This window comes from Sceloporus occidentalis, unplaced genomic scaffold (assembly GCF_023333645.1).
Source record: "Sceloporus occidentalis isolate IW3139 unplaced genomic scaffold, rSceOcc1.0.p SCAF_13, whole genome shotgun sequence".
Taxonomy (NCBI): Eukaryota; Metazoa; Chordata; class Lepidosauria; order Squamata; family Phrynosomatidae; genus Sceloporus; species Sceloporus occidentalis.
In genome coordinates, this window is record NW_028316993.1 from 3,423,604 (window position 1) to 3,629,663 (window position 206,060).

Below are 206,060 nucleotides of genomic sequence, written 5' to 3' on the forward strand. Positions count from 1 at the left end.
AAGATTTATTCAGAGAAAAGTCTGCTTTTCCCTTCGTCTGAGACTGGGGCTATTGCCACACTACAGAAATGAAGCAGTTTGACACCGTTTTTACTCTCATGGCCGTGGGATCCTGAGGTTTGTAGTTCACCCAAAGAGCCTCACCAAACTACAAGTCCCACGATTGCACAGGATGAAACAGTTAATGTGGTGTCAAACTGCTTTATTTCTGCAGTGTGGCTACACCTTTGAGAGAAGGTGAATTGCCTAAGGTCACTCAGTGGATTTCCATGGCCGAGCAAAGATTCAAACCCTAGTTTCTTGAGTTATAGTCCAATGCTCAAATCATTATGCCATGCTGAAACCTCTCCTAAATCCAAGGCATTATAAGACACAAGCAGCTCACTTAAATCCAGGCCATTGGCAGGTTGGACATCTGTCTAGCAGCTATCACTACTAAGGCCAAACTCAACACTTACCTGGACTGGAGAGCCATTTGGACAAAGAAATACGAAATCATCTTTCAAGGGGACAGCGCATATCTGGGGTTAGCAACTGGAAATGGGGGGAAAGAGACAAAACCCCAAGGACAGGCAAAAATAAAGATGCATTTCAATGCATCTGAGGAAGTAAACTTAAGTCTACGAAAGCTCATGCTGCCAACTTCTTTAGCTAGTCTCAAAGGTGCTACAAGACCTCTCTGCTCTCTTGCTCAGTTGTGCAGCAACTGAGGCTGAGAGCCAGGTCTCTGATAGCGGAAGTAGCACAGAGCCATCAGGACTAGTAGCCAGGACTGATTGCTTTATCCCCCATTGATAGGCTTATCCTCTTGAATATAGATCTAAGAGTGTGCCTTTTAAACCTCATTGCCAGTTTCCCCATTCCTTGCACCGCCACCCTTGCCAGTTAAAATGACAATCTTCAGACTTCCTTATTTTTCTGTCAAGTGTGTCTCAAGCAATGCTATTTGGCAAGAGTGGGCTCTTTGCAAAGGACAGCAGAGCCTCTGCATGCAAATGCAGTGAATACTTATCACAGAGCCTAGAAAGGTTAACTTTCTAGATCCCATAATCCACCAGAACTGACTGATGGGCTCTTGGAGTTATGCTTCCCAAACCCTAACACAGTGATGGCGAACCTGTGGCACGCGTGCCAGAGGTGGCACTCAGAGCCCTCTCTGTGGGCACATGTGCCATTGTCCCAGCACAGTTTGCCAGTTTGTTACTAGAAAGCCAGAAGGACACAGTACTTTGCAGTAACTAAGGGGGGGTCTGGGTTGCAGCTTGGGCACTTGGCCTCTAAAAGGTTCACCATCACTGCCCTAACATTTCCAAGCTCCGCTTTGTCAGATGGATGGCAGCCTCTTTGCAGGAAGAAGTCCTTTGGCAAGGTAAGATTAAACCTGCTAAGGTCCTAGAAGCAGAACACAACCCCATTCATTGGGATTTGCAGAGAGAGTGGAATGACAGTTTGTCATTCTAGGTCAAAACCACACTGGAGAAATAATAGTTTGAGACAGCTTGGGAAGTGTCGTTTTGTGAGATATTGACCCTTCATTGTCCAAGAGCTCTGGTGTAAACTACAAGTCCCAGTTAGAGCTGTCTCAAATTGGAATATTTCTGCAGTGTGTTTTGGACCCTAGTCCTCATGCCATCTGCCCAGGGTCCAACCTTTATCCTCTCGTCCCCAACACCCACCTACCATCGTCCATGACCGTTGGGTTTGTTTGCTCATCAAACACAGTGCCCACACACTTCTCTGGAAAGGTGGAGGCAGAAGCACCCAGACCCTCCAATCCCACCCACCGTCGCTGCCCTTGCGGCAGGGATTAATCACTAACTTGCCATGGCACTGACTCCTGGGCACAAGGGTCACCCCAGCACCATGATGCGCGCCAGGGCACGTCTTCCACAACTGATGCAGGATTACTGAGACCCTGGAGCAGTTCCCAAAAATATATAGTCCCCCCATTTTGGGTACAGGTGGGAACTGGCTTTGCTCCATGGGTGGAGCAAGCCTGATGGTGCCCAAGGCTTGACGGTTGCTTTGGGCATACCCTTTGCCAGGTTCCCAGCTAGCATAGCCAAGCCCAGGGCCTGACTATTCTTCCTTCCTTCCTTCCTTCCTTCCTTCCTTCCTTCCTTCTCTTTTGGGGGGGGGGGATTTGTACCCCGCCTTTCTCCCAAAATGGGTTTCAAGGTGGCCTGAATCTACAGTTTTTACACCACACAATTGGTGCTGTACGCCTTCGAGTCATTTCCGACTTACGGTGACCCTAAAGCAAACCTCTTGTGAGATTTTCCTGGCAAATTTCTTCAGAGGGAAGAGTGCACAGATATATATATATGTGTGTGTGTGTGCATGGCACTATACACAGAGCCATACCCACCAACGTTTCAGATGAAAACCAGGATGTATGCACTGTGGCCTGGCAACATCCCAGTGTGGTCAAGACGGCAAAAATTACTAAGGAGGAAGAACACACAAGTTATTAGGGGCTGCAGCAGTTTGCTTCTGCCAGAGCCAGCTGGAAAGGGCCAGATGCCATCCTATCCTCTTCCCTCTGAATTAATGACATGCCAACTCCTTTTGCATTTTGAACTCGGTTGGCAGCAACTGAAGTAAGCTGAGGGCCAAGGGGGGGGGGGGGAATATGGGAAGAGGGGAGAGGAAGAAGGACATTCCCAAAGCAGCCGAGAGATTTGGATGGCAGACGATTCATTGGGAGTGTCCCTGCCAAGGTATCGGAAGGTATGCAGGGCACCCTGGCACTGCCAGTCCTGGAACATTTGCTCCGATTGTGCCACTGATAACCCGACCCAGACTGTATTCCTGTTCCGTCCATTTCCTGGGAAAGTTCCTGGGAGTTCTGCCTTGCAAAGTTTCGCCCACTTTGGCTTAAGAGAACGCTTTGGACAGATAAAGAGACAGAGCAAATGCAAGAGAGATTCCAGTTGGTCTCAGTCCGGCAGCAGTCAGTCGTGAGGAAAAATAGGAATTTGCAATAGCAAATTAAACCTCCCCCAGAACACTATGATATGGTGGTTGGGGCATGTCTTTAAGTCATTTCCGACCTATGGGGACCCAAGGCTGGGGGATGCTGGGAGCTGCAATCCTACCCAGGAACTGCCCAATGGCCAGAGGATTCTGGGAATGGCAGTCCTACAAAATAACCTCTCCTTGGCTGGGGGATGCTGGGAACTGCAATCCTACCCAGCAATCTCCTCATGGCTGGAAGATTCTGAGAGCTGTAATTTCCCCATGTCATGGGATGTTGAGAGATGCAGTCCTACCCAAGAACCTTCCCATGCACAGAATTCTTCCTTCCATCCCTGGGGGATGCTGGGAGCTGCAATTCCCCCAGGAACTTTCCCATGGCTGGGGGATACAGGGAGCTGCAATCCTACCCATAGTGGCAGTGTTGCTGGGGCCTGGAACAGGTCACAATTGAACCTCCCCAAGGCTGGGAGCTGCTGGGAGCTGCAATCCTACCCAGAAACCTCCCCATACACAGGGGCAGAATTCTTCTTTCCATGCCTGGCGGATGCTGGGAGATGAAGTGCTTCCCATGAGCCTCCCCATGCAGGAGCAGAGAATCCTTTCTTTCCTTTTCTCCATCCTTGGCGGCCGTGCCACCCTCTGGGCCGGGGATGCTGTGCCCAAAAGGATGCCATGCCTCCATCCCTGAATGGAGCCAGTGTTTCTTGGGGAGGCCCATTCCTGGAAAAAACAACACCCTCCTCCTCCTCCTCCTCCTGGGCTGGACTGGGCAGCAAAAGGCCCTTCTTCTTCTGGGCCAGGAGAGGAGGGAGCATGAAGGATGGAGGAAGAAGAAGAGGCCCTGCCCAGCTCCAGGATGGGCAGGGGAAAAGGATGCCCAGGAAGCCACCCTGGCAAGGATGCAGAAAGACACTTTGGAGAGAGATGGACAGGGAAGCCACTGAACGGGTTTTCTTTTAGGGTTGGCAAGCCTGGCTCCTGCTCTTGGGTAGGAAGGAATCCAACAGGGAAAGCCTCCCAGGAGAGCCTTGCCACCCCTGTGCCCTTTCTGTGCTCATCCCTTTGGGTAGCCTGAGTTTTGGTGGACACCGTACCCAAAGGAATTTGAATTTGAACTGGCATTCTCACATACTGATGGCATATATAGGTCTGTCCCTGGCTCCCACTCCACCAAAAGCATCTGAGGAAGTAGTGGACTTTAGTCTAGGAAAGGTCCTGCTGCCAATTTCTTCTTAAGGCGAACCGACCCTATCCTGGGTTTTTCTTGGCAAGATTTGCTCAGAGGAGGTTTGCCATTGCCATCTTCTGAGGCTGAGAGAGTGTGACTTGACCAAGGACACCCAGCAGGTTTCGTGGCCCAGCAGGGAATCGAACCCTGGTCCCCAGAGTTATAATCGAACACCCAAACCATGATGCAATGCTTACTCAACCCGTAATAGCATCACCATCATGACAGGGTCACCATGCATTGGAAACAGCTGGAAAAAGCTGGACTTGAAGGCACACCACAACAACCACCACAACAACACTAACTTGAAGGCTGGGAAAACTTGTCCCTTGTAGGGCTAGCTTTTTATAAGGAATGGTCCCTATTGAGCCCCAGTCTTGGGGGGAAAGCTGGGTAAATATAATAATAATAATAATAATAATAATAATAATAATAGAAAGCTTTTCCTTTTAGAGACTGAACACGTTGCTCCAAAATCCAATATTTGGGGGTTTGAGCCCATCCTAAAGACAGAAATGCCTGCGCCATGTAATTTATTAAATTTTGGACAAGATGTTCGTTGTACAGAAAAACACAGTCCAGCGCACTGGAGTCAGCCCTTCCTTTTGGGAACCAGGGAGAGCACAAACCTGCTAATGGTTGCTTCCTGATTGTCAACAAACATGTCACAAACATCAAGTGTCGCTTGGTGCTATTTTGAAAACCTGGCAAAGTTACCATCGCCAAAGTAGAGGCTGTCCGATTTGGGCCGGAAGGCAAAAATAGCCATTTATCACTTCCTAGCATGCATGGCAATACAGGCTGAGTCTCAAAATGCTTGGGACCAGAAGGGTTTGGGATCTGGGTTTTGGGAGGATTTGGGGATATCTGCATTCCAAGAATGAGATTTCTTAGAGGTGAGACCCAAGTCTAAACACCACATTCATTTACGCCTTGTACAGAGAAAGATAATTTTATGCAGAGCTTTAAATAACCTGGGGTATGTAACAAAGTTTTTGTACACTGAACCATCAGAAAGCAAAAGTGACAGCCGCCCAGGAAAACAAGTTTTGGGTTTTGTCACATTTCAGATTTTGGAATTTCGGATAAGGAAGACTCAACCTATACCTTGATTTTATGTATCCATTTATGTATAGAGCCAGCTTGGCAAAGTGGTTGGAGCGTTGGACTACAAATCTGGAGACTAGTGGCTCAGACATAAAAACCCATTGGGGGACCTTGGGCAAGTCATACTCTCTGAGCCTCAAGAGAAGCTTGGGGGAAATTATTCTTCTGGACTACAACTCCCAGAATCCCCTGGCTGCAGGGTTCTGAGAGCTGTAGTCCAGATAGTTTTTTAAAAGGTCAACAACACTTTTATTTAAAGTATTCATTTATCGCCTCTAAAAGTATCAGGCCAAAAGATTTTCAATGCCATCTCATCACATGCTATCCAAAGTATTGGTCTGTAAACTGGTACTGGTCCAGAAGCCAGAAGCCAGTTTCCAGGAAAGAAAACAACCACCGTGACATATATATGGTCCCGGTCTCTGGCTTGTAGGTGCTGTTTGCTGTCACGTCGACTTGGACTTGAGAGCGAGACCTCCCAATCCATTGCCTTGTTATCAATAGCTTGCAGTCTCTGTGGCCTCCCTGAGTGAATCAATCCACCCGCCGTCCGTCTTCCTCTTTTTCTACTGCTTTCTTCCAATTCACTGAGCATTATCGCCTTATCCATGAGTCATCTGGTCTCATGGCATGTCCAAAGTACAACAGTTTCAACTCAGTCCTCTTGACTTCTAAGGCCTGATCTGCTCTTGTTGTTGTCATGTGTCTTTGAGTCGTTTCCGATTTATGGCAACCCTAAGGCAAATCTGGCTAACCTGAATTGGAAACCTAAGGGAGCTAGTAGATTTGACCCCAGAGTTGCAGGTTCCCTCCTTCCTGGCCTTGCGTGAATCCATCTTTCTGGGTAACCAACCTTGCAGGGTTGTTGTAAAGATGGCAATGGGGAATGAGCCCATTATGTGGCAATGCAAGGGTGGGTAAGATAGAAAAGGCCCAAATAAAGAGGTACTAGAAGTCTAGCGTAATACGTCCAGCTGTATATCAAGAGGGCTGAGAAAAATAAAGAAATGTCTGTACACACGGCAGCCACAAAAGACGCCGGCTGGAGGATTTGTGCAGTTCTTGTCCAAAAATAAATATTTCCAAGCCCTGGCTTCCAACCCCAAAAAGTGTTGTTGTTGTTGTTGTTGTTGTTGTTGTTGTTGTGTGCCTTGAAGCTGTTTCCAACTTATGGCGACCCTAAGGTTATCCTGGGGTTTTCTTGGCAAGATTTGTTCAGAGTAGGTTTGCCATTGCGTTGCCCTGAGGCTGAGAGAGTGTGACTTGCCCAAAGTCACCCAGTGGGCTTCATGGCTGAGCTGGCAATCGAATCCCTAGTCAAAACCCAGCACTCAAACCTCTACACCATCCTGATGCACAATAAAAAGGCACATCCTCCGATATTTCGCAGAGCAAAACTGGGCCAAGCAATAGCAAAGGGTGGGCAAGATGGAGAAAGGTATTAAGGAGGAAGAACATAGGAGCCAGGAAAGGCTTGCAGCAGTTTGATTTGGCCTGAGCCTCCTGGGAAGGTAGAGATCCCACCACCATCCTCTTTTTAGCCCCTTACACTTTCATTACTTTTGCACTTTGCAGCAATTGAAGTAAACTGGGGACAAAGAAAGAAAGTGGGAGGAGAAGAGAGAAACTGGGACATTTAAAAAGCAGCTGGAAAAGTGGGATGGCAAAGGATTAATCCAGACTGTCCCTGCCAAATCCGAAGAGTTGGAAAGTATGTGAAAAGGAGTCTCCGTCCCATTGCTAGGAGACAGTCTGATTTCTCTTATACCTCCATCCTTGTGCTTCCCCACCCAACCAATCTCTCTCTCTCTCTCTCTCTCTCTCTCTCTCTCTCTCTCTCTCTCTCCCCTTCTTCCTTCCTAGAGCTGTTTTTAACAGTTTCCAAGGCAGGCCGGTGCATAAACCTTGTCCAGAAAGGGCTCTTTATTCAGGAGATCTGGGCAGTCAAAACGTCATTCCAGCAACACCTTCTTAATGAAAACACCGCAGGCTGCTGGGAGAAGGTCAGGGATCCGCAGACTTTGACTGCCACCTTTTCCCGTGGAAAAAAAAGAAAGGAAAAATAAAAGAAAGAAGGAAAAAGGAAAAATAAAAAGAGGGTGCCAAGCATGGCTATCTATCCATCTGGAAAAAGGGGTGCTGCGTTCTTCCGCAGTATCGCCAGGCCATTTCAGATCTGGTTCCAATCATCTAGAATAAGGAAGATCGGAGTTTTGGTGCATCAGCCTCATCAGGGCCCCCATTTCTCTCTTTTTGGCTTCTTTCCCCCCCCCATCAGACACTGGACTTGAAAAGAGCAGGTGTCAGCAGTAGGGCCGCCAGGAGTGAAACAGGACACAGGCGAAACCTCTGCTTCTGCCCACCTCTGTGGTCTGCTAGCCCCAAAGCTTGGCCTATGCTCTGGCATTGCTGCAGAGGCGTATTTGTCCTGTGGCATCCTGAAAAAGATGCCATTCCAGGCCGTAGTCTAGTCAGAAGCTATGAGGCAGCCTCACTCATGGAGGATAAAGAATATTTCTTAAAGCTGAGCTACTGTAACATATTCTATAAGGGCCTGCCCTTGATGACTGTTCAGAAGTTGCAAGTGATGCAAAGTGTGGCAACTTTGCAAGTGGGAGTCTAGCACTTTCTATTGCCGTCCTGCCTTGCCATACTGGAATATCATCATCATCATCATCATCTGGGACTCAAGTGGTTTAAACGTCATGATTCAAAGCATTGATTTTGACCTTTAAAAAATCCTTATTAGTTTATGCCCTGCAAGTGTCTTCACTCATGCCAAGTAGCAATATCCTATGGTTTTTGGGCATCACCTAGAAGGTCAGTTGGGTTTCTGGACAGGATAATGTCTGCATAAGCGTGATGTCATATGAAAATCTTCTCGCCATTGCTCTATGAGAATGGGAAAAGAATAGGACAAGGACGTTTTGTCCCCTGTCTGATAATCTCTTAAGACTCTTCAAATGCAGCCCTCAGTTTGCAGCAATTGATAGTAAGCTGAGGACCAAGGTGGGAGGAAGAGAAGGAAACCAGGACATTTTAAAAACAGCAGAAAAGTGGGACGACAGGGGATTAATGGGGACTGTCCTTGCCAAATTGGGACACAGCAGGGTATGAATGTTGGCTGGTGTGCAGCATGACCCAATATCCCCAAAAGCCAACCGCAAAACATTGCTATTTGGCCCTTGGAACAGACAAAGCCGACCGTGCCCCAAAGTTGACTTCAGATAGATCTACAGATTTCCTGGTTCCTTCTTTCCTTTCTCTGGTGATAAAGCAGGTGTGGCTGCAAAAGACCTCACTGAACAGGATGCAGTTTCCTGGTTCGGGATTTACAGTTCTCAGTAGTAAAAAAAAGAATTATTATTTTTTTAAATCCGAAAGGTGATGTCTGTCCTCCACATTCACTTGGAGGAAGGCCAGCAGGCCAGCTCCACCTCAGCCGAAAGGAGGCCAGAGGGCTTCCTTTCTGAAAGGGGCCAGGCACACCTGGATTTCCCAAACAGGTGACCTGAGAGAGGCCTCGCCACTCTTAAGCCCCGTAAAACCGGCCCAACTGTGCAAGCCAAACACTGGAAATGGTTGCCCAGGGCTATGGTTCAGCCTATCTCTGTGTTGTGGTTGTTTGTAAAATAATAATCTAGTACTAGTGGTGTAGTGGTTTGAACGTCAGACTACAACTCTGGAGACCAGGGTTCAATTTCCTGCTCGGCCATGGAAACCCAGCAGGTGACTTTGGGCAAGTCACACTCTCTCAGCCTCAGAAGATGGCAATGGCAAAAAACCCTCTGAATAAACTTGCCAAGAAAACGCCATGATAGGTTCCCCCCCTAGGGTCGCCATAAGTCAGGAACGACTTTGATGGCACATCGCCACAACGACAAACATCAGGTCAGTGTGGCGTAGTGGTTTGAGTGTTGCACTAGGACTCTGGAGAGCAGGGTTCGAGTCCCAGCTTGGCTTGGAAACCCAGTGGGTGACTTTGGGCAAGTCACACTTTCCCAGCCTTCTCAGAGGAAGGCAATGGGAAATGCCATAAGTTGGAAATGACCTGAAGGCACAGATTGACAAAGAAAGCTGCTTTGAGTTCCAATCAGGGAAAAGGCAGGATAGAGAATAATAATTGATGATTATGATGATGAAGAAGAAGAACAGAAAGCTGTCCAAATGGGAAAACTCAACATCAGAAGGAATATCCTCTGAATCACCTCATTTCGAAAAAGAGCCCCGTGTCGCTCAGAAGCTTGCATCTACCAATTCTGGAAACATCCTCTGGTTTAATAAGGATACTGTCCAAGTTTGCAAGTCCTTTGATCTGACCCGAGAGAGACTTGGGCGGCAGCGCACAAGGGGCCCAGGTGAGCCCTTCTCAATGCCCTTCTTCAAGGGGGTTTTTCAGGCAGGTCCGAAAAAGCCAAAGGAATCGCCACGTGGCTTCCAAGAGGATCTAAATTTATCTGCCAGAGCCCACGACCTGGCTTCACCCGCTGTTCCCATCCAAAACCGAGAAACACTCCAGCCTTCTTTTATATATATATATATTTTATATTTTATTTTATTTTTTTAATGGGCCCTTCTGAGCAAAGAGCGTTTATTCTGAGGCCTGGCGTACCCGCCGGGGTCGACCACAGCGCCCGCGTGGAACCTGCAAATAAAATCTCCAAAGTCAGCCCCGTGCCTGGCACCGATGTCCAAGGCGAAGTGGGCAATGCGGGGAGAGAGGAATTAGGGGGGAAGAGAAGGGCCTGGAAAGGAAAAAACAACCCAAGAGCAGGGATGGAAAAGTACCGAGAAAGGCATCAGGTCCCAGGCAGGTGGGAGAGAGAAGCAAGGGGCAGGGGTTTCTCACAGGTGGATAGAGGAAGGAGAGGCGGCACATTCCCCTTTTCAAATAAGTCTGGAATAAAAATTAATATCTTTTTAGTGGTTTGTCATTTGTCGAAAGGTTTGCCATTGCCTCTTCCCCTGAGGCTGAGAGTGTGCGACTTGCCCAAGGTCACCCAATGGGTTTCATGCCCGAGTTGGCTGGCACTTGAACCCTTGTCTCCAGAGTCATTTGCCCTTTGCCTCCTCTGAGGCTGAAAGTGTGTGGCTTGCCCAAAGTCACCCAGTGAGTTTCATAGCTGAGCTAGGAATCGAACCCTGGTCTCCAGAGTCATTTGCCATTGCCTTCCCCTGAGGCTGAGAGTGTGCGACTTGCCCAAGGTCACCCAATGGGTTTCATGGCCGAGCTGAGACTCGAACCTTTGTCTCCAGAGTCATTTGCCCTTTGCCTCCTCTGAGCCTGAGAGCATGTGACTTGCCCAAAGTCACCCAGTGAGTTTCATAGCCAAGCTAGAACTCGAACCCTGGTCTCCAAAGGCATTTGCCATGTCCTAGCCTTGAGGCTGAGAGCGTGTGACTTGCCCATTACTGCTGTAATGATGCAGTAAGAGAAGCAAAGTGTAGGGTGCATCTAAACAGTAGAATTGATGCATATTGCTGCGGCCTCTTCTAGCTTGTTTGTTCTTCCTCATTAATAACTTTTGCCATGTTGACCATGGTGGTGGGCAAGGAGGACCATTGTGTAATTATATATGTGTGTATTTAATATATACACATGCACACATATGTAAATTATAGCTGTTAAAAGATTACGCATACCCATGTCACAGCGGGTGCTATCTTAGTCTAGCAACGTCACCTTACCCACAGCAGGGCAATGCTTGAACCTGCTCATTCCAGGAGGATTCAAATCCATAAAGCAGACATTTTGAGTTTTGTTCACGTGCCAAAATTTTAAACAGATATTGAAAACAAAACAAAACCACAGGATGTTGCCTTGCCCTGAGCCAGAATAGTAATCCACCTGAGTGGGTTTGCCAAACCAGTCCCTGAGATACGAAGGACCAAGCCTGAGACATAAGAAAGGTTCCTTGGGATGTCACAGGGAACACACTCTGGAGAGGTCATGAAGCAACATCGGGTGTATCCGCACTGCAGAGTTAAAGCAGTTTGACCCCACTTTAAGTGCCATGACTCACAGAATCCTGCTATTTGTGCAGGGCCAAATAATAGTATAAATGTGATGTAGTCAATATGTGTAGTGTAATGGTAGCAAACAGAGTTGATTCATGTTGTGATATATATGTATATGAGTTGTGTATATATGAGTGAGTGAGTGATTGAGTTTGGAGTAGTAGTAGAGAGAGAGAGAGAGTTGGGAGTAGTATATATATTTATTGGGTTTATTTTTGTTTATGTGTTAATGTGTGTAAGTTTATAAATGTTTAATAACATAGTTTCTTTTTTAGAAAAAATAACCCTGCGATCTGTAGTTTGGTGATGCACCAGTCAGACGAGGCTGGACACCTCACCAAACTACAAATCCCAGGATGAAGCCATGACCATCAAAGTGCTTTCTTTCTCTAGTGTGGATGTGTCTGTTGTTGCTGCGTGTCTTCCAGTCTTTTCCGATACATTGGGACCCTAGAGCAAGCAGGGTGCTCAAAGGTGGCCTGCCTTTGCCTTCTTCTGAGGCTGAGAGAGTGTGACTCACCCAAGGTCACCAAGATCTGGCAACCTTGCAATGGGACTAGTAACCCAGGGAGGTAGATCACCCCCAACCCTCACAAGGAAATATTTGTGGATGAGGATTAAGCATTGGGCATGTTTCTCTTCGTGTCAGGAGCAGGTGGACGGAGGTCCCACGCACACCCACCAGGATCCCCCGCATCCGGATCCACACCCTCCGGGGCTTTTGTTGCGCCTCGGAGGTGGCAACTGATCCGCGTCCCACCAAGGCTTAGCCTCCTCTCCTGGCTCTCTTGCAACTTAATCTGTTTGCTTTTGCCACGATGAGTCCTTCCCAGCCGTGCGTTGCGAGGGCAAACACAGCAAGGCGAAACGCCTTGCCTAGCCGGATGCGGCCCTCTCTTGCTCCAGGCCAGGCAGTGGATGTGCCTTGCCTGGTGGGAACAGCAGGGAGAAACACCCAGGTTATGAATGGAGGGATGAGAAGTCAAGCCTTCTTTGCTGGTCTCCAAGAAGGAAACCTCTTTCTCACGGGCCCAGCTTCAAACCATGAAGCTGGCTTTGTTGAGAGTGCAAACAAAGGAAAAGAAAAAGATGAGCTGGAGAGAGAAAAAGGTTCCAAGATTTAGATTTCCCATTCTCCAAACCATTGATCTGAAATGTAACATTTTGCTGCTTTGGGAATTCAACAGCTTTTGTGGGCGGCATCCATTGTTTTTGGTGGGTTTTTCGGGCTCTGTGGCCATGTTCTAGAAGAGTTTCTTCCTGACGTTTCGCCAACTTGAACATGGCCACATAGCCCGAAAAAACCCACAAAAAACCATTTTGCAGCTTTAAAATAGGCCCTAGCATCCTTTTGGTGAATGACAATTGCCAGGTCTCAATGCCTGGCGATGAATCTCCAGTTTTCATGTTCCAAGCTGGAGACAAAGGGAGAAATTCTCCAGTTTTAGAAGGCCCAGCTCTGGACAAGATCAACTAAACAGGGCCAAGAATTGGAAGGGGCCTCAAGGGTCATCTAATCCAACCCCCTGCCATGAGATTAACACAATTCAAGCCCGTCTCGAGTGGTGGTTACCAACCTCTGTACTAGGAAACTCTTTGCATATGTTCAGAGGTTATGGCTCAGAGAAACTTATTGATGATTTGGAAGCCTGTACTCAGCTCTCAAGATATCTGGCTTTAGAAGAGAAGGTTATTCAGCATCGCTTCCAAAGCCAGTGTTATTGCAAAGCAACACCCCTAAGGCACATGTCTTCTCTGGAGTAAACCTTCATCATGCCATGCTTTGGGGGCAAGAGGCAGATTTTGCAGGGAAGAATATACCTACAATGCTCCACATTTAGGATGGAGCAAGCTTATTTTCTGCTGCTCCAGAGACTAGAACACAGAATAATAGATGCAAGCTACAAGAAAAGAGATTCCACCTCAACATTCGGAGGAATGTCCCAACAGTAACTTTTTTCGCAGAGCTTTAATTCAAGTTTTATCCCGTGTGATAAACTCCTGAGATTAACACAAGAGCCATTATCCTGTGAATAACCAGGGAATAACCAGGCAATAAACAGCAAAAAGTCATTAATGGGGGTTGGGGATCCTGTGAATGATTTGCTGCTGTTTCTTGCCTGGTTATTCACAGGTTAAGGGCACTTTAATCACATTTCACCTCGACCGTCATGTGAAAACCATTAACACAACTGAACAATAATAACGGGTTATTCACTGGATAACATCACTTTGAAGAAGATGTTGTGTGAAAACCATTAGCGCAATTGCGTGATAATAGCAGGTTGTTCACGGCATAACTTCATTTTGAACACCACGCCGTGTGAAAACTATTAGCGTGATTGCACGATAATAGCGGGTTATTCACCGGATAACGTCATTTCGAACACAATGTCGTGCGAAAACCATTAGCGCAATTGCGTGATAACAACAGGTTCTTCACAGGATAACATTGCTCTGAAGATGATGTCATGCGAAAACCATTCGCACAATTGTGTAATAACAACAGGTTATTCATGGGATAACATCACTTTGAAGATGATGCCGTGTGAAAACCATAAGCGCAATTGCGCGATAACAATGGGTTACTGACGGGATAATATCACTTTGAAGACGACGCCATGCGAAAACCATTAGCGCAATTGTGGGATTATCACGGGTTAATCACCGTTTATACTTCCAATTGTCCCCTGTGTGATAAACCTTATTATTATGGAAATGATTCCATGATTCAATGACGATGTGGCCCCAGGGCTCTGAGAAGCCTTCAGCCTTGCCGGATCAGGTGAGTTTGCCTAGGTCCTGGCAGTGGGCAGGGTGGGGATGTGGAATACCTGCTGGCAGTTATAAATAACTGGCGGGAGGGCACAGCACCCTGCCCTTTCCCCTGGCTCCTGGCGCGGCCGGCCAGAGACGACAAAGGCTCCTTTCATGGCCCCACACATGGGCTGCTCCACCAGCCAGAGAGACCAGCCCCACTGCGGCTGCCTCCGTCACTTCCATGACAGATGGGCTCATTGCTCAGGCGGAGAGCTTCCTTCTGGCTCTGGGCAAAGGCCTCACCCAGTTGCCATGAGCAAGAGGGGCAAAAGCCAGCCCTTTCCTCCTCGTTTTATAATTGATACCCTGCTTTTCCCTGTGCAAAAAGTCCAGGGTGCGTACAACCTGTATTAAAATGATGCGCCTTGGGAATTAGCTGAGATCGTCTATCCAATAAAAGAGGAACCCGAACAGCCTCCCCGGCCACCGTCTGAAGCCAAATAAATCTTAGGAACACCAAGACATGACTTTGCTTTTTCTTCCTCGTCCAATTAACAGGCTCTGCAAAAACGAATTGCGGCGTGATTTATTTTTCTTTAATAAGGCCCAGACAGGAAATATCTAGAAAGAAATGCAACCCCGGGACATTCCTCAAAAAGACACAGAAGGAGATGAGGAACGGGGGAAAGGCAGAGAACAAGAAGAAGAAGGGAGCATGGTGAATGAGGAAGGACAGACAAGCTAGGCTTGGATGCAGCAGTTTGCTTTTGCCAGAGCCTCCTGGGAAGGGCAGAGTCTGCCCTGTCTTCTCCTGATTGTACATTATTTATTTCTCCTGTTTATTATTTATTTATTTATGCAGATTAGAGATGATAATAATAATAATAATAATAATAATAATAATAATAATGCAAAATAGCTGATCTACCCCATTGGGGCTCAACTTGCTGGTCCACTCCCATAATTCTGAAGGGAAGAAGAGATAGCAAAAATCATCATCATCATCATCATCATCATCATCATGGAAAGGAGCTGATGAGGCTCAGCTTGCTGGGACACTGCCACAGTTCTGAAGGGAAGAAGAGATGGCAAAACTAATAATAATAATAATAATAATAATAATAATAATAATAATAATAAATTGCAAAGTAGCTGATGCTCAGCTTGCAGAGCCATTGCCCCAATTCTGAAAGAGAGAAGAGACAGCCAAAATGTGTGTTGGTTTTTTTTAATTGGATTTAATTGGATTGATTGATTGATTTGCCAAGTAGCCGATGTACCCCTGAGCTTGCTGGGGCACTGCCTGTCCAACCTTCCTCACATCCTCGCTTGGTTTCCCTGAAAACATCCGTCTCCTGGCCCAGTTGCTTGGAGTCGCTTTATATATATATATACCTCCATACATTCTTAAACCAACACCGAGGCCCTGTGTGTCTTTTCCAGGCAGTTGGGCTTTGCAGACCAGGACAGGGGGGGAGACACCAAACACTCGGGCCTTTGTATCCGTCTAGGTGGGCCGGGTGTGAAGACCTGGGCTTCCAGGCTGGGAGTATAAAGATGTTCCTGTCCAGGTTGCCAATTTCCTTCCAAGGTGTAAGACAGGAGGACAACTCAGACGGACGCAGGGTGTGCATGCATGCGCGCGTGTGTGTTGTGTGTGGAAATGGAGGTGGTGTGGTGGCTGCTGCAAAGGAAAGGAGGGGGCTTTGGAGAGAAGAAGGTCCCAGTTGATGTGGAAGGAAGGTGGATTTCCAAAACTCGTGGGGGAAAGTTAAACTCACACGGCAATTTTCACCTCTCTTTTTTGAAGGAACCAGTGTCTCCCTCCACAAGGGTTGGCCTCCTCCAGTGGAAAACCCGCTATCTTGTGCCGAAGGGGGAGACGTCATCCTTTCCGGCATTCATGCCCAAACTAGCGCCCTCCAAGTCGGTGGGACTGCAATTCCCATCGCTTGTGGTGGGCCTTCAAGTCGTTCCCGACTTCTGACCCTAAGGTGAAACCATCATGGATTTTTCTTGGCAAGATTGGTTCAGAGGAGAGTGGTCCTTGCCTTCCTCTGAGGCTGAGAGAGTTGAACCCTGTTTTCCTCCAGGACTGTAGTCCAACACTCAAACCACTACACCATGATGGTCCTTGATGGAGATTCGCATGTTGTTGTTGTTGCGTGCCTTCAAGACATTTCTGACTTACAGCGACCCTTAGGCAAACCTATTGTGGGGTTTTCTTGGCACGTTTGGTTCAGAGGAGCTTTGCCCTTGCCAAGAAAACCTCATGACAGGTTTGCTTTAGGGCCGCCACGAGTCAGAAATGACTTGAAGGCACACGACAGCAGCAACATGGATACCTCTAGAGATTTCAATCTCTCTCTGAGGCTCCCCTGCCACAAAATTATTATGAACATTAGGGTGGCAAATGGAAGCTGTTGGCGGTGGCAATGAGAAAAGACGGACCTCGCCCAACCTGGGAGCATTGGCAACACCCTCCCGGTGCAGCCTAAAAGGGAGCAAAACTGCACCGGGGTTAATGTTTAATGGGCTGCCAGCAGGATTGTCCCAGTTTGATGGATTAGCTGTGGCTTGGGGTGGTGGCGATGGTGGGGATGGTGGGAGAGGCACTGCTGTTTCCAGCCGAAGGGTTAAGAGTCTATCATGCACCCAGTATCTTGAGCACACATGCTCTGTTTGCCATGAGGGATTACCTCTGGGCTAGTCCCCCTCTGGGTCATACCTCTATAAAAAGAGGTTTTGCAGACCAACCCTTCAATGTGCAGGTGCAAAGCAAAACCTTCCAGAGAAGTCTAATAGCAATGATGATGGTGGTGATAGTGATGATGATGATGTCTTGGCAAACCTGGTATTTAAGTAGAATGCAAACCTCGCATGCATGCATGTGCCTCCAAGTCACCTGTTGACTTATTCATTTCATAGGGTTTTCTTCGGCAAGGGATATTCAGAGGTGCTTTTGCCAGTTCTTTCCTCGGAAACTGAGCCTGGTATTTGTTGGCGGTCTCCTACGCAAGTTGTTATAGATTTCAGTATGAATAATCCAATTCAAGGGATGGGTTCTTGAACAGAACAGAAAACAAGCAAAAGAAGACCCAGTTTGATAAAGGAACAGTTTGTTGCTAGCGAGATCTCAGTTTAGGATTGCTATCCTAATCAATACCTGAGACCCCGAATAAAAGTAAGATCTTCCTTTTTATAGGCAGCGAACAAAGACAACTCTGTGGCAAATTCATATTGGTCAATACAAAACTTAAACGTATAGAAATTTCTTCAATCAAACTGAAGATTTTTGAATACATTAAAACTCAGTTAATATGCATTAGAACCCTTATGGCACATTCTATCTCTTCCCTCCCTGGCTATGGAAGAAATGGACTTCATAGGCCAGTTTCTACAGACTTTGGTCAGTACAAGAGTCACAGTCCGCCAGCATGGAAGCCATCATCAAAAGCCTGGCGGTGGCCAATGATAAATTTGTTTCTCTGCTTGTGCATTTAGAAAATGCTTTTGTGATAAATTGCTATCAATGCAATGGCAGTGACTGTAATGCTCTCAGAAAGTCTGGAAGGGGGACAAAAACATCTGATGCACAGGGAGAATCCACTGTTAATGAAATCCGGGAAGGAATATCAGGATGGGAAGCCCAAGCGAAAGAGGCAGAGAGGCAGCGGGGAATCAGATTTGTGACACAGGAAAAGCAACAGTAAATATTTTGGGTTAATAATAATAATAATAATAATTAATAATAATACAACAGCAGCAGATCAATCCATGTCTCCTGAGTTAGATGCTCTGTGAGCTCTACTTCACACGGCATCTATTCCTCCTTGGTTCCCCATTTTGCAAAAATGAAGGTATAACAGGACAGCTCTGTTCGAAAGCAATTGAAAAAGCCACTCTGCTCACTTGGCAAGAGCCACAAATCGACAAACTCTCTGACAGCAGAGAGGAGGGTTTTTATGTTGTTCATGATAACCTGCATGGATCTGAGTGATGCTGAGAGAGTGATAAAGTACGGAGATCACCATTTCCTTGCAGCTAAACCAACAAGGATTTTTGCAGGACCTTACAGACTAGCAAGCTTTATTTGGCATAAACGTCCATGGTCTCTAACCTCTTCCATCAGATGCTTTGTTGTTGTTGGTGTGCATTCAAGTCATTTCCGACTTATGGCGACACTTAAGGCAGACCATAATGAGGTTTTCTTGGCAAGTTTCTTCAGAGGGGGTTTGCCACTACCATCCTCTGAGGCTGAGAGAGTGTGACTTGCACAAGGTGGGTTTACATGACCGAGCCGGGATTCAAACCCTGGTCTCCAGAGTCATAATCCAAGGCACAAACCTAGGACACCACAATGCACATTACTGGTTTTCTTTTTTGCATGAAATCTTATGCCCAATAAAACTTCTTATGAGATTCTATGTTCTTTGACCCCACAAGTCGCATGCTGTCAGCCTCAGGGGAAAGCAATGGCAAATCTCCTCTGAAGAAACATGCCCAGAAAACCCCCTGATAGGTTTGCCTTAGGCTTGCCATAAATCAGAAACAAAGTGAAGGTGCACAACAACAACATTAGGACACAACAGCCATTAAATGCATCAGCTGTGGGTATGCAATTTGAAATTACTCTGCTTTAACTGTTTTAAATTTGTATTGCAGGATTGTTTTTAATTTAAAGAGTATTTTAATGTGAGTCCTTTAATGTTTTAATTCTTATATAGTGGGCCCTTGGTTCCAGGACCACCCCAAGGATACGAAAATCCATGGATGCTCAACTCCCATTAGATACAATGGGGCAATAAAATGGTGTATCCCTTAGAAAAAATGGCAAAACCAAGGTTTGCTTTTTGGAATTTATATATTTTATGGAATATTTTTCAAGCTGTGGATGCTTGGATCCGCGGAGAAAGGATCCGTGGATACGGAGGACCGTTGCCTTCAAGTCATTTCTGACTTATGGCGACCCTAAGGCAATGTTTTTATGTGTTCATCGCCTGGGAGGCGATACCGAGTTATAATAAAGAAATAAATATTAGAAATAATAAGCCGGTGAGCTTGTTATTTCATGTCAAGTCACACCGGCTCTCCTGCGGCCTCCTCAAAATTCAGTTTTATTCAATGCTGGCTCTATGGAGGATGTCACGGAAGAGAAAAGGTTAAGCGTGGCGGCTACGTGTTATCTATGGGGTGGGTCTCCCCCAGCAACTCCACCGCTTGCCACCACCGTCTGTCGGCTTATCTCTTGGCGTCCTTGGCCCACACCTGTCATGGCAGTGCTGCCCAGTCGATGATTAACCAGGACTTCCTGTTGGCGCCTGAAAGATGGCAGAAAGACCCAGCTTGTTAGGATTGAAATGGAGAGGAATAAAAGAGACAGAAGGACAAAGGAGAGAGGGCTGGTATCACCCAGGCCTGCTAGGCAATATATATATATATGGCTTTATCCATGTTGTTTTGCTCTCCGCGCCAAAGGGGCATAATTTGGTGGCAGGGCTTTGCATGCATAAGGTCCAAGGTTCAGTTCTCCAAATCTAAAGTTAAGCTGGAGAGTTGCTGCATGTATGTATGTATGTATGTATATATGTGTGTATGTATCTTAGCCCTGGAAGGCTTGATTCATGTTGTTTAGCTCTCCTCGGCAAAGGTTGGCAAGGCTTTGCATGCCAAAGGTCCAAGGTTCAGTTCCTAAAACCTAAAGAGATGCTGGAGAGATGCTGCAATTAGATAGATAGATAGATAGATAGATAGATAGATAGATAGAGATAGTCAACCTTTCATATCCATGGATTTCCTATCCATGGACTCAAGCATCCACGACTTGAAAACATTCAAAAATTATATACATTTTGAAAAGCAAACCATGATTTTGCCATTTTATATAAGGGACACCATTTTGCTATCCATTATATTTAATGGGACTTGAACATCCAGGGATTTTGGTATCCACAGGAGGTCCTGGAAACAAACCCCAGCGGATACCAAGGGCCCACTGTGTGTGTGTGTGTGTGTGTGTGTGTGTGTGTACATACACACACATATATCTTAGTCCTGGAAGACTTCATCTATGTTATGCCAAAAGGCCATCGTTTGGTGGCAGGGCTTTGCATGACAGAGGTCCAAGGTTCAGTTCACCAAATCTAAAGTTAAGGCCCTGGAGAGATGCTGCAATTTTACACACACACACACACACACACACACACACACACACACACACACACACTAGCCCTGGAAAGCTTTATCCGTGTTGTTTTGCTCTCCTCACCAGAAGGCCATAGTTCGTTGGCAGGGCTTTGCATGCCAAAAGTCCAAGGTTCAGTTCTCCAAATCTAAAGTTAAGGCCCTGGAGAGATGCTGCTAATCTGAATAGATAATGCTGAATGCATGGACCCAAGATTTGATTCAATGCCGAGCAGACCTGTGTGTCCCTAGGTGATCCCCATATCATGTAAAGGCAGCCTTGCTATATGTGTATGTATATATATATATATATGCAGACTATATGTATGCCATGCAATCCAAAACATCTGGAGGGCACCAGGTTGCCTGACCCCAATTTTGTATCATTATTGTCTTGTGTGCTGTAAGTACAGATAGGAAAGTTAGTTAAAAAGGGGGGGGGGTTAATGTGTTTAGTTAATCATTAATAAGCTTCAATATCGTCTCTTTTAGGATCCTCAAAACCTCAGAAGTGTTCCCTTAATTTGTCACTGAATCCTTCTGAAGTCCATCTCTGGGACACTTCACTAGCTATGAAGGATCTAAAGGCTAGATGGTAGGCTTCAGTAGCAAAGGCAGCTTGTCAACATCTTTAGGTTGTTTGTGCCGAAAAGGATCCATAGGCAACAGGAACATTCAGTGCCATGTCTACGCCCATCTTCCATTGGGTCAAAACGTCAGAGCGGATATGAATTGTTGTCACTGTGCGCCTTCAAGTTGTTTCTGACTTATGGTAACCCTAAAGCAAACCGATTGCAGGATTTTTATTGCCAAGATTTGTTCAGAGTGGGTTTGCTTTTGCCTTTTTCTGAGGCTGAGCCTTGCCCAAAGTCATCCATGCCCAAAGCAAAGATTTGAACCCGGGTCTCCAGAGTTGTAGTCCAACGCTCAAACCACTACACCACACTGGGTTTTGGATACAAATAGTCACACAACCGATTTCATGGATTGGGCTCAGCCCTGGCGTTAGACGGCATCTGGCTGTAGTGGCACATTTGGGAGCTAATGTTGCCCCATTGAAATTCAGTCTTCCGTCAATCCAGCTGGTTTCTGTATTTCAGGGAAATGAAACCATCTTATCCTTGATCTCAAGGAATTAAAATGTCTTCAGCCTTGTATGGAGCTGCCCGATCACCCGGAAAAGTAAGGATGGTGCAGTTTTTGTTTAGTTTCAGTTGGTCAATGCAACCGGCACAGAGGATGCCCTAAGGCTCTACTATTGCTATTTTCACTCCAAGACTTCCAGCACTTGTCTTCCAGTTTCCAGCCTTGCTCTCCTTCAGCTTCTCTGAAGGAGAAGGTGTCTACAATTTGCACAAAGACCTTTAGAAGCAAGCCTGTCCACAGACCAAATTGTTCCTTTCTTCCTGGAGTAAGCAAATACATCCAGCCATTGGGAGAAATTTCTTGATCGTTCGTTCGTGTGTGTGTGTGTATATAATTTGCAGGCTGCTTTTCCATCTCCAGGCCTCCAAAGACAAAAACTAAATAAAAACATTGCACACACACATATACATACATACATACATACATACATACATACATAGGAGATTATCACACTGGGGCTGATTTTGGCATTAAAGAGAGATTAAAGCGCATTTAAAGCATCCCGCAAATAAAGCGGAAATGGCGAGTAATTGCGCGAATGATTATCACACACAACTGCATAAATAGTGATATCAGTAATACTGTGTTGCATCCGATCTTTTTGAAAACCCACCAAACATCCCAGAAAAGCACCTGCGGAGGACATTTGATTTAAACCACTGTAGCCTTATTTTTGAGTTGCAGAGCTGTCTTGTGATTCTGCAGCCCAGCAGGGAAGCAGTGCCTCCTAATGGCCTGAAAAAGCCATTTCTTCCATGGTTTTATTAAATGCACACAAACACAAACCAAAATACTGGGATCCCCCTCTCTACATGATTTATTTTAAATTATTTATTTAAATGAATGGTAAATAGCAGTGTACTATACAGCATCTACAGTGGGTCCTTCTTATCCTATGCGGTTTGGCTGGGGGATCTCCCCAATTAGACACCAAAATCCATGGCATAGCAAAATGGTGACCCTGGTATAAAATGGAAAAGCAAGATTTGCTATTTGGGATTTAGACTTTTTAAAATATTTTCAAGACATGGATGCTTGAAACTGTGGATAAAAAAAAATCTGTGGATAAGGAGGGCCGACGGTGTATGTTTATGTGCAGAAAATGAACATGGCAAAATAAGCAACTTTATTCCTCTTTCTTCTAGTAACTGTGGTCCCAATGGAAATATGGACTGGATCAGCCTCCCCATAACCCCAAATCTTGGGGGAAAGGCTATAGGTTTTGAAACTGGAAATGATGTGGTGTCGCTTTGGGTTATGCCAAATACACTGGGAAGCCTGCCTGGGGAGATATGGGGATGAAAAATGTCCCCTGCCCTAACATGGTTGTTGTTGTTATTGTGTGCCCCTCAAGTCATTTCCAACTTATGGAGACCCTAAGGTGAACCTATCATGGGGTTTTCTTGGTGTGTTTCTTCGGAGGAAATTTGCCATTGCCTTCCCCTGAGGCTGAGAGCGTGCGACTTGCACATGGTCACCCAGTTGGTTTCATGGTTGAACTGGGAATCAAACCCTGGTCTCCAGAGTTGTAGTCCAACACTCAAACCATGATGCCACCATGGTTTACTATCCCATTTTTAGGCCATGTTCTGAGACACACAGATGGTAACATATTGTTTCCATCACTGCAAAATATAGTAAGCCAGCCAGCCAGGCTGCATATGGGACTTTTGCGTCTACTCAAGTGAGGACCTCAACATCTGCCCCAAAGCTTTGCCCAAATAGATCAATTGACTCCAAAGTCCTCTGGAATCTTGCAACGTGGATTATTATAGACATCTATCCTTCAATAAATGTTCACAGATCCGCCCCATTATGAGTAGCCAAGCCTGATGGTCCTTCCAAGTTTAGGTATGGGAAGTCCAGGGCTATGGCTGGGAAAAAGAGAACCGACGGGGAGTCATATCCTTTCTGGACATTTTGTCCACAGCTACAGATGCGGCTGCGATTGCTCAACAACTCCAACTGTTCCCAATGTTCTGATCCCCGCTTCTGGTACATCATGCGCTCTCTTGCGCTCTCTTTCTCATCCCTCGTACGTATCTCTATTTCCTAAACCTTGGCTCAGTCATTAACCAAAATGGAGACTTGTCGGCGAGAAATCAGAAGAAGATTAGTCCTAGGAAGGGCAGCCACGAAGGAACCAGATGGGATCTTGAAGTGTAAAGGTATATCATTAAATACCAAAGTCAGAATCATCCAGGGCATAATTCTGATTTCTATGTATGGCAGTGAAAGCAGGATAGTGAAAAAAGTAGGCAGGGAGAGAATTAACTGATCTGAAATGTAATGCTGGAGGAGAGTTCTGCAAATACAATAGACTAGTACAGTAAAAAGACAAATAAATGGGTCTAAGAGCAAACCATGAAAAGTAATGGTTTGAGAGTTGGACTATGGCTCTAGAGACCAGGGTTCAAATCTTAGCTCAGGTCACACTCTCTCAGCCTCAAGGAAAAGCAATGCAAACCTTTTCTGAATTAATCTTGCCAAGAAAACCCCAGAATAGGTTCTCCTTGGTGCCACCATAAGTCAGAAACAACTTCTTGAAGGCACACAACTACCAACAAGAGCAAACCACGCTTGTACTCTCACTAGAAGTGAAGAGGACTAAACTGAAGCTGTCATCCTTTGGGCATAGCATGAAATGATGTGATTCACTGGAAAATATGATAATGCTGAGTAAAGTGGAAGGCAACAGGAAAAGAGGGAGATTTAGGTGGATTAATTCAATTGAAAAGACCTGGGTTTTCAAGGCCTGAGTAGGACTGTTGGTGAACTTCATGGAGGTTCCTCTGTCATATGGTTACCATAAGTTGAAATTGACTTGATGATGGCAAATAACAAATGTATCTCAATCAACCAGCCACAATTTATATTACAAACAGTATATTTAAAAGGAGGCCTAGTAGTCTTTTATGCCAAAATAATGACTCTTTATATCCAGAATACCAGATCACAAATGAAGAGTGCTTGTCCCTATCTTCATTAGCAACAGATGGAAAGCACATTAAACGATATGAGTGGATGGCGAGGAATACGTTTGATACGCATGTTCCTTTCCTATCATTTTGCTTTTCCCAGAGGCAGACCTTGATCAAGGGATGGAAGGAACTGGGCTGAAATAAACTGTAGGGAGAGAAAAAGATGTATTTTCTTAAAAAAATAAATGTTTCCTAACCTGGGAATGGATGGTGACAACTCCGGCCCCTCCTTTGATCTCTGTCCAGAAACGACTGGTTTACCTATTAGGCTTGGAAGGACAAAGGGCATTGGTGTCTGGACTAAATCAGAGTTGGACTAGGGCTAAAATCACTGGGATTTGTTCATTCATATGGAATCTGAGATTGGTAGTTAGTGAGTGGAATCCACATCCAGTGAGCTCTAGTGCTACCCGAAACTATAAACTTCCAGATTCTATAGGATGCAGCCATGGCAGTTAAAATGGAATCATAGTGCTATAAGTATGTAGTGTGGAAAGGTCTTAAGCCTGCCTATAACCAAGAGGAACATACATGAGGACACTGAAACCAGTAGCCAGTGCAGGTGGAATATGATCCCTGAACCCCATAATAGTTTTGCCTCCCTCACCCTACATTTTTTAAGCCAGCTCCCGTGCTTTTGACAGCAAGTGTTGGAGATGCTTGTACTAAATCCAAGTGTGTCCTGCGGTTTAATTTCTCGGTGTTACCTCCATCCTGGCCCAAGAATAGAAGGCAGTAGGAAAGACGGATCCCAGCTACACACCCCACTGAGCTCATGTGGATTGCACAGGACTTGGAGCAAACTTTGGAACCACATCTGTAGGGCTTCTTCTCCATCATGTTTGCCTAAGCTCTGGAGGCCGGGTTGAGGGGCAGCAGGAGATTAAGGAGAGAGGGGCAGCCCCTGCCATGGAAGCGCTTCCCAACGTAGCCCTAGAACTGTTTGCGTTGCAAAACACCGTTTCAGATAACTTCAATGCAAGCGAGTTAACCCTTAACACAGTTGGCAGGCAGGAGACAGACTGGGAGCTATTCATAGACCTTTGCCCAAGGGGTCCTGGCTCCCAATCATGGAACAGAAATTGCCTTTTTAGCAAACCCCAAACCCTCCCTTCTGTGCAAATTGCTTAACTCTTGGCCTCAATGTGCCAGACCTGTAAAATGGGAGCTTCCACTGGCCACCAATGAGAAAAGTGGAGGCTGATGAAAGTAAAAAAGGAATAATCCTGGAGAATCCCTCAGCTTGAATAGACTGTAATGCAAAGAGTAAATTTTCCAAACTCTGGGTATGACATCTAAATTGGCTGTTGCTTGAAGCATCAGGTTGCATCTGACTCCTTGCACACAACATTATTTTGATTTTGGTTTTGTTTGGTGGACCTCAAGACATTTTGGAGAAAGTAATGTAGAGCCACTACTGACATCCTTAAACCAACCTTTAGTGTTCAGAAAGTTGTACTTGTGAATTAATCCTAATATCACAAATCATCATCCAAATTCTCAGTAGAATAGCCCTCATAAGGATAGCACTCAAGTCTTCCTTACTCTGGTCCCTTCCAAGTGCCAAACCGATCCACTGATCTGCATCGCAAAGCGATTTATTTGTAAGTGGGAATGAGGCCTTTCCAAGTGTGCTGGACTACAACTGCCATCATCCCCAGGACAATCCCTAACAGAAGGCTGATCTTGAGCATTTCTATTCCATCTTCCATGATTGCCTCCGTGCGCCTTGCAAAAAACAGCTAACAAAAAAGCTTTGTTGCTTGTTATTGTTGTGCGTCTGCAAGTTGTTTCCAACTTATGCCAACCCTAAGGTGAACCTATCACAAGGTTTTCTTGGCAAGTTTCTTCAGAGGGAGTTTGCCATTGTTATCAGCTGAGGCTGGGAGTGTGGGACTTGCCAAAGGTCACCCAGTGGGTTTCATGGCTGAGCAAGGATTCGAACCCAGAGTCATAACCCAATGTTCAAATCGCTGCACCACACTGGCTATCAAAAATGGCTATCAAAGCATAAAATGTGTTGCATGCATACAAACAGTTAAAACAATTATGCTGCTAATACAAAACCCATGTTGCTGTTGTCGTTTACATGTGTAATTTTATACTGCTTTTATTTTGATGCTTTTAATTGTTTTTAAATTTTTATTGTGAAGTTTTTAAAAATGTTTTTTATTTGTGAGCCACTTTTGGGTCCTTTTCTGGGAGAAAGGCGGCATAAAAAGGAAATTAAGAATAATAATAGTAGTAGTAGTAGTAGTAATATAAATCGCACTATTGAACTCATGACTGAGTTTGGGTATCAGTTTGGGGAAAACTGGGCAACAACTATCCTATACTGGGGAGTTATTCATATTTGCCTCCAAATGCTGTTAATCTAGAATTGGTACATCTCTCCATCCCAAAAAATGTTTTGGGGAAAGAGAAAAATACTATTTAATCACTGGTCACAAGGGGGCAATACAGTAACATATATTATATTGGATCACCCAAACACACACAGCCAATGTAAATGTGAGATAAATGACTTTACTTTTTTCCCCCTCCTTCATCTAATCAGTTGGCAAACCTCCTTGGAAGCACAACAGCATCAAGACGGAACTCCCTTATAAAGAACGGACAACTTTTTATTGCAAGTAAAAAGTATATGGTAGATTATGAATGCAGGCTGGGGAGGGAAATAAATGGGGATTCGTTTGCTGGCTTCCTAGGCTCCAGCACTGGCTCTCTGGTGTTATGCAGACATTGTTATTTTTCAGTGCGAACATGCGAATAATCTCACTCATGCATTCCAGTTTTCTTGTTCACACTATTTTTTTTTAATTAGGACAGCATCTCTGCACATCTCTGCGTTTTCTGTTGCTCACATACATCGGCACTGTGAATAAAGATGAAGTTGATGGTGCAGATATATGCAAAACATGTGAACAACAAAGATTCAACCCACATTCTACCAGGATTATTTTCACCCTCTGAATAAACCCCGGGAGTCACAGAGTTTAGGAACTGGGGCAAGAAGGGCGAAATAGCAGGAGGGAAACGTATGCAACCTCACCCCTGTTGCCTCAGCTTGGTCTTAACGCCACCCTAAATGGTGCTGGCCCTTCAGCGGATTGCCCTTCATGCCAACACTGCCATTGGGATGCTGCTTTAGGAAGTCCCGCCGTTCACGAGCGCGCCGGTTTTGGAACCAAATTTTTACCTAGGAGCAAAGAGAGAGGAAAAGGATGTCAGGAGTTTCTCTGACCTCTATCTACTTGGGAAACCCACCACCCCTTTCTTAAAAAAAAATACCAGAGTTACCCTCCCAAAGCCTTAGAGGAATAATTCTGCTTGCTTCCACTTCTTGCTAAAGTGTTAGGAAGGTACCGTATTCAAACCCTATAAGAGCACATCCAATGTGACTCTATAGTGGTTTGAGAGTAGACTCCATCTCTAGGGACCATGGCTCAATTCCCCACTCGGCCATGAAACCCAACATCCTCTGAGGCTGAGTGTGACTTGCCCATTGTCACCCAGTGGGTGTCCGTGGCCAAGTGGGGATTCAAACCCTAATCCAACACTCAAATCACTACATCACATTGGCTCAACCCATCAGCACCCCCCAAACCCGGTGCCTTCACCTGGAAGAAAGTGGAGAGCCCAACACTCTCTTACCCGGTTCTCTGTGAGTCCCAACAGCAAGGCCAAGTCCCTCACCTGCCCAGTACTAAGATAGCGGGTTTGCTGAAAGCTGTTCTCCAGGATTCCCAGCTGGGTGGCCGAGAAGGGGACCCGGGGGCTGCGGGATGTCAGGCAAGGGCTGCCTGCCTGCTTCATCTCTGTGGAAAAGAAGAAGAAAGGTTTAACATTAATAAGGACAGTGCTTCTTGTTTTGGCAGCCAGTGAGGCATCACGGTTTCAGTATTGGATCAGGGTTCAAATAATCTGCACTCAGCCATGGATGCCCACACTGGGCAAGTCCCACTGTCTCAGCCTTGGAGGAAGGCAATGACAAACCTCCTCTGAAGAAACCTTGCCAAGAAACCCCCATGATTGGTTTGCTTTGGGGTCACCAAAAACTGGAAATGACTTGAAGGCACACAACAACAAGTGGACAGAAGGCAAGCAAAGGGGGTGTCTGGGAGAGAGTATGCTGGAAGAAGTCTTACTTGGCACATAAGGGGGCTTGAAGCGGGTGCCGTTGATCCATGCGTAGCCTTGAGGAGTCCCATTGCCCTCTATGACGCCTCTTGCAGGCTCTTCGCCATTCCTTCTTTCTCCTTCAGAGCCATCCAAGGCCAGGATGGAACGGATGGAGAAGTCAGCTATACGTTGAGGAGAAGGTTTGGTCCTCTGTGGCACAGGCAGGTCCCTTTGCTCTGGGTGATCTGAAGACCGCTTCTGGGTGGCCAGGATGGGGGTGGCCCCTTTACTGTTGAAAATGGTCTTCACGGGAAAAACCCTAGTGGGACCATTAAAGCTGGTCATCCTTCTCGAAGGCTGAAGGTAGCTCTGCAGGTTAAGGCACTGGTTTCAGGCAATGAGGCAAAGTGTGGAAGCAGCCACTGGCACCCTCAGCCCCATCTATTTAACAGCCGGGGGGCTCAGCTGGCAGAGACACAGGGAGATTTGGAGGGATTTAGCCCAAACCAATCCATGGTCCTGTTGGGAAGGAATGGGGTCACCTGATGAGAAGCGTACCTATGAGGGTTACGGATTGGAGAGCAACAATTGGATGGAAAGGTTTCCTCTTACCTCTCTCTCTCTGTGTGTGTGTGTGTGTACTTCACGTGTGACACTTGATCCTCCAGATTTAAAAAGTGTCTAGCAACAAGGTTGATCTCCCTCCTTCCCTGCCCCTTCATTTCTAAAACAAGAAGATATTGCTGTCTCCTGCTTTGAATAAGGCAGGCTCTATTAGTAAAGTCTCAAGTGCTGAAATCTTAACCCAGCTGGGTCCAAGCAGAGGGCAGCCAAAGGCAAGTCACAGGCAAACACAAATGGGTCTAACAGGTAAACCAAGTGAGGCAGAACCAAAGTCAAGAAGGGGTCCAGGACTCAAACCTTGCCAGAAGTCAAGGGTAATCAGAAGCAGAACATAGGTTCAGGTGCCAAGATCCAAAGAATCAAGGAATCATAGAATCATAGAGTTGGAAGAGACCCCAAGGGCCATCCAGTCCAACCCCATTCTGCCATGCAGGAAATCACAATCAAAGCATCCCCATTGACAGGTGGCAATCCAGCCTCTGTTTAAAGACCTCCAAAGACGGAGACTCCAGTATACTCCAAGGAAGAGTGTTCCATTGTCAAACAGCCCTTACTGTCAGGAAGTTCCTCCTAATGTTGAGGTGGAACCATAGAGTTGGAAGAGACCATAAGGGTCATCCAGATGAACCCCCTCCAAGAAAGAATACACAATCCAAGCACTCTCAACAGATGGCCATCCAGCCTCTGTTCAAAGACCTCCAAAGAAGGAGACTCCACCACACTCCAAGGCAGCAGCATCTTCCATTGTCTTCCACTGTCTTCCATTGTTGAAGAACTCTTACTGTCAGGGAGTTCTTCCTAAAGTTAAGGTGGGATTTTGTTTGCTGTAGCTTGAATCCATTGCTCCATGTCAGTCTCTAGAGCAACAGTAAATAAGCTTGCTCCTTCTTCCATATGACATCCTTTCAAATAGGGCACTACTTTCATGTCACCCCATGACCATCTTTTCTCCAGGCTAAACATACCCAGATCCCTAAGCCGCTCTCATAGAGTATGGCTTCCAGACCACTGGTAAGATCCAGCTACAGACATTATTTCTTAATAAGAACTGAGGTTTTTTGTAACAGCTGCAGGGCTCAGGAGTAAGCATTTTAGCACATGGTCTCACTAGGAGGATGGTCCACTCTTGCAGATGTTGCACTGAGGACCTCCAGCTCACTTGTACCTTCTTTTTGTGCCATTTCTTGAGCTGGGAACTAAACACTCTGTCTCTTGAGGGGATGGATCTTCCATCTCTACCTCCGGAAGGTTGAAGGTACATCTTCAGAGGCAGCCTGCTCCTTAATGCCATCTCTTGAAGCTGTGAAACGTCCTGTGAAAAGGATCTCTCCAGTGAAGCCATGACATGTCGCAACTCAAGAGTTTGCTTGGCCTGGAAGCCCATCTCAACCTATGATCGGTGGATCACTGCTGAAGGAAAATTCCAGTCGTTAGAGGAATCCTTTGGGGGGATTTCTTGTTGTGTGCCTTCAAACCACTTCTGACTTATGGCAGAGGAGCTTTGCCATTGCTTTCCTCTAAGGCTAAGAATGCATGACTTGCCCAAGGTTTCTGTGGCCAAGTGGGGATTCGCACCCTGGTTCCCCCAGTATTCTAGTACAACACTCAAACCACTGTGCCACGTCGGCTCACTTTGGGAGGGAATAGTACCCTTCATTCACAAGCCCTGTTTTATGATCGTTTCTCTGGTAAACAAAGTAGAAAACACATCTTTCTTAGATCTGCACCTAGACTGCACCCCAGAGATTTCCAGGCTGTATTGCTTGGCTTGGCTCCTCTCTGCCCCCTTCTACCTTCCAGTGCCCCCTTCCTTTTTAATGCTCTTCGCCTCCCTTCCCATGTCGTCCTTGTCACCCCGAATCATATTTCCTAACAGCCTTGGTTGCCTCTGTCATTTCTCTGGTTTGTGCGGCGTTGTCAGGAGAATGTCTGATCCAACCATCGGGTTTCAGGATTAAAGATCTAGAAGACACACAAAAGGAAACAGGGGAAAAGAGCACACAATTAACTAATTACCTCCTCCCTCTCTAATCCTTAGCGGAGGAGCAGTTGTAACCCAATCTTTGCTGCACCCCATTACACAATAAGGCTGCCGGGGAACCAGTTCAAAGCAGGCAAGCATTCGTGTTGGAGAAGAAAAAAGTCCACCTGATCCGCTGGTCAAATGGGTAAAACCAGAAAGGTTTCACAAACACAGGACTTTACTTTTCAAATCAGAACATCTCAAGGGGGAAGAAGGGGAAAGAATAAAAGCTGTGCGTTGCAGAAAACCCGTAGTATCAGAAACGCCAGGATAACATCCCCTCCAACTGTCCCTGTTCAGCCATCTATAGAATTGGTCCTCCATATCCACAGATTCTTCATTCACAAATTCAACCATACACAGTGTGAAAATATTTAAATATATGTATAAATTCCAAAAAGAAAACTTTAATGTCTGCCATTTTATATAAGGGACACCATTTTACTATGCCGCTGTATTTAATGGGACTTGAGCATCCACAGATTTTGGTATCCATGGGGAATCTTGGAACCAAAGCCCAATGGATATCCGGGGCGCACTGTATAAAGATCTCAGGCTGGTGTATAATAAAATAAAATGACCAACTTAAAAGAATGTAAACAGTAATATATATATATATATATATATATATATGGCTAAGGCTACACTAAACCATCTAACAAGTTAAAATCAGAGGTTTTGCTGGGAGGGACCGAACATAAAGGTGAACACTGCTTTGCCAGTAGAAATTTTACCCCACCAACAAAATGCTGTTTCATAAATTTATAGCATTTATAGCCTCAGAGGAAGACAAAAACAAGCCAAACTCCCTCTGAATCTTACCCTAAAAATCTTATGATAGGTTCAACTTAGGGTTGCCATAAGTCAGAACTGATCTGAAAGCACTCAGCAGCAGCAACTAATTAGTTTTGTTGTCTATTAATGATCTACTTGGCTCCAGATTTAACTTTAGGGAGCCATGCAACTCTGCAGATGGAAGCCAAAGGTAGAAATGATGTGAAGTCGAAGGCTTTGATGGCCGGCATCCATAGCTTTCTGTGGGTTTTTCATTATATGGCCTTCCACATGTTGTTGGGCAACTAATTGCGACGGATGATGGGTGCTGCAGTACAGTAACATAGGCTATTGAGTCTCATCCGAAGCAGAAAGCTGTTATTGCTATATGGAGTTGTTATATGGAGAAATGGAAGACAGGGAGATGTGATTGCAGTCCTACGCGTGTTTATTTATAGTATTCAATTCAGTACTTGATGGTTAGTTTTTAAGACTACAGCTCCCAGAATCCCCCACCCAGAATGACTCCGATGTAGTCTTCCAGCCTTTTTTTTCAGACAGGCTTTTAAAGCAAAAAGTTTAAAGAATAGTGGTGCTATGGAATTCTGGGTATTGTATTTTTGTGAGAGATTTAGCCTCTGTCAGAGAGCTCTGGTACCACAAAAAACTACAAATCCCAGAATTCCACAGCACTGAGCCATGGCAGTTAAAGCAGTGTCAAAACTGCATTGTTTCTTCCTTTCCTCAGTGCTGCTCAAACGGTGATGAAAATGAGCCCATAATTTATATTTCCCATAATTTATATTTGTATTTATTTATTTAAATTTATATTTCCCATAATTCCTCTCGGGGCCGGAAAGGTGAGGTAAACAGAGCTCCATTTCCTGAAAAAACTACATTAACCACAAGCCTTTGCGAGCAGCAGCCATTTTAGGACAGGTCCGAGCGAGGCTGCGTCGCTAAGCGTCCGCGAAAACATAATTACCCAAGGTGCACCGCGCTTCCCGCCCGCAAATGGCCAAAGAAGGGAAGCGAAAGGCGAGAGAAGTGGGCGGTGACATTTTATAGGAGGAAGAGGAGGAGGGGCAAAGACTACATTACCCATGAGCCTTTCGCTTCTGCGCATGCGCACTGACGAATAATTTAAAAATTAAAAAATTGGGTTATTTTACGGCTGCTACTTGGGTAAAAAAGACAGGAAAAGAGAAAAGAGAAAAGGATTGGGTTCCTTTCGCTGAAAAAGTGAGCAGGCCCCGTTGGTAAGAGGAGAGGGCAAGCATGAGGCCCACTGGCTGTCATGAAGCCTATTGGGGGTACGGGGTTGTCATGGTAACAGGGAGGGGGCCACTGGGGGGGTTGGGGTCAGAAGAGAAAATGGGGTCCATTAAGATTTCAGGGGCTTTTAAGAGGTGGCGGTGTGGCCTAGTGGTTGGAGAGAGTTGCACTGGGTTTTGGGTTCAAATCTTCCAACTCTCCCCATTTGGCAGCCACAGTCCCAATGAATCCTCTGCTGGCCTGCTTTCTCTGTTTCTTTTTAAAATGTCCTCACTGCAGAATATATATAGTCCATTTCCCAGGATTCCCTAGCATGGAGCCATGGCAGTTACAAAGTGGTGTCAAGGTGGATTATTACTGTGGTGTCTTGGGTCCAAAACACACTGCAGAAATAATCCAGTTTGTTACTGCACAAACTGCCCTAGCTCAGTGCTAGGGAATGCTGGGAGTTATAGTTTATTGAAGCAGCAGAGCTCCCCGAAAGAAAAGGCTCAATGTCTCACAAAACTACAGTTCCCATAATCCCCTAGTAAGCCTGCCTTTGCACCTTCTTCCTTGATCTTCCTTAGCAGTTGCTTTGTTTTCTGCTAATAGTATTAGTGTGGTGTCAGCTGCATATCTTAGGTTGTTGGTGTTACTTCCTTCTGTTTTTGCACTTCCTTCTGTGTCCAAGCCTGCTTTTTGTATAATATTTTCTGCATATAAGTTATAAGCTATAACTTGTATGCATATAACTTATATAATTTATATGTATATAAACTTGGTAGGTTAATCTGATCTTGGAAATTAAGCAGGGTCAACCATGGTTAGTACTTGGATGAGAGGCAGTCTATGAATACAGTACCCTATGCTGTAGGCTGTATTTCAGATGAAGGAATTGACCAAACCACCTCTGGGTAATCCTTGCCTAAGAAAACCCCATTGAATTTATAGGGTTGGCATAAATCGACGACAAGTGACTTTTGAAGTGACATAAGCATAATCTTTCCTGGGCGAGAGCCAGTGCGGTGTTGTGGTTTGAGTGTTGCATTAGGACCCCAGGAGACCAGGGTTCGAATCCTCTCTCAGCCATAGAAACCCACTGGGTGACCTTGGGCAAGTCACATTCTCTCAACCTCAGAAGGAGACATTGGCACACTCCCTCCAAACAAATCTTTCCAAGAAATAGATTCAAATTAGGGTTGCCATAAGATGGAAATGACTTGAAAGCACACAGCAACAACAATCTTTCCTCAGTGAGGGTGCATGCAAGCCTTTAGGTTATACAGAGCTCTGTGGGCAAAACTCAGATTCGGTACAATGCTGTGATTGGAGAAGTAGGTCTACATGTCCTTGCATTAGATTTAATAGACTCGAGCAACCAAATTCCCTCATCCTTACATGAAGGCTGAAAGCTTTCTTTTCCTGTGATGCAGCTTGCTTTAATGTCACCTTTCATGATTACTTTTTAAGGCCTTGCTCTGATTGCCTTGAGTTCGGTTGTTGAAGAGAGCAAAACTGGGCAGCCATGGCGAATATGAGCAGCATGGGAGACCCTGGCCTCTCTCGGATGAGCATTGCATCCCAGTTCTTTGCTGGAGAGGAGACTACTGGCATAGACACCATGACTACCTCAGAAAGGGTAAGATGACACTTGTTTGAAACTGAACTGAGAATCTGGGTCCAAAGGTGGAGAGGATCACAATTCCCATCAGCCCTAGTAAATGGTGAGGAATGCTGGGAGTTGCAGTCCTCCAACTTCTAAAAGGGTGCCCATTCCTGTTCTAAATGCAAACCTCATCTTCAATTATAATCTTACGGTCTGTCAACAAGAGAGCGGGGGGCGTGTATGTAGCTTCCATGAGGGTAGAATGGCATGAACCAGGACATATTTTTCCCCAGGTCTTCTATTCCTCATTTTTCTGCCCCTTTGCCCATATAGTCTTCTGATAAACATGGTGCTTTATGACTTGCACCCTTCCATCATCTGTTTCTGGAAATATGAGGGAAGGCAAACAGCCTTGTTTTCCAGAAGTCACCTCTTTGCAACAAAGCAAATCCTAATTTTAAACAGAAGTCTAGACTTTTCTTAGTTTGAGCCCAGTGTATTTCATGTTCTCTCCCACCATTTATAATAGTCAATACTGGAAATGTTCACTTATTTATGTTTGTGCATAGATTGGGGTAGGCAGATAAAAAAATGCCTATTATGTGTAACATTGATTCAGTTTTGTTCTTTTGCTAAAACAGGTTGTAGATTTGCTAAATCAAGCAGCCTTAATCAGCAATGAATCTAAAATCACAATCCTCAAACAGGTGAGTGAAGTCTTTGTTTGTGCATTTCTCAAGTTTGAACCCCAAACTTTTTCTACTTAAATCAGTGACTTTCCAAATATTTTGGACTTCAGCTCCCAGAATCCCAAACTATTGGCCATGATGGCTAAGACATCTTGGAGCTGATGTTCAAAACATCTGGATAACCAGAAATGAAAACTACTGGATAAATTATTTTGTTTAGCAGGACCTAGCAGGACTTGGTATCTCCAGATAGCAAAATTTGTTAGCCAAGTTCACAAAGAATCTGTTGCTATACCAGAAAGGTTCTTCTGGTTGTTTCATCCATGTTTGGCTGCATTATCTTTCCTTTCCCCTTTTTATCTTTCTTAGGTCCAAGAACTGATTATAAACAAGGATCCCACTTTGCTTGATAATTTCCTGGATGTGAGTATTGCTTGGAGGAGATACATTGGACCAGTGCTAGAAATAACCACAATTTCTCCTTTTCAGTTCTTTGTGCCTCATAGTGTCTTGCTTGGCTCTGTTCCTTCTGTTGTGTTCTCAGCCCTATATGGGGGGAAACATGGTCCCCCTCTTTGATTTAAGAATGGAGGCATCCGTGAATTGAAGACAGTAGTTTATTTAACAAGATGATGGTCCAGATGTCAGTATTAGAAATGAACAGTCTGGCGCTGAAGCAAGCTTACACCTTGCTATGTATTGTACTTTTGGGGAACGTACCCACTAGCAGCATGCAACATATAGCAAATCACAGATGTATGCTAGATAGATTTTAACCAATTATTAAAAAGTAGTCAGTAAACTGTAATGGAAAATTACTAAGCAAGCACCAAGTTGAACCTTTCCCTTAGGTTGATATTATTGCTCATAGAAAATGCCAGTTAGTCAGTGAGTGCTTGGGAAATGCTCAGTCTGCTTTTCCTTGAGATTCCTAACTGCCTTATAACTCTACAGCTTCTAAAATTTTCCTTGGTTAAGGATAGTTTTTCTTCAGTATGACTCTACCTTACTGTGACTTTATGGTCAACCTCCGACCTTTCCTTTCACCTGCTCAGAATGGAATAGGGTTTCTTTGCCTGGTTTTTTTGGTATATCTGAGAGCCAAGAATGGGCTGACTGAATGACTTTCTCTTTGCCCCTACATCGCAGGAGATCATAGCTTTCCAGGCAGACAAGTCAGTCGAAGTCCGGAAGTTTGTCATCGGGTTCATAGAGGAAGCCTGGTGAGCCAATTTATCAAATGTCAAATGGACATCCTATCTTCTGATGCTTTTTTGGGGAGGGGGGCTTTGAGGATAATATTATGTAGCTTGTTTGTTTATTTAATTCATTTATATCCCACCTTTCTCCCCCAATAATGGGACTGAAAGCATCTTATAACATATTAAAAGCTGTACAGATTAAAAGCTGTACAAAAACATCAATAAAATTATGAAGATGAAAGTTATTTAAAAGACTATATAAAAACCACAAGACAGTACAGCATATCATTAAAAGCCCAGCTCAGTCCATTTCTAAAATCCTAATGACATAAGAATTTTTTGACTGTAACAGAAATTTCTGGAAACTTAAATTTCTAGGATTTGCAGAACAATAGAATTGGCAAGAGGACCTAGTAATTGAAAATCCATAAGTTTATTTCCAATTGTCGACAAAGGAAAACAATGAACTCAGTGGAATTCAAGTTCCAAAAGCTGAGACCCCGAACAAGACAAAATGGCTCTTTTTATATTATTCAAGACAAAGAAGCTTCTTCAATACACCTGATTGGCTAATTACAATTTAAACATACAGAATTCTTACAATCAGAACAGAAATACATGCATACATTAAAACTGCATCATCACTCCTTACCCCCTCCTGTAGGAATTCAGTGGCTTTCCTCCTAACCTTGCTTTTGAATGTCAACTATGTATCCTTATCTCAGTAGTTTATGTTATGTCTTTTTACTGGTGCCAGCTTCCATCCAGGTCAAGACACACTCATTATTCCTTTGCTCTAGTTTCACTAAACTCCAAGCCTTTATTTCAAAAACCATCTCTCTGGCTGACAAAGGTGACTCCATCTTTCTATAGCTTTTTTATTTCAACAAGGAATATTTCCACCACAGACTTGCCAATGGAAAGACTCCTGTTGTTAACAACCTTCCTCAAGTCTTGCAAAATGGCTTCCTTGGCCTGGCTGTTTAGGTGCTATAGGTCAGCCCCTTGTACCATTTTCTTTTGCATTACTATCTTTTTCATTTCTCCCTTTTCTCCATTTGCCTCCAGCAAACGGGACACAGAGCTTTTGCTCAAGCTTATTGCTAACTTGAACATGTTGCTGAGGGATGAAAATGTCAACGTGGTGAAGAAGGCGATCCTTGCCATGACTCAGTTGTATAAGGTGGCACTGCAGGTGAGGCCTTTCTCCTTTAGATGATGGGTGGAAGAACAGGAGAGCACAGTCACAAAGCCATGAAGGGCATTATTCCAGCACAAATCAAATTGTATGAGACGCTCCTTAAAAAAATTAATCAGGCAAAGTTACACTGAGGAGATTATGGCCATACTAGCTGAGAGATTCTTCAAGCTTTAGTCCAAAGCATTACTTTTTTCCAAGCTCTGGGAAAGAATCATTTACTCATCACAGATACAAATACACACTTTTTAGTAGTGCATTTCCTCTATGTTCTGTGATGGAGTGAAAGGGTGACTACTTTAGTCAAAACACTTTTATGTTTCTTTGCCTCGCTGTGAGAGTTTTCTTCAGGCTCTGACCTCTTGCCAGGGCTTTGTTTACACCTCAGGGGAATCCTGGTAATATCTATATGAACTGTTGAACTTTTCTTTCCCCGACCTTTAGAATTGCACAGAGAAAACCCCAACACACATCTAGGTTTCTTCTGTAACCAAAATTTTTTGTAGCGTAAAATAAAGATTGAATCCCAAGATTCTCAGGAGGGAGGATCTTGCTTCCAGAAACCACAATCTGTGGCTAGTGTTATGTAGCCAGAGGTTCAAAAGGTTACTTTCTTGAACTGTACTTCCCAGAATCTAGTTGGCATCAAGATTCTGAGAGCTGTTCTCCAAAAAAGTACATTTTTGATGCTCTGATTGTGGCTATGGGTGAAAGGAATGCATGAATCAAGAAGTGTTCCCGTGTGGCTCTGTTCTGGAGTCTTGAAATGTCCCTGTTCTACCTGCTCCCCACATCTGTATGGCTACCTGAAAATTTCTAGCTGCTCATGCAGAGCCCTTCCTTGTTTCTTCACACAGTGGATGGTGAAATCCAGAGTGATCAATGACATGCAAGAGGCTTGCTGGGAAATGGTATCAGCCATGGCCAGTGAAATTATCCAACTGCTGGACTCAGACAATGACGGGATCCGCACCCATGCCGTCAAGTTTGTGGAGGGACTGATCATCACCCTTTCACCCCGCATGCCAGATTCGGAAGTGCCCAAGCGTCACGAGAATGACATCAGTCTTGACCGGGTTCCCACTGACCACCCCTACATCAAATATAGTAAGGAGAAGGAGGAGGAATGGGAATGCAAGCCAAGAGAGATGGCATGACTCCTTAGAATACAGTGCTCCCACTCCACTGACCTGAAGACAGGGCTGGATTAAGTGCTCTGTAGAGAGGGAGAGCTAGTACAGTATAGTGGTTTGAGTGTTGGACTGTCAGAGACCAGAGTATGTTTCTCTGCTCAGGAAACCCACGAGGTGAACTTTAGCCTCAGAAGAAGGCAAAAGTGAATCTCCTCTGAAAAATCGGGCCAAAAAAACCCAAAAGCAAAACCCCCCATGATAGGTTTGCCATAAATCAGAAATGATTTTAAAGCACACAGCAATATGAGGTGTAGAGTAGAGATGGGGAAACTGTTCCTGCAGATGTTGGACTTCCATTAGCCCCAACCAGCAGGACCAGTAGTCAGTGCTGTTAGGGGTTGACACTAACATCTGGAAAGCTACAGCTCTCCCATCTCTGCTGAAGAGTCTGTCTGTCCTCAAACTCCATCCCCTCCATCTAGTCATCGGCTGCAGGGGTGGTATGGCAAAGTGTTATCATGTTGGAAGCTAGCATGATTTCTGTTAAGCTCTCCACTCTGGTTTCCCCATTCTTTCCTCTAAGACATTTTGTGGGAAGAAGGAAAGGCAGCCCTGGAGCAACTGCTGAAGTTCATGGTGCATCCAGCCATCTCCAGCATCAACCTGACTGCAGCATTGGGCTCTCTGGCCTCCATCGCCCGCCAGCGGCCCATGTTCATGTCAGAGGTGATCCAGGCCTATGAGACACTGCATGGTAAGTCTCTTGGATTCATTGCATCAACAGGCTTGAAGGTAGACTTAGACTGAACAGGCTATGATCCATTTTATTGGCTGGGGCTTGCAAAACCATTATACTCCCTTTCTTCAGAAGTAAGAAATCTTCCTATGACCTCCCCCATTGCTATAAGTTGTCTAGGTTTTGTTTATAAATCTTGAACCAGCTGTTCCTGATCATGGTGCATAGGGTGCTTTTTTTGTTGTTGTTAATTTCCTTTGATGATTCAGACCATCCCTAATGTCTAATTGATTTTTTTGAGATTATTTCTGAGCAGCCAAGTCCAACATTGTGCTCTTAACTGGTTGGGCTGACCAGATCTGAACTATGAGGGCTACAGGGATGTTGTGGAGGGCCAACGATTCCTTGCTTCTCTTCTGATCCCAATGTAAAAAACTTTATTTTTGGAAGGAATATCAGACAACCTCTGATACTGCTGCCTTCTTAACTGTTCCCCCCTATTACTTTCCTGACAGCCAATCTCCCCCCAACGCTGGCCAAGTCCCAGGTGAGCAGTGTGAGGAAGAATCTCAAACTCCACCTGCTGAGTGTCCTGAAGCACCCAGCATCAGTGGAGTTCCAGGCCCAGATCACCACCCTCCTGATGGACCTGGGCACGCAGCAGGCTGAAATCACCCGCAACATGCCCAACCTGAAGGAATTACGCAAGCGCCCACGGGACGAGAGTGATCCTGCCATGAAGAAAATGAAGATTGGTGAGTGGACAAAAGAAGGGCAGGAAAGGCCTGTTAAAGAAACAGTCTCTTTTCTAAGTTCTGTGACACTTAAAGATTTTCTGTATATTTTGCTCAGTCAAAATGGGCACTGTAGCTAAGAAAGCTAAGACTTTGAAAGGCAGCTTTGAAGGAATTGGATAATTTCCTCAGATGTAAAGATATATTAAGAACCTTAAATAGCTGGAAGATGCTAGATGCTGTCTGAACTGGGAAGCTAAGTGAGGTCAAGCCTGATTAGTACTTGGATGGGAGACTGTCAATGAGTGCCAGAAGCTGTAGGCAGTATTTTAGAGGAAGGGACTAGCAAAGCTACCTCTGAGTATTTCCTGCCTAAGAAAACCCCTAAAGTTCTTGGGGTTGCCATGGGTTGACAGCTGACATGAAGGCACATGTACACACACATTTCTCAAAGTCAGTACTGTTAATGCTGTAGTGTTCCTAGTCTTTATGTAAGGCCATGAAAATTGGATGCTGAAGACAGAAGAATTAAGTCATTTGAAAGTTGTGGTGGAGAGAAGTTCTACTTATACCGTGGACCATTAAAAAGGCAAATAGACGGGTCCCAGAGTATATTAAACCTGAACTCTCACTAGAAGCCAAAGTGACTAAACTGAGGTTATCGTAATTTGTCATGCAATGACATGACTCATTGGAAAAGGTGATAATGCTTCATAAAGTGGAAGAGAGCAGGAAAAAAAGGGAGACCACATTACAAAGGGATAGATACAGTCAAGGACGCCACGGCTTCCATGAGTTTGCAAGCCCTGTTGATGGCCAGGGCTCTTGGAGCTCTCTCATTCATAGAGTTGCCAAATGTTGATGCTGATTTGACAGCAAATAAAAATCATAGCATCATCAATGATAATTACAATTATGTAATGCCTATCCCATGACCTCTCTCCTCTCTTCCTGCCCTTCTCCTTTCCTGGCTGCAGAACCATCCCTTGGGGAGGATGATGAGGATAAAGACTTGGAGCAGGTGGCTGCCCCAAGCCCTAAGCCCTCCATTCAAGTCAGTATGCAGTCGGACATCGACATCACTGCTGAGTTTCTGCAGCCTCTTCTGACTTCAGATAATGTGGCCAACTTGGTGTGTATTCTTCGCTTTAACCAGTAAAAAATGTCATTGCTTATCCTTGCTCAGTTCACTTGTTGCTGTTGGGAGTGAACATTCCTCGAGACAAGGAGGCCCAGCACTCTGTGCTTTTGGGGTGGAGGGAAAGGAGGTGCCTTGTTGTTTGTTGAAAGATATATTCAGGTAACATCAAAAGCATGTGATGCTTTGCTGAACTATCCTTGACATGCTTTAGTTGTAAAATCTTGACAGAAAAAAGTCTCAGCAAATTTAGAGGTTTTTTCAAAGATAGACCTGCTTTCCTACTTGGCTGTGACATATTGAGCTCTTCTAACTTCTCCTCCGTGTCCTCCAGGTGCTCATCAGCATGGTCTACCTACCTGAGAACATGCCTGCTTCCTTCCAAGCGACCTACACACCAGTGGAATCAGCTGGTACAGAAGTGCAGATCAAACATCTTGCCCGGCTAATGGCTACCCAGATGACAGCAGCAGGGTTGGGACCTGGTAGGTCTGCAAATAGCACTTGGTGGGACCTACACCATACTTACACCAAAGATACAATGTACAGGGGAGGTACTGTTCTTTTCAATATGTTGTGTCTGTTGTGTAAGCCTTTTTGCTTTTCATTTGTATGTGAGTGTGTGTTTTGGAGGATTATAAAAATCCTTTTGTAAACACAGCTGACTGGAATAGTTCTTGACTATTTCATAGTTTCATTGTCAGGCGATCAGCAGGTTAATTCAGAAGTATTATTTTCAGGCCTGGACAATTAGACAAATTACTGTTTGGGACTTCAGGTCCCAGAATTCCTCTGCTGGCTCTCCTGACTGAGGGCTTTGGAAAATTCTGCTCCACAGAATTAACTTATCCCAACTTTGCAAACAATAAAACTGAGCTATATACTAAAAATGAAATAGATATTTGCAGTGTTTCAGATTTCCCTAGATATTTTTTATTTAAAGTAGTGTGCAATTTGCAAGGGTAGGATATATTTTGCCAGGGTATAATGCTCTTCTCTCAATCCATCCCCACTCCTGGTAGGTGTGGAACAAAGCAAACTGGCCAAGGAGGCGATAAAAGAAGAGAAAATCGCCAAACCTGAAAGTGTGCTGATCAAGCGACGCCTCTCTACGCTCAGCGCTGGCCAGGCTATTTCAGTGGTGGGAGCTCAGGCCTCCACTTCCCCTACTGTTGCTGAGGCGGGGGCACCGCAGGCCAAACGACGCCCAGAACCCATCATCCCCTCCACCCAGCCCAGGTCAGAGCCATCCAAGCCACTTCATTCATGGCGGGTTGTGTGTACATGGGCATGTGTATGTGTTGGAAATAGATTCAGTTAGAGAGTTTTCTGAGTTGTAATTAAAGAGACTAGCGATAACCATGTTAATCTATATTAATTTATAATTTAGATTCTGCAGGTTTCCTGTGCTGGATCTTCATAATATTTTCACTTTCTTGCCACAGTTGGATATTTTTCTACCCAGTTCCTGCAATGCTAACATAGATATAAAGCCCAGCCAGAACCTGATATCCATCAGTATTTTGCATTACTGCCACCAAAGCAAACTCCAATCTTCAGAGGAAAATATTAAGGCTTTCTCCTGGTCTCTCTTCAGGTTGGCTGGTGCCGGTGGACGAAAGAAGATTTTCCGCCTGAGCGATGTGATCAAGCCTCTGACGGACATACAGAAGGGCAAGTTGAAGCTGGCAGCCGTGAAGCGGATCCTGCGCTCAGAGAAGGCTGTGGCCTACAGTGGGGCTGCTCAGGCAAGTGCTTCAGAACTTGTGTATGCTTAGTGCTGTCCATATTGGGGGCATGGCCCTCATCTTTAGCTTTCCTCCGGCAGGCCCGTGTGAAAATCCTCTCAGCCCTGGTGACCCAGTTTGATGTCCCTCTGAAGCATGAAGTGTTGACCTTCATCCTAGAGGACATCCGCAACCGACTAGACCTGGCCTTTGCTTGGCTGTACCAAGAGTACAATGCCTACCTGAGTCAGTATCCCTCCGGCTCTCTCAACAATTACGACGAGTGTCTCATCGGCCTGCTCTCTGGGCTTCAGGAGAAGCCAGATCAAAAGGACGGGTGCGTAGTTGCCCTTGCGGAGATGTAGAAGGGATCAGAAGAGAGAAAATATCCCTTAGATCAGGGGTGGGCTACTGTGCAGAAAGTAGAGGGCAATTCTCTCTCTCTCTCAATCTCTCTCTCTCTCTCTCTCTCACACACACACACACAGGCTTCACAAGGGCAATTAGATACATGGGAAACGACACTACATCACTTCCAGTTGCCATTTTCTGTTGCTGCTGCTGCTGTTCTTCTCTTTCTCCTTTTTGTCTTCCTCCTCCTCCTCAGATTCATAGAATCTTAGAGTTGGAAGGAACCACAAGGACCATCTTGTCTAAACCCACACAGAAATACACAGCTCAAGCAATCCTGAGAGATGGGTATCCAACCTCTGTTTAAAATGTTGGTGGTCAGGGTTCCTGTTAAAAACTAATTTAAAAAAAACAACCACTCAAACCACTTGATATATTGGGGACATTTGCTTAATAGAGAACGTTCTATTCAACTGGCTGCTGCAAAATGTTAACAATCCTTATTATAAAATAATAACAGTATTAAAGAGCCAGCATGACGTAGTGGTTTGAGCATTGGACTACGACTCTGGAGACCAGGGTTCAAATCCCTGCTTGGTCATGGAAACCCACTGGGTCATTTTGGACGAGTCACACTCTCTCAGCTCAGAGGATGGCAAAGGCAAACCTTTGAACAAATGTTGTCTGGAAAATGCCTTATAGGTTTGCCTTAGGGGCTCCATAAGTCAGAAACTGCTTGAAGGCACACAACAACAACATTATTTACTTTTTACATCTTTTTGTTGCTTTGTTCTAAATTCTTTCTGAGAGTTTCTGTCTGGATTTGCACCCCACAGGATCTTCACTAAGTTAGTTCTTGAGGCCCCACTGATCACTGAGAGTGCCTTGGAGGTGATTCGGAAGTACTGTGAAGATGAGGTGAGCGTAACAGTCTTCCTTAGCCTGACAACCTTTGGATGTACAATAACATCCACAAAAACAGTGATATCTTTATTGGATTAACCAAAATGTGCAAAATACATAATGCAAGCTTTTGAAGTTCTGCTGGTTTCTTCATCAGGCAAATGGAACATGCAACCCCTTGATTTGGGGGGCTTTCCCGATACCATTGGTGGTCCTTGGGCTGGTGCCAGTCTGTGAGCCATTGGCTGCCAGTCCGTGGAGCATTTCCAGGAAAGAAGGAAACAGTTTTAGCCAGTTGACACAGTTAAGATGTTGGTCCCTGGTACCGGGTGATTCAAAAAGAATAGTGCAAAACCAAATAAGAATAGCTTTACTTTTGCGCCATTCTTTTTGAATCACCCTATACATTAGAAAAAACAAACAAACCCACAAGCTACTGGGCCCTCACCTCAGATACTATGAGAAGCACTGCCCTACATTGCTGTACACTTCTTGTAGCAGAACCCACCAATTCGGCATGTTTTGTTGGGGGCTGATGGGACTGCCATGGATAGGACGGGGCAGGGAAACCTTTTTTGCAGTTCAACTATGTATAAGTAGTATGTAATATGATCCAATCTGGATCTCATCCACTGTGTTCAAAATGGCATTTTCCCTAAATTGACCTACCTTCCTTTGGGAATTCTGGTTTTCATCACCTCCTGCACTTGACTAGAATATTTCTTTGACTCTCTCGCAGAGCCGGACATACCTGGGCATGTCAACACTTCGGGATCTGATCTTCAAACGTCCAGCTAGGCAGTTTGAGTACCTGCATGTTCTCTTGGACCTCAGCTCCCATGAGAAGGACAAAGTGAGTCTTGAACCAGCTTATGTTGGTGATCAGAAGCAGACCAAAGAATTTTGCAGTCTGCATGGCCAGTAGCTATGCTGTTTGGGAAATTCTGGACATCGTAGTACAAAAATAGCTATCATGCTCTGGTGTGAGGGAACCTGTGTGCAGCTTTAAATCCTCAGATAAATCACAGATTATTTTAATTGAGCCGTATAGGCTGAATGTTGGACTAGGACTCAGGGAGACTGGGAGTCAAATCCCTGCTTGGTCATAGAAAACCATTGCCCAAAATTTCCCACTGGGTACCTTTGGACAAGTTTGACTTTCTCACCCTGAGAGGAAGGTGAGTGCAAATCTCTTGTAAATTAATCTTGCCAAGAAAATCCTAGGATATTAATCAGAATCAACTTGAAGGCAAACATTAACAACAAACCTCCCCCCACATTTATTTAATCTATTGCTTCTATTGATTTAATCTTTCTTATAGCATCAGACCCAAAAACACAGGTTAAACATAATACAACCAAAAAAGAAAAAGAAAACCAAACCAATTTATAATTAAAAAGTTTCTGAACAATTAAAGAAGCTTTCCAATTTAAAACACACAAAAGCCCTACAAGTGTTGCAATTTCTGGTTGCTGGTATTTCAGATGATTATTATAGTAGCCCATCTGCCTCTGTCTCAGGTTCGCCAGCAAGCGCTCCTATTCATCAAGCGGATGTATGAGAAAGACCAACTGCGGGAATATGTGGAGAAGTTTGCCCTGAATTACTTGCAGCTCCTGGTCCATCCCAATCCTCCCTCGGTCCTCTTTGGTGCTGACAAAGATACAGGTAATTGATCTGACCCAGGTCAAGGTGGTGTGTATATATGTGTGCTGCAGGTTAGGGCTTGTCCCATAATAATAAAGACACACTGAAGTAGAATAATTCTCAGTTCCACCTGTGCAGAAATATATAATGGGACACATATGTACAGAATATACTTCCTCTCCAAACTTCTTTGTTGCCTTGCAGAGGTGGCTGCTCCCTGGACAGAAGAGACCATCAAGCATTGCCTCTACCTCTACCTGGCCCTTCTGCCCCAAAACCACAAACTGATCCATGAACTGGCGTCTGTGTATACAGAAGCCATCGCCGACATCAAGCGCACTGTCCTCAGAGTTATTGAGCAGCCGGTGGGTAGTTTCGGGAGCCTCAGCCTAGATGGTGATTTGTAGGCCAGGGATGGGAAACTTCATGCCTGGATGAAGGACCTGAATCCAGCTCTCCTAGGAATCAGGAGAGGGTTCCTCAGAACCTGTTTCACCAAAACTCTATTGTCTGGTGGTTGTCCAACTCCCCCCTTCTATGTACTTAGTTCCTCATCTCAGGTTGCTGCCACACTGCAGAAATAAAGCAGTTTGACACCACTTTAACTTCCATGGCTCAGTGCTTATGTAATTCTGAGATTTGTAGTTTAATGGGCACCAGAATTCTCTGACAAGGAAGGCTAAATGTCTCACAAAAATACAAATCCCAGAATTCCGTAGCACTGAGCCATGAATGTTAAGTGGTGTCCAAACTGCCTTATATCTGCAAGTGTGGCAGAAGTCTCAGATTTTCAAAATGAGAGCTTTTAAGCTTCTGGTATCTTTTGACCCACCTACCACTGGGTTGTGGCCCCAAAGAACTGCTTTGGAACTGAATTTGGCCTTTGAGCTGAAATACATTTCCCTCCCTTGTTGCACGGGATTCCCCATTCCTGACATGTTACTCCTTTCCCTTCGTCATCTTTCTGTTTTCATTTTACTCTTCTCCAGATCCGTGGGATGGGCATGAATTCCCAGGAGTTGCTCAAACTGGTTAAAAACTGTCCCAAAGGTGCGGAGACCCTGGTGACCCGCTGTCTGCACAGCCTCACAGATAAAGGTAGGCAAAGCATGTTTCATGTTCTGTGGAGGGATAGAACAATACAGACTTTCTTTCTTTCTTTCCTTTAGTTTCAAAGTCTGGAGACTTCAGAAGTCTACATGTTAATATGGCTGAATAGAAATGATTATTGGCATGCTGTCCTCTCCCAGGGACTCAAAAGTGGCTGATAGTTATTATCTGAGTAATGACGTGTGAGAACTACTGTAGGACTAGGCTGTGTGCCATCCAAGCTTGGTTCTGTACTGTTGCATAATCTAACCCCACTTTTTCCACTCAGTTCCTCCATCTCCGGAGTTAGTGAAGCGGGTTCGAGATCTGTACAACAAAAGGCTCCCAGATGTCCGATTTCTTATCCCTGTCCTCAACGGCTTGGAAAAGGTATTCTCTGAGGCCCAGTACAAAGCTGGTTTATGATCCATAATGTCTCTCATCATTACCCAACTGGCAGTCACTTTGGACCTGAGCATCTTCCGATTGTATTTTTCAGTAGGGTGCAGAAGGTTATTTGAAGTTAAGAAGAGCAGTCAGTGATAAAATTTTGATCCAGTGTGAGGTGACTGTGAAAGAGGCCAATGCCACTCTGGGGATCCTTAGGAAAGGCACTGAAACTAAAACTGCCAGTATAGGTCATGTCTTCCTTGTCCGAAATGCTTAGGATCAAAAGTGTTTTGGATTTGGAATTTGTTTTAATTTTGGGGGGAATATTTGCATGTACTTAGACATCTTGGAGATGGGGCCAAAGTGTACAAATGTAATTCATTTATGTTTTGCTTACACCTTATACCCATAGCCTGAAGATGATTTTATACATAATATTTTTAATAATTTTGTGCATGATTCAAGATTTGTGTACACTGAACGGTCAGAAAGCAAACATGTCACTATCTCAGCCACCTATGTGGACAGTTTTGGATTTTGGAGTATTCTGGTATACTCAACTTGTATTGATGGTGTCACACAGCCGAGGCTGGCCTACTAAAGTCTGGGACTTCCTTCCCACCAAGAAACCTAATTGTGCTCTTGTGACTTGCTTAATGGATCCTCTGCCCTATGGCTCAGTCCCTTCCATTAGAGCACTAAGTATCTTAAGCATACATGTCTCTTTGTGGAAAGCGGGGCAGTGTTCAGAGTGTCAGATGGCAGAAACCAGGTCTCTGCCCCAGGAGTGTTTGTTGACAAATGCAATGTGAGTTTTTTGTCCTCCTTTTTGAAACCGTATTTCTCTTCTTTCTATCAGAAAGAGGTGATCCAGGCCCTCCCAAAGCTCATCAAGCTGAACCCTATTGTTGTGAAGGAAGTTTTTAATCGCCTGCTAGGAACACAACACGGTAGGGATTCAAACTGCAAGCAGACCTTGAGTTTCTCTAATGGGGGTTGTTTAGCTGTGACAAGTTGTCCCAGGGATGGGAAAAGAGGAGTGAATAGAATGTAACTCATTGTCTGAATAGTCAGCAGAGGTGTAATGTAACTCGTCCGTGAATAGCAGAGCTTGAACATGGATTGGAAAACTTCAACCAAATGGCACTTAACTGTCTATTTTATTCAAATCTGTTCTCCTAAATCTGATAGAGCCTTGAAAAATTGGTTTTGGAGACTACAACTTATGGCAAATGCTGATTTTCTTTTGCCACAATTCCAACAGGTGAAGGCAACTCTGCTGTCTCCCCTCTGAATCCTGGTGAATTATTGATAGCCCTCCACAACATTGATTCCACCAAGTGTGACATGAAGTCTATCATCAAGGGTATGGATGCCTTTTTGTGTGCATAAGACTGGGTATCTTCTACTCTTTTTTTTCTTTGTGGGTGAAGGGGAAAAAAGAGGGTTTTGCAAACTTCAAATGGTAGACCTGGGTTGGCTTTTTAAGAATCCTCCTTGGTACTGTTACTGTTCTGTGAGTCTACTATTTCTGGATGCTATGGCTATAAAGGAAGAGCACAGGTATGTAGGTTAAATCTCGCCATGAGTTCTTCTATAGTGATTGTTCCATTTGACTTGGACAGTAGTCAGAGTCGGGAGAGGGCTCCAAGGCACATGATGAAGTTTGCACTCTGGTCCTTTTTTATCTTTACTTGGAAGTAAAAAATTTAACACTCTTTCCTGATGAGCCAGTATGGTATAGTGGTTTGGGTGTTGGACTAGAACTCTGTAGACCAGAGTTCAAATCCTGTCTTGACCATGGAAACCTACTGGGTGTCCTTGGGCACATCACACACTGACAGCCTCAGAAGAAGGCAATAGCAAAGTTCCTCTGAGCAATTCTTGCCAAGAAAACCCTGTGGTAGGCTTGGTTTAGGATTGCCATAAATTAGAAACAACTTGAAGGCAAACAACAACAACCCCTTCCCTCCACTTAACACAGGAGAAGGGAACCTCAGGTCTTAGTTGTCTGGGATTATGTATTCTAGGTAGTTTTGTCCATTTCTTCATGATACCTTCATTGTGCAGGATTTTTCGCATTCTAAATGGTTGTAATACATCTGCTACAACTCAGTTCCTATAGTAAGAACTTTGTTGTTTTTTAAAAACCCTCTGGAATTGAATTGGAGCCTTGGGTTGAAAAAGATTCCTGCTCTTGACCTCAAACAACTGGCCATGCTTGTATCTGGTGGCCTTCCTTCTTTGGCAGGCTTCCCCACACTTCTTACATCGTGTTACCTGTTCTTAGCAGCTGCTCTTGTCTGTTTCACAGCCACCAACCTGTGCTTTGCTGAACGCAATGTGTACACATCAGAGGTTCTGGCTGTGGTGATGCAGCAGCTCATGGAACAAAACCCACTGCCCATGCTCCTCATGCGGACAGTGATCCAGTCGCTGACCATGTATCCCCGCCTGGGTGGCTTTGTCATGAACATCCTCTCCCGACTCATCTTGAAGCAGGTGAGCTTCTGCAGTTATGAGATCTTAAACTGGACTTGTGATTGTGATTGGTAGAATTCATGTTTCCAGTTGTGAACAACCAAACATGACCCCTATAACCTACATTTGCTGTCTGGCAACACCAAAGAGTTTCCAAGGCTCTGGGAAATGACATCTCCAGCACTCTTATCGGTTGCAAGGCTGAGTCAGACAAACAGTTGTGGAAGCACTTCAAGGAGTTTCTCCAATTGCCTGAGAAATGCAGATGTATTTCCCCAGCACCTCAGAAACACTTTGGTTGCAGTGCTGCAAGGCTGCAGAGGTAGATATTGAGGGGTTGCATTGTCAGCCATAACTACAAGGAAGGAGTTCTGTCCTTGTAGTGATGTTGATGATGCAATTCCTTGGCCATTGTTTCTTTGACTGGCAGAAAAACATAGAGAAAAACCAATTTTTATGTGAGAGATCATATTTTCACAGTTTTTCTACTAGAGATCATTGTCAGCTTGGTACATCTTAACACGATCCTCAACGGCCACTCCTGTGTTTTTTTACCAGAGGGGCAAAACACTGAGAAAATCCTTACTGCTGATGCTAATTCCTTGCTTCTTCTGCAGGTATGGAAGTATCCCAAGGTTTGGGAGGGCTTCATTAAGTGTTGCCAGCGTACGAAGCCCCAGTCCTTCCAGGTCGTCCTCCAGTTGCCGCCTCAGCAGCTCAGCGCTGTCTTTGAGAAATGCCCAGAGCTGCGGGAGCCTCTGCTGGCCCATGTCCGCTCCTTCACCCCTCATCAGGTATGCTGTTCAAATGGAGCTGGGAAAAGAGCAGGGTGGAAGTTGGTGGCAGTCAAATCAAAATTCAGAGTCTCAAACTCATGGTGTGCCTGTGTGGTATTTAGATTTTAATATGCAATTTGTCATAGAGTAGTTCCCTCTAAACCAATTCACACTTGGAAGAGCAGCACTTAAAGCAGGTTTGGAGAACCATCGGAATTTAACTGTGATTAGTTTAATTCAAAACAAGATTGCAGTCACTCCCTGATACTGAGAAATAGGAAATGTTCTCATTAGTCCTGTCTTGATTACTGCTAATCATTAACCTGATAGTATGACTCTCCTCTCTGTGTCTCTGCTTTCCCCCCGCTTTCCCCAACCTTCAGCAAGCTCATGTGCCCAATTCCACCATGGCTATCCTGGAAGCGAGCAATAAGCAAGACATCGAAGGGAAGGAACTGCAAACCGCAGAGGAAGTGCGAGGCACTGCCCCACCCAGGAGCAAGGCGATGAGGAGAGAGAGAGAGGTGAGAGCATGGATCAGGGGTTCATTACCATGAACAATTGAGGTTTTTGCTGAGTAACTATAACCATATAATGATATTTTGGTTTTGTGAGTGTCGGAAAAGTGAAGGGAGACAAAACTGGGAGAAAGATTATTTACAAGTGGGCAAAGGCCTCACCCCGACAGGATCTTCAAACAGAAGAACAGATATCTATTGGGGATGCCCTTTCTCTACAATGCCTATTTTTCAAATGGGTATTCCCCCGCCCTAAATTTGGTGGCATTTTTGGTAGACTGAGTGGTCCCAGCGGATCTTAGGGGCCAAAGATTGGCCCTGAGACCCACTGAATTTGCTCACAGACCCATGAATTAAATCTCCTGAAACAAGCAGAGGTTGACGCTCTTTCTCTTCCACACATTTCTTTGTCACCAGGGTCTTTTTGTGTTTAAACCATATGAAATTTGTTTTTCTTATCTGCTAGAAGACCCCCACACCACACTTTTTGTTTGAAACTCAACATTTGCAGCTGATATAATAAATGTAACAACCTAATTTTGTCAACCAACCGCATACACTTGAGCAATATTATGGGACTTCGCTGGGTTAGTTCAGACTTACAGACCTGCTGTTCATACCGATGGCCTTTCTGTAGTGTTGCAGACAGAAACCAGTGATAATACCTTTTTCTGCAGCTGTGAAGGAAATGGAAGCCCAGCAAGTAACCTGAATGTTCTGCAGTTGCGCTCTGGGCTAGCTGAGACTTTGAAATAATGAAGAAGGGTTTTGTTTTGGGGCTTTTGTGCCTGACAAACATTTGTTTCCATTACAGGAAGAAATAGAACCCCAGCCGCTTCTTCCTCGGGTGTCCCAGGACATGATTGCCCTCCGCTTAGCACAGGAAAAGGCTCTGAAGCGCCAATTGGAGGAAGAGCAGAAGCTGAAACAGAAGCAGCATCAACAACAACAACAACAGCCTCGCCCTTCAGTCCCATCAGCCCCCCCTCCTGCTGAAGAGTCTCTGGATTTGGGAGAGGAGGCGCCAGAGCCAGAGACTCCCACCATCTTCATCAGCATGCAGGAGGAAGATGAGAGCTTTGGTGGGGAGGGCTCCCTGCTGGATTCTAGCCTGGAGGGACCCTGGCCTAACAAGGTACCCAAACCTTTCTCTTTCCCGTTATCAAACCCATCCCCATCAACCACAGGAGTATTTTGTTGCATTTGTTTTATTACGTTTACAACCACACTTTTCTTTCCATGAACTCAGGACAGTGTACATGGCTCTTCTCTGGTATGAGAGCAACCACGTTCTCTCGACACAAAATAAAACCAGTTTAACAGTACAAACTGGGCTGGCACACTACTTCAAAGTCTTCAGAGGGCTACTCTTGTCTTTCTGTAAGAGTGGGTTTGGGTTCATTATTGTCCAAATGCATTTCTCCAAATGTGTCCATGCAACATGGGAGGGCATTGGAGATTATCAGATTCACAGTTTGAATAACAGGTGAAAATGAATCAAGTTGCTTCAGACAGAGGTCTAAGCCTTTGTATGTCTGTTGTTGCTGATCAGTTCTGAACTCTAATGGGCGTTTTATGTCTTTCCACAGGAGCTGCCAAGCAAGGAAGGAGGAGCCAGCAGCAGTTCAGATGAGGGATCTTCAAGCAAACCACCCACAGCTAACCAACCATCTCCCACAGCAGAGGAGCCTGAAAAAGAGAGCCAAGCAGCCGAGGAAAAGTCACCTAGCCCAGTGGAGGAACAGCCCAAGCCCAGCTCAGAGCAAGAGAAGAAAACTGAGAGCTGATGATTCAGGGAAAAAACAACATGATGAGCCAAAAGAAAACATGGAGCAGAAAAGAGAGACTTGTGTGAAGATGCAGGGAGTATGGTTGAGCCTGTTAGGAAAGGGGCCAGAAATGGAAATGAGAGAGATTTAGACTTCTAAATAAAGAATATCAGAATCTGTATGCTCTTGTTCATTGTTTTTCCTGCTTGCAGGGTGGCTTGGAACAGGAAAACTCCTATCTCAGTGCAGAGAAGAAACATTGACTGTGCTAGATGAATATAGCAAGATAGCCTAGATTCGTTCATTCATTCATTCTTTCCTTCTTTCTTTCTTTTTCAAGTGTTTATATATGGAGGCATGAAGATAATTTAGGCCATGTTTAGAGGTATCCCTCCCTCTTCACTTTTCAAATAGCTTATTTTCCTGTTGCAAAGGATAGCCTCCCCGATTCTGTGCTGCTTCTGGGACAGCCCTGAGGGCTTCCTCACCACAGGCCCATTGCAAAGGCTTTGCAATCTACCTCACCTTCAGTTTTTGTGTAGCAAAAGGTAATTCCAGCAAGAAGTGTGCCTTTTGCCTGGTTGTGTGTGACAAGCACCACTTGCTCGTGTCCCCTTTTCTACGCAACCTTTAAAGGTTCAGAGGAGCCCTGTCCCGTTTTCAATCTGGCAACTTGAGCGCCAGTCCAGGACACTGGCTCCATCCACACTGCAGAAATAATCCAGACTGATGCCCCTTTAAGTGCCATGGCTCCATCCTATGGAATTCTGGGATTTATATTGGAGATTTATATCCCACACTGGAGAAATAACCTGGTTTGGCACTGCTTTAACTTGTTGTCTGGCTCATGGCTATGGAATTCTGGGAGTTGGAGTTTGTGGTGGGGCCCATAGCGGGGCAAAGCTCCGCTCTGGGCCCCACCACAAACTCCAACTCCCAGAATTCCATAGCCTTGATCCAGAAAAGAGTCAAAGCGGTGCCAACCCGGGTTATTTCTCCAGTGAGGATGCATCCAGAGAAGACTAGTGTCTTACAAAGAGCATCCTGGCACTGGGTTGCTAAGGACCGCCTCCTCCTCCTCCTCCCTCGGTTGCTAAGGGCCTCACCCCGTTGCTAAGGCCTGTCCCTTTCCTACTGCGAGGTTGCCTGGCAACGCCTCTCTCCCGCCCCGGCCTTCTCGCGTTGCCAAGGCTCCCCTGACGCAGCTTCCGGGGTCAGGCGAGGGGTCTCCACTTCCGGTGGAGGCGGCGGTGGGAAGATGGCGGCGGCGGTGGCCCCAGAGGGAGGTCCGTCCCCGCCGCCGCCGCCTCCTCCTCAGCCGCCTCCGCCGCCGCCGCCGCCGCACGAGATCAAGAGCCAGTTCCGGACCCGGGAGGGCGCTTACCGGCTGCTGGGGGCTCCGGAGCCCCGCTCCAGGCCTGCCTCCGCCGCCAGCGCCCCCGGAGCCTCCTCGGCTGCCGCCGCCGCCGCCGCCAACGTCCCTCCGCCGGCTTCCTCCGCCGCCGCCGCCTCCTCCTCCGGCTCCTCCGCTTCCGCCCCGGCGCCTCCCGTCCCCTCGCTGCCCCCGGTGCGGCTCTCCTTGGTGCGGCTCCACTCGGCTTCCGCCGGAACAGAGCCCTGCGGCGGCGGAGGAGGAGGAGGAGGAGGAGGCGGCGATGGCGAGGCCGGGTCCCTGTCCGCCGAGCGGAGCCGCGTCTGCTTCAACCTCGGAAGGGAGCTCTACTTCTACTCCGGAGCAGGAGGAGCCCCAGGGAGGGGGCGACGGGTGAGGAAGGAAGGGAGGAAGGAAGGAAGGAAGGGGAGGGCAGGCAGGGTTGCCACCCTCCAAACCCAAGAAGGCTCTTGTGCTTCTAATGGGCGCGAGGAGAGCCTCCCCCTCCTTCTCCATTGATGCCTTCCCTTCTTCTGACATTCACAGCTGGACAGACCTAAGAACCGCACCTTTAAATTATCGTATCAAGCGAGACCCTCAGAGTTAGAGGGAAGGGTTGCCACCATCCAAGCCAGAGAGGGCTCCTGTGCTTTTAATGGCTGTGAGGAGTGCCATCCCCGCAGCAAAGGAGGGGACGCAGCTCTCCTCTTCTTCTGACATTAAAAATCACACCCTTAAATGACCATCTCCTGCAAGATCCTGAGAGCTAGAGGGGCCCAGATGCCATTGTGAAAACCAGAAGGGCGCCTGTGCTTTTAATGGATGGGAAGAGTGCCACAAACCCCCTCCGTTGTTAACAGCTGGCCAGATCTTTTAAATTACTACCCAGGAATGCAGAAAGCAGAGAAAGAAGGGCAGGGTTGCCACCATCAAAACCGGAGAGGGCTCCTGTGCTTTTAATGGCTGTGAGGAGTGTCAAGAAAAACCCATGACCTCCCCATACAGAATCCTTAACATGTCTTTAAACTGGCAGGAAGCAGAGAGAGAGAAGGGCTGGTTGCCATCGTGCTTTTCATGGGTGTGTGGAGTATCACAAACACACACACACAGCCGCATTGATCTCCCCATAGCATATCACAAAATTATACATTATACCATAAGGCTGCGTAGGCACTTCAGGAATAATTGGGTTTGATACTGCTTTTACCAGTGGCTCAGTGCTGTGGAATTCTGGGAATTGTAGTTTTGTGGCCTATTTAGCCTTCTCTGTCAGAGAACTCCTTCCAGCTTTCGATCTGGCAATGCTAGCAGGGAAGGAGGGAGGGTTCAGCAAAAGACTGGGATCCTTGGGTGGAAATGGGTTCTCCTTTTCCAGATGGTTTGGGACTACAGTTCCCATCATCCCTGACTCTTGACCTGTGTTTCAGCCACTCCGCCTTTTGAGGAAGAGGGCAGTTTAGCAGGGAGAAGAAGCAAGGGAGCAATTCAGACTGAGACTAAAGCGAAGGATTGAGATGTTGGAAGATGGAGGAGGTGAGGATGAAGGGAATGCCAAGGAATGGAAGAAGAGGCGGAGAAGCGTCAGAAGGAGAAGGGCAGAACGAAGAAGCGTAGCTGGAGAAAGAGTGGGTGGGATGGCTGTGTTTTAAGTGAAACTGCAGACAATCTGGCAAAGCGATGGATCATTGTGAGCTGAATTGTTTTGAGGTTTTTGCGTAGGCGTTTCGTCCTTCCTGATGAATAGGGAGAAGGGAATAAACGGTGCCAAGTTACATCTGCTTAAACCTGTCGTTGTTGTGTCCCGGGGCACATAGAAATTGCTTCTGAGCTGCCTAACCAGGCTGAGAAGTGTTACAGAAATACCTTTTGCATCACAGACAATTGTTTTATGTATGTGGACTAGTAACTTTTGTGGTCCTTGTTCACCAGGTTGATAGAGGTAGTTGACACTAGATTTTTGGTGAAGAGTTTAGAGCTAGGCTGTTTTTAGTGTAGATCCTGCGTAAAGTGAGTTAAGAAAAGCAGTTTGCTGAAAGCCAAACAAGTTGGGATCTGTGGCCAGCGCAGGAGCCTTGTGATGTGAGTGAGGCCTCCATTAGTGAAACAGCTGCATAGTGAAGTCAGAGTTTGTATGCAGAGTAAAGGAGTGTCTGTAAACATCACCTGAACCCAGTCAGCGCAAGGTTTCGTTTCTGGCCCTTCATCCCTGTTCTCTAATGCCTTTGTCCATTTTATTTTTGCTGAATTTCCAGTCCATTGACCTGAAGAAGCCCATCGACAAGCGGATCTACAAGGGGACGCAGCCTACTTGCCACGACTTCAACCAGTTCACAGCTGCGTCGGAAACCATCTCGCTGCTGGTTGGCTTCTCAGCTGGGCAGGTGCAGTATCTGGATCTCATCAAGAAAGATACCACTAAGCTTTTCAATGAAGAGGTGAGTCAAAGCCCAGCATCCTTGTGGTGACATATGCTCACATAATTTGGGTTTACACTCAGCCTTCCGTAGCCACAGATTCAATGATTGATTTTGCTATTTTATATAAGGGGCACCATCATACTATGCCATTGTATTTATTGGGGTTTGAACATCCATGGATTTTAGTATCTGTGGAGGGGAGAGTGCTGTAGCCAAACCCTAGCAGATACCAAGGGCTGACTATACAAGGATGTATGTACTTTTAAGTCTGTTGCACAAGGAAGTATTTTGACCTCTTGGATCCCTCCTTGTGCAGTTTCCCCTCTGTCTCTGTACAAGGCAGCTTCATGGAATGAAGGTCACATAGGCAGCATCCAGTTGTATTTCTGCAACTGACACTTTTAATATGTTTTGTGGCTGCAATCTTTAGATAATAAATTAGTTACACCGGATTTCATTTATTTATTTATTTATTTATTTATTTTGATTTAACTTTTGTTGCTGCCCCCTTTTTTGCCTCTCACCCCTCAGCGGCTGATTGACAAGACGAAAGTCACATTTGTGAAATGGATCCCTGAGACAGAGAGCCTTTTCCTGGCTTCTCACGCCAGCGGCCACCTCTACCTGTACAACGTGGAGCACCCTTGTGGCTCAGCCTCGCCCCAGTACACCCTCCTCAAGCAAGGCGAGGGCTTCACCGTCTACGCTTGCAAGAGCAAGAATGCCCGGAACCCACTGCTGAAGTGGGCAGTCGGTGAAGGAGCTCTGAACGAATTCGCCTTCTCCCCTGATGGCCGCTACCTGGCTTGTGTCAGCCAAGATGGCTGTCTCCGCGTCTTCCATTTTGACTCCATGCTCCTGCAGGGGATGATGAAGAGCTACTTTGGGGGCCTGCTGTGTGTCTGTTGGAGCCCCGATGGGCGCTACATCGTGACGGGTGGTGAGGATGACCTGGTGACGGTCTGGTCTTTTGCTGAGGGCCGAGTCATTGCCAGAGGTCACGGCCACAAGTCATGGGTCAACGCTGTGGCTTTTGACCCTTTCACCACTAGCACAGAAGATGACGAGAGCGGGGAGTTCAGTGGAAGTGACGAGGACATCCAGGATTCAACCAATTTCAGCCGGGTGAGGACGAGCAGTACCCTCTCCCACCTCTCCAAGCACAGCACCAAAAGTACGCCTTCGGTGACTTACCGCTTTGGCTCTGCCGGACAGGACACACAGTTCTGCCTTTGGGATCTGACGGAAGATATCTTGTACCCTCATCACCCACTGTCCAGGGCTCGAACACTCACCAACACCTTCAGCACTGGCATCCCCCCTTCTGGTAGCGGTGGGAGCAACCTGGCTGCTGAATCCACCAGCGGAGGGCCCCTCCCTCGCTCACTGTCTCGCTCCAACAGCCTGCCCCACCCGGCCGTCACCAGTGCTGCCAAGAGCCACGTGGCTGACGGGGTGGTGCCCTTCAGCATTGGCAAGTTTGCCACCCTCACCTTGCAGGAGCGAAAGGAGAAGAATGCTGAGAAAGAGCACAAGCGCTACCACAGCTTGGGCAACATCAGCAAGAGCAATGATAAGCTCAACGTGGTGCCCAAAAGCAAACTGGACACCGCCAAGGTCTTGGGAACTGCCCTGTGCCCCCGCATCAACGAAGTGCCCCTCCTTGAGCCCCTCGTTTGCAAGAAGATTGCCCATGAGCGGCTAACTGTCTTGCTTTTCCTGGAGGACTGTATTATTACCGCTTGCCAGGAGGGTCTCATCTGCACCTGGGCCAGACCAGGGAAAGCAGTAAGTAAAACGATACACATGCAAACACACAGGCAGGAATGATGTGAGATGAAACCCTTCTCTAGGGTGGCCCTGATCCCTATTATGGACCAGTGGCTGTGTTATTGTTTATATTCATTTATATCCCACCTTTCCCCCCAATAATGTTCCTAAGTCAATCACTCCTCCCATAAAAGCCAGATTCTCATTTTCTGCCCACCCCACCACCCCAGTTCTTTCTTACTGGGCATCAACCATTTCGAGGGACAGGGCCCTGTTCTGTCGGCTGGGGCACAACAGACCAACATTTTCACCCTCTACCATGAGTGATCTCCAGTGCAACAGAAACTGGATTACTGTTGCAATTTCTCCTCAGATCAGTCTCCCCTGATTGACAGAACAGACCTTAATGGCTCACAGGGGCAAATGCCCAATTAGTTAGCTAGGGAACTGTTATGATCCCTATGCATTACCTAAACTATTGAATATAGAGGGATCATGAGTACAGATCAGTTACAAACGAGTGACACTAGTTTACTCATTTGTAATTGTGATTGTGAATGCCAGCCATTCTAAAGTGGAAGCAGGCATTATGTGGCCCTTCAGATATTTCTGGACCGCATCTTCCACAAAGTTTCACCATTGGCTGTGCTGGCTAGGGCTTGTGAAAGTTGTATGCTAGTTTTGTTTGATTGATCGATGGGTTGATTTATACCCTGTCTTTCTCCTAGGATGGGAATGGGACATTTAATGGGTCGTTTAATTCTAAGTTCATTTAATGTCTCATTGGTACTTTGTTCTACATTTAAGATGTGTAAAGATTGGAGGATGTTGTGTACACTGTGCATGATTTGTGAAAGAGCCTCTGGGCCCAGCCTTGTTTTAGAGCCCCACCATGTGCCCCAGGAGGAGGCATTTCTTCAGATTTTGCCAGGGCTGGCTGCAGATTTCCAGTGGGAAAAGGGGGAAGCATCCTGTATGTGTGGTAAAGGATAAACCAAGTTGAGGCCCTGGTGCAAAATGGCCATGGATCTAAAACTGACGTTCTTGCTAGATATTTCTTTTTGCTCTTTACCGTTTCTAGTTTCATTGGTGTGCAGGCCTAGAATGGTAACCAAACCTGTCACAAGTTGGAATTCACTTGGTATTTCCTGCCCCCTGAACCTCTTACGCTGGCCCTCATCCCCTGGAAATGCTGCTGTTTCTCACTGCATTTGTTTCTCTGGTGGCAGCAGCTGATGCCTTGTCTCTTGGTTTTTTTCCCTGGCTGTAATCCTGGGGCTGGTCTGGGCAATCACCCAAGCTGGGCGCTAGTTTTCCATAGTGGAGAGAACAAAGAGCCTGTTGAAGGAACTAACGGAATCTCTGCCTAGAAGAGCCTTTTCTATACTCTTTGAACATCTTTTCATGGTACAGACCTCCCTGCCTTTAAAAAAAATAGCAGATCAGGGAGAAAGGCTTTGAGGGTGAAACTGACTTTATGTCATGGTTAGAACAGACCCAATGAAGTCAGTGGGACAAGTTATTCATGATGACCCTAGCTAGGTTCTGTTGAGTTCAAGTCACACTGGGTTACTCAGTATGACTAAATCCAGATCCAATTGTAACTGTTCCTCCTGGTGTGCTATTTTCCTTTTGGTCAAGATCTTGGGTCAAGTGGACAGAATGTAATGCTCCCCACAGTTTTGTGCTTTTCCCTTACACTGGCAGACGTCAAGCAAAGGGAAGAAGCAGCTGGTCTCAGCTGCTAGAGGAAGGAAAATGATGGCTGATTTCCCAAGTGCAGCACCTCTCCCTCTTGCCCTTTTTCTTTGCAGCCAAGGCCAACTGCCTCTTCCTCCTCTGTGTCACCTGCTAGTAAAATGAGATAGTAGCCCCCTGAGGTTTGACAGCTGCCTGTGTGTGCGGGTGTGTGTTTTGGCTATGGAACAGAGGGCTAGATAATAACTCTTTGTGCTCCATTGAAAAAGAGGATTCTGGACTCTTTGTGAATGCTACCCACATTTAGGTAGCTTTTCCACATCTCTAGACCCAACCTATGGCATGGAGAGGCCATGGTGACATTTACACTTTCCCCCCTCCCTTGTCTCTTTTCAGACCCTGAACACCCAGAACGGTGGCTCTCCGAGCGGCACGGTAGTATAACCCAGCACTAGCTCTCAGTCGGCCAGTGTGCAACCAGGTGTCTCTGGCTCCTTGCCCTGCTGAAGCCGTTTGGCCAAGACGGTGAAACGCTCAGACTTTTCGGTATCTGCTGTATGTACAGGTTCTTCCCTCCCTCCCTCTCCTGGAATGAGAGACACTAATGGAGTTACTTAATATATGGAGACCTATGTAGCACAGGACCCTTTGCACTTCTCAGCTATTTAAAAGTATTAATTAACGAACCGTATTTAAAGCTAAGGATTTTAGCACAGGCCGCTGGAGGGCAGATTTTGCACAAGGGTGAACTGAGCTGCCCCTTCCTCTCCTCTCTTCTTCTCCCCCGCTCCCCTTGCTCCAAGACTCCCAGACAAGGGATTCTGATTCTGATTTTTTGTTTTGTTTTCTTATTTTTTAAAGTTCTGTTTTAGTTTTTTGTGTATTTTTGCACAAGATATTCCAGTTTTTCTGCTGATGAAGAGGACACAGTTGGCACCTCCATCCAGCAGAGTCGCTTCAGTCTTAAGAGCAACCTCTCAGTCCCCCTGCCAGACTCCTTAGTGCAACCAAATGATCCCCAAAGAAGCGTTCCTTAGTCTTTGAGATCCAGCAAGATCCTGCCCAAGAGCTCCTGCCACTCTTTTGCCAGTGTCGTGTTTCAGTGTTGGGGTCCAGTTTGCTGCTGTCTGCTCTTTCATCACTCATTCTCTGACTCCCCCTGAAATTCTTCTCTCCAGCTTTTTGAGATGCTCAGAGGACTTCACTTTGAACTAGCTGAGCTTGCTACTTGAAGACACTTTTGTTTCTCTCCACTCCAGGTCAATGGAGATTTCCCACATACATTTGCACTGTCACATCCATGCAAACTCCACATAGTCAGTCATCTAATGCTAAGGTTGGACTGGACCAGGATAATGAAATCAACGTGCCATTACAGCCAGCCGGAGGCCAGGGTTTCTAGTTCTTGACTGTAGTTTCACCAGTTAAAACTACAGGAGCAACAACTGACCTCTTCTCTCTCTCTCTCTCTCTCTCTCTCTCTCTCTCTCTCTTTCTCTTACACACATAAACGCAAGCAAAAATATCCAGGTGCTACTGGACGGCATTTTACAATTAGTGTAGGCTACTGAAGTGGAATTACCAGTGTGGTGGGGCAGTTCATCTGCCCAGATAGATCTGCCTTTACCAGCTAGAATGCCTTCCAGATATGTTGGACTGTGAATCCTGTAGCATAGGACCATGGCTGGGTACAGTGGTGTTATAGTCCTACATGTCTGGAGAGCATCTGTGTTAGGAAATATTGAGGAAAGAATACCTTAACATTGCTCAGCTTAGGGACAGTGGCTTTCCTATCGTGGATACTTTGGGTTGGTAGCTGGAAGTAAATACTTTGGACCGGACTCACTCTCTCTTTCTCTCCCTCTCCCTCTCTCTTGGGCTTCTCTAACCCGTCACCCTACAAATGTTTTGGACACCAAGTCATGGCAACCTTGGCAGCTGCCAGGGATGGTAGGATTTAGAATATGGCACTATTGGAGGGTGTCACATGTGCAGAGACTGTTCTATAAGGGCTCACAGAGCTGATCTCTGCCATGCCATTTGGGCTCTGTGACACAGCAGGTGCATTTCACTGTCTTCATAATTGACTTGTGGTAGATGGCATGCTTGGCTTATCTTTGTTCTGTGAATGTGTGCCTTTGAGAATGTGGTACCCCCCCCCCCCCCCCCCAGCTAGGTGAGATTTTGGCCAGTTCAAGGATTCTGCTTGTTAGCCTTCATGAATGGACTTCCTTAGGAACCAGGTTATGTGTTAACTCACATAACATCTTGCGGAATAACAGCTGCTCTGGAAATTGGTTCAAGGCAAACAAAATCATCTTTTTAAAGATATGTATTTAATCTAGTGGTTGGCAATTGAAAATGTCCCAAAATTGTTTTGAGCCCACTGGTGATTTAGGACATTCTTAAAAGCTATAAAATACATGTTAGAATTAAGTCCAGAAGGATAATTTGATAATATATAGAGTGGATTGGATTGGATCCAGACTTGGGCACTTGTAGAGCCATTGAACTCAATAGGGTAACTTAGAAGTGGCTGACTGAAGTCCTATTGATTTTTCAGTGGGCCCACTCTAAGCATGGCTATCAGCGGATAAAAATTAAACATAGTTTAAGTTTTGGATGGCTTTGAATCTGTTTTCACCTCAGCTTTGTTTCTGTGTGACATTGCATGGCTTACACAATTGATGCTAATCTCCTGTTGGCTGGAAGTGGCAATCTGTGCGTTAAAAAGAGAGCCTGGGTTACATCCGCAGGTGCTGAGGGCATGAGATGCTTTTTGCTACTTGCTGTAGGTCTTCCCTTCGAGATTGTGTTTCTGGTATTATGGAATGACTGAATATAAGCTTTTGAGGGCCAAAGTATCTCAATAATTTGGCCTGAAAACAGCCAGCCGGTTGCTGAGAATGCTTGGTTTAGTTTTTGCTTCCCCAGAGAAATGTCTGTGCTGGATACAAGGGATCAGTAGCAAAGTGCAGGATAGGTGGGCAACGGTGGAAGGCTGCATTAGCCCCCAGGAGAATTTGGAGGGCTGCACCCCCACAAAATCAACTTTTTTGGCCCCCAGACAGCCTTTATGTAGCATTGAGGGACAAATTTCCCATGCTTGGAGAGGGGAGGACATTCCATTAGAGGCCTCTTTCCAAAAAAGGCCTTCTCTGGGCCTAAACCTGGCCCCCATTCCCCCAGAGGACATTCTGGGGCAGAAAAATGTTTTGTTTTGTTTTTACTCTTGGCTACCACAAAACAGGCCTGGGGGGCTGCACACAGCTGGCAGGGTGCAACTTGCCCGCCCCTGTTCTGGAAGGACATATGTCTTAAGCAAGGGGTTTAGGTGTGTGGTTAGTACTAGGGAGACTTCTGTGTTTCCATTATGGTAGGCTGACCTGAAGTAGGAGAAGTTGCATGAGTTGTAGTACCAATTTTCCAAACTCTGTTTGAGGCATAGCTGCACACTGCGGATTCAGCAGCAGTTGTTTTACTCCAGCAGCGGCTGAAGGGAACATTTGAAGAAACCAGGAATGGCTGAACTGGTCCATTAGGTTATCTGCAATAGCTGAAAAAGCATTTGTCTGGGATGTTGAATATGGTCCCATGGCAGGTCAGTGAGCCTATTCTCTGTATATGCTCAAAAGCACACTCTCATTGGTTGTCGCTTTGCATGTTGTGGTGTCGTCTGGCGGGATCAGCCTGGCTCAAGTGTTCACCACAGGGGTCTTCGCCCTCATTTATATCACCCACCCATCACTTCCAAAACACACTCTGGAGTAGCAGAGTGGGGGGTCCCTCTCCCTCCCAGCTCACTGTGAATCCCCCTTGGGCTCTCCACATGCAGAATTTGACCCTCCTTCTGTCCTCACCCCCATTCCACCCCAAGAGAGAGATCCTCTCCCATCAGAGCAGCTGAAAATCTCCCAGAGGAGGACTCCGACTCCCATGGGACTGGCTCCCCTCCCCCAGGAAAAAAAAGCCATACTGGGGCCAGAACCCCTGCGCACCATCGATGTATGCTTCGTCCCAGCTTGGCAAGAGCAGCAAGGGAGGAGGAGGAGCTGACATGGCTTTAGGTCTGCTCGGATCCACCACAATGGACACGAGGACCTCGGAGGACACTTCTGGTTTTGCTCTTTACTTTCCCCCTTCTTCTTCTTCCCTCTCCTCCAGATGCATGTCACCCTCCCACTCTCTCTGCCCCCCACCCAAAGCCCTGCGGCCTTTGCCTGCCAGCTGGTGTCTGGTGGCCTAGCCCTGCCCCCTGGCGTCCGAGTCCGCAGAAGAACGTGCCCGGAAGCTGCCGACGCTCCCCCTGTGCCTTCGTCACTTTACTACCTGCTCTAAACGTTTGTTACTGTTGTGTGTCTGGGAACAAAGAAAAAGTGTTTAAATTATGGAATTGTGACCTCCTGTTTATACTAAAGAAACGGTTTTCACATCACAGCCTCCCCTGCTAAATGTGGGTTGTGGGGATGCGGGGCACATTATAGAGCTGGGGTGGGATCAGGTGATCATCTGGGTGTTGACGGACTGGAATTCCCAGCAACCCTAGCCAGTGGTGAGGAACGCTGGGAGTTGCATCCTGTCATCTTCAGCATCGCCTAATTCCCACCCCGGGGGTAGAGTCCAGTCCTCTTAAAGCCCCTGGCAACAGATGCTTTAAGAAAATGATAGCAGTCGCTTCTGTTGATCGGAGCTGACAATTCCACTTCCTCCTGTCAAGTCAGCTGCGTCCCAGTTGACAGGCGATCAGACATCCATTGCTGCAGCAGCTGTTACTTAAGATTGGGGGGCTCCTGTTTATCCCTCTTGCTATTACCATGGTTGTGAATGTGTAGGGATCACCAAGACAAATCAGTTATGAATGTGTAACTCTTGGTTATGCATTCATAACTGCAATCATGTACAGCCACTGTTAACAGCATTACATTTATTATCCCAGTGAGAGCAGAACCAATTCAGACATTGAAATAGTGAGATTCAATGTTTATGTAGTTTCCAAACTTTGGTCCTCCAGATGTTTTGGACTTCAGCTCCCAGAATTCCTGATCGTTGGCCAAACTAGTTAGAGCTATTGGGAGGCTGAAGTCCAACACACCTAGAGGATCTAAGCTTGGGAAACACTGATATAGATCTTGTTGATTTAATGGCTGAAGGACTGCTCTCTGAAATAATAGTAAGATTTGGGCTGACATCTCTGACACCACCGTTTTTCTTCCCTTTCCTTTCTGCTTTGGGTTTACCTTCATCTGTGAAACTCTAACGATTCCCCACCCCAAGATGGCAGCCCAAGAACAAACAGGGAATAATTCAGCTTTATTTATCTCTAACAAGGGCGACTCCTCCTAACTCACATTGTCACAAATGTACAGTATTCTCATGCGTCTAACGAAACGTACCATATTACACTGAGGGGGGGAGCGTAATAAATATGGGGAAAGGTGACAAGAGAACAAGGGGAGCTTAGTGCAAAACCTTAAAACTAGCAGTTTAAATTCTCCCCTCTCCCCAGCTATAATCTTGTTTTGTGCACTTGTTGTTCTTGAAAACATGCACACACAACTTCTCTTGGCTTTTTGGGGAAAGGTGGGGAGCAAAAGTACTCCTCTTGCTGGGGTGGGGGAATACGCTTTACTACAAAACACCACAACTCCAAATAAATTACCAAGAGAAAGAGAGATCCTCGCATGTGTCCAAAGTGTGGAGCAGGTAGGAGTTGGTGTTGCCACCCAGTGTCAAGAAGTGTAGAAGTGCAGGTATATGTCAAAGGCGGTGGCACATCTATTTGACCACCACCACCGAGTGAGTCAAGGCAGATAGCTTTTAACCTTTTCCAAAGTCACACCAGGGCTTTGTGGCAGAGATAGGGCTTGTGCCTGCTTCCTCACAGAGGCTAGGCCACACTCTACCCTGGCAAAACCCTGGCCAATTCATGACTTGGAGGCATTGGTCACAGCCTTTGCCTTTGCAAAGCAAAACATCCTACTGATCCTGGGACAACAGACCCCCTTTTGTGGAAATTCTAGTCCCCAGGGATCCTCACAGAAGAGCCTGAATCCAGTTCCAGTGGAGATCAGTCCTCATCCATGAGCTGCCCCTCTATTGTGGTTTCTTATAGGCAAGACCTTGAGGGGTACTTGGTGCAAAGCAGCCTTCGGACCATCAGCAGTTATTAGAAGGGTCTTTTTGCCAGCTTATACAGAGACAAGCTGACGCAGGTCTTGGCAGCAAAGAAACTGGCCTCCCAACAACAACTATAGAGGAGAAGCAAGACTGACAAGGGATCTTTCCACAAGACGAGAGAGTTTGCCTCTTGGAAACCACCCAGGGGCAGATTTATAAAGTTGCATGCAGATGGAGGATAGCAGGTTAGAGCTAGTTGCATTTGCTTGCCAGCTTGAACAGAAGTGGGATCAAGTAGAAGTCGGACAGGGGGCTGGAAGGCACCTGAGGAAGGTGGGATTTAAGAGGTTCAACACCAAAAGGTCTGAGGGCAAGGAGTGCTGGAAGGCAGGCTCCCTTTGAGGCCGGACCAGAGAGGGAGGGGAATATAGAGAGGCCCTTGCATCACTTTCCAAAGTTCCTGGCCAGTTCCAGCCACTCATCCCCCCTAAAAAATGCCGCCTCTGAGCCCATGAAGGTGGAGCAGTGGCTGCCGAGAGCCAGTAATGCTGTCCTTTGAAAGCCAAGGGAGAGCCTTGGTGGAAGGATCTGAGCCAGGCCATCTGCAGCTGGAGCAGAAAGACCACATCTGGCTGGTGAGACACAGGGAGCAGGGTTGTCCTCGTTCCCCAAGGCCACCAGCGTTTGATCTGCAAAGTCTTCACTAGGCAACTACAAGGCACAGACCCATCCAGCAGCAGCGATAGCCCAGGGCTCCAGCAGCAGCAGCAGTGTTCAAACCACATCCGCGATGCTCCGAAGGGCAGAGGCCTCCAGTCCGAAACCGCCAGTGCACAGGAGCAGGTATCCCACCTTGACGATGCAGGGCCTATGTACCTGGGGAGGAAAAACAGGCCGGTCAAGAGGAAGGATCCCCTACTGGATGGGCTGCCAGAAAGGTGGGTCAGGGACACATCAGAGTAACACTTTGTCATGTGGGTGGAAATCTGGCCCCAAGCTGCTGCAAATGACAGTCCAAAATCAAACCGTGGCCCAATCCCAAAACTGCTCTTCCATGTTGCACAATTTGACCTGAACTGAATCTCAGGAGGTCTGCAGACCAGCTAAAAAGATGCATGGGAACACGGCCCTATTGCTGTGTTTCCCACTGCTATATGGCTGGGCATAGTATGGCCTTCCAGATATAGTTGGACTGCAATTCCCGTCAGCCCTAAGCAGCACAACCCAATTATAAGGTCCTGTTTCATTGGAAAGAGGCAATGTAAGTGAGTGCAAAAATGGAAAAGAGCTCTTCTGAGAACAGCTAATCTGACTTTTAGTTATGGCTGCTTAAAAGGGCCCATAAAGTATCCTGGGTTTCAGCAGTGTTACTTTGAACTACAATTCGAACAGGCTGTGCTAGTCTGGTGGATTCTGGGAATTGTCCAAAAAAAAGAGGAAATTCTCCAGGCTCTGAGACAATAAAAGTGCATCAAAGCACTTGCTCATGGAGGATGCGTTCTGTCATGTCCCTAGAATCCACTGCTCTTGTCCACTCCTCCGTCTCTGCCCCAATTTTGCACGGGGCAGAAGCTTGCTTCAAAGCTGTCACATCTGGGCATTTGGACTGGGCATGGAGGAGAGCGGAAGTGAAGAACAGGATGGGGAAAAAGATGTGGAGACTGGCAGGCTGACTACCAGCTAAAGCAGGTGCCGCTTTTCACAGCAGAGCCGGAGAAGCAAGAAGGGTGCGTGTCTATGTGCGTGCAGCTGACATACCCTGGAAAAGAGCAGCAAGTGCCGGTACAGAGGTACCACAAGCGGGTATTCACAGAGCCGAGATGCCATGGTGCCGCCTTGCTGGAAAGAGAAAGCAGAGGTCACCAGTCAAGCAGAGCACACAGGCAAAGGGAGAGGGGAAGAGGAACAAGGCATTGCTGTGTACTACACCTTGTGCAGGTGTAGCAAGTTTTTGTAGTATAGACACAGTACCTTCTACAGAAACAAGTTCCTACTCCTGGACAGGAAAAACCCACCTCACCAAGTGCTTTCCCCACCTGCCTTTCTCTTCTTTTTCTTGTGTACCTTCAAGTCATTTCCGACTTATGATGACCCTAAGGCAAACCTAGCCTGGGCTTTCCCCGGCAAGATTAGTTCAAAGGTGGTTTGCCACTGCTGTCCTCTGCGGCTGAGAGCATGCAACTTCCTTACGGTCACCCAGTGGGTTTCATGGCTGAGCTGGGAATTGAACCCTGGCCTCCAGAGTCTTAGCACTCAAACCACAATGCCATCCTGGCTTTCTCTACCTGTCACTTCATTTGGGTCACCTTTTACACAAAATGGTGGAAGGAAGGTTTCGTGGAAGGATGCCAAGAAATTTCAGGATGTCTTCTGGCTACAGCATTGGCCAGGAAGGGAGATGGATAGGGTAAGGACAGAATTAACAACAGTTCCAGATACACAACCTCACAATCACAAACAGATCTCTCTGCTTCCTCTACAACTTGGTCCTCCTTTTTCCCCCAGCAGGGAGCCCCTACCACAGTAAAAACCCCACTTTTTCCTTTTTAAAAATTCCCTTGTAAGATCTGGCAGAGTCTGGAAGAATGGGGCTTACATCAGCCGGGCGCTCCATGCAGCCAAAGAAAGGGTGCGAGTGGTTGGGGGGCCAACGAGGGCTCCACACCAGAGGAGCTGGAAGGAAAAGAGAAAGGTGGGACCAGGTTTTCTTGGGGTGGGGAAAGTATGGAGAAGGTTGGAAAAGGGAGGAAGGGAAAGAGGACAACACATGCTAGCCTAGAGGTATGCCAAGGACACATCATGCCAGCTTGCAGGATGGATGGGCAAAGAAACACATGCTCTGTGCATCACTGGCTTGCTATACAGCAGGCCCTCCATATTCGCTAGGGTTAGGGTTGCAAGACCCCCATGAAAGTGGAAAAACCACAAATAAAAAAAAACACTTTTTGCCTGGGGGAACGCCTCTAGGTCCTCCAGGGCAATTCTGTGGTCAACATCTGCTAGAGGTTGACCACATAATTGCACTGGAGGAACGTACATTTGCCTAGAGAGGTCATCTACTAGGAATCTCTAGGTCTTCCAGCATGGCTTTTGGTGGATGCTGACCATAGAGTCATGCTGGAGGACCTAGAGATTCCGAGAGAGAACATATCAATCAAATCCGTAAAAGTCAAAGTAGCAAATCTGGAGGGCCGATTGTAATTCTCTTTGTTTGCTGGCTGGTTAAACATTCCATGCAATTACGGCTGAGGCACAGAATGCCTTCAAGCAGCGGTTCTCAAACTCCGCTCCTCTCCAGATTCCTGAGCCTTGGGCAGATTGGCTGGGATTTGTAGGAGTTAAAATTCCCAAACTTTTGTGCCTCATTAGAGAAAAGCAAATTGATTAATAGGGAAGTAATATATTTGAAGGAACCTGAAGTGGGTAAGTTTCTCCAAAAGCTTGCAGAGCAATCACAGTTCATTACACTTCCTTAACCATTCACAGACTTAAAGTAGGATGGCATGCATAGACCGTACACTCATTCATAGTCACTATTACTTAGGTTGCATCCGCACTGCAAAAACAATCAAGTTTGGCACTACTATAACTGCCATGGGCCAATGCTATGGAATTCTGGGAAGTGCAATTTGTTGTGGCATCAGAGCTTTGCAAAGAGATTCAGGGAACAGAGGTAAAGATGCAAGAAACAAAATCAAGGGATAGAAAGGGGGGGGGGGGGAGGTGAAACAGGTTTCTCCAGAAGGGTCACCAGAAGGGAAAGCAGGGACGAGGCTTGGGATGGACAGGAGAAACTTGCCTTCCTCGCCCACCGTTTTCATCCCTTCGACCTGCTCTTCCAAGCGTTTGATTTGAGCTTCCAGTTCTAAGTTGCGGCTCTCGGCTTCCTTCAGTTGGCTGGATGGGCAAAAGCAAGACAATTGGTATTTGATGGGAAAGTGGAAACAACACTAGCCCAGAGGTATTCCAAAGTGAGTCAGTTCACTCTTTCCACCAGAGACTGAAATGCAACAGTAGTTTCACCAGTTCAAATACTGCACCAAATCACAGAAACACGTGCTTTGCAAAAGGGGATTTGCTCCTAACAACAACATAAAATAATAATGGTTCTAGAAATGCTTACAAAATAGCAACATAAATACATAGTAATGATATAAACTTTTGCTCAGTTCCCCACATCCTTCCCTCCTGCCTCTTTCCCAATACTGGGACCCAGGGAGGCCTACAAACATTTAAACAAATACAGTTTAAAACATTTACAAAGACAGAAGTGAAAACATACAGAATTAAAACCCTTTCAAGCAAGGATTTAAAAAAAAAAGCTTAAAAACCACAGGATCCCCTTGGAAAAGACTACAGGCCACTAGGAGGAGCCATGGGTTTTGCATGCTCTATTGCCGAGGAGAAGGTGGCAAACCGATGCGTCAAGTTGAGTCCTCCACCTTCTCTCTGTGGTCTCCCTTACCTGGCAAAGGTCTGATTGGCCAACTTGACCATGCTGAGCTCTTGACACAGCATCTCCCGGCTCCTCAGCTCCTCTTCCAGCGCCGACTGCAACTCAAGAAAAGTGGTGAGGTCCAGCTTCTGCCCGTCTGGTAGTTTGTATACCTGGCAAGGAACAGAGGTGGCACCAGTGTGGCCAAGGGCAAAGGAGTAAGGACCAGTGGTCCACATCTTGGGGCTGCCAAAGATCACTAGCAACTCCCCTTCTCCAACCTACCAGCTCCTCAGGGGTCTGTTTGGGCTTTGGCTCTCCTGCCGACGTCTTCCTGGTGCAGTCCATCTCCATACTGATGTCCCTGCGAACCGTTTCTTCTGGCTCATTCTGTCTGAGAGAAAGGGAGATTCTCACGGACCCCCTCTCTGGCTATGAGAGGCGGCTTTCTGGCCAAGCTGCGGTGGACCACCTAGCATTCAGCTTTTGCTATAATTCTTGCTAGTCACATTGGTGAACTAGTGAGCCTCTGCCTGCCCTGCAAGATATTTGTTAAATACTGAACCAACAGCTCAGACTTATTATTTTCTAAAATAATGTCATATGCAATTCTTCAGGTGTTCAGAACATCTAAAGAAGGCAACTGATAACCACTGAAATACATTAGAGATATAGCCATGGTAGTCTGGAATATCAGCATGCAAAGGGATCTTGTAGCACCCTTGGGACTAACTGTGCGAAAGAAGTCATAGCATCTCAGATGCATCTGAGGAAGTAGACGTTAGTCTACCAAAGCTTATGCTACAATTTATTATGCATCTGACAATTTGCCGACCAAGGAAAAGTGCATTCTATAGGCTCGGAGCTGTCCTTTCCTTGAGAACTGGCAAACATGGGAGAAAATACAGAGCAGAGGAAATACCCATTGGTCTTACTAAGTTAAGTTGGGGTTCTCTGACAAAACACACACACACAAACACACCCAGCGGCCTTCTTACTTCACGGCTGTGTAGCTGTAGGAATATCCCACAAAAGGCAGGTGCACACCCAGAGGAGAGCTCTCTATCACATCCGACAAGGTCTCCTGTGAAAGGGAGATATAAGGACAAAGAAGGAGAGGTCTGGGATCGGTTCCAATCCAAGCACAAAGGGGTTAGCCATCGTGTTGCCTCCAACTTAAGGTTGTCAACTTTGTTTTCTGGCAAGGCTACTGGGTCAACAACAATTCTGTTAGTAAATGCAGAAATCCCCAACCTTCACTTTTCTTTGCAGATGGTCGTTGGAAAGAGTATACAGTGGCCCCTCCACATTCACTGGGGTTAGGGGCACAGGATCCCCGTGGAAGTGGGAAAACATCAAATAACAAAAACCACTATTTTTTTACCTGAGAGAACACCTTTCTAGGAAATCAGGGCAATCCTATAGTTAAGATCTGCCAGAAATTGACCACAGAATTGCACTGGAAGACCTACAAATGTTCTCTCTAGGAATTTAGGTCCTCCAGGGCAATTCTATGGTTAGAATCTGCCAGAAATTGACCATAGAATTGCACTGGAAGACATACAAATGCCTAGAGAAGTGTTCACTCTAGGAATCTCTAGGTCTCCTCCAGCACAACTTCTGGCATAAATTGACAATGGAATCATAGAATCATAGAGTTGGAAGAGACTGCAAGGGCCATCCAGTCCAACCCCATTCTGCCATGCAGGAAATCTAAATCAGTGCATCTCCGACAGATGGCCATACTAATCAAATCCATGAATAATCAAATCCGCACCATTTCTCTCCTAAACCATCCAAAGTCAAGTTCAGCCTCTAGTTACATTTGAACCAACACTGAGTGGAGGGGGAAGAAGGGAAGAAAAAACGAAAAAGGCACGTACCCCTCCCCCTCTCACCATGTCAGTGAGACAGTCGTCCACCACATCAAAGTTGCACGTGTCGGTGGCGTTGGCGAATTCAGGGACGAACGGTGGCAGGCAGTCCCGCAGGCTCTCCCAGTCCACGCCAACGAAGAAGGGATGCTCCTGGAAGTCCCGCACGCCACTGCGCCCCAGCCGCGTCTCTCGGGGACAGATCAACCCTTCGATTAAGGCCAGGGCTTCTGGAGGGATCTCTGTGGCTGACAGGGGGAACTGGAAATGCTCCTTGGGAAAAGAAATGAAAAGAAAAAGTATTGGCAACAGGAGCAAAATGCTAATAGTATATCTTTGAGACTCTTCATTTGGAAAGAGAGCTGAAGATCCTGAACACTGACACATCTTTTTGTACCAATAAAAGTATTATTTCTCCAATGAAATTTGGGCAGAGCATCCAGAGAAATCTCAGGTTGCCACATGAAAATGGGATATGTGCATGGACACAAAGAGAGACTGTGGCCCCTACCTTGAAATGGATGATCTTGCCATAGGTCTCCACGACAGAATCCGCAAAGAAGGGAGTGTGACCAAAGAACATCTCATAGGCAAAAACGCCCAGGGACCACCAGTCACATTCTGTGCCATAGGAATGAGCTCCATCTTCCACCGCTTGCAAGATCTCGGGGGAGAGGTAATCTGGAGTGCCAACCGCCACCGTCGAGCAGACCTGCCATGGTGGGATCCAAGAAAAGAACCTAAGCAATCTTGTAAGGTTAAAGACCACTGTTCCGTCTAATTCATCATCTCTGTTTTCAGTAACAACTGTAGATAAGGCATCTTTGAAATCCACTAGCAGAACGGGTGGGAGAGGGAAATGCAATTTTCTCTCTACCCTCCAATTTTTCCTCTGCTCCATCTCAGCATCTAGCATTCATTTATGATTTTAAACATCTATGCTCGGTTGGCTGCAATGCCTAATCTATATCTTTACACAAAGTTCAGTGTCAATAGTCTAAAGCACTGGTTCTCAGCCTGTGGATCACGACCCCTTTGGAGTCGAATGACCCTTTCACAGGGGTCTCCTAAGACTCAGGGTTGGCACCATAATCTATAATACTTTAGTGCAGCGGTTCTCAACCTGTGGGTCGTGACACCTTAGCGGTTCTCAACCTGTGGGTCACGGCATTAGGAAGGTTGAGAGCCACTGGTCTAAAGAGTCTTCCCTGACCTTTGTGTCTGTGCTAGAGATGTTGGAAGACTCCTCCTAGAGCTGGTCTTCATCTTCAGAAAGTTAACTTCTATTGTGGGGTGGAGAAAGTGTGGCCCTATGGCTGCAGTCCAGCCACAATTGGCAGGCCATGCATTTCCCCAGCCCTGCTTTACAAATTGTGAGGCTGAGCAAACACAGCAAACCATTTCTATCTCATTCCACCATCCCTATCCCAGGATTAAAACCTCACCGTCCCATCTTCACGGAGCTTGAGACAGGAGCCGAAGTCCCCGAGTCGGATGTGTCCACATCGGTCAAGAAGGATATTGTCTGGTTTGATATCTCTGTCCAGGAGGGAAGAAATAAACAAACAAACAAACAAATAAATTTACCAGTATTAACAAGTCGCAACTTTCCCATTTATCTTAAATGTTACCTTTCAATAGCATTGTTTTCTGGGTTTTATGGCATTCGCTCATCAATCCTATGGATGGGGTTTTCCCCTCCATCTCCAAAAGTAACGAAAAGGAAATGAGCCGTGCAACAACACTGCAACAAACAGTTGTGATTAATTACTTTTTTACACCTTGCAAACTAATCACAGACTAGAGGTACTCAACTAAGATTTCTTCTCTGCATTTTTTAAGCTTAGGGAACTGCCTGATCCCAAATGGGTCCATTTTAGCCAGTGCCATCTTCTCTGAACAACAGCATCTCTCCTCCAGGTCCTGGGCAGAAAGAAAGGCCTTTCCCAGCCCTATTAGCCTCTTGACTGGATGTGGTGGGAATCGAACTCAGGACCTTCTGTAAGAACATCACAGCATGTGCTCTCCCCACAAACCGTGGCCCCCTCCCCAGCTCCAAAGCATTCCTCATCAAACTCACAACCATTCACCCATCAATAATGCAGCACAAATAGGGCAGAAACAGAGAAAGAGGACTGGGCAGGCCACCAAAAGCCTCAGGAGACACTAGAAGGGAGGAAGCAGGGATGTAAAATGATGTCAATTTTTGTTCTCACAGGCAACAATAAATATTTTTACAATTTTTCATCTCACTGTGAGAAAGTTGTCCAATGCAGATTTTCAAAAACTATTTGCTATTTGGGACTTACTTCTTCTGTGCAAAAAAAGAAAGGGGGGGGGGGGAGATTATCACATGCAATTGTGCAAATAAAGTGATATCGGAAATGCACTGTCGCTGAAATCCTGAAAGTGAAAAGATGTGCATTAATGCTTCTCTGTGACCACTTTAATGGTGAGTTTTGTGCGATGCTGCGTGAAATCATGCTGTGTAATTATGCAATTTTTCCAAGATATTCATGGGATAAACTCCCAATCTCCTTTGTGTGATAAACTCCATAGATAACGTTTGCCATCTTGGCTGCTTTCTGATGTTGCTTGACTATATGTGACCATGGTTTCTATCTACAAAATGTTGGCAAGTATTTAACTGTGAATAAAACCACTGTTAAGCCACCCCAAGAATTCTGACCAGAGGATGCTGTGCTGTGTTTGGAGGGATCCTCCAGATGTGGACCTCTGTCCCAAATCCTGCCCTGATGACATGATTGGCATCCCCTATTTCCTTGTTACAATCATTTCCCTCCCACATTCGGACCCACAAGCATTCTCTTCCTGAACCCCAACCCTCCTCCCCCTTTTGCATTCCCAAGCTTCGGCTGCAGCTCATGTGGTTTGGAGGGAAGCCCAGGATCTCTTGCTCAGTCTGAGATGAATTAGGCGATTATGAATCTAGGACAACATCTAGGGCTGTTTTGGCTCCAGGAGGCAAGAGCTGTTCATGCATGGAGGCCGAGTGGGCCCAGCCATGGAAGAGGGGCAAGGAGAAGAGAAGGAGGGCAGGAAAGCGCAAGGCCAGGCCTGAAGGTGGAAGGATCCTCTCCTCTCTCCTGGACCCCTAACCCCAGTCTTATTTCACGACACATTATAGAACACCTCTATATCCCACTGATCTTCATGCCTCTGTGGAGCATGACGGAATTAGAAAGTACAGTCCATTCCATATGAAACACAGAGGTGGGAAAACTGGACTATGACTCCCAGAATCCCCTAATTTCCAGCTCAGCCATGAAACCCACTGGGTGACCATAGGCAAGTTACACTCTCTCAGCCTCAGGGGAAGGCAATGACAAACCTTCTCTGAACAAATCTTACCAAGTAAACCTAGGGTCAACCTAAGTTGGAAATGACTTGAAGACACACAACACGCACACACACACACGGCAATATAATAAAAATGGCTAGAATATTGATGCATCTAAATGTATTTGCAACTCTGTTTTGACATCCTCCTTTTTCAAAGGGGGGGGGAACTTTCAATATAATCTGAATGTCAACGTTGTACATAGTGGAGAAGCCCCCATTCCTGTACCTTTGGACACCCAGGAACCATTTCTTCCAAAATGCTCTATGAGTAGCTAAGGGCTCATCCTCTGCCCAAAGCCCACCCCACCTTGCTCCCATCTCACCTATCTGCTTACCTGTGCACATAACCCATGCGGTGTATCGAGTCTATTGCCATCACCATCTCAGCCAAGTAGAACCGGGCCATCTCCATAGGGATGCGGTCCCCAAATTTGCTCAGCAGCGTCAAGAGATCACCTCCAACGTAGTAGTCCATCACCAGATACTACAAGGAGGGAGCAGATGAACTACATTAGCATGGGCCCTTGAAGGTCGAGGAAGTAGTACTCTTTGCCTTAACTTTCGCATTGTGAAATCAGAACACGGGGCCTTACTACCACTGTCTGGGTAGCTTTCCTTGGGGTTTCTTCTGGATACTTACTCTCGGAAAAGACAGAAAAGGGGGCCAACTAGATTTTCAGAGCCAACCCAGTGCTGCGATTCCTGCTGTTCTAATGAGCATTTCATACCTGACAACAGCACTCACCAGATAATTCTCATCCTGAAATGCAAAATGCAGCTGTGTGATCCAACGCTTGTCTCCGTTCACCAAAACGTCTCGCTCCTCCCGGAAACAGGAGACCTATTGTAGGCAGGAGCAAGATTTTAGACTGAAAAACTCCAAGGTTTGGCTTCTGCGCCATAAGATTAAAGGCCTAGATAGATAGATAAATAGACAGACAGACAGTCTTCCTCAGGTACATCTTTCGCTACCCAAACAGCATCTAAACGCTTTCCTAACAAAACAGCATGGAAGAAATTCAACGTACTCTGCAAAGACAGAGACAAACTTGATATCAAAGGAAGTATCTTTTTTGTATTACTAATAGAATTTAAATCCCAGTAAAGGTATTTTTGGACTACACACAACAACAAACAGCAATCCCATGCAGTCAGCAGAAACTCGACAGTCGTCTTGGCCCGGTGAGGTGCCACCTTTGTACCTACCTCGCCCCGCTTCAGCATATCCCACTTGTTCATTATTTTCATGGCATACACCTGTGAGGTCCTCTTCTGCTTCACTACAGCTACCTGCAAAGGCAGAATGCATGAGGGAAGGAAAGTAGGAAGGTAACACAGTCTCCTCTGTGATATCAAGGGCGGACATATTTGCAACATCTGCCCCAAAGAATGCAAATCAGATAAAAATCAGATGAAGTATATTTGAGTGTTGCTATTGGAATTTAAATTTTATTTCCTGGATTTTAAGATGCTTTGTCCCTAGTACCCACATGGCCAGAAGGAGGAATGGCCTACCTGCATGGATATCCTTCCATAACATCTTTACTCAGAACAATACCATCAACATCTTGACAAAATGCAGACCTGTGATTAACACTGTCATTTCCCCCTCTTTCCTGTATGATTTTTAACACCTTTACCTGATGAAGAAACCAGTGGAGCTTCGAAAGCTTGCAACATGCGTTTTGACTGGCCCAATAAAGGTATCACTGTTTTGTGGATTTGGGATGTTATTGTAGTTTGCTATAGGGCCAACCCAGAAACCCCTGGGTATGTTTTCCAGATATAAATTATGTTGAAATTGTATTGTATTGCATTGAGTCTGCTGTTGAATTAGAATAGTATTGTGAATGAGGATTAGACATTGTGGGTGGTCAAATACTTTAGCATCTTCTAGATCAGGATTCCTCAACCTAAGGTCCCTCTAGAGATGCTGAACTTCAGCTCCCAGACGCCTCCAACCAGCATAACACTTCTGGAGAGCAAGACGTTGGGAAGACGGAACTTGACAAACCCAGTTTTCCTTCTCTTGCCCAGGTGAAGAAAAGATTGGGACCAGGATACTATTAAGTTTTTCCCACTAAACCAGAGGAAGGGGGCTTTTCACCATCCCAGAATGAGGGAATAAAACATGCAAAAGCTGGGAAGCCACCAAACTATGGCGTACTACGGAAAGGGGTGCAAACAGATTGGGGGCCCATAGGCTGCCATAGGTTTCCCACTGGTTGTCCTCACCTCACTGAAGGCTCCTCGGCCGATCACTTTGAGGATCTCAAAATCGTCCCGTTGCAGCCGAAGCTCTTTCAATCTGGATGTCACTGGCTCAGCTGTAGAGGAGGAAGCAGGCAACAAATAAATAAATCAACATGTTCATCTTAAAACTACATAAACAGTACCAAACTATTTAAAAGGTTAAGAAGACATTGAACAATGTCACAAGTTAACGAAGGCTTCAATTAAATCCAATTTAAACCAAGGGTGTTGCCACGGGTGGGGAAGAGGACACTGCTTCCTCAAGAAAACATTTTCCTGTAGCATTTCCCTTCCGTCTTCACATTTCTAGCACTGCAGCAATTTAAAACTTCAGCTGAGCATCCATACCCTCCAATTGTCCCCCATTTAGCAGTGACAGTCTGGGTATTTAGGCCCTTCTCTCAAAAGTGGGCTGGGCAGCTAACCACTAGGGATGCTCTAGCTTAGTGACTCCCAAACTATGGCCTTCCAGGTGTTTAGGACCTTACCTCCTAGAATCCCAGTCTCTGGGATTCTTCAGCTTCTGGAAGCTGAAGCCCAAAACATCTGGAAGACCAGCATTTGGGAATCACTGCTCTAGCTCAATGGTTCCCACATTTTGGTTCTAGACTTCAAGCTCCCAGAATTCCTGACCATTGGACAAGCTGGCTAGGGTTTCTAGAAGCTGAAGTCCCAAACACCTGGAAGATCGAAGTTTGGGGACCACTTCAGCTGGAAGTCCTGCACTGAGCAGGGGTTGGTTTGGATGGTCCATTTCCAAACCATACAGCAGTCCCTCCACATTCACTGGGGTTTAAGGATGAAGGAGCCTCATGAATGTGGAAAAACAACAATTTTTTTTTAAAAACTACTATTCTTTTTACCTAAAAGAGAACACCTCTCTAGGAATCCCCAGGTGCTCCAGAGCATCTCTGTGATCAACATCTGCCAGATGTTGATCACAGAATCATGCTGGAGGACCTACAAATGCCTAGAGAACCATTTTCTCTAGGAACTTCTTGGTTGTCTGTGGTCAATTTCTGGCAGATTTGTGCTGGAGGACCTAGAGATTCCTAGAGGTAACATATTAATCAAAACCGCAAATAATGAAATCTGCAAAAGTCACAGTTGCGAATGTGGAGTGCCAACTGTAATTCTAGGATGACTTCAGTGCTATAAACTATGGGAAGAGATGCCCGCTAATTCATTTCAGTCCCTAACCACCCCATGATGAGGGATGGTGACTTGAGATGAACAGGAACCCCAAAATGTGTGGGGTTTTCTCGTGTGTGTCTTTAGCCCACCTGCTGCCAACTGAGCCCACCAGGCGTTGGCCCGTCTCCCTTGGCCAAATATTATTAGCCGGAGAGAGAGCTTCCCTTATACAGCCATGCCAACTCTGGACGGCGCTAGCATGACTCAGATGTTTCCTAGGGGAGGGTTTCTGCACCCGAGGCTTGAGCACATGCCTTAAAATAAATGTGGTGCTAACTGGGGATGGGGGGCATGCATTTGGTGATGTGATCCATCGCCACTCAAGTGACCTCAGATGTTGGCGTCAAACGGGTGACTCAGCCGCCAGCCCTGCAAGGCGGCAATACATTGGGGATCGGGTGGAGGAAGATCCCAAGGATCTTAGACCATTTCCTCACATGGTGACAGAAAGATAAAGCAAGGCGGCGCAAGGAGGAGGAGCACGACGTAATAGGGCTGGCTGGCAACAAAACAGCTGAGAAAAGGCTTCAGAATACAGGGAGGGGAAAGAGTTTATAAATAGCCAAAGGATGTGACCAAGGCAGTTGGAATGGGAATTGTTTGCAGAGGCATTTTGGGATTGCAAAAGACTGGATAAATAACCAGGAGAGACGGAGGGGGAGCAAAGGCTGGTATGTAAGCACAGCCTCAGTGTTGCCTCCTTCCTTTTCCACACATCCAAACAAGAGCTTTGGAGAGGATCTAAGTTCTAAGAGCAAGGATGCAAGAAGATTTTCGAACAACGGTGCGCTTATCCGAACATTATCCTGTCCAGTAAAGTGCAATTGACCATGATCATGCCAAAAACTTTCAAACAATGTTGCGCAGATCCCATCACTGTCCCATCATTGAAGTGGCATGGCCCAGCATTTTGCATTAATGGGAGTTCACATTAATACAATGCCGCTTCAATGATGGGACAATAGTGCTGCAGTCTGAAAGCCTTTCACAAGATTGCAGTCAAAGACCGCAAATGGAGTGTGGTTTAAATCCTCCAACATTTCATACATTTAAAAATGAACACGATGTGGTCAAGATGGCCAAAGTTATTAATGAGGAAGAACAGACAAGCTTAGAGGGGCTGTAGCAGTTTGCTTTTGCCGAAACCCATTGGGAAAGAGAAGATTCTCTTCCCTCCTCTCCTCTCTCCATTGCTGAATTAATGGAGTGCAAACTGTTTTTGCATTTTGAACCTGGTTTGCAAAACCTGAAGCAGGCAAGAATTTGATGGAGGACCTTGTCAAAGGCCTTACTGAGATCAAGATACACTACAACCGCAGCATTCTCTTTATCTTCCAAGCTTGTAGCTAAAGGATGAAATGAAAACTAGCCATTATAGAGTACCAACAGAGTTAGGGGCACAGGTCTCCCATGAAGGTGGAAAACATGCAAATTAAATAAAACTATTTTTTTAAACCTAAGAACACACCTCTCTAGGCATCTCTAGGTCCTCCAGCGCAACTCTGCGGTTAACATCTGCCAGACGTTGACCATAGAATTGTGCTGGAGGACCTACAAATGTTTAGAGAAGTATTTCCTCTAGAAGTCTCTAGTCCTCCAGTGCCACTTCTGGTGGACCACAGAGTCATGCTGGAGAATGGAGAGATTCCTAGAGGGAATATAGTCATCAAATCCGTGAATAATCAAAGCCGCAAAAGTCAAAGCCGCAAATGTGGAGGGCAGACTGTAATGTTGACCTCGCTTGCCACTTTATTTCCTGAAAAGGGTTTTTTGTTACATCCTTGCTGCTTCCCAGAATTAACTATATATAGCTAATTGCATTATTTGGAACTCAAGATCGGATGATTACTTTCAATCTTGGTGAAGATTGCCATCATGCCTCTGTGCCTGGGACCATTTTCTGGTGGCATTTGACATGCTAGATCAGGAGTTGGCAACTATATGAAAGGCTAGGGAACCCAAAGGAAAGAATAAATCCAGAGCCTGGACATATTGCTCTTTTGGGGTTAAAACTCTTTGGGAAGGTTATAACTCCCAACATCCTAGGAGCTGTAGTCCACAAAGCAGGAACATTTCCCTGCAATAATTCACTGCAACCCCCCCCCCAAAAAAAAAAACAAGGACAGGGGAACAGGGTATCCAAAGGCAGTCTTTGCAATTGCCTAGCGATGATAGAGAGCCTTCCCTAGTATCCCCCCTTTCCCAAATATGTATGCCAGAGATTGCTAGGCAACTGCTACATACTTCATCCTCTCTGGCCACTGGAGAGGCCAAAAAAAGGGACTGGTTCTTGGCACCCAGCAAAGCAGGACCCAAACAGAAACATATTTTCCAAGGGTGCAAAGAAAACAAAGAGGGTTGCTGCTGTTTCTTCTTGTTTGGCTGTTTCTCTAGACAAGCCAACCTATCTATAGAGATTGAGCAATGTATTTTTGGAGGTACGGCTTATGCAACAAAGTTTGCATGTTTTGTTTGGTGCAAAGCCACAGCTAATATCGTAGAAACTGTCGCAAAGAAAAGCAAAACATTATATAAGCATTATAATGAAAAAGTTACTCTGAAGGTCTCTACAACCCTCTCAGGGTGAAGCCGCAGCAGGACTTGGGATGGCTGTGCCCACACTGCAGAAATAATCTGGTTTGGCACCACTTTAACTGCCACGGCTCAATGCTATGGAATCCTGGAAGCTGTAGTTTGTTGTGGCACCAGAGCTCTTTCGACAGAGAAGTCTAAATAGCTCACAAAACTACAAATCCCAGGACTCCATAGCATGGAGCCATGGCTGTTAAAGTGATGTCAACTGGGCTATTCGTTCAGTGCAGATGCAGCTAGGACTTACTTCCAAGAGAGGTGGCATGGTGTAGTGGTTAGAGCATTAGACTCCCCACTTGGCCATAAAACCCACTGGTTGACTTTGGGCAAGTCACACTCTCTCAGCCTCAGAGGATGGCAATGGCAAACCCCCTCTGAACAAATCTTGCCAAGAAAACCCCATGATTTGCCATAATTTGGAAACAACATGAAGGCACACAGCAGCAGCAACAAACATGGCCTGCAATGTGTTGGAGGCTTTTTACATGCATTCCTTTCACGTATTAAACTAATACCTTGAAATACCAAGTCACTGCGAACTCCTCTGTTGCTCTTTTCCACTGAAAACCTTTAATAGATGCATTACTTCTGATTCTATCTCATACGGTTAACTTTTTTTAGTAGACATCTCATACTTTAAGGCAGAACAATACATATATGGTCTGGGATTTTGTTCCATTGAGCTGCTGAACTTTAGAGGCTCTAATTGAGGCGTTGCTGACTTGTAGTTTTCGGGCAAAAGCCTTTGTAAGATGTTAGGCATGGAGTATATCTCCATTCGGGGGCTCAGGGCATCTCAAAGGTCTTGCAAAAGAACCAAGGCTTTGCAGCCCAACAATCGAGGCGTTATTTGCAACTGGCTTATAGAGAGGAGCTCAGTTGCAAAATGCTTCACTGTGGATAATGCGGCTGCCAATTTTTTTAAAAAAGGTTTCAAGGATGACAGTGACACAGACCAAACTGAAAGGAGATAAAAAGTGGAGGAGTGAAATCCTGAATTGGCCTGAAAAGGAGAAATAAGATGATTTAGGGGGAAAGCAAACAGAAGAGAGCATAAGATACATTTCTCTACTTCATCATGGAGAGCCAGCACAGTTTAGTGGTTCAGTTCCCAGATCAGCCATGGAAACCCATTGGGTGACCTTTGGTAAGTCACATTCTCTCAGCCTCAGAGGAAGACAAAGCAAAGGCAAACTTCCTCTGACCAAATCTTGCTAAGAAAACCCCAGGATGGGTTCACCTTTAGGTCGCCCTAAGTCAGAAACGACTTGAAGGCACACAACACACATGCATATGCTCCATCATTCTGGACTTTCTCATCCTCCCAGGGTCTGCTTCCAGATTCGGCTGCTCCGCTGAAGACAGCAGAATGGGCAGGTTCCTCTCCAAGGGAAAATGTCAGACGCACTACCAACAAGGCAACCACTTAATAGCAGTACTCTGCCAGTCCCCCAACACAAAAAAATGTCTGTTTCTTGTTTTTTAACCCTGATGGGAAAATACACCAAAGGCCACTGGTGTGTCTCCTGAGGACAAGCTGTCAACTGAGGAGAAGCCGAGTTTTTTGCCAGCTCTAGCAGAGTCTGAGTTCTCTTGAAGCCTATAAATTGCAACAAGTGGATGAGGATAGCCACTGTCATATGGGCCAAAAAGGATAGTTTATAATGTGCATCTGCATATGCTAAGGAACACTCACTACCTGTCCTTTTGCTCTTTTGCAGCATCTGAGTGCCTTTCCCATCACGCCTGGCATCTCTTCCATCCTGGCCTCACCTCACCTGCATTGCCTCGCATCCACCACATTCCCTTTTGCCAACTGCCCTTGCAACATAGGAAGCAGCACGGTGCAAAAGGGTGGCAGAACTGGGCAATGGCTGGCATACCCTTGCTCAAGCAAGTATCCACCAGCCAAGCAAAAGAGCCAGTCAATGCCTTGTTAGCACTGGCTCCATCCTGATGTATTTTGCAATCTGAGGGGCCTCAAATCTGGTCGGTTTTCTGTTGCGCCTGTGGCAAACAACAAAAACAACAGTAGAAGATGAGGATAGAGAGGCGAAGAGCTGGACAATGAAGGGAACCGATAGAAAATCAATTCATTTGAGATGTGGTGCTGAAGAAGAGTGGAGAGGCAAAAAGACAAACCAACGGATCCTCGAAGAGATCAAGCCTGAACTCTTCCCAGAAGCCAAGATGACTCAATTGAGGCTGCCATACTTTAATATACTGAGAATGCAGGACTCACTAGAAAAGACAATAATGGTGGAAAAGAGGTAGTCTTCACACCTTATGGATGGTCTCAATCGAAAACCATGGCCCTAAGTCTGCAAGACCTGAGCAGAGCAGTTGAGGACAGAAGGGCTTGGAGGTGTCTCATTCATGGGGTCAAAGTCAACTCAATGGCAGCTGACGACAACAACAACAACAACATAGATATAGGAACAATAAAAGTATTACCACAGTGCAGACTTTGCAACCTGCCTCACTGTCAATATTGCTGCCTCTGCATTTGTAAATGCCCTTTGCTCATGTGTTTAGTTTCCCCTCCACCTTTGGCTTTGCTATGGCTTCCACACATGCCAAGAAGTACAGGGGATTTTCTCAGGCCAAGCTGACCAAGGGCTGGCTAAGGTAGGAGGCACATACTGCCATCTCCAACCTGATCTCCTAGAAGACCTACTGACTTACATTTATGTGTCACCTTCCCTCCATCCAAAAAGGCACAGGTGGCTTGCTCTCTTCCTCGCCACTTGATCCACTCAACAACCCAGCAGAGACTGTTGTGAAAGTTGGACACTGAATAGTTGAGAGGAAGAGGAGCAATTCATTTGAAGTGTGCTGCTGGAGGGGAGATCTGTGGATACCATGGACTGCCCAAAAGACAAAGGAATGGGTCTTAGAGCAAATCAAGCCTAATTGACCCCTAGAAGAAAAGGTGACTACGTTGAGGCAATCCTACTTTGGCTGTATATAGAGAGCTCTTGTAGCCCCTTTGAGACTCAGTGAAAGAAAGAAGTTGCAGCATGAGCGTTCCTAGACTTAAGTCTACTTCCTCAGGTGCATTTGGAAGGAAGTAGACTTAAGTCTACGAAAGAAGCTCATGCTGCCAACTTCTTTTTTTCAATTAATCTCAGAGGTGCTACAAGATCTCTCTGCATACTGTTTCTACAGAGTAACATGGACGTATCTTTGACTTCTAATACTTTGGCTGTCATACACCATGACTCACTGGAAAAAATCATGCTTGCTAAAGTGATAGACAATAGCAAAAAGGAAGACCACATTACAGGTGGAGTGTCTCATCAGTTGAGGAAGCCATCGCTGGCCCTGAGTTTGCAAGAGTTTGCAGGGCAGTTGATAATAACAGAGTGTCGTTTGGAGGTCTCTCATTCTTAGGCTTGCCATAAGTCAAAGATGATTTGATAGCACTTGACGAAAGCAAAGAATGTAAGAGGAGCCCTGCTGATCGGACCAAAGACAGATCTAGTTCCAACATGCTGTTTAGCCAGTGGAGAAGCCATTGCCAGTATTGCCATTCCCACCCCGAGTCTGGATTAAGGAAGAAAATAACCCACCCACTCCAACCCTCTCTCTCATATACACACACATACACTTCTCCATCATTTTCCCCAGCCCTGCTGGGTCAGGAGAAGCATTGTCAAACCCCAGAGACAGTTAACTGCCATGTGGCAAAAGGCCAGAATGCCAACTGGCATGTCCTTCTGCCAAGGCAACTTTGCACTATGAAGTCCAGGACAGTCTCTTTTGGAGAACAAGCAACCTACGGCACTGAGGGGTGGGTTGCTTGGGAGAAATGTTCTTGCAAAATTTGGGTCTACGCAAAGCCTGCCCTTACATGCACATGCATAAATACACATAGGAGTTTATCAGACAAAGGAGATCGGGAGTTTATCCTGTGGATACCCCAGAAAAATTGCACAATTATGCATAACAATTTCACATGATGTTGTATAAAAGCCGCTATTAAAGTGTTCACAAAGAAGCATCAGTGTGCATCTTTTTACTTTTTAGGATTTCAGTGACAATCCACTTCTGACATCACTTTATTTGCGCAATTGCGTGTGATAATCATTCACGCAATTACTTGCCATTCCTGCTTCATTTGCAGGATGCTTTAAATGCCCTTTAATCTCTCTTTAATGCCAAAATTAGCCCCAGTGTGATAAACCCCACAGATATATAGGCAGCCTCTTTCCTCCAACCCAGCTTTTATTTTCAGGAAAGTTGGATTCTGAACCCTCTGGAAGTTAAGCCAAAAAATTACTTGGCCCCACCACCTGATTATTCTCCTTATCCTAGTTACAGGTGCGCATGTTGTGTGCCTTCAAGTCATTTCCAACGTATGGCGGACTTATTTATTTAATCAAATAGGGGTGCCAGATTTGAACCTGGGACCTCATGCAAGCCAAGGCTTCACCCCCACCATTAGAAAGTCCAAACCTCTGTTTCTCCTGGGCATGAGTTTTGAGATGCATGTTCAACATTTGCAAGGTGCAGCATTGGGCTTGGCATGCATGTGTGAACGAGCCAACCCAGGTCAAAAGCCCAGGCCAACATTCAATGGGATTCGATGGCATATGCACGCTGGAGGATTCTGGGAGTTAGAGTCCAAAAAATACATCTTCTCCCAACTCCGCACACTATATCCAGTTGCTCAAGACCTAAGGATATTTTTAGCCGTTTAAACATACGCTGTCCTCCAGCCAAGAATGAGGGTTATTTTTTAAAGTCTCTTCCAAGCCAACCTGTGTTTACGAGACTTTTCCCCCCCCCGAAACTGAGTTGCTTTGCTCCTCTTGTCAGGTTCCTATTTCAGGCACAAAGGAGGGTTGGGAATCTAGGCTCGTGGCAATTCTCAGATTCCACCAAGGCCCTCCGAGACTGAAAGCTGGGTTGGCTGCAGAAGTTGGAGAGCATGGAAGAATGCCTAAGCAGTGGGGAAAATATACAATATACAAAGCAGGCTGAAGCCAAAAAGGTGGCACCGGCTGGGATTTCTCATCTCCAATTCTGCCTCAGCCTCTGCAAAAATCTCTTTACTGCGTCAAGCCTTCTGCAGTACCAACCAGGGAAAAGGTGCTCCAGACCATGCGCAGAAAGCTTTTTACTCCATCAATAACCTCAGCTGACCAGCCCCAGATAATAAGGATTGAGGAAAAAAGCTGCTGGCAATAAAAGGCCGAAGATTTTAGGTCTAAATGATTCTTAAGCTCTTTTGAGTCACGGAAATCTTTTGACAGTTTAATGAAAGCTACAGACACGTTGCGCAGAAAATATTGTCAGCCCTCGGTGTCCACAGATTCTTTATCCATGGATTCAACCATTCACAGCTTGAAAATATTCATATTCATATCTATATATATTCCAAAAAGCAAAGCTTGATTTTCCATTTTATATAAGGGATATCATTTTACTACCCCACTGTATTTAATGGGACTTGAGCATCTATGGATTTTGGTATCCATGGGGAGTCTTTGAACCAAACCCCAGCAGATACCAAGATACCCACCATAGAAACATAAAGCGCCCAAAATGTAACATACAATTCTGTACTACTGTATTTTGAAATCCGTTTCTCTTGCATCTAGACCAGTGTGGAATAAAAAAACAAAGTGCAATGGATACTCAGAAAGAGTACAATTTAACCTTAACATTCGTAGTGTTGGAGGAAATTCAGTATAACAGAAATAATATCAATTATTTTAAAGCAGGTCATTATGAATTTGACACAACTACCTGCAATGTTGTTGTTGTTGTTGTTGTTGTTGTTGTGTGCCTTCAAGTAGTTTCCGACTTATGGCAACCCTAAGGCGAACCTCCTCTGAACCAATCTTGTTGAGAGTACCCCATGCTTTGGGTTGCCACAAGTCAGAAATAATGTGAAGGCACACAACATACACATAGTGTGAAAGACGCTGCTAGATTGTGTTCCTCCCCTTTTAAAATCAGATGAAGTGGCTGCCAATTGTTTGACCTTTAATGCATACCCTAGAAAAGTGGTGACAGCTGGCATGCTATAGTGGCTTAACCATACGACTTTGGAGACCAGAGTTCGAATCCCTGCTCAAGCCCTGGAAACTCCATGGTGCCTTTGGGCAAGTCACACTCTCTCAGCCGCAGAGGATGGCAATGGCAAACCCCATCTGAAGAAACCAGTTAAGAAACCCCCTTGATAGGCTCACCTTCCCTAGAGTCACCATAAATCAAAAATGACTTGGAGGCACACAACAAGCTAAAAGCTTAAAGGGAGCCCTGGCTCACATCTAGCTCTGAATCAGGCTCAGCATCAATTCAAAAAGGAATTGCACAGACAGAAGGGAACTGAAGGAATCCTAAGGCCAGCCTAGATCTGGACCCCAAATACACAGCATTATAGGGGAGCCAGGCAAGGAAGAGGAGCTGGTAAAGGAAACTACAACAGTACACCACACAAGGCCCAGCAGCACAGCATCAAGAGCTGGTGGCCTTTTATGGCATTTTGCAAAGTCCCGGCAACATATCATCCAAGCCTGGGAGCAGCTGGACTTCCCTGGGAAGGGGGAGAGGGACGGCTGGGTTGTGCCAGCTTGTCCACAAAAGGCAGTGTGTACCGCCAAAGGGTGGGGTTCGGGGCATGTTTTGTTGTGGTGGCGGCGGCTGTGCTGCAGAGGAAACAACCAGAAACAATCGGCACACAACCCTCATCCCCCATCCCCTTGTCTCCCTTTCTGCTGAAGTTAACACAAATCTTGCTAGGGAGAGGGCAGGGGAGTATTGTTTTGCTACCTTGCACATGTGCAAAAACACAGTGCAGCCTCTGAATGGGTCAGTTTTGTCATTTCAAAGATACACTGGGCCCTTGGTATCCGCTGGATTTTGGTTCCTGGATGCCAAAATCTGTTGGATGCTCCAGTCAATGTAAATAATATTAATAATAATAATGAAAATGAAAATAATAGACTCAGGTCAGTATCTTACCAGTGACAGAAAGTCAAGCTGTGCTGTGGGAAACTACATCATCATCATCATTATCCCACCTTCCTCCCAGTATAAGGAGCAAAGGCAGTAAATACAATGGCATAGTGAAATGCTGTTGTTTGTTGTTGTTGTGTGCCTTCAAGACTCAAGTCAGTATCTTACCAGTGACAGAGAGTACGGCTGTGCTGTCGGAAACTACAGCATTACTATTACTATCATCATCATTATCATCATCATCCCACCTTCCTCCCAGTATAGGGAATCAAGGCAGTAAATACAATGGCATCGTGAAATGGTGTCGTTTGTTGCTGTTGTGTGCCTTCAAATCCTTTCCGACTTATGGCGACCCTAGCATGGGGTTTTCTTGGCAAGTTCCTTCAGAGGGGGTTTGCCACTGCCTTCCCTTGAGGCTGAGAGAGTATCAGCCATTGGGTTTCCATGGCTGAGTAGGGATTTGAACCCTGGTCTCTTGGAGTCGTAGTCCAAAGCTCAAACCAGCACACTGGCTCACCCAACTACAAATCCCACGACTGCATAGGATGGAGCCATGGTGGATAATGTGGTATCAAGGTGCTACAATAGTGTAATGTAGAAATAGGTTTCAAAGTTCCACTTCAGCTGCCATGGCCAGATGCTATGGGAATGGGATCCTAGAAATTATGATTTGATGAAGCACTAGAGTTCTCTAGCTGAGAAATCTAAATACCTATTTCAAAAGTGCAAACCATAGGATTCCATAGGATGGCACACAGCGGTGTGCCATTTCCTAGGGTTTAGGAAACATTGGTTTGCCACCTAATCTCACCCGCACACACCTATTCAACAATAATCCACACTTCCCCAAGGCAAAGTTCACAGGATTGCTTTTCCTGCAACTTGAGATCGCCCTGAAACAAACTTTCCATTGAGTTTTTCAATCAGTAATCCTGTGGCGGGTTAAGCACTCTTGTTAGGTCACTCACATTTCATTTTCTTTTTGGGGGGAGTATGAAATGAGTATAAAAACGTTCACAGCTATACATACAACTTGATAAGAGATCTTCTCTCCCACATCCCATCACTCCGTACCCTCCAATAATGAAAACCAGACATGCATCATTGTGCGGACATGATGGCAAAAGTGACAAATGGGGGAGAAAACCTTTCACAACTGGAATCATGGCTACTTCCTTCATTCCTACCTATTAATAAAAGTGCTAGATGTTGGATGTGGACTCATGCAAGAGGTTCAGATTCCAGCAAAGGGGTCACTAGCTGGGTTTAGGAAAAGTGAAGGTATTCTTTGACCCATCGGTGAAATGGGAACATGAAGGAATACATTGCAGAACACTCACAGCCTACCTTACAAGATTGTTGTAAGGAGGACCAAGATAGCATCTGTGAATTTTCAAAGAAATGCTATACAGACTGAATATCCCTTATCTGGAATTCCAGAATCCAAAATATTCCAAAATTGTCCGCACGGGTGGCTGAGATAGTGACGCCTTTGCTTTCTGATGGTTCATTGCGTGCAAACTTTGTTCCATGCACAAAATCATTAAAAATATTACGCATAAAATTTCCTTCAGGCTGTGTGTATAAAAGTGTATACAGCACATAAGTGAATGTCATGTTTAGACTTGGGTCCCATGTCCAAAATATATCATTATGTATATGTAAATATTCCAAAAGGTGAAGGGAAAGAAATCCAAACTTTCTTGCACTGCAGTAATGTCCAACTTCAGTTGAACACATAGAAATAAGAGTTTAGCCATATAAAGACAAAGCGAAGGCAAACACAGCAAATGGAAGCACTCTAAAAGTATGAACACTTTTCAACGTTTCACTCTCTGCAATGCTAGAAATTGGAGGACTGAATGAAGGTTTTATTATGGGGGGGCTGAATTTTTATTCGGGAGGGAGCACTCATTTTGTCCCCCCTTGTGATGTAGTGGCTTGAGTGTTGTCTATGATTTTGGAGACCAGGCTCTGAATCCCTGTTAGGCTATGTAAACCCACTGGGTGACACTCTCTCAGCCTCAGAGGATGGCAATGGCAAACCCCCTTTGAAGAAACATGCCAACAAAAACCCCATTCTCTGTTTGCCTTAGGATAGTCATAAGTTGAAACAACTGGAAGGCACACAACAACAGCAACAAATTATAAATTACAAGCTTCATAGGAGAAGGAATGAGCGACCTTCCAAATGCCAGGCCTTGGAAACAACAAAGTGTATGGCAAAATTGAAGCAAGCTTGCAAATACGCTCACAAAAGGCAACTATTCCTCCTAATTTCATAGCCAACTAGCCCACATAGCTATGGAAACTGTCTGTGGCACAGGCGCACACAAAAAGGCAACTAAAAAGGAAAGAAGGGTTTTTTTTTCTTTTGACAAACAAGCCCTTTGCTATCTTGTGGCCAGTGTCCACTAATCATGGGCAAGTGACCGTTTACAAGCCGAGATTAGTAGCCCACCAAGGAAGAGGGACCCATAGATCTGGCAGACTCACCCCATTGCAAGAACTCCCTGATGTATTTCTCCTGGGCCAGAGGCGAAGTGCTCAACTCATGATGGACACAAAGCAGCAGATCCACCAAGGTCTCCAAGCCCACTACTCCCCGGTCCAAAACCATCTCCTCCAGCTTCTTCAGTCGCACCTCAGCAGCCATGGTGGGACCCAGGCGGGGGACAGGGGTCACCCCAGAGGCTGCTAGTGTTGGGCCTCCAGCTGCATCCAAAGGCTGACTGTCAGGGCCTGGGTCCGCTATGCCAAGGGGGCACTCCCCTATGCCACTGGGGGCACAGTCACCATCTCCTTCCTGGGCAATCAACCCGGCTTCTTGAGATCCACCAACTGTTCCAGAGTGGCACCAAGGATGGAGAGAGACCTTCTCTTCTGGCAGATGGAAGGATAGGCAACTTGTCAACGCACACAACCACCAGACGTGGAAAAATGATTGGAAAACGGTGTGGTTTTGGGGTTGCTAGCCAAGTCACAGAAGACTCTTGATGAATGCTCTCCTAGCAAACTTTCGTTCTTTTTTCTCTCAATCACAGATCACCCTTAGCCTCTCCCTTTCGTGCACAATCTCACAAACACACAAACCCACAATCTAACTTGTCTCCCCCCAGACACAGACTTCACTCTCCCCTCTTTCACAACTCTCCCACTGGCAAAAGCAGCTTCCCTCTCCAGCACCCCTCGCACTGGGTGTGTACCGCCTGCCCTCTTTGCCACACACAGCCTAATTTATGCACTACACAGACACACACACACACACACACATGCCTTTCCCCCTTTCCCTGTCATAGGTGCCTCCCTCCCCCTATTGCACATCAACAACAACAGGGCCCTTTGCACTGACACACACACACTCCTTTATTGCCCCTTCCTCTTTGGGCTCTGCAAACACATCCGCACGTCTCCCTCTTCTTTTGGCATGCACACAAGGCGGCAACCATCTCCCAAACACAGATGCACACCAACACCGCCTTCCTCCTCAAAAGTTGCACATGAGGTTTTCTACTTAGACAGTACACACACCCCTCTTGTCCACACTATCAGAGAAAAAGAGCATACCACCTTTCTGCATGCATGCATGCGTGCACACATGCATGTATTTTTCTCTGGCTATGCCACTAAGTTAGTCCAAAGTCCCCCTTGCTGCCCTCTCTTGAACACCACACCCTGGACCTCTCTGTTTGCCCTCTGCTCTGCCCAGCCCAGTGCCTCTGTGCCAAGGCCGACACAGCCTCAGGCGCAAACGCACTCCATGCCCATTTAAAGGTCCCAGGAATGGAGTTGGACGAGGACCAGAGGCCAGCCTCCTATTTAACCCCATCGCTGCCTTCTTTATTTATATTGATTGGTTGATTTTATTTTATATGCCACCTTTCCCCTAAACTGGACTCAAAAAAGGCCCAACAACAACAAAACAGTCCAGTGGGCCCTTGGCATCCACTGGGGTTTGGTTCCAGGAATACCAAAAGGTTGAGAGAGCATGACTTGCCCAAACTTAACCAGTAGATTTTTATGCATAAGTAGAATTTGAATCCTGGTCTCCAGACTTGTGGTCCAATTCTCAAACCACCATGGCTCTCGGTTTTGACAGTTCCTTCCCCTGAAATAAAGCCTACAGCACCCGGCATTTGTTGGTGGTCTCCCATCCAAGTACTAACCAAGGCTGGCCCAGATGAGCTTCCAAGGTCAGTCCAGATCTGGTGCCTTTACGGTACAGATGCTGCCAATTGGAATGCCACAGAGAATGTAAGGAGGCTTAGCTAGGGATAAACATACTTTCCAAAGAGCTGCCCCAAAGGGCAAATTCAGTGAGACATGCTGATGCTTCAACAACTGTATCACCGTGTTATTTTTTAAAGAATATATCCTTATGGGAAAGCCTTCTGCACAGAACACTGCAAAATGTAGGACACGCCAGAAAAATGTAGGCCCTTACCAAACAAATGCTCAAAACACAACATAAATTCATGCTTCTTAATCATGCTCACAATAGAAGGCACTGTGAAATTCTTCCTGGACAGAAGATTGAAATATAGGGCATGTCCTAGAAAAGGAGGACAGCTGGTCACCCTAAAGGTGCCTACCACTCTCCACCAAACTAAGGGGCCATTCATACTATGTTACACACCAGTTTGCAAAATGGTTTATAAGTGGGTAGTTCACACTGGCACTGGGTTTTGCACACCCAATTTGTGCTGGACCTATGACAAATCCCCTTTATCACGGGTTTTTGGATTTCCCATTGTTTCTTTTTAGAAAACCCATGTTTTTCCATGGTGCTGCCAATGTGAACTTGTCTCCAATCCTACTTGGGTCATTTTAAAGGGAAGGATTAAAGGACAGAGGGTTTGACACCACTTTAACTGCCCTGGCTCAATGCTCTGGAATTCAGGGCATTGCAGTTGATTGTGGCACCCAAAGTTATTCTGGTGCCTTCAAAAGGCATGTGAACCACAAAGATTCAACCCACATTCTACCAGGATTATTTTCACCGTCCAAATAACCCCCTGGTTTCACAAGTCTGCAAGGAACCTGGGAAGGGTTGTTACAGTTGACTGGGAGAGGGCAAAGGCCAGTTTACACAGGGGATTTGTAGTTTATTTTCTAGAGCAAGCCAAGGTGCCCTTGAGAGAAGCATAGCTAGCAAACAACTATTCAACTCCTTCCCCCACGTTGGTTATCCAACATACAAGCATTAAGGCAGTATGAGGCAGCTGCCTCAAGCAGCACATTTGGAGAGCAATGAAAAGGCAGTGTGTCTTTAGGGATGTATTTTGTTTCCCCCAAAATAGACAGAGCTATGGGGCAGAGAGCCAGAGTGGTTTGAACCTTGGACTAGGACTCTGGGGACCACGGTTCGAATCATGGCTCAGCCAGGAAACCCATTGGGCAAGTCACTCTCTCTCAGCCTCAGAGGAAGGCAATGGCAAACGCACACACACCCTCTGAAAAACTTGCCAAGAAACCCCTTACCAAGAAAGGCCAAAGTAAAGCTGCTAACAACTTTGAAGGCACACAACACACATATCTATGGGGCGGGGTGGGAATGGGGGCTAAATAAGAATTGTTACTGTTTAAAATAATAAAGTGGGCCAAATCTGTTGCTCTGTGCCCCTTCCCCAAATTCCACTCCTCGTTCCAAGAATAGATTGTGAGTGGATGTGATAAAAATATATATTTCTGCATTTCCTGATCTATGCAAATAGGTGTCTTACCCTAAATATCAACTGCTTCCCAATTAAATCCCAAAAGATTTAATCCCAGTCTACTTTCCATTAACAACAGCGGCCTCTTGTGTCCATTCTGGACATTGCAGGACATACCAAACAGCAACAAAGAACAAAAGCTGATTGAAAATAAAATATAAAATCAGAAAGAAAGAAAAAACAGGAACAAAATCTAGGACTTTCCTATTGCTTTAAATCAGTCTGGATGAGCAATTTAACATTCATCATAAAATGGAGAACAGAGAGTATTGTGTCTCTTTTGTTGTTGTTGCTGCTGTTGTTGTTAAATAATAATAATAATAAAAATTTTATTTATACCCCGCCCTTCCGAATGATCAGGGCGGCTAACAAAATGCACCGAAGCGCAGACAGAATACAAAATTAAAAACAACACAATAATATTAATCAATAAAAACCCCCTTAGCCCATCCTCACGGCCACGAGAGAGGAGGGAGGCCCACAGGATGTTTTAGTCGGGGAATGCCTGATTAAATAGGAAGGTTTTTAGGCCCTTCCTAAATTGGGCCAGGGTGGTGGATGAGCGGAGCTCCGTGGGCAGCGTGTTCCAGAGGGCTGGGGCAGCTGTGGAGAAAGATCTTCTGGCCGTAGCAGCCAACCTAGCCCCAGGCACCTTCAGGAGTTGCTGTTGTTGTGTGCCATCAAGTTGTTTCCAACCTATGGTGACCTTAAGGCTATCATGGGGTTTTCATGGCAAGATTTGTTCAGAGGAGGTTTGCCATGGCCTTCCCTTGAGGCTGAGAGAATGTGACACGCTCAAAGTCACCCAGTGGGTTTTATGGCTGAGTGCGGATTCGAACCCTTGTCTCCAAAGTTGCAGTTCAACACTCGGGACTTTATCACACAGGGAAAAATGGAAGTTTAACCAATCTGGGGTCATCCAAGGTATTTCACGTAATTTCGCAAAAGATTTTCAAATGACGTCACACGCAAATGGAATGCAATCCAAACGCAATCGTGAGACATCCCAGGAATAGCTCAAGTCAGAAAAATATTGAAATTATGAATCCTTTTCCACTGCAAATTCACAGTCAATTCTCATTTGCACCTCCAGTTCGGCCATGGGATTACTGTCGGCCATGGGATCCTGTCCTCCCTACACATGCGCAAACACACTAAAAAAGCCAATGGGTACCTACTCATGTGATGAATTCATTCGCATTCACACTGCTTTCTCTTTTGGATGGATGTTGTGTTCGTCTGTGCGTGTGATAAGCTACAATGTAATGTCTTGCATTTTCGGATTGCCTCCCCCTTCCCCCCCCTTTTGGGACGATGATATATTCCTCCGTGTGAAAAAGTCATCAGACAACTACAGTGTGTTGGCTTTGCTTTGTGTCTCCTTTAAAACTAATACATTTCCTCTGGCATGTGCTTTCATGGATTTAACTGAGCATAACATGTACTTCCTCCGATACACTGAATGCGCACAATATTCAAACTTCAAGTGCAAATGCAGAGTTACATAGATGCGGGGATCAGTTGTGAATAATTTAGCCAATTTTAAGTTGCAATGCCATGTACGCTTCTCTAGAAGTACATTCCACTGGAATACCTTGAGGCTTATTTGTCTACAAAAAATGCACCACGTTGCCGTTTGCTTTCGAAGGGATCTACAAAGAAGGGCCTTGCAAGAAATCTGCAAAGGATCTGCCAAGAAGGAACCTGTAAAGGAGAAATTTTCCAAGAGATCTACAAAGAAGGACCAGTTGCAACGAATCTACAAAGGATCTGTAAAGAAGGAACCTGCAAAGAAGGAATCTGCAATGGAGGCATTTTCCAAAAGGATCTACACAGAAGGAACTTGCCAAGAATCTGCAAAGAAGGAAAATCTGGGAAGCTTCTGTAAAGAAGAAAACTACAAAGAAGGAATCTGCAAAGGAGGGATTTCCCAAGGGATCTACAAAGAAGGGAATCTGCCTTTCCACCTCTGGAAAGACTCCCCCCCCCTTTCCCTTCCTTGTGCGTAAAAAGGAAAGCAAGAAAACTCTGGGGCTGGAGAGAGAGAGAGAGAGAGAGAGAGAGAGAGAGGCAAAAGAAGAGAGCAAAAAAAAGGAGGAGCTGCAGGGAGGGAGGTCCCAAAAAAAGAAAGGGAAGGAAGAAAGGAAAAGGAAGGGGGGAAAAAAGAGAAGGCAGGGCAGAGGGAGGAGAGAGGAAAGGGAAAGGGGGGGGGGGGGAAAGGGAGGAGAAAGGAAAGTTTGGCCAAGGAAGAGGAGGAGGAGGAAGCAAGAAAGGCGCAAAGGGAGGGTTGGCCAAGTTGGCCAAGTTTGCCAAAGAGTTGGCCAAGTTGGCAAAGGCAGGATCGGAGGAAGGGGGCACGGGGGCACGGTGGGTTATAGTTTGGAGGACAAATTGAGGATGTAGAGGCTGGGGGGGAAGGGATTGGAGTGGCTGAAGATGGCCTCCTTGGCAAGGGAGGGTGCAAAGGAGGAAAAGGTGGAGGAGGTGGAGGGAAAAGGGGCCACTTTGTTGTCTGCTCCTTTGCCACCGATGGTGCCCCGGAGGCTGGCACTCCATCCGGGGGAGCCAAAGGCTCCCCCGGACGGAGTGCCAGCCTCCGGGGCACCATCGGTGGCCCTAGCAAGCCAGCCTTCCTCCCCATCCTCCTCCTCCTCCTCTTCTTCTCCATCTTTACGCTTCTCTGCAGAGCAAGTCTCTTGTGTCTGCGAGGCACTCCTCCAAGCTGGGGATCCTGGCCGCTTGGATCGCTTTTTGGGCTCCTTGCCTGCAGAAGCATCCGAGGAAGAAGAGGCATCCTCCTCCTCATCTTCATCCTCCTCCTCCTCCTTGGAGAGCTTAGCCAAAGCAAGGGCCCTCTTGGCTTTCCAAAAGGGGGACTTCGCAGAGCTCTACCGTCTGGTCCAGAGCCGCCCTTTCCAGCCTCTCCATCATCCTTTCCTGCAGGACCTCTACCTGAGGGCCAGGTACAGAGAGGCTGAGGCTGCCAGAGGCAGGGCCCTGGGGGCAGTGGATAAGTACAGGCTCAGGAAGAAGTTCCCTCTGCCCAGCACCATCTGGGATGGAGAAGAAACAGTCTACTGCTTCAAGAGGAGGTCCAGGGCTGCCCTGAGGGATTCCTATGGCAGGAGCAGGTACCCCAGCCCTGAGCAAAAGAGGCGCCTGGCCAGGGATACTGGGCTCTCCTTGACCCAGGTCAGCAACTGGTTCAAGAACCGAAGGCAAAGGGACCGAGGGGGAGCTGGAAGAGGAGGCCATGGAGCTGGTGGTGGTGGTGGCACACCCAGCAAAAGGTGAGATCTGGTCCCAAAAGGATGGAGAGGGGTGGAAGGGTCCTCTGGGCATGGGCAGAGTGCCACCCCCTGCTCCCACCTTCCCAGGTTCCCTTTCCTCCCCTATCTGCTAAGATTTGGTTCCTAGACCCACATTAGGTACCCAAATGCATGGATGTGTTGGCAAGTCTTCTATTATTCCCTATGGGCAAATCTTCTATTATGCCCTATGGGCAAGTATTCTCTATGGGCAAGTATTTGCCAATGATTCTCTAGTGGCACCTCTACTCCTATTACTCTATATGGGCAACTCTTCCCCTGTTATTCTCTATGGGCAAGTCTTCAATTATTCTCTATGGACAAGTATTCTCCAATGATTCTCTATGGGCAACTCTACTCCTGTGATTCCCTATGGGCAAGTACAGTCATTTGTCTTAGTGCGTCCCTTCATTTTGAACCCAACAAAAGGTGATATCTGGTCCCAAAGGGATGCCAAAGGGGAAAGGGGGGAGGGATCCTCAGGGCATGGGCAGAGTGCCCCCCTTGGCTCTCCCCTTCCCAGGTTCCCTTCCCATCTATTCTAGGGAATCATGCCTTTCCATGATATGACCAAAGTACGACAGCCTCAATTGAGGTTGCATCTTAGATGCAGCATTCCACCCCCATTAAAACTCTGTTCTTCCAAATGAAATTTTCCTTTCGTCCCCAAAATACTAGCGTTGTAGGCACTAAAAGATGAGGATAAATTGTTCACACTTCTGTTACTTTTGTCCTTGTATCTGTTGTGTTTGCATTCCCTTGGTATCTTCGCCTATCCCATTTCTTTGGATGCCTACGCTTTACGTAGAATGACACGCCATGTTAGGCAGGGTCCCTAAACTGGAAGCCAGCGGCGCTTTTCTTGTGGTTGTCCCCCTCTGCACTTAGAGGAGGCTAAAAATATAAAGAGCAATTCCAGTTTGTCTGTGCCTGTTTGCTCCTCTTCCCTCTACAAACAAAACAGAAACCACTGCAGTCTGAGAAAGTTCCAGCTCATTCCTCTGTTACCAACCCTTCCAGGGGGGTAGGATGGGGAAAAACAGTGTTGGCAACTCCAGATGTTCCTGCAGCTGGACACTCACATCTTTTCTGTCATGTACACACTCATGCATCTCTTTCCACTTTGCTGCAAGTTAACTGTGCTGAGCCAGAATATGAAAAGGGGCAGCTCTGAGCTCTTTCTCCTCGTTATAAAATATAACTTCAGTGGTTTTAAGTTTCCTATGACTCTTTGGGAGGTAGTGGGTGTTTGTCCATTCCCTTACCACTGTGGATGATGGACTCCATTGTCATCACCAAAACCTAATAGGTCCAGAACCATCCCAGCATCTTGCCACAAAATAATACATATGAAGCCCCCTTGGTAGCGAGTCAAGACTGTTGGTATGTCTACACTCAGTATTGTCTGCAGTAGGGATGGTCAAAGGAGCAGCCCTCTGGGTCTTATTGGACTGCATCCCAATCCAGTCGAGAGCTAAGTGGTGAGGCACACTGAGAATGGCATTCAAGTATAGAGTGGATATGAATAAACAAATTGAAGCTTAATCCAGACAAGACAAAGATGCTTCTGGTCAGTTGGAAGGCAGATCAGGGAATAGGTATCCAACCTGTGTTAGATGGGGTTACACTCCCCCTGAAGATGCATTTCCACAATTTGAGTCTCCTCCTGGACTCAGCTTTGAGCCTGGAGGCCCATGTTTCTATAGTGTCCAGGAGCAAATCTGGAGGCCCAGGGGCTTATTGTGAACTTGGAACAAATGTCAGCCTGAGCTAAATCCCTGAGGCAGGCAGGGATGAGCATTTTGTGGACCTAAGGGAAGACCTTTTCTGATTCCTCCAGTGGACTAAAACAGCTTCAGACATTTTAAAATGCTGTTCTAGGGTCAGTGGGTCAGACCCCCAAAGCAGCAAGAAAAACTCAGAACAGTCCCAAAGGCAAATGAGAGCTGACTGTATTAAGCATTTTATACTCTTCTAAATAGTCTAACACAGCTGTTCTCCTCCCCCCCCCCCAGTTTTGGGGAGTTTATTACCTGCTCTTTTTCCACCCGACAGTGAATCAGACGGGAATCCTAGCACGGAAGACGAGTCCAGCCATGGGCCTGAAGAAACCGAAGCAACCACGGGGACATCTACCATGCCTGAAGGGGTCACAGCCTCCAACACCCTTTTCCTGCCGGCTGCCTGCTCCAGCGCCTCTTCCATCCTTCTTAATGGGAACTTCATCACAGCCACCTCTCCCACCATGTTCCTCAATGGCGGCTCTGTCATCCAGACCCCTGGAGGTGGTGTCATCCTTAATGGTTTGACCCTGGGAGATAACCAGACCATCACCTTGAGTCCTGTGACAGCAACTCCCAGTCCCCCCATCCTGCTCAACGGCTCCACCGCTCTGTTGAGCAGCAAACCCATGGCACCCACCAGCCAGGAAGTCGCCAAAGGCCCCCAAGAGCCCCTTCCCCCAGCTGCTGTCCTCCTGGGTCCACCAGCCCTTCAGGGGGAGGTGAAATCTGAAGCAGAAGAGGCCTTACCATTTGGTATGGAAGTGAAGGCAGAGGAGGCAGACTCCGTCCCACCCCTCTTAACTCTCCCCGATGCCTCCACATTGCTCTCTGACCATAAGGGGACCCTCTTGGGGGCCGTTCCCATGCCTCAAGTTGTCCCATCCAAAGACGAGGCTCCTGCAACCACTCCTGTGCCCATTACACCTCATCCTAGGGGCACCTCCGGCCCTCCGGTTGTTTCCCTGGCCAAGTTAGTCCCTGCAACTCCAGCTTTGCCAACTGCGCCAGACCCTGTGGTCACTGTCAGTGGCCAAGTGACCCTAGCGAACCCATCTCCTACCACCATGGCTACATCTCTGCTTTCCATCCCCAGGTCTTCTCCAGGTCAGGCCACTGTTCTCCATGTTCCTGCCCCATCCCTGGTCCCCATTGCCCAGGTTTCACCTCCTTCCCAGGTTGTACCCCTTTCCCAGCCAGTTTCGGGGACCCAGGTGCTCTCCCCATCTCAAATGGTTCCCATGTCCCCCACTCAGATCTACACCGTACCCCAGGGTCCGCCTGCCCCTCAGCTTGTCTCCCTTCCGCAAGTTCCCCAGGGGTCACAAATTATCTCTCTGCCCCAAGTGGTGCCCACCTCCCAGGTTGTGACACTGCAACAAAGCATGGGCAGCCCCATCCAGATCTTGACAAGCGCTGCCCCCATCAAAATGGGTGCCATGGCAGGGACGCAACAGGCCACCGTGGCAGGAGGGCATCTTGGACAGAGCAACAGCGTGCATCTTATCAATACCAACGTTGGTGTGACGGCACTGCAGCTTCCAGGCACAACAGCAGGTATCCATTTTGGGAGGCAAGCGGTTGGGGAAGCTTGAGAAAAGACATGTGCATTAAGGACTTGACTAGAGCTATCACAGTGTTGAAGATTTTCGTGTGTATCATTAAGACAGGAGTGGTCTGAACAATAATTGCCTTGACATTTTTTACTGATTGGGATTGCATAACTTCTGTGAATGAGTATGTGGTAGCCATAGTCAAAGGGGCAACTGTGCCAAGTGGGTTGTCATTCTCTCTGACTAGTTATGAGAAGCAAACCTAGGGATGGAATTCCAAAGTCTGGGAGCAGTCACCAAGAAGGCCTCGTCTCCCTTGTTCCCAGCGAAGATGCCAGGAAAGATGGTGGGGCAGAGAGAAGGGACTCTCCTGAAGCTCTTATAGCTCTAATGGGCTCATAAAGGGAGATTTGTTGCTGTATTTAAGTCGTACTGGCTGAATGGGCAGCAAAGAGAGAACATAAGGTGTCTACCACTTGGGTGGACAAAGAAGAGAAGGAAAGAAAATTGCCGTTTGGATGGATAAGAAAAAGGAGAAATATTTACCAGCTGGGTGGAGAGGGCAAGACAGGGCTCTTGAGATCTTTCCATACCTAAGGCCTCTCCCATTTTCTCTCCACCTTAGGAAATATTCTCCTGAGCAACCCAGCCACAGGCAGTGGCACCATTGTCACTGGCATGGCACTCCAGCAAGGCAAGCTGATCCTAACAGCCACTTTCCCAGCTGGCATGTTGATGGCGCCCATCCTCTCAGCTCCTGCGGCGCCCACCTTGGCATTGCCCATCAAACAGGAACAGGTGGTGACCCCACCCGCATCTCTTGCGGCTGATGAAGGAAATGGTGGTGATGGCGGTGGCGACAGCAGTGGTCCAGGAAACCTGTTGCTTTCAAGCATCACATCAGGAGTCTCCTCTCTCTCTGCATCTGACAATGCCGGGCAAGCCAGCTTGTCGTCTTTTGCCCCAGACTCTCTCTTCTCCCATCCCGAAAGCTTGGGCATGTCCCAACAGCAAATGGTGTGGCCCAACCCCTTGGATCTTCAAGGGACCAGCTCTGATGGGCTCTTTGAAATGGACAAGAGCCCGATGGTGGAGCAAGCGGGGTTGCTCAGGCTTCCTGAAGACGAAGGCCTCTTGCTGGATGACTCGGGGGGTGACCCCATGGATCCAGAAGCTCTCGACTCGGGGGAGAAAGTGCTGACCCAGCTGCAGTCGGTGCCAGTAGAAGATTCTCTGGACTTATAAAAGAATGGGACAGGTGGGATCCAGTGAGTTGGGCTTGGAGGTAATCTATCACCGGCTGCAGGAAGAGAATGGGATTTTGCCTTTTAATCTATCCTTCTTGGTCCCTTCTCCTGCCATCTCCCAGACCAGGAATGCTGGTTTAGGAACTCTACAAGTGCCTTGATAAGGGAAACTCTTCTCCCATGTTTGTGAGCCTTCCCTCTTCCTGCAATCAGGACTACGGTTGCAACTTTTGTATGAATGTGTGTTGCAAACACTAAAGTAGTGAAACACAAGGGCAATGCCTCCATCCCCTTACAGTTGCGTGTCCAACACTCTTATGTGCCACCTTGCAGCTGCCAGTAGAATAGTAAGCACGATCTTGCTTCTCTTTGCTGCCTCTTTCTTGTCTTCAAAAGTTGAGGATCTTCTCCATTTCTTCCTCAACTCTTCAGCCTATGAGTTTCCCATTGAGCTTCCTCCGATTGATGATGCAGCTTGCAAAGATAGTAACTTCTGATTAACTTTGGACAGGTAGCACTTACACATGGAAACATTGGTTATTTCCTTTCCCTACCTCCATGGTGCTAAGGGATGAGGTTGAGCCTAACTCGCTTGACCCCAAATCCCGTTTTGGAAAGGGAGGGAGAATAAATCCAGTTTTTCTTGTGTTCTTTGCAAGGAGGTGAGGGGCATCAAAGCTTTGGTTTCTTGTTGGCTTTTTAGTATTGCATTTAGAGGTATCGGCGCCATCCTAGCAAGTCAAAATTGGAACAGTTGGACATTGCGCCAGTCCTCCAGAGCTAGAGTATCCTCTGTTCTTTCTCCATTGTTTGTCCACAAACACTTTTCATTTTGGTTTTTATCAGCCGGTGCCTTATCTGTGGAATAGTCTTTCAACATTTAGTGCAGGCGGGAAAGCAAGAGAAAGCCTGGACTAATTGTGACACTACACTTATGTGTGAACATAGGCACATTTTTTAAACTAAGGGACTCAGTGATGCACAGGTTATTCCTAAAAATGAAAGGTACATGCAAATAGATTGTAGATATGGATTTGCAGCTTCTTAAGACATAGTGAAGTGAGTTTTAGCCACAGACAAACATCCCTTTCTATTTGGGGTTGGGAAGAAGTCATGTCCTGTGTTAACTAGGAACACTTTTGAGTGATCATCTGAAAGACAGAAATCTCATAAACCCCAGCGTATAACAAGGGTCCACTGTACTTGTTGTTGCTGCATGCCTTTAAGTTCTTTCTGACTTACAGCGACCCTAAGACTCACAGAACGAATTTTAAACATTTTATGAACAAAAGAGCCTCCACGGTGCCAGTTTTTTGGAAAGGCAGGGCAAGACTTTGAGCCATCATAACTGAACAAATTAAAAATAAAATCAGAACAAGGTGCTTTGACTCGTTCCTCTCCAAAGAGCTCCCTTCTGCGTTCTTTTAAAAAATACCTACATTCCCTTACAAGTGAAATTAGCTTGTTCTATATCAATGTTTCCTAAACTTTGATCCTCCAGATGTTTTGGACTTCAGCTCCCATAATTCCTGATTCTTGGCCTAACTGGCTAAGGCTTCTGGGAGCTGAAGTCCAAAGCAGCTGGAGACCAAAGTTTGGGAAACATTATGGGAATATAGGTCCGAAACATAATGCAGAAATAATCTAGTTTGAGACCGCTTTAACTGCCCTGGCTCAGTGCTAGGGAATTCTGGGGACTAGTTTTGTGAGACATTTAGCCTTCTCTGTGAGAGAGCTCAAGTGCCACAATAAACTACAATTCCCAGGATTCCCTAGCACTGAGGGCAGTTAAAGCAGTCTCAGACTGGATTATTTCTGCAGTGTGTATTGGACATAGAGGCCTAGGAGGACCACAACATACTTTAAGTATTCTCCAATGTACCTGCTATGGGATTTTCAAAACCTCTGAAGGGCATCAGTTTGGAGAAGACTGATATAAATAGCACTGGGTTTAATACATTCAAAGACCAAACCATTGTAGGGCAGGTTCCTAGTCATTTTGTACCCCCAAAAATGGTACATAAGAGTTCGACAGAAGTTTGTCCTCTCAAACAGAAATTCTTGTGCCTTTTTTCCCTCTGCTACTATCATTTTCTGCTGAACCACTCAGTTAATATCCATATTTTTTCCACTGAAACTGAATGGTACATAGTTCAAAGAAAAGAAAAGTACGGTTGAGTGGAGTTGTTTGTTGGGGTTTCTTATACTCTGTCAGTTGATATATATTTTATCATAAAGAAAGGGGGGTGGGACAAAAATAGTTGACATATCTGTGGCGGGTATCCCATCATTCCTGAAGAGAAAGGATGGGATCTAAGCAAATGATTTTGATTGTTGGGATGTTTTTCCTCCTCTTCTTTCCCAACCAGGTACTGCAGCATTACATATTTTCCCTTTGTTTGTGAGAAGCAATCAGTTCAATGAGATATTTTTATATCTTTTCTTGTTTTTAAGTGTATTTGTGTCATATATATATATGTATATTTTATATATATATAAATATATTTTATCCTAGAGCACTGTATGTGTGTATATATTTATATTGTTGTTATTATTATTACTACTACTGCAGTAGCAACCCATATTCTCTGGGGTTAGGGGTGCAGGACCCATGAAAGTGGGGGAAAACAAATTAAAAACATTGCTTTAACCTGAGAGAACACCTCTCTGGGAATCTTTAGGTCCTCCAGCATAACTCTGTGGTCAATGTCCACCAGAGGTTGACCATATAATCACTTTGGAGGACATACAAATGCCTAGAGAAGTATTTTCTTAGGAATCTCTAGGTCCTCCAGCATGACTCTATGGTCAACGTCTGGCAGAGTTGTGCTGGAGGAGCTAGAAATTCCTAGAGAGAATATATTAATCAAATCTGCAAAAGTCAAAGCCACAAATGTGAAGGTCCAACTACACTACTGTTTAAAAGCAGTTAAACATGATAAAAATGCTGCTTGCCCCAGTTATAAGACCTTCCGCAATAGCCAGTAAATAGTCAAAGTCCTGGGTAAATAAGAAAGTCTTTGCCTGACAGCAGGAAGAGATGGACTCCAAGCTTTCCACTAGAAGGAATTCCATAAACTGGAGGCAGGCATTGAGAAAACTCTCATCCTCATCAACAGTACCTGTGAAGATGGTGGGACCAAGAGAAAGGCCACTCTGAAGTTCTTTTAAATGTCTGGCAAGGTCAGAGCAAGAGATACAGGAGCTTTTTGCACAAAGAAAACGGAATTTCAGCTGGATGGCAGCGCCCTTCTATGTGCCTTACTTCATGACGTTGTTGCTCTTCATCAGTTCTCTTCCGGCGGGAGACGATCGTAAAAGTGAATCTTTTGTCCAACGTATTTTTCCAGCTAGAAAAAAAGACACTTGTTTTTATGTCTATCTGCAGGAAGAGAACTGAAGCATTACAATGTCATTTGGTAAGGAATGCAGAAAAGCACTACTCTTTGGCTGAACTTCCACTTTCTATCTCCATGTGATACGCTTCACAGTCTTCCAGATAGCCTGGACCTAATAGCAATTCAGTAATAGCAAGTACATCTCTATACCACTTATCACTGAACTAGCATTACCTAAGTGGTTTACAATGTGTAAGCCAATTGCCCCAACAAGTTGGGTACCCATTTTACCGAGCTATGAAAAGATGGAAGGCTGAATGGACCTTGGAGCCCAGCCTGGGATCGAACTCACAACCTTGTGGCTGCAGTACTTTCTAGTTCATAACCAGTATTTCAGACTAGTCACTCGTGAAGCTGCTTCAACAGGGGAGTTACATGTTCCCTGCAAACAGTTTCCAAAGGCAGCCTCATGCAGAAAGTGATGGCATGAAATCAAGGCAAACGGACTTACTGCGTCCAGACTTGAAGGTTTCCTTGTGAAAATGCCTTAATGGGGATGCAGTGAGTGCTTCTCAAGTGTTTCTCTTGGTTGATATTCCACACAGAGCAAGTTTGCTGTTTTAGCTACTGCCACCATCATCCCAGCTCTGAAACAAAGCTTCTCTTCCTCCCGACGGCGGCTTCCCCCTTTTCATTTCCCTGAGAGGCTGTTAAGTTGCTGGGAAGGAGTAAGTTGATCCAGGTTGGATAGTATTACTCAGATGGCTGTGTAAGCAATATCTTCTGGGATGGAAATATTTAGAAGGATTTGATTTTGCCCTGAATTGGGTGGGAAAACAGGGGATGTGGATGGAGAAGAGACCACTCCTCTCAGGCAAAATTAACCCTTTCTAATATCCTAGAAATATCTTGTTCCAACTTATATGCAGAACATATTGTAAGAAAAGCAGGCTTGGACACAGAAGAAGGAGGAGTAAAATAGGAGGAAGGAATATTAACAATCTAAAATATGAAGATGACACCATAATGCTAGCAGATAATTTCACAGACCTGGAACAACTACTGAGAAAGATCAAGGAAGAAAGTGCAAAGGCAGGCTTACTGTTGAACATAAAGAAAACAATGACTACAGAGAAACTACACAAATTCACCAAGACAATGAGGAAACAGAAATAGTAAAAGAATTTTCATACCTGGGATTAAACATTGATAGCAACGGGGACTTCAGCTAGGAAATCAGAAGAAGATTAAGAATGGGGAGGGTGGCTGTGAAGGAACTAGAAAAGATCCTAAAATGCAAAGATATTCAACTGAGTACAAAAGTTAGACTCCTCCAAGTCACTGTATTCCTTCTTAGCAGTATGGATGTGAGAGCTGGACAGTTAAGAAAAAAGACAGGAAGAAAATCAATTCACTTGAGAAGTGATGCTGGAAAAGACTACTGAGGATCCCATAGACAGCCAAAAGGACAAACCAATGGGTCCTAGAGCAGATCAAGCCCAACATCTCCCTGGAAGCCAAGAGGACAAAACTTAGGCTGCTGTATTTTGGACACATCAGGAGAAGAGAGGACTCATAAGAAAAAATAATAATGCTGGGAAAGGTGGAGGGAACTAGAAAGAGAGGAAGGCCACATACTAGATTGATGGACTCGATTGTCATGGGTATGAATTTACAGAAACTAAGCAGAGCAATGGAGGATAGGGAGTCTTGGAGATGTCTCATCCACAGCGTCACCATGGGTCAAGATTGACTTGAGGACAGTTAAAACAAAATATCCTAGAAGAACCAGTATAGTTTAGTGGTTTGTGGATTGCACTAGAACTCCTAGGATCCTAACATAGCTCAGCCATGGAAACACCAACAACATCCTCCTACCTGGAGCAAGCCTTGTTAGGCAGGTCATAGAAACATAGAGCTGGAAAGTACCCCAAGGGCCACCTACTCCAAGCCTTGCCATGCAAGAAAGTGCTGCTAAAACAACCCTGTGAGGTGGCCATTTAACCTCTGCCAGGGCAGGAGAGTCTACCACCTTCAGAGGCAGGCTATTCCACGGCTGAATAGCTCCTACTGTAATGGATGTAGTATTATTCCTCCACCTTTGCACTAAGACGCTGGGAATTCTGATTTTGGGTCCACCGCTCAAAACATCTCTCTCCAACCATCCCTCACCCATAAAAGTGGGTTGTTGCTGTCCCCAGCCACTACACAAGCCTCTTGTTATTTGTCTTGCAACAGGTTATTAGTCTCAGTAATGGCTGCTAGGTTGGTGTTGGGGAAACATGATCTGCACATGGGAAGAGCAAAAGGGGCAAGGAAAAGAAACAGAAGGGGCTCTGCTCGGGGAGGGGGACTGTTCTGTCACCTGGCAGGAACAAGAAGAACAAAGGGAGACCATGAATGCTTTTTTTTCATGGGGATTCACCAGCCACAGGGGAAAAGAAACCTTACGTACAGTATTATGGGCACAGCCAGACTGATTTTGTTCCAGGCTTCTTCAATATTGTACGGGGTTAAAATAAACCGAAGTGAGGAGTGCATATAAAAAGTCTCTGATCGTACTGGGAGCTGACAGAATATATTCCAGGATAAACAAAAGGCATATAGATTTCCAAAATAAAATTCAGAAAGAATAGAAACAAAATCTGGGATTTACTTAATCCATCTGGATGTGCTATCTAGGTGTGCAAATCTTTGTAAATTTTGTTCTCAAAAGCAAGACCATCTAACTTCATCCTTTTTCTCGTCACTGAAAGAAAGTTGTCGAAAGTGCATAGTTTTCAAAGACTATTTACAGTGCAGGACTTATTTTTGACCCAAAAGATGCATGCAGGGTTTTTGTTGTTTTTTTGTGTGTAGAAAAGAGTACTTTAAATTCAGAAAGCAAGTTTTGTCTACATAAAACAGCATTTTCTGCACAGCAATTTGGGGGGACTCCCACGGCAAAAGTCTCCTGCAAAATGCATGTGGCCAGATAGCATCGCAATTGACTAGAATGACAAGGGTTTTAGCAGTGTAGACAAGCCCTAAGAAGCCCAGCAAAAGGTGGTGGTATTAGAGCTTTGTGTCCTTTGTTCATGCTTCCTGGGATGAGAGTCAGAATCCATGTTCCAAAGGTGGAAAGCAGAAGGCACCATCCAAAACAGGTAGGCCTGAGCGGATGCAATGAGACAAAAGAAGATGCAGATATGGGAAGGACATAGAGCTGTTCCTCTATAAGTTTGCCTCCTTCTCAGCTACCCCCAACACAGGGGAGCATCTCAAGTTTCCATAACCTGACAACCCCTCCAAAGAAAGGTTTGTCATCCAAGGGTGACAGTGGTTAAAAAGATTTCTCTCTCACTTTTCTCTCTCTCTTTCACTGTTCTTGTACAGTTGGCCAATGGCTCTCCACAGCTGCAGTCTGCGTGGGCTGGGCCTGTAACTGATACCCCCAGACATCTACCCCAGGCGACTGTCTCTAGAGTCATGAGACAGACAGAGAGAAAGGGAGTCCTGACAGCAAAGAGAAGTGGAGGTGTGGAGCAAGGGGAAATAAAGTATGTTTCGGGTAGGGGGATATGGCCATCCCAGATAAAAAATTGGCGGGTGTCAGACTTGCCTCTTGCTCACTTCCTATGCTCCTGCCATAGTGGGACAGATTTGGTTTCCTCTGTCAAAAAGGCAGGATTTGCTCATGTCCTCTGCTCCAAAGAGAGCATTGTCTTTTGTACTCAGGACTCCTTGTAGGTGGCATATCAGGTTTACAGACCCTGCCTGAGTCGGGTTTTAAAAGCCGGAGGAGCTGGGAGTCTCTGCCTCATCTTCTTAGAGCAGGTCACCTGTGTCCTATCCTCTCCACCATGGATTTTGGTTTCACCCAGGAGCAAGTGGCGTGCGTGTGTGAGGTATTGCAACAAGGGGGCAACATCGAGCGTTTGGGCCGGTTCCTTTGGTCATTGCCAGCCTGTGACCACCTGCACAAGAACGAGAGTGTCCTGAAGGCCAAAGCCGTGGTGGCTTTCCACCGAGGAAACTTCCGGGAGCTTTACAAGATTTTGGAGAGCTACCAGTTCTCACCGCACAATCACCCCAAGCTACAGCAACTGTGGCTCAAGGCCCACTACATCGAAGCCGAGAAGTTGCGTGGAAGACCATTAGGGGCTGTGGGGAAATACAGGGTGCGACGTAAGTTTCCCTTGCCACGGACCATCTGGGATGGAGAAGAGACCAGCTACTGCTTCAAGGTAAGGCTACCATACACTCCAACTGTCCTGATTTGGCAGGGAAAGTGCTGATTTAATCCTCTGTCATTCCACTTTTTCAAATGCTTTTAAAACATCCCAACTTCTCTCTCCTTCTTCCCCTTTGCTCTTTATCTGCAGCATACTTCCATTGCTACAAGCTGGATTCAAAGGGCAAAAATAGTTTGTACTCCATTAACTCTGCAAAAGGCAAAGGAGAGAAGGGGCTGTAACCTTTCCCTTCCCTTTCTTGAATTGACATTCTCATCTATATATGTCTGATCCTGATTTCCACTCCACCAAATGCATCTCAGGAAGCACACTTAAGTCTACGAAAGTCATGCTGCCAACTTCTTTCTTTCACTTAGTCTCAAAGGTACTACAAGACCTCTCTACATACTGATTCTACAGATTCTACAGGCTAACACGGCTCTATCCTTGGATTGGATTAGCAGATTAGTATTCCAATTCAGTTTACTTGTTTGGGATTGTTACAATGCCTGCTTACATCTACTGTAACATATTTATTGATTGATTGTTGAACATCCTCTCCCTCTCACTTTGGTAGTCAACTCAAACAGTACCACTTAAATAATCTTCTCTTTTCCACCACCAATAAAAATGGATAAAAAAGGGGAAGGGGAAGTCAGTGTTATTGGAAAGAAAATGTATGAAAATGCTTATACAGGTACAATTCAGAGTCTGCATCTACACTGTAGAATGTACAGTGATCCAATATAAGGAGAGGTGGAATACAAATATTATTAATACAGTTTGACACCACTTTAGCTGTCATGGTACTATCCTACAAAATCCCAGAATTTGTAGATATTATGAGGCACCAGAACTCTTTGGCAGAGAAGGTTAAACACCTTGTAAAATTCTAGGATTCTATCAGATGGAGGTACAGCATTTAAAAGTGGTTTCAGACTGCATTATTTCTACAGTGTAGATGTACCCTCATTGAGAAAAAAAAATATGAGGTTTTGTTCTCACTGTTTCTATTTTCCCCAACAGCTTTATGTTTTGTCTTTGACTGCAGTTACTTTATTGACTCCTGCTTTTCTGTTGCAGGAAAAATCCCGGAGTGTGTTACGGGAATGGTACATCCACAATCCCTATCCATCTCCTCGGGAGAAGAGGGAACTGGCAGATGCCACTGGGTTGACCTCTACTCAGGTCAGCAACTGGTTCAAGAACCGACGCCAAAGGGACCGGGCAGCAGAGACCAAGGAAAGGTGAGGACTGCCCATGTGGGACTAGCATGTAACTTCTGGGGTTTTACTAAAGCATAATGGATAGATGTATATCGATGTCTGTGGTCTATCTATTTTGTACCAACATAGCAAGGAAGGTGGAGGAAAGACAAGTTGTTTTCGCTGATTACTTTTAATTGATCAATTAAATGAGTCCTGTTACCCTTGGACCTCTTTCTACAGTCCTATCAGATGGATAGATTTCCTTACCATCTGGGGACGGTGATTTTGTGGTCTTCTCTTTCTCCTTCTTGTTCTTCCTCCTTGCAGAGAAAACAGTGAAGGTGGCTCTATGAAGGAAGGAAGGGACCTGCCACGAGAGAGACATGTTATCCTCAGCTCCGATGATGAGAGCTCCCCCATTGACAGCCCAGCAGCTCATGGATCCAGTCCCTCCCTGATCTACCCTGGCTTGCCACTATCGGCTTCAATGGGAAACTCTGCTCATGGTGCCCAAAGGATGGATTTTCTGCAACACCAGCCTCTCCAGAATAGCCTCCTGGGACCCCTCACTTCCACTCTTGTTGATCTGGGATCCTGAAACAGTACAGTGTGGAAGACACAACCCCTATTTCCCTGCATGCATTGCCAATGGACTCCTCCTTTGTTCTAATGCTTTCAAATATTGACTGGCATCCTGTACGCAGTTATGGATTTGTAACTGTTCCACATTCAGTAACACTACATAGTCATGTTTTTGTTGTGTGCCTTCAAGTCGTTTCTGACTCATGTGCCTCCCCAAACGACAAACCCCAGGATTCCATAAGATGGAACAAAGGCAGCTAAAGTGGAATAATAGCACTATAATTCTGAATTAAAAGCGATTATAATCATAAAACAGCGCCGTTGGCAATACTTACCACAAGACGTCGCCTTTGACTAGTAGCTGATGTGTATCTCAAGCATGGGTAGGGCATCTTTTTTCATAGATGGGGAAAAACTATCAATAGCTCCCAACTGCATAGCAGTTTTAGGACTCTTCAACTGCAAAACATCACTGTCAGGGCAGTTGTGAGATTCACAGTCACCTGGTGTCATAGTCCCCTCCTCTGACCCTGTCCGCCTTCTCTTCTTACTCCTTACTTTCTTTTTTAAAAACCTAAATCACATTACCAGAACTTCTCAACTGCATTTAAAAAAGTAAAATATAAAATAAAGTGACAGCCATGCTAGATAGGGCAGGGTTAAGGGGGAATACAGGAGAGAGTGCAATGGCAGCAGTAGCCACAGTCTCGCAGTTGTGAAGATGTGCAATAATGGCTGCTCATGAAACCAGTATGTTTGTGTTTTCATTGATTTGCATGATTGTGGTGAGAATGGGACTCATGCGATAAAATCCATAGTGTGAATGAGCCCCTGTTCTCCTTAGCTCACACACGAACAGCACCAAATGCACTCAGTGGCAAAATCAATGTCCCCATAGAAGTGAAGTATAATCATCCTTCCGTATCCATGGATTCAAGCATCCATGGCTTGAAACCAAACCCCACTGGATCCCAAGGACCCACTGTAAAAGGTGTTACTGAAGATACAGGGGTTGGAAGTAAAGGACAGGCATATACAGCAGCAGCCTCTGTTTAAATGGAAAAGTCCCCAATTAAGAAGGTTGATTAAGATTTTAGCCTGACTCAAAGCCACTGGATTCAGACAAAACTGTATTCATTTAAATTTTTATTTAAAATTTCATTTACAATTTCATTTAAAATTATTTTAAATATAAATAGTGGTGCAGAAGAACTATGAATAAATATATAAATAGATAAATACAATATTGGGGGGAAACCCATTCAAGCACGTAACAGAATTTGAAACACAAACAGATTGCAAATGTGGAGGCAAGGAATGGAAGGCCGGATGAGGAGTTCTTCCCCTGTCAAGATAAAAACCGACCAGAACATGAAGACACCCTGATCTATGCCTTCACAACTGCAGTCTTGACCTTCTGCATTCTCTGCTTTGTAAGCTCACATTCTCTCTGAAACCTTCTGACTTCACCAAACTACAGATCCAGTCTACCTCACTATTCCTTCCTCTGGACCTTTGACGTTCAGGCACATACAGTATAATGTTATATAGGGATCCAATGCTTTCCAGAGCAAATTATGAACGCTTCAATTGTCTACAGATAACGACAAATGTACACAACGAAGCAACTTAATACATAACAAAGAGTCAAATTTTCCATGTCCACGTGGACCTCAAAAACAGCCATTTGGGTTAAGGCTAACTAAACCAGCTGGGCTGCATAGGATAAAACATACTACTTCGGCTTAAGTTCTGGTGAATGGAAAGACAAGATAAAAGCTTCAACAATACATTTTTAAAAAATTACTCACTTTTCCAGCCCACTAGACAACATTTAAGAAAAGTCATGGTTAGAAAAACATGGGATTTAAAAAACAACAACAACACAGAGATCTTTCTCCTTCTCAACATTATGCCTACTCCTTTCAGCACTGTCAATCAAGCCCTAAGGCCCACATAAACACCTAAAGCAAAGTGATCACTAGTGATCAGCATTGCCCTATCTTCCACTTTCATAGATTTCCCATCTCTTTATGGTCAGTGGCTGGCTAGCGTCATGACCCAAAACATCACAGATCAGCTTTGGGTTGTCATAGGTGCGTAGTACATAAAGAGTGGCAAGTAGGTAAACTGGAAGTAATGAAGGTGCACATCCAACTTTTGTGGCTGTGGGTATGCTTTTCCTTCCCTTCAGCAACCAGTGTCTGGAAACTGAAGGCACAGCAAATGATAATACAGTGCTGGCAGGGTGCAGGGCATTGTTAAGCAGTAGAAAGGAGCAGCAAATGGGGGGAGCAGGGACTAATGCATTATGGGTGGCTGCAAAGGGAGTCCAGTCCTATCCTTCACCACTACGCTACTGCTTTATGGTGCCCTAGACATGAAGGCCCTGTTTGCCACAGAAGAGGAAGACAAGCACTACCTTGCAAACACATTAACTGGGAAACTCAGTCATTATTGCTAACTGACCAAAGAGAGGAACCATTTTCCCAGTGGAGGGATGTGCCATTACCGGTACTGTACAAAGCATCAGGGGATAAGCTCCAGTAAAGACAAATCATGGAAGAACTGAGTGTTAGGGATGGATTTCTCAGCCAGCAGCAGATGGAAAGGCTTGAGAGGCTCTAGGTCATCTTCCCCACTGGAGAAGTCATCTCTCACAATGCGATTGTTGAGGAGGCTGAATCTACGGGCTTTCAGGCTGGAAGAGGAAATGAGTGATAAGCGGTATCATTTAATGAGTTCTTTCCTGTTGACAGCTATCTGCAAAGGCCAGACTGCAATAGATTCTCCACACAGACAAGCTACTGCGTGATAGTTGCCATTATTATCTGATAAAACAAGATAATGAAATTAATATGCAAGGTAAGCTCACTTAGTAGCTTCCCAAGTGATGATAAAGGACTAGAGACAGCCATTTATAACTGGATCCCCCTTGATAGCTAATTAACACCTAGTTTTAGAAACACACAGAACAAATGGAATCACTTACTAATAACAATAATTGCCTTGTGGCCATGAGAAAGAGGGAATCACGGATGAAAGCTCATTACATGGTGACTTCTCCAGTTTTGTACATATGCATATACATATATGACACTTTCACAGGGGTCTTTTGCCCCTAAACCCAGCAAATGTGGAGGGCCTACTGTATATGTTTTATTTTAAAAAATATTAATTTGATATAGATAATGATGTTGTTTGTAACAGTACTTCCAAGCCCAGAGTCTCTTTTGGCCAATACTAGACATACCAATATGGCTTCCGCTCCTGTTTCGTCATCACACGCCACAGCTGGGCCAGCTCTCTAGTAGCCTCTGTAGAGGCCATGCCAGGATAAGCCCTGCCAACACAAAACGAAACAAACACACACACTAATTTGGCCATTCAGACTCATAAGGGGTGTGCACACAAGGCAGAACCAACGCCTCATGTCCCCTCAAAGGTGCCAAGAGAACAAGGTTGCTGTAGCAAATCCCTGCCAGCCAGCCTTCTGCTCTCCATGAAGAGCAATGTTTTAAAATGTTTAGTAAACAAAAACATGAATGAAACTGAACCTCAACACACACCCATCCATCTTCTCAACCCACAGATGTAAGGATTTTATTTTATTATTATATATATATTTTTTTGCAGAGGATAGCCAACGCACAGAGGAGCCTAGCGATTTATAACTAAAAACAACCGCAAGGGATTGGGTTGCACTTCTCTCAGACCCGTGTTTGCTTAAGGAATGGTCTTGCTTGAGAGCTCTAGCTTGTGATGCTGCCTCTCTCCGCTCCCTGGTTACAGGTCTTTTGATAAAATCTTCTCTATCTCACCTTTCATAGAGGAGGGAATTAAATATACCAGCCTTCATGATTGCTAAGAAGCACACATGAGCAGCCTCTTATCTACAAGCACAGGTTTCCTAGAATTTGAGGCTATCAAACAGATTTAAAATTTCAAATCTGTAATTGTATAAAGAGATATGCCAGTGACAGAATTTCAACTGGTGTCATCTTGACATGTGGTCTTGGACTCCCCTCCAGAATATAAGGAGATCAGAACAACGGACCACCTTCAAGAGTTGTTAAGATTACATTTGATTTAAGAGCTCTTGAAAAAACAATTAACATGCTTTTGGCCTTTTCAAATTAATGTTGTTTTTTAATGTTGCACTTTATTGATGTTATTGTACACCTACCTCCCTGTGATCCTGAGATATAGGAAGGGATATAACTATTTAAACCAATCAATCAATCAAAAGTGAGTGCGTGTGTGTGAAAGTGAGAGAGCGAGAGCGAGAGGAGGACCTGAACACTGCACACACATGCTAATTACTTTTGCTTTACATTTTAAAAACAAACAATTCATCAGTATCTTTCTTGTATGTAGTGTGAAGAAATGGAAGAGATCTATTAATTAGAGGGATTTTAGCCTCTCCATAGAAGTCTGGCTGTTTTCTCACCGGATGAAGTGCTTGCGATTCAGTCGGCAGAACATGATAAACCCATTCACGCATTTCTTCTTCAGCTTCAGAGGAGAGGAGCTACTGTGCTTCTCACAGGCTAAGGCCTGGCACTTCTGCCTCCTGACCACTTTCTTCTTCTTCTTCTGAGAGGCTACCTGAAGTGGCTTCCTGGCCCTCTTGCATGGCACCCAGGTGCTGTCACTGTTCTCATCACTGGAGGACATGGGGCATTCAGGCCTGAGGGTGGCAGCCTCCTAGAAAGACAAGATGGAGGTAGGGTCAGGTCAGATGGCACCATGCAGAAAGAAGCACTTTAAATTGCCTCATAAAAAACCAAAATGAAGCATGATTTTTGAACTTTCCTCTGTAGAAGAAAGTACTTCTGACTAAACCCTACTAGCACAGTGACTATTATAATAAGTAACAGGTTTTCAAACACATACAATGAAATTAATTTGAAATAACTGTGGTTTAGTTTATAATATGAAATTGCTTAGTTGCACAGAAGTACAACTTACATGTATCTGTTGTTTGGAATCATTAATTCCTAAGGTATGTGATAGACAAGAACACACAAGGATATGTTTTGGTAAGGCTCTAAAACTCTGGAAGAAAATTCAAAATATTTAATGGAACTATGTAGAAATCCCAGGATTCCATCTAAAAATAGAACTGAGGCAACTAAAGTTGTATCAACGGCTGCAATTGTGTGGTATGAAAGAGTCCATAGTAACTGATCATCCCACCCCTACCTGCTGCTTTGAAAACCATCCAAAGGTGCATCTACTCTGTATAAAAATGCAGTTTGACAGCACATTAAATGCAATGGCTCCATCCTACAGAATCCTGTAATTCGTAGTTTTGTGAGGCACTAGCACTCTTTAACAGAGAAGTCTGAAGATCTTGTAAAACTAGAAATCCCAGGATTCCATAGGATGGCACTACAGAGCTTAAAATGGTGTCAAATGGCATTATTTCTACAGTGTAGGTGCACCCCTTGTTGATGGCTATAGTCACAACTGTGGCAGAAAAACCCATGTAATAATTCTGACAGTGGAACTAGTGGTTCCAAGTTCCACAGCATGACTTCCCTGGTGCACAAAATAACACCCCTTGCCCCATCCCAACACTTTCTTCCCACCTCTTTAAAGAACGGTTTGTGCCATGATGAAGATGCTATCTCATTCACTCTTGACACGGGGCTGGGATTGCTTTTACCCATTTCATTGTAGGAAAGGTAGCAGTGATCCATTGTGAGTGCTGACTGCAAGAGGGGAGGGAAGAAATCAGAGAGAGGGGCTATTGCAAGGAATTTTTAAAGGTTGTAGTGGTGCATGATAGGAGTGACAAAAAGGAACGTTATGTCCCAAATGGGTTTTTCCTTCAACAGCAAGATTTATTGTGCTAACAGCAAGTGCTAACAATCACTGTTACATGATCTTAGCTAAGATTCGACCAGTCCTTATGTCTGGAATTTAGTGAGCGAATTCCAGGGCAGTTTAACTGTTCATGTGGTACAAAGTTATTGGAACAATTAGTGGCTCTAGCTATTTGGAAATAATAGTTAATGAGTCACCAACTGTAGACATTTTGGCCCAGAGACAATATGCTATATATACTGTAAACTTGCCTGCTTGGCATGTGTTGAACAAAATAAAAGGGAGTGACTACTTAACAGGGTTAGTGCCTACAGCATCTTTAATTCCCAATGTTTCATATGAATACAGCATTTTAAACCTGGCTGATGGAATCAGACAAAATTTACCAGACTCTGGACTCCTTTGAACTGTCATAGACCATATCATGGCAATTGCCTACAACAGTCCCAGCTTGTCAGGGACTGTCCTGATTAATTCTCTGCTGCCTCACTCTTTCAGTTGCTTCTTACACATCCCAGTTTTGGATGTGAGGACGATCTGGCTGTGACATCTGTCACCCCATTGATCGCCAGGGTTGATTCGGCTGATGTCCTAGTTTTTCTCTCCCACTTTCCCCCTTCCTCTTCAACTTACTTCAGTTACTCCAAACTCAGTTCAAAATGCAAAGGTAGTCTGAATTCAATTAACTCAGGACAGAGGAGAAGAGGGGGCAGAATTTTGCTCTTCCACTACACTCAGGCAAAAGCAAATGGCAGCAACTTCTGACTTTGTTGGATATCTCAATTTTCATCTGTGAAATATTGGAAGGTACCAGTTCTTACTGATTTTCCATCTAAACACTCCTTCTCACCCCAATTATTCCTTTTGCCTTTAAATTTATTTATTTTTTCATTTACTCCAGTGTTGATCGTGGAACTTGCCATAAGTGGACCAGGCTCCAACCAATGGCCACATATTTCAGTCTTGGAGGAGGAACAGGAAGAGGGGAGATCAGATGTAGTACAGATGCCACAGAGGATGAGCAGCCCTCCAGTTGTTGTTGGACTGTAACTCCTGTCATCTTCAACATCAGGGGTGGGGGGTGACTGTTATCCAAGAACATATGGAGGGCCATGTTTTCCCTGTCCCTGCTCCACAGGGTGAATACATATTGGAATAGATCTGTTTCCATGTGAAACAGCTTTAGAGAAACATAGCAGAGAAATATACAAAGCCAAGGGGAAAGGATTTACCTTCCTCAAGAGGGTTCTTGAAAGGGTCTGAGAAAAATTACTGGACTGAGGGGATAGATAAACATCTTCAAACAACACTGCAGGGAAAGAGAAAGGTTCTTGTAAATCTCATGAAAACACTTTCAAAGAAGGCCATACCCCCCTCCCCTCATCTCAGGCCAAGACTGGCAAACGTAATTGCTATACTGAAGGACAAATTAAGCAAATACCAGTTTTATAATTTGTTTTCAGTTTCTCATTCCTCAGCACTTATACACACACACACACACACACACACACACACACAGAGCAATAAAAGCCTCACCTCAAAGGATAATGCTGAGCACACCACTGAGTCAGTGGTGCACCTGAAAAGTCAGACCCAAGGCACCAATGCAGCCAGTGTCACATTCAGAAATCACAACTTCAACATGGCCATTGTCCATTTGTGCCATGGAGAGAGTTGATTGATAGAACATGAAAAGATAGCAACTGAGAATATATGGCAAGGGATAGAAAAGAGAGAAACATTCCTGACACAGCATCCACTTTCCCAGGGACATTTCCTCCCACTGTGCCTTATGGCCTTTTCACACTTCAGAGTTATAGCACTATGATTCCACTTTAACTGGTACCACCGCAGGTACATTTGGCAAGGGCACAGGAAAGAGCCTTCTCAGTGGCTGTTCCCACCTCTGGAATTCCCTTCCACAGAAGGTCAGACTGACCCCAGCCCTGCTCTCATTTTGCCAGTAGGCAAAGATCTCTTTCCATTAAGCAGGCTTTTAATGAGTAACTGCTTGCAGAGAACCTTTTTATAGATTTCTGTGTGTGTGTGCTTTGTTTTAATTTCTGAATGCTTTTTAATGATTTTATATTAATCTATAACTTATTGTTTTAATATGATTGATTATGAATTGTGTTTACATTTTTATTACTCTGGTTTTATCTGATCCTTTTTGTGAGCCACCTTGGGTGCCACTCCAGGAGAAAGGCGGGATATAAATGACATGAAATAAAATAAAATAAAATAAATAAGGTACATGAAATAGTTCCCTGCATTTCTTTCCACCTACTGAAGTTCATACTTGGAGGTGTCTTGCATTTTTAAAAGACTGTTTTACAATCTCACACTTTAGAATGCTCCTATTCTACCATCCTTGCAGGTGATGAGACATACGTTAGGTATCAGAATGTCAGACACAACTGATCCTTGTTCTTTTCTGCTCTTTTACCTGGGGAAAGTGCCTCCTGACCACCTTGGAGGATGTGTCTGGGGAGCAGCCGAGAAGGAGAGGAGAAAAGCGAAGGGCTCAGCCCCAAATCTGAACAACTGTTGCTTTGGGTCCCAGTCCCAGGAGAGAACAGCTGCAAACTCTCTGCTAAGAAAAGAGTGTAATTTATTAAGTCATTTTGTATATAGACAATGTTTTATAGTATGAGGGAGTTAACAGCATACGTTGTATGCCTCTCATCAGTATTTAGGCTACATTCCACTAAAACACTTGTGTGTATGCATATGTGCCTTTATGTCACCTGTCGACTTATGGCAACCTCATGAATTTCATAGGGTTTTCTTATGCAAGGAATAATTGGAGGTTGTTTTGCCAGTACCTTTCTCTGAAATATAAGCTACAGCATCTGGCATTCACTGGGTCTTTCGTCCAAGTACTAACCACAGCTGACTCTGCTTGCCTTCCAAGTTCAGAACGGCAGGGGGTTAGACAGGATGGGCCTTGTGGTCTCTACCAACTTTATTATTTTAGGATCTGGTACCTTACTGAGATATAAATTCAATTTATTGGGGATTTAATTGGCATAAACTAGTTTAGGATTATACTGTGCATCTCAGCTTGTACTCTGCTCTCCTGCATCAAGGTCCCTAAACCCTGAATTCCGGCACGTATTTCCTCCAGCTTTCCAAAAAGGTGCTTGCAACTCACCATGTGTGATCCCCACTGGAGACTGGGTTGAGAGCCAAGGGCTGGCTCTGGGTCCTTCTTCGTCTTCTTCTTCATAAGAAGAATTATAATATACCAACTCCTGCCTGAAAGCACAATTGAGGTGGTTAGCAAGCCAGTCAAGGGGTGGCACTAGTATCATTCATAAAAAGAGTGGCTGTGTTACTGTGTGCCTTCAAGTCATTTCTGACTGATGGCAACTTTAAGGACAACAAAACATGGGGGAGGGGGCAATGGCAAGATTATTTCAAAGGGTTTGCTATTTTCTTCTTCTGAGACTGACAAAGTGTGACTTGCCCAAGGTTACCTACCCCATGGATTTCTATGGCTGAGCAGGGATTTGAATCCTGGCCTCTGAAACCTGTGAATTCTTCTCCAGCAACTACTATCAACAATACCAGCCCTTCTAGTATTCAGAGCCTATCTCTGTTCAAATCTCATGGGCAGTGTTAAAAAGAAATTCCAGGTGAAAGATCTAGTAGTTCAAAGCCACAGCCTTGTGGAAACCCACTTTCAAAATATGACAGTTTTGTTATTCTCTGCTCTTAACCCATCAGTAAATATCCAGACTCTCCAGTGTACTTACTGATATTGCTCATTGTAGGCAACTTGTGCTGCACACACAGAAAATGCCGTCTCTTCCTCTTTGCATTCCTGTTGGTTGCTACCCAAGTTCCAGGCTGCCAATAAGATTTACAGAGGAAGGGGGAAATTTTGTTAAAACATTTCAAGACCCATTTACTTCATGTTCTTTGAGCTACAGAAAGCAAATTTTATCACAGTCAAGTACAAGAAGGTACATCACGCAGAAGAGACCTTTCCATTAAGAGCTGCCTCTCAACGTTTGATAAAATCCAAGCTGGAATTTCCTTTTTAAGTAAGCACTGAATACAGAGATGAACTGAAATGTGTGTGTGTGTTGACATTTAATATACAGTCTTTGAAATGCTATTCTGATGAGTCCAGCTGAGGTTAAGCACTTACAAATTCCATTGATTTGAGAAGGGTGGGGAATTAAGCACACGTATCTGTGCTCACAGTCATTCCAGAGAATACAAAACATACAAAGTTCAGGGTAATTTTTTAAAATTTCAAATGACAAACTAGTATAAAGGAAGTAAATTCTCTGATTATTGTATTTTGCTATTTTTTTTCACTGAAGTTCACAGAAATCATCCATGAAGTAATTAAAAGCCACCCCCGCGCCGTGAAATGGGAATCCCATTTTAATGGCGTCCAGAAAGGCATTACCTGTAGGCTGGTGAGATTCTAGAACTTCGAGGCTGGGAAAGAAAGGCGAAGGCTTCTGAGAGGATGAAAGAACCAAGGGCTCTTTTCCCGCAGCAAGCACATTCTCCTCCTTGTGGACATCAGCTTGGGAAGGGATGTTCTCAGCCTCCAGAGAAAGGCACTTGCGTGCTTTCCTGATCACATTTCGCCGCTCTGCAAGACCGCACAATATAAAGTCATTTGGGAGAAGATTAGTCTGAGCTATCTGAGGGCTAGTCTACACAGAAATGCATTATGGGCACATCTTTGAATTTCCACAGATACTCCAGTAAAAACTCCAAAGACTTTTTCCATAGAGTTTTTCAGAGGGGAAGGGGCAAAAAAACTGAACTCATGCAAATTGTGTATGACTGGAAGGAGGATATTTTAATCATGTAGACAAGCCAGTCATCTGTTTCGTTTCAGCAGGTACTTTAAAGACAAAACTCTTCCTTCCTCGTTACACAAAACCATGAGAAAAACTCAACGGTCTTGTTTATCCATTTGCTGCTCCAGCCTTCCTTAGTTCAAGTGCCCCTAAATTTAATCTCCCCAAGGGTGCATAGACCCAGGGACCCATTTCCCTTTTAGCTAAGGACTGCCTGCACCAACTCTTCTAAGTTATCTACTGCCCCAGAAGCAATAAATACACTCAGGACAGCCCATGGCCTGCTGTGGTGCCACTTTGCTCTCTCCCTTCAACTACATAGGGATAAGGAAGAATCTTGTACAGATGAAAGACACCCATAGATGTGGGGGAGAACAGCAGGGAGACACTATAATGCCAAGAGAGGGAGAACAAAAGGCTGTAAAACAGATTGAAGAAGCAGTAGAGAACCCCATGCTTTCAGAATCCTTCCCCCAACCTGCTCTGCGAGCGCGTTTCCTCTTCCTAGGTTTCTTGCCAACATTCAGTGGCTCAGTTTTCTTTGCACGTGGTGTGGCTTCTCTTCGTCCTCTCTTTATGACAGGTATCACCACCTGCTTTGTCTCTTCTGCTTTAATAAAGAAAAGCAGACTTAGTCATATCACAAAGGAAGTTCTGTGTTTTCTGACGTTTGCATTAGCTGAGTTCAAGTTGTCATTTAGTTTTCTCAGATTTTTCTGCTATGCTTAACACTTTCACTTAACTTTCTACATCATACAGGTGGTACCCTTTCTCCTTGGTAAAGCCAAATTCCATCCTCTTCTTCCCTTTCTCTTGGAACTCCCTGACTCCTGAAGTCTCTCTAGCCTCCTCTATTAGTGTAGTCACATCAACTAAAACCTCAGCTCTTCATTCTGCAACTTCCTAAACTGATTTCATACCTCAGTCTCCCTTCTCCTTACAGCTCTCATTCATTGTTCAGATTTTAATTTTGAGGGTGAAGGCCAGAGCCTTTCACTGTTGTTTTATGTACAAGTGACAGTGACTATTTATGAAGATGCTCTAGATGTTGTTGTTATGTGCCCTCAAGTCATTTCTCACTTACGGAGACCCTAAGGTGAACCCATCATGAGGTTTTCTTGGCAAGGTTGTGGGGGACTGCCTTTGCCTTCCCCTGAGCCTGAGAGAATGTAACTTGCCTCAGGTCACCCAGTGGGTTTCCGTGGCTGAATGGGGATTTGAACCCTGGTCACCAGAATTGCAATCCAGCGCTCAAACCACTACATCACATTGCTGCAGGCCTTTCTTTCCTTTCATTCCATGACACCCACTCAGTTTTGTTAACTCCTCTGTCTTTGTTGCCTCCTTTTAGTGCTCCCTTACCTTTTGATTCCTCCGAATTGACTCGGAGCAGCGATTTGGCAGTATCAATGCTTGACTGTAAGTGTTCAATGTAGCGGAGGACGCGGAAGATAATTTCCTTCTGTTTCAAGTCAGATAATTCAAAACAAATAAGAAAGAGAAACCGTTTAAATTCTTATTAATGTAAAATCTGGAAATAGCAGAACCATGTGGCCACATCGTGCCTTCTGACATTTTGCAGATCAAACTCGGGACATGTGTGGCAAAGTTACACATCAGAATGTGGCCAAGATAGGACAAGTTATTAATGAGGAAGGATAACCAAGCTAGGAGAGGTAGCTTGCTTTTGCTTGAGTCTCCTGGGAAGGGTAAAATTCTGTCCCTCTTCTCCTCTCCCCCTGCTGAGTAAACTAAGTGCAAACTACTTGTAGACCTTGAACTCAGGTTGCAGCCATTGAAATAAGCTGAGGACAAATGGGAAAGTGAGAGGAGGAGAAGCTAAGATGTTTTAAAAGCAGTTGAGAAAGTGGGATGACAGAGGAAGAATTTGGATCATCCTTGACATGTTTGGACAGTTGGATGCAATGTCACGTGTTAAATATATGTTAAACCTGCTACTTATATGGGGCCAGTATTCAGCCCTATGCAGATCACATATTATTACCACAATCCTCCTTGAATTCTCATAGAAATGCTGTGGTGGTGCAATACCTTTGTCAGCCTCTTGCAGCCAGTCTGCAATGGGATGGGCAGCATCTCAGCCAGTTCTTTAAGTGTGCTGGCATAGTTATTGCGTTTGCTGATTCTGCTGAGAATGAAAACAAAAATAATACATGTTTGCGCATTTAGAATCTTCCTGCCAAAATCAGCAGCTAATTTTTCTCGAATGCAACTGCTTGCTATTGTTGATTTTCTAACAATAAGTTTATGATTATAAGGAAGCAGAGCTATGTAGATTTTGCTATTACACTTCCCTAACATACAATTCACCAATGGTAACAAAACTGGGAGATGCAGACTAACAACACATGGAGGACCTCCTGATTCCCATCCTGGCTTAAATTATGTTGGATTTCAAGTTGTTGGCTCACCTGCCGTCCAAATTCTGTTTGAAATTCTTGCTGTTCGTTTTCGATTTCTGGGTACAAACCCGTCCAGTTGGGTTCCCCATCTATCACAGAGAGAAATGAGAGTAAAAAGAGAAATATGTTCATTTCTGGCTCACAAATTATACACAGATATAAACACAATACGGGGAAAAGTTGGCTAACATGAGGAAGGGAAACATGGATAATGTCTTGGTTTTACTATCTTGCTTTTTACTATGATATCATGGTGCCCAGATGTCCTCCTTTTCCAGGACATGCCCTCCATTTCAGCCTTCTGTCTAGGAGAAATACCAAAATGTCCTCCATTTTGAGCATGGCAAAGAAGTGTGAATTTATAGATAAGCTTTTTTAGCCTTCATATTTAGTAATATCCTCCATTTTTCTTGAATGTCCTCTATTCTGATCATGGCAAAGAAGCATGGATCTATATTTATGGGTGTTTTTAGCCTTTATACTTGGTAATATCCTCCATTTTTTTTCTTGAGTGTCCTCTATTCAGTATTCAGAGCATGGCAAAGAAGCATTAATCTATATATGAGCTTTTTTAGCCTTTATTGAGTAATATCCTCCATTTTTCTTTAATGCTGTCTATTCTGACAAGCATGAATCTATATATGAGCTTTTTTAGCCTTTATATTTGGTAATATCCACCATTTTTCTTGAATGCCGTCTATTTTGAGCATGGCAAAGAACCATGAGTTTATATTTATTTGTGTTTTAGCTTTGATATTTGATAATATCCTCCATTTTTCTTGAATGCCGTCATGAATCTGTATTTGTATGAGTGCTTTTCGCCTTTATATTTGGTAATGTCCTCCATTTTTCTTGAATGCCGTCTATTGTGAGCATGGCAAAGAAGCATGAATCCATATTTATGAGTGTTTTTAACTATTATACTTGGTAATGTCATATATTTTCTTTGAATGTCCCACATTTTGTGGCACCTTATCCTCCTTTGTAGTAAGGACATTTGTTTATCCTGACCGTATTAGCTCTCCAAATCTTGGCAGACTAAAATATACATCATTGCTCACGATTTAATAAGAGAAATTGATATCGATTATCCAGAATACGAGGAAGAAGGCATTTATTTGACTAAGAAGGAGTGCTTTTGTTTTACTTTAGTGATACATTGTGAGGTCGGGATTAATACAATAATAATAAATAATACAGCTGAAAATACTATTTTTAAAACAGCACTAAAGATGTTAACTTTTGTAAGCCGCCTTGGGTATCTTTTTGGGGGGGAGAAAGGCGGCTTACAAAATGAAATAGATAAAATAAACCAATCTCTTCCAACAGGCCTACCCAATGTTAAAGCATGGCTTTTTAACTAGTAATATATTTAAAGACTGTATTACATGAATTTTAATTTTTTTAAATAGTTGTGTTGAGTTGTTGGTTTTATGGGTTGTTGCTTTTGTGTATTTAATTTTAAGAGAGGCGGAAAAGAAATATACTTTATTATTATTGTTGTTGTTGCTGTTGTTGATGATAATAATAATACTGGGAAGAAGAATGAAATAAAGTGGGAAGCCTGAAGGCTTGTTTTATGGCTCCCCTCACAGGGATACCTTTGGTTCACAACAAAGGCATCCAAGAGGCGGGAAAGCACGAGCTCTCCTTCGCCTGGGCCTCGCGCCCATTACAGAATGAAGCCTTGATTGACAGGGGTAGGCGAGGACTGAGCGACGACCACGCGAAGCCATTGGCTGTTCATGTCGCTAGGAGAAAGCCTTCTACCTCTGATGAGCGTACTGAGCATGCGTCGTCCCGTGGCGCATGCTCACAAGCCACCACTGAAGCTACACCTTGCCCTTTTCTTGCCCTTACTTGGGTCTAACTCCCAATAAACTGTAGGGGGAAAAATCCAGTTTCACACCTTTTAAACTGCCCTGGTTCATTGGGTAGGGGATCATGAGAATTGTAGTTTGTTGTGGCACCAGAGCTTTCTGACAGAGAAGGTTAAATATATCCCAAAACTACATTTCCCAGGATTCCATAGCACTGAACCAGGGCAGTTAAAACAGTCTCAACCTGGATTATTTATGCAGTGTGTTTTGGACCTTGGAAACAAAAGAAGGAGAGGAGAAACACAGTGCTGCCAACTTCTGTAGAAATAATCCAGTTTGGCACTGCTTTAACTGCCATAGCTCAGTGCTGTGGAATTCTGGGAACTGTAGTTTGTGGTGGCACCAATGCTCTCTTGCCAGAAAAGGCTAACTGTCCCAGAAAGCTACAAAAGCCAGGCTCAGTGCTTTGGGATTTGTAGTTTTGTGAGACATTTAGCCTTCTCTGTCAGGAGAGCTCTGGTGCCACCACAAACTACATTTCCCAGAATTCCATAGCACTGAGCCATGGCAGTTAAAGTGGTGTCAACCTGTGCATCTACACACTGTAGAAATAATCCAGATTTATCCGCTTTAACTGCCATGGCTCAGTGTTGTGGAATTCTGGGAATTGTAGTTGGCACCAGAGCTCTCCTGTCAGAGAAGGCTAAATGCCTCACAGAACTACAAATCCCAAGGGAAGGAAACAGGAAGCTCCCTCTAAAGAAATCTTGACAAAAAAAAAAAACTTCATGATGATGATGATGATGATGATCATCATCATCATCATCATTCATTTCATTTTTATGCCACCTTCCTCCCAGAAAGGGACTCCAAGCGGTTCACAAGACAAACACATTTTAAAATCTTTACAATAACCATTTTAAAACAATTAAAATTATCTAGTTAAAAAACACAATAGGTTTGCTTTGGGGTTGCCATTAAGTCAGAAACGACTTGAAAAGCACACAACACACACATAGGTGCCTGCTAGAATGGAGCCACGGCAGTTTAAAGTGGTGCCAGACTGCATTATCTTGACAGTGCGGATGCGCTGTCGGACATTTTAAAACTGGAAAAGCGAGATAAATGGGGTTAACAAGGACTGTCCATTTCAAATGGGAGCAACAACTGGAGGATATGTTGAATTAGCTTGAATTTGGCTCCACAAGCGCACACTGCCGTTTGTCCTTTTCAACAAAGGCAGGTACAATCCTGCTATGGAGATGGGAAAGTCAGCAGATGCACAACCTGTCTTATCTGGAGCGTGTTTCGTAGCGCCATTAATCCTAAACCAAAAACAGTGGGGATAAACTGTTCCTAAACCTAGACTTTGCATTTCAGGCCCCAGGTTTCCTTGTTTTGTCCTAAACAAAAATTGCTGTTCAATTCCCCACTGGAGCTAATCTTGGGTAAATCATACTCTCTCAGCCTCAGAAGATGGCAGTGACAAACCCCATCTGAATAAATTTGCCAAGAAAACCCTATGATATGACTTGGAGGGACACAACAGCAACAACAACAACAAAGAAGGATGTTATAAATAACTGCCTCCCTGAAATCCGTGGACTATCTTTTCTCTTGCTAGTTTTAAATCTAAATTAAAGACCTTCTTGTTCTCGAAAGCATTTGGAACTGCATTTTAACATTGTTTTATAATTTTATATGGGATTATATGTATTAGTTGTTTGTATTTCAACTGCGTAACTTGCTTAATTCTGTATATATTTTATAACTTTTAGGTTGCATGCCATTAGCAGGTTATATGCTGTTGGGATGGCGCCTGTAAAGTGCCATGCAATTTTATGGTACTATATAAATAATTATTATTATTATTATTATTATTAATAACAACAACAACAACTTGTTATAGGGAAAAGGGCCTAAGCAAAGCACTGATTTCCCTGCTCTTTGCTTTCTTTTGCAATTGCTCCTTCCTGCCTGCCTTTCACAAATATGATTGTTTGTTTAATCAATATTTATTTTTCTCTCCAGTTTTCATGGAACTTCATTGAACGCCTAACAAGCAGAAATCCAGTTCTGGGTACCCTTTTGTGTGCTCTTCCATGGACATGAAACCGTGGGTCTTTTTAGCCCCATCCATGCCTGCTTGGTTTTGCTCCCATTCTCTTGCCAGGTATGTCTATTTATCCAGCGTTATATCCACATCCCCTTCACCATTTTTAGCAACTTAACAGGTTTAATGAGCCATCCCTTCCATATAAGCTTTTCACAATAGCTTTGGTCCCCCCCCCCCCCCCCGCCTCCCCGGTCAGGCACATCTCCAGATAAGAGATTTATAGCCATGTTTGACGTAAAAGTCAATATTTCCTTTGCATAAAACAAAAATAAAGTTAAGAGAGACCTGTTTACTGACTATTCCAGTGTGCAGAAACCAATGTGTTTTTTCAGATTTTGGGGGGTGAGCGACATGGGGTAGGGTGGCCAACATATTTTCCTGGTGGTGCTCCTGTGCTTCTAAAACAGGGGTGGGGAAAAGTATGCACCCCCAAAGCCCCTGGATTTCAAACGCTACCAAAATCAGGTGAAAATAAAATTAATGATCAGTATGGCTCACTTAAGAGCTAGCATAGCATAGTGGTTTAGGTGTTGGACTATGACTCTGTAAGTCACATTGTCTCAGTCTCAGGGGATGGCAAGAGAAGTTGAGAGAAGGTGGATTTGCCACTGGGTTTCTATGGCAAAATGGGAATTTGAACCCTCTTCTCAGAGTCCAACCCAACACTCAAAGCATTGCACTGCTCAACTTGTGGCTCACTTTGTTGTTGTTGTATGTCTCCAAGTGATATTGCAATCTGAAGGCAAACCGATCATGGGGTTTTCTTGGCAAGTTTCTTCAGAGGAGATTTTGCCATTGCCATTCTCTGAGGTTGAGAGAGTGTGACTTGGACAAGGTCACCCAGTGGGTTTTTATGCTCAAGTGGGGAATCTCTAGTGTCCTCTGCTAGGACGTTCTAGGATTCAAAGGAAGGCACCTTGCCAAACTGCAAACCTCAGAATTCGAAAGGTTCGAGTCCTGGCCGTCAAAGTGGGATCAGACTGCTGTAATTTTGCTGTGTGGATACACATTAGGAAAATATAGGCATTGTCCTTCCAGAAAGATACCTTTACTACCCTTGTGATCTCCTAATATACGAGACATCTCTCCTTTGCCGAGAGCAAGCGTGGCATAGGCCTACGACTCTGGAAACAAGGGTTCTATTATCCGTTTGGCCACAAAACCTATGGGGTGACTTTGGGCAAGTCACACACTGTCATCCTCAGAGGAGGGCAATGGCAAAACCTCCTCTGAACAGCCACAATAGTTGCCTTAGTGTCGCTTCAAAATATTTTTTAATAAGTATAAATTCCAACTAGTAAACCTTGATTCCCCCCCCCCCCTCCATTTTATATAAGGGACACAATTTTACTAGACCACCGCATTTCATGGGACTTGAGCATCCATGGATTTTGGTATCCACGGGGGGGGGGGTGTCCTGATACCAAACTGAGTGGATATTAAGGGCTCACTGCATTTAACTCAAAGTATGGGTGCCTTTGGCCAAATCACACTCTATCAGCCTCAGGGGAAAGCAGTGGCAAACCTCTGAATGAATGTTGCCAAGAAAACCCTATTATAGGGTCGCCATAAGTCAGGAACACCATAACAACTCTCCTTTGCTCTCACAACCAAGTCTTAGCTGCTTCTCTGTCACGCTACCTGGAAACATCACTGAACTCCACCAGATCTTTTGCCATGGTCCACCTCAAATACATCTGTCGTGTGCCCTTCTTCTTCTCCTGCCCCCCTTCTCTTGCAGCCAGGCAAACATACTCCCTCTCTCTCTGCCACCCGGTCTTTTGTTCCTACCTTTCCATGGCATATGCAGGTGCTTTTGTATGCCAACTGCCCACTTATCAGATCTAATTTTTATAAACAGAACGACACGGAAGCAACATCAGGCAGTGTGTAGATGGGGCGATTGGCTCCAGTTGCAAGGGATGTGGATTTGGGGGACCCACGTGTTTGATTCCTGGTCCCACTCTTTTGAGGACAGGGAGAGAGGAAACAGGTGACTCTGAAAGTGAACCCACAGGTGAGTCAAATTTCTGCTATACTTGCTCATCCATAGCATTCTTCCTGTATTGGTTTTCCAAACTCTAAAGAAGGCTTTCATGAAAAGTATGAGGGGGAATGCAGCTCCTGGAATCTCCCCGTGGCCACCCTGGCTGGGGATTATGGGAGCTGTCATCAAAAATATTAACATTTCCAAGTTTTGCTCCTCTCCCACTTCTTCTTCTTCTGCACCGAGGTTGACTTTCCTAACATGCCTCATCTTTGCATCTCTGATGCTTCTTGCTCCAAAATCTGGACTGTCACAAACGAACCTTACAGAATCTTTTTCAATCTGTGAGCCACCAAGAAGCAGAGAGGTCAGCAAAATTCTGACAAAAAGGAAATGTGACCGCAAGAAAAGGGAGATTTGAAAACTTATCAGTCTTTGAGACTTGGTGGGCGATCTTGCCGTCATTGCAAAAGCTGGGAAATGTCTATTGAAATCCTACTGTTTGTCTGCCTTGTGAATCTAGCATCAATATTCATTTTCTGTTGTGCTGTAATTCTTTATACTGCAGAGTAACTTACATAAATATTTCCAGTTTTCTATATGGTGGGCTTTGGACACGCATTGTGGAAAGTCTACTGCCTCCTATACATACATACATACATACATACATACATACATACATACATACAGGGACTATAGTGATAAGGACTGGCACTCCACTTACCTGCCAAATTGGGACAGTTAGAGGGTATGCAATATCCTTATTTCCCCCTCACTCAGTTAAGCATCTCTACATACCCCACACTATTTTGGGATCCTCATATTTTCATATCATGTATCTAGAGATAGCATGTTTTTGAGGAATCAGTTATCTTTCTGGAAGACTAGGTCAGGTTCCCAAGAAAAAAGGAACGTGTTTCCAAGGCAGGTGGACATCCAGGTAAACAAAACCATCAAATATCAAGTGCTCCTTCCTTCCCCCAAGTAATCTGCATTTCCTCTCAAAACTTGAGACAAAACTATAAGCCAACCTCTTTGCCTATCCTCTGTTGTGTCCCCAGCCAAACTTTCTCCTCCATCCATCTAAGATAGCCTAATTCAATCATTGCATTTGCCATGATTTGCCTTAGGGTCACCATGAGTCTGAAATGATCTGAAGGCACACAACAACAACCAAATTAAAGACATCAACCAGTCTGGAATCCCATTGTCAATTCCTGGGAAAGGACTTTCAGCCTTTGTTATCTGATCAGATAGTGCATCACCTAGAATCCCCTAGAATCATCAGCTATGTACAAGTGTTTTGTGTTCCCTTTCTTAAACATACCTGATAGCATCTGGTTTAGGAAGCTAGACAAGATTGGTCTGGTTAGTACTTGGATGGGACAATACCCTCGGGGGAATACAAGGGGTATCTTGGTAGGTTTTGAGGGAAATCCTTGTAAAATCCAGGAAACCAACTACTGCCATTTATGGTTGATGTTGCTAGGTCAAACCAACTAGTAGCTTCCCAGGATAAGGCAGACTGAAAACTGGAAAAGGCATGCTGATAATGAAAAAATAAATATTCCCCATTAATTTCACAGATTTGGCAACTTCCTTATGATTTGGGGGTAATGAACTGGCAATCTCCAGAGAACTGAATGCTTCAAGAGAAGAAAGTTCTTCTTAACAAGATGGCCGACATCCTATAATGGAAGCTTTTGATAATTCGTCATCCAAGCAGTCATGCCTCCGAGCCGCCAACATGACATCCACCCCAGTTCTAGACGTTCCCTACTTTCTCTGTGAGAGCCTGACAGCTTTGCTTTCTATTGTGGGAAATCTCTTCATCTGTGCCATCATCTTGCAGAATAGGAAGTTACGTGCTGTTGTCACCAACTACTTCTTGGTCTCATTGGCCATAGCAGACATCTTGGTGGGGACTGTTGCCATTCCTTGTGCCCAGTTTACCAACTTGGGTATGCCACGATACAGGCCACGGCTGTGCCTCTTGATGCTTTGCACATTGTTAGTGTTCACACAAGCCTCCATTTTTGGCCTGTTGGCCATCGCTGTGGAGAGGTACGTCTCCATCTTGAGGCCTTTCCAATACAAGTCCTTGATGAGTCCTCGGAATTCCCTCTTGGTAATTTTGGCCTGCTGGGTGCTGGCTATTCTGATTGGCCTTTTGCCCCTGATGGGATGGCACAACCCACTGCCAGCCAACGGGGAATGCCTCTTCAACAGCATCATCAAGAACACATACATGGTCTACTTCAACTTTATGGCATGCATGTTGGCACCTTTGTCGGTCATGATGGTGCTATACGGACGGATCTTCTTGGAGGTCAAACGCCAGATCCGTAAGGTGGCTGAGGGAGAAGTAGATGTCAGTGCTCAAGAGAGGCGCCGAATCATTGTTCGCAAGGAGTTGCAGACGGCCACCTCACTCTTCATCATTGTCTTCGTCTTCACTGCTTGTTGGCTCCCAGTCCACATCCTTAACACCGTCATGCTCTTCTGTCCCACCTGCTCCATCCCCAACCAGGTCATACTGACCACCATCATTCTCTCCCACATCAACTCTGCCATCAACCCCGTGGTCTATGTCTTCCGTATGAGGTCCTTCCGGAAAGCCTTTGAAAGTACCTTGTCTTGCCTCTGTCTGTCTACCACTGTGGGTGTGTTTTCAGGATCTGAGATTATTGCGTCCAACACTTCGGAGATGCCGGTTCTTCGGAATACCTCTCTGCCAGGGAATTGACTTTCAAACTCTGATGTCCTGATGTAACAGTTTGCAAGTGAGAGAACCTATAACATTAGCTGAAGCCTTAACAGTGGAAATGAACTTCACTGGAGGCCAGGTGGAGGAAGCAAGATATTGTTAAAATGCTCCAAACAGATAGGCAGTCCACAATCCACAACAAGTAAAGCTGGATGCCTTTGAGCCAACCTATATGAGATATGTTGAACTTTTTAGGGAAATACAATAAGCTCTCTGTTGTCTTTCTAATGGCCTGCACACCCTTTAATTTGGGGAAACCTTTGGCAATAGACTTTGGTTGTTATGGAAAGGGCTTTTAATAAGATGAGTGCTGTATTTTTAACTAGTGTGCACTTTTAATTTTAAGTTACAAATTGTACATATTTTTATTCCATTGTATGCTTTTCTACTGTTTTATTGCATGCTGCCTTGAGTCTCTCATGGGAGAAAGGTGATTAAACGTGCCTGTGTATCAGAACTGTTTTTAAGGTGAAGCGAGGGGTTCAAAATTGGCAGGGAGTTTACATGTAGGTAAGTTTTTACAAAGCAATACTTTGCATTAAAAGAATTATCTTCATCATGCTTATCATCCAACTGAATATCTGTATTAACAATCTAAGTACAATGAAAATGATAGCAAAATAATGACCATTTATGTTATGTTTTTGTTTGATAATTCCTGAGGGGGCTTAACTATGTCAGAGTCTTGGTGATCCAATTTTGTCGATCGTTTCCTGGGGGATTAAGACTCCCACCTTCAACCCCTCCATTCAGGGGTCCATGCCTCAGGGCAGAAATTGTGCAGTCCCCAAGATGTTGATGGATTGCAACTCTCAGCTTTCCTCCTCCTTAGCTATGCTGGATAGGGCTGCTGGGAGTTGCAGTCCAACAATATCTGGAAGACTGCACAGTTCCCATCCCAGTGGCCTGTGGGAGCAATCCACTCCAGGTGCATGCAACACTGGGTACATTGTCTATCAAATACTCTAAGTATGCCATGGAGGGTGGTCTTGAAACTTGGGTGTGCTGATGGAGGTAGATTCCAATCAGGAAAACTGAGCGAGGGTCCCCAGGCAGAGGCATGGCACACCCATGAGGGCAGAAAACAGAACATGAGCCACTCTCCCCTGCCTGTCGCTCATTTTATGAACTGGCTGCTTCATGAGTGACCATGTGTAGATCCTCCACAAGAGGGCATTGGAAGACTTTTCAAGCATTCAAGGTTTTGCAGAGAGAATACTGAGCATCAGCTAGACTGGCTGGTGGGTTAGATAACTGGAGGGAAAAACCAAATTACTTCTATGGTCATGCAATGAAGATATAGGTGCAAAAGTATTTTTTAGACATCCTGTCCTTACAGCTAAACATGTTCCTCAGGTCCAGGTCTGACTACCAGCACTTTCTCACCGGGATCACCTTTTGAAAAAGCAGCGCTCAGCCTGACATGCAACATGAAGACGATGAGAGACTAATGCAGAGGTTGAGGATGATATTTGAAGGGACTACAACCCCCATAATACCTTAGCCTGCACAGTCAGTGGCCTAGGCAGATTATATTTGCTGTTGGCATCTGTTTGACCTGCTGGGTTCAACTCCAGAATTTGCAAAGAAAGAATAAATACCCTGAGCATGTGCAAAGTATCTTGAAAACTAAAAAAATGTGTATCAGGGCATTAGCAGGGATGTTTTTAGCTCAAAGAGTGAAAAATCTAGTGAAATCTGAGACCCAGTACCTTTTTCCCTGGGAAGGAGACAATGCTTTAGAATAATCTCAGGCAACCCCATCTATCTGCACTAGAGACAGAGTGCTTGGCTCAAAGCAGGCTCTGGAGACATTAATATGTTCTTTACTGTGCAAATGAACCACTCTGGAAAAGAAAGTTGTGGTTTAGAACCTGCAGCATCCAATCTCAGCTCAAAGGCATCAATTTACTGCCAGGTTTCTTCCCATCCTGGGTTATTAATGAAGCTTGCACACTTGCCAAGAATTGTCAGACTGTCCTCTGGTGATAATGCATTAGGGCTACGAGAGCTGTGTCTTGAATCCCAGCCCTTGTTAAAAACAGGTACTGCACCCCAGAGATGCTACAGCTGACCAGGTACTGTGGAAAAAGGCAAGACCTTAGCACTGACCCTGCCCTCAGGGCACACTGAGAGAGATATATGGACATCAGCTAGTTGTATCTAGAAAGTGTGGCCAGTCTTCCTTCTGTGCCACACTCAGCTGGTGACAAAAGGAGGGGATCCCTCCCTGTGGTCAAACTTGCTATTTCCCAACTTAGTGAACTCTTCTTGCTCATAGAATTCAGAGACATAGTAACGTGATTTTTGGTACTTTCAGACTTCCCATCCCACCATCCTTGCCTTTCTACATCTCGCAGACGATGGGCCCCCTCACCTCAAGGTCTGGTGTCGTCTTTTGTCTCCTGATCATTCAGAGCCAACACCCTCTTCTCTTTTTCTTCCTGAATTAATCATCAGGACTCTTCTGTCTCCTCATTTCCTGAGCAGAAGTTGTCGCCTCTGCAAAAACCTCTGATGCATTGAAATCTGAGCCCTGGCATGCGCTAAACTCGAGCTGCAATATTGAGCTTGATTTTCTTGGTTAGATGGATACTTGGGGGTGTGCTGACTGAGTGATCTGGAGAGAGGAGCATCTGGGTCTCTGAGACATTCATTTTTCCAATTGTCCCCTATGTCATACTTGGAAAGCCTGACTCATTACGGACTACTTTTCACTTCCCAGGAAGGTGGAATTAATTTTATGCCTAAAAAGGAGATGGAACTTGTTCATGGATGAACTGGAATAAGATGTTCTATTTGCTGACCACCCAGAAATATTTGAGGTGGAAACGAAAGGATTGCTTCTCCCTCCAGTCCATCTGCCTTGGTCCAGGCCTTGGAGGTAGAGAGGAACTGCTGGACCTCTTACCCTTTCCCTCCACCACTCCCTTCTCCTTCTGTGTCATGTCTTTTTAGATTGTAAGCCCGAGGGCAGGGAACCGTCTAATTAAAAAGATTGTATGTACAGCACTGTGTAAATTTACAGCGCTTCATAAATAAAGGTTAATAATAATAATAATAATTCTAACTGGGTTACAATTTAGTAGAAGCAAATACAGAGTGAGGTGATTTGGGGTTAAAACTATCCAAACTTTGAAGATATATAGATGGGATCCTTAACAAAGGAATCATAAATCTGCCCCTCTCACGTTGTGTGATGTCCATCTGTGGCGCAACCACACCAGGAAAAAAGTTCTGGTCAATGCACTCAAAAAAGAGACTGCAGGATTGGAAAGCATGTAGAAAAGGGCACCAACATGCCCAAGAGGCCAGAGCAATGATTAAAACATCTTGGGGCACCCCATGTCTTCTGCCCTGCTGGGAATCTTTTGACAAATCCATCTGTCCCTATATAAAATTTCCCCCTGCAACTGGCAGCAGGCCTTTGCTGCGAGCAGTAAACTGATTGTCCCCTTGGGAGTAATTGATACTTTAAGTAAATTTGTTTTTGAGCAAAGCTGCAGCTCCGTAAAACATAACCGTTCGGACGTACGAAGCGGTAAAAGGTTTGTCCTGTATCAAAGCAACACAAAGTCACTTTCAAAGGCTGGGGAGGGTTAGTGTTTCAATAGGCGGAATAGAGAAGAGACAGACAGCTGGGCTTGAAGAATGAGCTCATGGCGCTGGGCAAAACAGACAGGGAGGAACAGATACCAGGTATAGCGCTCCACATAGACAGAAAAATGGGAAGAAATAAAATTAATTGAGTGCCCCAAGATTACAACATAAATTACAAGATAGTGGAATTTTTGTTTTTTCATGCCTGGAGACACTTTTGAGGAACCAGGGAGGAAAAACTACAAAACCAAAGCCTTCGCCAGCCCCTGAGTTAAATCCTAAATGAAACATCTACTATCAATTTATTATTTTCAGAGTGCATCAGCAGTAGCCACTTGGACCCAAAGGACTTCAGCCCTGTGTCCTTTGTTAGATCCAAACACAGAAGATGGTTCAGATGTAGTTAACAGTCAATGATAGGTCAGATGGCAAAGTACTGAGGGTAGAAGCAGGTGGGGCTTGACAGAAGTACAGAAAAAACTGTGGCTCATCCGTATTAGAAGAGCAAAGAAAAAGACAAGCTAAGGAACCTTTGGGGTTTTTTTTTTCTTTGTCCATGAAGAATTTTTAAGATTTCGAGATACTCTAGCATATAATACCATTATTATATTTCACTTTCTCGCTTCAGCCTTCTGGGACACTAAACCTACTCCAAAGAGTTACCTAGGCCTGTTACAGACTGCCAAAATAAAGCTGCTTCAGGTCTCTTTGGAGGTATGCTATTTAAATGATGCATGGGCCCTAAGAGTCCGGAGGTCGCGCCAAAGCCACACTCCATTCCTAAGAACTGGAGTGCAGCTTTGGTGCAGCTTCCGGATTCTTAGGATGCATGCATCATTTAAACAGCATACCTCCAAAGAGACCTGAAGCAGCTTTATTTTGGCAGTTTGTAACAGGCCCTAGTCTCCAGCTGCAGTTTTAAAGAGTGGCCTGGGTTACAGGAAGGAGAACAACAACTTTAGAACAGAGGAAGTATGTCCTTAGATCCTGCCCCACAAATGTACCGTCAGCCCTCTGTATCCACAGATTCTGCATCTACATCTAGTTTATACAAGGGACACCATTTCATTATACTGTACATATTGGGACTTGAGCATTCATGGATTTTGGTATCCATGGGGGGTCCTAGAACCAAACCCCAGTGGATACTGAGGGCCTACTGTAATCGAAAATTTAGGACAGGCCAGCTACCCCTTTGCCACAAGTCTCCAGTGCCAACAAAATTGCACCAGGCAAAAAAGTTTGTGCCAGAAAAAAAACAGCGGACCCAAAAATTTAACAAAATGTTTATTACCCAAAAAAAGAACAAAAGAAAGGTCAACAGGCCATATACAAGTAGACAGCTTCAAGCGTTTTAGGCTATGGACAGGGGGCAACACAAAACCCACCAACCAGATTTTCAAGGACCGTTGTGCTCAATAGCTTTCCTTCATCAGGGTACTATGGTGATGCATGTGGAAATCCTTTGCAGAACAGACAGCTCACAAGGAGATGCTGGTGCTGTATGAGTCTGTTGGTGGTGACCAAGAAGATATTGCTGGACCATGCGCTGGAGCCTTCCTAACTCTCTGACAGCTCATTACTTTCCAGCAATAAGAGGGTTTCTCAGCACCACAATGACCGAATCGCCACGCAGGAACATCTTAGAAATGTAGCGATCCTTATTGACAGGCTTCGACTTCTTCTTACCCTTCCCGCTCTTGGGTACCTCCGTCCACATCTCTTTGACGTTCTCCAACACCATGTTGCAATGCCTAGTGCAAAAAGGATGCTGTTATTTGGGCAGGAGATTCCACTTTCACGCAATTACCAAACAGGGAGGGAGCAGAGTATCTGCAAAGCTACCACCAAATGATACTCTGTCCCCATGTATGGGTATACCTCAGTTAACAAAGCCTCTGGCAAAGAAGCTCCTTTTAACAAAATCTTTTTATACTTGCCAAGCCCCCCACTTTTCATCTTGTCCTTTGTCTAGCACAGGTTTTTTTTTAGCAGCATCAACATTACAGGACTCTATCCCTATTCCTTCAATGTTATTTCCTCCTTGAGGACCAATTCTCTCTCACAGAAGTAATGCCCAGGAACACATCTACTTCATTAACTGAGGTATATCTGCATTACTCCTTTGGAGGAATCAGGAAAAACGTTCACAAACTTACAGGTGGAATCCCCATCTGCAAGAGAAACTAGCCAAGAGCGAGAGCCACATAAAACACCTTAAATATCTGGAAGGCAGACTCTTACTTGCAAATATTAAAGTATCTTAAAATAGCTGAAAGGCAACATCTTACTTGTAACGCTTAATTTTAATCTTGCGCAATCTGTTGCAAGTAATGCCACAAATTGACTAAAACCATTATGCTTCATTTAGGACATTCTCAGCCTTCCTAATGCCGCAACCCTTTAATACAGTTCCTCACGTTGTGGTGAATCCCAACTGATGGTCTTGGTTCCTAAGAGCATCGGAAATCTTGGTCAGGCCTCACTTGGAATAATGCTGTGCCCAGTTCTGGGCACCACAATTCAAAAAGGATGTGGAGAAACTGGAGCCATGTGTCCAAAGGAGAGTGACTAAAATGGCGAAGGGTCTGGAAACCATGAGGCCCTATGAGGAACGACTTAGGGAGCTGGGGATGTTTAGCCTGGAGAAGAGAAGGTTAAGAGGTGACACGATAGCCCTGGTTAAGTATTTGAGGGGATGTCATATTGAGGAGGGAGCAAGCTTGTTTTCTGCTGCTCCAGAGACTAGGACCCAATGGAGCAATGGATGCAAGGTCCAGGAAAAGAGATTCCACCTCAACATTAGGAGGAATGTCCTGAGAGTAAGGGCTGTTGGACAGTGGAACACAGTCCCTCAATGGAGTGTAGTGGAGTCTCCTTCCTTGGAGGTTTTTGAACAGAGGCTGGATGGCCATCTGTCAGGGATGCTTTGATTTGGATTTCCTGCATGGCACAATGGGGATGGACTGGATGGCCCTTGCGGTCTATTCCAACTCTATCATTCTATGAAATATGTATTTTCCGATGGTCTTAAGAGACCCCTGTGAAAGGCTCATTCGGCCCCCAAAGGGGTTGCGACCCACAGGCTGAGATCCACTGACCCAGGAGGGCCGAGGAAGCCCCAGGTGAGCCCCTACCTGTCGAAGGCCTTGACGCGTCCCAGGAGCTTCTTGTTGTTGCGACAGTTGATCAGCACCTGAGTGTTGTTTTTGACGGACTGCGTGAGGACAGAGAGGGGCCCTGTGTTGAACTCTTCCTCCTCTCGCTTCTGCAGCTCCTCCGGGGTCATTTCGCTCTTGGGCTTGTTCAAAAGGCTCCTAGGAAGAAGGGAGAGAACTTGTCAAGCTCCAGGGATACTGGCACACTGAGGAGGGAGCGAGCTTGTTTTCTGCTGCTCCAGAGAACAGGACACAAAGCAATGGATGCAAGCTCCAGGAAAAGAGACCCCAGCTCAACATTAGGAGGAATCTCTTGAGAGTAAGGGCTGTTTGAGAGAGGAACAGACTCCTTCATAGAATCATGGAGCTGGAAGAGGCCACAAGGGCCCCCAGCCCAACCCCATTCTGCCATGCAGGAACTCTCAATCAAAGCACCCCCTCGGAGTGTATTGGGGCCGCCTTCCTTGGAGAGCTTTAAACAGAGGCTGGGTGGGCATCTGTCAATGGGGATCTTGGATGGACGGCACAAGAAGGTTGGGCTGGGTGGCCCTTTTGGGGTCTCTCCAAACAATATGATTCGATGTGCCTTCCATATGCTTTGGCCTGACCCAGAATGCCTTGGGCCGCCTTCTTTAAAGGGAGGCTGGGTGGCCATCTTTGATGGAGAGTTCCTGCATGGCAGAATGGGGCTGGGCTGGAGGGCCCTTTGGGGGGTTCTATGAGGGCCCTATTCAGAAAGGACCCCGCAGCCCTTGCTTCTCAATGGAGGGGCGCCTATCAGGGCAATGAGGCCCCCGATGCCTGTCCTCCCCTCCGGCCCTCGAAGCCCGCTTCCTTACATAGCGGCGTCTCAACAGCCTTTTCCGTAACCGCCGAACAGCGTGTAGAACTCGGCGCCGAGGAATGGCCGCCTTCCACTTCCGGGTTACCTGGGTCGCGCATGCGTCGTGGCCGCAAGTCCGAGTGAACTACGGCGAGTGGCGGGAGGCAAAAGACTTCGCGGTTTTGTGTTTTGACTTTTTCTCCCTTCCTCAGTTAACAGCAGGAAGGAGGTTAATTCAGTTATTGTCTGCAGTGTAATTGTAGAATATATAATTATATAGTAATATGTCATATATTTTATATGATAAAATAGGATATTTTTATATATTTTATATATAATAATTTATAATTATATATACATATATACACACACACATATATATATATAATATTTTATCTCTTATATAACTATAACATATAATAAACTATTATATATTTATATATATTGTATTATATATATATTTACATATATCAACACTATTTATATATTTATTTATATAAATAATGTTTATATATATATATATAAAATACAAAATATATTTTATTTTATATATTTTATATTTAATAATTTATATATATATATATATATACATTATATTTATATGTTTTATATTATATAATATATAATGAAATGTATACATAATTATTTATATATTTATATTTATATAAATAATTATATATATATATATATATATATATATATATATAGACACACAAAATATATTACATTTTATTATATATTTTATAAACAATAATTTATAATATATATATATATACACATATATGTATATTATATTTATATGTTTTATTTTATATAACTAATATACAATAAAATTTAATCTATAAATAATTTTATATATATATATATATATATTACAAAATATATTTTATTATTATATATTTTATATATAATAATTATATATATATAATATTTATATGTTTTATATTATATAATATACAATAAAATAAAATGCAAATTATATTATATTTTATTTTTACATATTTTATATATAATAATTTATACACATATATATTATATTTATATGTTTTATATTATATTATATAACTATAATATATAATAATCTCTTCAATATCGTATTATATAACTATAATATATAATAAAATATATAAATATTATATATATTTAAAATGTAATATATAAATAATTATTTATTTATATGTTAAATATTATATATAATATATTTTATACTATTATATATATATATATATTATAAAATATATTATATATAATGTGTGTGTGTGTGTGTGTGTATATATATATATATATATATATATATATATATAATCTGTGTTTTTAGAGTTGAGTTCTGCAAAGAGCTGTTAAAATTAAAATATACCCAAGAACCAAACAAAGGGATTTATTGGGAACCAGCACAGTCTAAATATAACTATGATCTGTTGTTGTTGTTGTTGTTGTTGTTGTTGTTATATGTGGGTAATACCTGGTTTATCTGCTTTCTCTTTTACTTTTTGTTGGTGATTCATGCTCAGCAAGAGATTCTGGACCAGGCAGCCACTATTTATCTTACCTGTTTGTAGAAGGGTGCACATAACTTTAGTTCACAGCTCAAGTTGTGTGTATTGCATTTTGTGTAACACAAACATCTTCCCTTTTCATCTTCCCTGTGCCTATATACTCCAGCTAGTAAGAAGAAAAGGAAGAAAACAGGATGGCTGGGCATGAAAAGACTACGTAAAAATAAGCTTTTTTTAACTGAGGTATGTTTGTATTTTTCACATTTTTAGATTGTTAAGATTTTTATTAGATTACGCTTTCTATTATATCTCACCTGGAAACTTCAGATAGATAGGCTTTTTGTTCATACATAAGCATGTATACAAATACTTACACACATAAATGCTGTCACTCAGTTACTGTCATAACTGTCATCTTTTATTATTTCTGAGAGTTAGCGATTCTCGCAATGGCGTAACAATTATATTCAAAATAAAATGCGACCCCAGTTTTGTGAAACACATCTTTATTTTTATTTAATTGGGAATGATTCACACAGCAAAATTTAATACAAGGTTTGTATAAGCGGGAACTTAAGGTTCCTTCCATGGGATTTCTCTTTCCTTTGCAAACATAACTTGTGCCGCTGTGGTTCCTACACAACAAACGTTTGTTTTGAATGGGTTTTGTGTGTGTTGGAAGGCATACTTGATAAATTGCTTCCTCGTTGTTCAGTTCACAACAAGAATTTGGAAACAGTATAGTTAAACAGACAAAGCATATTTAAAATTAACCCAAATATTGGAGGTTTTCCATTAAAACATTGCTTTCTTTCTTGAGCATGTCATACCTGATCCCTACCCTCACTTCTGCCAACCTTTGAACAAAAATGCACTTTAAATAACAATTACTGAGTAATATAAATTGCACTTTGTTCCCTTAAGCCTTGTTTCCCAAATATCAGCAAGCACCAAAAATACCTTTGAGTCTCAATGTGTGGTTTATGCCGGTTAATATCTGAAATCCAAGTGAAAGGGTTGTGTTTCCCCCCCTTCAAATGAAATGAAATCTCACAACACACGCTCACACACACTTTAGCAAAACGCTAAGGACAATACCATAATTCTCACTGCAAAGTTAGGTATCAAATATACTATACGTTGATTGCTTTTCAATCCCCTTTCAGAGACACTGATCCTAAACCCACTTCATTTGACTGAATGTGAATTCTACATAGGTGTATTGAGCATCAATGCAAAGTATGCTTACTCAGAATGAAGTTAATCAGAAATCAGCAGATCCTGGAACTTGGTTTACAGATCGGTAAAGTCAGTTCAGACATTTTTGTTCTCTTTTAATCAGTCCCCTTGAACCAGACTGCTGCAGATTCTTTGGATCATTGCATCCCTTAATGCATCCATTCTTACTCTGGAGACCCAATATGCTGTTTAGGACAGAAAACTCCTTTTTAGATTTTAGAGTTTTCCAGTGAAAATGGATTGGCAGATTCCAGCCAAACAAAATAATGCCACAATTAATTGGTGCAAGTTGCGGTGTGTGTATGTGTCTTCAAAGTCGCTTGTCAACATTGGCAATCTCATGAATTCCATAGGGTTTTCTTAAGCAAGGAATACTCCGAGGTGGTTTTCCCAGTTCCTTCCTCTGAAACAGAGCCTGCAGCATCTGGTACTTGTCAGTGGTCTCCCTTCCAAATATTAACCAGAGCTTGACCCTGCTTGGTTTCCAAGATCAGATGGGATCTGATGCCTTTAGGGTATGTAGGCCAGTCATGCATTGTTTGCTGTTTATTGTTTGTTGTGGTGTGTCTTCCAAGTCATTTCCTACTTATGGCGACCCTAAGGTACACCTATCATAGGGTTTTCTTGGCAAGTTTCTTCAGTGAGCGTTTTAACATTGCCATCCTCTAAGGCTGAGAAAGTGTGACTTGCCCAAGGTCAGTCACCCAGTGGATTTTATCACCAAGCTGGGATTCAAACCCTGGTCTCCCAGTGTCCAACTTCACTGCTCAGATCACTATATTATTATTATTTTCTGACAAATCCAGGGAAGGCTAATCTGTGAAATGGCCCACATTAGCTATAATAATTAGAGATACCATGCTTCTGTTCAGAAACAGTGTCCTTCTAATTATAGGATATTGTAGTCAAACAACAGAAAATGGTCACTATTTTCATATCCTGGCGCTATGAGCTTCCTTGAGGCATCTGGGCTGGCTGTTGATGAAGGCAAAATGCCTGCTTAAATGAATGTTCAGTCTGGGCCATCCATACACTGAGTTCTGGTCCCTACACTTTATGCTGGGATGTTGGCACAGGGCAGGGATGAGGAGTAAGAACCCCTGTGTTGCCTTTTCCTGGGGTGCTATTGCTGCAAATTTTTAAGGGTGAATTTACCCTTCCAAGCTGATGATTCTGTAAAGCTAAAATCAGAATTTGAGTGAGATTACCATTGCTTGGCATATCCTTTGTTAGGGAAATGAGAAACAATACATCGCCATGGGAACTAATAGGAGTTGTAGCATCCCTGGGATCTGAGAGCTGTAATCTAATGTACCTGGAGGACACAGGGAAAGCTTAGGATCACAACCCATGTCTCTATGCATCTCAGGAAGTAGACCAAATTTACAAAAGCTCATGCTACAATGTTTTTCGCTCAATTATTAAGTCTCAAGGGTGCTGCAAGATCCCTTTGCTATATGCCAGACTGACACGGCAATGTCTCTGAATTCAACTCAAGCAGTGTAAATCCTATTGCCAAGAGTAATTTAACAACTGAATCACAGCTCAACAAAACATTTTACAAGAAGGTGGTTCAGGCATTTCATTCCCCAGCCCCAACAACTTACATCCAAAGTGGGAAAACAGTCGATATTCAATAGAAGGAGGTGAGTACTTATATCACAAACTTGGTCTCCACTGATGTTAACTTATGCCTATTAAGGGGATGCTTTTTGAATCCGATTGTTAATTAACAGTGCTAGAAAGGCAAATTTGGAAAAAGGATGGTTGCAAATACACACAGGTGTACGGAAATAGTTCAGAGACAGTTTTGTCTCCCTTTAACCCACATAGCACTAATATGTATTCCAAAAGCAATGGGAAATGAGAGGCTGAACCTACGTCAGAAACTTGCCGGCTTCTGCATGTGCTTGGAGCTACGTTACAAGACATGAGTTTATGTTGGTACACACACTTTCTGTTTCTACCAGAAAGGACAGAAAAAGGAAACAAGCAATTGGATTAAATAGGAGTTCAAGTTTCTCCAGAGGTTTCTCACCATGGGTAGAAATCAATACAGTTTGGTGATTCTGACTTTTGATGCGTGGAAGATCTTTCGGTTCCAAGATTGCCAGGCAAAACGTTTTGTACAGTGAGGAGATTGTAGAGGAGGACACTACAATCAAGGCTGACTTGGATGAAATGGAGCTCCCTGGTTCTGGACAGTGAAATAGCTTGGGAATTCTGGGGGAAGGTGTCCAGGGAAAGTCAGAGGGCTTCCGTGGAGGAGATTTCCTGCGCATTTCGATGGGAGTCCAGCTTGCAAGTTGAGCGGCAAAGTGTGATGGTGCCTCTGAGACAAGAAGTAACTTGCCTGGCCTGCTACAAAATTAAGAGAACAGGAGTCCAGATGGTCCGGTCCAGAGAGGCTGCAGGGTATGGCTGAAGCCAACATGGTTGCAGCAACGTGTTGGTGGTTCCCATAGGAACGCTCTACTCCATCATTCTGTCTCTGCAACCCTGAAGGAGTCATGGCTTGGTGTGGGAACATCGAAGAGAAGGAGCTGGGGTGATGGTGACCCAAGAAAGTTGAGGGGGTCCCATAGAGAGGAGGAAGGGGCCAGTAGAAGGACCCAGTAAGTGTCACGCCGGCTGACGCCAGCCGAGCTCCTCTCCTGAAGGCCAGCTTGGCTCGGGATCCAGGGGACCTCCTCCTCAGCTTCCCAGTGGCACCTCCAATGAAGACGTCCTCCTCGCTGGACGGGTCCAACATCCAGTAGTTGCCTTTGCCAGGGTCGTCGTAGTGCCGGGGCACTTTGACGAAGCATTTGTTGAGGCTGAGGTTGTGTCGGATGGAGTTTTGCCACCCTTGCTTGTTTTCTTTGTAGTAAGGGAAGTTCCCCATGATAAACTCGTAGATGCCGTTGAGCGTGAGCCGCTTCTCGGGGCTCTGGCGGATGGCCATCATGATCAAGGCGTTATAACTGAAAGGCGGCTTCTCGTGTTTCCCTCGCCTTTCCTCTGGCAGAAGATCCTCTTTGCTCAAACTCTGGTGCTCTTCCACGGAGGCTGCTCCGGCCGCCAGGGTCTCCTCTTCCCCGAGTGGCGATGACAGAGCCCCCGGGGGAACATTGCTTGAGGCCACGTCTTGGAGGAGGTTGGTGATGCTGAAGGGAGATTTCAGGACCCAGCTGTTTTCTTTTAACCCTTCCATTGCTGGCGAGAGATGGAAGCAATGTGGCTGAGTCTTCTTGGGTCCAGAGTCAACAGTCCCAGCTAACCTGTCCAGCAAATCCACTGGAGATTTTTTTGCATGAAGATGGACCGGAGTAACCGCTCCCGGGTCGGCCAATGCCATTGCCACCACCAGGCTCCCTCGCTTTTTAGCCAATCAAGTTGGCCAACCTTCTTGCCTTCTAGCCAATCCCATCTTGACAACTTTCCTGTCCACGCCTACTCTTCTCGTGTTTGTTCAGGAGCCTTGGGATGGAGCGCATTGCTCTCAAGACCAAGGAGAACATCACACTCTGGTGAGATAACATTGATCTGATCCAGGAAGAAGAGTACTGGAATGGTCTATAGGCCAGAACTTGGTACAATGGAAATGAGCATTTGTCCTTCATTGGACCACCCAAATGATACTGATGTTGTTGTGTGCCTTCAAGTCATTTTCGACCTGTGGCGATCCTAAGGCAAACCTATCGTGCGTTTCTTTTTGGCAAGATTTGTTCAGAGGAGGTTTGCCATTGCCTTCTCCTGATGCTAGCGTATGACTTGCCCAAGGTGACCCACTGGGTTTTATGGCTGAATGGGGAACCAAACCCTGGTTTCCAGAATCATAGTCTAACACTCAAACTACTATGCCACACTGGCTGTATTACTGTACAATGTATTGCCATCTCTGGGACTCTATTGGTTTACTGCAACTATGATCAATTTCCTCTCCTCCTCTTCATCCTCCCTTAAAATGTACATATGTGATCTTGCCTAGATTTTAAATGCACCATATAGCATTTAGAATCTAAAATTCCAGGCTGGATGCAGATTTAAATCAAAGTTTTATCAATCAAAGCATTTCCTCTTTGAATCTAGACTTCTAGACCGTATTCTCTGTCTTGCTTAGAGTTCATTAATTCGATTTTAAAGGATTAAGAATTGGGGGGGGGGGGGTTAAACTCATTTCTTTTCATCACTGCTTCTAGTACCAAGAAGACATTAGAAACATCGAGGTCACTATCCCTGGATGCCTTTTCCAGCAAAGTTGAGCAAGTCTTTGATACTAATACATACCCTCCAGCATTTCATAGATTAAAACCAGGGCATGTGTGGCCAAGCAACATTAGAATGTGGTCAAGGTGTAAAATGTTATTTATGAGGAAGATGACATAAGCTAGGACAGGCTTAAGCAGTTTGCTTTTGCTTGAAGTCTATACAGGGAAGAGCAAGATTCTACTTTGCTGAGTTAATTGAGTCCAAACGATTTTTGCACTTTTGACTCGGTTTGCGACAACTGAAGTAAGCTGAGGACAAAGTGGGAAAGTGGGAAGAGGAGGCAGAAACTGGGACATTTCGAAAGCGGCGTTAAAAAGTGGGACAAACAAGTTTAATCGGGACTGTACCCGCCGAATCAGAAGAGCTGGAAGGGATGCTAATAAGGATATATTTAATTTGGTTGGATGTTTCATTGCATAGTTAGGCACAGATAGTCGCACTTGTGTGTGTACACAATGCCAATCTCTTTTAAGATATATAATGGGTCTGACATGACATTTTTTAAAGGGGTTTTAAAAATCAAGACTGTGTCATCCCATTTCTCTTGTTCGAGCCTCAAGGGACAGATTGAATCAATTTTGCAAAGTGACACCCGCACCCCTGCCATAAAACATGGTGAATAATTCATTGCATGAAATCCATCCACATTACACTTCCCCAAGAATTATCAAAATTTATATAGTACTTTAAAAATTGGCCTTTAAAATATGAGAATGTTTCCTTTGGGGGAAAAATATTTATGTTCAAATATTTTTAAAATCTTGGTTCACTCTCACTAATGGAAACTGAAAAGCAGATATAAACAAAATACAAATCTGGAACAATACATTCATATAATACATTCAAATATTAGCATAAATCCAGCTCAAAACAGAATAGGATTAAAAATCACTTATGATATAGCAGCGTTTGTGAAAATAATATATTGGAAGTGGTACCAAAAAAGGCGGATTTTGGACATCATCCGTTAGTTACAAATGCACAGCCAAGTTACATTTAAACAGTCCAGCAACAATGTACTGTTTAAGATGAATAACTCCAAACATTTCCACTCAAAACCCTCCTTTGAAATGTTCTCGGTGTCCTTTAAAACAACTTTAAACAGCAACATCGTCACATTAATGCTCAAGTGTTTAAAGAAAATAGTCATTAAACTTTGTCTTCTTTAAAGGCAATCTTTAATTTAAAAATTTACTGCAACCAAATAGATGGTTCAGCAAGCAGTCCTTGTTAACTTGCGATGAATTACTTGTTGGTATCAAACGACATAGCAAAACGCTTTTAAAAAGTGCAATGTTTCAGTTCCGATAAAGAGTTACCGAGTCCGTAAATCTGACTGACCTGGTCCCACAATGAATGCTCCAGCATTTTGAAGACGGTCCCCTGCCACCATCCTTGGAAGAAGTCTTGCAAACAAAAGGCTAGGATGAAATAGCCGAGGTTCTTTATATGCCGACCCTTAAGCACCTCTGGAGTGCGCCTTCCAAGCAACACATTTACATCGCAAGACATTGCAACTCCCTATGTATTTGAAGCTACCCATATGGCCTTATGCCCACATGCAAAACCAAAGGTGATGCTTGCAATATATATTTCTGTAACAACTGATTGCAAAATACAGTACATTTTGGTTGACGGACCTGAATCTTGCAATTTGTATTTTGTGCAGTTTGGTTGGGCCAATAAAGCCATCCCTGTTTTGTGGATTTTGCATGTTATACCCCTGGATATGACTTGGAAAATGTGAGATTCTCCATTTTCTCCATGCACATCTGAATTATTTTTAAAGGGAAAGAAGCCTGAGATTATAAAATGGCGTTTTAGACTGTTTTGGCTTTTGTGTTTTTAAGTAAACTGTATATTTGTTGCTTTTTAAAACAAAATTGTAGAAATACATTTTTAAACTGGAACCTGTTTGTAAATGCTTGCAAGCATTTCCCACAAATTTAACACTCGTTCTTAATCAATTTCAATTGGATCGAGGTCTCTCTTTGCTTTGTTTATTTTCGTTGCAGTTTAATACTGGAATGGTTTGCTCACCTTGCTTTGGAAGTTCCTTATCTTTTTAAAATGATTTTATAACTTAAAAGCAATAAATAAATGAATAATAGTTTATTCATATTTCCCGCCTCTCCCAGTTGGATTACAGCCTAAAATACATCCAAAAACAGTCAATAAAACATGACAGCAATAATAATTTTAGTTAAAAAACCCAACTCTGTCATTAATAACAGCAGTAATAGAATTATAGGATAATCATAGTCAGAGGATGGTTTAATTCTCTTGTAAGAATTGTGGTAGAAGAAATTGTACTGTTAATAATCCAACCTGCAAGTCAGAATTATCTATTATTATTATTATTGTTATTATTATTATTATTATTATTAAAAGGTCTAATTGGATGGGGAGTAATCTTCTTACCAAATTCCAACTAAATTGTTTCCAGGTTTGCTTTTGAATTAAGATTATAACCGGAAGAGCACAAAAGAGGCATAACTGAAATTAAATCATTATTTGTAGTTTGAATTTTCGTTCTGCAGAAATGGCCTATTTTGAAAGGAAAGTATGAAAACTGTTTTAGGAGCAAGGAGATCTTTATAAACTGTTAAACAGAAGAACTACGGTAATTTGCTATGGCAAAAAAGAGAAGGGGAATAATGAATTTTGTACATCTGGCTAAATATGTTATGAAGCTGGATTTAATACCATTAGATAGCAAATATATACATTTTTATTTGGGTTGTAGAACATAGTTTAATGCTCACATTAATGGCTTGTTCATGAAGATGAAACTTTTTGTTTTTGATAGACCATTCTTTAATAGACTAGTCTGTATTCAACTGAATAAATGGAAAATAGAAAAGTAAGGTCTGAGAGATAAACAAACAAACAAACGTATACAGTAGAGATTAGTTTTTCTTCTGCGAAACAGAACTTGACTTTGAAACCATGCTAAAATGTGGTTAACTTTGATACTGCTTTTGAAATGGAACGAGTTTTGTACAAATCTGAATCTAATTTAATTTAATTTAATTGTATTTAATCCTGTTTTAAAGGGGGGTCAATTTATTTATTGAGAGTATGTATTATTTATTAATTTATTATTCCTTTAAATCGTTTGTGTAATATCTCTCCTCAACTCTCCTGATGCCACAAAAAAACTACAAAACCCCTGAATCCCACAGCATTGAGCCATGGCTGTTAAAGTGGTGTCAAACTGGATTATTTCTGCAGTGTGGATGCAGCCTTTGTCTGTCTTGGTGCATTTTGATGTTTGGCTCTTTGGCGTCTTCTGAGTGCCTACATTATTGTGGCATGCAGTGCATCGTGCCAGTCTTGAAACCCTTGATGCCCATCTCTTTCCCAGTTTGTTTTGTCATCTCCTTTCACTTCCATTAAGGGCTCCACTTTGTCAAGGGACTAATTCCTCCCACCGGCCTCATGCCATCTCCGGCCAGACTCTGGCCATCTCTCCACACTTTGCAGTCCCCTCTCTGCCCCTTGGTTCCCATCTCTCAGCATTTGGGCAGCTGGAACGGTTTGGAACCAGCTCCCTTTTGGGCTTGGATTAAGTCCTTGACAACATTTTCCAAAGGGTTCAGTCCGTCTTGTGGCAGCGGCTCCATTGACACCTTGGACGGAGCCAGCGACACCCTTAAAATTCTTGGCATTATTAACTTAACATTCACAATACGTGGCTTTCTTCTTGTTGTGTGCCTTCAAGACATTTCCAACTTGCGTCAACCCTACAGCGAACCTATCATGGGTTTTTCTTGGCAAGATTTGTCCAGACTGAAGTCGGAGGCTCACACAGCCGGCATCCATAGTTTTGAGATCTTCATCTTCAGCCACAGAAATAAACTCTTTTAGAACATGGCCTCATACCTAGGCTTACCATAACCCGGCTGCCCCCGTGAAATTCACGGATTGGAGGGTTTAAACCGTTTCCCGCCCGTTTTGCCCATTCAATCCCGGGTTCCTGCTGACTCCAGGCCAGATTTTGTCAATCTCCAGGCAAGACTTTTGACTGACAAGCTCTGCCTGCCTGGAAGAAGGCAGGATTGGCTCCTTCCGCCCATGTGACCCCCTTGGTCACGCCTCCTTCTCCTCCTCTTCAGCCAAGATGGATGCCTCCAGGGAGAAGGAGAAGGAGCATGGCAGGGGCTTCCTGGTCTGGCAGCCTCCCTCCTCCGTCACCAAGAGCTCAGCACAAAGGCAGGCACTAGAGACTCCCTTTAAGGTTCCTTGCTTTGCCTTTCCTTTGGGGCTCCTCTCTGCTTTGTGGGTGGCTATGGCTTCTGGGGAGAGGAGGGAGAAAAAGCCCCAGGCGTCTGTCTCCTCCATCTAAGGCAGCCTCCTCTTATTCCTCCTCCTCCTCCTCCTTTTCTTCCCCCTTCTTCTTTCCTTTCCTCCTCTTTTCCCTGGAGGACCCAGGGCTTGTTGTGTCTTTGCCTGATCCTGCAGCCCTATCCTTGCTTTTGATAGACTGTCATTTGTTTATACTCTCCAATCTGCCTCTACATGAACCTATCATGTCTTTTAAATTGGGATTGTGTCATTGTGCTGGCCAAAGGGCCCTAATAAAGTTATTCTTCTTATTATTATTATTTCCTCCTCTTCTTCCTCCTCCTCTTCTGTTGTAACTGTGTAGAGTTCCCTTGGCACAGTTTCTTCAAAGGAGGAGAGGATTACATTTACTTTCTCCTAAGAAGAGGCTGAGAGAGTGTGACTTGCCCAAGGTCTCCCACTGGGTTTGCAGGGCCATTCTGGCTCCTCCAATTCTCTAGCCACCAAGCCAGCCCCCTCTTCTTCCCTCCTCCTTCTTTTCTTTCCTCTTCCTCCTCTTCTGTTGTTATTGTTATTGCTATTGTGTGCCTTCAACTCCTTTCTGACTTATGGCAGCCCTGCCAGGATGTGGAAATTGTAGTTTGCAGAATGGCTGTGGCAGCAGAGACTTAGAACTGAAAAGCACTTTGAGACCATAATAAGGCAAAGCTATCCTGGGGTTTCTTGGCAAGATTGTATTCTGAAGAGGTTTGCTGCCAGACCTCTCATCTCTCCTTGAGGCTGAGAGAGTGGAGAGTAGGACTTGCCCATACTCTCTTTGTTAACTCCAACCTTTTGGACCTTCTAGTATTGTCATTATGATTCTTCACATGGTCTACCTTTCAGGATTACGCTTATCAAGAATGTTCACACACATTAAAATATTCTATGCTAACAGATTGGACACACAAGTACAGTAACAGCCAAAACCTACTATGCAGTGATACCTGTATAGTACCAAGCAAAATGCACAAAATATATCATGCAAGCTTTCAAAGCTCCACTGACATCTTCATCAGGCAAAAGTATTAAAAATCCAACACAAGCAAGCAAGAAAGAAAAAATGATAGTGTAAATGTGCTATGTGTGTGTGTGTGTTTTAGAATTGGGTGTGTATGTGGCCAGAAAGGGAATTACATTCCTGACATCTGTCCAGGAATAATGTCAAAATGTCCTCCATTTTGATCATGCCTAAGAAACATGCATTTAGATTAAGATTAAAAAAAAAAAAAAAATGACCCAATTTTTTGCGTGTCCTCCATTTTAGAAATGTTGTCCTACATTTGAAAATCTTGTCCTACTCTTGTCCTAGATTTGTCCCGGTTTGGAGGTCCTGACTTATGGCAACCCTACTCATACCCCAAAAACCCCACAAAAAACTATTTGTTCAGAGGTTCTTCAGAGAGAAGGACTGGGGCTCTCCCTTTTGAGGAGGGGATTGGACTACCAGTCCCATAATCCCCCACCTTGCTGGATGAGGATTCTGGGATATATATAGTCCCAAGAAGGAACGTTTCCAAGGTCTGGCAGAAAAATGTCTGTCCTAAAATACAAAGGGGGAAGCAATATAGATGGTGTCTAGGAGGCAGCAAGATTGGCATGTGGGATGGGATGGGACATGTGTTTTCTGAGCATCTGTCTCCGTTTGCCCAGACAAAGAGAGACTTGGTTGCCAAGAAGCCAATGTATGATGACTGGGAGGACTGGATAGTCATCCTATTTCTGTTTTCGAGGTAATGTGATCGTCCGTCCATTTGCGGAAGGATTGTCATACTTCATGCCCAGACATAAAGATACCATGGCCCCAAGATGCTTTTCCTATTCAATTTACACTTGGCACCTCTCAGTATAGATGGAATTAGTAGTAGCTGCTTCTGATGTTGGCATAGATGCCAACGCTTGCAAAAGCTTCCTTTTGAAGATGATCAGAATCCCATACTGTTAAAATGTTAAGAATTACAAAATATGGCAGCTCCTCCATTTTTGCAGGGGATCCATTCTGGCGAAAACGGAAAATTGCCGATATTCAAGCCCCATTGGCTTGAATGGCTTCACACGCCCCATTTTGTCCCCCTCTGTTTGCTGCCTGCGAATGGAAGAGGGACGCAGATTCGAAGTCCATGAAAATGGAGGAGTGACAGAATAGCATTCTTCTCTTCTGCTAACATTTAAAAAAGGGCAGTATTCTTATTTACCAGGGAAAATTTTCCGTATCAAGGAGAAGAAAAAGCTATTACTATATATACTGTACTTATGCATAAGTCTAGAAATGTAGGTTAAAAAATTGACACATATATATATGCACACACACTCATCCCTCCATATTTGCAGCTTTGGTATTTGCAGATTTGATTATTCATGGATTTAATTAATATGTTCTCTCTAGGAATATCTAGGTCCTCCAGTGGAACTCTATGGTCAACTTTAACTAAAAGTTGCACTGAAAGACCTAGAGATTCCTAGAGAGGACACTCTGCTTGGCATTTGTAGCTCCTCCAGCGCAGTTCTATGGACAAGTTCTATTGGACAAGGAGTCTTTTGAACTATTAAGTAACCTCAACTCTTGTCCTTGGCTGCATCTCCACTGCAGAATTAATACAGTTTGATACTGCTTTAACTGCCATGGCTCAATGTTAAGGAATCCTGAAATTTGTCGTTATGTGAGCTGTTTAGTTATCTCTGCCGGAGAGCTTTGGTGCTATAATAAACTATACATCTCAGGATTCAATAGCATGAAGCCATGGCAGTTGAAGTGGTGTCAAACTGCATAAATTTTGAAGTGGGGCAACCGCTTCAGTCACAGATCATGGCAATAGATATAGATTTCCCCCCCTAACCGTAGCAATTTCCTTTTGTTTTACTACATCCTCAAGGAGAAGTTGTTTCACCTGGCTGCTTGCGCAGTGCCTAGTTGCTGATTTTGCGAGAGGCTTTGCTTTCAACAATTGCTTTCAGCATCGCTGGGACCAAGAGAGGATCCAGCTGCCGCCTTGCCGCCTGGTGAGAACAGATCGGATTTTTCCATCCGTGAAATCAATCCCTTAAACCCAGCACCTGAATTTCGATGGGGCAGGAAACAAAACAAATGCAGCGGGGATGTGGGATGGATCGAGACAACCATGATGGCACCAGATTCATTGCAGAAAATGAGTCCTTGGTTGTGCGCCTCCATGTCCTTTCTGACTTATGGTGACTCTAAAACGAATCTATCTTGGGTTTTTCCTGGCCAGAGTTGTTCGGAGGAGGTTTGCCATTACTTTTCCTTGGGGCTGAGAGTATGTGACCTGCCCTTCAGCATTTAATAGACCAAAGTTGGGACACGGTTTGTGGCCAAACAACTTCAGAGCGTGGTCAAGATGGCAGACGTTGCCATTATGGAAGAAGAGGCAAGCTAAGAGATGGTGCAGCAGTTTGCTTTTGCCCAAAAGGTCTGGAAAGGGCAAGATTCTGCCTCTATCTCTGCTCTCCTTGTCACTGAGTTATTTGAGTGCAAACTGCTTTGGATACCATAGCATTGAACCATGGAAGTTGAAGTGATGTCAGACTGCTTTGTTTCTGCAGTGTGGCAAGAACCACAGTCTTAGCCTCAGAAGATGGCACTGGCAAATCTTCCCCAGAGAAACCTTTGCTAAGAAAATCTCCTGAGCGTTGCCATAGGTCTGAAATGATTTGAAGGCTCACAAGGAAAGCTTGGGCTGTTTGCAAGGCTGCTTAAGAAAACATGCTCCGGAGAAGAAATGCCCTCCTTCCAGCTGTGGCAGATGGGACACGCAGTCTATGCTGAGTGGGGGTGATGGGAGTTGTAGTCTAGCTCCTTTGGAGATTGGAGGAGAATGGTGAAGCAGGACTGCCCTCTAGTGGACAACAGAAGTCAGATCTCCCTTCTTTGGTAGGTTCTTCCATCGGCTTCCTCTGGTGATTCTTAACTGTGGGCTCATTCACACTAGGAAATAATCTGGTGTAGAAACCGGGTTATTTCCGTGGTGTTCATACTTGCACTGAGTGCATTTGGTGCAGTTTGTGGGGCGATTGCCTGAAATGCCACTTATCCCAGTATATTCGATACTGAGTTTTCCCCGCGTCTTTTGAAAAGATGCAGATTGCTGCAAACGAGAACGCATCGTCGATTCGATTTGGGGCACTCTGGACCGATTTTTTCCAAAACAGAAATGGAAGGGTTACATGCGGAGGAGTGGCACACGGCTGAAAACATCGGCTCCATAAATCCGGCCAGTATTTCTGCCACTACCTCCCATTTCTCTCGGCTTAGCATCAGAAGGCGTATTTATTACATGTATACACTTTTTGTGTTCGGATCCAAACCACCCATGTCAAACTGGATTATTTCTACAGTGTGGATGGAGCCTTGTTCATTCATTAAGTCTTGTTTGTGAATAATGCTAATAAATATCTCTTTTTAGTGATTGGCTGCAGCCTTCTGGGATTCAGAACAAACCTGCCAGGTGTGCTGCTTGTTTTAAATCACTTACATGAAAGGATGATATAATTTTAAATCATATCTAACGCAATAATATCAAATCTTAAATTAAATACAGTTGGCCCTCCACATTTGCAGCTTTGACTTTTGCGGGTTTGATTACTTGTGGATTTGATTAATATGTTCTCTCTAGGAACCTCTAGGTCCTCCAGCGCAACTCTGCCAGACATTGACCATAGAGTTGTGCTGGAGAACCTAGAAGTCCCTAGAGAAAACACTGCTCCAGGCATTTGTAGGTCCTCCAGCATGATTCTATGCTCAACCTCTGGCAGATGTTAGCCATAGAGTTGCATTGGAGGACCTGGCGATTCCTAGAGAGGTGTTCTCCCAGATCAAAAAACTAGTGTTTCTTTTATTTGTGGGTTTTCCACTTTCATGGGGGTCTGGTGTCCTTAACCCCAGCGAATGTGGCAGTCCTACTCTATTATTGTAGTATTAGTACAACAATATAGTAGTACAATAATATTACAATAAAAATCATAGGACTGTCAGATTGTTTCCTTGCCACTTGGGGGCGCACTCACACAATCATTCCAACCTCTAGGGAAGATGCTTTACCTGGGAGCCAGGTTGCACCCAGTAGGTTTATGAGGCAGGTTTAAAAAACGGAGGTCAGGCTATGGCCCCCATGGCTAAGCTGTGAGGCTAACTATGTCTGGGAGGAGGCAGGGGCCTGCTATCGGGGCAGATATTTTCAGCACATTTAACCAAATCCTGACATTTTGGCACACAGCTACCCTGATCGTAGTATTTGGGCACACATCCAGCCAGCTCTAGACATTTAGATGCAGTTGCTTCCAGACATTGCTTCCTACCGAGCTCCAAAGGAGCCCTTTGCATAGTTGCGTACATCTTAACTCTGAAGTGGCTTCACTTTGTGTCATGGATGGTCCAGTAATCCAGTGCGCCCCTTGAGTTTTCACAGGCCTCTCTCCTTCCTGATACTCTCCAGTCATTTTCCCTCTTGGAAACCACCTGGTCTGGTCTCCTGCTACTGCCCACAAACAGCTGTGAGTCTGAATTGGCCCTCAACTAGGAATTCAACTAGGAATTCCCTTTCTCCATCACCTCCCCACTCCATCCCCATCGTGTCCCTCATCTCCACCCTGAACCCCCTTCCACAGACCAATGTGACTCTGAATTGGCCCTCAATTGGGAATTCACTCTCTCCATCATCTCCTCTTATCATCTCCTTAGTGCCCCTGACCTCCACCTTAATTTTCCTCTTCCCCAAACAGGTGTGACTCCAAATTGGCCTCCAGCTAGGGACTTCCCCTCTCCATCCCTTTGGTGCCCTTGATCTCCATCCTCACCCGCCCTTCCCCAAACAGGCGTGACTCTCAATTAGCTTCTCCATCCTCTTGGTGCCCCCAACCTCCACCTTAATCCCCTTCTTCCCCAAACAGGTGTGACTCCGAATTGGCCTTCAGATAGGAATTCCCCAACTCCAACTCCTCCATCCCCCTTGGTGCCTCTCATCTCCACCTGGACCCCCTCTTCCTCCTGCCCCCCACAAACAGTTGTGACTCCGAACTGACCCTCAAGTCGGAATTCCCTTTCTCCATCCATTCCCCTCTCCATCCCTTTAGTGCCCCTGATCCCCACCCTAACCCCCCTCTTCCCTAAACAGGCGTGACTCCAAATTGGCCCTCAATTAGGAACTCCCCCTCTCCATCCCCTTGGCGCCCTTGATCTCCATCCTCATCTGCCCTTCCCCAAACAGGTGTGACTCTGAATTAGCTTCTCCATTGCCTCCCCAGTCCATCCCTTTGGTTCCCCTGATCCCCACCTTCATCTCTCTCTTCCCCAAACAGGTGTGACTCCAGAGGGGCCCTCAGCCTCCCCTTCCCTCTACCCCTTCCTTCTCCAGCCTTTTGGTGCCCTTGATCTCCATCCCCATTTCCCCTCTTCCTCTGCAGAGAGGGGCAGAGACCAGATTTTTTTGGGGGGGAATCTGCTGTGGGGGGGTCAGCAAGAGCCCCCCCTGTTTGGGGGTCCTGGAGTGGCAGCCCCAGAGCCCAATCCCCTTGCGCCAAGGGCTGGGGAGGCGTGCCAAAGGCGGTTGCTTGGCTTTGCAAGGGGAAAGGGGGGGAGAAGGGCAACCTTTGGGGGGGGGAAGGGGGCGGTCTGGGGAGGGGAGGGGCGGTGGGAGTCACCCAGGAGGGGAGGGGGCTTTATTGCAAAGGAGAGAGAGAGAGGCAGGAGAGGAGAGGAGAGGAGAGAGGGAAGGAAGGAAGGGAGGAAAGGAGGAGAGCGCAGGCACAGCCAAGGCAAGAAGGCAAGGCAAGGCAGGCGGACCCAGGCAGAGCAAAGCCCAGGAGAGGGAGAGAGCCAGGCAGCCATGGAGAATGGCTTGCAGTGCCCAAGGTAAGGCTGGGCAGTAGGGCATCCAAGGCAGGCAGGCAGGCAGGCATCATCCCCTGAGCCCTTCTCCTCTCCTCTCCAAGGCAGAGGCGCCTGCAGCAAGCCTTGCTAAGGGCTTTTTTGGGGGGTGGGGGTGGGTAGGTGGGTGGGAAAGGGGGCCTGCAAAGGAATGCACCCCTAGGGGCATCTCTGCAAGAATCTGGCATTAGCCCTGGAAACAACAACAACAACAAGCCACCCTCTCCTGGGAATTGCCTTTCCTTTTTTCCTAAATGGAAGGGGAAGTTGGACATAGCAAATGCCCAGCTGTCTTTCCTCCATCATCATCATCAACCACCCCCACCCCCCAAATTACAAATTCCCATTTGGGTGCTCCCTCCCCCCAAAGAAACAAACACCTATCCTCTCCTGGGGTTTCATTCCATTTTTTCCTAAATGAGAGGGAAGGGGAAAGTTTGACAGCAAATGCCCAGCTGTCTTTCCTCCCCCTCCAGCCCCCCCCCCAAAGATCCCATTTTAGGTGCTTGGGTGCACCCCCTAAAAAAAATAAAGCCCTCATCATCTGGGGATTTCATTTCTTCTTTCAAATGAGGGGGAGGAGAAAGTTGGTCAGAGCGAATCCCCAGCTGTTTTCCAACTCCCCCCCCCCCCAAAAAAAATTTCTCATTTGGGTGCTTGGATTTCCAGGGTCCCATAGAGGGAGTTAGTGGGAAGCTCCCTTTGCCCTATTATCTTCTAAGCTGGTCCCTTGCACAGGAGACCCAACCTGGTTTCTGCAGAGAAAAAGGGCAGTGGATCCCTCTCTCCCCAGCCCCAGATGGCCAGGGATCTTCCTTGCCCTGCTGTGCACCATTTTGGAGATCCATGGGGAAGGCTGGAGGCATATTTGGTGTGCAGTGTTTGTTGTGTGTATGTGCATGAGAGAGAATGACAGAGACCTTAAGGTGATCATTCTTCCTTTTGACATAAGCGGCCAGGTTGTGCCTTTGGCCAGCCAATGTCATGGAGGGTTGTTATTATTAGTATTATTATTACTAATATTTGCATCTGTGCATTTCTTTGGGTCCATGGAATTGGTGCCTCTGCAGAGCGCAGGGGAGAAAAGACATGTCCTCTTGAATGCAGAGCAGAGATCCAGTAGATTATAGTAAGGATCTGTGCCAAATGCAGCTCAGCAATTGAAAGAGTTGGAAGGAGAGGCAATGGGGCAGGGAAGAAGGGGAGAGTTTAACTTGGGTCCACCAGCAGCACACATTTCTTGCCAGTCAACACAATGGAGGCATAGATCTCCTGGAATGAAACCCAAAAAGACCCCTGGCTTAATCTCTCCGCATAACCTTGTTGACAGTGCTGCAATCTTCTGTCATGGCCTCTCTCTCTCTCTGCTGCCTGCCTTTTAGACCCTAATCCTATGGATTAGACCCAGGAGGGAGGGCAGTGGGGAAGAAACAGTGCCAGGGGGATCAAAATGAGGGAAAGTTGTAAAAAAATATTCTAGATTTGCAAAAAAAAACCACCTTTGCGCCACTTGCCCTACTTTTGCAGCATTCCCTGCTTATCTTTCTCTCTCTCTATATATATATGTATATATTTAAAAGCCACTGGCAAAGAAGGAGAATTTTAAAAAATCACCCCGGCAATGTGCCTAGGGATTGGCATTTGCTGCTCTGTACGCTTTTTGGCAAAAGCAAGTTGGCAGGGAATTTTGTACAGTAGCGGAGGGGAGGAAGCACGGAAAGGGAAATGCTGGACAGTGGAATGGGCAGCCAAGGGCATGCGGAGGATGGCGGGGCTGAGACTCTTGGCAGCCGGGGAGGAGGTTTATTGAAAAACCAAAAAATTAATAAAATTGAATCTCAAAGGAAGAATTGAACTGCAGGAAGAATCGAGAAGCAGTAGCCGTGTGGAACTGCTTGCCCATATGGGAGTTTCAGTTGCCACTGAAATTAGGAATGAGAGAAGAAAAGGGACAGATGGGTCAGTTGATTCTTGATCAGAAGGGTCAAGGGCTTTTAAAATTACAGATAAGAGGTCCTGGCATAGAGCAAGTGTACCAGCTCTGGTGGCATGCAGGGAGGCAAGTACTGATCAAGATGTAGGTCAAACTGCCGGGTTTGTCACCGAATTGGGTCATGGCGACTAGGAACAGGGTGACGGAGCTCTTTGGAGACACAGGGAGGGTATGGGTGAGGACACCTGCCTGAGAAGTTCTGTGCAGCACGCACTTTCTTGGTTCTGTGCAGGTTTGAGCTTTGGGACATGGGTCACTCATTTGGGTGTGATTTGGCTGGAGAGGACGAGGCGTGTGCCCTTGGCAGTGCCACTGTGCCCAGGTGGGTGTGTTGTTCCGTTGCTCTCCTTGGTTTCTGGGCTGCAGAACTTGCCGCGCCGGATGTCCCGATGGAGAATCTCAGCCTCTGTTACTGGATCGGACGAAACTGGCCTCGTTCCACCAGTAACAAGGGCATGAGGCCAACATAGACCTTAAACTGAGTGGTTTAAAAGGGGGAAAAAAACCTTCTTATTTTTTGCCTTGCAGGCTGCGGTTCTTGTTAACAGTTGCAGAACTGGAATGGAGATCTTAGCAGAGTACAGATATATTCTGTTCTCCACTCCCTCTTCTTCCCCCAAATTAGAAATAAACACTCAAAATGTCAAAAATAAGGAAAAGATGTAGTGTTCTGAAAAAGATAGTTCTTTCAAGCTGTTCTGAAACAGCAGTGTTCTGGAAGGAGGAACTAGGGGTGTGATATTTCGCTGGTTTTCTTCTTGAATGAAGCAACAAGTAATTTCTGCTGTTTTCTTCCCATTGCGAGAAAGTGTTCGAAAACTAGTTTACGCAAACTATTTGCAGTTCAGGACTTACTCCATGCAAAATTGGCATGTGGCATTTTTATGTAGAAAACAGAAGTTTCTGCACAGAAAATTTGTGCAGAAAATTTTGTGCACAAAAACCCTCTTTTGGGAATTTTGCACAAAGTGAGTCCTAAACTCTGAAGATTCTCATCAATCCAGGATTCTTCCCGCCAGGATTTCTCAAGCACATTTTTTGAGCATTTTCCAAATATTGGTGAATATTCTTTCCATCTCTAGGAACCTGACTCTTGAAGCCCCTCAGTCCATCCTGCTGTAATTGCTAGTTACCACTCTTTTCCAGAGAGCCAGAAACCTGGGATCTGAATCTCACTCCCAGTTTCTAGCTACTTGATTCCATGTCTTTGCCAGACATGAGTGATCTATTAAATATCTACTCATTAAATCCAGAACTTTAATATATTAGATCCCTTGCCATGCATGGCCTTTGCTGCCCACCCTGGCATTGCTCCCTGCTGCCTGGGATGGAGGTTGCCCATTTTTCTCCTTTTTAATGGCTACCACGTTTAGGGTAAAATTGCTGCAAGCGAATGACATCTGTATCTGACAAAGTTGGTTATAATCCACGAAAACTCTTGCTACAACTCATATGTTAGTCTTTATTAAAGTATCCCTATGAATCTTTGTTGTTTGAGCTTACTCAGTAGCAATTGAACTGTTCATAAAAGAAGCCCACTTCCTTTGGTATTGTTCCTCTGCCTTATGTAGCTGCATGATCCACCTATCCTCTTGCTGACTCTGCAGACAAACCCTTTGTGCCAGGTATGTGATACTGAAGAAGCTGCTTACGTTTGGGCAAGTTTTGAGCTAGGTCCACCCATTTCTGGTTAGTGAAATGTCTGTGCCTGGCATGGATTCTGGGTGCCCTGTAACTCCTTCCGGTGTTGGGTCTTCTCCCCTGCCTCTGCCTTGGCATAATTCCCCATGTCTGCCTCCCACCCACCATCGCCTCCTAGTGGCATTCCCAGAACATTCTCACTCTTCTCTTTCTGCTCCGGCGTTTCTCCCTTTGCAGGCGGACTGACTGGCATCTCTCCCAACCCAGCCTCCTCCTCGCACATGTCCTTCCTCCTCAGCCTTTGCTGTTGACTGTTTTCCTTCAGGCAGGGAAGCCCGTGGCCCTTGTGTGCTGGAAGACAAACACATGACGGGTCTTGTGTACATCACGTGTTCCTGCCCCTGTGCCAGGCCATGACGCGGTGGGCGGAGGTAGGGGGCAGTTCCTATATGGAGAGGAGCCTTCTTGGTTTGGGGTTGGCAGCGAGTCCGAGGTCGATGGAAGACGCAAGCCGGCAGGGCGACTGGGCAGGAAGCAGGCCCCGTGGGCACACCGCCCATCAGGAGCCTCCTTTGATGGTAAGCGTGGGCACTGCCAGGGGCAGGAGGCAGCTGGAGCAGCTGCATTCTTGCCTTGGCCTCCCTCCCGGTTATCTTTTTCTTTCTCTTCTTGGTGCCTTCCCTTTTTCAACCCATCTCTCTGTTCATGTTCCTCCTCCGCATCGGCACTTGGCTCCCTTTCCCCCTTGATAGGATCACTCTCTTCCATTATCTATTCTTGACTTTCTCCTCCCTGCGTTCCTCTTCTCTGACTTTCCTATTTGTGTGGTTTTCTGTTCTTTTTCTCTTCTGTACTTTTTCTCTTTTCCATGTAACCCGTTTTGTGTTTTCTCCTTCCTCTCTGTTCGCTTGTGAACATTATGGTTTTATTACTTTACTTTTCACAAGCTGTTTTGATACTTCTCTCTAGCACACATTCAAGTTCCTCTTTGTATGTTTACTCGTCTTCTCATGCATTCCTTTTTATTCTCGTTCTTTCACTCTTTCTTCTTTTCTGTTATCCGTTCATTTCCATTGGTCCATTCTCCCTCTCTTTTTCCTTTCTTCCTGTCTCCTTTTTGCAGTTATAAGAATTTCAGAGCTTCTATTCCTTCTTTCTTGTCCGCTTTTCCCAGCCCATGCTTAGATGACTGTTCCTTTCCAACCATAGATCTGTTTCAAGTTCTGTGGCATTCAGGTCCAGCTGACCCAAACTTTCCTGGAGTTCCCAAGCTAGTCTTGGTTTGTATAGAGATCGAAAAACAGCCAGAAAAATTCACCAGTGTAGAACCAGTGTACAAAAATAGGGTTTGGCTCAACACCCAAAACCACGTAGGTGTCGAATTGTGTGTTCGGATCTAGAATTTTGGGGGTGAGTGGTTTATTACTTTTTCTCTTACCCCCAGATCTTGCTAAACCACATCAGAACTGTGTTGTCTTCAAAATGGAGGTGTTTAAACAGTCGCTGGATAGTCATCTGTCGGGTGTGTTTGAGGATGGCCCTTGGGGTCTCTTCCAATTCTGTGATGGTGCTGTTACATAATTTATTTATTTGCACCTGTTAATGGGAACGGAGGAATCCGCTTCAAACGGTGCCATTACTCTGGTGGACAGATGATAACTTAGGAACATGGATGAGGAATTAAATATTCTTTTGCCATTTGGGAGGGAATGATACTGGTCTGTGGAAAGCTAAGGTTGGAGTACTGAGTTCAGACTTCCTGGAATTTCTGGCCCTGAGAAAAAAGCTGTGTCAGGCCTTTGAGATAGAGGTATTCTCCCAGTTCCTGAATCCTCTTCCAGAGTCTCATCACTAGCTTATTCTGTACATGGTGCTGAAGCTGTGCCTCAGTTTTCCCTCCCTGTAAATTGGACTACAGGTTGAATGCACTTTTGCATGGCTTATTTTGTGTGTGTTTCTGGATTAGCAGAGGACTTTCGGGGATTACTGTTTTGGTCTCATAGGTGGGAATGATTGGCTGGAGGTACTGGGAAGGATGGAGCTCTTTGGGTCTTCTGAACGTAAGAACTGTGGCTTTGCTTGGCGATCGGATTCATCGGAAAAATTCTGATGAAGCAAACAGGGCTGGATGTGCCTTAAAGTTGGCAAGTCTAATAGAGGAAGAAATTCTTCTCCTTGCAGACCTAATGGACCCATCTGTACAGGAATTCTTGTCTCCTCTGAAGATCTTTTGGAGGCTGTGATTGTTGGACAGTTAATGCTTATCTTTTCAGAAATCGTATCTGGAATCTTTCTAAGCTTAAAAAGGTCCATCTGCCTCGAATCTCATATTCCAGGTGTTTGTATACATGGTTGCTGACTGATTACTCAGTGAGGGTGATCAATATTATCTGTAGGTGCTCAGAAAATGTTGACATGGCATAATACCTTTGGATGCATCTTCCTCTAATCTCAGATGCATTTAAGATTAACTGTGATTTTGTTGCTGTGTGTGAAGTCATTTCTGATTTATGGCAACCCTAAGGCAAACCTACAGCCAGCGTGACGTAGTGATTTGAGTGTCGGATTGCACCTCTCGAGACCAGGGTTCGATTTCCAACTTGGCCATGAAACACACTAGGTGACCTTTAGTCAGTCTCATGCATTCAGCCTTGGATGAAGGCAATGGCAAACCTCCTCTGAATAAATCTTGCCAAGAAAACCTCATAATACGTTTACCTTAGTATCAGTGTAAGTCAGAAATGACTTGAAAGCACACACCAACAACAAAAGGTGAACCTAACATGGGGCTGTCTTGGCAAGATTTGATTAGAGGAGGTTTCCCATTGCCTTCCTCTGAGGCTGAGAACATGTGACTTGCCCAAGGGCATCCAGTGCATTTCATAGAGAAGCGGGGAACCGAATCCTGGTCTCCTTGAGGCAGAGATATTTATGTAGGTTGGCCATTTTTCCACATGTAAAATGGGGATGATACCATGGCCTACCTTGCAGGGCAGGGCAGGGTAGGGCAGTTGTGAGAACAAATTAGATAATATGGTCTGAACAGTTTACCTTGTGAAATCTTATTATTCCAAATAAGAGGAACAATAGTAGTAACGGAAGCCCCCTCTCATTCACTTCTAAGAACTTCCAAGTCAGAGTTTTGGTAATTTTGAAATTTTGACAGGTAGACTGGGGTCAAAGCTGCACTGCAGAAATGATGCAGTTTGGCACGGCTTTATCTGCCATGACTCAATACTTTGGAATCCTGGGGTTTGTAGTTTTTTTTTGCAGCACCATAACTCTCTGAACAAAAAGGCTAATATCTCACAATATTACAAATCCCAGAAATCCATTGCATTGAGCCATAGCAGTTAAAGCAGTGTCAAACTGCTTTATTTCTGAGGTGTGCATGTTCCCTAACACTTTACTCTCTTTTTGTATTTCAAGGCTGAGAGCTCAAAAGTTTATATTTATCATTTCTCTTTCAATTTATGTTTTTAGGTTGGGCCAAGATTCTCATCCTCATGATTAATTTTGTTGTTGTTGCAGTTCTTGGTTGCATCCCTGGTTTCTAACACTTGAATTCCAGAATTGGAAGTCCTGCCTTATATCTTCCACATGACTCTACTTTTCTTCCAGAGGTATAAAATTAGGCATGTCTGCTTGCAGGTCAACCAGTAACTGATATACTGTACTTCATTCATGAAGATTAACTGTCCATCTTTCAACACCCTCATCCCGTTATAGATCACTTAATTCTCCTCCCTTCCTTTAAAGGGGAACGGCTCTTTTGTATCTAGACAGCAGACAACTGGTTTGTGATGGGATCAATTACTCAACCGTGTTTTGAGCGCAAACATCATTTCAACCGATGCAACAGAGTTGTCCCAGATTCTTTTCTTAGTACTGCATTGAGAGTGGGGATAGGATGCTTATGAGGAAAGAAGAGCCTTGTCTACAGGGGCCTAAAGAACAATTCCTCCTCCTGTTTTGGTACCATCCTGTTTGGATGACACATGTCCCAAACCCCAGTTCTGGTGTGAGCAGTCTGGACAATGTCCAGACCATTCCACACCAAAATCAGGGGATAACAATCTTACAGTGCATTAAACAAATTACTTGTTACTCTGGATCTTCCGAGACGATTCAGAGTTCTCCATTCCCATACCATGGCTGTCTCCAAGGGCATCCCACTGAGCTGCCTGGTGCATCTGCTGCCACTACAGGCCACTCACTTCTGAGGTCTGAATGAGGTCTCCGCGAAGATCCACAGCCCTCTATTCCCACATTACAGAAGTTATATGCACAGATATCCCACTGAGTTGCCCAGCACATCTGTTGCCACTGTGGTTTGCTCACTTCTGAGGTTGGAATGAGGTGTCCCAGAAGATCTGGAGCCCTCTATTCATGCGTCACAAAGGCTGTCTGCATGGGCATCCCGCTGAGCTGCCCAGCACCTCTGCTGCCACTGTGGGTTTCTCACTTCTGAGGTCAGAATGAGGTATCCGGGAAGATCTGGAGACTTCCATTCCTGTGCTATGGCGGTTGTCTGTATGGGCATCCCACTGAGCTGCCTGGCATGTCCACTATGGGTTACTTACTTCTGAAATCAGAATGAGGTGTCCGGGAAGATCCAGAGCTCTTCATTCTGCGTTGTGGCTGTATGCATGGGCATTCTGCTGGACTACCCAGTGTCTCTGTGAGTCACTCGCTTCTGAGGTCAGAATGAGATGTCCAAGCAAACCCAGAGCCTTACATTCCCCCGCTATGGTGGCTGTTTGCATGGGCATCCTGCTGACCTGTCTGGCGCATTTGTTGCCACCATAGTTCACTCACTTCAGAGATTAGAAAGAGGTCCATCTCCGTGGTGCAGGAATGGAGGGCCAGGTAACACATTGGGTCAGCTGTAGGCCTAGGATACTCCAAGCTGCCCCTGGACAACCCTGGCCTGTGCAGACAGGGCCATGGCTACACTTTTTGTAATCTTTATCAATTGCATTGACATCTTTTCAGGGACTTTCCTCTATTGGTATTTGGGCATCTTTCTTTTGCTTTCCATGGCTCACTTTTCGTTGCTGCCCGAACATTTCATCTATTCAATTGTGACAGTTTCCCAAAGAGTGCTTGAATTGTTTCTTGAAGGTTATAATTTCCTCTCTGTATTATTTGTACAGTGTAGATGCACCCTTGTTGTAAGAGAGTGCATGTGCAAACACACCACAAGCAGCAGTCTTTCAAGGCATTGCCAACATTTTATAGGAGCGGGGAATGTTTGTCTTTGCCCCCCAAATGCCTACCTCCAGGTTTGCCAAACTAAAATGTTCCCAATGCCTTATACAGTCTGTCCTCCTGTCCTTGGAGAAGCTGAATGATCTGTTTTCACTATGCTTGCTGAAAATGGAAACCAAATTTCCCCACCTACATTTGTAATAATAATGTGTTGGAACTGGCTTTGTGTGAACTCTTGTCTGTTGCTTTGTGATGGAACAGGCGCTGTGAGAGGCGTATTTTCAAAAGAGTTTCTCCAGGGAGATATAAGGTGCCTTCTTGTCTCTTGATCTCCGAAATGACTGACTATAAATGTGGTAACTTCTATAGAACGTACTCAGGGCACAGGTATTAAATTTGATTGGCATTGGGAAGGAAATCATGGACGAACCATTATGCCACCATCTCCAAGGCTAGAGTATGCTTTATTCTTTGACAGTGCCCTTGTGGTGGGCACCATGCCCACCAAGTGGCCTAAAAATTGTCTCATATTGAAAACAGAAAGGAGAGTTATTCTTATCCTTGACCCTAAGCCTAAGGACACCTGTGGCTGTGCCAATATGTAGTTTTAAATACAATGAGGACACCCAAGGCCAGTTGGCAGGTCCAAAATGGAGCCAAACTGGTTTAAGGTCAATGCCGAAGGCAGTGATGCTCAATCTTTGGGCTGCCAGATGTTTTGGATTCCAACTTCCAAAATCCCTGACCTTGGCCATCCCAGTACGTAAAGAGATCTTGTAGCACCTTTGAGACTAACTGAAAGAAAGACGTTGGCAGCATGAGCTTCTTTCGTAGACTTCAGTCTACTTCCCCAGATGTATTTGGCCATCCCAGTTGGGGATTCTGGGAGGTGAAGTCCAACAATATCTGGGGGGAAAGACATAGTAGACCAGGCATGGTAGACCAGGATGTGAAAATGGCTTATGAGGATATTTCATTCCAAAACTAAGGAAAAGATACTAAAAAGCCAGGAGGACTATCTTAACCGCTGGCATTCCTATGCCTACTATCAAGATTTTGTAGAAGTTAACACAGATTAGTTACTCAATACTACTACTACTACTACTACTAATAATAATAATAATAACATTTATTTATATCCCACTTCTCCAAACAGATCAAAGCAGCTAATCCTTAGTTAGCTTTCCTCCAAGAGTGATTGTTTAATAGTTCAAAATAGGATGATTTTTCTCTCCCTTTGATATGCACACTTGCAAAATAAAGCAGGAGATCTCAACTTCTGACCATGAGTACAAAATTGTGATACAGTAGTTTCTCCATATTAAGAGTACTTAGGATGGACCAAACTGGTAGATGTGGTGGAAGTTAATTCCTGAGACAGTGAATTAATGTATATGTTTGTTGTTGTTGTTGTTGTCTTTGACTTTTGGAGACCCAAAGGTGAACCTATCATGGGGCTTTCTTGGAAAGATTTGTTCAGATGAGGTTTGCTATTGGTGTTCCTTGGGGCTGAGAGAGTGTGACTTGACCAAGATCATCCACTGGATTTCATGGCCAAGCAAGGAATTGAACCCTCATCCCCAGAGTTTTAGTCCAACACTTAAACCACTATGCAGTGCCAGCTCTAATATATATGTACAGCATTGGTATGAAAATAACTGTGGGGATGGGTAGGGGTATTGAAATATGAACTGCTTTATTTCCTCAATTTAACATGAAAGCATTTTTTGCATTTGCTCTGAGGGTTTGCTTTGTGTGTGTCATGTAATGGCCTTCAGCAATTTGCTCTGCATCATACATTTTAAAATGATATTTGAAAGTGCATGTATGTGTGTATTTTACCCTAAATATGGCAGGCTGAATGCACACCTCTGTTATATTGAAAGACAACAATGGAGGCCTCTATGAGAGAGCTTTCAATAAAAATGTCATCATAAAAGCTGCCTTGAGTCCCATCCTGGGAGAAAGGTGGCCTATAAATAAACTAAATAATTAACAAATAAAAATCCAAAATATAAAAGCAGCTGCATGGAACCAGGGTGAACCAGACATCCCCCGTTTCCAGGACATGTCCTCCATTTCGGCCTTCTGTCCAGAAGAGATTTCAAAACTTCCTCCCTTTTGAGCATGACTAAGAAGCATGAATTTACATTCATGTCAGTGTGTTTAGCTTTTGTATTGTAATGACCTACATTTTTATTGAATGCCCTACATTTTACAGCAACTTGTCCTCCTTTGCGGTTATCACATTTGGTCGCCTTGCACATGCTTATGGTTTTCCATCCCCCCCAAAAAAAGTGATCCATACTCTGGTTTGCATTTTGATCATTGTGAGGAGAATTGGAGCAATTTCTGAGAGGTGAAAATTAGATTTATTTTTGCCACTGACTTGGGCTTTTCAAATGTGGCACATTATCCTTCTATGCGTTTATCCCACTTGGCTTTTCTTAATGTTTGGGGCTCCCTTTCTCCCTCATTTCCACCATGGCCTTTGTAATATCCTACATTTTTCTCAAGTGCTCAACATTTTGTGGTAACTTGTCCTCTTTTGTGGTTAGGACATCTGGCCACCTTGCACATGCTTATGATTTTCCAAAAAAGTGGTAGGCACTCTGGTTTGCACTTTGAGCATCATAAGGAGACCTGGAGTGATCCCTGAGAGACAAAAATGCGGTTTATTTTTTTCCACTGACTGTGGCTTTCCAAACGCAGCACATTTCCCCCTCTGTGCGTTTCTCCCACTTGGCTGTTCCTTCTTCCGTGGGGCTCTTTTTCTCCCTCATTTCCACTCTGGCCGGTCCCTTCGACCCACAACCCCATGGCAGCTTGGCAATCTTGCCAAGGCCGGCCCATTTGGCCACGGGCCGAGCATTGCGCATTGTAGACCCGGCACCCAATGGCATTGCAGTGTTCCCAGCTGAAATTAGCAGGCAAACAGGAAAAAGGCCGGCCGCTGGTTGGCTGCTCTGGGCCTATCCAGGGCCCCCTCCCGTCGCTCCTCTCACGTAGGCCTGGCCTGAGCATGGGGCCTCTGGGCTGCCTTCCAAAGGAAAGTGGGGGCCGGCGGCTGGGAAGGGCGGCTGCTGAGGCTGATGCTGCTTTGCAAGGCGAGCATGGAGCTTGGCCTCGCCAAGGCCACAAGAGAGAGACCCCAAGGCTCCTTCGGCAGCATTTGCTTCGAGCTGAGGCCTGCCTTGACCTCAAATGCTCTGGCCCAACATATGTGGCGATGCATGGTACCCTGAGGGTGCAAGGTAGTGGCCTCCAGATCCAGGCCTTGCCATGCGCCTCAGGTTTTCTAACTGAACAGGATGTCACTAAATGCAATCTGTCTGTGGCTCCTTCCACTAAATGCAACCATGGGGTGGTTTGATCATTGGACCATGACTCTGAAAACCAGGGTTTGATTCCCTGCTCACACAGACAAACCCACTGGCCAACCTTGGATGAGTCACATACTCTCGGCCCCAGAACATCCTGGGTTGCTGTAAGTTAGAAAAGACTTGAAGGCACGCAACAACACAACCATTTAAAGTACAGGAGCCCACTTTAGTTCTCAGTTTAGCAGTCCTACTCCCACGAACAAACATTAGGCACAGGAGTGAATTTTCCTCACAAAATGCTGCATGCTGTGTATGTCACAAAAAAGTACAGTCATAATACAAAAACAATAAATAGATAAGACAGTAAAATATCACATTGAATAGGACTTTAAACCCCAGATTAAACCCCAACCCTTTTTAAGTTTGGGTGACACAGATGTGCCAGACATCGCGAGAGTCCACAAATTGTTCTGTGTCATTTAAGGCAACTTCAGAAAACTAATTGTTTATTATATTTTTATTCCACCTTTCCTTCAGGGAGTTTATTGTGCTATACAAAGTCTTTCTCATTATCCCCATAACTGTCCTATAATAAGGTCACCTAAGGAGCTTTACAAAGCGTGCGGATAAGAAACCACCTCTTTGCAACCTCTCTTCTGCAGAAACTCAAAGTAGCTTTTTTTTGCGCAGAGGAAAGAGATGGACTAAGAAGTGTGACAGAAAGTGTGTGTGTGTGTGTGTGTGTGTGTGTGTGTGTTGAAAGGCACTCTTGATTTCCTGCCAAAGGGAGATTTGGAAAGATGGAGGAATCCGGACATCTGTGTTATTTTCTCAGCTTTGGAATGGCTTTGCAGCCTAGTGGTAAAATACCGTGGGAGGAGACTGTGTCAGGATTCGGAATCAGAACCAAGGAGAGTGTGTGTGTGTGTGTGTGTGTGTGTGTGTATGTGTGTGGTGGATGTTTTGTGGGTTTTTACAGGGATGGATGTTCTTGAACTCTGATGCCTCACATGAGAGAGCGGCACATAGCAGAAAGCCAGGATTCCTGGGTCCACTCTTCCGTCGGTTGCATTTTGTAGGGCACTGGGTGAGTCTGGGAGCATGGGCGCCGTAACCTTGGCGCTGCTTGCGAGGAACGTCTCTGGCTCCGGTTCTGGCTTGGCTGTGAGGAGGTTCTGTTCCGGCTCTCTCTGTTTATTCACACGCTATGTATGTTCTTGGCTTTCTCTGCTGGCTCAGCCAGGGAACCATGGAAATCTGCCAAGGAAAAGCTGCATTTAGCATCCTTGCTCCCTCCCCAGGAATGCCAGAGAGGTGCTCTGGCCTTTCCCAGTCTGCCTTGGGAATCTGGAGCTCTCTACTCCAGTAGGGTGAGGACAGTCCCCAACGGGTTGCAAATCTTTTGTTGTTGCACGCCTTCATATCCTTTCCAACTTATGGAAACCCTAAGATGACCCGATCATAGGGTTTTCTTGGCCATTGCCATCCTCTGAAGCTGAGAGAGTGTGACTTGCCAACGTCAGGACAGTTGGAGGATATGCTCACCTAGGTGCATCACCTCCCCACATTGTGGAAGGTGCATTTTATTGTAAAATCAGGGGTAGGGAATTTGTGCTCCTGCTCAGCACCAAGAGTAGCTGTATTTGGCTCTCAACAAGGAATCCCGGTATATGAGTAACTTCTTTTATCTGTCATATCCGTCTGTCTATCAATCAGATTTCATTTTGGTCATCGGCCAACACAAGTAAAACACACAGTTCTGTCTCTCTGTCTACACAGTGATTGTATTGGCAGCAAGAGGCAACTACACTCCACACTGCTAATTTCCCAAAATACTCAGTGTATTGGTACACGTAAGTGTAACATGAATGTTGACTGTTGGTTATGTATAAATGTGAAAGGTGAGGATTATTATGAGAGCATAGTTGGAGAGGGAAACCTTTCTATTGGAGCAATTTAATGCTGCACCTTCCTTCCTTGTATCAGTTTATAGTATTGGACTAGAGAGTCACTAATCCATAAACAAAGCCATATTTTCTTCTGTTCTGGGTGAGTTATTCCAGAAGAACAACTGCCCACTGCTTTCATGCACTCATCATTTCTAAATATATTTGTTATAATTGCCAGTCAACATGTGCAGAACAGGAGATCAAACAGGATCTGGTGCCTTGTGTGTGTGCCTTCAAGTCATCTATCGACTTACGGTGACACCATACATTTCATAGGGTTTTCTTAGGCAAGAAATCCTCAGAGGTGGTTCTGCCAGTTCCTTCCTCTGAAATAGAGCCTATTGCACCTGCTGTTTGTTGGTGGTCTTGCATCCAAGCACTAAGCAGGGCTAACCCTGCTTAGCTTCCAGAATCAGATGAGATTAACTAGCCATTCTTAATCACCCCAATTTTCAATACTAATTCCAGGACTGGGTTGCATGTGTCTCATGGAAGGATCCCCTCAACATTCTCACTTCTTCATTTGAACCAGTACAAAGCATGCCAACCTTTATCCTGCTGCCTCTTCATAGGCACACCATGCAAATCAAGAATAGCAGGGCAATGTGCCAGTCTTGGGGCCTGAGAAATGCTGCTTTGTAGAGCTGGCTTTGCTAACTGCAGATAAACACAGTGCTAAGTGGCAGTGCTAAGCCATTACTAGTCCATATGAAGGAACTGTCAATATACTCCTTCAAGGGATTTGCTATTTGTGGCTAGTTGGTGGCAGGCGTTTTGGGCCCTTGGTATCTGCTTCAGTTTGGTTCCAGAAACCCTCATGGATAGCAAAATCTATGGCTGCTCAAGTCCCATGATATACCTTGGCATAATAAAAAGTTGTACCTTACATAAAATGAAAAAAATCAAGGTTTACTTTTTGGAATTTACATGTTTTAAAAAATATTTTCAAGGCGTGGATGGTTGAATCCATGGATTAAAAAACCCAAGGCTATGAAAGGCCAACTGCATTTTTTATAAACCTTGTTGAATGACCCTGAGCAAGTCCTTATTCCATTGGCCTCAGTCTGTATAATGGATCCAACAGTCAGCCTGACGGTGATGCTGAGAGTGGAAAGGGGTTTTGCAAATGCAAACGGCACTTGGCATCTAAAGGTTAAAATCCTAGCTGGTGGCTCTAAAGTGCACCCAGGGGTGTTGTGTGTTCAGCGCCACCTTCCCGAGTTGGTTCAGGTAAAAGGTGGTTCATTGCCCCTCCTTTATGTACACAAGAAATATACTCTACAGATGTAAAGCTATGGGGTGGGGAGCCCGGCGCTTTGCCAGGAACATTGCGTTCCCACCCAACCCAGAGGGAAGAGGCCCTTGTGTGGGTGTGAAGAACGGGAAACAGAATGGGGTTGGCTTTGTAGACACTCCTGGTTCAGCTTGAGTGTTTGGGGTGGAAGATGTGGGGACACACACACATACAGCAAAATTGCCCTCCATATGCTCTCCTATCCTTCTCTCTTGCTGCAAACCAAAGGCGGTTGCTGGCTCAGTTCTGGTGTTGACACTATAGAACTGGATGAAGGAATGCTCTGGAATTGAGCATAAGGACTAACCCCTTCCAAATAATATTCCCCCCCGCCAAAAAAAGCAGAGGAATCCCAGATTTGGTAGGAACGGTAGAGGAATCAACTGCAGAAGCAGTGGGAGGAATAAAGTGGGAGACATGCCTCCTTCTTGGCAATTCAGTAAAATTATTTCTTGGGACGGGGGAGAGGAATGTAGATGCGTCTCCAAAATCCATGAAGGGTTGCACCCCTTTCTTTTGAAAGGTGATGCCAAAGGTTTGTAGAAGGGTAGGTCTAGTAGCTGGAGGTCTCTCCTTCCTCCCTTTCTTAGCAGTAGTACCTTTCTTTCCACCCACCCTTTCTCCTCCCTCCTCCAGCGATGAGTACTTGGCATCGGTCCCTGTCTACAGTACACAGTGTCCTGGACGGACATGGACGGAACAGCCAAAGGCACTGCCAAGAGCACGTGCAACAGGATTCCTCCTTGGGAGGGGGAAAGAGGCCACACACTCACACTCACACACAACACACACACACTCTCTCCAGTGGTTAAGGGGTTTTGATCTGCATGATCAAGGCGTGGAAAGCTCAGAGTGCCGGGCACTGGAGGAGAAGGGACCTGGATCTGCACTGCTGAGTGGTGTATAGTACTGCCCTAAAGGCTGACGTTTACAAAATACAGTGGGGCCTTGGTATTCGCTGGGATTTGGTTCCAGGACCAGCCATGGATAACAAAATCCATGGCTGCTCAAGTCCCATTAAATGCAGTGGCGTAGTGAAACGGTATCCCTTATATAAAACCGCAAAATCAGATCTTCCTTTTTGGAACGTATACGTTATAAAAATATTTTCAAACCCATGATAAAAAAAAGTCAGTGGATATGTAGGGCTGACTGTAATGGCAGGGGGAATCTGGGTGCGTGGGAGAAATGCAGATGGAGTCTTCCATCTTTGAAATGCTTGCAACCACAAGTGGTTTTGATTTTAGATTTTTTTATGGATTTTGGAATATTTGCCTATGTTGTTGTTGTTGTATGACCCTAAGGTGAACATATGAGAGCCAGTGTGGTGTAATGGTTTGAGTATTGGACTAGGACACTGGGAGACCAGCTTTGCTATGAAAACCCACTGGGTGGCCTTTGGCAAGTCACACTCTCTCAGGGGTCTCCAGAGTCATAGCCCAACATTCAAACCACTACACCATGCTGGCTCTCATCAAGATGAAGTACAGCATATTAAAATAGAAAACACAATTAAAAACACATAATAAACCCTAAGATAAAAAGCAATAAAACCGTTGCTTCTTCCCCACCTCTGCCACATCTTTCCAGTTTTGTGCTAATAAAGGGGATGGGTGGGTGGTTTGTGTGTCTTTGCAAAGTCGCCGATGCCGCATGTGTGGAGCCGAGATATTCTCAGTGGAGGAAGGAAACTGACGTCAGAGATGCTTGATCTGGGCAGAAGACTTTGGTGCTGCACGTGTCCTTTTGCGTAGTCTGCTGTTATCGAGTTGTGTTGTCGCGCGGTGCAGCAGAATGAACAGAAACAGCAACCCTGCTAGGATTCAGCAGGGCTGTGTCTGCTGCAAACTTTCTCAGGAACAGCATCCCAAAAATAGGAGCCACGTGGGAGGGATGCAAATAGCAACACGCAGCACCTCTCTCTTTTGTCCACCTATGAATTGTCCCTGTGTGATTTGGAAAGCCTTTTCTCCTCATTCATATTGACTTGTAATAGCTGTGTAATAGTTTGAACATTGGACTGTGACTCTGCAGACTAAGGTTTGCATCCCAGTTCAGCCATGGAAACTCATTGGGTGACCTTGAGCACATCACACTCTCTCAGCCTCAGAGGATGGCAGTGGCAACCCTTCTCTGAAGAAACTTCCCAATAATACCCCTTGATAGGTTCACCGCCTTAGGGTCTCTATGAGTTGTGACTTAGTGGCACATAGCAACAACAACAACAACAACAACAGCAGAAAGAATAGGAATATATGTAAATAATTGACAAACGTAGGCTGAATCTACACTGCAGAATTAATGCAGTTGGATGCTTCTTTAAGTGCCATGGCTCAGTGCTACAGAACTCTGAGATCTGTAGTTCTGTGAGATAGTTACCCTTCTCTGTTAGAGAGCTCTGGAGCCAGAACACACTACAGATCCCATAGGATGGAGCCATGGCAGTTAAATCGATGTCATACTGCATTAATTCTGTAGTGTGGCAACAGCCTTTGGTTATTTTCATCTCCTTTCTGCCTGACTGCCATTCTTCCGTGCAAATTCTGCAGGGGATATTTGTATTTCTGACATTTTCCCACACGTGTTTGTCTCAGGAGGGGTTGCATCAGAATTGCCTCTGGTTCAGCTAGCCAGCATCTTGGTGTGTATGTGTGTGTCACTGATTATTTACAGTTACGCTCACGCCTCTGCGCATATGCGCTTCTTGCATGCACGTGGTGACGCCTGAAGATCCTCCTCCTCGCTGCTAGCCACCATGTCTTGTCTGGTGACCCTGTGGTCCACCTGGACGGTGGCCATGCCTTCTTGGTGAACCCTCGGCCTGGGAGTAAATGAAGAGCAGCAGATAAGACACCCGTTATACCTTGTGGCAAAACACAGCCTGTTCTCTGCAACCCTGGAGCCCTAGAGTGATGGGCAGGGTGCCAAGGGACAGGAATGGAACAGCCTGTACCCATAATGGGACCAGGAAGGGAGGGATGGTGGAAAGAGGCTCTGGGAGGACTGGTGGAGCTCAGAGTCCAGTTTATTCAGGCTCTGGGAGTGAACAGAGAGCCAGGCGCCGGCTATGCGGCGGCGCCGGAAGCGGCTGAGGGCCAGGAGGAGGTGGTACAGGTGAGGTCTGGGCATGCTTTTTGGGTTGTGAAGGCATTTGAGCATCTGCTTGGATCTAGGTAGGCGTTGGGAATTCTTGGCTGAAAGGTCTGGGATGGGATCTTCTGGAAATTGCGGTGTTCTTCCATGCTTCAATGCTTGCAGATTTCTTTGTCTTTCTTGTAGGCTCTGGCGGCTTCATATGTAAGGGTTGGATGGGTTCTGCAAAGCACTGCAACCTCAAGGCTTCCATATTTTGGTCCTTGGCTCCTTCCGAGGAGGTTGCTGTGCATTGATTCTGCAGTGTGCCAGCAGCTTTTGCTTTCTTTTCCCCCAAAGGGTAACTAAAACCTTTAAAACTTGTCTTAAGGGTCTTAAAGGCTAGAAAGTTTTGTTCTTTAAAAATGGGTAAAAGGGAATTAGTGGCTTTGAATGCTTTGTAAGCCACTCTGTTTCCCAGTTTAGGGAAAAGAGTGGGATATAGAATAATACTAATAATACTAATACTAATATAATACCGCATTCTATCTCCCAGCCTAGTTTCCCCATCTCTCTCTCATCCTTTTCCCATCTCTCTCTGTCTCTGTGTAAATATTGCAGAAAGATGGGGGCCGCTTAAAATGTAAAAAATAATAAATAAGGCTAGTTCCAGGAATATAGGGACGTGACACTTTATAGGATCATTTCTTCCTTTCGTATTGTATGAGATGGAGAAGTTTCTTGATTTTGTAGGATTTCTGCTGGAGCCAACTGCAGCAAAGACATTTTGTACTGTTTCCTAGAGAGTGGGGGCGGCAATGTGTTTGTGGGAAACCTATGGAGCTGTGCAAGGGCTTTATCTCTGCAGAGCATTTGTTTCATTTCTCTAACGGTGCCTGCAAGCGATGGCAAGATGGTGCTATAGGTCGTTTCCGATTATGGCGACCCTAAAGCGCACCTATCACAGGGTTTTCTTGGCAATTTGTTTTCTTCAGATAAGGGTTTGCTATTGCCATCCTCTGAAGCTGAGAGAATGTGACTTGCCCAGAGTCACCCAGTGGGTTTCATGGCTGACTGGAGATTCAAACCCTGGTCTCCAGAGTCATAGTTTGATGCTGATAGTGCGATGCTCTAATGTTTTACAAAACTACAGATCCCAGGATTCCATAGAATATTGTCATGGCAGTTAAAGTGGAATCCTAGTGTTATAATGGTGTAGTATGAAAGGATAACTGTGGCAGGTCCAAGAGTCACTTTAATGTCTCTGGGGTTCTCCAGGGGCCACACAGACTGCCCAAAATTAAACACACAACCCCAAAGTTGCTGGACGTTGGAATATATGAATAAAGTGGGTTCTCAAAAAATGAGTATTTTTGTTCGGTGCAAAACAATGCTGGAAGACTTTGTGACCTATTTCTAAGGTAAATTATTGTTCCTGGAAGGCTTCCAGGAGCAGTTATTCTGCCTCTCCTTTTTTTGGCTAGAAAAAAGTTGGTCTAGGGATTCTGGAGGAGAGCCAGCATGGTAGAGTCACTGTAACGGTTTGAGCATTGGACTACGACTCTGGAGACCAGGGTTTGAATCCTGGCTCAGGCATGGAAACCCACTGGTGACCTTGGGCAAGTCACACTCTCTCAGCCCCATAAGACGACATTGGCAAAACCCCTCGGAACAAACTTGGAAGAAAACCCCATGATAGGTTCGCTTTAGGGTTGCCATAAGTCCAAAATGATTTGAAGGTACATAACAACAACGGGATTCTGGAGGTGTCCAGGGCCATAAAAACATCTTTAAGGGACTATATGCGACTCTCTACTCTCCAGCCAGGCTATACTTTGTCTTCTCCTGATTTCGAGCTGCATGGAGTGGGTCTTGGTTTAGGCAGTACTATACTGATACAAGTGTTATTTGTGCACTCTTGAGATTCTGAGTCATAATAATATAATGTCCCTATTTTTCATCTGCAGTGCATGTGTGTGTATGTGGGCGCCTCCTGTTTTCCAGTGCTTTTGCCAGACTGCTTTCCAATTTGTGTGCCCATTTTGCCACACTCCCACCTTGATGGGGAAATCCCAGAAAGAGATGTTTTCCCCAAAAGGAAGATGGACAGACATCTGTTTTACAGACACCCAATCTTTCCCCAGTCCCAAGAAGCTGCCTTCCTTATGGCAGACTTGAGAGTGGGCTGTTTGTGGGTTTTACCTATGAAGGAGGCAGCCCAGGGGTGTTGTGACGGGGAGGGAGGAATGAGGGCATTGCACCCCAAATTATAATTCTGACCTTCCCCATGAAATACTCCTTCAGTCCCTACATTTCTAGCATTGCAGTAATTTCCAAACTTCAGTTGCACATTTAGAAACAGAGTTTTGGCCTCTAAAGAAAAGGAGCAGGTGGCATGAATGACCAAGGGAATGGTGAATGCAACAAACAGAGGAATTCTAGATGTGAACGATTTTCAATATCTCACCCTTTGCTATGCTAGAAATTTGGAGACGAATTATTATCCCTTATTGCCCGTATTTTGTCGTCTCCCTGTAGCTACACCCCTGAGCATCCCATGGCTCCATTTCAAGCTCACAAAGACTGTTGTCAAAGCATGTGTAGGTGTGAGTTTCTGTGTATAGACATGAATGTATAATGGGCATATCATTAATAACAATTTCTCTGGAAATTCCTTATGGCGTGTGTGTGGAGCATAGATAGGAGGAGGGTATTCTTGGCTAAAATGCCCAGTATTACCCAGCTGGCATGTGCCCTTCACTGTAGTCCAGTGAAGTAACCTTGGTCTGGTTTTGCGGCATGTTAACCCACATTCAAGGAGAAAACAAGAAAACCTGGACTGAATGCCTTAATTTGGGATAGAATTCCTATGTATTGCAAGGTATCAAAATGACACCTTTTTGCAGGAGTGTTTGTGAGTGCAGAATTAAAGGTGTTCCATGATGCCTAAACAACCAGACCCAAGAAACATGTTTTTGTAGCCGGTTGAAGCTTTATTCTGAGTCTTCCTTGCCTTCAAGGGAGATAAACACATTACAGGCTTTCAAAAGCAGCAGATAATTTTCAGAATCTGCCAATATTTTTCAGCATCTCCAGAATCCAGTATCCTAGAACTGAATATGTAGTGCAAACAACTTGGGAAAGCCAAGTTGCCTCCATATTGCAGAAATAATCCAGGTTGTCACCACCTTATATAAAATGGCAAAATCCAGGTTTGCTTTTGGGATTTTATATTTTTTGAATATTTTCAGGCTGTAGATGCTTGAATCCATGGGTAAAGAATCCGTGGACACAGAGGGACGACTGCATTTCTATAGTGTGAATGGGCTACAGGTCTCCACTTCAGAATTCTAAGCACTTCATCAAACTACAGATCCCACGACCCATAGATGCTAACCTGATTTACCATTATGCCATACTAGGAGGCCTTTGTCATAATGATGGCATAGCCTGGGGTCCTCTGCAGAGGGCACTGAATGAGAGCTTGGCGTTTCATGTTCTCCCTCTCCTTCCCATAGGTCTACCACAGAAATCCGGAAGGAGAAATCGCGAGATGCAGCACGATGCCGGCGCAGCAAAGAGACGGAGGTGTTTTACCAGCTGGCACACACTTTGCCCTTTGCCCGGGGGGTAAGTGCCCACTTAGACAAGGCATCCATCATGCGCCTGACCATCAGCTACCTGAGGATGCACAAGATGTTGAACTCTGGTGAGTGCAACCATTTTTTTCTCCCTTTTCTTCCCTTCCTCGGGGGTGAATGCATTCCTGTCATGTTTTTAGGGTCCCCTTAAGCCTTTTTAGTCTCAGGAGAGGATTTTCTCACAATAGGAAGTGACCAGAATTCACTTCCAGTTTTCTTCTGGTTTAAAAAAAAGCCCTTTCCTGGGCCTAGAATGGCCGATGGGGCTCCAAAAAATGGTGAAAATGCACCCATTTCCCTAAAAGGCATTTTGGGGTACCTTTGCTCATCTTTACCTTACACAAAGGGTTGGAATTGCATGGCCCATCTCAAGCTCCCCAGTATCACCCTAAAAATGGATAGTTATGTGCCCAGGAACTTCCAGCAGATACAATGGTCCATGAACCTTTGGAGATGTGAAATGAACTTCTTCCCCCCCCCCCCCCCAAAAAAAAAAAAAAAAAAAAAAGCTAGAAGGGTTGTTCTGGTCATTTCCAATTTTGAAATAGATAGACAGGAGACTCGAGGGGGCTGGATAATGGGGAAGGTGTGGTGTCGAATCTCAGCAAGTGCCCAGTCTTGCCCTATACCTAAGTTGTGGCAAGAGGTGTTAGCCTACCTATAGCCCCTGATGCACCAGATGGGAAGGCAGGGAAAAAGAACATGGTGGTTGCTTACTAGCCCCTGGATGCTGGCTTCTGGAATTTAGGACTTTCTTTTGGCTAAGCAGCTCATAGCAGCCTTTTCTCCTTTCCACCCCACTGGCAGACTTGACTGTATCAGCAAATGACTGCTGCAGGGTGCGGCTTAATGGATAGGCATTGGCAGATGATCAGGAGTGCCTGCCTGCTGATGCCAATGGAAGAATGGCTACTACATTAACCAGCCAGCGACTCTGTGACCCAGAGAATCTTTGACTTCATTTAAAGCTCAAAAAGCAGGTTTCTAGACATAAGTACTGAAACTTATGAATGCAGGGGACAGTTCTAACTGCAGGATTTGAATATCAGTAATCTAAACTGGAGTTATCTCTAGTCCTGAGTTTTGGAATTGGCCGCAGGATGAGATCCCCAGCAGTCTGGTCCTGTGCTCTCATCCTTCTCCCAACTGCCTGCCCTCCAGGAATATTCCAGTAAGTGGAAATGGACAACCCAAGAATCTTTGTGTACCCAGAATACATCAAATGCTTGAATCTGAACCATAGAAAGTTGATCTTCACTATCTGTAGCAGGTCCCACAACTCATAAGTCTTTGTTCTAATCTGCACTGCAGAAATAATGCAGTTTGACACCATTTTAATGACCATGGCTCCGTTGTATGGAACCTTGGGATCTGTAGTTTGTTGTAGCACCAGAACTTTCTGACAGAGAAAGCTAAATATCTCACAAAATGACAAAACCCAGAATTCCATAGCATGGCGCTATGGCAGTTAAAACAGTTTCAAATTGCATTGTTTCTGCAGTGCAGATTAGACCTTTGCAAGCATCCAGATGTATATATAGACTAATCACCTTGCCCTTAATTCCCCTGCCTTAAGTATTTGGACCTTGAAATAGAGCCTTTTTGCTTTTATCAGATGACTAGATCTCAGCGGGGTAGTATTTTAAATTCCTCTTCATGTAGAAAAGGCAGTGCTGGCATATATCATTTGAGATGGAGATAAACCTGCAAGACGTCTGCTTGTCTGCTGGTTGACTTTCAGGATAGCTGGTGTTAAATCTGTCAGGCTGAAAGTCTTGGCCCCTTGGATATAAATAAAATAAATAAAATTGATATGTTCTTCATTTAAAGCAGCTTTCTGGTCCTCATGGGTGGGATGTAAAAACCTTGAAAATGAAGGTCTGTATTCTCAGAGCAGAAAATGGATTCTTTCCACAGTCCTTGGGAAGCAGAGAGGTATGTAGTCCAGCTTAAAGCAGTCTTAGGATTCTGGCACTGCCTTTCCCAGATGAAGAGGAATTTAAAATACTACATCTCTGAGATCTAGTCATTTGATAAATTCAATTTATGCATTGAATTTATACTCTACCTTTTACCCGGGACAGGATCCAAGGCAGCTTACAGGCTTATTTAGAACTAGGTGTTGTGTCTCTGAGCGATGGCTTATTTGAACTATCCATGCCCCGAAGCAATTCTGTTCTGCTGTCTGTTTAAAACAGGAGAATGGAGGGACGAGGTGGAAGCAGAGGAACAGGTGGATGCTTATTACCTGAAGGCCTTGGATGGCTTCCTCATGGTCCTGACCGAGGAAGGGGACATGATCTACCTTTCTGAGAATGTTAACAAACACCTGGGGCTCAGTCAGGTGAGACAGTTGCAATCTGAGATGGCACAAGGAGGCAACCGTGCGGGTGAAGCTGAATTATAGTTTAGGGTTCGGAGGATGTACTAAACTGTGGTTAATCTAAAATGGAAGCTAATTGAAACTTCTGGTCACTTCATAACCATGCTGAAGGAGGAGATAAGACGAAAAAGCACTCAATTATGCTTTACTGAAACTCAGTCTCGTGATGCAAGGATGAATGTGGCCACTATCTTGCCTTCTGAAACATCCATATACTGTACATCACAATCTAGAATGAGAAACAGTGGCTCTTTATGCTGCTGTATTTCCTGCAGAATTGCTCCGTATATCCTTTAAAATGGCTTGTGCAACTTTTCATTCCGGAAACAAAGACCTACATTGTCCCTATTTTTTGGGGTTTGGAAGTTTTTAAAAACAACAACACTTGTCTTTCAGCCCTGCAGAATAGCATCCATTGCTGGCATTTTTCTCTGGCCATTTCAAAAGAGTCTTGAAAATGCAAATTTTCTGCCAATGGCAGCGTAATTTCTGTATGGATTATAGTGCTCTGCCAGCATATTTAAAAATGTGATGGTATCCTTGTGATCAGTTTTCTGGGAAGACAGAGCTCAAGAAAAAAGTCCCAATTGAATAAATATAATAATAATGAACATCATGATGCAAAGGGATCTTGTAGTACAAGAATGTCAATTCAAATTCAAAGCCTTGTGAGTGTGGAGATGAGGTGACAAGTTCAGTTTTACAAAGGCAGGAGGAAGACTGCCTTTGAATAAAAGTCATGGTTTTCACTTTTAAGATTTTATTAAATATGTTTTCCCCCTAAACCCAATTGGATTATATTATATTTGCTTCAAGTAGGTCAGTTTTATAACATTTTACAAAACATTCTTTTTTTTTAATTCTCTTCCCCCCCCCCCCCCCCTAAAACATATTCCTGTGGATGATGAAAGGTGATCAAACACATGCCCACACACAACCTGCTTGTATAGGTCTATCTCTGGATTCTCCACTCCAAACCCGCATCTAAGGAAGCAGGTTCGTCTTTGAAAGATCATGCTACTGGCTTTTTTTCTTTCAGTCAGCCTTAAATGTGCTACGTGATCCCTTTGCATCATGACTTTTATTGTTATGAATTTGTTTCTTTATTGCCAAAGACAAGTTGAAATCGTGGCAGTTGCAAATGACAATTGAAGTGGTTTGGGGAGGGGGGTCTTTTTTGTGTGCGTATACTAACGGCTAGAACCATTTGCTGCAAGATGTACCGGCTGTAAGCATCTCCTTAAATCACCTCTTCATAAACCCTTGAAGAACCGGGGCTGATGGTGAAAGAGAGAAATCGTTTTCATATGTGTGGGTCAAAAGCCTGCAGAAAATGCATTCTTCCCACTATGCGCTCTGGCTGCAAAGTTCTTAATGACATCCGTGGGAGGCTGAAAGGGAACGCAGGGAGGGGTGGATGGGATTCCGGATTGGCGAGCGCCAGGGCAGCTAAGCCAATCTGCTCGCTCTTGGCAGATTCTCGTTCCTGGGCACGTGTTTGAGCATATGGTGCTGTGCTCATCCATTGCTTTGCAGAGGCACGGGTGCACTGCCTCCAGGCTTCTCCCGCCCCCGCTTTCTAATGTTCCTAATTCTCTTTCCTCTTTCTTTCCACTAGCTGGAGCTCATTGGTCACAGCGTCTTTGACTTCATTCATCCCTGCGATCAGGAGGAGTTGCAAGATGTACTAAGCCCCAGGCAAGGTGGGACAACTGGGTGCAGCCTCCTTTCCTTGAATGGATACTCAGTGCATCCATTGGGGTTGGGTTGGGGTCCAGGAGAGCTGACTGTAAAACTCCCCCTTCTTTAGCTGTTATGGCTGGCAAGTTTCGGGGTCAAATTTTTGCCTTGGTCCCCTGCTGCAGGCTACGCTAGGTCTGAAAGTGGTGAAAAAAAGCAACCCTTTCCCCACCTAAAAATAAAATGCAAAAACTATCAATGGTAGAAGTTTCCAGAAACATGGGGGAAACATTTTTGTAGGAAATACATTGAAGGTGATTTGTGCTGGTGGGGAAGGGTCTTCTGTGTGTGCCCACCCTGCTTTACAACCACTCTTTTTCTGACAAAAACCTACCATTTCCTGATCCTGACATCATCATGCTCCTTTGAATGTATACGAACAGCAAATTTGTTTTCTGCACATTGATGTTTTTGCAGCCAAAAATGGCCCAGTGCATGAATGAGAGATGAGCCTTAGCTCACTTGCAGAAACCCTGGCTTTTGCAGAAGTAGAAAAAGTCATGGTAGTGGAGGACACAAATGATAGGGGAACCCCAGCCTAATGGGGACTGAGCATGCTCAGTAGCCCAATAAGGACTAATGGGTATTTGATCTCCCAGGTTTCTCAAAGAAGAAAGAAGTGAAAACGGAGCGCAGCTTCTCTGTGCGCATGAAGAGCACTCTGACCACCAGGGGACGGACCGTCAACCTCAAGTCTGCCACCTGGAAAGTGAGTGGCTAGAAGGGAGAGCATGGAGATGTATGGGGTGCAGCAGGGAATCACAGAGCCAGGAGGGAACAGATGAGGATGTGGGGAAGATATTTAGAAATATCTGTTTGGACTGTAATATCAGCAGGGCTGTACAGTAGAAATTGCCCTAGCTTCCTGGTAGTGACATATGTGCATATAACATGAGGGTAAGCATGTGTGCATTTTACTTTGGGTGGGGCACGACGGTTCAAAAAAAGAGGGATCATAAGGAACTGAACTCTCCCTGGAAGCCAAATGGAGGCTGTTGTACTTTGGCCACATAATGAGAAGACTTGACATGACTCACTGGAAAAGAGAATAATGCTTGGCAAGGTGACGAGTGCCAGAAAGAGAGGGAAGGCACATAATAGCTGGATAGATTCAATCAAGGAGGCCATGGCCCTGAGCCTGCAGGACTTGAGCTGAGGACAGAAGGGCTTAGAGGCATCTCAGTTATAGGGTCACCATGTCGAAGTTGGCTCCAAGGCAGTTAATAGCAACATAAGGAACTAGCCCTAGATATCCATGCCCTAGTCTGGCTACTCAAAGGTAGTCTTCAAAGCCTTGAAATGTTAGAGAAGGCGTTGCTATATAGTGATGGTGCTATGGTGTTTTGGTTGCTGGAGGAAAGTAATATTTTTGAGCTCATCTTAAAACAGGCAGGGCAAATACTTTCATGTGCAGCAGCGGCTTCTGTTTATTGGTTGCTGTCCTCTCCTGTCCCCATAGGTGCTGCATTGTGCCGGGCACATGCGCTCATATGCACCTGCCAAGCCTGCTGCAGGGAAGGAGGCAGAGGGAGGCTTTGTGGAACCCCCTTTGCGTTGCCTGGTGCTGATCTGCGAGGCCATCCCACACCCTGCCAACATTGAGACACCCCTGGACAGTGGCACCTTCCTCAGCCGCCATACTATGGACATGAAATTCACTTACTGTGATGACAGGTAAGCAGAAGATGACAACAACTGGAATATTTTTTAAATTGTATTTTTAAAATTTAACTTACTATTTTCTGCACAGAAAATGCTGCTTCCTGTGCAGAAAATATTGTTTGACTGTGTTTGAATTTGCACGTGATAAATCCTGAATTACAAATAGTGTTCGTAAACGGTGCACTTTTTGAAGACTTCCTTGCAGCTAGAGGAAAACGTGTAACGTTACTTGTTACTTCTTTTGAGAAGAGAATTAGTGAAGATTTACATCAGCTACTAGTCAGGTTGGCTCTACATTGCCTTTTTTAATGATGTAGTTTGTCTCTGCATGTGAGCTGATGAGGAATGCAGAATGGATTCGCACTCATGTCCTGCTGGCAGTCTTCCCAGAGGCAACTAGATGGCCACTGTGTGAAGAGAATGCTAGAGTGTATGCTGCCCACTGCATGTGTTTAGCCTATTTATAGATGTGTCAGTATCTGTAAATCAGGGTTGGGCAACTGCAGCAGGTCCAGAGACCAGTTTTCTGCTCCTGAAGCTGCATGGATTGCCAAAACATAAAAAGAACCCAAGTGCCAGAAGCATGTGTGTATTTGGATGTTTTATTTCAAGGATTTATATCTTGCCTTTCCCTCCAATGGGATACAAGGCAAGTTACAATAATTTAAAAAGACAGATGTAAAAACATTGGTTAAAAAGTTTAAAAATAATTAAATATTGTTAATATTAAAACATAAATTAAAAACACATAGCTAAACCAGAAATAAAACATAATACATTGATAGCACACAACACAGTGCTTGCCAACAAAACTGCATCATAGGTTCTCTATAGGGTCATCATATTACTTGTGTATCAGTGCAAGGAGTACCTGCAACCTATTTAAGAGGTGAATTGCCTCTCCTGAAGGCCAGATGAACATACCCTCCAAGATTTCACATATGAAAACTGGGACATATGTGGCCAAATAATATCAGAGTATAGTTGAGATGTTATTAATGTTACTAATTAATTAAAGTTATTAATGAGGAAGAACACATAAACTAAGAGAAGCAACAGCAGTTTGCTTTTGCCTGAGCCTAGGGCTAACAGAGCTAGTGTAATGTAATGGGTTTGAATATTGGACTATGACTTTGCAGACCAAGGTTCATATCCCTGTTCAACTAGGGAAACCCTGGGTAACCTTGTCCAAGTCACCCTCTCTCAGCTCAGAAGAAGGCAAAAGCAAAGAGAAACCCTCTCTGAACAGATTTGCCAACAAAACCCCATCATAGGTTCTCCTTAGGGTCACCATCAGTCGGAAACGACTTGAAGGCACACAACAACAACGAAGACTAAATGCAAGATTTCTCCCTCTTCTTTGCTTCCCGCTTGCTGAGTTTAACCGAGTACAAACTACTTTTGCTCTTGGAACTCAGTGTGCAGCAACTGAAGTAAGCTGAAGACAAAGAGGGAGAGTGGGAGAATGAAACTTGGACATTTTGAAAGCAGCTAAAAAGTGGGATGACAGAGAATTAATTGCCACTATCCCTGCCAAATTGGGATGTTGGCAGATATGGGAAAAGAAGTGTTTGAGGAGTCTTGAGAAGTCAAGGGTCTTGAAAGGAGCTTCAGGGGCTACATGCCTGGCTACAAGGCTGTACCGGCTGTTCTAAATGTATATGCAGGCTGGAATAACAGCCTCGCCCGTGGGAGATCTGCATTACTGTCTCATTTCTGGCTGTCTCTTGTTCCCTTCTCTCTGGGCAGGATCGCCGAAGTGGCTGGATACACCCCTGAAGACTTGCTTGGCTGCTCCATGTACGAGTACATCCACGCCCTGGATTCGGATTCTGTCAGCAAGAGCATAAACACCCGTAAGTCATACCTACCCAAAGCCATGCCTCCTTTCCTCCCCCAGGTTTTTGAGGGATGAGATCCTGATCTTGAAATAATAATTTCCTGAAGCCGAAAAAGAAAAGGAAAAGAAAGGGTGGGTAAGTGGGGAAGGGAGGAGACAATTTCCCCTGTTTCCTCGGTAGCAGCCTCAGCAGAGTACCGAATGTGGTTAGCAGGGATTGAAATTAATGGTGTGACTGCTTGGTTTTCATTTCTGTTAGTCCTTGTGATGGCTCAGATAAGCTTGAGGATATGTGGGAGGCATGGGAGCAAATTTCAGAAGCCAGAAATATCTGGGGATTGATTACTCTGCTTTAGTCCTGTTGCCATCATCAGTAAAAAGGGAGTAAATAATGCAAAATCAATAGGAGCATGTTAATAGGATTTGTGTAACGGCACGGAGGTGAGAGGATTCAGGGTGCTGAATTTGGATAGATAAGCATTTTTTATTGTCGTTGTGTGCCTCCAAGGTGTTTCTGACTTTGGGCAACCCTGAGACGAACCTTCTTTTTTCTTGGAAACATTCATCCAGAGGGGGTTTGTTGTTGCCTTCCTCTGAAGCCGAGAGAATATGACTTCCGCAAGGTCACCCAGTGGGTTTCCATAGCTGAGTGGCAATTCGAACTCTGGCCTCTAGAGCCCTACGCCAACACTCATGCCACTATGCCACGGTGGCTCTCACATAAGCAATGAAATTTACAATAATACACACCTCTGAACAAAAGACAGGTTTAAGCAGGGATGGGCAGGCTTTCATCTTGAAATATCTACTTAATGATTTTGGCCAGAACCTGAGGTCCACCAGCCAGAGCCAGATGCAAGCTGTAGTCCCCAGAGGATGGACATTTGCTAAGAATAAAGGAAGATGGTTTATCTGAACACTTGCTTAACACAGGAATTGTGATCTATGCCAGAACTGAGTTCAGAATCTGTAAGCCCAAAAATCTATTCCTGGTTTCCTCCCAAAGTTCTGTGTTTCAGCAACCTAATTTGGGGCCGAAAACCTTTTAGCAGCTGCTGGGAGTCTGCTGGGAATTAGGATGCTCGGCTAATCTCTTGCATACCATCGAGGTAGATCTCAGTCTACCTTCTGCTCAGATTTTGGCTTAAAGAGCTTATTTACATAGTGGCTCCTAGCATTCCTCTAAAATGGCTTCTGAGTTAGAGCAGTTTGGAGGAGCCCAGTGTGTATCCTTGTGGTAAATCAGCTACAATAAGATCCAACAAATTATGGCTGGTACCTATTCAGTGTTTACAATGTTGTAAGCTAGACGTAGGACACTGTAAATACTGGGGTTCATTTTTACCATAAATATTGGGAAAGTGTCTCCCAAAACTCACCTTAGAAACCAGGAGCAGCAACAACTTAGATGCACTGAAGAATAGGGCAGTGAGTGAAAAAGCATCTACCACCTCCTGGCAGCAAGGCGCTTTGGGACAAATTGCTGTGACATGACCTCACAGGGTCTGGATGCTTCTTCGGTAAACCCTTTGCAGTCCAGAACCTCAGAAATTCCTATATTGGTGCAGCTGCCTGGTTTCAAAGATGGGTTTTTGGAGGTCACACCAGGAGCCATAGCCATGATGAGTGAGACCCATCATTGTATCTATATCTGCTGAGACAGGATCTTGGCCAATATGTTAAACTAAAGGAGGTAGCTCTGGTGTGTTGCTGTAGACTGGCTCCTTTTATAACGGGCCAGGCATTTCCCCCAAAATTTCAAACTTAATATTCTTCAGAACATTCCCATTCCCCGTTTTTATTGGCATGCTTTAAAGCAGTGCTTCTCAATTTCTGGTCCTTCAGTTGCTGCAAACTGAGTTCAGAGCGCAAAAATACTCAGCGAAGGGGAAAGGAGTAAAGGAAATTGAATCTTGCACTTCCTAGGAGGCTCAAGCAAAAGTAAACTGTTGCAGCCTCTCCTAGCTTGTGCCTTCTTCCTCATGAATATATTTTTTGCCATTTTGACCACATTCTGATGTTGCTTGACAAGACAAGTCCTGGTTTTCATGGGGGAAAGGTTGTAGGTTATGAGCTAGTTTCTTAACACAGAGAGAAAGAGAGCGAATCCTGTTCCGCCGTCAGGTCTCCTCCCCATCACCCAGCTTATCCGTTTGTCTGTCTGTTCTAGACTGTCTGTGTTTCACTTCCTATTGGTAGTGCTGAGCAAAGGGCAGGCCGTGACGGGGCAGTACCGTTTTCTGGCCAGGAACGGCGGCTACCTGTGGACCCAGACCCAAGCCACGGTCATCTCCAGTAGCAAAAACTCCCAGCCTGAAAGCATCGTCTGTGTGCACTTCATTTTAAGGTAAGATTCTGGGAAGGTATAGTATGTCTGTCTGCACAAAGAAAAGAAGAATCCGGGAATAGGGGTTTGTAGCAATGATCAGAGCTTGGAAATTTGAGTTTCCCATGTTGTCTGGGAGATGCAAGGACAATTCCTCTTCCTCTTTAGTGCAAGATACCTTTTTTTGTTGAAGATGTCAAAGCAAGGAGAGATGTAATAGCTGTGCAGAGACCAAATTCCAAAATGTCTTTGCAGAGAAGGGCAGTTCGCCCTTTGGAGGATCTAGAAGGGTTAAGGGGTACAAAAAACAGCCTTGAGGGCCTCATGCAGTATGACAGCCCCTTTGCACACCCTAGCTTTAATGCATAATATAGCATGGATTCTCCCAGAGCTGGCTGGGATAAGGTGATCATCAGAGCTGGGACAAGTGAGGATGGCCTCTTTCCAGCTAGGTAATAAGTGGAGGTGATGCTGGTGCAGTGTACTCAGGTAACACCTACCTTGCCTAAATTCTTTTTTACAGCCAGGTGGAAGAGAAAGGGTTGGTGCTCTCCTTGGAGCAGACGGACCGCCAAGGAGAACATCGTCGGCTGCCCCCGCCCTGCCTCGAAGGGCTGGACTCTGATGGAGCACTCGATGAACTGGACTCCAACGGTGGAGACACAATTATCAACCTCAGTTTCGGTAGGGAGATTATTTGGGCACTGGGGGTGCGGATGCCCTGGCAAAATTCAGCCACAAAAAGATTTGGGGTCCATATGCAGCTCACGGACCCCAGAATTGCCACCCCTGTCTTAAGTCTTGCTGCTCTCTTTCCTTCCTCCCCAGAGCTGCGTGGACCGAAGATCCTGGCTTTCCTTCGTCCTGCCAATATCAGCGAAGAGGAATTGCAGCTGGACCCCAAGCGCTTCTGCAGTCCCGATCTCCAGAAACTTCTAGGGCCCATTTTCGACCCTCCTGGGGCCCAGAACCAAGGAGGGGGCACCTTGCGAGCAAAGCTTCCGGTGCCACTACCCAAGCCGTCTCCAATGGCCAAGAAGGTTTCTGGAAACAGCAGTCCAGTAAGGAGCCTGTAGAATTAGTCCCTGGACAGAGGTGGTGGTGGTGATGCTGGGGTGGTATTTATGTTGGCATGAACCAGCAGGTTGCCCTTGCAAGTGGATGGTCTGCATGGAAAGCCTTGTTGGGATTGGGGGGGGGATGTCTGTGGGTTTGTCCATTACAGATATGTTGTGGTGGTTGTAATGATCTGAGGGATAGTGATAGATAGATGGGGATAGATCCCCAACCTTTTGGCCTGAAAAGCAGAGCCAAATGGCTTTAAATATATAAATACATTTGGTCATTTGGCTAGTCATGTCTGGTGTGTCTGTGTGGGGGAAACATTGTTGATTTGTGTGCCAGCACACTATAGCACACTATCACCTTGTAGTTAGTTTTCCCTGCAAGAAATTGACTTTGGGATCTGGTGGGTGAGAAAGAGAAGATAAAGATTGAATGCTGTCTTGCTATGCAGGAATGGCTGCACCAATTTTCTCCTTCTGTTTGGTCTGCTTCCATTCTCTCGCCCCACCAGGTCGAGCTGCCGGAAGAACTGCTTTTCGACATGGAGAATGTGCAGAAGCTCTTTGCTTCCAACAAGGAGACTGAGCCAATGGAGACCACTCTGCAGGTAGTACCAGTTGTGGGCTGGAAAAGGGCTTCTGTCTCTTCAGTCTGGTGCTGAGTTCAGCAGCCTTAGAATATCAACTTTCATTTTTCCACCATTGCCTTCTTTTTAAGAAGCTTCAGTCCACTATATGTCCCAGACCTCAGAGCTCCCATAATCCCTGACTGTTGGCCAAGAGAATACACACACACTCACACACACACATATATATACAGTGGTACCCCGGGATACGAATGCGCCGCCTTACGAAATTTCCGGGTTACGAAAAAAAATTATTTAAAAAAACTGTTCCGCGTTACGAAAGTTTTTTCGGGTTACGAAAAAACTTTTGGTGCTTTTCGGCGTTATTTCGCACCAAATCGCGGCTTTTCCCCATTAGCGCCTATGGCTTTTCGGCTTGCGAAAGCCTTTCGGGTTACGAAAGCGGCGGCGGAACGAATTATTTTCGTAACCCGGGGTACCACTGTACTGTATATTTTACATCCCAAGGAATTCCCTTGACTGCAGCTAACTCTCTGCTGCCCCCTACAGGATTATGAAGGCCTGGATCTGGAAATGCTGGCTCCTTACATCTCCATGGATGATGACTTCCAGCTCAGCAGCACTGACCACCCGCCATGGCTGGCCGAAAAACGTGGAGACCCAGGGGCAGGGGCCCGACCGGGCTCTCCACCTCCGCGGCCTCGATCCCGAAGTTTTCATGGCTTATGTGCCCGTCCGCCCGAGTCAGCCGCCCTTCCCCGCTGGGGCAGCGACACCAGCTTGAGTCAAACCCGTCCTGCCCAGGGTCCAGGAAACAGCGAGAGTGGAGCAGGACCAGTGGTGGAGATGGTGGCATCAGTCAAGATTCAGTCTGTGCCAGAAGGGACCAATCTCAATGGCCAGGTGGCTTTTGCTGGTAGCAGGAAGAGGTGAGAAGGCTGACATGTTTTAGTGTAAAGATCAATAATATAGTGGGCCTTTGGTATCCACTGTGGTTTGGTTCCAGGATCCCCCATGGATACCAAAATCAGTGGATGCTCAAGACCCATTATATACAATGATGTAGTAAAATGATGTCCCTTATATAAAACAGCAAAATCAAGGTTTGCTTTTTGGATTACTTTGGAATATTTTGAAGCCATGGATGGTGGAATCCATTAATGCAAAATTTGTAGAGGGATGATCACCACCATCATCATAATCAAATAATAACAACAACAATCTGTCTCTATAGATAGATTTGCAAAACAACAACAGATTAAAATACAGTGAAGGGGATGCATAATACCAGTTAAGAAACCCTTAGAACACCAGTTTAAGAAATATATTACTCTAGTTACAAGAGCATAGCATCAGTTTAAAGAGCATACTTATTCAAAACAATCCACTCATGCTTTTAAAACTCATATTTTTACAATCATCTGGTAGGCCTGCTGGAAGATTTACATGGCAATCTTTCATAGGCTTATTTCCCGGGTGCTGTCCAAACTTTTATTATTTTAAACATTTTATGCTCTGGGAACATATTTTATGTTCTCAGGGAGGTGATAAAATAAAATCTGGCCCTGGAAAGAACCTTAATATAGGCTCCATGAAAGCCTCATCAGGACGGGTGTGTTATGTGCCATAAACAGGATGCCAGGAGGGCAAAGGCCTACTCTCAGTTAGAAGGGACACAGAGGCAAAAAGAGTCTCTGATGATATTTCAAGGTCTGGAGAGCAATGTGTAGGAGAAAGCAATCCTTCTGGTAACCTGGCCTGTTAACCTGAGTTAACTAGCATTTCCAGTTGTGAGCGTCTGAACTCTGCTTTTGCTTGCTTGCCCTGCCAACTTATCTCTTCACACTCTTTCTGCTGTTGCTCCCATCTCCCATTCTCCTTGAACAGGGCCCGCGAGCTGAGTCTGGAAGATGAGAGGGATGTCTTTCTGGAAGCCGGGCCTGCTAAGCGTGCCCATGGCCATGAACCTGATGGCTTTCTGATGCCCTCCCTTAGCCTGGTATGTGCTGAAATTACCTATCAAGAGGTGGGAGGAAAGCATCCTTGATCAGTGTTGAGAAACCTCCCTGCAGCCAGGCATGTTTCGACCACAGGGAGATAAAGTGAGGACCATTTTGTTAGGGACCTCTTTCCCATCCCACCAGGGTTTCCTGCTGAGTGTGGAAGAGTGTTTGGATGCCAGGTCTGAGCGAGGCTGCGGAAGCACCATGGCACTGGGCAAGAAGCTTCTGTCTTTGGAGGAACCGATGGGTAAGTGGCACCTGCTTTGTCACCAGGGTGAATGTATGGCAGGTTGATAATTGGTCTAGATTTTATTGTATAATGGTTGCATAGAACAGGGGTTACTTTTCACCAGATTGCTTCAGTGCAGTTGGTGCAGCCCCTGGGAACAGGTCTGGCTTCAGCAATTGGCATACCAGGACATATCCTGGAATCCATGTTCCCAAAGGGATGATGAGGGTTTGACATCTTGTTTGTTCCCCAGCACCTGGCCCTTTCAGCCTGGAAACCATGCTTGATTCCACCACTGGTCTCCTGCGGCTCATGAGTGGCTTTGTTCATTGGTGGTACTGTATTGGCGTATGAGCCAAGTAGCTGTTGCTGGTTAAGCCTGTGTGCAAATGTGAGAAGGAGGGACAGGTAGGCAGTTACCCCAGCCTTCATGAACTGGCTTCTTTGGAGGCATTGCTGAAATGGGCCAGGGAGGACAGTGACCATGCGGCTCCCTGGCCCACTGTATCAAACATAGTAGACTCCTCTGATAATACAGGAAAGGTGGGAATAGAAGAAGTGAGGCTGGAGTGTATATCTTCAGTTTCTTCTACCTTAAGAGTGAGTAACCTCCTTTGAATTCAGTTCCAGAACTGAATTCTGAAGTTCTTGGAGGGCTGCGTAGGCAGTAGCCAAAAACACCAAGCATATTATATCTTGAGAGAACCAGCATGGTGTAGTGTTTTGAGCATAGGAATACGACTCAGGAGATCAGGGTTCAATTCTCTGCTTGGCCATGAAAAATCTACTGGGTAACCTCAGGCAAGTCACACACTCTCAACCCCAGAAACCCCATGACAGGTTTCTCTTACGGTTGCCATAAGGCACACCAGCAACATTTATAGCTTAAAGCTCTTAGTACCAGTAAGGAAACCTTAGGTGAGAAATTTTAATCTTTTCCAATCGAGAAAGGAAGCCCACACAAAAGCTGGCTGCCCTCCAAATAATGTCATGGGAAAGGAAAAGCATGGCTATTTGGTTCATATTCGGGCGCCAAGAGGGTCAGAATTGCCTAACGTAAGGTGAATCTATCACAGGGTTTTCTTAGCAAGGTTCGTTTAGAATGGGTTTGCCATGGCTTTGACTGTGGCTTTACCCAAGGTGGCCCACTGGGTTTCCATGACTGAGTGAAGATTCAAACCCTGGTCCCCTAGGGTCCTAGTCCAACACTCAAATTATCATGGTGGCTGCACCCCTAGCCCAGGCAGCTTGAAAACTGAATGTCTTAAGAGGGCTTCTAGATTAGGATTATTTTGTTCCCATGTCCAAAGCAGCCCAGTTTACATAGGTAATGTTCCTAAGCCAGCTCTCCAAATTTTTAAAGATTTTTAGAAGTGATGGTCTGCTGTATGCTGTTTGTTTCAGACGTGCCCCCCCCCCCCATCATTTTTTTTTAAAAGCCCTAACAGCGTTTCTCTCTTTCTCTCATTGTCTGGTTGCCATTCTCTCTCCCTCCTTTCTTGCATCCAGGCCTCTTAGGGGATATGCTGCCGTTTGTGGTGGACGGACCAGCCCTCTCCCAGCTGGCCTTGTTCGATGGCGAGGACGAGGGCTCGGTGCGTAGCGGAGGGCACTTCCAGCTCGGGGAGGAGCTCCTCGTGGAACTGGACCAGGCCACCTGAGCTGGCGGCTGCGGTCACCACTGCCGCACCTTCATCCCACACTCCTGCTCCGCAGACGGGACAAACGGAACCAAATCCAACCCCCAAATCATCCATGAGAGGCAGAGTGGGAGGGGGCTCTTCTTCCTCCTCCTCTTCCTCCTGGTCCACTTCCCAATTCCTTCCTTGTCTCCCCAACTCCCAACCTCTGCTGGCCTCCTCAGAACTCTTCCTACCTCAGTCCTCTCCCCCTCAATGGGCAGCCTCTCCCTTCCGGAGATGGCGAGGGAGGAAGGCCCAGCCGAACTTAGGAGCCTGCGTTACGTAGGAACTTGATCTCCCATCACCCCACTCCCTCAATTTGGTGCTTACATACCCTTCTCCGGGTTCCTGAGATGAGTAGCAGAAGGGGGTGGGTTGGGTTCTTTTAAGCACTCAGTCCGGCATCAGTGGCAAGAGTCAGTTCTCTTACAAAACTCCCCGTGTTAAAGGGGGCACCACGGTGTGGTCTGTTAAAGACCTCCCTCCTAGGGTTGGCCCTAGACACAGAGGTACACTGTAGTCCTTTAAAACTAGAGATGCAAAACCCATTGCACTATATACCCTTCCTGATACCCTTGGCATTTGCCGCCAACCCAGAGGGTTCTCCTCCCCAAGTTCCCAATTTCTTGCATAAATTCGTCCATTCCTGAAGTAATTGGGACCACTCAATCTTGGGAGATTTCTTTAAAAAGAAATGGGGAGGGCTTGGGACTGGCTTCATATAAGCCTGGGTTAATGCCTGCTTCAGCTTCTTGGGAAACATCTAGCCCTGGTTTCCCAAAATCTTCAGGTGCCTCTTTGGCACCCTCTTAATGTACCTCAGTGATGCCCTTACCCTTACGGACATGCAATGGGTATCGTCAGCAGTTCAGGTAAGCTGAGAGATACAGTTTAGGCCAGGGTAGACTGCTCTTGCAGCCCCTGCTTTGTAGTACAAATCTATCCCCCCCCCCCCCGAAATGGCCAAAAATTATTTCCCCCAGAGAGAGAGAGAGGAAGTCATGATGCTCTGGTATTTTGGCCAAATTTAAGGTCTCTTTAAGGTGACGTTTACAAAAGAGATCTACATCATGAGATCCATGGCCACACAGTTTTAAACGTAGAAAAACTGAATGTATTCTAGAGTTAAAGGGAGCTAAATCACTTTTTAAAAACGTATTTGAAAAATAACATTCCTCTCTCATTTGGACACATTTACACTTCTTCCGAGGTCCCCTCCGGTCCTCAGCTCTTGTGTGCTTTTTGGGATTTCAGTTTTTAAATTGAATTTTCTTCAGTGCCCCAAAATTGTATGATTTGGGCTTCAGAAGGAAAACGTAAGTTTGAATCCTATTTGAACCAAACAACAAGGGTTTTTAAAAAACCTTGTAAACAAAGGACAGTGGTTTTAAAATCCCAGTCCAGAAGACAATGTTGAGGAGCCTGGTTCTTATTTACAATCTGAAACTTTTAATGACAATCTTAAAAGGCAAGTTTCCTGAATTTAACAGGGAAAACCTGAACTTCCAGTACTAAGAGCACTGGTTGCTAAACAAACCTCTAGATTTAATGGTGAATTTAAATTGCCATCAATCTGAGAATAGGTTGTTAGGAAGTCAGCATTTCAATCCAGTTTTGTTTGTGGGAGAATGAAATTTGGAAAAGGAAAACTCCCCTCTTTTTTATTTTGTTTTACTCTGATCCCAAATTTCCTACTTGGAAGTAAGTTCCATCAAACCCAGTGGGACTAACTTCAGAGTAACTGTATATTATAGGATTGAGGTTTTCGCCGATCACCCTCACTTTTTTTATTGCCTGATCTTATGCATGTTTACTCAGAAGTACATCTCATGGTGTTCAATGGGATTACTTTACTTCCAGGTCAGCATGCCTAGGAGTACAACCTCAGTTGCACCACATGGTGATATCAGCATGGAAAGGTAACTCATTCTTAGCCACTGTGAAGAAATGTTTCATAAGAAATGCCCCACAAGCCCATCGCTGGAAGTGACAGAAACACTCGCAACCAAATTTTGCGCTTATGAACAAGGTACCTTTCCATTCTGCCCAAAGAGGAAGAGTTCTGTGTAACTCAAAACCTTGCATACACCTGCACTAGCAAAAGTCGTTGAAAGATTGAATGGCCTTACCTCTTTTATGTCTTTTGATATAAAAGGACCATCGTAGTAGTAGTCGATGCTCATCGTAGGGTTACCACTAATTCTATGAGGGAAAGGCTCCTCTGCCTGCCCTTGTTACCTGGAAAGTGTTGCTTCTCCCCATAATGCTATCAAGCCTGGGTGAAACAACATTGACCATGTACACAACTGTTAAAACCATAGGCAACTTACCCTGCATGGATGCAGGTAACCCTAGTTATAAGCCCATTTGTTGGGGGGGGGGGATTCCCCAATAGTCTTGGTTTAAAAACAAATTAAAAACCTTGTGTTTTTTCTTTTGTTATTTAAATCTCCGTAGTCTAGCCCTTGGCATTTTTAAGCCTTTAGCCGCAAACCCTTGAGGGTTTTGCGTGTTAAAGATTGGATTTTCCACCCATTCCCACACCAGGCTTAAGTCATTACGATTCACTGCTTCCCTTCCCTTCCATCCCTTACTGTCCAAAGCTCTTGGATAAGAAAACAGAGTGTAGGAGACAGTGTAAGCTAAGCCAGTGTTTCTCACCCTTCCCTTGGGTGTGTGTGTGTGTATGTGAAAAAGGATTGCCAGCCCAGCCATCAGTGGCTGAGCAATCCCAATTTTCCTTGCTAGCTCCAGAGGGGGAATTCTGTTTCCCAGCTGAGTAGGAAGCAACAGGGAAATGAATGGGGAAAAATAGCTCATCCTATGCTTTCTACTTTTTGGAATGTTCCTTCTTCCTCCAAGTAACAGGAGGCAACTCATTGGGGCACCTATCCTGCAGTCATAGTGACCCTGTAGACCAGGGGTTCCCAAACTCTGGTCCTCCAGGTGTTTTGGACCTCAACTCCCAGAGGTTTCAATCACCTTAGCCAATGGTCAGGGATTTTGGTAGCTGAAGTCCAAAACATCTGGAGTAACAGTTTGGGAACCAATGCCTTAGATGAAAGGGCATTCTGGGGCGAATTTTACATGTAGGTCTTTGAATCCAGGGGCCCATTCACGCTACACCATTGTAGCACTATGATTCCACTTTTAACTGCCATGCTAAGATCCTGTGGGGACCTAGGCTTTGCGGTTTGGGGAAGCACTAGCACTCTCTGGCTGAGACTTCTAAATGCCTTTTCCTAAATTGGAAATCCTAGGAGTCCATAGGATGCGACCATGATGGTTAAACCATTGTAACCATCATGGTTGCATCCTTTGGACTCCTGGGAATCATAGTGCTACAACTGCGTCATGTGAAAGGTCCCCTCTGTCCCTCCCTCTACCCCGAAAGTGTTTGGGAGGTCAAGAGTATTCGAAAGGCTTGATTCAACACCAAACTTGAGAAGGATTTGGCCCCTGCTTCCAACCCATCTGGGGCTGTCCATCTTCTTAAATGAAAACTACCAACAGGATCACGGTCCCTAGCAAGGCAAAGGGTGGTGGGGAGAGAATTCATCCCACTCTTCCTTCTTTTTCTTACTAGCCAAGCTGAGAATTGCAGTCAAAGAGGGACAGGTGCTGCCCTTAACACCACTTTTGCCTCCGTCGCCATTCACCTGTGCCTTTCACATTGACAACGTCACCAGCACCAAAAAAAGAGAAGTTGCATTTTTTAAAAAAAGACCAAACCCAACCCCTTCCGATCTCTTCCGGGTTGGAGGAGCAGCGCAATTGTCAGTGGCACTGGAGAATGGGGAGAAACAGGCTGCAGTTTTCTTCCTGGATCCCCAAAATAAGGTGACTCCTCCTGTTTTCCACCAGCGTGGAAGACGAAGGGGGGAAATTATGCACCCTTTTACAACTACCTCCCTGTTCCTAACATGCTTCCTCTCCCTCATTTTGCCCTGCCTTGTCCTAACTTCCAAGCCGCTTGGTTTGAAAAGCAAGGAGGCTGGGGGATAGGGGGGTGCGGTGGGGATTTGGCGGGTCAGAGGGAAGGAGGACCCCTTTGTGAACCATTGAGATCTCAAATACAAGACTGTTGAATTTTCACGGTGAGCGAAACACAACACACACACACAGTGCATATACACACACACACTAATGCACCAATGCACACACAAAAAGCACGCGCAATCACACGAGGTTGGGCCACCCTTGGCCCGAGGCAGCTCTCTTGTTTTCAAAAGCCGCACTTGACAACACGCACAGAACAATAGAATCTCCAAGCCAGGTGAAGAACACGGGATGTTGCGTCTCTTTCTCTCTTTCGCTTTCTCTTTTAATTTTTGTTGTTGAATGATTTCTTCTAATTGTTCGTTTTGATTCCCAGCCTTGGAGAAGAGGGGCGGGGGGACCGGAACGGTCGTCTTGCCCCCTCCCCGCCGTTCCCCGCCAACCCACTGTTGGATTTCTTTTTTGATTTTCTACCTGGTTTCATTTTGTTTCTTTTTCAGAGACTGTGGTGAAATGATCATGGCACCCTTTTCTTACTGTCGATGTTGCTGTTTGTTGTTATCGTAGGGTTGTAGCTTCTTCATTTCTCGTCTGCCCCCCTCCATCCCCAAAAGCCTGACGCTGTGGCCGCTGCCACCCTCCTCCTTTGGATTTTAACCGGTCCTGCTACTCTTGTTTTTTTACAAAATGGGGGGTTTGTGTCTCTCTTTCTCTCTGCCCTACCCCACACTTTAGTGCTTGTTCTACCCCGGGTTAAAACTGTAAAGGGGAAACCGCTTTCACTTGTTCTGTGGCAGCCATTTTGCAGCAGCTGCTAATTCTGCCATGCCCACTTTTGAGGTGACGTGTCATGCGCATTGAGCATGAGGTGCTAAACGACACTCGAATTGTGGTGCTTTGTCCCTAGTGGTGGTTTTTTAAGGCCACGGTGTGGCCATGGTGCTCTTGCCCACCCGCAGCCTTCAGTACACCTGCGATGGTTGCTAGCTTACCTAAGAGACTGTGACGGTCAACCCTCCCACCTTTTCTAATTCAGCCTTCTTCTTTGGTGGTTGGTAGCCCAAAAGTCAGGTGCCATGGATTATAATCTCACATACACCCAGGGCAACTGTCTGGCCACCCAGAGGCTATGGTGCTAGTCCTCATGGAGGGTTGTACCCACCTTCTTCCTGCCAGCGCTGCTTTCAAATCTGCAAGAAAGGCAGAAATTGGGACAGGATGCCAGGGACAGACCTGGGAAAAGCTTCAGTCTTGCTTCAAGGTGGGATTAGCAGGCGAAGTCACAGGTCGGGTTGCCAGAATGAAAACTCTACACAGCTCCTGTGTCTTTAATTACTTTGTTGAAGAGGGACTTTTTAAATAAATAAATAAAACTTTAATTGAAATAAAATTCTAATATGTTTCTGAAATCACAAATAAGTTGTACCATCTTCCTGCATGACTTCCAAATTGTTCGTTCTTCTGCATATAGAATAAATCCATTTGTGTTAAGTTATCCTCAGAGACACGGTTCCTACCATTTCCTTTAACATTTGATTTAATAGATATACCGTTCTAAATAGGAATAATGTTAACTTCTTGGCTCTCGTTCGTATAGTGCTAATTAAGCAATATAAAACGATGTAGAATTAATCTAGAATGTAATGTAGAAGAGGGAATTTCAACAGGTATTATGTGGTTGTGTGGCAAGCAACACCTCTGGAAATTCCCTAAAAGTGATTAAAGGGACAGAGGAGCCTTCTCTAGTTTTAACTCTGGCAACCTTAGTCACAATTGCCCCTTTGGGGGTCTAGAACTGGCAAATCTTGCTTAGAACTTGTTCTTGAATTTGCTGCACAGAACTTGGCAAAATGAGTTTTTGGGACTACGACTCCCAGGATCTCTCAGCCAGCAGTCCCCAAAAGCAACTTTTCCCAAGCTCTGCCCTGTTAAAATAGGCAACTGGTACTCTATGGCAGCTACCCCTATGAAGGGGCATAGAAAATGGCAACCTCATGTTCAAGGGAACACACATCGCCCTGTCTCTAGTGGCAATTGCTAAGCTGCTAGGGCGGCCCCGGTGCTCCATTCCCGCATTTAATGGTGGGGATGGCTGGGCCAAACAGAGGATGTGGACCTCCTTCCTTCCCTCCCTCCGGGGCCAGTGGTCTTTGGCAACTAGGCTTCATGGATGCTGGTGCATGGTGCCATCTTGTTCAAGCATCTTGAAGGGGAACAGGTTGCACAAGCCACAGTGCAAAACCTTCACCTTTTGGGGAGACACAACCCCCCCCTTTTCCGGCCAAGCTTACACACGCACATTGCCCCCTCGCTCCGAATATTTGTCAAGCCAGCCAGCGCTAAAGAGTGAGATCGGTGGCTTTCAGAATGCCTTCTGGGTCCCATATAGTGGCATCAGTCGTGGTGCGCGAGTGGTTGTGAAAGGTAATAGATGCTCGCCACTGATAAAAACACGTGCACCACGACTGTGGGAGTTTCCTACAGCATTAGTTCCCTGTGTTTGGCTTTTTATATATTTTGGACTTCAGCTCTCAGAATCCCTGCCTATTGGCCATGCTGGCTTGGGATTCTGGGTGCGGGAGTCCAAAACATCTGGAGAATCAAAGGTCGAGAACTACTTTTCTGTAGCAAATTTGGCTCACTTTTGATCTCGGTTTGGCCAAAGCCCTTTCACACTTCACAATTGTGGTACTATGCACTTTTAACTGCTATGGAAACCTGGGGCTTGCGGTTTAGGGAGGGGTACTTAGAATTCCCAGCCGGAGAGCGCTAACGCCTCACCAAACTACAAACTGCAGGCGATTCAAGCAAAATCATTGTGCTGTAATTGTGTAGTGTGATAGCAAGCCTGGCTATGCCTCTAGGACCATGGGATATGAAGTTCTTTGTAATGTGGGAATTCACAGAAGGCAGGATTTTTGAAAACTGTTGATCTCGGTTAGGGCAAAACCTTGGCCTTACAGGCTTGAAAATGGAGGCCTATTGCATCCTTAAGTGCCTCAAGCTGATTTCCAAGATAAGAATGCCAGAAACTTTACGCTTAATCTATGACTTGTGGGTCTTCAGGAAACCTATCTGCCATACTCAGTTTCCTGCTGTTTGTCAAGGGATCTACAACAGTGCCTTGGGTCAAATTATATATGGGGGGATCTTGAGTTTTGTTGAACATTGCAGTCTGTGGAAGAGGGTAGGCAATCCTTCAGAGGCCAATAGATTTCAAATTCCAAGGTTCCTCAACATTCACTAAGGCTGATGGGAGCTATAGTCCAACGATCTCTGAATGGCCACACATGACCCTACCTTGGTCTAGAATGGGGATGCTCAACCGTTGATCCTCCTGCTCTTTTGTACTTCATCTCCCAGAAGTCTCTGCCAACATGGCCAGTGAGGATGGATTCTGTGAGCTGAAGTCCATAATGTCTGGAGGACCAATGGATCAGAACCATTGCTCTAAGAACGAATCACAAAGAGTTTGTGACCCTCACTGGGGATCCTTTCATACTACACAAGTGTAGTGCTGTAATCTGCTTTAACTGCCATGGAAATATCTTGTGGGATCCTGGGATTTGCATTTTAGGGTGAGGCATTTGGGATTCTCAGCCAAAGAGCTCTAGAGCCGCAGGTCCAAAACACACTGCAGAATAATCCAGCTTGAGACTGCTTTAACTGCCCTGGCTCAATGCTAGGGGATTCTGGGAACAGTTAAAGCGGTCTCAAACTGGATTATTTCTGTTTTCATGGGATGTTGCCCAGACAGTTATGTGTTGAGTGGGTCACAAAATCAGCGCTTAGTTTGCCAACCGAAGGGCTTGCTGGCTATGACAAAGGGGGCCGGGACGGGCTTTTTCAAAGGGGAGCCGGTCGCAGGAGGCTGCAGCGTCTCTTTCAAGGCTTTGGGCATCCGTTTATAGTATATCATTTTTATATATCTTGTTTCCTCTGCCCTTGTGTATGGTTAGTATTTCTTTTCCCTTCTCTGTGGCGGGATCAGAATTGGCCCCCGCTGCCTATGTATCTTATCGCTGTTGTGAAGCATTAAATACGTCTGGTAACATCACTTCTCTCTCTCTCTCTCTCTCTCATTTTTTCCCACCTGACTGAAAGTTTATTGGAGTGCCAGTAATATGATTTATTTGATTTAAGCCACTTTTGTGAGCAAAGCCACGTTTTGTGGTTCATTTGGAGCAGTTGCTCCAGGCCCTATGTCCAGTGTGCAGAGGAAAAGGTTATACACTCGTCCCTCCACATTCACTGGGGGTAGGCGCACAGGACCCCTGTGAATGTAGGGAAACCGCAAGTAACAAAAACATTAGGTTTTTACCTGAGACAACACCTCTCTAGGAATCTCTAGGTCCTCCAACCTCTGCCAGACATTGGCCATAGAATTGCGCTGGAGAAGCTACGAAGGCCTAGAGGAGTGTTCTCTCTAGGAAGCTTTTTCATGCGACTTTTGGGTAAAGTTGACCATAGAGTTGCGCTGGAGGACCTAGATATTCCTAGACAGAACATCTTAATAAAATGTGTGAATTATCAAATCTGCAAGTATCAAATCTGCAAACATGGAGGAACAAGGGTAGTTTGAGGG

General features: G+C 45.0%; 10 protein-coding genes and 1 pseudogene across 26 annotated transcripts; 6 read left to right on the forward strand and 5 right to left on the reverse strand.

Annotated features, from left to right (window-relative positions):
- Nucleotides 1–27,005: 27,005 nt before the first annotated feature.
- On the reverse strand, nucleotides 27,006–28,869 carry LOC149304591 (homeobox protein MSX-1-like). The gene is made up of 4 exons (XM_089479083.1): nucleotides 28,551–28,869; nucleotides 28,057–28,220; nucleotides 27,455–27,601; nucleotides 27,006–27,277 (listed from the first exon to the last, which is right to left on the reverse strand). The coding sequence occupies exons 1-3, from the start codon at nucleotides 28,867–28,869 to the stop codon at nucleotides 27,476–27,478; spliced, it is 609 nt and encodes a 202-aa protein (XP_089335209.1). The 3' UTR covers nucleotides 27,006–27,277; nucleotides 27,455–27,475.
- A 4,133-nt stretch (nucleotides 28,870–33,002) lies between these two features.
- SYMPK (symplekin scaffold protein) lies at nucleotides 33,003–53,471 on the forward strand. Of its 2 annotated transcripts, none has more exons than XM_089479563.1 (27): nucleotides 33,003–33,204; nucleotides 34,673–34,841; nucleotides 35,450–35,515; nucleotides 35,867–35,920; nucleotides 36,647–36,720; nucleotides 37,768–37,894; nucleotides 38,755–39,004; nucleotides 39,614–39,784; nucleotides 40,282–40,521; nucleotides 41,478–41,632; nucleotides 41,973–42,123; nucleotides 42,661–42,877; nucleotides 43,236–43,386; nucleotides 43,467–43,702; nucleotides 44,553–44,634; nucleotides 45,359–45,472; nucleotides 46,141–46,288; nucleotides 46,472–46,632; nucleotides 47,257–47,365; nucleotides 47,646–47,746; nucleotides 48,606–48,696; nucleotides 49,011–49,112; nucleotides 50,061–50,248; nucleotides 50,845–51,021; nucleotides 51,387–51,527; nucleotides 52,336–52,656; nucleotides 53,111–53,471. In XM_089479563.1, the coding sequence occupies exons 2-27, from the start codon at nucleotides 34,728–34,730 to the stop codon at nucleotides 53,306–53,308; spliced, it is 3,939 nt and encodes a 1,312-aa protein (XP_089335689.1). In that variant the 5' UTR covers nucleotides 33,003–33,204; nucleotides 34,673–34,727; the 3' UTR covers nucleotides 53,309–53,471. The 2 variants fall into 2 exon arrangements, with proteins under 2 accessions (XP_089335689.1, XP_089335690.1); XM_089479564.1 differs by having other exon boundaries at nucleotides 33,003–33,187.
- Nucleotides 53,472–54,537: 1,066 nt separating this feature from the next.
- Nucleotides 54,538–64,935, forward strand: DMWD (DM1 locus, WD repeat containing). Its single transcript, XM_089479574.1, has 4 exons — nucleotides 54,538–55,055; nucleotides 56,915–57,097; nucleotides 57,611–58,867; nucleotides 60,944–64,935. Exons 1-4 carry the CDS (start codon nucleotides 54,549–54,551, stop codon nucleotides 60,989–60,991), a joined length of 1,995 nt encoding a protein of 664 aa, XP_089335700.1. The 5' UTR covers nucleotides 54,538–54,548; the 3' UTR covers nucleotides 60,992–64,935.
- A 561-nt stretch (nucleotides 64,936–65,496) lies between these two features.
- On the reverse strand, nucleotides 65,497–93,094 carry DMPK (DM1 protein kinase). Of its 6 annotated transcripts, none has more exons than XM_089479567.1 (15): nucleotides 91,841–93,094; nucleotides 78,572–78,663; nucleotides 77,543–77,626; nucleotides 77,082–77,177; nucleotides 76,672–76,820; nucleotides 74,419–74,512; nucleotides 73,485–73,685; nucleotides 72,998–73,246; nucleotides 72,098–72,183; nucleotides 71,385–71,493; nucleotides 71,130–71,272; nucleotides 70,464–70,561; nucleotides 69,261–69,337; nucleotides 68,423–68,499; nucleotides 65,497–67,540 (listed from the first exon to the last, which is right to left on the reverse strand). In XM_089479567.1, exons 1-15 carry the CDS (start codon nucleotides 91,998–92,000, stop codon nucleotides 66,955–66,957), a joined length of 2,301 nt encoding a protein of 766 aa, XP_089335693.1. In that variant the 5' UTR covers nucleotides 92,001–93,094; the 3' UTR covers nucleotides 65,497–66,954. The 6 variants fall into 6 exon arrangements, with proteins under 6 accessions (XP_089335693.1, XP_089335692.1, XP_089335694.1 ...); XM_089479566.1 differs by having other exon boundaries at nucleotides 72,983–73,246; XM_089479568.1 differs by having other exon boundaries at nucleotides 67,343–67,540; nucleotides 68,423–68,503; nucleotides 72,983–73,246.
- Nucleotides 93,095–97,587: 4,493 nt separating this feature from the next.
- SIX5 (SIX homeobox 5) lies at nucleotides 97,588–105,405 on the forward strand. The gene is made up of 3 exons (XM_089479084.1): nucleotides 97,588–98,348; nucleotides 100,422–101,704; nucleotides 102,326–105,405. Exons 1-3 carry the CDS (start codon nucleotides 97,588–97,590, stop codon nucleotides 102,943–102,945), a joined length of 2,664 nt encoding a protein of 887 aa, XP_089335210.1. The 3' UTR covers nucleotides 102,946–105,405.
- Nucleotides 105,406–110,124: 4,719 nt separating this feature from the next.
- LOC149304596 (homeobox protein six1b-like) lies at nucleotides 110,125–112,305 on the forward strand. The gene is made up of 3 exons (XM_089478147.1): nucleotides 110,125–110,511; nucleotides 111,583–111,746; nucleotides 112,035–112,305. Exons 1-3 carry the CDS (start codon nucleotides 110,128–110,130, stop codon nucleotides 112,303–112,305), a joined length of 819 nt encoding a protein of 272 aa, XP_089334273.1. The 5' UTR covers nucleotides 110,125–110,127.
- A 1,162-nt stretch (nucleotides 112,306–113,467) lies between these two features.
- Nucleotides 113,468–127,134, reverse strand: MEIOSIN (meiosis initiator). 8 transcript variants are annotated; one of them, XM_089478140.1, is made up of 14 exons: nucleotides 126,975–127,134; nucleotides 125,383–125,462; nucleotides 125,003–125,096; nucleotides 124,313–124,412; nucleotides 123,429–123,560; nucleotides 122,545–122,736; nucleotides 121,880–121,973; nucleotides 121,276–121,379; nucleotides 120,568–120,714; nucleotides 119,354–119,430; nucleotides 117,884–118,006; nucleotides 116,740–116,996; nucleotides 115,543–115,632; nucleotides 113,468–114,990 (listed from the first exon to the last, which is right to left on the reverse strand). In XM_089478140.1, the coding sequence occupies exons 1-14, from the start codon at nucleotides 127,107–127,109 to the stop codon at nucleotides 114,819–114,821; spliced, it is 1,797 nt and encodes a 598-aa protein (XP_089334266.1). In that variant the 5' UTR covers nucleotides 127,110–127,134; the 3' UTR covers nucleotides 113,468–114,818. The 8 variants fall into 8 exon arrangements, with proteins under 8 accessions (XP_089334266.1, XP_089334265.1, XP_089334267.1 ...); XM_089478139.1 differs by having other exon boundaries at nucleotides 123,429–123,557; nucleotides 125,003–125,099; XM_089478141.1 differs by having other exon boundaries at nucleotides 120,568–120,711; nucleotides 125,003–125,099.
- Nucleotides 127,135–129,115: 1,981 nt separating this feature from the next.
- LOC149304598 (adenosine receptor A1 pseudogene) lies at nucleotides 129,116–134,630 on the forward strand (annotated as a pseudogene). Its single transcript, XR_016271898.1, has 3 exons — nucleotides 129,116–129,366; nucleotides 131,171–131,326; nucleotides 132,883–134,630. The product of XR_016271898.1 is annotated as an adenosine receptor A1 pseudogene (transcript).
- A 4,303-nt stretch (nucleotides 134,631–138,933) lies between these two features.
- Nucleotides 138,934–141,765, reverse strand: SNRPD2 (small nuclear ribonucleoprotein D2 polypeptide). Its single transcript, XM_089478522.1, has 3 exons — nucleotides 141,661–141,765; nucleotides 140,801–140,980; nucleotides 138,934–139,417 (listed from the first exon to the last, which is right to left on the reverse strand). Coding segments are annotated over exons 1-3 (357 nt in total). The 5' UTR covers nucleotides 141,663–141,765; the 3' UTR covers nucleotides 138,934–139,242.
- Nucleotides 141,766–146,540: 4,775 nt separating this feature from the next.
- On the reverse strand, nucleotides 146,541–147,572 carry LOC149304600 (forkhead box protein G1-like). The gene has a single exon (XM_089479085.1). The coding sequence runs from the start codon at nucleotides 147,570–147,572 to the stop codon at nucleotides 146,541–146,543; it is 1,032 nt and encodes a 343-aa protein (XP_089335211.1).
- Nucleotides 147,573–159,664: 12,092 nt separating this feature from the next.
- Nucleotides 159,665–205,532, forward strand: HIF3A (hypoxia inducible factor 3 subunit alpha). 3 transcript variants are annotated; one of them, XM_089478880.1, is made up of 15 exons: nucleotides 159,665–159,821; nucleotides 181,838–182,028; nucleotides 184,159–184,304; nucleotides 185,962–186,046; nucleotides 186,683–186,792; nucleotides 187,543–187,757; nucleotides 189,495–189,601; nucleotides 191,785–191,932; nucleotides 192,435–192,595; nucleotides 192,740–192,972; nucleotides 193,488–193,583; nucleotides 194,112–194,491; nucleotides 195,450–195,561; nucleotides 195,707–195,812; nucleotides 197,304–205,532. In XM_089478880.1, the coding sequence occupies exons 1-15, from the start codon at nucleotides 159,796–159,798 to the stop codon at nucleotides 197,453–197,455; spliced, it is 2,268 nt and encodes a 755-aa protein (XP_089335006.1). In that variant the 5' UTR covers nucleotides 159,665–159,795; the 3' UTR covers nucleotides 197,456–205,532. The 3 variants fall into 3 exon arrangements, with proteins under 3 accessions (XP_089335006.1, XP_089335007.1, XP_089335005.1); XM_089478881.1 differs by lacking the exon at nucleotides 159,665–159,821 and adding an exon at nucleotides 163,820–164,048; XM_089478879.1 differs by lacking the exon at nucleotides 159,665–159,821 and adding an exon at nucleotides 178,072–178,361.
- The last annotated feature ends 528 nt before the right edge of the window (nucleotides 205,533–206,060 follow it).

Excerpts from the sequence above, each read along its gene's own strand:
- LOC149304596 (XM_089478147.1), top strand. The coding sequence starts at position 110,128 with ATGGATTTTGGTTTCACCCAGGAGCAAGTGGCGTGCGTGTGTGAGGTA. Across the intron at positions 110,512-111,582 it reads AGACCAGCTACTGCTTCAAG|GAAAAATCCCGGAGTGTGTT; the intron begins GTAAGGCTACCA and ends TTTCTGTTGCAG. Across the intron at positions 111,747-112,034 it reads GCAGCAGAGACCAAGGAAAG|AGAAAACAGTGAAGGTGGCT; the intron begins GTGAGGACTGCC and ends TCCTCCTTGCAG.
- SNRPD2 (XM_089478522.1), bottom strand. Across the intron at positions 139,418-140,800 it reads CGCGTCAAGGCCTTCGACAG|GCATTGCAACATGGTGTTGG; the intron begins GTAGGGGCTCAC and ends TTTTTGCACTAG.
- SIX5 (XM_089479084.1), top strand. The coding sequence starts at position 97,588 with ATGGTGCCCCGGAGGCTGGCACTCCATCCGGGGGAGCCAAAGGCTCCC. Across the intron at positions 98,349-100,421 it reads GGTGGCACACCCAGCAAAAG|TGAATCAGACGGGAATCCTA; the intron begins GTGAGATCTGGT and ends TCCACCCGACAG. Across the intron at positions 101,705-102,325 it reads GCTTCCAGGCACAACAGCAG|GAAATATTCTCCTGAGCAAC; the intron begins GTATCCATTTTG and ends TCTCCACCTTAG.
- DMWD (XM_089479574.1), top strand. The coding sequence starts at position 54,549 with ATGGCGGCGGCGGTGGCCCCAGAGGGAGGTCCGTCCCCGCCGCCGCCG. Across the intron at positions 55,056-56,914 it reads CCCCAGGGAGGGGGCGACGG|TCCATTGACCTGAAGAAGCC; the intron begins GTGAGGAAGGAA and ends CTGAATTTCCAG. Across the intron at positions 57,098-57,610 it reads CTAAGCTTTTCAATGAAGAG|CGGCTGATTGACAAGACGAA; the intron begins GTGAGTCAAAGC and ends CTCACCCCTCAG.
- LOC149304591 (XM_089479083.1), bottom strand. The coding sequence starts at position 28,869 with ATGACCAGCTTTAATGGTCCCACTAGGGTTTTTCCCGTGAAGACCATT. Across the intron at positions 28,221-28,550 it reads CAAGCCCCCTTATGTGCCAA|AGATGAAGCAGGCAGGCAGC; the intron begins GTAAGACTTCTT and ends TCTTTTCCACAG. Across the intron at positions 27,602-28,056 it reads TGGGACTCACAGAGAACCGG|GTAAAAATTTGGTTCCAAAA; the intron begins GTAAGAGAGTGT and ends CTTTGCTCCTAG.
- SYMPK (XM_089479563.1), top strand. The coding sequence starts at position 34,728 with ATGGCGAATATGAGCAGCATGGGAGACCCTGGCCTCTCTCGGATGAGC. Across the intron at positions 39,005-39,613 it reads CCACCCCTACATCAAATATA|ACATTTTGTGGGAAGAAGGA; the intron begins GTAAGGAGAAGG and ends CTTTCCTCTAAG. Across the intron at positions 51,022-51,386 it reads GCTCCTTCACCCCTCATCAG|CAAGCTCATGTGCCCAATTC; the intron begins GTATGCTGTTCA and ends CCCAACCTTCAG.
- MEIOSIN (XM_089478138.1), bottom strand. The coding sequence starts at position 127,109 with ATGGCTTCGCGTGGTCGTCGCTCAGTCCTCGCCTACCCCTGTCAATCA. Across the intron at positions 122,737-123,428 it reads GAAACGCGCTCGCAGAGCAG|AGCGGCGAAATGTGATCAGG; the intron begins GTTGGGGGAAGG and ends GCGGTCTTGCAG. Across the intron at positions 116,997-117,883 it reads ACAAACCGTTCTTTAAAGAG|GAGGCTGCCACCCTCAGGCC; the intron begins GTGGGAAGAAAG and ends TTGTCTTTCTAG.
- DMPK (XM_089479566.1), bottom strand. The coding sequence starts at position 92,000 with ATGGCTGCTGAGGTGCGACTGAAGAAGCTGGAGGAGATGGTTTTGGAC. Across the intron at positions 74,513-76,671 it reads CGCATGGGTTATGTGCACAG|AGATATCAAACCAGACAATA; the intron begins GTAAGCAGATAG and ends CCTCCTGGACAG. Across the intron at positions 73,247-73,484 it reads GCAAGATCATCCATTTCAAG|GAGCATTTCCAGTTCCCCCT; the intron begins GTAGGGGCCACA and ends TCTTTTCCCAAG.
- HIF3A (XM_089478879.1), top strand. The coding sequence starts at position 178,315 with ATGCGGCGGCGCCGGAAGCGGCTGAGGGCCAGGAGGAGGTGGTACAG. Across the intron at positions 178,362-181,837 it reads GCCAGGAGGAGGTGGTACAG|GTCTACCACAGAAATCCGGA; the intron begins GTGAGGTCTGGG and ends TCCTTCCCATAG. Across the intron at positions 191,933-192,434 it reads TGTGTGCACTTCATTTTAAG|CCAGGTGGAAGAGAAAGGGT; the intron begins GTAAGATTCTGG and ends TCTTTTTTACAG.
- LOC149304600 (XM_089479085.1), bottom strand. The coding sequence starts at position 147,572 with ATGGAAGGGTTAAAAGAAAACAGCTGGGTCCTGAAATCTCCCTTCAGC.